Source organism: Chlorocebus sabaeus, chromosome 22, assembly GCF_047675955.1.
Source record: "Chlorocebus sabaeus isolate Y175 chromosome 22, mChlSab1.0.hap1, whole genome shotgun sequence".
In the NCBI taxonomy this organism is placed as follows: Eukaryota; Metazoa; Chordata; class Mammalia; order Primates; family Cercopithecidae; genus Chlorocebus; species Chlorocebus sabaeus.
The window spans coordinates 52,064,187-52,309,227 of record NC_132925.1 but is presented as its reverse complement, the minus strand read 5'-3'; the positions used below and the strand labels follow the sequence as shown (position 1 = coordinate 52,309,227).

Genomic DNA, 245,041 nt, shown 5'->3' with positions numbered 1-245,041 from the left:
ATGCCTGTAATCCCAGCTACTCAGGAGGCTGAGGCAGGAGAATCGCTTGAACCAGGGAGGCGGAGCTTGCAATGAGCAGAGATGGCACCACTGTACTCCAGCCTGGCAACAGAGTGAGACTCGTCTTAAAAACAAAACAACAACAACAACAACAAACCACTCAGGATTACAAAGTAGATTTCCTAAATCCAAATTAAATATTATTTCTATTGCACGATTTTGCCTTGATGTTTTCTAAAACACATTAGTAAGTTGTGTATAGATGCTATGTCCGCAGATACTTAAATTTTTTCAGGTTAGAAATGGCAGGATTCATTTAAGAGGAGGAAAGGGAAAGATGAGAAGCAAGGGAAGAGCACATCTGAAGGAAAGACATGGTGAAGAGGCAGGTGAAGAAGAGGAAGGAGCTTCAAGTCGACACTTAGTCCCTCTTACCAAGGAGGAGTAGTGAGATGTCTGGACAGCAGCAGGGAACACCGCACCAGGAAACGGGATGCCTGGGTTCCGCCTTTCATTGGCTCTGGACAATGGATCAGTTACTTAACACCTCTGTATCTTAATGCCTTCGTGGATAAAATAAAGGATTGAACTGAATTCACTCTGTGGTGTCTTTTCCTGCTTTCTCGTGTTATGATTCTATTCTTTGATGGGCACCAAAACATTGGGTAGTGCTGGAAAGAGAATCCTGTGTTGTTATGGAAGAACGTGTAAGCTTCCCACAGGGCCATGTGTGAAAATGTAGTTAGTAGCCATGCACCAGGAAAAATTATCTCACTAAAGTGAAAAATTATTTCACTAAAGACCACAGCAACACAAAAAATTTGGAAGTATTCTTGTTTATTTCAGTCTTAGTTTCTTCTTTACCATATAGGATGGTTTGGGTTTGGTATTTATTCACTTACGTATTAGAACTATGAGAGCCAGGTTTTTTGTTGTTGGTTTCTAGGTCCATATATATGTATGTAAACATATATATTAATAACTTTAGGCATTATTGATAAGGGGAGTGTTTCTTTTTTTTCACTTGTTTGGTTAAATTCTTCCTCCTTGCCTAAGTTCCAAATTTGGGGTGATATAAAGAAAATGTGGGACACACACACACAATGGAATACTATTCATCTATGAAAAAGAATGAAATCATGTCTTTTGCAACAACAGGGATGGAACTGGAGGCCACTATCTTAAGTGAAACAGAAACAGAAAGCCAAATACTGCATGTTCAGGGTGAGGGATGAGAAATTACCTAAAAGGTACAATGTATACTATTAGGGTGATGGTTGCACTTCACCACTAGGCAATATATCCATGTAACAAAACTGCACTTGTACCCCTTAAATTTATACACATTTTTTAAGGGGGTAATAGATGAGTTTAGGGGAATGTTCCTCTGGTATGGAGTGGGTGAGGAAGCTGCACTTTTTGGCTCACTCTTGTGATCTCTCCAGGGGAATGCTATGGTTATAAAGTGTACGCATTCTTGTACTGGATACTCGTTCTTGCATTGTCCTCAGTTTTTAAAAAAAATGACAGCTAGATCACACTGGTTGGCTGCTTTCTATTATGTTAAAAATGTAGCTAACAGGTATCTACTAGAGACAAAGTTGACTATTAAAATAAATTTAACAAATTCCTGATCCCAGTTTGGAAACCTAAGGGTACAAAACTTTTTTTTTCCCCCGTGATGTGTAAATGAAACTTTCAAACTTGTGCATATGATTATGAAGGCAAAGAGTCAAAATTATAACCCAGCTCAGCAAAAGACAAGCCAACTTAACGCATATTTTTAAAAAGCCCATTTCCTGAGGCCTGAGATAAGTGCAGTGCGCATCTAGCCATACCATCCCAAATACTTGGCCACAACCTGCCAGGTTCTACCAACTGTCGGTGTGTTTTGGGTTATGCCATTTGGATGTTTTGTCTGCATGGCACTGTGTGTCTAGATGTTTGAAAACATCCAGATGATGGACTTTAAAATTTTTGTTTTGATGGGATCCATTTAACATTATAATCAAGAAGCATTTCCAGCCAATATGTGGACATCATCAGCTTTCAAAAAAGCCTAGGCTTTATTTTATTTTAGATTAACATGGGAGAGTAAAAACATTTATAACTATTATATTTTAACTCAATTTTGCATATTGACTTTACATTTGCAAGAATTACGGTCTGAAACAACATAACCAAAGAGCAATTAAACCGTCCCTAAAGTATTTAGAACATTGTCACTCATTGTCTGCTTGTCTTTTTTTTTTTTTAACATTAAAATTTGATCTTTGCCTTATTGGAACTATGAAGAAATCTAAATCTGAATAGCCCTTTTTATAATACACAGTCATTGTTTGTACTTGCAAAACTGGATTAAGAAATCAGTGGTATTCTTACACGTTTTTTAATTGCCAAAGAAAATTCAGCCTATTTCTGCTTAGCCTTGAAATTTCCACCAACCAGACGGAGAGATTGTGTACCACCCACACCCTTCTCCTTGGCTTTCCCAAGCCCCCAGGGAAATCTCAGCTGGAAGCCCGAAGGACATGTCCACACTCCTCTGTGCCTTGCTGTGTTACAGCTGTCCTGCAGGTGAAGCGATTCCCCTGCTGAACCCATGAGGAGGTTGAGCACTTCATTTGTTTAAATCAAGCATCTTTCCTACGCTTCCCCATTTCCATCCTGTCCTGTATCCAGAACTAGAGACAACAACCTCTCTTTGAGGAGAACACCTTTCCGTGTGCTTCTCCTTCTTAGTTTTAGACATCACACTCTCCACTGTGGTCATAAAAATATTCTTAAGCAGAAGCACATTGCAACACGTGTAATGAGTACAGCCTCCTTTAGTTCTGCAAATTCCTGTTATTCAAGCCCCAATCTCTGCCTTTCCCTCTCCCTCTCAAAACCGGCACACACACACACACACACACACACACACACATGCACCACACACCACACTCACAGTTTTTAAAAACTGGCATAAAAAACTAAATTTCCCCCAAACCACCATCCCTGAGTTCTGCTTCTCAGGCACAGCTTAATGACTTTCACCTCTTTCTTCTGCTACATCTTCTGTTTCTTCTGATATTTCCTTTCATATTTCTAAATGCTATGCCTACGCTGCCCTTTTTTTTTTTTTTTTTTTTTTTTTTTTCTTTTTGAGATGATGGAGTCTCCCTCTATCGCACAGGCTAGAGTACAGTGGCATGATCTCAGCTCACTGCAACCTCCACCTCCCGGTTCAAGCGATTCTCCAGTGTCAGCCTCCTAAGTAGCTGGGATTACAGGCGCCCACCACCAAGCCTGGCTAATTTGTGTATTTTTAGTAGAGACAGGGTTTTGCCATGTTGGCCAGGCTGATCTCAAACTCCTGACTTCAGGTGATCCAACTACCTCGGCCTCCCAAAGTGCTGGAATTATAGGCGTGAGCCACCATGCCCAGCCTATGTTGCCTTTTTAATAGCCTCAGGAATCTCCCAACTTGAAGTTACGGAAGCTGTTAATTTAGGACACTTACGCTCCACCCTCCATCTTCTTTCCTTTCCTTTCTTCCTCTCTTTCTTTCAATATAGTGTGTGTGTGTGTGTGCACGCGCGCGCGTGTGTATGTGTCTGAAACAGGGTCACCCAGGCTAGAGTGTAGTGGCACGATTACGGCTCACTGCAACTACAAACCCCTAGTTTCAGATGATCCTCTCGCCTCAGCCTCCTGAGTAGCTGGAACCACAGGTACACCCCACAATGCCTGTCTAGTGTATGTGTGTGTGTGTGTGTGTGTGTGGCATAGAGATGGGGTCCTACTATGTTGCCTAGGCTGGTCTTGAATATCTGGACTCAAGCAATCCTTCTGCTTCGGCCTCCCAAAGTGCTGGGATTACAGGTTATGACCCATTATGCTGGGCCTCCCAATATAGTTTTATCATACTTTTTGGATAAATGAATGTTCTATGTTTACATTATTATTATTATTTTAGAGACAGGGTCTTGCTCTCTTGCCCAAGCTGGAGTGCAGTAGTACAACCATGGCTTGCTGCAACCTTGACCTGCTGGGCTCAAACGATCCTCCCACCTCAACCTCCCAAAGCCCTGGGATTACAGGCATGAGTCACTGTGCCTGGCCCTGTTTTTACATTATTATCACCATGTAAATATTGCTCATGAGCAAGCCACATAGTACATTATATGTGTATTCCTTTTGTACAAGTTAATTTTTCTCGAGTTAATAATTGCCTCCCACTTACTTTTTCTGTACAAGTTAATTTTTCTTGAGTTAATAATTGCCCCCTTTTTGCTCATTTGTTTGTTTTTACTACCACCAATTCTTCCCAAATTCTCTAAAGAATGGTAAAACTCAGTTCAACACAGACACATAGGATAGGTAACCTATAGATATAATTTTGGGGGCAACATCTGTCTGGGAACCCTTCTATCCTCCCACTCCAGGCAGAACTAGTTGCCCTTTTTGGCCTCCTACCCAGCATCAACCTTGCCTCTACTGTCATCCTGAGAATTACCCTCCCTTTCTCTGGTGTTGGCTCCCCTGGTTCCTGGATTCTTGACTTCTTTGTTATTAGTTTACTCCACCATTTTGTTGGAGCACATTCTGTAGTAACTTTCTAAGAAAAAGTAAGTGGGAGGCAATTTTTTAAAAAACGTTTTTATTTGTGAATAATGTCAAAATTACAGAAGAACTGCAAGAATATCACATGGTACAGTCATATAATCTCCACCCAGATTCTCTTTTCTATTCTGTTTGCTTTACACACACACATACACACACACACACACACACACACGAGAGAGAGAGAGAGAGAGTCTATGTATATATTTTTTGGGGCCAAGTGTTTAATCTACCATCCATATTCCAATTTTGTCAACTGATCCAAAAATGTTTTTTATGTGTATTTTTCTCTCTAAAACAGGATCCAGTCTAGTATCAGATATTGTTTTTAGTTATCATGTCTCTTTAGCCTACTTTACTTGAAAATTTCCACTTACATCTTTTTCTTTCTTTACACATTTTTTAAAAGAATAAAGCCCTCTCCCTTTTATTTTAAATAGAATGCTCTTCATTTTTATTTCCTGATGATTCAGGTTATGCATTTTTCTAGTCAGAATACCACCTCAATGATGTGTCCTTTTTTAGGACATCACATGTAAGAGACACCTACTGCCCATTTGCCCCTCACTGGTGATGTTCATTTTGGTCACCTGGTCAAGGTGCTATTCAATTTCTCCATGTATAGTTGTTTTTCCACCTGCAATAAGTAATCTGTGGGAAGACATTTTAAGACCATGCTATTATCCTCTTAATTATTGAAAATTTGCCCTGAACCAGAATCCATTAATGATTCTTGCCTGAACCAATCTCTGCTATGATGATTGTAAATGGTGATTTAATTCCCGCACTCCCTTCACATTCACCAGTAAGCCCTCAGCATTCTACTGAAAGAAAGAGCCCTCCCTTCTCTTCCCAGCCACCCATCCATCTACCTTTGCATCCACCCTCCCATCCAATATCTGTCTAATCATCCATCCATCTCTGCATCCATCCACCCTCCCACTCAATAGCTAGCCATCCATCCATCCATCCATCCATCCATCCATCCATCCATCTCTTCATTCATTCATCCAATCTATTTATCCACCTATCCATCCATCTAGCCACCTATTTAACCATATATCCATCTATCTATCCATCCATCCATCTATTATCTCCCTTTCCTTGGTATGGACTCAGATTTCTGTTTGTTTGTTTGTTTGTTTTTCCAATGGTTTATCATTCCCTGTCTCTACTCTGTCTTTCTAGAATTCCTGTTTTAAAAATGCTAGCACAGTCCTCCAGTTGTCTTAGTTTTCCTCTCTGTTTTTCACCTGCTGGCCTTTTAGTTCTACTTTCTCAACTTCATTTTCTAATACATGTATTGACTACTTTTATCTTTTTGGTTTTCAAGAGCTCTTGCTTGTTTGTGATTGTTCTTATTTGATGGGTACAATGTATTCTCTTTTGTCTCCCAGAATATTGTTGCACCTGTTTTCTGTTTCTTGCGTTGTTTGTTTTCACTGAGTTCTCTTTTTTCAGATTATTTGCTTTGATTTTTTAATTATTTGTGTCTCTTTCATTGTGGAGGTGTGTCTCAAAAGTTTGGTAGTATTTGACAGTTTATTTTTAAGAGTGAGGCATGATCAGTGTTTGCTGAATGGTGGACTTTGCTGTGATGTGATTCAGTAAGCCCCATTTATTTCATTGAGATACCCCTAAATGTCATTAACTATAAATTTTTTTCTCCTAAAGTAGTTTCTCCAGGGGAGAATCATGCAATCTTCTGGTGGGGAGAAAGCATACTGGGGGTTAGGAGGGCTGGAGGGATGGTTGGGGAAAGTGAGGGTTTATAAGGTTGGATGCCAGAGAAAAGAGGAGGGACTCTTGTCACCGTGCTCACCTGTACCCTCCATTATGCCTACAGTTCTTGTGCCAGAACCTCTCTCCCTCTTTCAATTTCTCCAAGGAATAAACCTCCATTCTTTTGTAGGGTAGTGGAGGCATAGTCACTTCACTGGATGAAGGAATGGAATAGACGTGGAAATGTTCTTGATACAGCTTTTCAGGCCGTCTTCAATTCTCCTCATCCAAGGTTCACCTGATACATCCAATAAACTTTCTAGGGTTCTGTGGAATGAATCAACCCTCTTCTCATTGCTCTCTTCATCGGTAGACCTGGATTTTTGCTTTCTTCACTCTACCTAAGTCAGTTACCACTGGTCCTTCTACTTCCCACCTTCTAAAAATGTGGAGAATCTTCCATCCATTGTTGTCTCCTCTTTGATTCCCTTTGTACTGGTGAGTTCATGCCATGATAAATTCCTATTTTGTTATTTTGATAATGTTTCAAAGGGGAACAGAAGTAAAGATATGCATTGATCCACTTTGTTTAACTGGAATGTGAACAAAAATTTGAATCTGGATGAGAGAAGCAAAGTCCAAGATTGTCAAGATTGTAATTAGCATTCCAGCTGCCTGCCCTTATTCCTTTCCAAACCACACGTAAATAGCTCCTGGGTCTGAGTGCTGTGCACCTAAGTTTGTTTTGTAATCGGGAGAAAGACATGATCCTAAAGGAACAGTGTATGGGAAAATGTGAGGTAGCTACTCAGGGGAGGGTGTGAAGAGAAGCGATTCACATCCTATTTCTTTATATAATATGTAGTATTATATCTCACCTGCACCACCCCACATGCCTTTGCAAGACGAATCTAAAAAAAAATGAAACAACTTCAAGTAGACCTAGTAGCAGAGACTGCCACATGGATTGGCTACAAATGACCTCCATTTCACCGCTGAAAATCATAATTCAAGTACAACATAAGATACAAGGATGGATTTAATAGAAAATTCAGTCAGAAAACAGAAGTTAGTTTTCATATGTTCAGCAAGTCATGTTCAACACCTATTAGGTGCCAGACACCATTCTAAACACTTATTTCTTAGGTTTTTCTTGCTAAGTTATCACTGACATCCTTAACAGGAGAATATGTGTTTTTGACAGAAATGCAGACAAACCCAAGCTACAATGATGAAGTAGGGAACCTGTGGTTGACTTTCCACAGTAATAGAACTGGAGGGTGACTGTGAAGTATAATCTACCTAGGGTGTAATTGACTTATCTCACAGGGATTTACTAGTTTTACCATGTTTGCATGATAAAATATTACTTAGATATGTAAGAGAATTATATTTTATGATTCTATAACTAACTGGAAATTAATCAAATTGTCCAAATTAACAGTTTATTTATCACTCTTCACTTTGTGTGTGTGCACCCACAGCCAGAGTTCCAGTAAAATTTATTTCTCTTCTCAAGCAGTGATGTAGTACAAAAGGAAGATCCACTAGAGGATCCACCAGACCAAAGGGAAGAGAATTCATATATCACCCCGTACTCCAGTAAATCTTGATGGAGTTTCAGTTCAATATTGTGATACAGGAAGAGAGGAATATTTTCAATACAACTCCTTCACAGAGTTTATTGATGGTGGGAAGTAAGAGGGAAAGCAGATTGTGGAGCCTTCCTATCATTGAAGAAATGAAGGACATTGTGGTGTGTATGGTAAGATCCAGTCCGTGTTTGCAATGGGGGAAACGTTCACGTATTTGTAGAGGGAGTCCAGCAGTACTTACACAAATGGTTAAGAGAAGTGATGGGAAATTTGCAGACTACCTTAGACCACTTGGTGACCACTTTCATTCCACCAAATATCAGAGAGGGCGATGATATGGAGCAAAAACTAAAATACTGCTCATGACAGTGAAAGTTGGTACAACCATTTTGGAGGGCCATTTGGAGCTACACCTCAGAATAATGCAAATTAAAACAGTAAGGAGATACCATTGTGTGTCCATCAGGTTGGAAACAATTTTAAAATCTTTGAATACTAAGTGTTGACAAGCAGGCGGGAAAGTGGAAATGATACAGTGGAAATCCAGAGGACCACTCTGAGGAGCATTTGGGCAGCAGTTAGACTTCTCAGAAATGGTCTGCGTCCAGAATCCTTGCCTCTGTGAGGCTGCCTGTTGTTGCCTGTACCAGTGAATGACATTGAGCATAGAACTTTTCAGGCATGTGCTTTTCACTCAAGATGTTTGGACGTCGGCGAATGTTCCCATGCAGAAACCTCCAACCCACCTAATGAATTCCTTTTCCCTGCGCAGGTGGCTTGATCCTCTCTTTCGGGATACTTGTAGGAATCTTCTTTATCTTCAGCAGCTTCACTAGTATTCTTCTTGATACTGATTATTTTCTGTGTATTCCCCAAGACTCTCTGATGTGCAAATTGAAGTAATCATTGCGGTAACGCTTCCTCCTGTCACTGAATATGTCTTTGACTTGGTTTTCCATGTATGTTCTGTGGTTTTTCACTCCTCACACATTTTTTTGTTCTGTATTGTTTTCTCCTCAGTTTCTTTCCCCAGGGTTTCCAGCTCTTTGGGGGCCTTATTCTTTAGTTTTGTTATCTCATCTTCCCTTTAATCTTTCAAGAGTGTGAAGGATATGGAATCTAACCAGTTCTTCTCTTTATGGGGTAAGTTTGGATTCTTTACGAGTTCTGCACAGTTGGTTTTTGTTTTTTCCTTTTGGGGGGCCTGTGGAAAGGAGAGTAACAAATTTCTGCACGGGTCCTGCATTCAACTGGTTTTCCCTACCCATCTTTGACAAAGCAATCCTGTCCTGGACTATTTGCCCCCAAGATAGTGTAGGCAAATTCTCCTTGACTCCAGGGAGTTTACCTGGGTAATAGTGGATCCTCCCCTTAGAACGTGTGTTGAAGGGCGGGCGTGAATGGGGCGTGGTTTTGCTCCATCCCTCACCTGCCTGTGAAGAGCAGGAAGGAATGAGAAGAGAGGATTGGGGCTTGTTGCAGATGAGTTAATAAAGCTTTGTCACCAATCTTTTTTTTTTTCTTTTTCTTTTTTTTTTTTTTTTTTTTTGAGACGGAGTCTCTCTCTGTCGCCCAGGCTGGAGTGCAGTGGCGCGATCTCGGCTCACTGCAAGCTCCGCCTCCCGGGTCCCCACCTTTCTCCTGCCTCAGCCTCCTGAGTAGCTGGGACTACCGGCGCCGCCACCGCGCCCAGCTATTTTTTTTTTTTTTTTTTTTTTTTTTTTTTTTTTTTTTTTTTATTGTTAGTAGAGAGGGAGTTTCACCGTGTTAGCCAGGATGGTCTTGATTTTCTGACCTCGTGATCCGCCCGCCTCGGCCTCCCAAAGTACTGGGATTACAGGCGTGAGCCACCGTGCCTGGCCTGTCACCTATCTTTGTAATGAGCTCTAAATCAAAAGGGCATTCTATTGAGTTAGGGGGGAAAGGGTCTCTCCCTATAGACAAACAGTTGAGGCAATGAGGCCCTCTTGAGTTTCAAAGTGTTCCCCTGTTTCAGAGTAAACCATCGAGCTGGTGTGTGGTGCATTTAGTGTGAAAGCGTTGGGTGTTTCCACTTTTAGTGTGATGTGGTCTAGTGTCCCTCCCTCCATGCAGAGATTTCATTTGCTGCTTTGAACAGAGACTCTCTTTCACTTTCCACCTGGCCCAAGGGAAAAAGAGGTAAATTCTGTGAGTTGTTCAAAATGAGGCTTATGATCTATTTATCTAAGGAGGGAGAGGCTTGAAGATAGTTTTCTGCATTTTGTTTGTCACCTAAATATCCAATCTTCATACCAAAACGTCAGTGAAATTTTCCCTCAATACTGATTGCTCCACTGCACTTCCCTCTTGAGAGGAAGTCAAGAGCCTATTCCTTGTAGCTCTTCTAGTTGGGTAAAATTTGTGTCATGTCTGACTATAGTTTCTGAAGTTTGTGGAATGAAATGGAGACCTTCGCATGGTTTCAACACTGACTGTATATTCTTTGTTCTTTTTACTTCATTTGGTACATTTGGCTCCATTTGGGGAAGAAAATTCTTTTGTGATCCTACATTCTAGCTGCCGTCTAAAGGTCTTTCCAAATTCATATTGTATTTATCTTCTCTGTTGCGAATGTGGTTAGTTGAGATTATTTGCATTGAAGTTCTTTATGGCAAATGCCTTCACATCTTTATTGGAATGTTTTCACCTGGTCTTAAAAAGACCTTTCGTGGTCATCATTATTTCTATATACTTACCCCTACCAGCAGCCCACAGCCCCAAAGAAGATGGAAGATATGATCTTTTAAACAAAATACACTTGATTGTTTTAACTCTTGTGGAAAGAGTAAATATAATGATAACATACTTAGACAATTCTACCCAGGTTAATGAGTAGCATTATCTCACAGGCTATCTGTCCATTTTTAGTGTAAGTGTGATTTGGTAAGTAGAGTATGAACAAAGGTGAAGAAATTTAATAACTTCCATGATCTTATTAAGTTTTTTTTTTTTTTTTTTTTTTTTTTTTGAGACGGAGTCACACTCTGTCCCCCAGGCTGGAGTGCAGTGGCATAATCTCAGCTCACTGCAACCTCTGACTCCCGGGTTCACGCCATTCCCCTGCCTCAGCCTCCCAAGTAGCTGAGACTACAGGCGCCTGCCACCACATCCAGCTAATTTTTTTGTATTTTTAGTAGATATGGGGTTTCACCATGTTAGCCTGGATGGTCTCAATCTCCTGACCTCGTGATCCACCCACCTTGGCCTCCCAAAGTGCTGGGATTACAGGCATGAGCCACCGCGCCCGGCCGATCTTCTTAAGTTTTAATAGAGTGCTTTTTTAATTATCTACTTAGGTATACCCAACTTAAGCCCATACATAAAAATGGCCACTTGGGCACTTTTATTAATAGTCAAACACTAAAATTGTAATAAGGAAATCAGAAAAGGTCATTAACACATGATTTAAAGAAAAAAATACAAATGGCCATTTAAAATAATGTTTACCTCACTAGCTATCAAATACATTTAAATAAAAAATACCATTCCATTAAAAAAAAAAAAAAAAAAAGCCCAAGCTAGGTGTAGAAGTGCACACTTGTAATCCCAGGTGCTGGAGGCTGATGCAGGAGGATTGCATAAACCCAGGAGTTTAACACCAGCCTAAGCAATATAGCAAGACTCTATATCTAAAAAGAAAAAAAATATTAAGTCCAGAACTGGATGGCTTCACAACTGAATTCTACCAAACATTTAAAGAAGAACTGATTCTAATTGTTCTCAAACTCTTCCAAAAAAATTGAAGAGGAGGAAATACTTCCAAATGCATGTTATGAGACCATCATTATCCTAATAGCAAAACCAGACAAGCATGCTACAACACAGGAAAATTACAGACCAATATCCCTGATGAACATAGATGCAAAAATCTTCAAAAAAATAATAGAAAACCCAATTCAACAGCACATTCAAAGGGTTATTCACCATGATAAAGTGGGATTTATCCCTGGGATGCAAGCGTGGTTTGACATATGAAAATCAATAAATGTGATATATGATATCAACAGAATAAATATGGTCTTTTCATTAGATCATTTCAATAAATGCAGAAAAGCATTTGACAGGCTGGCTGTGGTGGCTCACTCCTATAATCCCAGCAATTTGGGAGGCTGAGGCGGGTGGATCACTCAAAGTCAGGAGTTTTAGACCAACATAGTGAAACCCCGTCTCTTCTGAAAGTAAAAAAATTAGCTGGGTGTGGTGTCTTGCATCTGTAATCCCAGCTACCTGGGAGGCTGAGGTAGGAGAATTGCATGAACCCAGGAGACAGAGGTTACAGTGAGCCAAGATCATGCCACTGCACTCCAGCCTGGGTGACAGGATGAGACTCTGTCTCAATTTTTTAAAAAAAACAACCATTTGACAAAATTCAATATCCTTTCATGATGTTATGTATAGAAGGAATGTACCTCAACATAGTAAAGGCCATATATGAAAAGCCCACAGCTAACATCATACTCAATGCTGAAAAGTCAAAAACTGTTCTAAGATTAGGAACAAGACAAGGATGCTCACTCTATGCAACATAGTACTGGAAGTCCTAGCCAGAGCAATGTGGTGAGAGAAAGAAATAAAGGACCTCCAAATTAGGAAGAAAAAAAGGGAAATTATCTATTTGTTGATGACATAATCTGATATATAGAAAATCTAAAGACTCTACCAAAAAAAACTGTTACAACTGATGAATTCTGCAAATTGCAAGATGTAAACCCAACATACAAAAATCAGTAATATTTTTATACACAAACAACAAATTATTCAAAAAATAGGAAAACAATTCTATTTACAATAACATTTTTAAAAATAGGATAAAATAGTTAGGAGTAAATTTAATCAATGAGGCAAAAGACCTGTACACTAAAAATTATAAAATATTGATGAAAGAAGTTGAAGATGAGATAAATAAATGGGATGATACCCTGTATTCGTGAATTGGAAGAATTAATATTGTTAAAATATCCACACTACCCAAAGCAATCTACAGATTCAATGCAATTTCTGTCAAATTCCACTGTCATTTTTCACAGAAATAGAAAAACAATCCAAAAATTTGTATGGAACTGCAAAGGACCCCTAATATCCAAAGTCACCTTGAGCAAAAAGAACAAATCTGAAGGCATCACTTTACCTTATTTGAAAATATATTACAAAACTGTAGTAATCAAAACAGCATGGTAATGGCATAAAAACAGATACATAAACCAAGGGAACAGGATAGAAAGTCCAAAAATAAATGCATGCAAATATGGTCAACTAGTTTTTGACAAGGGTGCCAAAAACACACAATAAGGAAAAGACAGTCTCTTCAGTAAATGGGGTTTGGAAAAATAGATATCCACATACAAATGGATGAAAATGGACTCTTATCTCACACCATATACAAAAACCAATTCAAAATAGATTAAAAACTTAAATGTAAAACCTGAAACTGTAAATCTACTGGGAGAAAACATAGAGGTAAACCTCCATGATATTGGTTTAAGCAACAATTTCTTGGGTAGGACTCCAAAGTACAGGCAACAAAAGCAAAAATAGACCAATGGGATTGCACCAAACTAACAAGTTCCTGCATAGCAAAAGAAACAACAGAGTGAAAATACAGTCCACAGAATGGGAGAAAATATTTGCAAACTATACATCTTTAAGGGGCTAATCTCCAAAATATATAAGTAACTCAAACAACTCAATAGCTGGAAAACAAATAACCCAATTTGAAAATGGGAGAAACACCTGAACAGACATTTCTCAAAAGAAGACATACAAATGGCCAACAGGTCATTAAAAAATGCTCAACATCACTAATTGTCAGGGAAATGCAAATTAAAACCACAACGAGCTATCACTTCAAACCTGCTAAAATGGCTGTTATCAAAAAAACGAAAAGTAAGTGTTGGTGAGGACATAAATAAATAGGAACCCTGGTACACTGTTGGTGAGAATCTAAATTAGTATAGCCATCTGAAAAACAGTATAGAGGTTGCTCAGAAAATTAAAAACAGAATTACCGTATGATACATCAATCTACTCTGGGTATAGGGGATTGAAATAATTATTTCAAAGAAGTATCTATACCCCTATGTTCTTTGCAGCATTATTCACAGTAGCCAAGATATGAAATCAACCTAAGTGTCCATCAGCAAATGAATGAATAAGTAAAATGTGGTATGTATACCCAATGGAATGCTATTTAGGCTTTAAAAAGAAGGAAATTCTGTATAAAAACTCGGATGAACCTGGAAGACATTTCGCTAAGTGAAATCAGCCAGACACAGAAAGATAAATACTGCATGATTACACTTATATGTAGAATCTAAAAAAGTCTAACTCATAGTAGTAGAATGTAGAATGGTGGGTTACCTCAACCATGGATTGGATAAAGAAAATGCAGTCACATACACCATGGAATACTACACAGCCACAGAAAAAAAATAATCGTGTCCTTTGCAGCAGCATGGATGCAGCAAGAGGCCATTATCCTAAGCAAATTAACACAGGAACAGAAGACCAAATACCACGTGTTCTCACTTATAAGTGGGACCTAACTATTGGGCACTTGTGGACATAAAGATGGCAACAATAGACACTGGAGACTGCTGCGGGCGGGGGGAGGAAACTAGGCGTGGAAAAGTGAACCATTGGGTACTATGTCTAGTACCTGGGTGAGGGAATTATTTGTACCCCAAACCTCAGCATCAGCAATATACCAAGGTAACAAACCTACACATGTACCCAATGAATCTAAAATAAACGTTGAAAATACTTTAAAATAAATAAATAGAAATTTTATTTCACCTATGTGTAAAATTAAGTAAGGTTGTGTTTACATAACAAAGGAAATCTCGTTTAAAAAGGTCTCATCTAACTGACTATTTGATGCTGTTTAGAGTGAATATTTAATTTTTAGTAAGTTGTTTTGCTATGATAGAGTCATGGATTTAGAAATTGGACCTTTTTAAGGAGTCTCGTCATAGAATAAAAGCCATTCTTCTTCGCATTGTTCTCACATATTACACAAAGCCTTAACCCTATGTCCAATTTTGTTATTAGATTAAATAAATTAATTAAACTATAATTTAAAAAGATGGATTACCAGGACTGGGGTGAGGGGTGAATAGGGAAAGTTTAGACATTGGTCAAATGGTACAAAGTTTCAGTCAAACAGGGGGAATAAGTTTTAGATATCTATTCTACATCATGGTAGCTGTAGTTAATAATAACATACTGTATATTTCAAAATTGCTAAAAGATTAGATTTTAAATGTTCTCACCACAAACACACAAAAGATAAGTGATAGATATGTTAATTAGCTTGATTTAATCTTTCTACAATGTATGTATATCATCACATTGTACCCCGTAAATATCTACAATTATTATTTGTCAATAATAAAAAAATCGATATTATTATTTGCTTGTCAAATTGGCAGAGTTTTTTCAAATTTATTTTAAATGTTGAGAAGAGTGTAACGAGATACTCTGATATAAACGTGGACACAACCTTGATGAAATATAATTTGAAAATTCTTAGAAAGCTTTGCGGTTTTTGCTTTTCGTTTTTTGTTTTGTTTTGTTTTGTTTTGTTTTTTTTGAAATGGAGTCTGGCTCTGTCGCCCAGGCCGGAGTGCAGTGGCCAGATCTCAGCTCACTGCAAGCTCCGCCTCCCGGGTTTACGCCATTCTCCTGCCTCAGCCTCCCGAGTAGCTGGGACTACAGGCGCCTGCCACCTCGCCCGGCTAGTTTTTTGTATTTTTTTAGTGGAGACGGGGTTTCACCGTGTTGGCCAGGATGGTCTCGATCTCCTGACCTCGTGATCTGCCCGTCTCGGCCTCCCAAAGTGCTGGGATTACAGGCCTGAGCCACGGCGCCCGGCCGGTTTTTGCTTTTTGACCCAGACATTCTACTGCAAGGAAACCATCCAAGGTAATAATCAGTGAAGAATATAAGTGTTATGTACAGGGGCACTTATTGCACTGTTATTCATAAGAAGAAAAGAATTTAAAACAACCCATTTTCAAATACTAAGGAAATGTCTAAATAGATTGTACTACTTAAGATGAAATGTCATATAATCATTAAGATTGTGTTTTGGAAGAATTTTAGCAACATGGGAAAAGTAGAAGATGTACTGTTAAGTGATAGAAGCAGACCACTCTACATAAGTTAAATAATGATGTGTTATGTGCCCAAAATAAATCTGGAAAGAAATACACAAAAATATCAATGATACTATCTTGCTAATGGGATGACAGGTGATATTTTTATTTTTCTTAAAATTTCTCCACATTTTCCAAGTGTTTTTATAACAAGCATGCAGTATTTTATAATAAAGTATGTTATTTTATAATAAAATGCATTATTTTATAATAAAATATGTTAAAATGTGTATTGTGTTTACATATGCTATACATAATATCTGTGTATCCACAGTATGCTCTCAGCAGGATGAGGGCATGAGGACCTTATGTCATCCTTAAGATGACAGGTCAGGCCTTTCATGATATGTTTGCTGTCTACCTTTGTAGTTCGACCGCTTACTCTTCTTAGAACCTTCCATTTCACTTAAGTCATGCTGAACGACTTGCAAGCTCCCCGCACACGCCATGTTTGTTCTTGTCTCAGCATCTCTACAGATGTTGTTGTTTTTTCTTCCTGGAATGCTCTGGGCTTGATTTCAGGAGCAGAGAAGTTCATTCCTTTGGAGAAAAGACTTGTAAGAACAAGAGAAGGACCTCAGTTCCGGGGGTTCTGGGGTACAAGGCAAAACATCAAGACAGGATGTCAGGCAGAGGGGAATAAGGTGGAACCCCAGTTATGGGAATCGAGTAACCAAGAAACACGTTAAATTAGGTGCTAGAAAACTTGATGCTGAGTTCTCTAATGCTAGACTAAAACCCTTTGGTTCCTACTCCCTGAAGATATTACCGACGCCCATATTTTAATCTAAAAACAAAATCAAATTCTAAAGCTAAATAAAAAATGAATTGCCATTTTTGTACCATAGTTCATCTTCATGAGAAGGAGTGAGGGAGAATTTGTTTTATCCTTAACCCTTGCTGAATAATCAACTAGGTCAGCCTCTGTCAAGCTTCCTCTATATACGAGCTTCCCAACCTGTTTCACATCATAGAGTTGATAGAAGTGATATCTTTATGGCACATAGGGGTAAATACAAGAGGCCCCCATGGACACAAATAATCACCCTTGGTTCTCTGTGGGCCCCAGTCCTGGCCAGCTCCCCTTAGGGCTAAAATGATCATTATCTCAACCTACCTGAGACGCATTCCCTGCACACCAACTCTGATCTACATCATTCCAGGCTGAGTTGAGTCTAGTCAGCTTGCAAATGTCCCCAGGAAAAGAGATTTTCTCCCTCTTCCTTAGGTAGTTTTTCTCCTTTGACTGTTTCCTCAGATGTTGCCATCTGAATAGCAACCAGAGAATCCTCCTTTCAAACCACACACTAGTCTAGGCACCACTACCATTTTTAAGGACTTTATTTTAGTGTACACCCATGATTGCATTCTTTAAAGAAGCAATTTCCTGTTACTTTCTTTTGTACAATACCCTAAAGTTATGCTGTACCTTACATATGATGACCAGACCATGACTTGCATTTCAATAGATTGCTTAATACGCATCTTTTCTATCAAGAGTCAGCAAATTTCTGTAAGTGGAGACAGAAGTAAATCAGTTAGCAATCAGCCAACAGCTATTTTATTCCGGTTGTGTGAGGGGCCCTATAATAGATCCTTCAGGAAGGAAAAAGGAACAAAAGAAAGAGAAGATGTGAGGAGTTTCTGTTGACCACTGTCTTCTGGTGTCTTATGATGCATCACAAACAGACTTATTTCCACCTTTCTTATTCTCTGCAAAAATACCATCCCTAAAAATGTGCTGCTTAATTTTGGTGATCATATTTTAAAGGAATAATAGATATGGAAAAAGGCAATTTTATAAAAGTACCATCAACTGTTCCTTTTTAAGGGAACAGTTAAAATGCTACCTATTGCAAATTGCTCAGACTTAATTTCATTTCACCAAGGATAGGAAAATGATCAAATATTTTTTGATTTGTTAATCTTGCCGATTAGCTCAACTAGTTCCTACCATGAGCAGCTAATGGAAAGAGGTGATATTCCAGACTCTATAGATTCATTATTTGTTTCTGTCCCTCCCACTTCTCCAGTGTAGAAGTGTTGGTGCATAAAACTGTGAAATCATTTACATTTTCCTTCCGCCTAATGCTTCCTTAAAATGGCACATGCATCCCTTGCTTTGGAAAGCAGTAGCTGCTGTGCCTTTTTCTAGCTCCCATTTTCCTTATAAATAATAATACTTAGTTCTAACAGCGATAGTAGCAACCTTAGAAGAGTTTCAACAACACGACTTAGGCAGAAACTACTCTTCATTTTAAAAAGTTTTACTTGTCAAATAAAGATTGAATATATTCAACATGTCCAACATGATGATTTGATACACATACACTGTATAATGATTACCACAATCAAATTAATGAATACGTCCATCACTACCCATCCTGCACAGTGGATCCCCAGAACTTGTTCATTTTAGCACGGAAAGTTTGTACTTTGATCAACATCTCTCCAGTTCCCGCACTCCTGCCGCTGGCAACCACCGTTCTACTCTCTGCTTCTATGAGTTCAGCCTTTTTCAGATTTCATGTATGTATTAGTCCGTTGTTGCACTGCTATAAAGAAATACCTAAAACTGGGTCATTTGTAAAGAAAAGAGGTTTCATTGGCTCATGATTCCGCAGACTCTACAGCGGGGGTGTCCAATCTTTTGGCTTCCCTGGGCCACATCGGAAGAAGAATTATCTTGGGCCACACATAAAATACACTAACACTAACTAATAGCTGATGACCTAAAAAAAAAAAATTGCAAAAAAATCTCCTAATACTTGTGTATGTGTGTGTGTGTGTGTATTATCTTAATTCTCAAAATATTCTTAAAAGGCAAACACAAGTGTATTAGTGTATTTTGCAGATGCAGAGATCGAAATTCACACACAGTAACTACATCATGAAGCCAGGTGCCAAATGCTAGAGGTCACATTCTGAAACACCTCTCAGCACCATCACACATTCAGATTATGTGCGTAGTTTCCTAGCTCTGAGAATAAAGTTCAAACTCCTCAATTCAGTATATAAGGCTTTATAGCATGGTGTTTGGTTACATGAATATGTTCTTTAGTGGTGATTTCTGAGATTTTGGGGCAGCCATCACCTGAGCAGTGTACACTGTACCCAATGTGTAGTCTTTTATCCCGCACGCCCTTTCTCCCAAGTCCCCAATCCACGGTATCATTCTTACGCTTTTGCATCCTCATAGCTTAGCTCTCACTTATGAGTGAGAACAAAGGATGTTTGTTTTTCCATTCCTGAGTTACTTTACTTAGAATAATGGTCTCCAATTCCATCCAGGTTGCTGCAAATGCCATTATTTCATTCCTTTTTAAGGCTGAGTCCATGGTGTGTGTGTGTGTGTGTGTGTGTGTGTATACCATAATTTCTTTATCCACTCATTGTTCTTGCTGGAGTAATGTGGTATCACATTGTGGGTTTTATTTGCATTTCCCTGATCATTAGTGATGCTGAGCAATTTTTCATGTTTGTTGGCTATTTGTATATCTTCTTTTGAGAATTGTCTATTCATGTCCTTAGCCCACTTTTTTTTTTTTTTTCTTGAGACAGAGTCTCGCTCTGTTGCCCAGGCTGGAGTGCAGTGGTGCAATCTCAGCTCACTGCAACCTCCACCTCCCGGGTTCAAGCGATTCTCCTGCCTCAGCCTCCCGAGTAGCTGGGACTACAGGCATGTGCCATCATGCCTGGCTAATTTTTTGTATTTTTGGTAGAGACGGGGTTTCACCGTGTTAGCCGGGATGGTCTCTATCTCCTGATCTTGAGATCCACCCGTCTCCAAATGCTGCGCCCAGCCTAGCCCACTTTTTGATGAGACTTTTTTTTTTTTTTCTTACTGATATGTTTGAGCTCCTTGTATATTCTGGATATTAGTTCTTTATGAGATGTATAGATTGCAAAGATTTTCTCCCACTCTGTGGGTTGTCTGTTTACTCTGCTGATTGTTTACTTTGCTGTGCAGAAGCTTTTTAGTTTAATTAAGGTCCGTCTATTTTTCTTTGTTTTTGTTGCATTTGCTTTTGGGTTCTTGGTTATGAAGTCTTTGCCTAAGACAATGTCTAGCAGAGTTTTTCCGATGTTATCTTTTAGAGTTTTTATAGTTTTACATCTTAGATTTAAGTCCTTGATCCATCTTGAGTTCAAAATCTCATAATATTCTAAGAAAGTTTACAAATGTGTGTTGGGCCACATTCAAAGCCATTCTGGGTCACATGCAGCCTGTGGGCCGTGGGTTGGACAAGCTTGCTCTACAGGAAGCATGGCTGGGGAGGCGTTAGAAAACTTAAAATCATGGCAGAAGGTGAAGAGGAAACAGCACATCTTCACATGGCCAGAGCAGGAGGAAGAGAGTGAAGGGGGAGGTACTACATACTTTTGTTTTCATGGTTCAGGCTTTACTGGGCATCACACAGGGCTGGGGTAGGGACCCAGCAAAGGGAGCAGGGCATGCAGATGGTCTTTGAGGACAGTGCTGGGGAGCTCAGGGATCAGTCCAGCTTTTCAAAGAAGAAACAAGCACTGATAGGAAAAGCAGTCAGGTTGGTGTTAGTGCAGAAAAAGGGAGATGTTAGGAGGGGACTTTGATGGAAGATAGTGGGAGCTGAAGCTTTAAAGAGCCTCGATGCAGGAGGGATCATGTTAGAAGAAAGGAAGCCAATGAGGCCTGGGGGAAAAAGAAGAGAGTGGAAAGAAGGAAAAAGGAAGAAGCCTGGTCCAGGGAGTCGGGCTGTTCTCCAGTGTTCTCCAGGCTCCCAGGCATAGCTGACTTCCCAAACAAAGGACCTTGGAGGCATTGGCTGGACTTCATGTAGGCAGAGATCTTCTTCAAACCCTCAAATCGGGAGATGAAGTCCTTCAGGTTTGGGAAGACATCCAGGCAGCTGGGCTCAAATATACAGTTCAGGTCAAGGATGTCATAGGCGAGGAAGTCCACAAAGGTGATTTCATCTCCTGCAAACCATGGCTGCTTCCCCAGAAACTGCGAGTAGAGCATTAGCTTTTCAGGGAGTTCCACCAAGTACTTTGGCTTCACTTTCTCAAATTCTGGGATGTAGCAGATCATGGCCAGCTGCACCAGGTTGTCCATGGACTGGTTCTCCGAAATGTCCACACGAATCTTCTCCTCTTCTGTCTCCCCACACAGGTTGTGCTTGCGGGCAATGTGGCACAGGATGGCATTGCTCTGGGTGATCTTGTGAGCCCCATCGAACAAGTAGGGCAGATTGGGAAAGTCCAGGCCCAGCTGGAATTTTTCATGCAACTACTGGCTTCTGTCATAGTTAGGAGAGTCCCCCATCGTGTACTTCTTTTCCTCGTAGCTTGAGTCTGTATATTCCAAGAGCAGGCGGATGATGTGTGCCAACCCGTGGATGTCCCCGTACCCCAGTGTCATGGGCATGGTGCTGGTTGGTGCAGATTCTGCAGACCAGTACTACACACTTTTAAGCAACCAGATCTCATGAGAATGCACTCACTATCACGAGAACAGCAAGGGGGAAATCCGCCCCCATGATCAATCATCTCCTGCCAGCCCCTCCCCCAACACTGGGGATTACAATTCAACATGAGATTTGGGCAGGGACACAAATCCAAACCATATCAATGTATAAATGAGATCATACAATATGTGTCCTCCTGTGCCTGGATGATTTCACTCAGCATAATGTCCTCCAGGTTCATCCATGTTGTTCCAAATGGCAGGATTTCCTTGCTTTTTATGGCTGAATAACTTTCCATTGTATGTATGTACCACATCTGTGAGGCTGGCTATTATCACAAAGACAAGAGATAACAAGTATTGGCAAAGGGATGGAGAAAAGGGAACCGTTGTACACTGTTGGTAGAATGTAAATTGATATACCCATTATGGAAAATAGTATTAAGATTCCTTTAAAAATTAAAAATGGAACTGCCTTATGATCCAGCATTCCCACTGCTGAGTACATATACAACAGGAATGAAATTATTAGGTTGAAGTCCTATCTGTACTCTCAGGTTCATTGCAGCATTATTCATAATAGCCGAGATAGGGAGCCAAGACTGACCTAAGTATCTGTCTATGGCGGAATGGATAAAGAAAATGTGGCACAAACAACTTACTCTTTGTGCGCATTGAAGAACAACTAGACTTAGGACAGACAACTTTCCTATCATAACTTTTTAACAGAAACTAGTAATATATGGGATCTGTATTTTTTTCTGTACAGATAAGCTATGTTATTTGCCTTAGGTTTATAGGATGGGATGTGTAGACAGGCTTTTAGAAGCTGTTTTCTTTCATCTTAGTCAACATTCTTGCAATTTGGGTACTTGCCCACAGATTAGAGGGGTCTTTTCTGGTTTTATAGGACAATCAGCTAAATTTTCCTAGCCAGTATGGAGAACTGAAGCAGGGACAGCCCACAGCCTAGTCAGCTATGTTTTCGTTTTTGGTTTTTGGTTTTTTGACACAGAGTTTCACTCTCTTTGCCCAGGCTGGAGGTGCAATGGTGCGATCTCAGCTTACTGCAGCCTCCGCCTCCTGGGTTCAAGCTATTCTCCTGCCTCAGTCTCCTGAGTAGCTGGGATTACAGGTGCCTGCCACCACAACTGGCTAATTATTTTTGTATTTTTAGTAGAGACAGGGTTTCACCATGTTGGCCAGGCTGTTCTCAAACTCCTGGCCTCAAGTGATCCACCCACCTCAGCCTCCCAAAGTGCTGGGATTACAGGCGTGAGCCACCACGCCCAGCCATTTTTTATTATTTTTAATAATAGCTCAAGTACATCCAACAATTCCACTTCTAGGTGTTTAGCCAAGATAAATGAAAACACATCCATGTAAAAACTTGTACCTGAATGTGCATACCAATCTTATTCATAGAAGTCAAAAAGTGGACACAACCCAAATGTCCAGCAATGGATGTATCAGTAAACAAAATGCGATCTATCCATACAATAAAATATTATCCAGCAATAAAAAAGAATGAAATACTAAAACATATTAGAACATGGATGAGCCTCAAAAACGTTATGCTAAGTGAGAGAAGCCAGTCACAAAACACCACATACTGCATGATTCCTTTTGTATGAAATGTCCAGAATAGGCAAATCTGTAGAGACAGAAAGTAGATTCATGGCAGCCATGGGCTGGGGGAGGCAAGGAGGGGAGGGAAAAGGGGAATGACTGTTAATGGGTATGGGGTTTCTTTTTGGGGTGATGAAAATGTTTTAAAGTAGATTGAGGTGATGCTTGCACAGTTCTGGATATACTGAAAGCCACAGAATTGTACACTGTAAATAGGTGCATTATATAATGTGCATTGTGTCTCCATAAAGCTGACGTTTAAAAAATAGCTCAATCATAATAACCATAAAGTGTGGGTTAGGAATATGACTTCCTTTCAAAGAGTACAGTATGGAAAGAGGGAAAAAAAGAATAACTTTATCATGAAGAAAGCTGACAGACACCCCCTTAGCCAGGTGGTCAAGGTTGACATGATGTGATGAGGACAGCACTTATTCCTGTGGGTCCCCCTCCCCCAAACCCACAACCCCAGTCTAACCATGAGAGACACCAGGCAAACCCCAACTGAAGGACATTCTATGACATACGCAACCAGTCCGGTGCAAAACTGTCAAGGTCATCAAGAACCAAGAAAGCCTAAGAAACTCACAACCAAGAGGAGTCCAAGGCAACAGGATGGCTAAGTGAAATGCGGCACCCGGGATGGGATCCTGGGACAGAAACAGGACGCGAGGGAAAGACTGGGGACATCTGAATGAAACATGGGCTCTATTAATAATATATACCAACATGGGTCCATTAATTGTGACAAATGTATCATACTAATGTAAAATATTAATAATGGGAAACTGGGATTTGCCTAACTTCTTTGTGTCTCTTTCCTCATCTCCAAAGTAGGGGTACTAATGCTACCTACGTCAATGGTTTGTGGGGTGTAAGTGATTTAAGCCATTATATAATGTTGAACAGTGCCTGATAGGAAGTGCTCAATACATGTTAGCTACTATTACTATAGTTATTCATAATTTCAGACATTTTGTTTTAAAATGAGAGAGAGAGGTTAAGAACAAATCTACTTAGTGTAACCATAAAGCTGATTGTTTTAAAAGAGGTTCAAAAGTGCTGCCCTTGCCTGATGTGTATTAAGTAAACACCTTTTTCAGAGGGAGGTGATAGAGAATTGAATACATTGGTACGTTTTTCTCTTAACCCATCTACTTTTAAGATAAAGTTGGAAGGAAATGGAATAAAGTATATATACCCAAGGGGTAAAATGTAAAGGGAATACTTTATATACTGCATAAGGGAGGAGAAATAGCAAGGAAACTATAAATAGTCCCCAAATTAAAAACACCCAGCTCACAAATATCACACACACATATATATACACACACAAATATTATGAATATAGTCAATTACAAAATACAGAATGCCTGGTTAAATTTGAATTTCAGATAAATGGCAAGTACTTTTTTTAGTATAAAGTTGTCTCGAATATCGCATGGGTCACACACTAAACAATGATTTGTTTATCTGAAATTCAAATTTAACTAGGCATCCTGTATTTTCATTTGCTAGAGTTGGCAACCCTGCTGAAAGAGCATTATGCATTTCAGGTGTGTTGCGGTGGCTCAGGCCTATAATCCCAACACTTTGGGAGGCCAAGGCAGATGGATCATTTGAGGTCAGGAGTTCGAGACCAGCCTGGCCAACATGGTAAAAACCCCATCTCTATTAAAAATATAAAAATTAGCTGGGCGTGGTAATGGGTGGCTGTAATCCTAGCTACCGAAGAACCTGAGGTATGAGAATCACTTGAACCTGGGAGGCAGAGGCTGCAGTGAGCCGAGATTATGCCACTGCACTCTAGCCTGGGATGGAGCGAGACTCTGTCTCAAACAAACAAAAATACGAATGATCCTTATGCATTTCAATGTTTATTATGTTTTCTTTCTCAGATAATCATGAGGCAGGGTGTGGTGGCTCACGCCCGTAATCCCAGCACTTTGAGATGCCAAGGAGGGTGGATGGCTTAAGCCCAGGAGTTCACGACCAGCCTGGGCAACATGGTGAAACCTCATCTCTACAAAAAATACACAAAAAAAATACAAAAATTAGCCGTGTGTGGTGGCACGTACCTGAAGTCCCAGCTACTCGGGAGGCTGAGGTGGGAGGATCACCTGAGCCCAGGAGGCAGAGGCTGCAGTGAGCCACTGCACTCCAGCTCAGGTGACAGAGTGAAACCTTGCCTCAAAAAAAAAAAAAAAAAAAAAAAAAAGATAATCATGAGAAACTTAGAAAACTGATCAGAAGTCCCTTTGAATGTCTCATGCATTTGCTAAGCAGTAATTCTGTAAGCTGCAGTGATGCTGCTGTGTTTCCATCAAAGGTCACCAACTTGTTGGAAAAAAAATTAGAAGTTGCAACAATTACATCTTTAAAGAAATTAATTTATCAAATCACCTTTTCCATTTAAATTCAAGAATAAAAATATTCTATATTATAATTTCAAGGTTTCAGTGAGAAAAAAAGGAGAAAATATTAGTGAATGAAAGAGAAGCAGAGAAGAGGAACAGCAGATGTGGAGATGGAGGGAGGCATGAGACAGAGACAAAGGTAGACGAGAATGAGCGGGGACCAAACAGAGGAGAGAGAAGGACAAAGGCAACCAGGCACAGGAGGCTCTGGGGTGAACTGCTGTGCAGAGGCTGTGGTCTCAACCAGCCGGGAGAGCACATCGGGGAGCTGGAGTGCACTGGTCCTCAGAGCCAGGTCAATGTCACCCTAAGGACTAGAAGAAATCAAGCTGAGGGTTGGATATAAGGTATCCTTCCTACCCTGCTGCTAAACAACCTTTCGCTTTAAGCTGAAATGAGAATATTAGAAATGAAGAAAGGAAGGGGTGAGGCAGGGAAAAGGGGAAAAGGAAGGCAGGAAGAAAAGGGTCCAGCTTTCTCTTTAGTTATATGTAATAATTTATCTAACTCAACGGGAGGGACTTTAAAAAATAACAATCTTTTTTTTAATGTGCCTTCCAGCTTTCTTTCTTTTATTTTTAATTTTTGTGGGTACACAGTAGGTGCATATATTTATGGCACACGTGAGATATTTTGATACAGGGATGAGCCCTGTGAAATAAAAACATCATGGAGAATGGGGTAACCATCTCCTCCAACAACACAATGGACCATCTTGAGTTTGGCTTGGGAATTAAACAAATCTCTGTCTCTCTCTCTCAAACACACACACACACACCCCATGATTAGACTCTGCATGTTTGACCCTAACTCAGTTCTGCTTCCTTTCCAGCATACTTGAACCTGGCAAAGTGGCAAAGGTGGGGAAGAGCTGAGTCACCAAAGATAAAGTATAATTCAAGCAATCCATCTGTAAATCATAAAGATTTAGTTGTATGTTAAATTGTTACCAGGCCCAAAGAGTCAGACTTTGAGAAAAGATTTTGAGCTGTTACACTTTGGATCATTCAGAAAATGAAAACTGGCAGTATTTTACTCAGGAAAATTCATTTCTAGTATGTGAGTATTTTTAAAGCACATGGATGTGGAAATTTTAGAGGAAAACGTCCTTATATATAATTGAAATGAAATATAAGTGTGCTTCATGTTACGGTGAGCACATATCAAAAGTCTTTGTTGTATAGGCCCTCGTTCTCTGAGGAGAAAATGCCTGATATTAACAAACAAGGATGGTGAGAATAGTATTTGGGGTTGTTTAATTTAGAAACAAGGATGGATAATAGCCAACAGATTTCTTGGCTTTAAATAAGACCCTGGTGACATGTTTCATTTTGATTTCTGAGATTAATTAATTATGGGAAAAATCTTAGAATTTATTTAAAGGGTCACATGGGAAAAGTCATGCAGCAGGAGAGAGGTTTGGTCTGAGATGGAGGAGGAGTTCCAAGATAGGATGACTGGCATGTGGAAAATTACTGAGAAACAAATAACGGCTAATGTTCATGTTCTCCAAATTAGAAAGGAGAAATTATTTTTGATACCACTGTAGAGAAAATTGTGTATTTACACAATTTTGTGGGGCGGGGGGCGGGGGAAGAACTTGGTGTACACAGAATGGGAAACTTTCCGAATTATCCTGTGTTGTGTCTCTGGTATCTAGCACAATGCTTGAGATATAGATTTTCTTCTGAAATGTTGGATTTCTACTGAAATCCATTTTTTGCATATGGATTATGGGATCCAACATTTAAGTAGAAGAGAGTGAATTCAAGAGCAGTTGCACATTCTGATAAATGGAGAAACTGTAAGATTAAAAAGAAGGTTCAGGCTGGGCGCCGTGGCTCAGGCCTGTAATCCTAGCACTTTGGGAGGAAGAGGCGGATGAATCACCTGAGGTCAGGGGTTCGAGACCAGCCTAGCCAACATGGAGAAACCCCATCTCTACTAAAAAAAAAAAAAAAAAAAAGAAGAAGCAAAAATTAGCCGGGCCTGGTGGTGTGTGCCTGTAATCCCATAATCCCAGCTATTTGGGAGGCTGAGGCAGGAGAATTGCTTGAACCTGGGAGGCAGAGGTTGCAGTGAGCTGAGATTGCACCACTGCGCTCTAGCCTGAGCAACAGGTGAAACTCTGTCTCAAAAAAAAAAAAAAAAAAAAAAAAAAAGGTTCATTGAAGAAAGAAATATAGATCATTTTATTAGACTGGAACTGGCTTCAGCAATTTAGGTTCCTTAAGCATCTGCTAAGGTTACTGCAAAAAGGCCTGAGTGTAGCCAAAGCATCAGATTTTAAAGGAACATACAACGCAGCTGTTGAAATTGAAGACGCAAAGGTGAAGATTTCTCTTTGGTCTCTTTTCTATCTATGTCTGACAATAGTTTCACATAGTATGCTTTTCCTTTTTTTTTTTTTTTTTGGTAAACTGTAGAGTATTTGGGGGGAGTCTTTCTGCTGTAGAATATACTCCCCAGAAACAAACACGGTGGGGAAAAAAAATAAAAAGAAAAAACATAAGCAAAAGATTCCATCTAGAGAGCTAAATTTTAGCTTGCCCTGTCTTCCATCCACTTTCCTCATTGATCTAAGGTCTTCTGCAAAGATAACAAAATTAATGGCAAAGTCACATGTGCCATCACATATTCAAGCTTCTATTCTCTACTTCCCCATTTATCTCATGTCTCTCATCTCCCCTGTCAGAATTCTTTCACAGCTTCTGATTATTTTTTAAAAGCCATGTTAACAGTTTGTTCCACATATTAACTACTTTTGCTGGAAAAAATCTTTAGCCATGATTTAATTCTTTTTTTTATTTTTCACCAGGCGCCTCTTGCCTAATCTGCCTGCAACTCTAGATTTTGCAGCTTTCCACACACATTGCTTCACACTTTTCTCTGAAAAAGATGACTTTTTTAGAATTGCCATTATGTAAATGTTACTCTTCTTACAGAAAATTCTGCTGAAGCTAAATTCCTCCTCACCAAGCGCATTCATTTAGGTAAACAAATCCTTCAATACACGATGTTCTTTCTCTGTTTGGTACAAGTAATCATCTGAAAAAAAATTAATCAAGTGATTCTCAAAACTTACAAAGTAAATAGCCAGAGTTTAATTCAAAACCATCAAGTTTGCAGTTATAGCATTCATTCATATTCTGCAATGCCTTCTCTTCCACTTAAAACTGCTCAGTGGAGTCAAACTCTAAAAAGTACCTTCTTAATAATAGTTACTGTCCCACAAATTCTATCATATTCATGCCAAGAATAAAACTTTCACTTTTCTGCATAGGAGTAAGTAGAAAATGAACTTTAATTCCTTTTCCCAATTTAAGATGAGTATTTATTCAGTAGCTACATTTTTTTGGCGCCGTATCGGGATACAGGTGCAGTTCCTTTCTAGTTTCACATTGTCTGGAATGTTCCATGTGTTGATCCAAAATATACTTTATGTTCCGCAAATGAGAGGAAGAGCTTGGAGGCCTGGATCATTTTACAACAGTAGTTTTTAAACAATAATTTGAAACAATTCAGTGTTTTGCATATTTTATTTACATTTTCATGACCAATGAGATACTTTTCCCCATATTTGACTTTTACTATTTTGTTAACTATTAATGTAATACATAAATCCCTGAAAAATGGAGAAAAAAGTGAGAAAAGAAAAATCACCAGTACTCTGTCCCCCAGAGGTAAGAACTTTTTAGCAATTCAGAGTATCTGTCTTCAAGTTTTTAGTTCATTTTAACTTTTTTGAAAGTTAGTTTCGCAACCTGCTTTTTAAATAATATTTTGCACGTCCTCCATTTTCAACTGCCTAGAGTGGGAAAACAATCTTGTTAGCTACTATTTCTCATCAAAAATAGTCCAGGATTTGATTATGTGAACTTGTGGGGATGGAGGACATGCCAGGAATAGCAATATCAGTTGTGTTATAGAGGAGAGAAGAGGATGCAAGAGAGGCAGTCTAAGGACAATCGATGCACATTGACAGTCCCCCAAATCCATAACACAGAGCTCAAATTGCTTTGGGTTTGTGCAGATTTTTGAAGTTACTTAAATAAATTTCACCCTACTCACCCTTATAAATCCTTTCCAGTTTTTTTTTTTCCTTCAGTCTGAATGGTTAATTATTGGCTTTGTAAGTATTCAGAGAAGTATTAGGGTATAAGAAATATTCACTGGTATTAGTGTTTTAGATTTCAATAATCAGTAATAATTCTTAAATATTTTCCAAATATTTTTTTGGTTTGAATAAAATCATGGCACGTAAATTTTTTTCCCTCAAAATATACTAACTCAATAATAGTGATCAAGGCCTCAGATATTATAAAAGTATTGTTCTTTTATCATATGATGCATTTAGGCTCCTGAAGCTATTATATTTCAATGCTTAATTAGTCATTTCTAAAGATAAGCATTCACTTTGTCTCAAAATGAAACAAACATGAAGTCATAATTAGGATTTAAATTGGGTAAGGTATTACAGAATCTCAGGTTTGTTATTTTTTTCTAAGACACATGACTCATTTTGGATGGGTTTTGAACTAACATATTTATGACTTCCATTGGGATGCAAAATAGTATGTTTTTGTTTTTCTTTGGTTTTGTTTTTAACAATCAATTCCCTGCACTAATGGTCTGGGTGAACTCAACATGGAAATGTCCTTCATATTTTTCAGTTAAATTGATCAAAATGACATGTTGCTCTTTGCTTTTTGTTTGTTTTTTGGCCACTGTACATTAGCTAATTCTTTAAACTACGAATTATTTTTTGCACGGATCTAGTAAAAGAGAGAAGGGAATATTTGTTGTTAAATATAACAGAATAAATTATAATTGTATGTTTGTAGGTAACTTGTAGATATGTACTGCAATTTCCTAATAAATATTACTTCATTTCTCAGGCAATTCACTATAGAAATTATGCACTCTCCCACAATACAAAAAAAGTAATGTCACAAAGGTGACTTCTAAGATACATATTGACAATAAAGAGTCATAAGCACATGGTGGGCAAAAGTCCTAGCAAACTTGAAAAATATTTAACTGAACAATAATGGAGCAATGCCAGATGCTAAAAGTCACCAAAGATAATTTTAATTGTTGTAGATATAATGGTGTTCAATGACAGCTGTTTTGGAACAAAAAGGTTATTTCCTGAAAATTTCAGTAAGTTTTCTCCTAAAATAAACTCTCATTGATTGTTAAAATTACTAATTGTCCTTAATGGCAAATAGACACTAGAGTTGGCTAATAACTTTAAATATGGAGTCATTCCTACATGTTGATTTGTAAACACTATCTGGAGGAAAAATTAAAAAGACATAATGTAGCTGAGGGTTATTTCTCCCTATGGAGATATCACAGGACTCTTATGTAAGAGAAGTCGTTGAAAAAAAATATCTAAAGCAAAAACTACTCACGAACCGAATGTTGCAACTTTCCCACTAAGCACAGCTTCCTCTCTCCTTTCCCCTCTCTTTTTTTGGAAATGACAAGAATAAGTTTTTTTAAAAAATAAATTTTGTGAAATTATAAATTTAAAAAATTAATTATTTAACAGAAGAGATATCACATTAGTAAATAAAGGTGTATTTTGTATGCTGGCCTAGTAGTACTAGAATAAAAACTACTTTAGGTGTTGTGTTTATTTATATATTACAAGCCTATTTTTAAGTTTGTTTGACCCAAGATTATAATTGTATATGCTACACTTAAGTAAAAGTAATGTGGGGAAATGTAAAGATAAAGAAGGCAGAGTTTCTGTTCTCAAGCCAAGATACATACTCATTCCATTCATTTATTAATTCATTTTATTTCATTTTTCTCTAATTAAGAAAACTAATATGTATTTATTATTTTTAAAATTGGAAAGTTCAGAAAAAGATAAAGAATAAGAATCACTTGAATATGGACCATCACCCGGAGATAACCACTGTTAAAACATAAAGAAAACATAAACTTATGGTTTTCCTCTATACATGTGCATGTACAAATATATCTTTTTTTTTTTTTTTTTTTTTTTTTTTTTTTTTTTTTTTTTTAGATGGAGTCTCACTCTGTTGCCCAGGCTGGAGTGCAGTAGCATGATCTCAGCTCACTGCAACCTCTGCTTCCTGGATTCAAGTGATTCTCCTGCCTCAGCCTCCCGAGTAGCTGGGATTACAGGCATGCACCACCACGCCCTGTTAATTTTTTTTTGTATTTTTAGTAAAGACAGGGTTTCTCCATGTTGGTCAGGCTGATCTCAAACTCCCGACCTCAGGTGATCTGCCCACTTCAGCCTCCCAAAGTGCTGAGATTACAGGCGTGAGCCACTGCGCTTGGCCAAATATATCTTTAAACAAGAAGTAGTGCTTTTTTGGTTTTTTGTTTTTAGATTTTAGTTATCAGTTTAACAATGATCAGAAAAGAACTGACTTTTTTTTCTTTTTCTGAAACAGAGTCTTGCTATGTTACTCAGGCTAGAGTGCAGTGGCACCATCTCGGCTCACTACAACCTCTGCCTCCTGGGTTCAAGTGATTCTCCTGCCTCAGCCCCCTGAGTAACTGGGATTACAGGCGTCCGCCATCACGTGTGGCTAATTTTTGTATTTTTAGTAGAGACAGGGTTTCGCCATGTTGGTCAGGTTGGTCTCGAACTTCTGACCTCAGGTGATTCACCCGCCTTGGCCTTCCAAAGTGCTGGGATTACAGATATGAACCACTGCACCCAGCCAAAACTGACATTTTTTAAAGAACTACCATTGTCCTTAGGTACCACAAGAATTCCCATTTTCCTGAGATATTTAAGAATCTTTTTCTTTTATTTCATTCTAGTCCTGCCTTGTGGGATCCATAGCATTCAATCATATATGCTAACTAGGTAGCATTCCAGTATTTTCCACTTAAATATTCCTTTTAAGTTGCTTGGTTTTAAGCAAAACATTTATATAAGGGCTTTTATATGTCAAAATAATGTATTAATATTAAATCTATGTTTTTAAAAGATTAAAGTGGAGAAAATTTCCATGAAGCTTAAGTCTACTCAAACAAATGATTAAACATGGAATTAAACATGGAATTAATCACTAGTGTCTGCCAATCAAATGTTTTAGAATTTAGTAGTTTTTGTTTCTCTTGTGTGGAATACTTTCTAATGTTTTAATAAATTTATTGATTTATTCTGTAGTAATACTACACTGACTTTTAAAAGAATATATGTATATGTTCTGACATGAATAGACCTTCTTAAGGAAAAAGTTCGCAGAAAAAAATGTATTTTGAACAAATGCTGAACAGTAATAAAAGTACATATGTTAAATTACATATGTGTAGAAGTATACATATTTGCTTCTGTTTGTGTGGAAATGCATAGAAAAGAGACTAGCAAGAAACACCTCAATTTGGGAAGGGAAGTGGAAGTGGGGAGGTCATGAGGGGGAACTTGAACAATTTATTCTAGAGATTTCTGTATTCCTTTCTGCAAGAATATATTCATGCATTACTGGTATCATTGCTTTTAAATGGAAAAAGTAAACATTCTTTTACTACTTATATTGGTGCTTCACTACTCTGAATTCTGGTCCCCATCTCTAAGAAAGTTGAGCACTCCCACAAAAGATGTCCGCATTGCACTTTGCACTTTCCCCGCAGCCCTAGCATTAGTGCCTTGGCTCAGTAGGTCCCCAGTAGCGTATGTCTTTCTTGAACCTATAAAATAATTACCTAGAGTGTGATTTAGAAGCCACTGCTCCACAGACCAGCAAAGCCATTATCTTGTGGAGGAATCTACAAAGAGTTCTGGGTACAAATTTCATTGTAAGTCCTTATAATAAAGTTACAAACAAAAACTGGGATTAATTTTCTTTTCTAGTATGTTATTAGAAGTTCAGTTTAAAGTTTAGCCACACTGGCACATAGTTTTCAAAAATAAGATCTGGGAGAACAGGAACTAGTAACTTCTAGCTCTGCTGCAGGACCAGTCAAGAGCTCTGCAATGGGCATCATTTTTTCTATTGGAAAAAAAAAAAAAAAAAGAGGTCTGGGTGCTCCACTGAGAACAGCAACTGATGGAAAGAAAGAAGGTACTGGATTTTACAGTGTGAACACAGGAAGGAAAAGTGTACGTGGAGCCCCTCCCCCAGCTGCTACTCTTTGCCCTGAACCTAGATAGGTAGGGCCTGGTTTGATGTGGCAAGTATAGTTCCGGCTTGTGGTTACACAAGAAATTCAGTCTACTTCATCATGAATGATGTTCATCGTATTAATGAATTCCTAAATGAGAAAAGGTGAGATGGACATTTTTTGCAGGTGATTTCTTTCCTAAAACACACTCACACAGTACCAAACAGCTTCAGTTGTTCACACCGGCAGGTTTTTTTTCAGATCTCTTGTGATTCAACCCCAGAAGTGGAAGTATGGCTAGACAGGCATCAGTCCCTTCATTCTGAAGACTTTTTCTTTTTTCTGTGGCTCTCTTTCTTTACCTGATCATCGCGGGCAAGGCTCTGTCATCTTAAAAACAAAAATTAAAGCAAAAAAACACCTGCTTATACTCTGCCTCTTCTTTGTGAAATCTACCCACTATGCTCCACTGACAAAGATTTCTAAAGAGTAGGGAACACTCACTCACTCTCTGCTTTCTCACCACTGTCGGTCACTAGCACATGACAGAAAGCCGGACTCACAAGTGAGGCTAAGCTGAGTCACAGTCTTCGCACTGTTGCAAACTAGTTGTACCACTCTGCTCAAGATCTTCTGGGCCTCAATTTACTCATCTGTAATCTAAGAATGATAATATTAATAATGCCTTCCCTCAAAGGACCATAGTGAAGATTAAATAGCACAACAGTTTACAGTGCCTGGTACGTTCATAGTAGGTGCTTAATAAATGTTTCTGACTGGCGTGGCTTCTGCTGCTGCCTTGGTTCTCGTCAAAGTTCCCAGGCCTATCTTCTTTGACTTCTCTGTGCCGTATGACAGTGTTGTCTGCTCTTTTCCTTTGACCTTTATTCTACCAAGTTGTTCTCATTTTTCTTTTTTCTGCCCTTCCAGCTGATCCTTCTCAGATTCCACTACCCCTTAAAAGCTCACGTTGCCCACAGAGGCCACCCCAGCTTGCCTTTCCTGGAGATCTCTTTCCCATCAACGGCTTCCATCGCTAGGCAGACAATGATGACCCCACATTGCGTGTCCATCCCAGACTCCTTCCCGAAGCAGCAAGCATGGATAACCATGGTCTGTGGACATCTGCACTTGGCTATTCCCCACAAACACTAAAAACTTAACGTGTCTCAAATTGAGCCCAATTGCTCACGTTGGAAACCTGAAGTCAACTTAGGCTGTCTAGTGCAAATGATTTTGTTTGTTTGTTTTTTAAAAGGCCTTGGACTCTACCTTCTAGGTTGTTAAAAAAAAAAAAAAAAAAAGAGTCTCGCTCCGTTGCCCAAGCTGGAGCGCAGTAGCGTGATCACAGCTCGCTGCAGCCTCGACCACCAGGGCTCAAGTGATCCTCCTGCCTCAGTCTCCCAAGTAGCTGGGACTACAGGTGCACACCATGACACCCAGCTGACTTTTTAAATTTTTTGTAGAGACAAGGTCTTACTATATTGTTATGGCTGGTCTTGAACTCCTGGGCTCAAGCCATTCTCTTGCTTCCCAAAGTGTTGGGATTACAGGCATGATCCATCGCCCTTGGACCCCAAGTATTTCTGTATGGCTACATCCCACTCATCCTTCAAGATTAAACTCAGGTATTTCTTCTCTGGGAAGCCTTCCCATTAGGCGACCTGGGTTAGGTTCCCCCCTTCCTATGTACCTCCATGGCACCATGTTATTGCCATGTTTATTGCACTTTCTGCATTGTAATCTCTCTCTCTCTCTTTTTTTTTTTTTTTTTTTTTTTTTTTTTTTAACTTATCTGCCTCCTCTACTGGACTATGAGCTCCCTAAAAGCAGGATCTTTTGTCTTTCACCCTAACACAGTGCAGGGCAAAGAGGATGTGCTTAATAAGGATTTGAAAGTGAACCTGTACTTAGCTCACCCTTCAAGCTTGATTAACTCCACTGCTCTCTCAGGCATACTGATGTCAGCCTAGAATTTAGCAAGATGAGGGACAGAGAGTTCAATAACATTCTAAAGAATTTACAAAATAGTAAATCTGTTCCTAGATAATTAAGAGTTAACTGTGTACTGGAGTTCAAGGGAGCCTTGCCAAGTCAATAAATTACTTGCTGTTTACTGAATACCAACTGTTTCCCCACATGCTGAATATGTTTACTATTTCCATTGCTTGCATTTCTTGCTGACAGTAATTGGAACTAAACTTTTTTTTTTTTTTTCGTGAGAAGGAAGAGATTCTTTTGGTAAGATATCATCTTAAATGATGGTTCTCAAATACTTGAAAATGCAATTTTTCTCTGTCTTAGAGTCTGAGATTTAGACTCTAATTTGTGTGATAAAGAACAACATTTAAAAAAACTAGCCTTGTATTTTAAGCTCTAACAAAATTTTTCAGTTTACTAATTCTGACTTTCCCATTACGGCAATGGTTCTCAAATTTTAACATACATGAAAAGCACTTGAGTCAAAGAAGGAGAGATGGAATTGGAGAAGAAAATATCGTGGCTTTTTTGGAAATCTTTCAGTGGTTTACAAGGAAAAAATTGTTTATGAAAATTTATGTAGTTAAAATTAAAACTTAGGCCGAGTGTGGTGGCTCACACCTGTAATCCCAGCGCTTTGGGAGGCCGAGGTGGGAGGATCACCTGAGGTCAGGAGTTCGAGATCAGCCTGGCCAATATGGGGAACCCCATCTCTACTAAAAATATAAAAATTAGCCAGGTGTGGTGGCAGGCACCTGTAATCCCAGCTACTAGGGAGGCTGAGGCAGGAGAATCGCTTGAACCTGGAAGGCAGAAATGCAGTGAGCCGAGATCATGCCACTGCACTCCAGCCTGAGCAAAAGGCAAGACTCCATCTCAAAAAAAAAAAAAAAAAACCGAAAACGTAAAATATCACCCTACATGCATCTTAAATTTCAGATTCATGGTAATCCTAATTAGTCCAGGAATCCTAGATCCCACCTTTCTGGGATTAGAAACAAACAAACAAATAAACAGAACAATAACAATTACAAAACACTAAGTGTTTGACATGGATATGAGAACCGCTGATTATTGATTTTTTCTTTTCTTTCTTTTTTGAGACGGAGTCTCGCTGTGTCGCCCAGGCTGGAGTGCAGTGGTGCAATCTCTGCTCACCGCAAGCTCCACCTCCGGGTTCGCGCCATTTTCCGGCTGATTATTGATTTTTAAGTGGAAACACTTTTAAGTGATCTTGAAAGTTATCAGTTTAAGAACAGATACTTCTAAACAAACTGACAAAGTAGCAAAAAAAAAAATTGTTGAAAAAAATTATCAGTTTAAAACACTACAAATAGTTAACACTGAAAGTTTTTAGTTTGCCAGAATTCTTAGATTTATCTTAGAAATAGTCCAAATTATATCAGTTTTTTTGTTTGTTTGTTTGTTTGTTTGTTTCTTTACTCTGTCACCAGGCTGGAGTGCATTGGCTCGATCTTGGCTCACTGCAACCTCCGCCTCCCGGGTTCAAGCGATTCTCCTGCCTCAGCCTCCAGAGTAGCAGGGACTATAGGCACGTGTCACCATGCCCAGCTAATTTCTGTATTTTTAGTAGAGACGGGGTTTCACCATGTTGGCCAGGATGATCTTGATCTCTTGACTTCCTGATTCCCCTGCCTCAGCCTCCCAAAGTCCTGGGATTACAGGCATGAGTCACTGCTCCTGGCCTATATCACATTTTTTACATCAGATAATTTCCCTTCTAGAATGCCAATTGAATAAAGGGCCTATTAAATCCTGTGGTTATTAGACAGTGTCTAATCTTTAGGCATCACAAATTAAGAAGATTGTTCTTTAGGCATTGATCCATTTATAAATATTCACTGAGTACCTACCATGTATCAGGTACACAAGCACTTTGTATGTAAAGTGCTGGGATCTGAGGAGTTCTTCTGTTTGGAATAGAGTGTTATTTTGAACATAATAGTAATTCAATAAATGTGTGTTGAGTCACTGATTAAATTTAGTGTAGAAAATACTATTATTTGAACTCTTTTGAAATCTATACAAGAATGCTGTCAGAAAAAGTTGCATTGTTAGAACAAGTAAGTATCAGGAAATCCCCTTTGTAGTGGTGGCACTTTAGTGATATCAAGCATAAAAACATATTCAGGGATCATAAGGTAAAGTTGAACAATACATTGAATCCTCTTAAAACCCAAAAGGCAAAATTAAAGGGACTATAGAACACACACTTAAAAATGTGCTTTTTAACATTAACTGGATAATTTCCAACCCAATTTGCTAAGAAAGTGCCAAAGGGTGTTCCATTCTGGAAAGTAATCCATTAGAGTATATTCATTACAGTATGACAATAAAATGAAGTGCTTGACTTCTAATTCAAGAGAGTAGACCTGAAGAAGTATATGTATTTACCTACCCTCCAAAAATAGTCCCAAAACCCCATTAAAATGATCATCTTAAATGATCACTTGGCCTGGTGAGGTGGCCCACACCTGTAATCCCAGCACTTTGGGAGGCCCAGGTGAGAGGATCACTTGAGGCCAGGAGTTTAAGACCAGCCTGGGCAGCATAGCAAGACACAGTATCTACAACATTTTTTTTTTTTAATCAGCTGGGCATGGTGACATGCATCTGTAGTCCCAGTTACTCAGGAGGCTGAGGCAGGAGGATCACTTGAGCCTGGAAGTTTGAGGTTGCAGTGAGCTGTGTACTCCAGTCTGGGCAACAAAGAGAAACGCTGAGAAAGAGAGAAAGAGAGAGAGAGAGGGAGAGAGAGAGGGAGAGAGAGGGAGAGGGAGGGAGGGAGGGAGGGAGGGAGGGAGGAAGGAAGGAAGGAAGGAAGGAAGGAAGGAAGGAAGGAAGGAAGGAAGGAAGGAAGGAAGGAAGGAAGGAAAGAAGGAAAGAAAGTTTTTAAAAAGATCAAGGCCACTGCTAGGTTATGGGTGATTTTTTAATGAATTAGGCAAAGATATCCCTTCTTTCAGGTAGGATGAGCACACTGCTAGGATTTCAGCCCCGCTTTATCCACTTGGCTGGCTACCTTCGAGCAGAGTTAAACTGCACATCAATATGCTGCAGCCCTGGAATAACAGAATGACAAAACACGGTAGGTGGGTGGAAAGGGGAAACTAGAAACATGCTAGTTCTTATTTAGTAAAGGGAGGATAGAAATAATCATTTTTCTCAGTATAATTTAAAACATTTTTAAAATTGAGATATAATTAACATCCCATAAAATTACTCTTTAAAATGTATAATTCAATGGGCTTTGGTATATTTAATAAAGTTGTGGCTGGGCGCAGTAGCTCACTCATGTAATCCCAGCACTTTGGGAGGCCGAGGCGAGTGGATCACTTCAGGTCAGGCGTTTGAGACCAGCCTGGCCAACATGGAGAAACCCCATCTCTACTAAAAAATACAGAATTAGCCGGGCATGGTGGTGGGAGCCTGTAATCCCAGTTACTCAGGACGCTGAGGCAGGAGAATTGCTTGAACCCAGTAAGCAGAGGTTTTGGTGAGCTGAGATTGTGCCATTGCACTCCAGCCTGGGCAACAAGAGCAAAACTCTGTCCCAAAAAAAAAAATTGTATAATCATCACCACTATCTAATTCCAAAACACTTCACCCCAAAAGAAACTGCACCCATTATCAGTCATTCCCTAAGTTCTCCTCTCCCCCGCTCCTGGCAACCACTAATCTATTTTCTGCCTGTATGCATTTGCCTATACCAGACATTTCATATAAAAGGAACCATACAGAATTGATTTTTTTTCTTTTTTTTGAGACAGAGTCTTGCTTTGTTGCCCAGGCCGGAATACAGTGGCATGATCTCAGCTCACTGAAACCTCTGCCTCCTGGGTTCAAGCAATTCTCCTGCCTCAGCCTCCTGAGTAGCTGGGATTACAGGCACCCGCCACCACACCTAGCTAATTTTTTGTATTTTTAGTAGAGACGGGGTTTCACAACATGGGCCAGGCTGGTCTTGAACTCCTGACCTCATGATCCGCCCACCTCGGCCTCCGAAAGTGTTGGGATTACAGGCGTGAGCCACCGCGCCCAGCCCACTTAGTGTAATGTTTTTGAGGCTCATCCGTGTGGTCGATGTATCAGTCCTTCACTCCTTTTTTTTGTCTGAGTAATATTCCATTGGCTCTGTCGACCACATTTTGTGTCTCCAGTGTGGAATATACATTGGATACACACAATGTTGATGGACATTTGGGTTGTTTCTACTTGGGGGCTATTATGAAAAATGCTGCTACAAACATTTGCATACAAGTGGCTTGACCTTTTACGAGAAACTTATGTTCTGTAATTTTTAAAATAGTTTTAAAGAAAAGAAAAAAGTTGTTATTTTCATAAAAGGCTAAGGGTGTAATTTCTTTTTCTTTTTTTTAGTTTTGTTTTTCCCCTATTGTAATTTCTTTTTCTTTTTTTTAGTTTTGTTTTTCCCCTGAGATTCAAATATCCTTTCATTATTTAGTTGTACTGAGTTGAGTTGCCCATATATTAAACCGTTAATAATCTTGTGGTTTATAAATATGTTTTATGCAACATTGCCTCCTTTAAGCATGCTATGTGACAGATTTTTAATAAGTTTTTGGAAATGTCTGGAGATACTTGGATTACATTACTGAAGAATCACAGTGACAACTGTGTTTTATAGAGCCATAGTAAACAATGCCTTAAAGGCTAACAATTTACTTTCAATCATTAATAAATTATACAAATCATCTAGACCACTGCAGGTCCATTTGGTGGAAGAACAGTTAAAGAGGTCGATCACATTAAAACTAGGAAGAGTTAACTTCTTACTACTATAGAAGTAATTTTTTAAATAAAAACTCTGCATACTAAGGAGGTGTGCAGAAATTGATCGGAAAGAAATTTGCCTACTGCATTTTTACTAAGAGAATAAATGAATGTTATAGATTAAAATCAGAAAAATACTTTGAGAAGGAAAAATGTGTCCATATTGTGATAGTAGGAAGAGATGCTACCAAAACCCAATGTCAGTAAACCAAATATCACTCTTCAGTGAAGCCCTCACACCTCCTTAACTCCCTCTTCTACCTCCTCTTACTATTGTACAAAAGTGTCTAAACTTGTAAATGCAATTCATGACCTATCTACCAGATACCCAAACATTTAAAAATCCAGTAGAAATGCAAAACAGAGCTCTGCCAATGCCAAAGCATCACCCCCAGGGAGGGGCTCCAACCAAAGACTGGAAAGAGAGCTCTCCTGAAGGCCCTGGTAACAAAAAGTCTGCAGGCAGCTTGGCTCACATCCTTACCCTCGGGCATTTAAGAAATAGGCACAGGGAAAGGGAAGTTATATTACTGAACAATCACAGTGGGAACAGCCTATCTGAAATCACTCTGTTAGGAAGCCTTGGTCTTGAGCATTCCCAGTCCTCAGACTCTGCTCAAAATATAAATTATGTATCAACAGTAGGTATTCAATGCATCAAGAGCCAAACTGGCACATGGGTCCAAATGTCCAAAACAGAATGTTCAAAACTGGCACATGGGTCCAAATGTCCAAAACAGTTTTTTGTTTATAAAAACAGAAAAGTATGTGGCTACCTAAGTAATGCAAAAATTAGCAGCTGGGGACTTAACTAAGGGAATATTAATCAATGTTGTAGGCATATAAAATTGTAAATACAACTTTTTTTTTTTTTTTTTTTTGAGATGGAGTCTTGCTCTTGTTGCCCAGGTTGGAGTGCAGTGGCATGATCTCGGCTCACCATAACCTCTGCCTCCTGGGTTCAAGCGATTCTCCTGCCTCAGCCTCCTGAGTAGCTGGAATTAAAGGCATGTGCCAACTCACCCGGCTAAATTTTTTGTATTTTTAGTAGAGACGGGTTTCTCCATGTTGGTCAGGCTGGTCTCGAACTCCTGACCTTGAACACCTGAGGGCAGACCTCAGGTGATCTGCCCGCCTTGGCCTCCCAAAGTGCTGGGATTACAGGCGTGAGCCACCGCACCTGGCCTCTTTTTTTTTTTTTTTAAATTTTTATTTTTTCAGACGGAGTCTGTCTCTGTCATCCAGGCTGGAGGGCAGTGGCACAATCTCAGCTCACTGCAACCCCCGCCTTTCAGGTTCAAGCGATTCCTGTGCCTCAGCCTCACCCTCCAGAGTAGCTGGGACTACTGTACCTCAGCCTCCTGAGTAGCTGGGACTAAAAGTGCGCACCACCACGCACAGCTAATTTTTCTATTTTTAGTAAAGATGAGGTTTCACCATGTTGGCCAGGCTGGTCTCGAACTCCTGACCTCAAGTGATATGCCTGCCTCCGCCTCCCAAAGTGCTGGAATTTACAGATGTGAGCCACCATGCTCAGCCGAAAATACAACTTCTAATGGTGATTGAATTGATGACATCACCATTATTTCAATAATACAAATTTATTGAGAATTGTTTGCTAGGTGCTAGTCACTTGCCATGCGCTAGGTGCTAAGGTGACAATAGTGAATTTAAAAATCCCTGCCTTCTTGGAATTACCTTCTAGTGTGGGAAGGCAGACAATGTACACATAAAAGTTAAACAAATATATAATTTCAGGCAATGATAACTCATATGACAAAATATAAAGCTATTAAGAGTATGAAGAATGACAGTGATGGAAGACTCTTAGGGGGCAACATTTGAATTATTTCCTTAAGAGTAGGCTTGGGTTTACAAGCTAGTCACTCAGCAATCAATCATTCAACAAACATTGATTGTCCACTTATATGGTTTCAGGCACTGTAGTACAGTGAGTCCTGGGCATAAAAAGATTACTCAACCATGGCTTCTGCTGTCAGGGCATTTACATCTTAGTAAGGGAAGATAGACATTTCCACAGCAATCTATATAGACCAGTGCAGAAGCACAGAGGAACAAAGTGACTTCCCAGTAAAGTCTTCCGGAAGCTATTCCGAAGAGAGAAACGCAGCAGAGGTGGAAGATGAGGGCCACGTGTTGCTTCCCAATATATAAACAAACAAGGGGTCAAGGAAGGTGCAAGAAAGTGACTGCCCCCCAGGGATCTGCCAACCCAGGCCCCACCCAGTTATCCCAAAGCTTACGGGACCCAGCTCTGCTGTAATCTGTTCTTGGCACAGACACGCTTTGTGTTGTTTGTTTTTTTTCAGTAACTGAGACTACCCTATCTTTCCCCAGGTCTAGATTCCTTGATCATTTCTTAGCCTGAGCATGCTTATGTCCTTAGGTCCTCCGGAAGCTGTAGCGTGCACACAAGAGTCCTCTTAGCAATTAACACACTTTACAACTCAACCATGATAGACGTTAAGGGTTGAAAATATTTCAGTAGAGAAACTTTTCTGATAAATCCAAACTCTCCCAGAGCAAATTATTCTGACCAACGTTTAAACAGAAGACTTATAAAAACAACATTTAACAGAGTTTGAAGGTTTTATGATGAAATGCATTGTCTGGGATTTCCTCCAGAACTGTAGAGCAGGGAGGGATGTGGGTGAGGGTACAGATGAAACGAGATTGTCTAGGGTACGCCATCGGGTTAGGGTATGTCGGGGGTTCACTAGACTATTCTGCCTACTTTTATATAGTCTAGTGTTTTCCATAATAAAAAGTTTTCGGTTTTGTGTTTAGTTTTATAAGACAAAGCAGAATCTATAAATTCACACAAGTGTCCTGAGAAAACCATGTTCATGCAGAAATCTCAGGTTCACAGCTGTTTCAAAGTCTACCCACTAGACTCATGATTTTTTTCATATGCAAAAAAGAGAGTAGAATGTCCATGCAGACCGATAACTAAAGAGGAAACATATATTTTTAAAGATTTTAACATCCAAACTGTGTTTTAATATTAATGAGTGACTATTTCAGATTAGTGAGTGACTAGTAGTAAAAGTATTCTCAATGCTTTCATCCAGATGGTAAGTAACATTTATTGAGTTCCTACTGGGAGCCTGACTTGGTAATTCCTCCTGTTATCTCACTGATGAGATTAAGAGAATATATATGTGTATATTCTTTGCATTCTAATTGTGTGTGTGTATATATATGTATATTCCTATTTTAGAGACCCGGTCTCTAAAATATATATATACATACACACACATCTGTGAATACGTATAAATACATATAAAAATGTGTGTGTGTGTGTGTGTATATTTTAGAGACAGGGTCTTGCTCTGTCGCCCAGCCTGGAGTACAGTGGCACCATCACAGCTCACTGTAGCCTCAGAGTCCTGGTCTGAGAATATATTATATTGCCATTTTGCAGATGAGGAAACTAAGCCTCAGAGAGGTTGAATCTCCTGTTCAAAGTCACAACGAGCAGAAATAAAGGTCAAGGCTCTTTCCTTTACACCAGTACTTGATTAAAACAGAATTCTTTCTTCAGAAAGGAGAAGACAACTAGAAAGTAGGACTTGCCCCTCCAAGAAAATTATGAGTTCCCGTCGTCCTAACTTCTACTCAATTGGCTTCCTGCCTCTTGATACTTAGAGGATAACCTGATACCCAAAGTAGGTCCATTTTTAGGGGGAAAAGTGGAGAAAAATTGAGAAAGCAGGACAAATGGCTCTTTTTTTATTCCCTGAAAACCAAAATCACTTTTGAACGTTTCAAATGTGTCTTAAGCCATTAAAATCTTAAAATGTAAATAGTCTAACTCAAAACTGTTGAAATTACCAAGTGAAATCTCTCTGAAATTAAATGTCATTATTAATTTCATAGGCGTTTCCAAATTATAAAAAATAAAATAAAATGTTTTCAAAAATAGATGAGTAAAAAAAAAAAGGGTTATTTCATTCAGTGCTTTTAAGAGAGTGTTATTATATTTCTTTCCATTTTAAAAAATTACCTAGAGGAAAGCTCTAAGTTGGTGTATTAAGAGAAAAAATGACTAATTTGGCTATATTCTCCGTGGTTTTTTTTCTTTTTTTTTTTTTTCTTTTTTTCTTTTTTTTTTTTTTTTTGGTGTTATCTCACCTCTGTTGCCCAGGCTGGAGTGCAGTGGTATGATCTTGGCTCACTGCAATCTCTGCCTCCCAGGTTCAAGCGATTCTCCTGCCTCAGCCTCACAAATAGCTGGGATTACAGGTGCATGCCACCACGCCCAGCTAATTTTTGTATTTTCAGTAGAGAGGTGGGGTTTCACCATGTTGGCCAGGCTGTTCATGAACTCCTGACCTCAAGTGATCCGCCCACCTTGGCCTACCAAAGTGCTGGGATTACAGGCATGAGCCACTGCGCCTGGCCTCTCTGTGGGTTTTTTGAACCAATACATAGCTATATTATATTTTTGATTTGAATATAATCAAGATCAGTACTTTCACTAAAATATCCCAGAAATTATTATTTACTTATAGGTAACCATTCAAAATAGAAATAGAATGCTGAATGAAGCAGAGGGGTACAGTATATGAGAAGATAAGCAATTTTAAGTTAGAAGAAAAGGCTGTAAACCTGGCTTTGGTCCTTAAGAACTTGTAAGAGATGAGCAAGTTATTTTGTGAAGGGCAACATTGGAGGAGGCAGAACAAACAGAGGAGGAGAAAAGGACCTTAATAAAATTCAAAGTAAAATTGGGAGGTTGTGGGTAAAATTTCATAACTAGATGTAAAAATCACAAGTGGGAACATGTCAGAGTCATTCAAAAAGTAGATACATTTGTGGAAGTGTGTGTGTGTGCCTATGTGTATGTTTAACCTGCCTGGCATGTTGAACTGGTTATGATTTTTGAAATTTTAAATTAAGATCTTCTAAATCTCCTGGGAATTTATAATGCTTAAAGATTGATAAATGGTGTCTCAGATAAAGAGAAGGAGCAAATGTCAGTGCTACGATTATACACAGCTACTGTAAATGAGTGGCTTGATTGCTTGACTGCAAATACAGCACACTAATTTTCCTAAACTCAATCTGCAAAATGGTTACGTGTCACTATTCCCAATGCCCAGTTTTGCCGAACACTTGGATAATAAAGAAAAATTTTTGCTATGATTTTAAATTTTTCCCTTAAGAAGTGGCATAACACTACTATAAAGTATCTGAGGTCTGTCCAGTGAGACTAGTTTAAATATAGTTGGAGTAAAATGGAAATCAATTCAGTTATGATAAACTTCTATTTCTAGACTTGCACTCTCTTCTTAATATAATAAATACAGTATGCAATTCTAAACCTGGGAACAAAGTCCTCTTTATTGAAAGAAAAGTAAATATGTCTGCAAATCTCAAATGATATAAACAACTAAGCATTAATTGCAAAAAAAAATAAAAAAAAGGGTCCCACGGGACCAAACACCAATATTTGGAAGGAGTCTTCCGGTTTGGGAAAATTGAAACAGGCACAGTCTTTTGTCTCTAGGAATCCCATATGGATCGCACTGCCTGTGTGCAAAGTTGCAGGGTGGGGACCATGTGCTGTTTATCATTTTATTCCCGGCACTTAGCAGAGGGCCTGGCACAAAATAAGCACTCAATAAAATGCTTGTGGAAAGAAAGAATTCTACAGCTATAGTTTATACAGTGTTTTTCCAACTTTAAAAGATATGGCCCACAGTAAAAATCACATTTTATACCAACTCCTGGTACACTCAGATACACACACATGCATAACACAAAAGTTATGAAACAGCACTTTCTTTAATACATAGGTGTGTTCTGATTATTTCTGTCCTTTTTGCTTGACTAAAAAATACTGGTTATGACTGAATAAATAGATTTTATAACCTACTAATGGATCAAGATTTGCAATTTGAAAAACAGACATATTATTTCAGTTTACATTACTTAACTTCTTACATTTATATACTTCACTACCCATAGGTCTCCTTAAAAAAAAAATCACAAAATTTTTGATCCAGACGGAATTTAGAAAATATTCAGCTCAACTCTAAAGTTTTGCACCACTTATGAGTTCACTGTTGTGGGGTTCCCCTTAGTCACTGCTACTGAATTATGGGAATTTTCCCACCAAAAAACAGATTGGCCCCCATTTCACATCATATACAAAATTTAACTCAACATGAATTTAAAACCTAAAGGTAAGAACTAAACCTTTAAAACTCTTAAAATAAATATTAGGAGCAAATTTCATGACTTTGGGTTAGTCACCGATACGACACCAAAAGAAAAAACAGGTAAACTGGACTTCATCAAAATTAAAAACTCAAACGACAACATCAAGAAAGTAAAAAGAACCAAGCATGGTGGCATCTGCCTGTAATTCCAGCTATTCAGGAGGCTGAGGCAGGAAGATCACTTGAGCCCTAAAGTTTAAGACCAACCTAGGCAACATAGCGAGACCTCAGTTTTAAAAAAATAAATAAATAATTTTTTTAAAATGTAAAAAGACAACTTACAGCCTGGGAGAATATATTGGCAGATCATGTATCTGATTAGAGACTTGTATATAGAATATATAAATAAATAACCCTTACAACTCAACAATAGAAAGAAAAATAATCCAATTTAAAAACAGGGAAAGGATTTAAGTAGACTTTTCTTCAAAAAAGATAAATGGCCAATGAACACATGAAAAGACGCTCAACAGGATAGTCGCTAGGGCAATGCAAATCAAAACTATGAGATACCAGCTTGGGCAACATAGTGAGACTCCGTCTCTACAAAAGAATACAAAAATTAGGTGTGGTGGCACGCACTTGTAGTCCCAGCCACTTGGGAGGCTGAGGTGGGAGGATTGCTTTAGCCCAGGAATTCGAGGCTGCAGTGAACTGTGATTGCACCACTGCACTCCAGCCTGGGTGACAAAGCAATACCTTCTCTCAAAACAAACAAACAAAACCCCATGAGCTATCACTTCATACCCTTTAGGTTGGCTAAAATAAAAAAGACTATAGCAAGTGTTGGCAAGGATGTGGAAAAACTGGAATCCTGACACATTGCTGGTGGGACTGTAAAATGGTGTGGCCACTTTGGAAAACAGACTGGCAGTTCCTCAAAAACATCGAGTTACCTTGTGATCCTGCAGTTCTGTCCCTAGGTATATACTCACGAGAAATAAAAACATATGTCCACAAGTAACCTTGTACATGAATGCTCACAGCAGCATTATTCATAATAGCCCATAAAAATAGAAACAAGCTATATTCATCAATTCATGGGATGAATAAACAAAATGTGGTATATCTGTATAATGGAATATTGACCATAAAAAGGAATGAAATATTAATATGAGCTATAACATGGATGAGCCTCACAAATACTATGCTAAGTGAAAGAAAAAAGTCACAATGGACTTCATATGATATGATTCTATTTATATGAATTGTCCAGGATAGGTAAATCTATAGAGAAAGAATATCTCTACCTAGAGTTGGTGGAATGACTGTTAATGGAGAGGAGGTTCCTTTTTGGAGTGATAAAAATGTTCTAAGGGTAGATTTGGTGATGATGGCACAACTCTGTCAATAAGCTAAAACTCATTGAATTGTACGTTTTATTTATTTATTTATTTTTGAGATGGAGTCTTGCTCTGGTGCCCAGGTTGAAGTGCAGTGGCACAATCTTGGCTTGTAACCTCTGCCTCCCAGGTTCAAGCGATTCTACTGCCTCAGCCTCCCGAGTAACTGAGATTACAGGCGTGTGCCACTACGCCCGGCTAATTTTTACATTTCTTAGTAGAGAGGGAGTTTCACCATGTTGGCCAGGCTGGTCTTGAACTCCAGACCTCAAGTGATCCACCTGCCTTGGCCTCCCAAAGTGCTGGGATTATATGCGTGAGCCACCATACCCGGCCTGAATTGTACATTTTACTTGTATGGTATTTAAATTTTAGATTATGTTAATTATTCCTCAATAAAGCTGTAATTTTAAAAAGCAGGCTGGTACCCTACAACTTAAAGTATAATAATAATAAATAAATTAAAAAAAAAAAAGAAACAATAGAAAGAGAACAAAGAGAAGCAGAAGATGACGACTCATTGTTAATGGGGATGGTCTCCCAAAATTATGTGATTAAGGAAGTATCAACTGGGTGGATTAGGCAGAAGTAATAATTCCCTTCCCACTCTTCTATGTTAAGCATCATTCTAATTGATGGATTATTAATCACAAGTTAAATTTGAGAGAAAGGCAAGACAACATTTAGTAAAAAATAGATTGGTCTGTTCAGTGGTGCCAGAGAGAGAGAGATTTGCAAATTTTCGCACCATAGTGTTGTATCTAGAAATGAGTGCCTCCTTAAATTGTGTGCTATAGGTGGCTTACTTGCCTCACTCCAGTTCTGGTCTTGATCCCATGAAACTTGACAACTTGGGAGAAATGTCTATATAAGAAAGAGACAGACTAAATATTTCAAACTGCTTAGTCTGACTTCACATAGCCCTTTATGAATGGATATGAGTAGCCTCAACTTTTACAACTGCAATGTATGTATGTATCTTATTATGATTCTACCACATGAATGGGCCATTTGCTATCCCTTTTCTATAAATTTTTCTTTCTTGTCAAAAAGTAAAAATAAAAATAAAAATAAAAAAATAAAAATAAAAAAAATAAAAAGCAGGCTGGGCGCAGTGGCTGGTGCCTGTCATCCCAGCACTTTGGGAAGCTGAGGCAGAAGGATCACTTGAGCCCAGGAGTTTCAGACTAGTCTAGGCAACATATCAAGACACCGTCTCTATTAAAAATAAAAATTAAAAAAAATTAGCCAGGCGTGGTGGTGTGCACCTGTAGTCCCTGCTACTTGGAAGACTGGGGTGGGAGGATCCCTCGAGCCCGGGAAGTCGAGGCTTCAGTGAGCCGTGATTACGCCACGGCACTCCAGCCTGGGAGACACAGCAACACCCTGTCTCATAGAAAGAAGAAAGAAAGAAAAGAAAAAGAAAGGAAGAAAGACCAAAAAAAGCAGATTGGAACTCTGGAATGAACAAGAAGTAGGACGCACGCAGCACTTCCACCTGAGCGTAGACTGTGGATCCCCGTCAACCTAGCTACCTAAATCACAGGCTAAGAACTGGTCTTTCAGTGGTCAGTCCCTGTAAGATCTGTGGCTCGCAGCTTCTTATCTTAGGGGCTGTGGAGGAAGGACATGAGTCTGTTGATTTAATTTCTGAATCTTTTCCCTTGTGATACCCATCCTTACAAAACTTTGCTCCAACCACAAACGAGGACCTTCTGTACCACAGAAGGTGTGTAACCACAATGAAGCTAGAAAGAAATGGAGAGTACCCCAGCACATAGTCCATAAGCTTCCTGAAGTGGGGGGCCTCAGGCATCGCTGCCTCCCCAAAGAGGGTCAGTCCCAGAACAGTATGCTCCAGAAATACGACTGGAAAAAGGGAAAGAGGAGCCTCAAGTCCAGCAGACCAGTGGCTTTCTGAACACGCACCTGCTAACCCACTTTGGATAGGTCATGATGGAGAGTGTGGCAGGAAAAGAAACGGTCACTATCTACCCAACACATGAGAAACTGTTTCTTATGTCTCATGTCCCGACTCGGTCCCACCCATGTTTTCTGAGTCCCTCAGTGTCAGAAACACTGCTAAGAAATTTAAGAAATTCTGTTAATGAGTTTAAGAAATGTTTTTAATGATTAAAACTCAGTGACTTGTGAAGAACCATGTAACTTACAAATGCAAGGAACTCTGAAAGTGTGCAGTACCACCGGGTCAGAAGAGAAAACCGAGGGACCCGAAATATGCTTTAATTAAATTTTCTTTAAAAATGTCACTGGAAATAACATCTTGGGAAGACAGCCTGGCTGACCGCCGTGTGAAGGGCAAGCCACTCTGGCCGAGAGGAAGCCCCACACCTAGGCTCTCCCCAAACCGGCCCCTGCCGGGGCATCCCCCTAAGCTTCGGGTCCCTCCTCGGAAATGGGACCCTCTCTGGGCCGCCTCCCAGCGGTGGTAGCGGGAGCAAACGACACCAGGTAGCTGGCGCCGCGCACAGAGTGGACGCGGGAAAACCGGTGGCTCCCGCCGCGGGCCCTACTGTGCGCGGGCGGCGGCCGAGCCGGGGCCGCTCCCTCCCTGCCGCGCGCCGCCGCCGCCGCCCCCGCTCCCACCCCCATCCCCACCCCCAGCCGGCGCCCGCGCCCGCCCCCGCGCCGGGCCCGGCTCGGCCCGGCCCGGCTCCGCCGCGGGCAGGCGGGGCCCACCGCACTCGGAGCCCGAGCCCGAGCCGCAGCCGCCGCCTGGGGCGCTCGGGTCGGCCTCGGGGACACCGGACAGGGGCGCCACGCCGCCGCGGCCGCAGGTCAGAGTCCGGGTGCCCGCGGCGCTCGGGACCCGGCTGCTGGCGGGGCGGGGAGCGCTCAGGGAGGGGGCGCGCGGAGGGCCGGGACCGAGAGTCTGGGGCCCGCGTCAGAGGGAACGGGAACTGACGGGGTCCCAGACGGATGGGGAGAAGGGGGTCTTGGCTGAGGGATCCGGGGCTGAGGCAGGGTCATGGTCCAGGAGGACCCGGACTGACGGGTCGCGGGCGGGCGGGTCACGGGTGACCGGGTGAAGGGGTCCTGGGCTGAGGGCACCCGGGCTGTGGGTCGCGTCTACCAGAGCGCGCACTAGGGGCGGAGGGTGCGGGCAGCGCGAGAGGCGCGGGGATAGAGAGCCGCGGCCGGTGTTGACTTGAGTGGACGCGAGCCGGTGAGTCCCGGCTTCCAGGACAGCCCCCCTCGGGAGAGCGCCGGGTGGGCGCGGAGCTGGAGACACGGAGACCTCCGCGTTCCCGGCGGAGGTGCGCAGGCGGCGGGGGCCGCTCTGGGGGAACTTTGGAGCAGGGTGTCTGCACCCGGGGAAGCGAAGATCCTCGTGCGTGCGTCCGTCTTGAGGCCGCGCTGCACCCCTGCTGAGGAAGAGGGGACGTCCCGTTCGCTCTCCAGAGCCCAGGGGCGACCGCCGCGCGGGGACCGCGGGACCGTTCAGCGAGGGGAGCGCTTGGGGCTGGCCAGGCCCCGTGCCCGGACGCGTTGTTCTGGCCCTGCGCCCGGCGGAGGGACTGGGGACGGGGACTGGGTTCCTCGTGCCTCGGCGGATGGAGCGCGCAGCCTGGAGCGCGCAGCCTGGAGCCCCAGCCGCACCGCGGGGGGCTGGAAAGGCGAAGTCGCTGCGTTGTGGGCTCCTGCACGTGCCAGGCGCTGACCACTCCTCTTGGGAGCCTAACTGAGTGGGGTAGAGGCAGCAGAAGTTAACAGAAATCTCAGGTCCCTCGTTGTTGGTAGAAGGTGGGTGTGTAGTCGTGGTACTTTACGCCTCGGTGTTTAGGGAGGAGCCTAAGGTAAGGAGTCAGAAACGGGGAGTAACCGAGCTGCTGCGGCTTTTATATAAGGTCAGTGGTAGGTAAGGAAGGGGCCTTTACCTCTGCTGGTGACAAGAAGTCTGCATTTCTGCATTCTGCTTAATTCCCTTTCCTTAGGTGAGTTGGCTCACTCTCGTTGCATTTTGTTGGAATGTGTTGGTGATAGGTCCGAAATTTGCAAAGTTATAGTATCCTTATGTCATTATTATTATTATTATTTTGCAGTGCTCTTGTTTTATAAGAATCCAAGTCACTTGGGTCTTAGGCTAACGGTTGTAAAAATAGTATCATTGTTATAAAAGATACCCAGTTAAAAATAGTCGTCTGTCATCAAGAAACTAGAGTTTTTCTTCTTTTCCTTGCAAGATTAGGGACAAAATGTAAAGTTTTTTTGTGTACATTATCATTTGGATATAAAACCAGACAAAATGATAAACTGAGTTGTATAATACCTATTCCTGGGAAAAACTCTGATTTTGAAGTACATTATTTTATCCCCAACTGTTTCTGTCATTCGTGAGACAAATAGTTCACTGGAGTTATTAAGAGAACAATCAATAAATCACGCTTTAAAAGGACCTGGGCAAATCTTCGACAGGTTTCGGATATTTTATGGCAGGCTTTCTGTCTGTAGCTAAGTGATTGATTGCTGACTGAGAACAGAACCAACTGATGGTGCTAGGTGATTTAGAAAACCTTTCTGGTACAGGGACTGGCATGGACATTCACTGTGGCTTTTCTCTTAAAGAAATACCTTCCACTCTTAGGGAAGTTTGACAGAAAACACTCATAGATGCTACCAGTTAGCATTTGGAGTAATATATCAAAACATTCTGTTCAAGTTTTAAGGTAATTTTTCTGAAGTATATTTTCAGTCAGATTCACTTTGGAATCAAATACAGTACCATAATATTCACTTTAATATACTAAACTTTAAAGGTAATGTTTCAGCCAAAAAGTGAAGTGTTACAAAACTATCCATTTTTTCTTCTGTGTACTTCACGTAATTTTTCTCCCCGATTTAAATTATATGATATTTGATAGTTAACTTGCTAATAATTATGTCTTAAATTAAAAGATCTTTGAATCAACTGGTGGCCATCTCAATCTTTTAAAACTCACTTAAAAGAAAAAAGAAACACTAATGATTTTTTTTAAAAAAAATCAAAAACTTTTTTGATATTTACAAGTTTGTTTCCAGTTTTTAAACAATAACTGCGGTAAAACCATGGCATCAGTGAGGTATAAAGTTTTGTAGAATCCCAGGCTTTTTAGATGTTGTTTTCATATTAAAAAGAATATAATTTCTTTTTAAAATTAAAACTAAAATGTCCACCGGCATCATATTTTTTATTGAACTTAGGTGCTTTGAAAATCTTTTTGCGATTGCTATTTTTAATGATAAAATATAATATTTTCTTTGAAGCACTAGTTTCCTAAATGTTCATTTTTCATGTTTGAGAACTAGTTTTTTAAAAATTCTAGATTATGCTTTAAAAAATTGCAATATTTCTAAATTCCTATGACATTTAAAATGTATACAAGAGAAAAGGTGTGACATGAGGAATATGAATTAGAAATGGATTACTGATGGTCATAGCGAATTGTTTTTAATCAGTGTTATATAAATATAAACAAATACTTATTTTCCTTCTTCTGAAATTGTCTGACAATAAGGATGTTTGCCACTAACCTTAATTATCAAGATAATCATATGCATGAAAGCTGTGTAAAAGGCACAACCGTGGAACATATACAAGTATTAATAATACATTTCATTTAGTTTTCAGATTGTAAAATTGTTACTAATAACGAGGCTTTCATGAAGTAGGAAAATATGTTAAAATGATATTTTCTGAACGTTTCACACATTCTGGCCCACACTTTCACTTCTTTCTTAGCATCTATATATTCCCAATGCATAGGACAGAGTCGGTCATTCTAATTGTGGGTGTCTTTCTGTTGGATTCATTGTCACTTGAACTTAGAAATACAATATGTCATTAGGTGTGGCAAATGTACTGGAAGAAGTTTTTGGTCTCATAGGATTCCACTAAATAAATATTAGCTGTAGAGGATTTTTAAAAACTCACTAATAGAGAAAACTTGGTGAAGTCACTAGTCTGTAAGCGTAAACATATGCGCCCCCCACAACTGAATTTCTAACTTGCTTATTTTTCCTGGTAGATCTCCACTTTGTTTACTCTCTCTCTTAACATCCAAAAGCAACAAAAAGCGCAGTGATTTTACTTGCTTACAAAGGTCCTTTGAAATGGATCTAATTTGACTCCACAAAAGAATAGTAAGAGTTGTGAACAACCATCTTGCAAGTGTAGATATCTCTAGTGTATCAACTTGAGTTAGTTTCATAGTGTTCTAGATCAAAAATTTAGATTTAAGATTATTTGAAATCTTCTTGGAAGTTCTTACCGTTTGCGTTTTCTCACAATACACAGGTAGATTAGGAGGAGTTATACAGTATATGTTTTAAAACTGTTATTAATGCACTTCAAGTAGGTTCTTTGAAGAAAATCTATTCAAATACAATAGGCCATGTTTTTGGGAAAACTTTTGTAGATGTTTAGATAATATCTGTCACCAATAATAGTATATGCTTAAATTATTTTGTAAAAACAGACTTACATATTTTAAATATTTCTCTTCAACAATAAGTACACATCAATATTTTAATACCGATAATTTAATTCAGAGTATGACTGTTTACATTTTCAGCTGTTTCAATTATTATAGCTTAGGCAAGTCCTTTATCCTTTCTAACTCAATTTCGTCATCTTTGAAACAGGGAAAGTGTTGCAGTTTTTATTGCTTGCTTTTTTGCTATGATTTTAAGGCTTTATGAGCAAACCCATGTATCTTAAATGATATGACCATGACCCTGAATTGAATTGAGCTGATATTCTGAAGAGAACCTTCATGAATATCTATGTCATAGCTAACTCTTTTACCAATGTTAATAGTTTACTCTAGTTCAAACCTCAATAACTTTGAGATTATTAAGATAGAAGATCATGCTTCTCATGTGGTGATCAATTTATAAACCATTTCTGGGAATATTTTATTATCATTCAATTTAAAATTGTACTTTCCATTCCCTGATGACTTTGGACAAAAATCAGCATAGTAATTATTTTTATTCCAGCTTTGCGAGTCCTGTGTAGACCCTTTTATGTTAACATTGTACATCTGATGCATCTAGAAGGCACAGATTGTGTGCTTTTATTTGATAAAGTTCTAGTCTTTGCATATTTTTATGGCACACCATGTGAATTCTTAACGTATATTCCCCAGGGACAAGTTCATTTTGTAATGAGGCCTAGGATCCATCAAATCAGAAGACAGTTTAGTGTCAAAACTTAAAAGACTAAGTAGTGACTTGTGCTTGTCATTAAAATGGGCCTCTTTCAACAAGCACTCACCAAAAAATCGTGTTTCAGTGGCTTGAAAGGTTCAGATGTCTCCTAATAACCCACCTATTTGCTAGTAGGGAGTAAGTGGAAAAACTTATAATTAGTTGTGCACCATCCAAATAATAAATTTTAAATTCTTCATGTGAATTTTTGATATATATTGTTGTGAAGTGTCTTCTACTTAAGAAAGTAAGGGATTTGGACTGAATATGCCAAACAGGAGGCCTCTGCAAGCAGTGTCTCGGTGGTGGGAAGATACTGGTAACAGCACACAGGGTGATGCAGTGAAGAGGCTTGTGTGCATGGGACCAGGGACTGAGGATTGTTGGAGAGGACTTCTCCCACCCTCTCTGGACCCCGAACTGCACAGTGAACTGTCAAGCCGCTCTGCCTGCTGCAGTGTGAAGCTACAAAGCCCAAGTAGGGACTTCACTAAAAGGATGCGGAGGCGAAGGCAAAGAAAGGCTCAAACTGGTGTGTGTAGGTGGGCCGAGTGTCCCTGTGGGGCAGTGGGGAGCCGTGTCGTCTTCCAGTGCCTTAATCCTACAGTGTAGGCTTTCTCAGAGTCATTGCCATACCTCCAACTGTTCCAGTGGCCGGGCTGTTCTCAACTTGAAAATGTTTTGTGGGACAGTGCCATGATTTTTTTTTCCTACTGCGATTTTTTAGATATAAAGGAATTGAATCCATTAAGTGGAGATTTTAAACCTTCCAGTCGGGATTTAAATTAGATCGTGGAAGTTCAGTTCAGTTGGATTCAATATCTGTTTAGGAAGCATTTTTATTCCACTTCATTGATTTTAGAAAATAAATTCATTGCTTGGTTTTAACTATGTCACTCTTTTAAAAAAAACACCACTTTAATTTGTAGACTCATCTGAGAGGATTATAATGCGTGGATAAGACATATTGAGACAGATTATCTGACCTTCTGAGAAGAGTTCAGATTAGCGTAAACGTGGGGTGAGAAGTCCTTCACAGTTTGCCACAGATAAGGAGAAGGTAGATATGAGGGAGGCAGAGAAATAGGGAAATACCCTGAGTAGGAATGTACCAGATCTGTGTATGCTCAACTCCCACAATCAGCAGGTTGCATGATTACTGTGTATAGTCTTAAAATACAAGTTTGATTTCTAAGAATTTACCCTGCTTCTTGGTGACATCATAGGACATCTCAGTTTGCCACTTAGCACTGTTATTCTCTCTAGCTCTATACTAAAGAAGATAATTTGGGAAAGGGAATGGAAAGAGGTTACTTTTTCATCCTATATGTTTAAGGAGTAAGTCTCCCTTTATATCAAGGGCAGTGGAGAAACTTAACTGTCAAACTGTTCGAGTGCAAAGATGAAGTTCCAAAAGGAACTTCCTAACCTTGACCACACCCCTCTGGCTGTCATTCACCCCTTAAAATGTCTTTGAATTTGAATGGCTTTGAATTCAAGTTTAAAATGTTTTTGAAGTTGAAAGTTTTGGGTCTACTTTTAAAATGCCAAAGTTCCTAGTGGGGTTAGTTCACTAAACCACTATCAGCAAAAATGTGAAAGGCTAGTTGCTTGTTTCCTTGCTACCTGAAAACAAGGCCTTTAAGGAGTAGAAAACAGATTTGGAGTTTGAAAGAGGGATTTAGGAGAGGGAAAAATAAAGTTAATGCATGTCCCAGTTTCCTCATAAGCCAGACATGGTGAAACAAAATAGGAAAATAACCATTTGGAATAGCAGTGATAGAAAAAGATATATTTACCTATCATTTTTTTTCTCTGAGTCAAGACAAGTCACAGATCTTCCTTGAACCATTTTTGACCTCAAAACAGTTATTCTGAAACATCAGTTAACCTAAGAAATGTTATCACAGTTCAAGTTATGAGCTAGTATTATCTTAATGTAATTAAATATCTGAATATTATCACTTCATTATATCTTGTATTTCCTCTGTGATGTTAGACAAATTATGTGGTCTCTTCATGAGTCAACTCTTACAGGCTTTAAAAGTGGCTTCCTAATAGATTGAAATGAGAGGAACTTTTCAATCACTTCAGAAAATAATATGCCAAAGTAGTATAAATAATGCTTAATCCTTTGGCAGATCCACAGATCATAAAATATCATACATGCGCCAGTCGCAGTGGCTCACAGCTGTAATCCCAGCACTTTGGGAGGCAGAGGCAGGTGGATCACCTGAGGTCAGGAGTTCGAGACCAACCTAACCAACATGGAGAAACCCCGCCTCTACTAAAAATACAAATGAGCTGGGCATGGTGGCACATGCCTTTAATCTCAGCTACTTAGGAGGCTGAGGCAGGAGAATCGCTTGAACCCAGGAGGTGGAGGTTGCAGTGAGCGGAAATCACGCCATTGCACTCCAGCCTGGGCAACAAGAGTGAAACTCTGTCTCAAAAAAATAATAATTATATATAGTTAATTTTATTTTTGCTGAAAATAGTATGGCAAGCCAGTGCATCTCTGTTAGAAACTGAAACTTATTAGCCACCTCAAAAGCAAGGTCATAATTCTGTGAATCAGCTAATAGGTGGTATTTAGCAGTTAGGTATGGTCTACCCTCGTGCCTCATGACTAATCACATTGCTTACTCGTCATGCATTTTTTACAAAGTCTTGCTAAAGTCTGTGAATCTAAAACAGAGAATCCCAAAGTGTTCCTCACTAAATGTTATTCTTTTCCATCAGTTGATAATTACCTATGTAAACAAGCTTTTGACTGCATCTAGAAAAGCACCTATATAAATTCTTTCTTCTGTTTTATATGGTGGATAAAGTTTATAAGGGAAAACAAACATAAGAATGATGTCAATATAAATGAAGTAGAAACTTCAAAAATCATTTGCATATGTCAAGTATAACCCAGAAGAGTGAAGAAAATACCCAGGCATTTGGCAATGTAGGATTGCTACATGTTTTCCTAAAGAATTTGGAACTGATTAGAAGCATCCTGATTTTATTTAAAAGCAATATAATGTATTTTTACACTTTTTTTTCAAGAAGGTTCAAAAAACTTTTTTTTTTTTTTTTTTTTTTTTTTTTTTGAGATGGAGTTTCGCTCTTCTTGCCCAGGCTGGAGTACAGTGGTGCCATCTTGACTCACTGCAACCTCCGCCTCCCAGGTTCAAGCGATTCTTCTGCCTCAGCCTCCCAAGTAGCTGGGATTACAGGAGCCCACCACCATGCCTGGCTAATTTTTTGTATTTTTATTAGAGACGGGGTTTCACCATGTTGGCCAGGCTGGTCTCGAACTCCTGACCTCAGGGGAACCACCTGCCTCGGCCTCCTAAAGTGCTGGGATTACAGGCATGAGCCACTGTGCCAGGCGAAGAAGGCTAATATTGGGTGACTTTTAGGACTAGAGCAGTTCGATGTCTGCAAAAATCTGGATACAGTTTCTTGAAGACAGGTACTGACTGGATTCTATTCCAGTGTATAGCACAATGCTTAGTAGGCACTTAAATGTTCTATAAAGAAGAAAGAGCTGGTCGTGGTGGTGCACACCTGTAATCCCAGCACTTTGGAAGGCTGAGGCAGGCAGATCACTTGAGGCCAGGAGTTTGAGACCAACCTGGCCAACATGGCAGAACCCCGTCTCTACCATAAATACAAAAATTAGCTGGGCACACGCCTGTAATCCCAGCTACTCGGGTGACTGAGACAGGAGAATCGCTTGAACCCGGTAGGTGGAGTTTGCAGTGAGTTGAGAAGATTGTGCCATTGCACTCTAGCCTGGATGACAGAGCAAGACTTTGTCTCAAAAAAAAAAAAAAAAAAAAAAAAAAAAAAGAATGAAGATTTAGTCTAAGACGATGGTTCTTCAAATGTGGTCCTGGGATTGTGAGCATCCTCTGGCAGCTTGTTAGAAATGCAATTTCTTGGACCCCATCCCAGACCTGGGGTGGGCCTAGCAATCTGTGTTTTAGGGACTCTGCTTTATATGCTCTTTGGGAACTCTTGGTCCAAGATGATTCTTGCACCCCACCTGATAGTGTGGGGCCCATTTGTGTTAGCCCATGCTTTGGATGATTTCTAGTAGGCCTTACCCTTGCTTATGGTTAAGTCCTTTGCCCTGTCGCTCTCCATTCATAGGATCTCTTGGAACCATCCTATAAAACTACCCGCACTGGCTTATCATTTATTACTTAGAAAAGCTCAGTGGTGTTGTCAATAAGCTTTTGTCAAGAGGCGAGCCGGCTCACTAATTAGACCTTGCAACACTGGTTCTTTTTAGCTTAGCATGGCTGCTTAGGAATCCTGAGTCTCCGCGTCAAAGACTACAGCTTCAAAGACTGGATTTTATGAAATCACAGAGGATGATCGGCCCTAGAGGACTGGTTCATGTTAAACAGATTTACGAGATATAGATTTGTAAACCTCAATTACAGTTTAATAATAGTAGAAAATATTCCCTTCCTAGTGATTGTTGATAATAGTTTTTTTTTTAATTTTAAAATTCTGTAATTTCAAGGATTAAAGAGATTTATACTCATATATATCTGATGTCACTAAGATTAGTTCAGGCCACTTAGAAAGCATTGGGCAATGTTTTGTAACTTTTGGGACTTTTCCCAAAGGGCTGGAGGATATAGGAAAAGCCATATACACAAAGAGTTTCATAAAAGCATTGTTATAAGAACCCATATTTGGAAGTAACTTAAATATCCAACAGTAGGGAAATAGTTAAGTAAATTATGGTATAATCAATAGGTAAAATATTATACAATTATAATGACAATTTAGAAACTACTCACAACTCTGAAAAATATTTAAAAAGTAGAAAAAAAAGAGTATGTGAACTATTGATTGGAACCTTACAAAAATGTATGTATATGAAAAAGTCTGGAAGAGAATATACAAAAGTGATAATAGTTATATTAAAGTAGTGAGATATGGAGGGCTTTCTGTTTGTTTTTATATTTTTCTATCTTTCCCAAAGTTTATTCAGTAATATAAATTACTTCTATAATTAAAAGCATACATTTATAGATTTTTTTTCTTTTTGGTGTGTCTGTGCTTCTGATCAATAAAGATCAAGGCAATACATGATTTTTTCCTATTATACCCAAAATTTATTTTATATTAAATTTTATTTCACATATTGGACTTCCCTGTACATTTTACTTGCCTAGTCTCCATTTGGCATGGGGAAAGAAACCCATCACTTTTATGGCCTCTTAATGTTCTCAGCCATACGTAAGGTTTAATTTGGTTGATTTGTTTGGGTCCATGATCTACTTGATCTTTAGCATATGCTGGCAAATAGAGCTTTTAAAAAATAGTTTCCAGAGTGACTTTCTTTTAAAGCCCTTCTCTCTTGATTTTTTTTTCTAATTTTTTTCTATTAAGTTCCTTTTTTTTCTAAAATTGAATGACCTCATGATAGAGTTATCCAGTTTTCCAGCTCCTGACAGAATGTTGCACTTATTATAAATAGCAGCTGATGCAGATGCACGCAAAGGTAAACTGTTACAAATGGTCATTATGAGCCCTTGATATAATTTGTGATAATAATTTTAAAAATAAAAAGAAATGTAAAATTGCAAGCGAGTAGAGGTTTCCTAAAATCGGTGTGAACATTGTGAAAGTTATATATATGTATAGACACACACACACACACATACACACACACAGAGTAATAGCCTTTGAATGAATTCTTTTTTCATCTTTTCTGTTGCATTGTCCTAGAAATCCCAAAGGAGAAAGTTAAGTGGTTTTGCCTTTTACAGAGGTTACAGATTACATTTTTCTTGTCACTTTCTTTGGGACTTCTTTTGTGAAACTTGTGGCATGTCCTAGAATAATCTTTATCTTAAAGTTTTAAAAGCTTTTTAGAAATTTCATATCAGTGTTATAAATATTTATTCTGTATGCCTCCCTAGTTTGGGATGATTTCATCCTTAATGATAAGCCAAGACAAACTTCAGCTAACAATATTTAGTTTATAGATCTTAGAATGTGTTTATGGGTAAAATAAACTCGATGTGATGATACCTTAGAGAATAGATCTACTGAGACTGATGCTTTTTATTTTTGTATTTTATTGATTGATTGATTGATCGATTGATGGATTGAGACAGGGTCTCACTCTGTCACCCAGGCTGGAATGCAGTGGTGCCATCATGGATCACTGCAGGCTCAACTTCCTGGGCTTAAGTGAGCCTCCCACCTCAGCCTCCCAAGTAGCTGGGACTACAGGTGTGAGCCACTACACCCAGCTAATTTTTATATTTTTTGTAGAAACAGGGGTTTGCCATATTGCCAGGCTGGTCTTGAACTCATAGGCCCAAGCAGTCCTCTGGCCTCTGCCTCCCAAAGTGCTGGGATTATAGGCGTGAGCCACGCGCCCAGCCTGAAGCTTTTTTTAAATGTAGATTTATTCGACAAATGTCTATTGAGTCCCTACTTTGTGCCAAGAGCTGTTTCAGATAAGGAGGATAAAGCATGAACAGACAGACAAATTCCATTCCTCCTTGAGTTTACGATTATTGTTATCTAGATTTAATGAGAACATTTTCAGTGGGAATGACAGTGACTAAGAGTGGGTGAATGGGCCTGTGCCTTGTAACTAGATGGCATTGCTAGGCACTATGAATTCAGGTGGCTCTCTCTGAGTTTAGTGTAGGGTATGGGGAAGAAAATCTGTGTCCTTGAATATTTTTTCCTAGCTCTCTTACTATCCTGTTATCTTAGGTTATATTGCATATATTATATATTGTATATTATGCATAATATATTTATAATTTATTTCTGTCTCAGTAATGGAATTATTCCAAAGGAGGTAAGAATGAATCCTTTGCTAATAAGTTATTACTTTCCTTGAAAATCCAAATGACAAGAGGATTATTCACTTTGCAGAAGGATTATTTATGTTTTCACAGTAGATTTAAGTGGTTAATATCCAAGTGAATTTAATTTATAAATAAATAAATTAATTAAAAAAAATATTTACCCCTAACAAAATGTAAAACAAAGTTCATGGAGAATGTCCCATTAACATCAAAAACACTTTTTTTCTTGGGAGATAAAGTTGGCTGCTTTCTCTTTAAAAGGCCATTACAAACTTTTACAAGCTTAGAATATAATATTTGAGTAAAAGGAGACTCAGATTCTATTTTAAACAACCAAATTGTTTTGATCAAATTACTTATTATAGCTATTTTCAATTTCTGTATTCACAAACTGTTTACTATTTCAGTTCTGTTTTCAAGTTGACAGAAAATATCATATTGATCACTTAGAAATAAATTCTGAACCACATGAATTTTTTGGGAAAAAATGATAAGGAAAGTCAATTTTGATGGACTTTATGTAAAATTAAGTAGAATTAATTCTTTCATATATACAGGGCCATGAAATGTTACAGTGTAACTCAATACAGAGGTAACCAAAACCTTCAAATTTTGCAAATTTCAACAGAGTTAATTTATTTGGTTCTATAAACATTTACCAAATGACCACTCATTAAATCTGCCCACCTATAATCATGACCTTATAAAATGGTGAGACATAGCAGTATCTGGCACTGGGTACACAAATTACCACGGCTCAATAAAAGCTGAGAAAATGACTAAGTGATTGAACACAGCACATTGCCGTGGTTGTGTCTTTAAGCCATTCATGTAATTCATGCTGTGTACTCGACTTAGCCTTCTGTGTGATCTTTGATCTCAACCAAGCACAATACAGCCACAATTAATTTCTTTTTATTGTGAACATTAAATTTTTAAATGTCAGGTTGACTTTCTTTGTCATATATCTTATGTATGAAATATTTATCCTGGTCCCAGCTTTTTTTTTCATTCTCAAAGGAGGTGAAACCAGCTTTTGAATTCAGAAAATGCAAATATTAATATAAGCCTAAGTAAAACGTAATTAGAAATCAGATCTACTCTGAAATGGAATCTGATATATTCCATGTTCTGTGTTACACATATTTGCTGATTATTTGCTGTCATGTCTTATAATTTTCATGGGAAAATTCCATGTACCAAGCAAAATTGTTAGTTCTTAGAGGATAGGAATGTATATTGTAGTTCTTATTCTGTTTACCTTGCTGTGCACTGTATACCTTCCCTAATTCCCAGCCAGCAGCACAGGGAACTGGGTGCACTATATACACTTTATTAATATTTTTCAACTCGATTTTATTTTGAGGACAAGTGTGTGCTTTTTCAATATCACTTGTATGGGATTCTCCACAATCTTAGGGAATTTCCTAAACTACTCTTTAAAACATTAATTCCTATTTTATGTATTGTTTTTATGATACATAATGATATGGAACTAATGCCAGGAGAAATTTCCATTTTGTTATTCAAAAGCAGGCAAAATGGGATATGAAAGGGAAAAATGTTAATTATAGACTTCAACATTCTATGTTGGACCTTGTAGTTGTTCTGGTCAGAAGAACAGGTTTTTTAATGGCCTGAGGACCAGAGTATTGTTTTGCATTCTTGTTTGGAGACCTTCAGTGGCAACTGTAACAAACTCTGCTTAATACCACAGTTGGAGAAAAGTTTACAGTAATGCCCAGTACAAAATGTTATTCAGACTTACTACTCATGCGTAAAATGAAACTGGATTTCTTCTTAAACTTCATTCAATGTTAGATAAAACACTATCAAGTTTTGGCCTCATTTGTGTATAAGATGTCATTTAATTCAGTTGCTCAGCTAGTTCATATATGAATCACAAGTATTATCATCACAATTATTTAACAGTTAATCTCCTTTTACAAGGTAGATATGTGTTAATGAGCAACCTCAAAATACCAAAGAAACTGCTTTACATATACAAGCAAAGCAAACAGATGGACCTTGTGACATCTCTGGACACCCACTCTTCTTGATAGGCCTTCATCTGTGGGTGTAAAACGAAGGTAAGAGTCTGCTCTCTAAAGATCAATGCAAGGAACTTCCATGCTCTCCACCCTTGGGCAACCTGCCATTCTCCTTCTGCCACCACACCTGTTCAGCTACTAGGGCAAAGAAGTGCCCTGCTAGACACAAGCAGATGCTTCTCTTACTGAGAGAAGATAATATAAGGAAGGATAAAGAACTGAAACAGGTTTGAGGCTTTCTCTTATTCATCAGCTAGACTTCAGTTTTCTTGATTTATTATTCCTTCATGTATTGCCAGACACAAAGAGTTGCACATGTGTTCAAGTTGGTTCTGGGCACAAAGGGAGATACCAGAGCTTCTGTAGCTAGGAGCTTATCATCTACGTGAGCCAAGAAGGGGTAATGTTGCAACTGGTAACTAACAATTCGCAGCAGTATGTGATTAAGGGCCGAAATAAGTAAAGGGAGAAAACAAATGCTATGGAAATTCAGAGAAGGCTAAGATCAGTGTGGAGTGGAGAGCACAGCCAGGTAAAGCCTCATAGAGAAAGTGGGAATTGAACTAAACTTCAGAAACTCAGGGATTGACAGGATAGCCTCACGAAAAATACTAAAAACAGTACAGAAAAAGAAACAAGAAGGGAATTAAAGGATGATTCCATTTGTACAAAATATCCCGAGTAGGTACATCCATAGAGATAGGAAGCAGATGAGTTGCCAGGGGCTGAAGAGAAAGGAAAGGGGGAGTGACTGCTTAATGGGTACAGGATTTCCTTTGGAGGTGATGAACATGTTTTGGAACTACACAGAGGTGATGACTGCACAGCTTTAAGAATTACTAAATACCAATGGATTGTACACTTCATAAATACATTTTAAATTGTGAATTTTACCTCAAATTAAGAAAAAAAAGTTCCTGGTTTGAGGTAGCCAAAAGAGAAAATAATTTCCAGTATAAGAAAACAAAGCCTGAAATAGCGAATAAGCATAGAGTTAGGGGAAGGTTGCAGAGATTAACCAGTTTGAAGTGGAGAGTGCATGGATGTGACTAGTGAGAAACATGGTTGGAAGTGTAGATTTTAGGCCAGATGATAAAGGGTCTGGAATGCAGGAGAAGGAGTGTGGGTTTTATCTCATAAGGAATGGGGAGATTCCAGATCTTAAGGACAGGGGTGAGATGATTGAATCAGAAGATTGATTTGGCAGTAGCATGCAGGGAAAGCAGTCAGGAGGCTGCTGCAAAATCCGGACATACCGTGAGGAGGGCCTGTGAGAGTGAAGTGGAAGGACAGATGTAGACGATGCTCTGAAGCAGAGAGTGGTGCTCAAAGTGTGGTCTGTGGCTTGATGCTGCCCCACAAGTGTTCGTTACGGACCTGGCACACAGTAAGGATAGATTTGAGGGTAAGCCTTTAAAACTTATATTATTATGATATTCAAGCACATAATTTTGCATTTCATAGCAATATCCACAGTGGGTGTAAGAGACAAGAAACTTCCTTCATCCCAGAGTTGGAAGACCACTGCCCTAAAGGATGAATGAGTGGGGTTGATGACTGACTCCTGTAGGGCAGTCTTTTTTTTTTTGGAGATGGAGCCTTACTCTATCACCCAGGCTAGAGTGCAGTGGCACAATCTTGGCTCACTGAAACCTCTGCCTCTGGGTTCAAGCGCTTCTCCTGCCTTATCCTCCTGAGTAGCTAGGACTACAGGCATGCACCACCACACCCAGCTAGGTTTTAAAAGTATTTTTAGTAGAGATGGGGTTTCGCCATGTTGGCCAGGCTGGTTTTGAACTCCTGACCTCAAGTGATCTGCCCGCCTCAGCATCCCAAAGTGCTGGGATTACAGGTGTGAGCCACTGTGCCTGGCCAGGCAGTCATGTTTGATGGCTCCTTTATAATGTCCCACCCCTTGTGCTAGACACTGGGACCAGAGCAGTAGGCAAGATGGACTGGCACCTTCTCTTGTGGAGCTCACTGTTACATAAATAATCCTCCTTCTTTGTCAAAGGATTGCTAGGAATTAGAGGGAGGTCTAGTTCAGCTCAGCATAAGGAAAGCATTCTAGTAACTACAGCTGTCCCACAGTAGGAAAGGATGATTTGTGAGAAAGTGAGTGCTTTGTCATTGGACATATTTGTGTAGAGTCTGAATCATCTCTCAAGACGTCTTGCTTTGGCGGGAGAAATGGACTAGGTAACTTATAAGGTCTTATGTAACCCTAAGGTGCCATGATTCCCTATTCTCTAATATGAACTTAGTAGGACATATTTTCTTCATGATTGGCTGTATCGAAACATCAGTACATATACTAAGTTTCTGTCTATTTCTGTTAGCACTTGTAATTATGTTTACCTAAATTTGCATGCAGATTCAATTTTGAATTTATCTGTACAGTTAGTTCCACAGTTCTTTTTAAAGCAAGTGCTATTCTCTAATGCTTTCTCAGACACTTATTTCCAACTTTAATATTTATAGTAAGTTCCTCTTTCACGTGATGTGTGTCACAAGTCATGCAAATTTCTGCAGAAATGAGTTACATAAATTGCAGTCAAGCTGCCGACCTGTAAATCATTCATTCTTGCCCCCATGATGTCATGTTGTGGTTGAACAAGACCAGGCGTGACCACTTGAGGATGTCTTTGGGATGTAATTTTAATTGGGTGAAATAACTTTTATTGTTCAACTTATGTGACTAGTTACTGCAAATGTCAAACTGTTACGTTTAACAGCTAGAATGATCACAGGTTAATCGCACTTTAGAGGATGTGGAGAACATAGACTCCTATAGGAGTGATAGTCTTACTATATTTTAAGGGGAATTCTAGAATGTTTTTAACTCAACTAAGGACGTTATTTTCGTGAGGATGATTTTAATGCTTCTGGTAAAAGGTGAAGAAAAATGTTAGCTGCAGAAGAAAAAAATTTGTTTCACTTCAAGTCTAGTAGAATATTTTGTTAAAATAGCCAATTTTCATTGTGTATTATTAAAATGGCTTATACTTTTCATGACGATATATGTAAAAATTTCACATGTGCCTGGTATTATACAGTAGTTACCCAATAAATGTTTACTGAATGTTGTTGAATGAATGTGAGGTGGGGGTGGACAAAATATTTCAAATGGAAAAATAGTATGAGCAAAGGAAAACATGAATGCAGAGAGAAGCAAAGATGATTTCTTTAAAGTCGTATTTATATGTAATAACAATGGGAAAACTTTTTGGCTGAGTAATTTTGGTGGCTCCTTAATTTCTTAATATTTAACAACCAATGACGATTCTCTCTGATACTGATACCCAAAGTAAATAGCTGAGCTTGAACATGGAAAAGTTACTGCCTCTGACTAATCCGAATGTCTGAGCCTTTCCTCTCTTCTGTCTTCTTTCCTTCCTCTCTTCCTCTCTTTCCTCCTCTTTTCCCCTCAGTTGTGGCGCTAGCTCTTGTTCTTGTTCCCTCTACCCTTCTCCCCTTTTTCTTTCCTGGTGTTCCCTATGTTTTCTTTTTTCCTTCTTTTTCTGTCTCTGTTTCTCTCCCTCTGAATTTCTGCTTCCTTTCCTCTCTTTCCCAATTCCTGCTGTCTCTGCCTTTGGTTGTCTCTGACTGTAATATGGAAGTGAAGTATATTTTTATCTACTAAACACATGATCAAATAGGGTTTTTTTTTTCTGAATTTAACATTAACAAAATGTTATGTTGCTCTTTATGAGATGAAATAAAGTTGGATATCACTTATAAATTGATTTTGATTGATTTTTTTTTAAGTATTAAATCACTAATCTTCAAATTGGTAGAAGGAGGTCAGTAGACTTTGAGTCATAAATTTTTGTAAGCATAATGGTTGTTGAATAATTCCTAATTGTCTTTAACAACCTTGGTTTCTGCCCTCGTTTTTCCAAATGCAGACATAGCAGGTGTCTTCAGCATCTAATTTTTTATTACGCTTTCATATGTGCAGTCATAAAAAAGCTGGAATATTTGTTTTGTTAATTCTGTATCTTTATTGTCTAGAATACTGCTAACAAATAGCAGATGCTCAACAAATAATTGTTGCTTAATATTTCAAATCTATAGTGTCATTCTACCTCCTAATCCCAAATACCCATCATAACTTTTTGGACTTTTACAATCAATTTATAAATGTAACCATACAATTTTGTGCTTAGAGAACGTTTTCTCTCCATTCTCTCTGCCTTTAGACCATTCTGCAGTTAATCCTGAACCAAAATGTCATTTAACCATCCTTCTAAATGATTACTCCATAATTAAGCACCAAAGAAGTCATCTAGCTCTTGATGGTAATAGTTAATATTTGTTGAATGCGTATTCTATATCAGGCTCTGTTTTAAGCACATTGTATACATTATCTCATTTTATTCTTTCAATAGCCATGTACATCAGCAGTCCCCAGCCTTTTTGGCACCAGGGACTGGTTGCATGGAAGACAGTTTTTCAGCAGATTGGTGGCAGGGGGAAATGGTTTCGGGATGAAACTGTTCCACCTTAGATCATCAGGCATTAGTTAGATTCTTCTAAGAATCATGCAACATAGATCCCTCACATGCACAGTTCACAATAGGGTTTGCACCTTTGAGAATCTAATGCTGCTGCTGATCTGACAGGAGGCAGAGCTCAGGCAGTAATGTTGGCTCACCCACCGCTCATCTCCTGCCATGTGGCCCGGTTCCTAACAGGCCATGGACTGCTACTGGTTCACAGCCCTGGGGTGAGGGACCCCCGATATACAGTATTAAAGTCAGATGAAGAAACAGGAACAGAGAGGTAAAATAACCTCCCAGGTGATAAAAAACTAGGATTTGAACCCAGACAGTCTGAATCTAGCCACCCTGTCCTGCACAGGAGCCTACTTTGCAAGTATTTGGCTTTCCAGGGAATGAGATGTCCACATCCCATCACCACCACCACCACTATTCCACATTTAACAATTAGACCTATACAAGTGTAACCATATTCACATGTGACAGTGGATTAAATTGAAACTCTTCGTTGTGTTAATTCACTGCAAATGAGCTTATGTGTCTTGTAAGTAGTAAGCAACTTGAAAGTACCTATTGTTGCTTATGACAAGGTAAATTAGATCACCAAATCTTTATATTTGCTGACTTCATCATCACTTAAAATCAACCACTGTTAGGAAAAATTTTTTTTTTGTCTCTCTTTCTTAAATTCCTCTTAATCTAAAGGCATTTTATTTTGTCTCAGGATATAGAGGTCAATTGAATATAGCAGATTTTATCAGTGTTGTAAAAATCTGGAGAGGAATGTAAATGGCTCATCTTGTGTCTGGCCTCTGACTGAATCAGTCAGCTATGGTGGGGTTAGGGGACAGATCCATGTATTTACTTGCATGGGACAAAAATTAGTCATTTGTGAGTGTTCACATACTTCCGCCTGCCCCAACCCACCACAGAGAATTGTAATTTGACAGTATGGCAATCCCTTCCCCTACTCTTAAAAAAGTTGATCTTACAAGGTCAGTCCTATATTTTTATGAAGAAGAATTAGAGAAGAAGTAGAAAGGAACTGGTCATGAAAAGCAGAAGATTTGGGTTGATATACATAACAAAGTGCTGGGAATCAGAGGAAGAGGGAGAGATCGTGAAATTCCTGGGCTGGGAATAAAGAGTGTGTAGGTAGGATGGCCTTTGGTGAAGGAGACACTTTGGAGAGCATGGTGTGTGAAAACATTTAAAGGAAAATTAAAGGAAATTAAGGGGAAATTAAAAGGAAAGAGTATATGAGAAGATGCTTTGTGATTATAAACTGAATTTTCTTTAATGTATTTTGAAAGACCCCGGTAAAGAAGGGAATTTCTTTTAATTTTTCAGAGAATGAGGAGTTGTCCAATTAGGTGTTGAATTGTTTTTCCTTGGAACTCTCAAGAGAGGACTTGTGTTTAGAGAGAGATTTGGGAGCTGTAAGCGAGTAGATGTGTTTATGAGTCAGAGTGCTGAGGGCAAGGATATAAAGAAGAGACGAAGGCCAAGAAGAAACTTGGAGAGCACAAAATAGAAAAGCTCAGAAAGAAGGGGTACCAGGAAAAGGGACTAAGATAGTCATCATATGGTAGGATAATAGGAGGCCATGCACGGTGACTCACACCTGTAATCCCAGCACTTGGGAGGCCAAGGTGGGTTAGAGATCAGCATGGACAACATAAGGAGATCTCGCCTCTACAAAAAATGAAAAATTAGCTGGGTGTGGTGGTGCACACATGTAGTCCCAGCTACTTGGAAGGCTGAGGTGAGAGCATCACTTGAGCCTGGGTGGTTGAGACTACAGTAAACCATGATCACACCACTGTACTCCAGCCTGGGTGACAGAGCAAGACCCTGTCTCAAAAAAAAAAAAAAAAAAAAAAAAAAGGAGAAACTGATCTCAAGGAGTCAAGAGAAGAGACAGATTCAATAGTAGAGGATGGGCAAAATATCAAATGCTGCAGAGGCAGAGACTGTGATGTACTAGAACCACGTTGTTAAATTTTCAGAATTTTATTGAGCCAATTGTTATGCATGCTATTATTAACGCTTAAATTGAATACAGTTAAATAAATTATGTTAAAAATAAAAGTAATAAGTACACAAAGCACACCACTTCCTAATTATTTTACATTGCTGAGATGATTCATGTTCATGGTATCTGAGTAGTGGAAATACGCTGTAATATTTGTGCTGCTTTTAAATCAGTCATGGTGGGATTATTTACACCACAAAAATTGGCAAACACTACCAATCAGGGCATTTTTCTCTGCAAGGAGAGGCAGTTAAATATTTACCAGCATGCCACTGGAAAAATAGAATTGAAGTCAAGAAAAGTCTAATGGATTTAGCAGGAAGGAGATGACATGTACTTAAGTTTCAGTAGAAAGGTAGGTGACAAAAACCACAGTAAAGTGAGTTGAGGAGTGAAATAATAAGAAATTAAAAACGTGTTCAAGTAAGTTTGAGAACCATTGAATTAAACTGAGAAGCAGATTGTTACTGTTGATGGTGGTTTTGTTTTTTAAATTACAAGGTTTACAGAGTACATACTATGCTAATGTACTTTATTAATCTCAAAAAATGAAGACCATATGCAAATTTATTTTATGGTAGAACCTTTTCTGTTGGAAAATCTTAGGGAACAAGTTATCTATAGAATACATTTTGGGAAATGCTGCTCCAGTATTTCACAATTAAGATGATACTGACTATAAAGTTTGAGATTAATATTCTTGTTCTTAAAGTTTCATACTTTTTAAAAGAAGTTTTGTCAAGAATGGATGTTGAATTTTACTGAGTACTGTTTCTGTCATTTTTGTAGTAATCGTATGGTTTTTTGACCTAGTGCTGTGACACATGTTAATAGATTTTCAAATATTAAATCTTCTTTGCCTTTCTGAGATAAATCTAACTTGATTACAGGGGCTCATTATTTTAAGAGAGGATTTAATTTGTTAATTAGCATTTTATTATTTAAAATCAATATTGATAAGTGGGACTGATGTTTTTCTCTGTTGTCAGGTTTTAATATCAGTGTTATGATACTCCAGAAAAGTTAATTATGTCACTATATTTTTTCCTACTTAGAAACAGCTTATGTAGGAAATTTATCTCTTCCTTGAAAGCTTTAAAAAATCACCTATAAAACTAATAGCTTTTGGGGGAAGTAATTCTTTGGTAAGTTTTCAATTATTTCCATTGTTAAATATTTTTCTATAACTTAAGTCAACTTCACCATTTATTTCATTTCTGACAAGTTAGTCTGAGTAAACTACCCTTGGCCTGCCTTATTATTTACTTAGGTTCTGGTAAAAATCCCATCCCAGATGTAAAACCATTGTGTGAGTAGAGATGAGCAGCCCCTATCTAACGTGGGCTGTGTTGAAGTGTGAGGCAATTGTCTGCTGTCTTCACAGTCCAGTTCTCTGGCTTCTAGAGATGATGGGTAGGGCGTTTATAATCAAATGAATATAAACCAGTTTTGAGTTAATTGACCAAATGGCAGAGGTGAAAGAACTGCAGTCCTTAGTGTCTACTCGCCCGCAGAATGGATCTTGTCTCTGCCCTACTGTGTTTCATGTCTGGAGATGATTCCTTCTAAGATACAGCGCAATTCTGAATGGGTTCAGAAGGAGGAGGACTAGTAGCAGGAGGGGGCCTGGGGAAAGGTTACCTAAATCTGTCTGACTCTGACAGTAGTGAGAACCAGCCAAGTTTTCTGTTTGAGTCAACACTTGGAGCTACACACTAGGAATAGATACCAGTTTCTAGAAATCTTTACTTTTTGCCCATCTACTTCTGAAACAATACATATGTATTTCAAAGGAAAATTGGCACAAGTATTAAGGAAAGCTGGTACAACTTAATCTTAACCTAGAATCAACATTCTTTAATTTTTACATACAGATTTTGTTCAGTTTTTTAGATTAAAATTCTTTCCTTTTGTTTTCACATGTTTGAGCCCTTTTTAATAGTTGCCGTAAATGTAAAAAAAAAAAAAAGAATGCAAAAAACAAAAAACCCCCAAGTGGTAATCTGTCGTAGATAAAGTTGTTTCTCATCTCTCATGTGTTCTGCATGTTGTGTGTAATGAGCGGTTTTGCTGTGGGTACTCCTTTCATTTCTGGCTAACAAATTAGAGTGTGTTTATGTAAATTGCCATGATACCGGTCAGCAGTCACAGCCAGAAAACATAAAACATGCGGGCATAACACATTGACACATAAGCTCTTTCTAAAGAAGAACGTGTCCCATTCTGGAAAGAAAATTGTTGCTTTATTTTTGATATTGAGTCTGTATTAAAAAGTTTTCTTTTTTATTTTTGAGACAGGGTCTCATTCTGTTGCCCAGTCTGGAGTGCCATGGTATGATCATAGCTCACTGCAGCCTTGAACTCCGGGACTCAAGAGTTCCTCCTGCCTCAGCCTCTTGAGTAGCTGGGACTACAGGCACACGCCACCATGCCCAGCTAATGTTTCTATTTTTTGTAGAGACAGGATTTCGCTGTAGTGCTCAGGCTGGTCTCGAACTCCTGGGCTCAAGGAATCCACATGCCTCAGCCTTCTAAAGTGAAAAGATTTTCTTTCATTTTTCAAATAGAAGTACTAAACAATGCCAGAGAAATAAACAAACAGGCAAAATACGTTGGCTATGATTTATATTATTTCCTGCTGGAGTTAACAAAATGGGAAAAATTTTATCTTCATAGTCTACTACGTTTATGCCAAGTGTTAAGTAATAAAATAGCTTTTGTAAATAATAAATTAAAATTATATAAATTTAAAGTTTCAGATTATAAAAATATAAATTAAAAGGTACAGATTTAAAAGAGAAAACACTGTAGAGTTTCATGTAGGTTAGACTGCGTAGAATGTCAGGTCTCGATGTTGGCGCTATTCAAGCCCTGATGATAAGGCTTTTGGCATTAGATGCTGTTTTGTCTTGTGGAAAATACAGCAATTCTAGGATCCTTGAGCCTTTCATAAGAGATAAGGTTGTGAATCCTAAGACCCTAGGACCATTTACTTAGATGATCTGCTCTCTGGTTCATCCTCTGAAAAGTCTGCTTCACAAGGGGTGTGCTGCATTTGCCTTGCCTAAGTGGTTGTGGCACAAGACTGTATTGTCACCTCAGGCTTACTAACCATGTGTCATCTAGAATGAAGTTATATTTTATTAAGGATCGTTTTTGCAATGTATAACTTATCAAACATTAACTTTCAAGGTTATTAATCCATTTAAGGTCTAGTTTTTCTTAAGTCTGCGCAGTAATAGAGGTATCATCATTCATGTGACATAAAAGATGGAAAGGGGCTTCATTCATGTTAGTGATGGAAATAGGAAAGTAGGTGAAGTGAATCTAATACGTGTTTCTTTTATGAAATAATTTTAAAAAGATTCTCCTGCCCTGCATGATTTATGATGAATCATTTTGTGGTCTGTTACTTCTAGAGAATATGAAGCATTATAGGCCCAGGGAAAGCAAACATTCAGATTGAAATCTAGTAGAGAAGGTAAATTTATTTGGGCATGTGCGTTTTGGCAGCCTAGGCTGCGTACATGTGTACACATTTTGAACATGTGTTTGTATTGAAAATCTTGTTTCTTTTTAATTGTTCAGATTTGAAAGAAGCCAACACTAAACCACAAATATACAGCAAGAAGGCCATTTTCTCAAACAAGAGTCAGCCTTTAACAGTAAGTAAAATCAGAATTTATACTGCATTTGTATTGAAAAGTATCCCTTTTAAAGAATATGCAAATTATATATAGTATTTTATTGTAAAATTTCCTAGAGAGTAATTTTTGACTGTTATAATACTTTCTGCTATATAATTTTCCAGTCAGTTGGACTATGCAGTGTAACATATTTGTCTAACACAAAACAAAAGTTAGGATAGGAAAATGACCTAGAAGTTGAGAAATAACTCAAATCCTTAAAAATGAATCTCTAATTAAAGTATTTTACGTTCATCTTATTTTTCTACTTAAGTAATAATCACGTGATTTTAGAGTCTTATGATACTTTTAATTAAATTGAGATAAAAATTAAGATTTCTTGCCTGGTTCCCTATTGGCCATGCAGTCATAATCTGTGGTCACAAAGGAGAAAGTAGCTTCATATTAGCCAGATGTGCTCCATTCTAGGAGGAAGAATTGCTAAGTTATAGCTGGTACCTGGCGTTAAAACTACTTCTTTCCTGGAACTCACTAGATTGGGATAGGATTTCAGAGGCTCCAGGGGCTCCCAAAGTTTTGGGATATCCACCATGGATAATTTATCTTTCCGAGGCCTAACTATAGGGTTCTAAGGCAATTCTTAGTCCCCAACTTTTTTGGGAAGGAAAAGGAGACATACCACTTCAAGGTTTTATGTAGTTTTAGGACTATTGATTTTGGTAAATCATGAGCTATCACAGAATAGCTCATTTTCCTGAAATCTGCAAATAAATGAAATCCACAACGAGCAATATTGAATAAAGAATCATCAGATAGATACAGAAATTAATATAGAGATGTGTATATACGTGAGTTACTATACATACATATGTTTGCTAACTCTGGCTGCTAAGAGAACCTAGAGCAGTGACTCCCCAGTAGCAAACTAGATTGTGGTTTCCAAATATAGGCTGAGCATCCCAAATCTGAAATCTGAAATTCAAAATACTTCCAGATTCCAAACTTTTTGGGCATATAGGTAATGCTCAAAGGAAACAATCCTTGGAGTATTTTGGATTTTGGATTTTTGGATTTGGGATGCTCAACAAGTAAGTGTTAAGCAAATATTCCAAAATCCAAAAAATTTCAAAATCTGAGATATTTCTGGTCCCAAACATTTTGGATAAGAGATACTCAATCTATACCATTTTCCTTAAAGGAAACCAGAGCTCTTTGGAGAAGTGGTTAATTCTAAGCCTGGGGCAGGGAAAATACAAGCTGAGCCTGGAGGATATTGTGGAGCCAGAAAGTAAGGATGTGCTCAGAAGAGTCAACCTGAAGGAGCTCCCAGTGGCCAAAGCTGGAACAATTTCATCAATAAAATAACTACGTATAATATCGAATTATAATCTTATTTATAGATAAAATATATACACATGAATCCAGATTGATATAAATAAATAACTGAATAAGTAAATAAATGGGGGGAGAAGAACTCTTCCTTGTAGAAAACTTTAATTAATGTAAAAGGAATGGGGGAAATAGAAAATTGTTGTCACAAAGTCACAGCAATAATTGCTGCATGCAACTTCCACTGATAAATACTAAAATTAGTGAGTGGGCCAGCCATGGTAGCTCACGCCTCTAATCCCAGCACTTTGGGATGCTGAGGTGGGTGGATCACTTGAGGTCAGGACTTTGAGACCAGACTGGTCAACATGGTGAAACCCCATCTCTACTAAAAATACAAAAATTAACTGGGTGTGATGGCGGGTGCCCATAATCCCAGCTACTTGGGAGGCTGAGGCATGAGAATCACTTGAACTCAAGAGGTGGAGGTTGCAGTGAGCCAAGATCACACCATTGCATTCCAGCCTGGGCGACAGAGCAAGACTCCCTCTCAAAAAATAAATAAATAAAATAAAATAAAATAATTGAGTGAAAGTTTAAGGTGAAACAGATATTTGCATAACCTCAAAGTATCTGCCCCTACTTATTAATTACAAAAGGAAAAATAGTAACTTTACAGTGGACAATCCTGATAGACACCACCTTAACCACATGATCAAGGTTAGTGGCAAGGATAATAAGACATAGTGAGCACATGTGCCCCTGATAGAATGTCCTGAAAGGGACACATCATGCCTTTCGTATTCTTTCCAAACATCTTTAATCTCATTTGACTATGAGAAAGCTTTAACCTAAATACAGACACATTCTTCAAAATATCTGACCCTCTCCGTTCAACAGTGTTGGAGGCATAAAAGACACATCTTTACCAAGGAACCACCACAGATTTGGAGGAGAATATTGCGTAACAACTAAATGCAATGTGGGATCCTGGATTGGATCCTAGAGCTGAAAAAGGACATTAGTAGGAAAACTAGTGAAATCTAAATAGTTATAGTATTGTGCCATTCTCAGTTTATTAGGTCTTCTTTTTTGCTTTTATTATTATTTTTGACTAACACATAATTATACATATTTATGTGGTACAGTATGATATTTCAATACATGCGTACAATGTGTAATGATCAAATCAGGGTAAGTAGCATATCCATCACCTCGAACACTTATAATTTTTTTGTGTTGGGAACATTCAAAATCTGCTCTTCTAGCTACTGGAAAATTTACAATAGGTTGTTATTAATTATATTCACCCCACGGTGCAATAGAACATTAGAACTGTTCCTCGTATCTAACTGTAATTTTGTATCTGGTAACCAATCTCTGGCTATCCCCAGCCCTTCCCAGCCTCTAGTAGCAACTATTCTACTATCTACTTCTATGAGATCAACTTTTTAAACTTCCACATGTGAGTGAGAGCATGTGGTATCTGTCTGACTTACTTCACTTAACCTGATAACCACCAGGCTCATCCATGTTGTCATAAATGACAGGATTTCATTCTGTTTTATGGCTGAATGGTATTCCATTGTGTATGTGAACCACATTTTCTTTATCCATTCTTCTGTTGCTGGAACTCAGGTGGATGCTGTATCTTGGCTTCAGTGTATCAACATTGATAATTGTACTGGGACTGCACTGTAGTAGCTAGGGGGGAAGCTGGCTAAAGGGTATGTAGGAACTCCCTCCACTATCTTCGCAACCTTTCCGTAAGCCTCAGATTATTTCAAGTTAAGAAGTTTTTTACAGGTCACAGTGGAGTCACTAAATAATCATTCTCATTAGATTTTTGCTAATTTGTAGAGTTAAGATTCTGCATTTGCAAATCTTAGAACAGTGTAAGGCAGAGGCATTCTTTTCATCAAGACTATTTCTTGAACTGTTTTCTAATCCTTCTCATACACACTCCCATCTCTGCCTCCACTAGTCTGGTCTCTATTTAGTGTACTTAATACTTTAGCCAGTTGCTTCCAGTTGCAGCTCTCTGGAAACCTGTGAGTGGGAATAACTCCACAAAGCTCTGCCTCCTCCGGAACCACATCTTAGCAGTGTTTTTTGTTGGTGACAGTGAGGGTCTGATTTGAAAGTTCACACCAGAACTGTCAAAGTATTTCGTGAAATAGTTTGAAAAAAATCTCTTGATCCACCCAATCATCATTACCCAAGACAGGATTTGAACAAGAATTTAGAACTCGTTGTCTTATATTTATTTGAATGCAGAGAGGAGAGAAGAAGACCATATTGTTTCTAGGCAAAATGTCTGGGAATTCAGTGAATACAAGTGGTCCTAAGGGAACTTTCATTCTTAAAGGAAATCAGTGACAGCGTTCAATTGTCTAGAAAATCAGTTTAATTTTAGAAAAACATAAAGCCTTTTAAAATCAAAAGAGCAGGGCCGGGCGCGGTGGCTCATGCCTATAATCCCAGCACTTTGGGAGGCCAAGGCGGGCTGATTACCTGAGGTTGGGAGTTTGAGACCAGTCTGACCAACATAGAGAAACCCCGTCTCTACTAAAAATACAAAATTAGCCGGGCGTGGTGGCACATGCCTGTAATCCCAGCTAAATAGGGAGGCTGAGGCAGGAGAATCGCTTGAACCTGGGAGGCGGAGATTGCAGTGAGCCGAGATCATGCCATTGCGCTCCAGCGTGGGCAATAAGAGCGAAACTCCATCTCAGGAAAAAAAAAAAAAAAAATCAAAAGAGCAGACTCTTTTTTTTTTTGAGATGGAGTCTCGCTTTGTCACCCAGGCTAGAGTGCAGTGGCCGGATCTCAGCTCACTGCAAGCTCTGCCTCCCGGGTTCACGCCATTCTCCTGCCTCAGCCTCCCGCATAGCTGAGACTACAGACGCCCGCCACCTCGCCCGGCTAGTTTTTTTGTGTGTGTTTTAGTAGAGACGGCGTTTCACCGTGTTAGCCAGGATGGTCTCGATCTCCTGACCTCGTGATCCGCCCGTCTCAGCCTCCCAAAGTGCTGGGATTACAGGCTTGAGCCACCGCGCCCGGCCTAGCAGACTCTTAAAAGACAGGGTTAGGAGCAGGTATGTACTTTGGCATCTGAAAATAAGCGGTCTGAATTCAAGCATTTTGGCATGAAAAATGAAATGTGAAGTATTTGGAATTCAAACCTGAATTTTTTTGCCGGTAACTCTTGTGTATGTTCAACTAATTTAGCAAACTACACTAGTTCACATTTTTTAGGTGAAACAAGAAATAACAGAAGTTGCACCTAAAGTAGTCAAATTTCATAGAGATAGAAAGTAGAATGGTGCTTAACAGGGGCTGGGGCATGGGAAGGGAATGGGGAGTTAGTGTTTAATGGGGACAGTTTCAGTTTTGCAAGATGAAAACATCCTGGAGAACGGTTACACAACATTGTAAATGTACTTAATGCCATTGAATACACACTTAAAATGGTTAAAATGGTAAATTTTATATTGTGTATATTTTATTACAGTTTTAAAAACTGAAAAAGAAGTAACAAGTCTTCAGCAGTTATATCCACTTCTTTGCCAGGGTGTCTGGCTCTAAGGAGAATCTCTGCTTAGAGGACCATTAATCCTTAGGAACCTTTTTTTAAAAAAAAAAAATCTAAAGATGGTTCCTGGACATCATTTACCAACTGGCAGTTTAAATGGCTTGTATACCATAAATTGTAAGGTTAAAAAAAATCTGGTACACAGGAAACAGTAGAGCTGGGTGGCTGGGAGAGTTGCTTGTGGGGTTAATTTATAACTAAGACAAATGAATCTATAAAAAGAAGAAAAGCCCCATAAGAAATATGTTAACTGATGGTGAGGGAGAAAAAGGGTTTAGATAAAAGATATCTGAACTTGTTTGGTCTCAATGATTTTATGACTGAGGAATTCAATTATAGATGTACTGGGTGGAGCAAATCACAATTCTGTAAATTACTAATAGGACACAACGATCTTTATCATTTTCTGTATGTGCTCACATGCAAAGTTCAGTCCTGCCCTCTGTAAATAAACTCTGCCTAGCTATACCCATGCTATGAATTCAGGGCTTCATTGTTGAAACATAAGCAATGCTTACTGCCCCAACCTTAAAGGCGGGTGGAAATGTGATTAGGAACGAAGACAAATTACTTTTGCTTTTGAATTTTGGCCTTTGGGCTTGTTTCATTTTTGTTCATTTCTTTTCATTTTTATTACTAGAAAGCTGTGAAATATTTTTTAAAATAAAAAGATCACAACCACACAAAAAAACTATTCTTTTGTAGTTTCTTCCAGTTTTGTTCACATGTGTATGCTTTTTATTTACTGACAGTTGCTGTATATTTATCACTTGGCCCTCAGCTTCTTTCACTGTTAGGTCCTATAAATTTTTCATTTCTATCTGGCTTTCAGATTTTTCATAATGGCAATAATCTTGGTGATAGCACATAATTTACTAAGCCAGTTTTTAGGTGGCTTCTGGTTTTTTAATTATTGTATAATTATGTTTTATTCTTATACCATTACATACCATGAATATCTTTATGTACATGTTTCACTCAATTAAAAAAATTATTTTCTTCAGATAAATTGCCAAGAGAGGAATTTCTGTGTTAAAGTGTTTGAGCAATTAATTACCTTACTCTTGCATTATTAATTTTATGACATTTCAAATTGCTTGGAGGATATATTAATAGCAAATGAACAAAACATACAAAACATAAATGTATTTTGGAGATACATTTAAATGATTTCTGTTAATTTAAATGAATTATTTACTTAAGGCTTTATGTGTATGATAGTGGTAGGAGGCTGGAGAGTGAAGAGCTTCAATAGTTGTTTAGAGATTAGAATGATGTGAGCAGTTTATTTTTATTTTTATTCTTTAGAGGCAGGGCCTTCCTCTGTTGCTCAGGCTGGAGTGCAGTGGTGCGATCATAGCTCACTGCAACTTCAAATTCCTGGACTCAAGTGACCCTCTTGCCTCAGCCACCCGAGTAGCTGGGACTACAGGCACACACTACCACACCTGGCTAATTGCTAAATTATTTTCAGAGATGAGGCCTTGTTATGTTGCTCAGACTGGTCTCAAACGTCTGGCCTCAAGCAATCCTCCTGCCTTGGCCTCCCAAATAGTGTTTTTTTAAAAAACCCAGCTTAATAGCAAAGAAGTTACAGATTATTTCCTGAGGCTATGTCAGATTTAAATAAAATGTAAAGACTGTGCTGTGGGTCCCTTACGGCCTGTAAGTCTCAGTTGCTAGTTATTAGGAAGAAATGATTGCTTTTGAAAATGCAGATTTAACAAAGTAGGACTTTCACAGAGATAAGTTCAGTTTAGTTTTAAAAAAATACTTATTTAAAACCAAATGTTTTTAAATTTGTGGTTTGAATATTTGGGAAACAAATTTTAGAATAAAGATATAAGAATTTTAAGATACAAAGCTATATGTTTACAATGCATTATAATGAATAGGAAAAAGATTATGGGTGAAATTCTCTCCTGTTTATTCTCAACTTTCTGTTTGGGGATTCAGTGTCTCCTTCCCCAGTTTTCTTTGCCTCAAATAAATAAAGTCAACTATGATACAGTCTGACTTATGGCATGCTTGGTTCTTTGGGTGCCTCCAATAGCTTATATATCACAAATCATACATATACAGTGTTACATAGTAAGTGCTCAATAATTGGAAGCTAGTTCCATGGGGCAAAAGGAAAGCAACTGTGTTCTCTTTCATACTATTCTAGTTTTTTTCCGTAAGCTTGTGACTTCTTGTTCTTCAGTCCAGATCCTGTGATCTGAAATAATTTAAATTATTAAAAGTTAGATATTTTTAACCTTTTATACTCCCACTAGACAGGACATAGGAAATTTAGTGACGTAAACATCTTTAATAATCTTTAAAAGTCATAAGACTTGGTGGCTGGGACAAGAAACAATTAGGTATAAATTTCAGGGAAATACCATAATGGCATGACTTTTGTTTTCTTTTGTTAACAAGCCACATGGCTTTCCTCTCAAGCCCAAGGAATACATAGTGTGTTCTCCTTTTAAGATTTCAGTTTTGTCTGCATCACAGAAATGTATGTTTCCCTAAGTTTGCTCAGTATAATTTGTGATTGCTATTTTTCTTATCTGTGAAGGAAGTACAGCAGCTCCCACTGGGGAAATACCATGTTAAGTTGATCCTAAAATAAGAAATCTAAGGGAAAGGTCACATCCTAATAACTTGTGCAAATCTAAATTCCCATGGAGCTTTACAATCATTTTGTAGGAGTAGAGTATTAAAAATCTGTTATTGAACTTCTTCCAGATAATGTCGTAAAATTGAAGTACTTTTATATACAGAAGTAACCATTAAAGTATAAATACAATTGACAAGACCTAATTTTTTAAGCAATCTTTTATGCATACCTAGAGAAATCTGGCATGACTAATAAACCACAAAATCTTCCTTGTCACTTTCACTGGAAATATAAAGTATATTACTCATGAAGTATTGTGATAATTACATACAATAGTAATTTCCTATTACTATAGAGATGTTTAATAATTTTTACTTTTATTTATTTATTTATTTATTTATTTTTACTGATGCTGACCTTTTAGTTATGCTTTGAAAGAACCTTAACAATGTCATTCCAGGGAAATTCACTGCTTTGGGAGCCAGGCCACTTAGTTACTGTCTTTCCTCTTCTGTTCTTTGGCCGTCTTTTAAGTTTCCTTACCTGTTAAGTAAGAGATGTTTATGTTAACGATCAAGTGAGATCAAATATATAAAGGGCTTAGAAATAATTTACAGTGTATATTTATGGTATTACTGTAATAATTGCCTTCACTTTTTTATCTTTTCCAAATGAATAAATCAAAATAGAAAGAGGTCAAGTAACTTACTCAAGCTAACAGTCACCAGTACATGCTAATCAGTGCCCCACGCACTGGTCAAATCTAAGTAATTCTTTAAGGGATGGAGTGTAAATGGAGACTGCTCCCTTATGCTGCATGCAGAGGTATTACATTTTGCAGTAAGGATTGACTGTTTCCTAGCATGTACTAACCTTTTTTTGGGGATGCGTTGTTAGAAATGCATCTTGGACATTTATGTATATATGCATGTGTGTATGTGTGTGTGTATATATATGTATGTATGTATGCATGTATGTGTTGCTAGAGGAATGTGCGTCATTATTCCTTAGTCCCTGCTTTCTTGCTACAAATTAAAGCTGAGCAGAATGTGGTGTTTGTCTTTTGGTATTGTCTAAATAAATACCAGTATCTACTGGTATTTATTTCCTTGCTGGTAATAATGTGTTTTCATTAATTTGAGATTTATAGGAACATACTTCGGTGCTCTGCCTGCTAGAAACTGATCTGTAGCATGAGTCATTTGTTGAAATTACTTAGATATTTCTGCATTTATTTATTTCTGTTTCAGACCCCACAATAACAATATTACTATAAGAAATATAGGCCAGGCACAGTGGGTGGGTCACACCTGTAATCCCAGCAGTTTGGGATACCCAGGGGGGAGGATGGCTTGAGGCCAAGAGTTGGAGACCAGCATAAGCAACATAGTGAGACCCTGTCTCTGCAAAAATTAAAATAAAAAAAATTAGCCAAACATGGTGGCACCCGCTAGTAATCCCAGCTACTCAGGTGGCTGAAGCAGGAGGATCACTTGAGCCGGGAGGTCAAGGCTGCAGTGAGCCATCATTGTACCACTGCACTCCAGCCCTGAGGGTCACAGTGAGACTTTGTCAAAGAAAAAAAGAGAAGAGAAGAGAAGAGAAGACTAAATTGTTTTTTAAATACTTATCTATGTGATGTGAGTTCAAAGAATCTCTGCAATGATTCAATATCTTTTTAATATTTTTGTTTGGGAAAAGCATTAAGCTCCTTCATTGTGTTAATTAGTTCAGTTTTCCCTTTTATGTTATATACCAACATGAAAAGTGTGAGATGTTAGAGGCCCACATCAGCACTCTACCACATATTTACCAGGAAAGGCTGACTTTGTGCTTAATGGCAGCAGTCACTCCTTTATATGGCCTCTGTGTCTGACAGCGTGGACTCACTTGCTTTAAGTTCATCTCCTTCTGAAGATCAGCTGGACTGGGATGAGTGGTGGCTGGCATGTGGTTGAGTGTCTTGCTTCCTTCTAAGTGATACGTGGAAGTTACAAAAAGTCTCACTAATGAATGTTCTTAATATATATGGGGTAACTAATTTATGCATCAGACTTTGGAATAAAAGTAATAGCAACAGCAAATGAGAGTCTAAGAATAATTCATTTTTTTGGGTACACTTCTGCCCCCAGGTGCCAAATGCTGCAGGCTGGAGGTGGAGGGAGACACAAAATCTTTCTGTATAGGAACCTACTGATCGCTGCTACTATAAATTTTTCTAACCATTTTATTTCCATTGATTATTGTTTTAGTTCAGATTTTCCTTATTCCTCATTTGGGTTATTGCAGATTATCTCTGTGACCCAGCAATCCATTGTTTCCATCATCCTCCAGTCCATAGTTATATTTCATCCCCTTTCAGACAGCATTAGAGACTTTGTGGTCGGCCCAGCCTACCTCTTCGATGTCATCACCTCCACCTGCTCCCACAAATCTTATGGGTCAGAGACACCAGGCTGCTCAGTGTCCTCTCACAGCACTGACTTTATGACTGGGATGGATTGATTTTCATACTATCGTTGATTCAATATTTTTTATAGTGTATTTCTTGAGAACAGAGACCATGTTCAGGGATCCCTAGTACTTAACACAATTCCTAGCAAGTATTGTGCAAGTAATGAAATTGCAGTGTCATTGAACACTTTCAGATACGCATTTATTTCTACTAATTAATCTTAGTAGTATTAGCAGCCTTGACTAAATATTACTTTTAAATTTATCAACATGTGATGCAAAGTGTGCTATAGAATTGAATTTAGAAAAGAATTTCCATGAGAGAGATGCATTTACAATTTTGTAGATTTAATCTTTGCATAGACTTTTTTGTTGCAGATATTGAAAATGAATCCATAAAAATACATAGATCCCTTTGCTAGCTACTTTTAATTTAGGGATGAGGGATATTCAGTTCACAGACTGGTTAGGGCTTTTAAGCTTTCTTTAGAATTTGAAGCATGGCTTCTAAGTCACATGAAAGACTAGACTAGTTATTGGCTTTTAAATTTTTTGGTTCCTACTTGTATGTATTATTTATTAAACAAGTAGTTACTGCACTACCTTTATGTATGCAGCACTATTTTAGACAAAATAGAATTGTGACATATTCTTTGCTCATGGTCTTATTTCAAAGGCAGTACCTACAACTGAAAAAATTAAATAATAGAGCCAGGCAATATCTGATTGAGGAAAAGCATGCAGCAAAAGTTCAGAGAAGAAGATACACGTGCAGAACTGGAATGGTCAGTGGTTGCTTCATGAGATGGTTGCACTGAGCTGAACCTTTAAGTAAGGATGTGGATACATGAGAAGGAAGAAACTGGAAATTTTAAACAAGAGGAGCTTCACGAGGAAAGAATTTCATGCTATCAAAAGATATCAAAGATTGAGGAATTTGGACTTGGTCTGGGAGGTATTGGGGATCTTGAAGATTTGGGGGTAGGGAAGTGATGTGACAAAAGCTGTGTTTGGAAGGCACAAGTGAAAGAGAGTTGGTTTCTTTTTTTGTTTTGTTTTGTTTTGTTTTTAGACAAGGTCTCACTCTGTTGCTCAGGCTGGAGTGCAGTGGTACCATCTTGGCTCACTGCAATCTCAACCTCCCAGGCCGGACTGATCCTCCTGCCTCAGCCTCCTGAGTGGCTGGGACTACCGGCGTACAACACCATGCCTAGCTAATTTTTTATTTTTTTTATTTTTATTTTTTTAGAGGTGGAATCTCACTATGTTGGCCAGCCTGGTCTTGAACTCCTGAGCTCAAGCTATCCTCCCACCTCAGCCTCCCAAAGTGTTGAGATTATGGGTGTGAGCCACTGTGCCCAGCTAAAAGAGAGATTTTGATAGCTTATATGATTCGATGACTGAATAAAAAATAAAGAGGATGAAAAAAGTGAAAAATGAATTTTTGGCTGGTAAATAGAGAGATGGAGGTATTAAAAGAAATTGGGAAGAGAGACTCTGTTTTGGGAGGAAGAAAAATTAGCTTGCTTTTTGGATTTGATGAAGATGTGAAGTTAGGTGACGAGACCTCGGTTCAGATTTTAGAATCAGACTCTTTGATTTGGTGTCATTAACATTGATGGAAGAGTGTTTTGAAAGCTGAGGTCTTAAGAAACAACACAAAGGTGGAGTTTAAAAGAGGAAGATGAGCGTGTGGAGAGAGTGCCATGCCAAAGGAGGGGACTTTTAAGAAAAGGAAGACAATGCTTAGTACTTCTGTATACCCAGCCTTGTGGCAATAACTTTACCTGTATAATCTTATTTCATTCTCACAGTACCGTGTAAAGTAGGAATTATCATTGTCCCTATTTGACTGGTGAATTAAGTAAAGTTTATTGTGGTTAAATAACTTGCCTGAATGTCATGCTGCTGGTGCAAGGTGAATCTGGATTTAAACTGAGATATGTCTAACCCCCAAGCCCACATATTCTTTTAATTGAAATGCTGCAAAATGGCAACGAAAGGGCAAGAAGAATGAAAAAAAAAAAAAAAAAGAGTAAGGCCATTAGAATGTTCAAGGAGAAGATCTTTGTTTAAGATTATAAAAGCATAGTGGTAGGAATATTTCGGCATTTAGAAGGTAATAGATAGTAATTAATGGAGGAAGTGACCCTAGACCATTGCTAATTTGGGCAGTGCGTAGGACAGTTCTTCTGAGGCAGCTGAGTCAAGTACAGTAAGGAAGAGTGCTTATCAGTGGAGAAGGTGGGAATGGTGTTGGAGAGGTCTCAGAATAGACGTTAAGTAATCCCAGCACTTTGGGAGGCTAAGGCGGTTGGATCACCTGAAGTCAGGAGTTCAAGAGCAGCTTGGCCAACATGGTGAAATCCCGTTTCCACTAAAAATGCAAAAATTAGCCATGTGTGGTGGTGCTCGCCGCAATCCCAGCTACCTGGGAGGCTGAGGCAGGAGAATCTCTTGAACCCAGGAGGTGGAGGTTGTAGTGAGCCGAGATTGTGCCACTGCACTCCAGCCTGGGCAACAGAGCAAGACTCTGTCTCAAAAGAGAGAGAGAGAAAAAGAATAGACGTTAAAAGGACGCAGACAATGTGAGAAAAAAGACTGCTCCCACCAAGTTTAGAAGGAAGGATAATGAGGTTGATGTGCCTGCTGTACGGGGGGGATAAGAGAAAGGTGTCAGGCAAGCATAGATGTATAACAGCACTAGTTACAACTGTACTTTGAAAGTTATATTTTACCTGAAAGAAATCTCAAAAAACAAAGACTACATGGCAGTTAAGTGACCCTATTCAAGTCACTTTCCCTCTTCAGTCCTCAGTTTTCCCATTCTTTCACTCTTCAGGCCTCAGTTTTCCCATATGTTAGACAGGTTAAATTAGGTGAGGTGAACTGATCTTTTAGGACCATTCTATAATACTGTGCTTAACTTTCTAAGCATTCTGGAATGGAGCAGCCTTGATCTTTTCACAGATACATCAACCGTATAACTTTATTTATAAAAGGAACATGTTGAGATAACTAAAATTAGAACTAATATCTTCATAGGTACAAAAAAACTTTTAGAACTTAAGTCCACAAGTCAGAATTTCTGGATGAATTCCTTTTTCCTCTTATTAAAAATTGTTAAGATGTCTGATTAGACTAGTTATAAATTCCCTTGAAAGCAAGGATGATATCCTGCTCTCTCCTGTGTCCTCGGCATCAAGGACAGTGCCTGACACAGAACAACAACCAATGAATATTTATGAAATGAATGAAAGTTTGAATTGCAAAATTAAATGCCACCAATAAAGAGGCTTTGTGGCCGAGTGTGCTGGCTCAAGCCTGTAATCCCAGCACTTTGGGAGGCTGAGTGGGCGGATCACTTGAGCTCAGGAGTTCAAGACCAGCCTGACAAATATGGTGAGACCCCATCTCTATGAAAAATACAAAAAATCGGCTGGGCGCAGTGGCTCACACGTGTGATCCCAACACTGGGAGGCTGAGGCAGGCAGATCACCTGAGGTCAGGAGTTCAAGGCCAGCCTGGCCAACATGGTGAAACCCCGTCTCTACTAAAAATACAAAAATTAGCCAGGCGTGGTGGCAGGTGCCTATAATCCCAGCTACTTGGGAGGCTGAGGCAGGAGAATTGCTTGAACCCAGGAGGCGGAGGTTGCAGTGAGCCAAGATTGCGCCATTGCACTCTAGCCTAGGCAATAAGAGCAAGACTTTGTCTCTAAATAAATAAATAAATAAAAATATAAAAAATGAGCCAGCGTGGTGGTGTGCGCCTGTAATCCCAGATACTCAGGAGGCTGAGGCAGGAGAATCGCTTGTACCCAGGAGGTGGAGGTTACAATGAGCTGAGATTGCACCACTACACTCCAGCCTGGGTGACAGAGCAAGACACTGTCTCCAAAAAAAAAAAGGCTCTTCCCATTCTTTTTTCTCCTCTTTGATTTTTTTTTTTTCTCCTCAATCTCTTCCATGACAATTCAGGGACACGTTAATTGTGCAAAAGGCAGTCACTTGTCTGTGTTGTCTATTTTTGTATCACTTAAATTGGTTTTTCATTTGGTTGCTATGTTGACTTTTTGTGAAAAGGGAACTAAACTTGTGAACTGAGTGACAGTGGAAATCATAGAATTTTCAAAAATAAGTTTTGTAGTTACTTAAAAATTAGTATTCTAGTTTTCCATCGTTCATTAGTTTAAATGTTACCAATAATATTTTATTTATAAAAAATTATGTTTTTTAATGTAGATGAAAAATGATTTAGAAAAACAGAAATCTATTTCTGAACAAATTTAGTGATGCTGATGTAAGAAAAAGAAAACCACAAGAAGTCATCCCAAATTTAGTAATGCTTCCTATCTTAAACACATGATTTTGCTTGTCTTCTGGCTAGCTAAAGGTTACAAAATGTCACCATAATACCCTTTACTTCCTTATGAGTTCTTTCTACTCCACCCGCTACCCCCAAATATGGTAGATCGAGTTGTAAAAACCCTGAAGTATGACAATATAGTTTATTGCATTTTAGTTAGAATTATTCTGCCAAGATGAGCTGAGAAACGGAGGAAATGGATTTAAATTTACAGCAGTCCAGTGATACACAATATACTTTTTCCACACCACTGAAACAGCAAGCCAACTTTTAACTTTAATACTTCATACAGTGGAAAAGTTACAGCTGTAATAAAATCAACAGATACATCTCTGGTTAATGTTCTCAAATGAGAAAATTGACTGCAAGAACATTTGTCCAAATACATGTTTTTATATACTTTATGCTACTTTCCAGAATATTAACAGTTTTACATAGCGCTGTTTTGGAAGTCACTCACTGTTTTCATCTTTTTTTTAATTAAGAAATAGGGCCAAAGTTGTACATTGTGCGGGTAGTAGACTTTTAAAGATGTCTTTGTCTCTTTTTCAGTACCAAGCTTCAAGTTTGTAAATTATCCTTGATCTTTCCTTTCCCTAGGTAGAGATTTAGAGTATTTGTTTATGTGAGATATAAAAAAAAAAAGAGGAGATTTTAACAAATGACTGTTTGATTCTTGGTTAGAAACTAATACTGATCAAGACCAACCAAGTATTCAGACAAGATTGGGCGTGTTCAAGGTGGTGCGGCCATAGGTGACAACCAAGTATTCAAACATTGAGTGTTCAGTGGAGGCTGTACAGATATCCTGGGTTTTGATTAAGATAGTGACATAGCCATCCTGTGAGAGTGTGAACTTGAAAGAAGATTTTGATTGCTTTTTTTTTCCTCTTTTAAAGGTTTGTTCAATTTTAACAATTTTAACTTTTTTTCAAAATCTGCATTATCAGTGTATATTTTAAAAGAATGACTAATTTACTATGATATATTTGGGAGTTACCTTGAAAGAGATTATCTTGTAATTTAAAATACCAGAGGTAGAGTGAAGAGTCAGGTGGTAAAAGAGAAGGAGACTGGATGTTTGTACCCAGTTTGCTTCTTCCCCTTTGTTCTGCTGCTGGTTTTATTTTAGCTGTTCCGTTGGCCTCACCGCAGGCAGCGTCACCACTCGGATTCCAATCTTCTGGTCTTGAGAGTTTTCAGACCGTCTATAAATTAGCAGTCTAAGTGGAACCTTGGCAAATGAGGTCTCAAACAAACATTTTCTTTATATTTAGATAATTTGAACTCATGGCCTCTGGGCATTTGGTAAGAAGTCCAGTAAAGAGAAGCCTAAAGAACAGAATCTTTATTATGAGTAGTCGCCTTTTTCCACTCAGCAGTTTGATTCCAAGCACCCTGAGAAAAACTAGAGACATAGTCTAGTTGGCAGGTTCTTTGAAGAGAATGAGAAGTCCAAACCAAAAGAGAATGAAGACCACAGCAGAGAACTACTGAGGCAGCTGGTGCAGATGCTTTTTTGGCACTGCTGAGAAAGGCCTCAGACCCAGAGTCTGAAGAAGTGGAGAGCCCCTCCTCCAGGAGCAAGGAATAGGAGTGACAAATGTTCTGTAGGACAGTTGACTTAGATTCAGGAAAGTTCTTCAGAAAATATATTCCGATCACAAGAAAGATGTTAAAATTCCAGGATTTTTTAGCCAAGACTGGCAACTTGCTTCTATCAGTATCACTCATCAAGTTGAAATTTATGAGTGTCCTTTGTTATCACAAACAAAGCAATCAAACTGAACAAATAAGAAAGCTTCTTTATTATCTACATGGCACTTGAAAAGCTCTGTTTTCCTTACAAAATATGTGTACTGGAAAGGTAAAATGGGAATAAATAGTATTAAGTTTTGTTCTTAGAACCTACTGTATAGCGTAATAGTGCTCTCACTTTTCTCTCCTTGATTCTGATGTCACTTAATCACTCATTGTCACCTCCACTAGAGGGGGATAAAAAGGATAATAGGAAATCAGAATATTTTGATTTGTAGTTCAACTGTTGATCAGTTATCTTTGAGACTTTTACCATTCATGACTAAGGAGGATTAATAATTAACATGAGCTGTAGAAGTAAAGTTTGTATGGCTTGATAAGTATAAACCAGTTTTGGGACCACTATAATTCTAAAAAGAGCAGGTAGACTAGAAGATTGGTTGTACACTTTTTACTGCTAATTCTTGAGATTCTTGATTGTAGAACAAATTTTCCTATGAAAACCATTTTGTGTATTTTATATCTCTATTAATTCATTAAAAGGTTAGCAGTTTTAGATGTCCAACCAGTAAAAAACTAGTTGCCCATTCTCTCATTTTTTTATTTTAGTAAAATATATTTAACATAAAATTTACCATTTTAACCATCTTAAGTGTACAGCTCAGGGGCATTGGTTACATTCACAGTGTTGTACAACTGTCACCCCTATCTATTTCTAAAGCTTTGTCATCCCCCAAACAGAAGCTCCATACCCATTAAACAACAACTCCACATCACCCGCTCCCCAGCCCTGGTTACCTCTGTTCTACTTTCTATCTCTGTGAATTTGGATATTCCAATTATTTCATGTAAGTGGACTCATACAATATTTGTCCTTTTTTATATGGCTTATTTCATTTAGCACAGTGTCTTCAAGGTGCATCCATGTTGTAGCATGTATCAGAATGCCATTCCTTTTTATGGCTGAGTAATATTCCGTTGCTTGGATATGCCACATTGTGTCTCTCTGTTCATCTATTGATGGATACTTGGGTTGTTTTTGCCTTTTGCTATTGCAGATAATGCTGCAGTAAACATTGGTGTTCAAGTATCTGTTTTAGTCCCCCACTTTCAGTTCCTTTAGGTATATACCCAGAAGTGAAATGCTGGGTCATATATTCTGTTTTGCTTTTTAAGCAACTGCCAAACTGCTTTTCACAGCTACCACACCATTCTGCATCCCCACCAGCAATATATATGGATTCTAATGTCTCTAAATCGCTACAACGCCTTTTTAAAAATACATATATATATAACTGTCCTATTAGGTGTGAAGTGTTATCTCATTGTGGTTTTGATTTGCATTTTCCTGATGGCTACTGATGTTAAGCATCTTTTCATGTGCTTATTGGTCATTTATATGTGTTCATTGGAGAAATGTCTATTCAAGACTTTTGTCCATTTTTAAATTGGGTTGTTTGCCTTTTGCCTTTCTATTCTTCTCTCACTTTTAAATTGATTTTCTCCCATATTTCTCCACAAAGTCAAAAAGATGATTTCATTTGAGCACAGATAAGTGCTGTCAGCCTTCCATTGCCACATACATTGAATTAAGGTCAAATGCTCTTTGTGCTGTTGCTAAAATCACTTGACAATCTGTCTCTCTTCAACTGAAAGAATTGTTCTGGATGTGTTGATGCTGTGGAATTCTTTGTATTCTCTCCCAAATCTCATTTTAACAAGCTCACATTTAGGGTATGATTCACTGTGAAGTATTCCAGAAAATAAAATCCATTTTCTCAGAATGATGAGAAATTTTAGACCTTGAGGAGACCATCTCTTCTCCAAACTGAGATCCACAGATTCTTGGAGATCCACAAATATATTCTTGGGCTCTGAGAGTTTTAGAATTTTAAAATAATCTGTTTTAATATATAATCTAAAATGTCATTATAAAGCCCAAATTTCACAATGCAAGAACATTTTCCTGGAATAAGACTGTTTTCTTACATTAGTAAGATGGAAGTGACTTGCCCAAGATAACACAGCAAGTTAAAACCAACACTAAAACTCATCTTTGGAAGCTTTACTCAGTGTTCTTTGTATAGTATGGAGATCCTGCAATGATTCTGTCTTCATTAAGTCTACAGGTTGTGGGGAAGGCAGAAGAAGAACAAGTATTAACTAAAATGATGAGTGCTGTGAGGGAGAGAAATGGCACGTTGAGTTGTGTAGAATGACAGCAGTTGCATAGGATGAGTTAAGCTTCTGTGAGAGTTTGGGGAGGTGGTTTTTACGCTGATAGTTGAAGAGTGAATTGGAGTTAACTTAAGGGGTTGTGAGAAGAACCATGTTACAAATGGAAGAAATAAGTTGTGAAGGCTCTGATGTGGGAAACAGCTTAGTTTACTCACTGATTTAAATGGAGAAAAGGAATCCAGTGAGGCTTCAGAGAGAAGCAAGAACTAGATTATTCAGGGTTTAAGACAATCAGAAGTCAAGATAGAGTTTAAACAGGGCAGTGACATAACCTGATTTGTATCACACTGGCTGTAGTATGCAGAATTGGTTGGAGAGGAGAGGATGGCAGATAGGACACCAGGCAGGAAGCTACGGAAAGGTGCATATCAGAGAACAGAGTGTCCTTGGATTCCAGTTGATAAGTGGAAGAGATTGAAGCATGTGGCTGAATGTAAATGTTTAATAAGTAGAATCAAAAGGACATGGCGATTAGTTTGATGCGGGTATCTGGGCCGTCAATTATGACTCCCTGTTTTTGGCAGTGATCAGCTGGGATATTGGTGGCAGCGCTGGTGGAGCCCTAAGATAGGGCTCATTGAAGGAGGACCAGTTTTAGGGAATAGAGGATGAATGGAGTTTTTAACTTGTTGAGTTTCAGTTGCCTATGAGATATTTCAATGGAGTTACCAAATAGATACTTCTATGTAATGTCGAGGTTCAGACTAGAGGACTGAGGCAGAGATATTAATTTGGTCTTAATATATCCATAGTGTTTGAAACTGTATGTGCTGAGATAGTTATTTACTAATGATTGTCAAATTAAGCATTTTTTTTCCAATTCCTTTGCCAGAATCTAGTCATGTGAAATGATGAGGAACTGGAATGTACAATGTATACATTGTTCTTGGCAAAACTAAATTTAAATTTCTGCTTAACCTGGTCAAGCAAAAAGCTCTTTTCATTTCTGCCTGTGTAAAATCTTTCTTCAACATATTAAGCCATTTTTCTGTCTTGGTAAATATTATAGGGTGAAATAAAATTTAAATTGAATTTAGATAGGCCTGAATTGATGATTCAAGAACTTTTAGAATCTTAGTTTAATTTTTGAATAGCAAATAACATTATACTGTAGATATAGAAAATGTTGAAGATTATCCCAGGAAGTGCTCTGGAAGCTGCTTTTAAAAATAAATAACTTTTAAACTGCCTTTTCTCCCTTAGCATTTGCCCATTTGTTCTAAAGGTAGAGGAACAACTTTCAGTGTGTTAAGGGTTTTTAATAGTTAATCACAGTTATATGGCATTTGTTTTTGTTTAATATGTGGATTTTTATGTAATTCCACCCAGAGGCCTAGGTATATCAGTACATTCCTCAGCATTATTAATATCATCCGAATAAATAGTCTTTGATTACTGATCACTGACTCCATATATAGGGCAGTGATTTCAAAATTATTCTACTACCATTGCAAGTAGACATGTACACAGTAAAGAACTATCCAAAGGCCAGGCGTGGTGGCTCACACCTATAGTCCCAGGACTTTGGGAGACCAAGGAGGGAGGATCATTTGAGCCCAGGAGTTCAAGACTAGCCTGGGAAACATAGTGAGACCCCATCTCTACAAAAAATTTTAAAAATTGACTAGGCATGGTGGGATGCATACCTGTAGTCCCAGCTACTTGGGAGGCTGAGGGAGGATCGCTTGAGCCCAGGAGGTCGAGGCTCCAGTGAGCCATGTTCACACCACTGCACTCCAGCCTGGGCGACAGAGTGAGATCCTGTCTGTAAAAATAAAAAATCTGAAAAGTTATGTCTAAATTAGATTTGAGTAAATGAAGTCGTGAGCCAACTGCATAGGGGATCTTTCCAGTGGTAGCAATACCAAAGTGGACCTTGTAAAAACAAACAAATAAAAACACTCTTTAAAATATAGTTCGGGGAGAAGGAAGCTAGTATTTCAACTTACTGTATGCCAAGCACTTCTAAGTGCTTTATATTATTCTCTTGAACATTATTTCTTAAATTTATCACCACAGTCCTCTTCTATAGCTGAGGAAACAGAAAGAGGTTAAATAGCTTTGCCCAAAGTTATACCACTGGCCTGTGGTGATGCAGGGCTTCCAGCTTGGGTATATCTAATTTTATAGCCATCATTCTTTCTCTTTCCATCTCTGTATCTCTCTGGGAGTCAGGAGACCTATATTCCTGTGTTTTTGTTGCTGTTGTTTTGAGACAGAGTCTCACTCTGTTGCTCAGGCTGGAGTGCAGTGGTGCCACCGTGGCTCACTGCAACCTCAACTTCCCAGGCTCGAGTGATCCTCAGCTGTGCCATCTCGCTATGGAACCTTGGCTAAGCCACGTTCTGAGCTATGGTAAAACATGGTAATAGGTTCATATTCACGCTCCCCCATCATGCTCATGCACCCCACCTCACCTAGAAAGCTCCGCATTTCCTGTCTGTGTACTCGTTCATTCAGTCGTCAGTCATTTCATCAGTTAGACAACAGTCTTTATTCATATGACATTAATGACTGAGGTTCTTTTGAGTGACACAGATAGGAAATAACCTAGCTGCATGGTCGCTGTCTTTTAAAAGGCCATACTCTTAGGATCCACATACAGGCCCCCATCTTCCATGAAGCCATTGTCCCCAACCATCCCATTTTGACGGTTTTGTTTGTTTGTTTGTTTTTTTGAGTCCCTGTGAAACTTTGGCCTTTTTACATTTATCTGGCAGTTAACCAGGTGCTGCTTTGTGACGGTTCTTCCATTCTTGGCTGCAATTCTTAATTCAAATCACATATCATTACTTAACTTTTCACCTCTTTGTAGCTGCTTTCTCCCCGAAGATTACAAGTTCCTTAAGAGCAGGCTTATATTTCTTTGTATAATATTTCCCACAGTGTGTGTTAAATAGCAGGGTTTTTTTAACCCAATTTACTAAAAAAAGGTTTCTTAACTTGGTTTAAATTTTCTTTTCTTTCTTTCTTTTTTTTTTTTTTTATTTGAGACAGAGTCTTGCTCTGTCACCCAGGCTGGAGTGCAGTGGTGCGATTTCGGCGCACTGCAACCTCTGCCTCCTGGGTTCAAGCAGTTCTCATGCCTCAGTCTCCCAAGTAGCCAGGATTACAGGTGCCCACCACCATACCTGGCTAATTTTTATATTTTTGGTAGAGATGGGTTTTCGCCTTGCTGTCCAGGCTGGTCTCAAACTCCTGACCTCAAGTAATCCAGCCTCCTCGGCCTCCCAAAGTGTTGGGATTACAGGTGTGGAAGCTACCGTGCCTGGCTGACTTAGGTAAAATTTTTTAAGTTCAGAGTTTACTCCCTGGTTGAATGATCTGGGCCAAGTTACATAGCTTCTGTGACCCTCCTCAGTTTTCAACAAAATGGGAATAATTCCTACTTCTCAAGATGAAATAGATAATATATGTAAAAGTGCTCTGTGAACTCTAAAAGACTATACAAATATTACTGATTATTTTATACTTTATGGTCAAAACCACCCTGTCCTGCATTGCTCCAGTAGACACTTTATGTACCAACATGTACTTCAGCTGTTCACAATATATACTTTCATCTCTGTTATCCTACCATCTAGGTCAATACATTTTAACATCTTTATTTGCTCTAAGTTTATTTCTAATTTTTAATTCTTTATTTTGTTTATTCCCATACTTACTTTTACTTATGACTATGGATTTCAATGGCATGGACTGTCTTCAGACTGGCCTACTGTGATGAGTCACAAGACCCATCATAATGAATCCAGACTGCAAAATTGGAAGTAATAGAAATTACTATTAATTTTCTTTTAAGGTAGTTTAAATGCATTTACTTGCAGTTTAAGATTGGTAGAAATTGTACATTGTTAGGAATTCACTATTGAGATGATTTTTAGTCTATATTAGAGCTCTGAATACTCTGCAAATAATATGTGAGCACTGGTACCATCAAAGCATGTGTTGCCTTAGGTGGTGTTTACAGACCTTGTCAGAGTTGGTAGTAATTCCAGAATATAATCATTTCAATAGCTAAGGCTTATGGTTAAGTGCTCAGAACTTACTGAATTGAATTATTCGAGGTTTTGCTGCTGTGTTACTTGTAGTCATCAAATCAAGCTTTATTTTACTGCCTTCATTGCAATAAGCAGTTTTGACCATTTAAAAATATTTTTGATAGGATACTTATTTTCTCTAGCATTTTTATAGTATGGTTCCTGTGTGGTGAATGTCTCTCACCTCTTGGAAGCCTTGAAATACACAAATTGACTATTGTTGTTTATGTTGAAAGATATTAAAATGAGATTTGTAATCTAAATGGGCATTACTTACTTCACATCTGGTTGCTTGAAAAGTGGCCAGATGCAACAATTCTTAATGCAAGAGAGCCTACGGCAAAAACTTTGCAATTCTCACCCTCGACAAAACAGCTGCCCTGTGTGAACCTTCAATGGTAAAAAAAAAAAAAAAAAAAAAAAAAAAGAGAGAGAGAAAAAAAAAAAGCAAAGCAAAGAAAATTCACTCCACCACATTCTAATTACAGATTTCCAATAAAAGTATTAGTATGATTCCTAGATCAGTGAGCTAATCATTAGAAGTGGAAGGCAACGTGGGAAAAAGAATGAAACAACAATGGCAGCATTGACCTAGTTTCTAGTTGCCAGGACCAAAGACATCATGACACCACTGTCCTTTCTAAATCTCCTTACCTTGCTTAATCTTAAAGTGATGGTATGTCCTGGTTTGCCTGTGACAGTCCCGGTTTATGCCTGTTGTCCTTGTGTGATTTTTAAATCGTGCCCTCTTTCACTCTTAAAAGTGTCCCAGTTTGGGTAAGGAGGTATATGCCCATCTTAATTTAATCTCTTTATCTCAGAGACATTAATCAGGAAGGGTAAGAGGTGGGAGTTATGAGAATATATTAAAGGGAAAATGATACTCCGGTTGAGATAGTGCTGGAACCAAAAAGCTACCAATCTGAATTCTCCATAATAAGATGAGAATTGGTTTGTGAATACATTCTGAACATCACAAGCTACATCAGATTAATGCTGGTTGCTCTTGGGGAGTTGTGGGGAGGAGGAGGATAACCAGGTCAGGAGTTTGTGGTATCTTTTATGCAACACTAACGTTAAGCTTCCTGTCTGAGGTTTTCCATGTTGTGAGTTTTCACCTCTTGATACTCTTTGAGGACTAGCGATGCTGACATCTACTAGAAACACTTCAGAGAAAAAAAAAAAAGATGGAAGATAATGGTTCTTTAGAAAAATGGAAACATTTACATTATTCATGGTAACTTTGTTGTTCTTTGGAAAAGATTAGCTGAACATCCCTGCTGATTACCTTAATAATCTACTCTGAAATTTAATTTTATCTACTCTAGAAGGCTTACTGTGGATATATTCTCCTTTAGAGTCCTCCAGATTTGATAGCTATTATTTTTTAATAATAGTTAAGTTCCTTTATTTTGTTTAAAGTACTGAAAACTGAATCAGGTCTCAGGAACTAGTTATGAGCAACTGATTATTTAGCTGGGAAAAGAAGGTGAGAAAGAAGAATATTTGAATAAAGGCCTTTAGGTTTTTATAAAGACATTATGCAAAGAGTGATAACCATCTTTCTTACAGCCTCTTCTGAAAGTAAAGCAAGGGGGCTGAGCTTCTTGTGGACGTTTAAGTTTGAATAGGGTACTCTCCTGAAGGCCTTTAAAAATACAGTAGCTTGTCTGTCTGGAGTTTAGCAATCAATCAGTCAATGCTGCACTAAGAATTATAAATGAAGTAGAAGGCATACTCTTTCACATCTTCAAATGACTTAATAATATACTTCAAGAAATAAAACAAGTAATATACTTGGAGAAATAAAACAAATATACATGAAACAGATTAGGTCTAAATTATGTGATATTGACTCTATATGAGTTACTAGGGGTAAGAATTAATTAATTGGCATTCAAAGAGCATTTAATTTGTGCCAACCAGCAGAAATATCTCATTGTGTTACAGCATAAAAAAGATCAGGAAGCCAGAAACAAGTCCTAGTGGATGGCAGAAAATAAGAACATATACGTTCATTTCTACACTAATGCATCTATTCAGTATTTCTTGAGCACTTACTATATACTGTAGGCACATAGTAGTGAGTAAGTACATCGTTCTGAGTAGAACTTATGTGTTAGGAAATAGTGAACAAAAACGTGGGAGGACAGGTGGGTGTGTGGGCAGAGTATAGCAATAATATTGTTAACCTATGCAAAGGTTAGGCTGATTCTGAATAGAGACAAGAGTTTATAATGGAAGATCCCTTTTAACACTTAAAATTCATGAAATGAAGAGCTCAAAGAAAATCTTAGAAGCCATCTAATCTACTCTCCTTTCCCTATCTCCACTTAAAAAATGGGGACTTAAGAGCAGAGCTGTTGCGACTTGCCTGAATTCATAAACCAAGTTAGTGGCGGAGCTGAAAGTCGAGTCGGCTCTTCTGTTTTTTCCATTTGCAGTTGGCCCCCCCATTCATGGGTTCCACATCCATGGATTCAACCAACTATGGATCAAAAGTATTTTTAAAAAACAAAAATAGCAATACAATAATTAAAAATAGAAAATTTAAAATACAGTGTAAACAACTATTTACATAGCATTACGTTGTATTAGTTATATGTAATCTAGAGATGATTTAAAGTATGTGGGAGAATGTGCATAGGTTATGTTCCAATACTATGCTGTTTTAGATTAGGGACTTGAGCAGCTTGGATTTTTGTATTCACAAGGTCCTGGAACCAATCCTTCATGAATACGGAAGGACAAATAAATATATCCTGCTGCCTCTTCAGTCTTAAAGTTAGCTAAAACATTTCACTTCCCCATGCCAACTCTGTGAATACCAGATCTTAGATCCTAAACTGAAGGTTTGGAAGGCAATCATTATTCAGGCATAGGTAGGAAAGTATGACTTAGAAAATGAATCTGTTTCATGTCTCCATTTTAATAAGAGTCTTGTTTATAAAATGACGAAAGGCTCAATGAGACTGACAACATACAACTTGTAATAAATGTTTGGTAACCATGACACTGATGAACTGTGTTTTAGACCTAGCTGTCACTAACTGGCTGTGTGGTTTTTGCACAGGTTGTGTCTCCTCTTTTGTCTTTATTTATATTAGGACAGAATTTAAGTTCTGTTTCAGTTATTTTATTACTATATGTATCTCTTACAGTTGCTTGAGTACAGCACAGACTTCAAGGAAAAAATTTCTTATGATTCTCAGTGTTCACATAAATTTTATTAAATGTACCGTAAATATATGTAAACCAAGTTGTAAACTATGTTTATAGTTCTTATATATGTATACAACCAAAATAAATTTTAAAATAAGTTGTGAAGCCCTTAACATTAAAAGTACAAATATGGAGATGACTGCTATAGCATATACCTTTGGGGATTCAACACCTTTTGCTGCTTAATGCCATTTCTGATTAAATTTTTCCAAGACTTTTTTCTTTTTCAACTCTTCTATGAAACATTCCTTTCTACAGCATTACTGGATCTAGTTTGAACCTCAGTTAACTCAGGTGAATCAATTACGTATTAAAAGTTTACCTTTCTTCTTCTTTCACTCACCTTAGACAACTAAAGTGGTAATGTTGGGCACCAATGAAATCACAGGTAGACACTGTGGCACTGAAACTGCTTGTCTGTATTCAGTTATAAAATCATACAGATAATATAAAGTATGAATTCTTACACACTATATGTCATTAAAATTAAGGTAAAATTGAAAACAGAATTTAAAACTTTTCCTCAAAAATCGGAAACAATCTAAATGTCCATCAGCTGAATGGACCGACAAAATGTGCTATATCAATACGCAGCCTAATCTAGGCAATTCAACAATAAACAGGCATGAACCGCTGACACATGCCACAACCTGAACCTCCAGACTCAACCTCCAAAACATTATGCTAAGTGAAAAAACACCAGACACATGAGACCATATATTATATGATTCCATTTATCTGAAATGTCTAATAAAAGAAGCAAATCTGTAGAGGCAGAGTATAATAGATTAATAGTTGTTTGGGATTGGGGGTAGGAATTGGTGTTTGATTGTAAATCAGCATGACAGATCTTACTAGGTGATAAAAACGTTCTAAAACTGATTTATGGTGATGGTTGCAAAACTTGGTAAATTTACTAAAATTCATTGAATTGCACATTCAAAATGGTGAACTTTATGCTATGTAAAATATACATCAATAATGCTGTTTTAAAGCCTTTTATAAAGACTTACAGATCTCCTAAGAATATTTAGGTATTAGATATTTTCTCCCTTGACCCTTCCAAGGTCAGAAGACACAGCTGAAAAAATACTTTTAGTGGAACCAAAGAATAGATCCAGTAACTACAGTGTCGTGGATTCTAGCTTTGACTTTGTCACTGACTCTACTTGGGCAAGGCCTTGGGCAAGTCACTTAACATCTTTGTGCCTTGGTTTCCCCATCTGTAAAGAGGGTGTTAGTTTAAATGTTCTCTAGGATTTCTTGCACACATGACACTCCCATCCTCACCTTTCTGTTATCTGTGAATCTCTACCTCCTAGTGATTCCCCCTCCCTCAAATACTCTAACAAAGCCCCTTTATTTACCATGGCATATGTGGCATATTGCTTGTCTCACTAATTCTTGCTCACACAAGCTTCCTGACCTTCCTGCATAAGTCTTGCAGGTACACAGTTCTCAAAGTGTTGATCTGAAAGTTCCATACGAGACTGGATCCCCATCATTCATGAATCTCCCAGAGGCTATCTTCTCATCCTATGTAACTCTCTTATGGAAGCTGTCCCATAGATAACAATACACTTCCCCTTCAGGCAGTACATGGAAGAAACAATGGGCTATACAATGGAACCATCCTATGAGATTACACAGAATGAGAACCTGGCCCATTGTTTTCTCCTGCTGCCTAAGGAAGGAGTTGTGCTCTTTGGATCTCAATACAGATTTTGGCTTGTCCACCTCCTTGAATTCCCAAGTAACAATTAAGCAATCTGGCCTCCTTCCCTCTTCTCATTTCAATGTGTAGGATATTTGTCAACTTGCCCAGAGTTACTGTAGGCATTTTGAGTTATTCATCTGACTGTGTGCAATAGATAACAAAAACATAATTAGGAGGAGGACTGAATTAAGTCTCAATTTTATTTTTATTTTTATTTTTATGGCAGGGGAGAGGTGCTTAATTTAGAGTGGTAAAAGTTATTTCTGATCCAAGTTTTTATCATCCCCTCCTTCCCTCTGTGTTTCAATAAAATGTTTCCAAATGTTTCAAATGAAAAGTTTATTAAAATAGAGCTCATGTTTTTAAAAATACAAACGTAACATCTTACTTCCTAGAGGTAGCTGAAGAAAAGCACTCCAGGAGTATAAAGAACAAACTAGATGATTAGAATGTGGTTTATTAGTCCACAAACCTGTCAGGAGTCTTGGACTCTTTTCCTAAAGCTATGCAGACATACAACATAACTTTGGAAGAACCAGTTAAGTTTGTATTCTAACTATGCCTTGTAATTTAGGAATAACTACCTGCTAAACACTGAAAATCTCTGTTAGTGGAAATTGTCGGGTAAAACCAAAGCGTGAGTTATATTATTAGTGGTTGTTAAGTGGTTTTGTATGTGCAATGAAAAGGATTAGATGGCTGGGCACGGTGGCTCACATCTGTAATCCCAGCACTTTAGGAGGCCGAGGCGGACGGATCACAAGGTCAGGAGTTCAAGACCAGCCTGGCCAATATGGTGAAACCCCATCTCTACTAAAAATACAGAAGTTAGCCAGGCATTGTGGCACTTGCCTGTAGTCCCAGCTACTCGGGAGTCTGAGGCAGAAGAATCGCTTGAACCCGGGATGTGGAGGTTGCAGTGAGCTGAGACTGTGCCACTGCACTTCAGCCTGGGCAACAGAGCCAGACTCCGTCTCAAAAAAAAAAAAGATTAGATATTTGAAGAACCATGGGGTGGGTGTCCCGTTAACTGTCCATAGGGCCAAGGAAAATGGAGAAAAGTGAAGTTGAAATAAAATTCTCTAAAAATAGCTGAAAAAAGAAAAACTTAGATTTGTAAGTGTTTTATGATGTGAGGAAAGAGATGTGCCTAAGAAAGTTTGGTATTGGAGATACATACCTTTTTAATAAAAGAGAACAAATTAAACAGGCAGTCTTCCTTTCTTATAGGAACTGTATTTCAGGGTAATTACATGACTTTAGTTGCTGAAGGAAAGATCTTCCTTGTCAAAAAATGCCTACTGTCTGGGTACAGTGGCTCATGCCTGTAATCCCAGCACCTTGGGAGGCCAAGGTGGACAGATCACTTGATCCCAGAAATTCAACACAGCCTGGCCAACATGGCAAAACCCCATCTCTACAAAAACATACAAAAGTTAGTTGGGCATGGTGGCACATGCCTGTGGTCTCAGCTACTCAGGAGGCTGAAGTGGGAGAATCACTTGAGCCTGGGAGGCAGAGGTTGCAGTGAGCTGCGATCGCACTGCTGCACTCCAGGCTGGGCAACAGAGTAATACCCTGTCTCAAAAAAAGAAAAAAAAAAATTCCTACTAATAAATGTGGAAAGAGTGGTAGAATTAGAAAAACTTCATTTCATAAACTCCAAGTGTTGATTCAGGAAAACATGATAAAGTTTGTTACCCCTTTAGGTGAATGATTAATGAAGCTGAACATCCTTATAATACCAAAGTAACATTGCACTGATTACTGTCTAATTGAAGGAGAAAAAGTAACTGTACAATGGAGACATGAGACATATCACCATTCTGACTCAGTGATAGATTTTACCATGGCTGATGGTCAGTCATACGTTATGCCTTCTGATGTGATGGAATAGGAAGTACACATCCCCTATGGTATATTCAAGCCTGAAATGTTTAACTTGAATCCAGAAGTCCTTGGATATAGTATGTAGGAAACACAGGGGATAGAGAATCAAGCTAAATGATACAAGAAAACAACCAGATACATTCAGAAGTTAAGACATTCTACCTGATAACTGGCCTGGCCTCTTCAATTAGTCAGTGGCCTTAAAATTAAGGGGAAGGGGTAGTCATGCTAGATTTAAAAAGGCTTTTGAACATACAGCCAAATGCATTTCATCATACTGGATTAGATTAGGGTTAGGAACAAACCAATTGTAAAGAACATTTGGGGTCAACTGGGGAAATGTGAATATGGACTGGGTATTGCTTGAAACGAAAATGTAATTAAATGAAAAGATGGAGATTATTGACTTTAAAAAGCAGAGGACTACCAGGAAGTACTATATCTCATTTTGATTAAAGAATACACATGCTGTATATATATGTATATATGTACATGCTTATGTATCTCTGTATACATATGATCATACATATACCCAGAAAAAGACCCAGATACATAAACATTAAGAGTTCAATATTGGTTATCTCTGGTAGTGGAAATATAATGATTGTGTTTTTACCAGTCTGTATTTTCTAATTTTTAACAATGAATGCAGGTTGGTTCTATAATAATGAAAGGTGTTTTGTTTTGTTTTTTTTAAACAAAAAAAACCCCTACCTTTTCAGATAGAAAAGCAGCAGTGTATTCTTTCCTTCAAGGAAAATACAAATGTTTCCTTTGAGGAAAGAAGATATGAAGACTAGAAAACACTCTAGTGTTTTTAAAAACCACCAAGCTTTCAAATACAAAGATTTAACATATGTAAACTGTATTGTACTTCATTTGAAATTCAGTATCTTTACTAAAGAGATTTCTTTTATCCTATCCTACACACGTACAGTATTATTTAATGATGTGCGCACAAAACTCTGCCAGCCTTAAACAGTAGGTCTAAGACACGTTTGTTGTTTTTGGCTCCCTGTGTTGATCTGAATTCACTGCCTAGTAGCCCTTGGAAATTTCTATCCCAACACATCCCACAGGTGCCCAATACTGTGGATTCTCATTCACCTAATTCATTCTCACTCTTCTCTCTTGGTTCAGTCTTGCCTTTCTTCACTGTGTTCCCTTTCCTTGCTCCTGCCATCCAAAGCTTCTCTTTTAGGCTCATCTCAAATTTCCTGTCTTTCCTGAAGCCTTTTTGGATTCCTTCCATCTCCATGCCCAGTCAGAAGGGCTCTGTTCATCTCTGAACATCTTTCGCACTCCATTGCATCTGGTTTAAATCCCTTCTCTGCCTCTTATTAGCTATGTGATCTCAAAAAAACTCAATTTCTTTATCTGTAAAGTGGTGATAGTAAATGACTTCGCAGGGTTGAGTGCCTCAAGTCAGTGGCGAGTACTACAGTAGAGGCAGAATACATAGCTCAACAGAAATTACTCCAGTAATGGTCATGATTGTTTACACTTCTCTCAAGCCACCTACTCGTACATTAGAGTGCATTGTACTTGTCTTATCCTCTTTACTAAAAGTAGGGAAATGGCTTGAGAATTGAGGCTCAGTCTTATTTATTACTCTTTTCCTAGTTATGTGATACTTAACTATATTGCTCGGTATTTAGCAGCCCATCATCTAGTCATAACATCATCCTCATTCTTTCTGAGCTTGTTTGCTTTTTGTGAAATGGGGCTACCATTCAATCTCATAGAATTTTTATTTTTAATTTTATTTTTGAGACAGAATCTTGCTCTGTCACCCAGGCTGGAGGGCAGTGGGACAAACTCAGCTCACTACAACGTCCGCCTCCCAACTTCAAGCACTTCTCGTGACTCAGCCTCCTGAGTAGCTGGGGTTACAAGCACGTACCACCACACCCAGCTCATTTTTATATTTTTAGTAGAGACAGGGTTTCGCCATGTTGGCCAGGCTGGTCTCAAACTCCTGACCTCAGGTGATCCACCCACTTCGGCCTCCCAAAGTTCTGGGATTACAGGTGTGAACCACCTGCCCAGCCAATCTCACAGAATTTTTATATAGTCTAGACAAATTTTTATAGTTTAAAAGACTTAGCACAGCCCCTGACAGAGTAGGCACTCAATAAATGTGGAATCTGAAACTTACTTAAAGCTAGTTTATATTTTCAAGTCTTCTTACTTTTACTAATGCTGCATTAAGATGTATTCTGTAAGTTCAAATGTAAAGTTCTAGATTGGGACAGAATTTATAATGTGCCTAATAAAGATTGTTAGAGACAAACTTTTAGAATGAACTAATCTACTATTAATGGACTGATGAGTCTTACTGGAAAATAAACATAAAATATACTCTGTGTTGCCTATGGTTCAATTACCATCAAAATTAAGTTTATTATGTACTGATTTCACAGTTACATTTTATTTTCAGTCAAATCTCTATTTGTTATGAAGAAAATATGTCTACTTCTGCTAAGTGAACTTTAAAAAGTTGTACTTGTTTTTGAAGATTCCATACTCTGTATACCACCTCTTCCTGAAACATATTTATGTAGCTCCTTTTAACATAAGAGCTGGAAGAGTGTTGCTTGATGACTGCTCTTATTGCTTTACTAAAGTGTCATGTATGAGATTTAAAGATTTGGTTATAAGAATTCATAATATAATTTTGAGAGCCTACTCTGTTCCAGGCATTGATTTATTTAAATCATCTCTAATTCTCACAACTCTGAAAAGATAACAGCACAGAGACGTAACAAGGCTTGAATGCAAACCCAGGTCTGTTTGACTGTTTATTTGTTTTGAATAAAGACAAATTACTCAAAGCTTTACTGCCAAAAACTATTACCTGGTTCCACATTGAAACCCTATTCAATAGTTGTTGTTATTTTCTTCTTTTGCTTTGAATAACCTCCCAGCATTGTTGAGAGTTTCAAACGAAATAAAAACACTATACAGCTCCAAGGTGTTTTTTTTAAGAGTATTATTACCTCGATGTAGAAATTTTCAAATAGTAATGTGATCATTTTCATAAGAGCAAGGAACTTTGTCAGTTGAAACAAAAACGTCATGCCAGAAGAACCCCAGCATGCTGGGATGACTCACGAAGAATCTGTGAATGAGGCAAGAGAACGTTTGTCAGCAAAATGACTCTGTGAACTGACGTTCAAATATTATCAAATTTTAATTACCAAGTCATGATTGAGTATTTTATAGAGAGCACCATATCTAAACTCTGTGGTGAACAATGACATTTTCATAGGTAATTCCTCCACATTAAGTGATTCATCATAGAAAAATGCTTTCATGCTGATGACTTCCACCATGACTGTTGGCATTAAGGATCATTGACCTGAAGAATTGATGTGAACATCTTACTGCATTATTTTAATGAGATAGAGCACTGTTTGGAGCTTTGGACTGGGAATCGAGATACCTGATTTCTAGCTCAAACTCTGCTGCTAATTTATCTAGGTCATGCTTTAGGCAAATCATTTCATTCCTCTGGAACTCATTTTTCTTATATCAAAAATTAAGAGTTGGAATATGCTAATCTCCCTCTTATTAGGTTTCGTGAGCCCGTGATTTCAACAGTCCATAAATTTCCTTTAGTACAGTCACAGAACTGGTAAGTCACACCAGCTGAACCTGAGTGCAGCTCCACGGCTCTACGCTTGCTGTAGAACCTTTGTGAATTCCCAGTGTGCTTCACCAGTGACAGGATGTGCTACCCAATAAACCTCCATATAACTGATCTTGAAAAATTCATTGATAAAATCTGAAAACTGAAAAAGATGCATGTTTTAGAGGTTTAGGTTTCCCACAACATGAAAATGTGTCAGTTGATAATATAGCTCATGGTATTTCACTATGCTAGAAAACAGCTTACTAGAGAATTTCAGATATTACATGCAACGACAAGTTACCATCAGGTCTTTGGTTCAAACTTAGAGTAATTTGAAAAGTGTTTAGTTGATCCCTAGAAAGTGGTTAGACAGGTTAGGCTCTTTTTCAGATATTGGAGGCAAGTTAACTTTTGAAGGGGGGCAGAAAAGGAAGTTTTCGGTTGGTTCTTTCCTTTTGAGACTTTTAATTTACCATCAGACACTTTTTTCAGATGAAAGTGCCTTTTATACTGTCACCCATGTATGAGTCAGGTATGAAAAGGAAATAGTAACTCAGGATTGGAACATGAATAAGTGTACAATATGGAGGATTTCCATTAAATTTTAAATAAATGAATTACAATCATATTATTCAGTGTCTCAACATTAAAACTCAAAAGGACGTTAAGAATTATTCTGTTTTGTGAAAAGGCCTTTTTCTGATTCTAGAGATAAGAAATGTGGACCCAAAGAGTTGACACAGTAAATTTGTGACTGAGCCCAGGCAAGAACCTAAAACCTAGGCTTTCTGGCTCCAATGTCAGTGTTCTTTTCTACTGCTTCCGAGTTAAGAAGACCTTTTTTTTTTGATACCAAATACACATTTACTGGAGTTGTTGGCTTCTTTTTTCTTAAGACAGGGTCTCACTCTGTCACCCAGGCTGGAGTGCAGTGATGCAATTACAGCTCACTGCACCTCGGTCTCCTGGGCTCAAGCAGCCCTCCTGCCTCAGTCTCTCAAGTAACTGACACTACAGGCACATGCCACCGTGCCTGGCCAATTATTTTATTTTTTTGTAGAGGCAGGGTCTCACTCTGTTGCCCAGGCTGGTCTCCAACTCCTGGGCTCAAGGAATCCTCTTGCCTCAGCCACCCAGAGTGCTAGGATTACAGGTGTGAGCCATTGCACCCAGCAGCATTATTTTTCTTTAAATCAAAACAATATAGTTGTTTAATATAATTATGTTCGTAAAATATATTACTTTTGAAAATCTGAACAAAATTACAGTTTTTGGTTAAAGAAGAATGGATTCGCCTTTCAAAAAAATGACACGTGGGAGACTGAGGCAGGAGAATGTCTTGAACCTCAGAGGTGGAGGTAGTTTGCAGTGAGCCTAGATTGTACCACTGTACCCCAGCCTGAGGGACAGAGTGAGACTCTGTCTCAAAAAAAAGAAAATGACACAGCTGAGTGTGGTGGTGAGCATCTGAAGTCCTAGCTACTCTGGAGGCTGAGGCAGGGGGATCACTTGAGCCCAGGAGTTGGAGACTAGCCTGGGCAATGTAGCAAGACCGCTGTCAAAATTTTTTTTAATTTAAAAAATTTTCAAAAAGTGGCACAGATGCATTGAACATTGACCTTCCTTTGTCTGCTTTTATGGGAATATCCAGCTCGCTGTGATAGTTGTGATGAAATTTACATCCGGGATACAGGATTATTTGTTCTTCTCAAAGGAGTGTCTCATTGGCCCAGCATTTCTCCCATGTTGTATCTCCCCTGTGACTATGAAGAAACCCTGAACTGATGCAACCACCACTTGAAAATAAAGTTCCAAGCCAATCTTAATTGCACTAGGAAAAGGCAGCCATTCTTTTGGGTAGGGGGAGAAATGAGCTTGGGTGGTCATACTGCTTGTTAGCAATTATCTGGCTTCCATTGGAGCATCATCCAGAAATTTACATCTTAATTGGAACAAGAAGAAAATGGATGCTATTATCATTTCATTAGGTCTCTAAACTTCTTCTTGAATGATACATATGATATGGATGTGCTGTTCTTTCATTACTTTCATCATCAACAAAAACAATATGTGTGTTTTAATGCCAACCAGAGACTCTGTGCTAGGTTCTAGGGATACAATGAGATATAAACTCCTAACCTTTTAGAAGCTAGCATAAGTGATAGTAGCACTTACAGAATTAAATGAAGCAGATTTTAAAATGAGGTTACAGCAAAAGAAAAAAATACTGTAAATACAATTTTATACCAATACTGACATAGCTTATTTCACATAAAAAAAAGCAATTTAAACAATTTTAAAAATTCAAATTTATTCTAGAGAATAAATTCCAAATTTATAGCAAAAAAAAGAGCAAAGTTTTCATTAGCTTTCAAGAATAGTACAGCCCCAAAATATTTAATATTCTATATTATGGGAATGTTTTATGTAAGTCATCCCAACACCAAATAATGCTAAAAATAACTATATAGGTTCAATATCATGATTTTATTAACTATAGATTTTTAGACCTTTTCTTACTTTTTGTTATTGAATCATTCATAGCTTTTATTGGTTGAATTGCCTTCTCCTAAAAGTACCAAAGTGTGGAGAGTTTTTTTGGCTGAACAGTATTCAGATTCTTTTAGCATAAGACAGGTTCTGTGAAGTAATATTGAAGACTAAATGTTGAAGAGTAGCTTTCTCTAATACCAAACGGTCAGTTTTTTCAAATGTCATGAACTGGGGTACAGTTAACTTTTCATCCTCCTCATAATATAGAATAATTCCTCATTATCCCCATTCTTTCTTCTGCTGAGGCTGTGGTGGTATACTCAAAGTCACATCCATACCCTTCTGTCTCCAAAGTCCTAGGAGAGATGGCACTCTTCTCAACCTCTACATTGCACAGAACCCTACATCCCTCAACAGAAGGAATACCTAGTGCATAAGGAAAGTGGCCTTTCACCACTCGTCCTCACTCTGTAACATCACCAAGGACTATCCTGCAAAGAGACTGTCCATAGGATGAAGAGCAATAGACTGCTGCATTGATGTGCACAGTGCTGACAACCCATTGGTGTGCAGAGCACCCTAGGCAAGATCTAAAGTTCTAAGATCTTATGTAAATCACCAGCATGCTCTTTTATGTATCTGGTTATAATATCCTTCCAATCAATATTTTAAAGGGCAGGACACTGGGGGAGTCTTAAGGCTTTGAAGACAGGGATAGTCACATGCATGTCTTATAAATTATCTGATGATCATACACTGTTTACTGATAGTAATGACTCTACTTAAACAAATATATTATTTCTCATATCAGTGCATGCCAATTGACCTTCAGGTTTAAGCAAATGAGAAGAACACTCTTTTAAGTATATTTGGATAATTTTGATATAGTTACATGTGAACTCATTAAGTATAGACACCTTGGCTTATTATTTACTGCCTAAGCCTAGATCAATACCTGGTGCTTAGTAGGTATTTGATGAATGATGGGATGGATAAATGTAAAAATAAGTCTTTTCAGTATCTAAAGACAAAACAGATACATAATGAGATACAGATGAGATTGGCTCATCCATCATTATTTTCATTCATTTGAATGTCCATGTGAGCAAGTTATTTCGTAAGTGATCTAGCACTGCAGTGTGACTATCATTAACATAAAATATGATTAATCCACATTGTATAACTGTTTTGTTAGTAATGTAGGGATGCTTTGTGTGTTGCTTGGTTTGTGTATGCTGCCAAAAGTGTAAGCAACATTTACTGAGCTGCTATGTGGCAGGCTCTGTGTTTCTTAAAATTGTAGTTTTTGCTAATTGACTGTTTTTTGACACATCCATTTTGTTCATCATTGTATGCCTAGCACCTAGCTTTAGGCTTGCCACATATTATATTGGCAGTTAATATTTGTTGAACAAACAAATGCATGAAATACAATGAGTAAGACAGGTTTTTGCTTTCAAGTAAAACGTAGTCTGGGGTAAGAAGGAATGTCAGAATGTGGTGGGTGCTATAGGAGTAGGTGTTACCAGATTCTGATGCTATGGAATAATAAACTGTTAAAATATATAATCTTATGTTTCAGAAGCTAAAGCACAGTATGGGAACTATTAGAGGCTTAGAAGGCCTCACTACCCAGTAGACTCAGAAGTTGAATGGTGTCTGAGAAAAAAGAGAATAGAAGTAGCAGTAGGTGAAGAGTCCAGAAGTGATTCCCTTTGAGGACAGGTGGAAAGACTGCATCTATATGTTGCCAAAGAGTAACAGAGACTGGTATAGGACTGGAGTTCGATTCGGTCATATCCTTAAATATTGTGCCATTGTGTCTGGATTACTTTGTAGTATAAGTAAATTTCCTAGCATGGGGAGGGAAGAAGAAGCGCCTTTATTGAGAATTCAACTGAATATAGAGAAGACTAATTTTACACAACCGTAATCACTGCAGTCATTTGGACAAATTAGCAAACCCAAGTTTTGCTTTAACTTGGATTCCTTTAATAAAGATGTTTTGGGGCTTAATGGCACAGTTGCCCAACTCCCCACTTTATTCTGTGCTGTTCAGAGCCAGCCAGCATTTCCCCATCAAGCTGTTGCACCATGATTGACAAGGACACTTTTACTAGTCCCCTTGAAGAATGAATAGTTACTCAATGTAGATTAACCAGATATATATTTATTTTACTCAGGGAATATCAGGATAAATATAATTCAGAGAATTAATTACCTTCTCATATACTGCCCTGTGTGGGGACATCTTTGAAAGTCCGCAAAGTCACTGTGATTCTAGTAGGCCACTCATGTGACAAGACCTGCTCCCACATCAGTAATTTGGCACAGCTAGTGTCTCTCCTTGCCAAAAAGGGCAAAGGCCTTGAGCAAGAAGCCAGCTTTTTCCTGATTACAAAACCGACCACAATTCCTCGCCAACCTAACAGCGTAAGTCTATTTTTTTCTGGTGATGTGTTACTCTTCTCACAGAGAACTCCATTTTTTCATTATGACATAGCACTTATCATTTAAACATCAATTGATATTCAAACATCAGCTGATGTAACATTGCTGTAGTTGCTATTGATGGATAAGCTGAAGTTTTTAAGAAAGCAAACCCGATATTTAAATCGAAACCATATCAAACCCTTCTTCATTCTCTCAACTATTTAATTTTACAGAATTTGGATAGCAGTCAGTATCATTTTGGGCTTCACAAATCAGCAGAACAAGTACCTTAGGAATATAACATTTCGGTAGCATGCTAATACCAACGTTTAAACTATGGATATGTATTTGAATTCCAAAATTTTCTTCAAATCACATGATTAGAGATTCAACCAGGAATAGACATTGAAAGAAAACTTTGCCCAAATAAGCTTTCTGGTATTTCATAAGCAAGAGATTTAAAGTTTTCCATTTAAGAAGGAATTGATGTGAATTTTACGACAGTTAAAAATGCAAGTGGATATTGAACAGTCTCTGCTCCGATAATTCTAAATACAGTATAGTTCACGCCCCTCACAAGACACCGAACATGTGGGTCACTGGCGAGACAGTGTGGCAATATTTTCCCTGTAATGTACCAAGTCTTGCCAAAGCAGTGAACAACATTATGACACAACTTTTTGTCACAGCTGGCTCCTAACAGGACAGTGCCAGCCAATTCAAGCCCAGTCCTTTCTGTGTTTATTCCCATCTCTCCCAAATATTTGGAAACTGATGTCTTGACTCATGGGTGTATTCACAAATTCTGTTACTTCAAGTCTTTTTCTTTTAACGGATTGATCTTTTGCTAGATATAGACAAAATATCAGTGTGAATTACAGCAAACCCCTATTCCATGCTGGTATGGGTGAAACTCTGGGAGATTCTCCTATTGACCCAGAAAGCGATTCCTTCACTGATACACTATCTGCAAACATATCACAAGGTAAAGTTCCTTCCAGATATGGCTACTGGGGACGTGGGGGCATTTATGTAAGGGTAAAATTGCTCTTGTAGTTTGTCTTCCAAGTTATGTTTGTTTTAATACTATCATGTGTACACTCCAGTGTTTTAATGCTTAGCCCGCTGCTATCGCATTCACTTAAAAACATATTCAGATCCTTAAAAAAGGAAACCTAACCTAATCTGTATTTTATCTCTGTGCATGGCTCCCATTTCCTGAATTTTAAGCGCTAACAGTATAGTTATATCCAAAAACAATCCTGTTCATTTTTATTTCCTGAGTTTGCATAGATTTCCCAAGAATACATAAGGGCTTTTTAGACTTGAAGGGTCACTTTTTCCTCTTTTCATCTTGTATGTTAGAGATCTCTCATAATGGTTTTTTTCCCTCCTGCAGCACTTTTGTTCCTCTTGAAGTACTCTCAGTTCTTTTCTGTTCTACTTTGAAATCTAGATACTGTGTGGGCACTTTAGCTCTCCCAAAGAATTGTGATTTACCAGAGTATGGGACCAAGTGATGCTCTTTATTAGATTTCTGAGGATGCCTCCTAGCATAGTGCCCAATACATTGCAGAATGGATTGTCGGAACCTTGAAAAAGATCTGTTCCAAGCATCATATTTTATGCATAAAGAAAATGAGGTTCCTCAAACAGTAAATGCCTATTGTAAGTGACTACCTATTACTTCTCTTCAGGTGTGTCAGAATCAGATACCTCCCTTTCAATATTTCTTTCTTGGCCATTGCCAAATGTAAGTTCTCCATTTCTACAGCTCCTTCTACTGGAGTTTCTTAGCACCACTTTTTCTGTTTTGTTTTGTCTGATATTGATGTCTTTATTTCTATTCATTTTATTTTTCTCTTCTCAGATGCTATGTAAAAATAGATTGTTAACTAGTGTGATTCATGTTTTATAATATAGGTGCTAAAGCATTAAAATTAAGTCACTTAATTGCTGAAATAGATTTTAACCTTTTCGTTTTCCTGGAAGCCTGAAGTTTGAACATATTAGTCATCATTTTAAAAATATAAAGCTTTTTAAAAATTAGTAAGAAATGTTTCCTGAAATACTGTTTTATTTTATTACAGTAATTTGTTTCAACATGTATTTCTATCATCTAAGCCTCTTAACTAGGAGTTTTGTTTTTTTCCATAAAGTGCTGTTATTCTGTTTTTCTGCAAGCCAAAAACATTGTTGCTATCTTTCTTCAGTTATTAATTTAGCCTGCCTCAGGGCAGAATGTCCTGGCTATACTGTGAAATAGTTCTTGAGTCAAAATTTGATAGTTTTGTCTATTTTCAAAGAACATGTCTAGAATGCAGTACAACAAATATCAACAAAATAGGTTAACTGAGAGGCAAGTACTATTTGTGGTAAGGGATGGTTATGTGATTCAAGTTAGTTTTCATTCTGTGCTAATCTCTAACTTTATGCTTTGAATTTACCCTGAGTTTAATTTTTTTGAGTCTCAATTTCCTCTAAAAGAATGATCCAGTACTTTTCTTCCTAATTAACATGGTACAGAATGAAATTATTAGCAATTAAAAATGATATTTTGTACCAATAATTTAACCCTTGTCTTACAGGGTCTCTGGCTACTCCTTCTTCATAAGCACTGTTTCTCTGTTAAAAATGTGAGTTCCTAAAGGCCAAAGACCTATGATTATTACTCCTACTGTATTTTGTAAATGACCTTTAAATAATTGCTCCACCTCTTCCAAAACAGACAGACTTACAAATAAATTAGATATATGATCATCATTAGCCAAGGCCAGCAGAGTTGAACACTGGGGAGATGAGGTATTTGGCCTGGGTACAGTAGTCCTCTTACGTGCTGCTTCTTCCTGATCATAGGCAAAGTGAAATTGGGAGTGTTGCAAATAGTTGGGTACTGCTATTAAGAAAAAGTGGCACATTTCGTGTGAATGACTCAGATATCCAGGTAGATTGGTTATATTCAAGAGATTAGGCCGGGCGCGGTGGCTCAAGCCTGTAATCCCAGCACTTTGGGAGGCCGAGACGGGCAGATCACGAGGTCAGGAGATGGAGATCATCCTGGCTAACATGGTGAAACCCCGTCTCTACTAAAAAATACAAAAAACTAGCCAGGTGAGGTGGCGGGCGCCTGTAGTCCCAGCTACTCGGAAGGCTGAGGCAGGAGAATGGCGTGAACCCGGGAGGCGGAGCTTGCAGTGAGCCGAGATCTGGCCACTGAACTCCAGCCTGGGCGACAGAGCGAGACTCCGTCTCAAAAAAAAAAAAAAAAAAAAAAAAAAAAGATTAAAAATCTCCTCTACACTTTATGCCCAAAGAGGACTTCCATGCTTTTTCCAAGGCTCCATCGTGCCTGTAACCCCTTTATATTGTTCCCCTTTCTTTTTTTTATCAAGAGCTCCTCAAGCAACCCCAAGTAACCTCATGCTGGCTCTGAAACCATTTCCACCAGTAAAAATTGGCGAGATTGAAGGGAAGCTTCCACAAGCTCAAGCTGAATATGCCTCCTGCTTTGAGTGCCAGACTTAGTCCTGTGTGAATTCTACAATTTTAAGTTGTTGCACCAGAGCCTTGAAAGATGATGACACACTTGTCCTTTGGAGCTGATTGAGCAATGGAAATATGCCTTGGAGACATGATAAATGCTGCAATAGACAATCCTTCAAAATGAGTCTCTCCTGAGATAGGAGTGAGTGATTGATTGCACGCCATTTTTATTGAGGGATACTTAATCTGTGGTTACATAGCTCCAGGCAACTATATATTCAGAAACATTTAGATAACTAAAATTTTCGCCTTTCCAGAAGTTTAAAGGGACCCATGTAGTACCAGGGAATATAAGGACCAATCCTATCTTGGCCACATATTTGCTGTGTGAATTTAAGCATGCCATTTTTCTTTTCTGGCCTTCTGTTTCCACATATATTAACAATACACAGGATTAACGGGAGGATTAAATGGCACAATACTTGTGAAAGTAGATCTAGAGCCCTATATGGAATTTATTGCTTTAGCCTTGTGGCATTAATCACTTGTGGCTAGAATAGAAGGCTCTGATTTAAAAAAAAAAAAAAAGAAAAGAAAGAAAGAAAAGAAAAGGCTGGGCGTGGTGGCTCGTGCCTGTAATCCCAGCATTTTGGGAGGCCGAGGCAGGCGGATCACAAGGTCAGGAGATCAAGACCATCCTGGCTAACAAAAAACTAAAAACACAAAAAATTAGCCAGGCGTGGTGGCGGTCGCCTGTAGTCCCAGCTATTCAGGAGGCTAAGGCAGGAGAATGGCGTGAACCCGGGAGGTAGAGGTTGCAGTGAGCTGAGATTGCGCCACTGCACTCCAGCCTGCGCGACAGAGCGAGACTTCATCTCAAAAAAAGCACCTAAATTTTAAGGAATATGGAAAAACAAAAACTGCAGAACTCTTTATTGCATAAGAGTAAGTGGCAGTTATATGAATGAAGTGGGACATCTGCATGATCTCCTGTGCATGTTTTGAGAAGGAGATGATCAAACTTAGAGAAAGCATCTTTGTGTCTAATTCTTTTAAATGATGATATTATCTCCCACTTTCTTAAATATTTGTCTATGAAGAAATTGAAATTGCCCTTTTGACCTAAATGAGAGTGACAATTACATGTTTTCTTCTCAGAGGCATTGAGAAACTTAGATTATAATGTTTTTCATACACTGAAGTAGAAGTCCAGAAAAGATTTGAGTTATTGACACAGCTCTTTTGTGTGTGTGTGTGTGTGTGTGTGTGTGTGTGTGTGTGTGTGAGAGAGAGAGAGAGAGAGAGAGAGAGAGAGAAACAGCCTCACTCTGTCACCCAGGCTGGAGTGCAGAGGCATGATAATCATAGCTCACCACAGCCTCAACCTCCCTGGGCTCAGGTGATCCTCCCATCTCAGCCTCACTAGTAGCTGGGACTACAGGCGTACCTCACCACATCCAGCAAATTTTTGTAATTTTTGTAGAGACAGGATTTCGCCATATTGCCCAGGCTGGTCTTGAACTCCTGGGCTCAAGGAATTCTCCTGCCTCAACCTCCCAAAGTGCTGGGATTACAGGCGTGAGCCATCGCAGCCTGCCCCTGACTTCCATAATTTCACATGTAATTAGAATTCAAGTCCTTTTTCTTGAATATTACTATTGTCTGTATTAATTTTTTTCTGAGTATGGCTCTAGCTTTATCATTTTTTTCTGACTTAACTCTGATTAACCTCTTTTTTCGTCACCAGTACTTTGCAGATTTTGTAGATGTCTAGACTCTGAAAATCACTGTTTTTCTGAAAACTGTCATTTGTCTCATATTTTCCTCCAAAATTATGAATTATAGGAAACACCCCAAAGAAATATCGTTTACATTAGCTGTTTACAAGAAAATACAGGGTTTCATTTTTAATTTTATTTTCCTACTATCTCTAAGGAATACAACTTGTCTTGAAAGCTCCCTGACAGCAACTATCCATTTAATCTGCCAATTGCAGCATAAAACATGGGTCATTAAATGAAAAACAATTTTATACCTCTCATAGAGGTTGTCATATATTACTATTTTTGTCAGCATTCTCACTTATAACTCTGTTTGGATAACCCTGGGAAAATTTCTAAAATCTTCATAGCTCTTCTGTTAGGTACATATTCCTTGAGATAGAGGAAATCTGAGCAAAGTAAATTTCTTCATTATCTGAGATCAACAAAAGTGATACAGAGCTTCTGTCCTGTTAGCTCCCTTTGGACGCTTAAAATAGGCACTAGAGGTTGTCCAGTAAATGCTTCATATCCATCTACTAGTGCTGAATATTTGTGAAAATATAGGTGATGATGAATTAGACTTGTTCGAATGGAATTAAGTTTCTGTAAAGTTTTACCAGATTGTATTTTTTTGTTTGTTTTTTGTTTGTTTTGTTTTGTTTTGTTTTTGGTAAATGCAGTTTTGCACCTGTAACTAATTTAGAGACGAAGAAATTGCACATGTAACTGATAGCAACTGCCATCCAACTCTTATAACCTCAGAATCAAGATCACGTGGCTATTTGAGTACACAGTGTTTTAAACTGTTTAATTTTTATTTGAGCAAGGGATTGCCAACACAAGATCGAGGTTCCCACAAGTGGTGAGTGGCACTTGTGGTTAATACTGCAAAGCAGATTTAAAACAGTCAACTGTTAATTGCCTACGAGGGAATTATTCCTCATCACCTCATGCCAGGTTTTTATACGGCCTTTTAGCTGACCTTCTAAATGAGAAACGTTGTCATCCAGTGCAAACTGCCAATGGTCCTAAAATGCCTATCTTTATTATCAGTCTAATAATATTTATTGAGTGCCTATTTTCAAGGCACCATAGTGAATGTTATGAAATCTAGACACTTTTTCTCTGTCTTTCAAAGTTCTTTATAATCCAGGCATACTTTATGTATTTTACCTTATTTCTCACCACATTCCAGGTATTGGCCTGCCTTGCTCTGTTCACACTAATCTCTTTGTCCCAAGAGTAAGCCCGACTCACCCTTGCTCCAAGCCTAGTGTATCCTGAAATGCCTTTCCTAATTCTTCCACCTTTTCAAATCCTCCCTGTCCTTCAAGGTCAGCTTCAAGTAACCTCTACTCCGTGAAGCATTCTCTGAATGCATTGCTGTTCATTGCTCCCTCTCTCCTCTAAACTGAAAATGTGTTCAGAATATCTCTCTTCTGCCTCTTCCACTGCCTTCAGCCCAGTCCAGGACACCGTCTGTGCCTGGATACTGGTCTCTTGATGGGGTTTTCAGCTTCCATCTTAACCTCACAACAGCCTAGTCTCAACCAGTCACCCACAGGGATAATGCTCAAATGTGAGTCAGATTCGTCACTCCACCCACAGCCCTGCAGTGGTTCCCCATTTCACTTGTAACAAAAGCCCAAGTCTGGCCCCTACCGCCCTGCCCCACCCCAACTGACCCCTCTGGTCCTCTCTCTCTCCTTCTCTCTCTCTTCCACCTACTCTGCTCCAAGCATGCTGGCCTCCTTGCTGTTCCTCCCACATTCCAGATGCTCTCCTACCTTCGTGCACCTGCCCTAGCTCTTGTTCCTGTCCAGGACCCTCTTCCTCTGACATCCTCTGGGCTACCTGTGTCAACTCCCTATAATCTTGGCTCAAATCTTACCTTCGAGTGAGGGTGACCTTGGCCTTCCCCATCCTAGGACAGGGGAATTACCTCTCCTCCCCGTTTCCCTTCCTCTTCTACTCTACAATTTCCTATTTAGAAAGTGTTTATCATCTTCTAACATGCCATGTAATTTATTGATGGATTGTATGTATTGCTTGTCTGCTTCATCTCCCTGGAATGTTAACCGCATGAAGGCAGAGATCTTTGTCTAGTTTGTTCACCCACTGATGTATTCCAAATACCTGAATAGTAGTGCTCATTAATACTTGCTAAATGAAAGAATAGAATCCTCTAACATTTATGACTTCTATCACACAATTTAACCCTGAGTTAGAACTGAGTTAGAACTGTCTGGTATTATTTCCTGTTTTGTATATTCCCTAAGCCAAATCATATAGTCACTGAAGAAAAGATCCATGTTTTATTCTATATTCCACAAATGCCAAGCACATAATAAGTATAATCAGGTCTTGTTGACTTATTAATACCAAGCTGATCTCCTCCAAGCTGATCTGTTTTTATTTGCTAAATATATTCCAGTCTCTGACCAAATATATCATTTCTAAAGCAAAAACAAAACTTTTACTATTTACTGTTTCTTTTTTTATTATTTATTTATTTATTTTGAGACAGAGTCTCTGTCACCCAGGCTGGAGTGCAGTGGCACCGTCTCAGCTCACTGCAACCTCTGCCCCCTGGGTTCAAGCAATCCTCCTGCCTCAGCCTCCCAAGTAGCTGGGATTAGAGGCACCCACCACCACACCTGGCTAATTTAGTATTTTTGGTAGAGACGGGGTTTCACCATGTTGGCAGGCTGGTCTCAAACTCCTGATCTCAAGTGATCCGCCTGCCTGCACTTTTCAAAGTGCTGGGTTTACAGATGTGAGCCACTGTGCCTGGCCTACTTCAATCTTTTAGATAAAATGTACACCCTTTGAATTTTTACTTCCACCATTTACGCTGATTTGAAGTCCTTAGTTGAATATGTATTTAGCCTTCATTGTGCAAGGAAGCTGGTTACAAAAACGGATAGTTTATTAAAATGCTTGTATTGGTTTTTAAAAAAGAATAATTTTAATACAGTTTTTCCTCTTTTTTCTTTTTGCTCTTTTTGTTATTTTTTGGTAGAGACACCGTCTGGCTGTGTTGCCCAGACTGGTTTCGAACTCTTGGCCTCAAGAAGTCCTCCCATCTTAGCCCCGCAAAGTGCTGGGTTTACAGGTGTGAGCCACCATGGCTGGCCTTAATACTGTTTGATGAGTTCTGAATTGAATAAGTTTTAAGTGAATGTCCTAAAATTCTATGACAGTCCTTTTAACACAACTGGAAGAGTTTTTGCTTATTTGGTTTGTCAGCATGTTTCCTTCTGTCATCCCCCACTCCTAGGACCCATATGGAACATCGTCTCTTAATTAACTCTTTTATTGAAGTATAATATACGTGGAGAAAAATGTCCAAATCATTTTCACAAGTGAACATACTTGTGAAATTAGCACCCAGACAAAAAAAAAGAAAAAAAAAAAAAACAGAACAATACCGGCAGTCCAGAAGCCCTGTGACTATTCTGTTTCTCACTCATTGATAAGTTTTACCTGGTTTTGAATTTTATGTAAATAGAATTATACATAGTTTACTCTTTTGTGTCTGGATTCTTTTGCTTAGCATTTGTTCGTGAGATTAATCACACTATTGAATGTAATTGTACTTCATTCTCATTACTGTATAGTGTTTCATTGTATAAATGTATCACAACATATTTATCCTACTGTTGATGGGCATTCAGATGGGTTTCAGTATTGCAAATAGTACTGCTATGAACATTGTCCTATAGGTCTCTTAGTGAAGGAGTGTATGCATTTCTGGTAAGTATATGGTTCAGCCAATGATAGAGTATGTTGAGCTTCAGGAGATGTTGCCAACAGTTCTGAACAGGGCTCTAGGAATCTATACTTGTACCAGAAGTGTATGAGTGTTCTAGCTCTTCCACACCATCACTGGTACTTGGCATTCTCTGTCTTTTTCACGTTAGCCATTCTGATGGGTGTGTTGGTATCATATTCTAATTTTAATCTCCCCTTTTCTGATGTCTAAAAAGTTAAGCACTTTAAAAAGTGTTTGTTGTCCATTTGGCTATCCTTTCTTGTAAAGTACCTGTTCAAGTCTTTCACACATTTTTATATTGAGTACTTTAGGTAAATGTTCTAAAGCATACCTTGTCAGATACATGTATTGTAAATATCTTCTCTTACTCTCTGTGGTTTTTCATTTACTTAATAAGCAGACATTTCTAATCAATGTAGTCTAATATACTAGATTTTTCTTTTACAGTAAGTGCTTTTTATATCCTTTTGAAGAAAGCTTTGCCTCCTCCAGGGTTGATAAAGTGTGTTAGTTTTTATTTTAAAAGTTTTCTGGTTTTATATTTCACATTTAGATCCATAATCCACACAGAATTGATTTTTGCATATGTTGTAAGGTAAGGGTTTATCTCTTTCCATGTGGATATCCAGTTGACTTACTTCGTTTATTGAAAAGATCATCCTTTCCCCACTCCCCAGCAGTGACATTTTTGTCATAAACCAGGTGACCATATAGGTCTGGGATTTATTCTGGACTTACTCTTCTATTGCATTGTATTTTTACACCAATTAAGATTGCCTTAAGTACTGTAACTTTATAAATAGTTTGATATCTGGTAGTATAAATCCTCCAGCGTTGCTCTTCCCCTTCAAGATTGCCTTGCCACTTGGCCTTTTGAATTTCCTTATAAATTTTAGACTCAGCATATCAGTTACCACACATAAGTGCTGGGATTTTTGTTGTAATTGTTCTGAATCTATAGATAAATTGGGAAATAATTGAAAATTTTACAATATTGAGTCCTTCAATCCATGAATGTGGACTATCCTTTCACTTATTTCTTCTTTAATTTTTTGAAGTAGTATTTTTGGATTTTCATTATAGAGATCTTACACATATTTTGTTAGATTTTTTTCCCCTAGATATTTTATTGTTTTGATGCTGTTGCAAAAATAATTTTTAAATTTCACATTCTACTTGTTGCTAGCTTATAGAAATATAATTGGTTTTTGAATGTTGACTTTGTACCCAGCAACTTTGCTAAATTATTTTATTAACTGTAATGGAGTTGTTTGTGGATTTTTAAAAACACAGTCTGCCCGACATGGTAGCTCATGCCTGTAATCCCAGAACTTTGGGAGGCCAAGGTGGGTGGATCACTTGAGCTCAGGAGTTTGAGACCAGCCTGGCCAACATAGTGAAACCCTGTCTTTACATTTTTTGTAATTAATACAAAAAATTAGCCAGGCATGGTGGCACGCCCCTGTAATCCCAGCTACTTGGGAGGCTGAGGCAGGAGAATTGCTTGAACCCCAGAGGCAGACGTTGGAGTGAGCTAAGATAATGCCACTGCACTCCAGCCTGGGCAACAAAGTGAGACTCCATCTAAAAAAAAAAAAAAAGAAAGAAACAGCAACAAAAAAACACGGTCATGTCATCTCTAAGTAATGTTAGTTTTAGTTTTATTGCATCTTTTCCAATTCTTCTGTGTCTTTTTCCTTTGTTGCATTGGATGGATCTCCAGTACAGTGGTGAGGAGAAGTAATGATAGTATCATTACCTTGTTGCTGATCTCAGGAGAAAAGCTTTAAATATTTCACCATCAGGTATGATGGCCACTCTAGGATTTTTGTTTGTTTATTTGTTTGGTTTTTATACGTATTCTTTAGCAGACTAACGAAGTTCCCTCTCCTTCCTAAGAGGTTTTTTATTTTTAAAATTTAAGAGTGAATGTTGAATTATATCAAATGCTTTCATATAGTTTGTTGTGGTGGTGGTGGTTTTTGAGACAGGGTCTCACTTTGTCTCCAGGCTGGATCATGGCTCACTGCAGCCTCAACCTCCTGGGCTCAAGTGATCCTCCCACCTCAGCCTCTTTGAGTAGCTGGGACCACAGCACATCACCACACCCAGCTAATTTTTAAAAACTTTTTATAGAGACAGGATCTCACTATGTTGTCTAGGCTGATGTTGAACTCTTAGGCTCAAGTAATCCTCCCACCTTGGCCTCCCAAAGTGCTGGGATTACAGGCGTGAGACACTGTACCTAGCCTAGAATATTTTTTATAGTGCTCAGGAGAAAGATTAAAAGTTTGAGAAGTGTCTATTATGTATACTTTAATATCATATTGTAATACATGTTAAGATACTGTGTAGTATAACTAGTGAAAATCTTCAAATCAGCTCACAACCACTAGTGATCTGGCTGTATCTGTTTTGACACTTTTGTTCTCAATATCTATTTAGCTTAAGACCCTTGTCTTCCCATTAGGAGTGCTTGACACAGTACATTGAAAATATAATTTCAAAAGAGCATAGAGTGTCACATGGTTTTGCCAGACTAAAACAACTCTGAGTAAGAAAGTGGCTTTCCCCCTATGGTAATGCCAAGCTACTAGAGGACCTTCAGTAGTAAAGTATGATTTAAAACCCTGACCCCATCTGTCTTTTCCCAGTTGCAGGAAGTCCTTTATAGTGTTTGAGGGTGGGCAGCAGGGAAACGGTACTCTGGCAGATCTGCGGTGGCTCCCTCCTTTCTGAGTCATTACACACTCCTCTGGATCTTTCCTTTCATTTTTCCTTTTCCTCTCCTCTCCCCTGTTTTCATTCCCCTATCACTACAAAGCCAAAGCCAAAACCAAAACGTGAAGGGGGAGCTAGCTGGGAGAAACATTCCAGCTTCTTTTTTCTGATCTAAACACCATTCTTCTTCTTTTTTTATTTTTTTAATTAATAACTTTATTTTTTAGGGCAGTTTTAGGTTCAGAGCAAAATTGAGCAGAAAGTACAAAGAGTTCCCATATACTTCCTGTCCCCCACCATGCACAGTCTCCCCCACTATCAACATCCTGCACCCAAGTGGTACACTTGTTACAATCAGTAAACCCCCAATGACACATCATTATCGCTCAAAGTCCATAGTCTACATTAAGATTCACTCTTGGTGTTGTACATTGTCTGGGTTTGGACAAATGTGTAAGGACACGTATCCACCATTGTAGTGTCATACAGAATATTTTCACTGACCTAAAAATCCTCTGGGATCCACCTGTTCATTCTGTTCTCCCCCTAACTTCTGACTACCAGTGATCCTTTTCCTGTCTTGACGATTTTGCCCTTCCCAGAATATCATGTCGTTGGAACCATACAGTATGTGGCCTTTTCAGATTGACTTATTTCTCTTACCAGTATGCACTTAAGGTTCTTCCGTGTCTTTCTGTGACTTGATAACTCATTTCTTTGCAGCACTGAATAATATTTCGTTGTTTGGATGAGCCGTAGTTTATCCACTCAACTACTGAAGGATGTCTTAGTGCTTCCAAGTTTTGGCAATTATGAATAGAGATGCTGTAAATACCTGTGTGTGGATTTTTTGTGGACTTAAGTTTTCAGTTGATCTGTATAGCTACCAAGGAGTGTGATTACCAGATCATATGGTAAGAATATGTTTAGTTTTATGAGAAATGGCCACACTGTCTTCCAAAGTGGCTGTACCATTCACCAGCAAAGAATGAGAGTTTCTGTTGCTCCACATCCTCATCAACATTTGGTGGTGTTACTGTTTTAGATTTTGGCCATTCTATTTGTAGTGCTACCTTCTTGTTTTAGTTTGCAATACTCTAATGACATGTGATGTTGAAGATGTTTTCACATGTTCACATGCCATCTGTATATCTTCTTGGATGAAGTGTCTAGTCAGGTATTTTGCTCATTTTTTAAACAGGGTTGTTCACTTTCTTATTATTGAGTTCTAAGTGTTCTTTGTATATTTTGGATAACAGTTCTTTATCACAGTAGTCCCCAACCTTTTTGGCACCAGGGACCAGTTTCATGGAAGACAATTTTTCCATGGACTGGGGTGGGGCGGGAATGGTTTCAGGATGAAACTGATCCACCTCAGATCATCAGGTATTAGATTCTCATATGGTGTGCAACCTAGATCCCTTGCATGCACAGTTCACAGTAAGGTTTGTGGTCCTGTGAGAATCTAATGCCACCACTGATCTGACAGGAGGTGGAGCTCAGACTGTAATGCTTGCTCATCAGCAGCTCACCTGCTGTGCAGCCTGATTCCTCCCAGGCCATGGACTGGTACTAGTCCAGACCTGGAGGTTGGGAACCCCTGCTTTATCAGATATGCTTTATACAGATACATTTTCCCCATCTGTGGCTTGTTTTCTCATTCTCTTGACACTGTTTTGCACAGAGCAGACTTTTTTTTTATTTTAATGAAGTCCAGATAATCAATTATTTCATGGTTCATGTCTTTGGTGGTGTATCTAAAAAGTCATATCTGTGCTCAAAGTTACCTAGGTTTTCTCCTATATTGTCTTCAAGGAGTTTCATAGTTTTGTACTTTACATTTAGATCTATGTTCCATTTTGAGTTAATTTTTATGAAGAGAGTAAGCTCTGTGTCTAAATTCATTTTTTTTTTGTATGTGGATGTCCGGTTGCTCCAGCCCCAGTTGTTGAAAAGACTATCTTTGCTCCAGTATATTACCCTTGTTCCTTCATCAAAGATCAGCTGACTACCTTTATATGTTCTATTTCTGGGCTCTGTGTTCTGCTCCTTTGATCTATTTGTCCATTCTTTTGCCAGTACCACACTATCTTAATACTTTAACTTTCTAGTAGGGCTTGAAGTCAGATAGTGTCAGTCATTCAACTTTATTGTTCTCCTTTAATATTGAGTTGGCTATTATGGGTCTTTTGCCTCTCCATATAAACTGCAGAACCAGTTTGCCAATATCCACAAAACAACTTGCTGGGATTTTTATTGTGATTGCAGTGAATCTATAGATCAAGTTGGGATGAATGACATCTTGACAATACTGAGTCTTCCTATCCTTGAGCATGCAGTGTCTCTCCATTTTTTTCATTCTTTGATATCTTTCATCAGAGTTTTGTAGTAGTTTTCCTGTATAGGTTTCATATATATTTTATTAAATTTTTACCTAAGTATTTTACTTTTGGGGGTGCTAATGTAAAACAAAGCAGACATGAGGAAAATGTAGTGTCCATTTGGGGGTAATGTGCTTTTAATATTAAATTTGACTTGTTCATTGCTGGTATATAGGAAAGCATTATAACTTTTGTATATTGACCTTGTATCCTGCAGCCTTGCTATAATCACTTACTAGGTCCAGGAGACTTTTTTCTGTTCTTTTGGATTTTTTTATATAGAGGTCATGTCATTTGCAAACAAAGACAGTTTTATTTTTACATTCCCAATCTGTATCCCTTTTATTTCCTTTTTTTGTCTTGTTGCATTAGCTAAGACTTCTGGTATGATGTTGAAAAGCAGTAGTGAGGGAAGATATCCTTGCTTTATTCCTAAACTTAGTGGAAAAGCTTGAGTTTCTCACCATTACATATGATGTTAACTATAGGTTTTGTTTGTAGATGTTCTTTATCAAGTTTAGAAAGTTCTCTTTTTTTGTCAAATTCTTTTTCTGCATTTATTGATATGATCATGTGATTTTTCTTCTTTAGCCTATGGGTGTGATAGATTACATTAATTTGTTTTCTAATGTTGAACCAACCCCGCATACCTCAGCTAAATCTCACTTGGTCATGGTATATAATTCTTTTCATACATTATTAAATTCAATTTGCTGATACTTTGTTAAAGATTTCTGCATCTCTGTCCATGAGAGATTGGTCTATAGGGTTTATTTTCCTTGTAATGTCTGTTTTGTTTTAGTATTAGGGGAATTCTAGTCTCATTGAATGAGTTAGGAAGTATTCCCTCTGCTTTTATATTCTGAAAGAGATTTCAGAGAATTGGTATCATTTCTTCCTTAAATGTTTGGTAGAAATCACTTCCTTAAATGTTTGGTGAACTCAGTCTGGTGCCTTCTGTTTCAGAAGGTTATTAGTTATTGATTCCATTTCATTAATAAATGTAGGCCTATTCCACTTGTCTAGTTCATCTTGTATGAGTTTTGGAAAATTAGGTCCTTCAAGGAATGAGTTCATTTCACCTAGATTATCAATTTGTGAGCATAGAGCCTATTATCCTTTAATGTCAGTGAGATCTGTAATGATACCCCTCTTTTATTTCTGAATAACTTTCGTTCATTCTTCATGTGCTACTTGTGTGTGCTAGACAAAGTAGAATTTCAACTAAACCAAAGCAACTGTTCAACAGATTTAGCCTTAGTCCTAATTAGATTATTAGTAACATCTCCGTTTAGAAATGTGTGAAGGTACTTTTAGCAGAGGAACCAAGCTTGAGCTAGTTTGACCGTAGTGAATTTTTGCTGAGGAAGCAGAAGAAATGGTTATATTGGTGAGGGCATAATCCTGTAATCTTTTCTGTGTCCTGATACCTCAGGACCAGCGTAAGCAAACTCCCTAGACAAGATGTGGTTCATGCAAGAGAAAATGTGCTTTTTAAAATGAACATGGGCCCAGCATAGTGACTCATGCCTGTAATCCCAACATTTTGGGAAGTTGAGGCGGGAGGATTGCTTGAGTCCAAGAGTTTGAGACCAGCCTTGGCAACATAATGAGAACTTGCCTCTACAAAAAAAAAAAAATCAAAAATTTAGATGAACGTGGTGGTGAATGCCTGTGGTCCCAGCTACTTGGAAGGCTGAAGTGGGAGGATCTCTTGAGCACAGTGGGGTCGAGGCTTCAGTGAGCCATAATTGTGCCACTGCACTCCAACCTAGGTGACAGAGTAAGACCCTGCCTCAAAAAAGAATTATTATTTAAATAAAATATAATAATAAAAAACATGGTCTTTCTAATACTCTTTGTTGATCTGAATTTGAAAATTTTCTGTGAGACCTTCTGGCTTATTATAAAGAAATTTGTAGCTAAAAATACATATTGCAATGTTTTAATCTCAAAGCTATCAATGGGAAATCAAACCACAGAAACATCGAATTTGGTTTTGAATATAGTCTAAGTAGACAATAAAATGAAAATACATTTGTTTGTATTGAAGAAGCAAATGACACACCAAAGAATTAATTTCTAATAGTTTTCTTTTTTTCTTTTTTCTTTTTTTTTTTTTTTGAGACGGTGTCTTGTTCTTTGCCCAGGCTGGAGTGCGCTGGCATGAACTTGGCTCACTGCAACCTCCATCTCCTGGGTTCAGGTGATTCTTCTGCCTCAGTCTCCCAAGTAGACAGGACTACAGGCCTGCACCACCGCGCCTGGCTAATGTTTGTACTTTTAGTAGAGACGGGATTTCACCATGTAGGCTAGGCTGGTCTCGAACTCCTGACCTCAGGTGATCCTCCCACCTTGGCCTCCCAAAGTGCTGGAATAACAAGCGTGAGCCAGCGCGCCCAGCCTCTAATCATTTTCTTAATTCATGGTGCCCAAAATAAGGGTTCTATATTCAGAGAAACCATGACAGAATTTAAACTCTAGCCCCAATACCTATTTGACATTGGGCAAATCACTTAACCTTTTTATGTCTAATATTTTTAATCTGTTAGGTGATAATAATATTTGTGTATAACAACATAGGACTGTTTACAACAAGCACTTAATAATTGTTACCTATTGTTACTAAATTGTATTTCTGCTGATGGGTTCCAGAGTATTTTCCTCCTTCACTAAACAAAACTCAGGATACTATGTGAAGGAAAAGAAGTGAGTTGGTAGAATTTTTTTTTTAAATGCTTGAGTCAAAAGGAGAGCCATTTGTTGTTCAAGTATCAAAACTATTTTCTGATTTTCTTTCATTTTACTTGAAACTACATTAAAATTATCTCCAGTTTTCCAGATGATTGCATGATAATCCCTTTTAAGAGAACGGTAACACATGCAAGGAATAGACTTACTCCCTCTGTTAGGAGAAATCATGGAAAGATATTACAATTAAAAGATACTGAATTTTAGCTTAATTTTTACCTTTATCTAAATAACACTTGTACATAGCTACAGCTTTCAGTGAAGAAGAGATCCTCACAGTCCCACAGCTAAATCCCACTCCTCATAGGCAATGATTTTAACTCTTTCACATATTTCTTCTGGCATTTACCTTCCTACCTCTAGAATAACATACCTACACTATTGGCCAGGCGTAGTGGCTCATGCTTGTAATCCCAACACTTTAGTAGGTCAAGGCGGGCAGATCACTTGAGCCCAGGAGTTTGAGATCAGCCTGGGCACCATGGTGAAACCTCGTCTGTACAGAAAATTGAAAAATTAGCCAGCGGTGGTGGTGCACACCTGTGTTCCCAGCTACTGAGGAGGCTGAGGTCGGAGGATTGCTTGAGCCCAGGAGTTTGAGGCTACAGTGAGCTGTGATCACATTACAGCACGACAGCCTGGGCAACAGAGAGAGACCTTGTCTCAAAAATGATAATAATCATCATAGCATACTTATACTATTATTTTTATAATTGTATTCTTATCCATTGACTTCTTACTGTGGAAGATAATAATTTAGTCCTTTTACTACCATACTTCGTTTTCCAAAACACATACTTTTCCCTCCCCTCCGTCTTCATAGTGTAGTTACTTGTAATTTGAGGTTAAATCAGTTGTCTGTGCTTACATTGTAATAACTGAAAGTGCTACTTAAGGTTGAGCCAAGCAGTGTGCTATGATTCTGTTTCCTGTCCTGCTTAGCTATTTACTTTTTTGGAGTTAATTTTTTTTCACTTAGTCATTGCTCATTTTGTTGTCTTTTCTTGCTATGTGCTCGTCACTAATTCATCCTCAAGCTCTCTGACAGAGTAATAGAAACTCCTCTCGAAGTGTCAAACATATCAGGCATTCTGGTTTCTCAGGTGATCCCACCTGGCCTTCTTCCTCCTGCTTTTTCTCTAGGCTGCTCTGCATCTGTAGCCTGGGACCACCTTCCACCCCTCTCCTGTGTTTCAGATCCTTTGTTTCCTGGTCCCATCTTTTCTCTTCCTTGGTTCTGGTGGGGAACTCTGGGAAAGAGTACATGGGAGGTAACTTTTCTGGACACCTTGTCTTTCTGAAAATGTCTTTACTCCCATACTTGATGGACGATTTGGCTGAGTCTAAAATTCTAAGTTGGAAATTCTTTTTTCTCTGAATTTTAGCAACATCGTTCTATTGATATTCTAGCTTCTAGTGTTACTGTTGAGAAGTTCAATGTCATTCTGATTCCTGATCCTTTCTATGGTACTTTTTTTTTTTTCCTGTCAGGAAGTACTTATGATCATCTCTACAGAAGGGGCATTAATCTTCACAGTGTTCCTTTTTGTGTAGTTTAAGAAATCCTTTCTCTCTTGGTTTTGTTACTGTTTTAACCAACATAAATCCTTGGTCTTAGTCATTCTAAAGTTAAAGAAAAACTGAGGAACAACTTAGGAATACATTTCAAGTACGTGTGATAAAAGGCAAATGTGCAGAGGATGATCACTGTGTTTAAAAAATGGGATAAAAGAGATAGTTGCAAACTTTAACATAGGTTAGATCATCATTTCTCAAACTATATTCCATCACATATTAAACTCCTCAAATATTGCACACTGTGCTTTTTTCTCTGTTTTGTGTATTCTCGTGAACATTAGCCTGTTAGTTTAAGAAGTCTCACAGTAAACCTGTTTAACCTTGCTTAACCTAGCATTGCCTAAATTTACTTGATCACCAGATTTTTTCTGTTTGTTTTTAGTTATTTTTAAAGGAACATTATTAACATATGTATAACACAGTTGGGGAAATGCCAGATAAGACATAGACTTTCCTGGCTGCTAAAGAGCAATTAAGCATTGGAATGAGTAACCAAGAGGAGCTGTGGACTCTCCTTTTCCAGAGGCCTTTAAAACAGGACATCTGTTTTAGGCGTAGTCCTGTTTAAACAATAGGGCTTTGCTGGCGGTTCTTCCTCTTCCTGTGCCCTAGTGGTAGTGTTGGAGGCTTTTAGCCCACCTTTTATATGACTGTAGTACTCTGGTAACTAGTGTGTACACAAGTTACTGTTATACTATTAATATTAATTCTATTTATTGAGAACGTATTAAGTATCCAGCCCTATGGTAAGTGCTCTACATACATTATCTAATTTAATCCTCACAACAACTCTAGGAGGTAGATAATATTAATATCCTACAGATAGAGATTAGATATGAAGAGATCACCGAACTGCCAGCAATAGGGTTGGATTGGAACCTCGGGCATCTGACATGGGGCTGTGCCCATCCTTCTTCAGCGTTGGTATTTAGAACAGCAAACCGCGCGAAGCAAACGAACACATAAAATTTGTATATCTGAACTTACTATGTAAAAACGAACCAAGATAATGCTTATTTTATTAGACTATTCCCTAAACCTTTTGATTAATTCAGAGTCCATGACTTTTGTTAGAAACAAATTCTGTTACAGATTTAGTTCTTCTGCATTTTATTCTGTGATAATTTACCATCCAGGAAATGGTTCCTTACATGAGACTTTTTTCCCTCATAAATTTGATGCCATTCATATGCATTCACTAAAGACCCCCCAAAGATAAATCTGGATCTCTGAAAAGTGGCAAAGGTTAAAAGTCCCATTTTCAGCATATTTACATGTAACAACTTGATAACGTGGCGCTGAGAATGCCAGGCTTAGAGGAGCCAAGCTGGGCTCCTGTCCAGTCAGCCTCTAGCTCACCAGGAAACCCTGAGCAGGTCACTTTGCCTCATTTTCTTTATCTATCAAATGAGAACTCAGATGATCTCAAAACAGCCTTTTCTGCTCTAGTGTTTCAGGATGATTCTTGTCTCTGGATGTCAGCTATCATGATGGGAGAGGAATTAGTAAATTCCCAGGTCAGTTTACACTGCAGAGTGATCTTGGTCTGCATGAATCAGTAAGGATGGACTGGATAAACAAGTTGGAACCACAGTTATGAGTACCATGACATTAACCTGAAACAAATGAGAAGGGATTGAAAAATCAGCAGTTAAGTGTCTTTTAAGGCCATTTCCAACAAAACTACAAAGGACCTATGAAAGGCTTTTCAGGTACATACTCTTGTTGCCTAGCTGAACACGTTTCTCTAATAAAGCTTTCATTTGAGAGTTACTCTTCGTAGTACATCCCCTGTCTCCCTGCCTGCCTGGCACGTCATAGGTATTCAGTGAAGGTTTGTTGGGACTGTTAAATAATTGTTTAATATAGAACTGGAAGATCAGGAAGAGATAATGTTTTTCTAACCAGTATTCAGTGTAAAGTCACAAGTGTGGGCTATGGAGCTTCAGACCGTCTGGATTCAGTGTCAGTTCTACTGCTTAGTAACTGTGTACTTTCAGACAAGTTACTTACTTCCAGGTCCATGCCTCAGTTTTCCCATCTTTAAGGTAAATTATAAGTGCACCTACTTCCTCGGGCTGGTTGTGAGGATTAAATGACACAATCCAGGCACAGTATTTGGTGTAGTACTTTGCACAGATTTAGTGTCCTGTTAGTATTAGCTAATGTAAATATGAAGAATATACAACATTTTACCAGCTATTCTAATCATAGTTTTTCTTTTCTCTTCATAAGGGACAACATGAAACCCCAAAGGTAAAGCATATATTTCTGGTGTTCAGTTTTATAATTTAGCATCTTTTGCAACCCACTTCCATGCTCCCAAATAATAATGCCTATCAGATTAAAGAAGTTACTTTATTTTTGCTCGAAATTGGTTGTGTTTTTGTAGAACTGCTTCATCCTTTGAGTATTGTGAAAAGTCTGCGCATTGACTATAACAGCATTTAAAGCCAAGTCTGAAGGTCTAAGATAACGGCACACATCCATGTCCTTGCTCACAAGTTCTGCCTGAAGACTTTTGCCTGCTTGAAACACTCTAAAGGTTGTGAAATTAATGGATACACCCCTGATGCAACACAACTCAGTGTCACCAGCTGAGGAGTTAAGACCTGTTCTTGTTACTGAGAAGGGTTGTTGTTCATGCAAATATTTTGTTCATTTGTTCTTTCATGGGTAATTGCACGGGGTAACAAAAAACACCTCCTCAACTTACAGCTTGGCAGAAACAGTAGCTTATGTTTTCTAGAGACAAAATTAGAAGCAGGCTTTCTGGACCCATCTCTAAGTCAAAATAAAATAAAATGTCTAGGGAACCACTGTGCCTCCCAGTAACTATGGTCTATGGAATAATGTTGTTTAGGTCAAGGTGTCCCAGAGTAAAAGGGAAGGGAGAAGGGCAGGGGGGAAGGGGAGAAGTGTGTTTGGGCAATGTTTTCATAGAGATGAAGAGGCAAGCTGTTTTTCTTTCTTAGTTTGTCCTTTCAACTTAGAAAAATAAGAAAACCATCTAGGACCCCAACCTTCCTCTTGTAATCAGCAAAAGAGAAAAAACTGAATGTACGTCGTTGAGGGGGAACAGTTATGGCTTAAGTTGTATTTTATTGATAATGTTGAAGATTAACATTTTTTTGGAGGGAACTTAAGTCTTAACAAAACTAAACTGTTGAGAAAGTATTGTTATTTTTCCATCTTTAGTAGCAAAATGAAAATTTACTCTTCTGCATAAAATATGATCATCAATTGGCAAGAATTTGGTAAAAAACAAAAACAAACAAACAAACAAAAAACAAAAACCTGTGCATAGAATATGCACATGGGAAAATAGAATAATTTGATGCTGTCCTTTTGCTCCAGACTGGAAATCTAATGGTGGAGATAGTTATCCAAATAATTATATCCGAGCTAAAGGCGGAGGTACAAAGTGCTGTGGGAACACAGAGAATGGAGTGTTTTTAAGTTGGAGGGTTCATAGATGGTTTCACGGAGAAATTAACGTTTGGACTGGGTTTTGAAAGACAAGCAGGCTTGTGGCATGAAGAGGTGAGGAGTAGGAAGAAGACACAGCAGCCTCGGTGACCTGCATGACTAAAAGAGGCAGGGCATGTTGAACCTGGGCAGGTAGTATGATATGCCCAGCTGCCAGAGATGCCAAGAATGGGAGTGAGGTCTGGGATAACCAGAGGGAATAAAACTGAAAAAGTAAGTTAGGGCTGAGACATAGAGGGCCTTGAATGCCAAGCTAAAAGGCCAGTGTTTCTCCTGCTTTTCCACCAGTATGCCCTTACTAGTAGAGGAGAGCAAAAACATACCATTCTTGGGTGGAGGAAGGGAGGAATGAATAGGTGGAGTATGGGGTATGTTTGGGGCAGTGAAAGTCTTCTGTGTGATCCTCTAATGAATGCATGATATTATGTCTTTGTCAAAACCCATAGTACTTGGCCGGGCATGGTGGCTCACACCTGTAATCCCAGCACTTTGGGAGGCAGAGGCGGGTAGATCGCTTGAGGTCAGGAGTTTAAGATCAGCGTGGCCAACATAGTGAAACCCCTTCTCTACTAAAAATACAAAAATTAGCTGGGCATGGTGGCACACGCCTGTAATCCCACCTACTCAGGAGGCTGAGGCAGGAGAACCATGTGAACCTGGGAGGTAGAGGTTGCAGTGAGCCAAAATCACGCCACTGCATTCCAGCCTGGGTGACAGAGCAAGACCCACCAAAAATAAATAAATAAATAAATAAATAAATAAATAAATAAATAAATAAATGAAAAGTAGAACTATACAACACAAAGAGCAAACCCTAATGTAAACCATGGACTTTAGTAATAATGTGTCAGTATTGGTTCATCAGTTGTAGCAGGTGTACTACACTGTGCAAGGTGTTAGTGATAGGGGAAAACCATGTTTTGTAGCGAGGGGACAGGAGGTTGGGGAAGGGCTCTCATGAGACCTCTGTACTTTCTGCTCAATTTTTATGTAAACCTAAAACTGCTCTAACAAAAATAAAGGCTACTATGAAAAACAAAACAAAACAAAAAAACAGAAAACAGCATCCTTTTAGCCATGAGATGTACTACAAGTACAAAGTTTTCTAGGAATTTCATATAATATCTTTAAAAATTGCATGAACTTTTCCTTCTTTCCTTAATGCAGGGAAGGCTATTTTGACATTTAAAATTTTCCCAGAATTTCCACAGTATAATACATAACCTCTAGGGATATGATTTTTGTAATAAGAAGCATGGCTTTGGCTGAGCACAGTGGCTTACGCCTATATTCCCAGAAGTTTGGGAGGCTGAGCCAGAAGGACCACTTGAACACAGGAGTTTGAGACCAGCCTGGGCAACACAGTGAGATGCTGTCTCTTTAAAAGGGAGTAAGGGAAGGAGGGAGGGAGGGAGGGAGGGAGGGAGGGAGGGAGAGAGAGAGAAAGAGAGAAAAGAAGGAAGCATGGCTGTGATTGAAAGGGAGTCACTGAAGTTTTATGTTAAAAATGAAAGCAAAATTAAACCAGTAAAATCATGAGCAACCAATTTCTCTCCCACCCCAGATATTTTTGCATCCTTATTTTCTTTTCCCAGTGTTCATACAGAAGCATATCCACTACCTTTAACTCACTTTGTCAGCCTTTATTCTGTATACAGAAAACTTTGCAATAGCATAGTGAGAAATAGGTGACAAACCCACCTTTGTGGATATTACAATGTAGACAAAGGAAATATACTTTAATATGAAAATAAGTTATACTGAGAAAAGTAGGTACAGAAATGAAAATTAAGCCTGCCAAGGAGACAGACAAAGTAAATGGAATGACCTGCGTTAAACAGGTTTGGATGAATTTTGAAATAAAGGACACTGTTGGATGGGTGCCCTGTCCTTAGGAGCACAGACTTTTCTCTGGATGTCATTGAGACCTAGAATGACCTTTAGCTATCACCAGTACACATTTCCCTTTTTGGTGTGCAGTGTTGACACTGAAACACAGATAACTTAAGGTTGTTTGGGTACTTATTTATGTAGATAGACATGTGAACCCGTACAGTACCTAATTAGTCCTCTTGAAACCACAGACGCACATTCACAGGACTAGTCTTGTTTATATTTTCAAGGCTTTTTTTTTTTTTTTTTTTTGAGACGGAGTTTCACTCTTGTTGCCTAGGCTGGGGTGCAATGGCACGATCTTGGCTCACCGCAACCTCTGCCTCCTGAGTTCAAGCAATTTTCCTGCCTCAGCCTCCTGAGTAGCTGGGATTACAGGCATGCACCACCACGCCAAGCTAGTTTTGTATTTTTAGCAGAGATGGGGTTTCTCCATGTTGATCAGGCTGGTCTCAAACTCCTGACCTCAGGTGATCCACCCTCTTTGGCCTCCCAAAGTGCTGGAATTACAGGCGGGAGCCCGGCCTCAAGGCATTTTTTCTTATGAAGATCACAGCTGAAATCTTCAATCTTCAGCTAATGCAAAAGTTTGCCTTTGGAGTGAATTTCTTGTCAATCTGCTTGGTAAGAAAAAGCAAGTGGTGTTAAAGTGAGGACATTAAAATAAAATTGCTCCAAAAAAATGATAAATAGATAAAAGAAAAGAAAAAGGAAAAGCAAGAGGCCCATGTACACATACACAGAGGAGAGTGGCCCCTATTCCATAAGCCTGTTTCATCAATGAGAGAATCAAGAGGATACTACATATACAGAAGAGGGTTTCAGGGTTAGTCTTGAGTTTGAATCTTCTACTTCCTAGCTAGAGGACTTTGGGCAATTCCCTTTACTTCTTTGGTCCTACCTTGGTTATCTATAAAGTGGGAATCATATTTCAGATTATGCAGAAGAAAAGGTAGGATGTACCAGGCACATGGGAAGTGCTTGATCAATACCAGTTTGCTTCCCTCCTTCCCTGCCCCTTCTGGTAAAACTTCACAGCTATCTCATTAAGTCATCAACGTATTTAGTATTTAATAAATAAGTATTTAACGAGCACCCACTATGAGACAAGCGCTTTGTTAGCCAGTGGGGATATGACTGCAAACAAGAAAGATACGCCTGTGATTTGAGGAGTCCTGGAGTTTATGAGCAGCTCCTCTCTGTCTCCAGTGTGAGCAGTCCTAAGTTTACACAACTCTCTACTGGTGTTTTTGACCACAGGGTTAACATTTAAAATACTTATGACTGCTTTTTGGTACCACTTTGAATAATGAACTGGTTTCAGGTAAACAGAGTCCAGGTACCTATTGCAGAAAGTTTTCCACTCTACACACTTGGTGGCTCACAAGTTCACATGAAGTGAACCAAAAGAGTTTTCTTGCATTTACTGTGACAATAAATCATGTTTAGAAAAATGCACGTGGCATATATGATATTGGGCAGATGATTCATGAAACTTGCTATTCCGTGGCCTTAGAATCTGTATAAGTATTTTTCCTTTGTTTGTTTGTTTGTTTTTGAGACGGAGTCTCGCTCTGTCGCCCAGGCTGGAGTACAGTGGCACAGTCTCGGCTCACTGCAAGCTCCATCTCCCGGGTTCACGCCATTCTCCTGCCTCAGCCTCTCTGAGTAGCTGGGACTACAAGCGCCTGCCACCATGCCTGGCTAATTTTTTTTTTTTTTTTTTAGTAGGGACGGGGTTTCACCATGGTCTCGATCTCCTGACCTCGTGATCCACCCACCTCGGCCTCCCAAAGTGCTGGGATTACAAGCGTGAGCCACCACGCCCGGCCTTTCCTTTGTCTTTGATGTGTTTTCTTGTTTCTGTCTCTGTTTTGTTTTGTTTTTGTTTTGGGGGTGGTTTAAAATCCATGCTGGGCTAGAGTCTGATTTTGACATTCCCAGGTGTGATCAAATGTTTCCACAAATCTCTCTAACCTTTCTATTCTCAATGTGGGGAAAAGTTTCTCCTCTTTAAGAAAAGGTGTATCCACAGAAAAGATAATTATTTGAGTAATATTTCATAGTACAGAAATAATAATTGAGTAATTTTTCCCTTTAAAATTTTTTTATTTTTGTATTATTAAGAACAAAATTATTTTAGGATGCAAGTGAAGAAGAAGTTCATTTACCTATATTTAATTTGCCAACTTTTCTATTACACAAAAGCATATGAATACAAGTAGAATAGGAAAAATTTCATCCTAAAGAGAAAAATATTTTGGGCTTCTACTTTCAAGAGAGTAAAATTGTCCTGGAACCCTGTGCACACTTTAAAAACAATCATTAATAGATTGCATCAAACTAGAAACTTCTTCACAGCAAAGGAAATAATCAATAAAGTGAAAAGTCAGCCTACAGAATAGGGAAATCTGTATATCTGATATGGAGTTACGGATTGCAAATCGTACATCTGATATGGAGTTAATATTCCAAAATATGTAAGAAACTCAACAAACTCAATAGCAAGAAAACAAATAACCCAGTTAAAAAAATGATAAAGGACCTGAATATCCATTTCTAGAAAGAAGACATACAAGTGGCCAACAGATATATGAAAAGGTACTCACCATCACTAATCATTAGGGAAATGCAAATCAAAAACAGTGAGATATCATCTCACACCCATTAGAATGGCTGTTATCAAAAACACAGAAGGTAAGAAGTGTTGGCAAGGATGTGGATAAGAGGGAACCCTTGCACACTGTTCACAGGAATGTAAATTGGGATAGTCATTATGGAAAACAGAATGGACTGCCTTAAAAAATTAAAAATAGAACTAGCATATGATCCATCAATCCTACTTCTGGGTATATATCCAAGTGAAATGGAATCAGTATGTTGAAGAGCTGTCTGCTCTTCCATGTTCACTGCAGCATTATTTGCAATAGCCAAGATATGAAATCAGCCTAAGTGTCAATGGATGAATGGATTTTTGAAAACACAGTATATATATGCATATATAATATATATACACACACATACATATATACACATAAAGATATATATGTACACACACAGTAGAATATTATTCAACCTTAAAAAAAGAAGGAAATCCTGTCATTTGCAACAACAGAGATGAACCTAGAGGACATTATGCTAAGATAATTAAACTGGGTAGTGTTTGACACAGAAAGACAAATACCACATGATCTCACTTAACACGTGGAATCTAAAAAAGTCGAACTCATGAAAGCAGAGAGTAAAATGGTGTTTGCCAGGGGCTGGAGGGCGAGAGCAATGGGGAGATGTCAGCCAGAGTTTCAGTTATGCAGGATAAGTGCTGGAGACCTAAGTATAGGTCACCTTCAGCATGGTGACTGTAGTTGGTGATGCTGTATGGTATATATGAAATTTGCTAAGACAGTAGATCTTAAGTGTTCTCACTGTACATATTCATACTCAAAAAGGTAACTGTGTGAAGTGATCTTGAGTATGATAATCATTTCATAGTAAGTACGTGTATTAAAACATCACATTGAATACCTTAAGTTTTTTTTGTGTGTGTGGTTTTTTGTTTTCTGTTTTGGTTTGGTTTGGTTGGGTTTGGGGTTTTCTTGAGATGGAGTCTTGCTCTGTCTCCTAGGCTGGAGTGCAGTGGTGTGATCTCACCTCACTGCCACCTCTGCCTCCCAGGTTCAAGTGATTTTCCTGTCTCAGTCTCCCGAGTAGCTGGGATTACAGGCATGCTACCACACCCAGCCAATTTTTGTATTTTTAGTAGAGATGAGGTTTCGCCATGTTGGCCAGGCTGGTCTTGAACTCCTGACCTCAGGTGATCCTCCTGCCTTGATAAAGTGCTGGGATTACAGGTGTGAGCCACCGTGCCTGGCCTGTATACCTTAAGTTTAAAAATTTTTATCTATTATACTTCAATAAAACTGAACAAAATTTTAAATAACAGCAGTCATTAACAGACTCAATTGATGACCTTCTGTAGAAGATAATGAGAGCAGGACTGTTGGCAAGATGTTTATATGGATACACTGTGTGTCTGCACTGTTTCAGGATTCTCTATTATGATATCTGGGTAAAGGGTGACTTCCTTTCTATCATAAAACAGCCTGGACAGCACTAAGAAGGTGGTTATGTTCTTTTCTCTTGTTGTGAAAGCCTAGATGAGATTACTTTGCCAAAGACTCTTTCATTTCTCTTTCTGAAACTCTGTGAGATTGTTGTGTTCTCTGGGACTTAACTTCACAGCTAGTCTATTTTTCCTTTCAGAAATTACCATGGTTGACACAGAGATGCCATTCTGGCCCACCAACTTTGGGATCAGCTCCGTGGATCTCTCCGTAATGGACGACCACTCCCACTCCTTTGACATCAAGCCCTTCACTACTGTTGACTTCTCGAGCATTTCTGCTCCACATTATGAAGACATTCCATTCACAAGAACAGATCCGATGGTTGCGGATTATAAGTATGACCTGAAACTTCAAGAGTATCAAAGTATGATGTTTATTTTCACTTTTCAGACTACTAAGACTGGAATTGTACTTATCTCTCAGTAACCCTGTAGTAAATAGTGCTCCAGAGACTAGAATTCTAATAGAGAAGGCATTCACCATTCATTTATTCACCCATTTATCCATGAAATACCAGGTATCTATGAAATGCAAGAAAGGAAGCTGGCCCCAGGTCAATCTTGCCTTCCCCCACTCCTTCCTTCCTCTCTTCTTTCCTTTCTTGCTTACTTCTTTCTTAGGAACATTTTCTACTTTGATTACACTGCCAGTTGTATCTTAGGCTAAGAGTCCATCATCCAAACTTTGAATTCTTTTGGCCCCTTATAAGTTAATAAGTAACAATTCCAAGTCTCACCTTATATTATATAACTTATCTTCACTATATTACTGCCACTACAGTACATTTTTTCTGTTATGTCCTTTCAGAAGTTTATACTGAAACCTACTTTTGAGCACAAATTTGTTTTAACATTGTAGCCTATTGATAAATTTTCATGCTATTAACTAAATCAACATCAAAACATCAGACTCAAGAAAAACTAATACTGTACTTTTTGAAATAAAATGTATTTCTGTGATGCTATTTCCTTGATTTTTATCATGTGTGGGCTGACATGCTGGTTTTCCAAAGCCACCACTATGTAATTGGCAGTCATTACTTGACAAGTCAGAACTTCCTGTGTTTCTAGTGGTTTTTAAAGATAAATAATATGCTTAGTTATATTTATCTGTGTGGTTTTCAGTTAGAGCCTAATATGGAAATTTAGTAGCCCTGGGCCTAACTAGTAAAAGGTAGGGCTTACTTCCATAAGTTCCACCACGCTCTGTCAAAGATTATTTCACAAACCACCTCTTTTGACTGAACACTAATGGTAACCTGGGCTCTTATTTTTCATGCATCTCAAGCTAGGCATACCATGACCTTTTCACAGCGGTATTCCTTCTGTAGTTCTTTTGCAAGAGTTGTTTCAAAGTACTTATAAAATGCAATATTTAAATAAAATGTATAATTTAATATTGTGATGAATACCAAAGACAGAACATTTCCTAGCAAAATAAGCTTCTTGGTGTCAAATCCTCTGTGTTGTCTGTTAGAGCTGTAGTATTTCAGGGTACTGGGGGAGTCATAGAACCACAGACTTAATTCTCGTTCCCATTTTATATTTACAGGTGAGGCTTAGAGATGTTGTAACTTGCCTGTGATTACAAAGCCTTCTTTTTCTTGCCTTAACGCCAGTGTTTTTACACTAAAACAATACAAATATAGCATGAAGGTATACTTTGGTGGCTTGCCTTGTTGCCTTTTTAGGACTGTTTTCATGGGATAATTATCCTCTCACATGTCTCCATACACAGGTGCAATCAAAGTGGAGCCTGCTTCTCCACCTTATTATTCTGAGAAGACTCAGCTCTACAATAAGCCTCACGAAGAGCCTTCCAACTCCCTCATGGCAATCGAATGTCGTGTCTGCGGAGATAAAGCTTCTGGATTCCACTATGGAGTTCATGCTTGTGAAGGATGCAAGGTAATTTTTTAAAAATCTTCTTCAAAGAAATTATTGAAACTTTATTATTTCATTTCAGCAGAACCCTTTTTTTAGGTGATACAATAATATGAATTTTTTTTCTTCATGGAAGAGTGTTTTCCTCTGTCACCCAGACTAGAGTACAGTGGCGCTACCATAGCACACTGCAGCCTTGAGCTCCTGGGCTCAAGTGATCCTCCCACAGCCTCCCAAAGGATGATATAGTATTTGAAAGCCTAAGAAAGTGGATAAAAGTGGGACTGCTTTGCCCCACGTTCCTTTCTCCAAATTGATTCTTTGAGACACTGATCTAGTTTAATCCTTGCATCTTGCGGATTTTTACAAAAAGGTGACTTCTCCAAGGTGTCATGGCAAGACAGTGATGATCTGGCACCAGGATGCAGATTTCCTGCATTCTCTAATTGTTTATTTTTTTCGCTATACCATGTAATATTGTATAGACACAAGATTTTACAGATTATTTATATATGCATATCTTTGGATCCCTAGAGCAATCCTGCAAGATTGGGCTTCTTTATGGCCACATTGCAGATGTAGAAATTACAGGTTGGTAAAACTTGCCAAAGTCATCCCTTAGTAAGTGGCAGACCTCAGATTAGACTCTGATTCCTTAGGTGGTGTTGGCTGTCAAAGCAGTGCCTCATGTTTCCTTATTCCAGCATCAATGTGAGCCACATACATGGACAGGCAAGGAGGTATAACAGTGTGGGAAAGGAGATACTATTTATCATTATCTCTTTCCTTTGTGAAAAGGGTATTTTGGAAAATTCAGACATTTAGTAATTTATTGCTTAATTATTAAGAAAATATGTGAATCCACTCATTTTGATATGCAGTCCTTTAAGATAATTTTAATACACACAATGAAAAAATAGTACTAATTTATTATATACTCATTGCACAGAATAAACTTCATAAATATTTACTTTCTAAAATAAACACCTGCTTAGTTGGGCTTTTTATTCAACATAAAGATATAGAACAACAGTTAGGAAAGTTTTAGGACATTTTGGTTCCTAAATGGATGATGGGCCAAAAAAGGAAACTGATTTTTATTGAATTCTTACTACATGCCAAATACTGTATGAGGTAACATGTTCATACATCAGTATTTAACCACATCCTACCCAGGTTTTCTCATCTATAAAATGATTGTGGCTGAGTGTGGTGGCTCATGCCTGTAATCCCAACACTTTGGGAGGCCAAGGCAGGAGGATCACTTGAGCTCAGGGGTTCAAGACCAGTCTGGGCAGCATAGTGAGACCCCATCCCTCCAAAATTTTAAAAAATTAACCAGGCATGGTGGCACATGCCTGTAGTCCTAGCTTCTTGGGAGGCTTGGGTAAGAGGATTGCTTGATCCCAGGAGTTCAAGGCTGCAGTGAGCTATGATCACACCACTGCACTCCAGCCTGGGTCGCAAAAGCAAGACCCTAACTCCAAATAAATAAATAAATAAATAAATAAAATGACACTGAATTAGATGATCTCTAAAATCCCTTCAATTCAAGCAGTTTTTACTCTAAAGGCAACCTAATACAGTGAAAAGGGAAAAACCAGAAGTCAGCTCTGCCACCTTCCAAGTCACTAGCCAGTCACATACACACTGTATCCCTCAGGCCTTCCGTGTGTAAAATGACTTCATTAGATTGGCTATACAAGGTCTTACTCATCTCTAAGGTCTGTAATTTCAAAATGACACTTTGAAACACTCCTGGCAAGAGATGCTTTCATTTAAAACACTAAAACCCATTCATTCTGTAATTTAAACCAAGCTAAAATATTTATGACCTTATATGAAATCATTGTATTAAGTCAGTTATCTAAGATCTTGATGAGTAGTAAGAACATGTCATTTTATTGACTTAGATTTTTTTATTGAGTATTTTTGTAGTTTTATTGAGTTTTATTGTTAGATTTAATGAGTTAGAGTTTATTTTTACTGAGTTAGATACCATTTTTGAGTGAGTAAATTGTTGCTAAATTCTGAGCCATATTTATCTGAAGAAACCATTCTGTTTTGGTCATGTTGATAATTTACAACTATAAATAAATAAAAACGGCATGATTGGTTTAAATTTCCACAATAAGTTATTGTTTTTTATGGGCTAGTAAAGCACTTAGAAAACTAAAACCTTTACGCAAGTAGTTCCACCATAATCCTATTAGTCACAAATTTGTGGAAAGCTAACATTACTGAAAACAACTGAAAATGGAAAGACAGGAACATTGTCAGTAGTTGGTTATAGTGATAAATCTAAGTTCTGAGAGCACTAAAACTTAGAAGCAAGCAGGGAAAAAGAGTACCAAAAAAGAGAAGAGAGAGGAGGAAATCCAGGTGCCTTCAAGTTAGGATTAGAAAGTAGAAGAAGAAGGCAGAGAGGGAGAAAAAACACTTAATAAATCCTGAAGACTCTAGGGGAGTCCTTAACCTATCATGGATTAAAAAACAAACATAGAAGAAAACTAAGCATATTGTACACTAACCTGCAGTAATTTGCAAACCATCCAAATTGTGAATTCCAGAATTCCTAGACTAAAATGTAAAGAAAGTTTTACTCACTTGGAAAGGGAAAATAGACATCTACACATTTTAAAGGTAAGAATAAGAAAAATATTATTCTTGGAAAATTTAAACATTTAGTAATATACTACTTAATATAAAGAAAATGTGTGAATCCACTTATATTTTGATATGCAGTCTTTTAAAATAATTTTAATATGCCCAATGAATAAAATAGCATTTATTATATATTCATTGCACAGAATAAATTGTTCATAAATATTTACCTTATAAAATAAACCCTACCTCAGCTGGGGTTTTTATTTGGCATAGAGATATAGAACTGCAGTTGGGAAAGAATTAGGACATCTTGGTTCCTAAATGGATGATGGATTGAAAAAGGAAACTTTTTGAATTCTTATTCTGATTTTTATTGAATTCTTACTATGTACCAGATACTGTGTGAAGTACATTTGCATACGTCATTATTTAACTACATCCTACTCAAGTTTTCTCATCTATAAAATGATTCAGATGATATTGGTACAATGTGGTTACATAATGAAACAATATCATTTGGCTTCTTCAGGTATACATCAGCAGTTCCCAAAGTGTGGTCTGGGGTTTGGACCCTTTCAAGGCATCCATGCAGTTGAAACTATATTCATAATAGTGATTTTTATTACTTTTTTCACTCTCATTCTCTCAGGAGTGTATGTAGAGTGTTCTGCAAGCTACATGATGTAGGATGATGACACAGCTCTGGTAGCTAATGGAATGTTTGCTTATATGTTCTTGTATATAATAATTTCTCAGTTGTAATTTCTAGTGTGATAAATGTCAGTAAAGATAGTCCACATAAACAAAAGCTCTTTGGGGTCTTCTATAATTTTTAAAAGAGTAAAAGGGTCTTGCGACCATAAAGCCTTCAGTCTCATTCTGAAGAAATGCAGTTTTTCATTCTGAAGAAATGCAGTTACTCATTCTTTGCTACTTTGAAACTAAACAAAATTATTGCTGCCACATTCTGAATACTGCTGCGTTAGACCAGTGGCTGTCACTCATCAAAGACATCTCCTTAGCTTATCACCAATATGCAATAAAAAGCCAGGAAAGTGAAATTAGCAAATGTGTTTAACTCATCTGCATGTATTTTCTGAGAGGTGTTTTGGCAGCTTCACATTTGCTATTACAGTAGAATGTGGGTTATATTCATAATTAAGGTACAGTTGACCACAAAGCTGCAGGCTTGTTTATGGATTGAAAAGAATAAACACAGCATAAAACAACTGTTGGTAGATCTTCCTAAACAATTTTACAGTGTAAATGGAACAGGTTTGTGTTAGTGATTCTTGCCAAAATTCAGTCAGACAGATGGGAATGAGTAGATTGGGTTTGAATTAAGGTGAAATAGTCACAGATTCTTGGGTGTGTTAATATTGCAAACTTATGTAAAATAAAACCTTTAGCAACTGAAACATATATATACTTTAGAGCTTGGAAAGCTATCATTTATTTGTTGTTTACATGTTGGACACATATTTTTTTCTTTGATAAGTTCCATCCTATTTTTTGTCTTTAGTGAAAGATCATTTTAGAACCATAGCCATACCAAAAGATACGGTAAATACAATCTACTGTACAATACAATGTAATCTACGTTTGTAGTTCTGTATACAGAAGAATGCTGGATGCCTGTTAGCCACTTGTATGTCTATTCATCCCTACTTCAGAAAGAGTTTAAATTCTTCTCACCTGCCAGCTGTAGCTTATTAATCCAGCTTCCAGGGGCCAGAACGCTTCATGGGAAAGCCAAGTGCAAGCCTAGCACAGGGCTGTTAATTTCATTGTAAAATCAACAACGCCATTCTGAGGTCTCATTGTCCCTGATGTTTCGTTAAAATTAAAGCAATTAAGGAGAGATCAAAGAAAATTTTTCAAATGATATGAAAAATAGGAATCACTCTCTAACAAACAAATGTGCAGACATTAGAGTAAATATATACACAAAATAATTTTCTGAAATGGTGACTGATGCATCTCCAACACACCACATCACAGACTTCCTGATCATCAGAAGAGTAAGTTGTTGAAAATGCATTATTCTGTGGACTCTGAAATAATAAAGAAGAGTGTTATTAGAGTGTTTCTTCATCAGTAATATGAAGAAAATTTGGAGAAGCCGGCCTTGTTCTGTAAATCAATAAATAATTTTACAGAAAAGCACTCGATAATATCCTTACATCTACCTCTCTAGATTCCTTGAGTCAGATGACAAGAAAACACTTGGTTATCATGAACTCAGTGTAAAAAAGTAAAATCAAGTTCCAAGATGTATACTAGGATCTGTGTATTCAGTTCAAGATTTTATTTACATATACAGTGTATAATGTTTAGAATGCTTATTCATTGAAAGACCTTGGATCATCACAAAAAATGTGATATACTTTTGAAAGGCATCAGCTGAGTCATGTCAGAAATTTCCATTATAAGAGTTAAACTTAATTCTCTTTTTTTTTTTTTTGAACATGTGTTAAAGATTTGTTTAAAACGCATTAACAAGGAAAAAGCAGGATGGTAAATCTAGTTCAAAGAAGAACTTGCGGGACCAAGAATATATAGTTACTGAAAGAAAGAATCCTGAAATAAGATGCAAAATGGTTAATGTTCTACAGGGCAATAAAACCATAACCTTGAGGTTATCATCTTATCATTATTATTATTATACTTTAAGTTCTAGGGTACATATGCACAACGTGCAGGCTTGTTACATATGTATACATGTGTCATGTTGATTTGCTGCAACCATCAACTCGTCGTTTACATTAGGTATTTCTCCTAATGCTATCCCTCCCCCAACACCCTGACAGGCCCCGGTGTGTGATGTTCCCCACCCTGTGTCCATGCGTTCTCATTGTACCACTCCCACCTATGAGTGAGAATGTGCAGTGTTTGATCTTCTGTCCTTGTGATAGTTTGCTTAGAATGATGGTTTCCAGCTTCATCCATGTCTCTGCAAAGGACATGAACTCATCCTTTTTTTATGGCCGCATAGTATTCCATGGTGTATATGTGCCACATTTTCTTAATCCAGTCTATCATTGATGGACATTTGGGTTGGTTCCAAGTCTTTGCTATTGTGAATAGTGCTGCAATAAACATACGTGTGCATGTGTCTTTATAGCAGCATGATTTATAATCCTTTGGATATATACCCAGTAATGGGATGGCTGGGTCAAATGGTATTTCTAGTTCTAGATCCTTGAGGAATTGCCACACTGTCTTCCACAATGGTTGAACTAATTTATACTCCCACCAACAGTATAAAAGCATTCCTGTTTCACCACATCCTCTCCAGCATCTGTTTGTTTCCTGACTTTTTAATGATCGCCATTCTAACTGGTGTGAGATGGTATCTCATTGTGGTTTTGATTTGCATTTCTCTGATGGCCAGTGATGATGAGCATTTTTTCGTATGTCTGTTGGCTGCATAAATGTCTTCTTCTGAGAAGTATCTGTTTATATCTTTTGCTCACTTTTTGATGGGGTTGTTTGTTTTTTTCTTGTAAATTTGTTTCAGTTCTTTGTAGATTCTGGATATTAGCCCTTTGTCAGATGAGTAGATTGCAAAAATTGTCTCCCATTCTGTAGGTTGCCTGTTCACTCTGATGATAGTTTCTTTTGCTGTGCAGAAGCTCTTTAGATTGATTAGATCCCATTTGTCTATTTTGGCTTTTGTTGCCATTGCTTTTGATGTTTTAGTCATGAAGTCTTTGACCATGCCTATGTCCTGAATGGTATTGCCTAGGTTTTCTTCTAGGGTTTTTATTGTGTTAGGTCTTACATTTAAGTCTTTAATCCATCTTGAGTTAATTTTTGTATATGGTGTAAGGAAGGGATCAACAATTCTCTTATCAAAAAATCTTCCTCTCCTAGCCATGCCAAATAACTGAGCACTCTGTGAGCCATCCAGCTGTCAGCTAGCTAAGTAGCATTTTCACCCACTAATATTAGTCTTTAAAAAGCAAGAATCAAAAGAGAAGTCAAGGAATATCATAAAATATCTGTGATCACAATGGTAAACATCAAAATTTTCACCAACATTTATCAATGAGAACAGTTCTATACATTAGCATTCTATTCATCTGTGAGAAAAAACAAAAACAAAACAAAACAGAAAAAACCTTTTTGATATCTGAAGGTCCTCAGAACCCTTTGAGAATTAAAGAGACTTCAACTGCCAGCAAATTCTACATTGGGCATATTCTTTAAGACATTGCTGATCTCACAGGAGGTGGAGAAAACTCTCCAAAACAACATCAATGAAACAAAATGAAACAAATAAACCCTCAGTTCGAAACTATGAGCTGCAGGCACACTTAGCAGGTCAGGGTTTTCCCCGTGGTAGATGCCCAGAGAGGTACAGGAGTGAGCGTTGCCCCAAAGGCGGATGCCTGTAGTAGTTTTCTGAGCAATCAGTGAGAAGGAGCTAAGTGTAAGGCTTCTGAATTAAGCCAGGATTCTCAAGAGTGTCTGAAATAGTCATAAGTCGGTAGTACTGCTGGCTACTGAATTCCTAATTAAGACCTTTTAGGAGTCCCCCAGTTTAAGGTCAAGAAGTGTGTTCCAAATACTATCAGCAAGCATGTGAGAAGCTAATCATCTTGAATGACATTCATCAAAAACAAGAAAACTGATACAGACTCCCTGCTCTTCCCCTTCCTGGGGGAAGCAGAAATTGGGATTACCTGATACAGAATATAAAACAGCTATTATGGATTATTTAAAGGAAGAGAGCATAGACTTGCAACAATAAACTATTAGGAATAACCAGGATGATTTGAAAACCAAGTGGAAAAAAAAAAAGTAAACCTTCTAAAAGTTAAAAGTATAATTACTGAAATAAAAGTTCAATGGAAGGATTAGATAGCTTACTGGACATAGCAGAAGAAAAACCTGAAACTGAAAGAGATATGCAAAGAAATTGCCAAGAATGAAACCACCAGTGTCTTAAAGAATATGTCTTGTCCAGGATCTTTTGGAATGTGAAGGCTCTTAGTTCTTGAAGGATTCATAGGATCTTTGAATATTAAGGAGATATGTCTTCTTCACTGATCAGTGGAAGAGTAAAGTGTAGAACTGTTCTCACTAGTGAACTTTAGTGAGAAATGTTTGTTTTTACTTTTGCCAGTATAATTATATATTTTCATGTTATTTTGCTTCTGATCTGATTTTTACTTTGGCAATCAATATTAGTGAGTAAGTAGTGAGAAGAAAATGGAAAATAAAAAAGAGGTGTGCGGAAATGTGAAGGCTAGAATAAGAAAGTCTAGGTTACTTATCTCACTGGAGTCCAGTACTGATAACAGGTGAAGCCGTAATGCAGAAACAACATGTCCAAGAAGATAAATGAAAAGAAATTCATGCCCAAACACGCTGCATTAAAACTGCCGAATACTAAAGACAAATAGAGAGTATAAAAGCAATCAAAGAGAAAAGGTAGATCATCTTAGAAGTAAATTGACAAGAGACTTCTCAACAGCAAAATGGAAGCAGAAGGATAATAGAATTCAAAGTGTTAAGAGAGAAACTGAGTACTCAGTAATCTCTCAAGAATGAGAGTGAGCCAGGCGTAGTGGCACACATCTGTAATCTCATGCCTTTGGGAGTCCAAGGTGAGTGGATCACTTGAGATCAGGAGTTCAAGTCCAGCCTGGCCAACTTGGTGAAATCCCATCTCTACTAAAAATACCAAAAAAAAAAAAAAAAAAAAAAAAATTAGCCAGGTTTGGTGGTGCATGCCTGTAATCTCAGCTATCGAGAAGGCTGAGGCCCAAGAATCGCTTGAACCCAGGAGGCGGAGGTTGCAGTGAGCCGAGATAGCACCACTGCACTCCAGCCTGAGCAGCAGAGTGAGACTCTGTCTCAAAACAAAAAACAAAACAAAAAAAAGAATGAGAGTGAAATGAAATATCTATTGGTTGAGAAAACAAAAATACTGAAAAAGTACATTTCAAGGATAGTAAGCCAAACAGAGGAGAAGATATTTGAACATCTGTAACAGACAACAGATTAATATCTAGCATATTTTTTAAAAGTCTAAAATTCAATTTTAAGGAAAAGACAATTAGAAATTGGGAAGTGAAAAGCCAGGGACATACAAATCAAGATTTACATTCAATTTTATACATTTTAGATTGTCAAAATTAAGAAGTCTGACAACACCAAATGTGAAAGAGACTAGAACTTTCATAAAATGCCTGTGGGGAGTGTAAATTGATAGACACTTTGGAAAACAATTTGGCATTATCTTGTAAAATGTAATATTCACACATTGTACAACCCAGAAATGCCACTTAAAAATATTTACAGGAATATTTAGAGAAACTCTTCTCACAATAGCAAAAAATTGACATTTCAGACATTCATCTGCATGCAAATAGGCTAATAAATTATAGTATAGTCATACAATGGAATACTATATAATTATGAAAATGAGTAAATCATAGTCTTTCACTAAAAAGAACGTAAATTTTAGAAACCTCATACTAAATTTTAATAGCATCCCAAAAACTACATATAGTATAATACCATTTAGTAAAGCCTCAAAACAAGCAAAATTAAATAGTATATTATTTCATGTTACATAGTAGGTGATAAAACTGTATTTTCTTCCTTTTTTTTTTTTCTTTTTTTTTTTTTTTTTTTTTTTTTTTTTTGAGACAGTGTCTCACTCTGTCACCCAGACTGGAGTGCAGTGGTGTGATCATAGCTTGGCTTACTGCAGTTTGACCTCCTGGGCTCAGGTGATCCTTCCATCTCAGCCACCAGAGTAGTGGCTGGGACTACAGGTGCATGCCACCACACCTGCCTAATTTTTGTGTGTTTTTTCAATAGAGACAGGGTTTCACCTTGTTGCCCAAGCTAGTCTCGAACTCCTGGACTCAAGCGATCCATCCGCCTCAGTCTGTCAAAGTGTTGGGATTACAGGCGTGAGCACCACACCCAGCCTATATTTTCTTAAAGATCAAGGAAATGACAAACCCAAAATTGAGAATAATGGTTACTTTGTCAAGCCTATTGCCTTTGTAACATCTCAGTCATAATTTGGAGTCACAAACCACCAGAGGTGGAAGTGCTTTCTCATTTTACAGTTGAAAAAGGTGAGGCCCAGAAAGGAAGTTATGTGACATCTATATTAATTCCACAAATTTTAATTTAGCACTATCATAGGCATTTGGATTCCATCCAGGGGTATAAGAGGCTATTCCTGCCCCTGAGGAGCTTATAATTTTAATTGAGCAGTGAGGGAGGGAAGAAAATAAACACTTAAACAGTAATAAGTACATTCTGTGGTGTGTTTTAAAGTCATAAGTGCTATTGGAAAGAAGAAAAACTGGAGCAGAGTCAAGAGAATCAAGAGTCCCAGAAGAGAGGTGGGGCAGGGACAGACCACAGTATTAAATAAGTTGGCTTAGCCCCATTGAGAGGTGAGACGCAAAACTTGAAGGCGATGAAGGAAACAGGCAAGTGTGTATTTAGAGAAAGCTTTCTTCTTGAAGAAAGAAATAAGTCAAGAGTGATTTCAAGGATTTGGGCTTGAGAATCTGGGAGGATGGCGTTGCATCTGCCGAGATGGAGAAAGTCGCAAGTGAAGTGAGTTTGTAGGGGAGGGTCGGGACTTCAATTTGGACAGGCTGGCTTAGAGATGGCTATTAGTTATTTAAGTGAAGCTGTCAAGTAATCAGAACATCCAGAGTTCAAAATGGAAATTTGGAGGAAGTCAAAATGCATGTCAATGACCGCAGCAATACTAATGCAGTGCTTTTTGCACCAAACAGGGCCAGATACATTTGAAAGAATTAGCAATTAAATTTTATGGAGATGAACACAATAGAAATGAATAGGAATATGATGAACCCAAAAAATGGAGTCAGAAAACATGTCCAATTCGATTTTTTTCAGCTCTTTCCAAAAGATGTAAATATAGCAGAATATTCAGTTGGCCTCAAATTAACGTATTTGCCATTTTGAGATAGCAGTCGATTATGTGAGGATTTATCTGATTACTTCTGATGTTATTTGCCATAGTCTCTTTCTGTCTGTAAGCCACAACAATGATGGGGCACACTTTCAGCAGCATGAATAAGTGAAACAGATTCTGCAGGAAATTATGCAACATAGAGAATTCCAAAAAAATTATCCACATGTGGATTTTTATTGGCCCTGATCAGATTTTAGAATGAAATGATTATAACTTTGCCAGGCTGCTTAGCACAATTACAAAGGCTGGGGCATGCTGTTGGAATGATTTGCAGAGAGTCTGAACTGATTACATGGTGTTTTATTTGCATTACATTAAATCCAGAGCACTTCTTAGAGCATGCTGAAAACCAAATGTAGAGCCAAGATCCAGTGAAAGCCGCAGCTGGATGTGATCAGTGTCTAAGAGCTAAAAAAGGGACCTGGAGATCCTCTGGTTCTTTATTTTACAGCAAAGAAAATTTAGTTCCAGATAGGTTAAGTGACTTGTCTAAAGTCACCAGTGACAGAACCGTGTCAAGAACCTGCTTTTTCTGATTGCCAGGCCAGTAAACCTTTCGCCGTAGGTTGCTGCTTCCATGTGTCACAAAGACTTAAAATTTGCTTCTTTTTTTATATGTAATATATATACATATATATATATATATATATATCCCTTTGCAGGGTTTCTTCCGGAGAACAATCAGATTGAAGCTTATCTATGACAGATGTGATCTTAACTGTCGGATCCACAAAAAAAGTAGAAATAAATGTCAGTACTGTCGGTTTCAGAAATGCCTTGCAGTGGGGATGTCTCATAATGGTGAGTAAACAGTCATCACCATATACTTTATTATTCTCATTATAGCTGCCAGACCAGTGGACACTAAGGCCATTGCCAAAAATGTGTACAGGTTTTCCACCAAATGCCAGAATTTAGAATATTGCATGTCGATAAAACATTTCTCATTTAGGTCAGTGTTTTTAACGTTTCATTATAGAACCCTTCTCTCTCTGGTTGGGCATTTGCCATGAGGAGAGAAAAGATTTGAAAAATCTGGGGGATGATGGGAAAAACTTTAGTGTTTTAGAACAAATATAATGATCATCGTGATTGAATTTTATATTGCTTCATGCATTAAATAGAGAATTATATTTACTTGTGTGTATCAGTAGTGTCTTTCTACTTTAAATATAAGAAAATCCTGAAGGTGTCTGGGTCTGGAACTTTAAGTGGCATGTGAGAATTTAGATTTATTTTATTTATTTATTTATTTATTTTGCTTTTTATTATGCAAAGACAAGTGTTCCTTTCCTTCACTTCAAGGAGCATCCATGAGTTGTGGAAAGGGTAAAACAAATTATTTTTATAGTTCTGCAAAACTTTAATGCCATAGAAACGTAAGAGAATAAAACTTTCTACTTTTGAAACCTGTGTCTAAAGTCAAGCTTATGACTTTGGGTGTCAACTTAAGGGAAATGATGTAGAAGACCTGATAAAAGACCCCTGTTTTCATGATCTGTGGAACTAACTCAGTAAAGTCCTGGAAGACAAACATGTTTGAAAAAATGATTCTTGATCACTATTTAGTTCTCATTGGTTGCCTGGCTGACAAAATAAATTTTAGGTATAACTTGGTAGTATTATATGTGTCAAGTATTAATCAGTTCTTTTCAATGCACTCAAGAAATAAAAAATGCCAACATGACCAAATTAAATTCGAAGTTTCATTTCATCAGCTATCCTGTTTTTTCTTTCTTTTGTTTTCATCTCTCTCAAAACTGATCTAGTGAGAAGGCAGTCTTCATCTATATGCACTCTAAAGCATCTGAGAAAATTAAATTTTTGCTCTATCGTGCAGATACTTGGTTTTCACAGTGGAAACCATCAAGATATTTGAGAGTCACTCATTGATTAATAACCTACCCTTTAAAAATAGTTCACAAAATTCTATCTGTATCATTACTATGGGCCATTCCTCTAAAGGCAAGAATGTATTTTGAATAGAGCTATCAGCAGTACTGAACAGGATGGAAATTTGGTCCAACCTTCCTCAACAATTGACTACATCTGCTGTATACAACTGTAGTCATGGATTGCAAAATAATTTGCTGGTTCAGTTCCATCAGTTTCCTTTTTATTTCAGACCTCATAAAACATAAGGGCAAGTTTCCAAGTCAAGGGTTATATTTTAGGTGATGCAATCAAGTTGCAATAAACTTATTTCATCTTTATGAAGAAATCATTGACTTTGAGGTCATTATCACTGAGATAGCCTAGGAAAGCATGCCAGTTCCACTTTTAACACTATTTTTTGCCTATTAAAAAATTATCACTTCACACATTCATGTAAAATATAATTCCTGTTACTTATAGGCAGTGCATACATTTATGTAAAATATATTTCCTGTTGCTTACAGGCATTGCATACGTTTACTTAAAATCAATCTCCAATTGCTTATTGTTTATAGGCAAATATTATTTAAACCCCAACCTATGTAGTATGGATGGTATGATTTTCTCCTCCCCTAAAAGTCAAAGAAAGCTATCATAAACTTGATAAGTCATCTTTTGACTTCATATGACAATATATTTTATCTCTAGAGGGGGTCAATCTTGATAGGGAGTGTTCGTTCAGTTCTAGCAAAAGCAAGAAAATATAGGAATTAAGTGTCATGACATCAGAGACTTAGGCAGTTCAACACTTAAAAAATTGCAAACATTACTAAGAAAACCTCAGAGGTTTTTATGGGAGTTTGTTTGCCACACAGAAAAGAAAACATCAGACTAACAACAAGGTTTTGATTAGTTTTGCCTGTTAGCTGCATGAAGAAAACATTTCTAAATACAAAGTTTTCTAGGAAGTTGAGTCACTATTTAAAATCCATTGCTTTGACCAATGTGAAGCCAACAGAGTTTTTGTTCATATAGAATGCCTTTTTATTGAAAGAGGCTCTGAGTGTTATACCAAAGTCAGCACCCAGCTGTTTTCAGTATGTGCAAGAAAACATGGACATCCCCCAAAGCAAATGTACTCCATTCTGTGTTAACCTTATTTCTGCTCTCTGGTCTCTGATTAGTCTGGTTGATGAATGTAGCTTCCCCTTTGGCCATGCACTCACAGCTTTGAAGGAGGTTTCTGAAGGAACCAGTAGGGAACCCTAGGGGCTCTTGCTAATGTTATTGGATAGGCACTGAAATCAGTGATCACTATGTCCTTTCACTTTGAAAATTCTGTGATTCTGTATAATCAAACAACCTAACTCACTGGATTTTTCACTTTTCAACCAGCTATTCTGTGTCTTACAATGCTCCGGTCTTCACAAATATGTAGGCACCTGGCATGTCAATTGCCTGAATTTAAAAGTTTTCACCTATATGTTTTGGTACCATAAAATAAAAATATAATTTATATATCTGAGTCAGGTCTATATATTGTGATCAATTGCTCAGCAATTTCGGGCAGTTGGTTTGATGGTTAGTGATGTAGCCCGAGAGCAGAAATCCAGAGCCTCTGGGCTAGAGAAAGTATAAATGGCATCCTGGGTTATGTAGCGTTACAGCTCTTCAGAGGGAACTTTCATTTTCATTGTGACATATCGCCTACACATTGTAGAAGAACATAGTTTCAGAATTCTTCCAGTTAGAAATATAACTTCTCAAATATTCACTTTCAGCATGGGGTAGGAAAAGTACCCAGCTGATGGACTGATTGATATGCTTCAGAAACGTATTTTTTTCCTGCAAGTAACGAAAATAAACACACATTCTTAATTATTTTGGTCATTTAACAACCCATCATTTCTAGACCATGGGTTAATTCCACTGATTGCTCAGAAGCCTTCCCGAGTCATCTCAAGCACAATCAGTTCACTACTGTGTCTAGACACTGACCTTAGAGGAAAGCTCAAAATGAAAATGAAGCAGAAATACAGACCTGCTTCCTAGGCCACTCAGTGGTGCATGTAACTTACTAAGTGATCATTGCATCAACTACTGTTTGTTAGTGAAGCTGGTGTCTGCAGAATCTTGATAAAAAGACGCATGGATAATGTTGCTTCTTTAGTCAGATGGGCTCTTGCACGCATTTTTATAGTTTTTCAAAGTAGTCATTTTTGTTTTAAAATCTTGCTGGCAAGTCCTTTATAGTAATCACATTTTTAAAATACGTCTTCTTTATTTTTATTTTATTATTATTATTATTATTTTTGAGACAGAGTCTCACTCTGTCACCCAGTCTGGAGTATGATGGTATGATCTCAACTCACTGCAACCTCTGCCTCCCGGGTTCAAGTGATTCTCCTGCCTCAGCCTCCCAAGTAGCTGGGACTACAGGTGCCCGCAACCACGCCCAGCAAATTTTTGTATTTTAGTAAAGATGGGGTTTCACCATGTTGGCCAGAATGGCCTCGAACTCCTGACCTCAGGTGATCCCACCTCAGCCTCCCAAATTGCTAGAATTAGGCGTGAGCCACCGACTGCGCTGGCCTTGTCCTCTTTATTTTTAATAAAATTATTTAGTCATTAAGAATTTTGACTAGTGGGCCGGGCACAGTGTGACTCATGCCTGTAATCCCAGCACTTTGGGAGGTCGAGGTCAGAGGACCACTTGAGCTCAGGAGTTCGAGACCAGGCTGGGAAACATGGCAAGACCCCGTCTCTGCTAAAACTACAAAAAATTAGTCGGGCGTGATGATGTGCGCCTATGGTTTCAGCTACTCGGGAGTCTGGAGTGGAAAGATCGCTTTAGCCCAGGGGGTGAAAGTTGCAGTGAGCCATGATTGCACCACTGCACTCCAGCCTGGGTGACAGAGCAAGACCCTATCTCAAAAAAAAATTTTTTTTGACTAGTGAATAATTCATATTCAGAGCTCTTTTTTTATGTATGAACTAAATAATAAAATAGTTTAGGCTAAGTGCACTTTTTATTTTTAAAATTTTATGTATTTATTATTACTATTTTTAGAGATGGAGTCTCACTATTTTGCTTAGGCTGGGCCCACCTCAGCATCTGGAGTTGCTGAAACTACAGGAAAGTGCTACTGCACCTGACCTATTTAAGAAAATAATCTAGAGAAGAATTGACATGTTGTTTATGAATCATTCAGTTAGGTTTTCTCTATAACATTGAGATTTGGTTAAAAATATGTTTTTCATAAATTTAAAAGCTAGTGAAATCTTAGCTTTGCTGACTAGAATGGCTTATGATATAAATGAGAGAGAGTTTTTAATTTTTTAAAAAAAACTGACAACTTTCAAAATAATTTCTCAGTGGCTTCATAAAAATCCAGAAAAATGATTTCACAAATTTTTGTGACACTCAGCATTTTTAAGGTAGTTCTCTCAGTGCCTTGCAAACAGCAGCTCTAGTGTATATTGAGAAAAGGAAAAATTCTGAATGGCAAATAGATTTCAACTTTAACCTATTTCTTTTTTTTTTTTTTTTTTTTTTTTTTTTTTTGAGACAGAGTCTCTGACGCCCAGGCTTGAGTGCAGTGGCACGATCTAGGCTCACTACAAAATCCACTTCCCGGGTTCACACCATTCTCCTGTCTCAGCCTCCCGAGTAGCTGGGACTACAGGCGCCCGCCACCAAGCCCGGCTAATTTTTTGTATTTTTCGTAGAGATGGGGTTTCACCGTGTTAGCCAGCATGGTCTCCATCTCCTGACCTCGTGATCCGCCCGCCTCAGCCTCCCAAAGTGCTGGGATTACAGGCATGAGCCACCGCGCCCGGCTAACCTATTACTTTTTTTTCTTTAGTCTTCTTGGTTGTGCAAAGAAAAATTACCCAAATCTTAACTTTCAGAAAAGGTAACCAAGTCCTAATGCATGTGGCAGTACACGTTTGCTCCGGCTACCCTGTCCCTCTGCCCTGTGTGGACTCCAGAACCATCCATGTTGTAGCCTACCTCCTTTCCCCACCCCTGCCCACTTTCCACTCACACTTCAGGCAAACCCTGCATTTTGCTATTCCTGGGAAATGGCTTATGCTTGGATACCTCTGGGCCTCTGTTGATGTGTCTGTCTGTTCCCTGTGGAAATTCTACCTGACATTCAAGTCTTCATTCAAATGCCTTCCTTCCCATGAGACTTTTCTGATTCCCTACTCTTCCTTTTCTATGTGTTTCTTGCCTTCCTGTGATACCACATTCTGCCTTAAAAAGCAAGAGAGGGATCAGATATATATTACCGAAAAAAAAAAAAAACTACTGATAGCAGTAAAAATGATAGAGAAAAGACTGGAATTGGGAAATTCATCTGAAGACCAATGCAATATGAGGAAATAAGACATTGAGAAGGGCGAGAAGAAAGGAAATTGAGAGAATTATCAGAGCAGTGACCAATGAATAAAAGCGCCTGAAGGGAGAGAGGTGGTCAAAGATTATTTAGGGTATCTCATTTGGGCGATAGAATGAATTAACCAAGAAAGGAACACAGGAATAAGAGCCAGTTTGGAGGAGAAAATTTTAAATTCAGTTTTATATTGTTAGAGGTGCCTATGGAGTATCCAGCAACTATGTATAGAGGAATACAGGAGGATGTGAAAAATAAGGCTCCACATTTCAGTAACGAGAGAGCAGGAATCATCAGCACCCATTGTAGGTTAGAGAGGTCATACTAGGGACCACAGAATAGAAGCTAAGGGAGAGGCACCATCAGAGAGATCTGGAGAGCAGTTGGCAGAAAGTTAGAGGACCCAGAACAGCAGGAACCAGGACAAGAAATTTTAGAAATAAGAGGTGGAGATGGTCGCCAGCATTAAAGGCTGGGAGAATGCTGGAGAGCTCAAGTCTATTGAGAACTTAGAAGAGGCCGTTAGTTCTGGCTGTGAGAAAAGCATTCAGGATTTTTACAAAGTTTCAGTAAATCCCAGTGAGCCCGAAGCTAGATTGCAGTAGATCGAGAAGTAAATAGAAAGTGACAAACACAGACGCAGTGAAAACAACTCTTTCAGAGGTTCAGTGGTGGAGGAAAGATAACTTAAAGAGGAGGTAATAGTAGAGTAGCACAGAGAGGTACACTAGAGAGACTTATCTGTGTAACATATCCAGTCTCCCCTACCAGACATGTCCTTTTCATCCTTTCCCCCAGCCCCATTGGCGTAGCACAGTGTTGCGTCAAACAAGTGTTCAGTGAATGAATTAAAGGATGTCAGGAGACTTCAGGGAATCAGAGATTGAGTTAGAAGGCGAGCTGGTGGTGTTTTGCTCATCTTCATTTTTGAATGAAACCTAAGAAAATATTTAAATGTCTTCTACAAATAGTGTGAAAAATGGTAAAGGTTGCTCCTTGTTTTACTTTAGAGGAACTATAAAAGACTAGTTATTAGATTGCCAAATCCTGCAGAACCTCCAGCAGGCACAAGTTTTTTTTTTTTCCCTCAAGAAAGAGAAGGAGCCGAGCATGGTGGTGCATGCCTGTGGTCCCAGCTACTCAGGAGGCTGAGGTGGGAGCATCCCTTGAGCCCAGGTGTTCAAGGCTGCAGTGAGCCAAGATCACACTAATGTGCTCCAGCCCAGGCAAGAGGATGAGACCCTGTCTCTTTAAAAAAAAAAAAAAGAAGAAGAAGAATAGCAGGAGGAGGAGGAGGAGGAAGGAAGGAACGAAGGGAGGGAGGGAGGGAAGAAGGAAGGGGAGGGAGGGAGGGAAGCAAAAAGGAAGAGAGGGAAAGAAGGAAGGAAAGAAAGGTGAGCCAGGTGTAGTGGCTCATACCTGCAATTCCAGCACTTTGGGAGACTGAGGCAGGAGGATCACTTAGGCCAGGAGTTTTGGCGAGACACCATCTCTACCAAAAAAAAAAAAAAAAAAAATAGCTGGGCGTGGTCATGTGTGCCTATGGGCCCAGCCACTTGGAGGGCTGAGGCAGAATGATTGCTTGAGCCCAGAAGGTTGCAGTGAGCTATGGTCATGCCACTACACTCCCACCTAGGTGATCGAGAAAGACCCTGTCTCTAAAAAAAAAAATTTTTTAAAGAGAGGTGGGAAAACAACTTATTGGCACAGCCACGTGAAAAGCACGTGTTATAAATATCTTGCTTATATGCAGCAAACCTATAAAAAGTGGAAAAATTGACCATAAGACATAGCCTTACTAATTTTCAAAAGCCTGATAATGATTGCAAATTCATCCCTTAGATGTGGAAAGACAAAAATAAGACTTGTCTTATTTCATTCTTTTATTTTCTATTGATTTATTATTTTGAAAACCTGCTTTAATTAACCTTTGTAATTAAGTAGCATTGTCTTTAATGCTCCTACAATTAGGTAGACGTTTTAAAAACATGTCGATTAATTGTTTCTTAGCATTGTACCTAGCTCCAAAAAGCAGGCATCTGACTATTCCATGTGCTTGGTGTTTGTGTGTTCAACAGTGTCAGTACTAAATACGCAATATGGAATCTATGACATGCTAGTAGTAGCTACATTCTGCTCAACAGAAGTGTGTTATATAAAGGAATGCTAATACGCTTTCCCAGAAGTTAGTGAGTCTCTGTCAAACCCAGTCTTCCTGAAGGGAGCCTACCAGTTCTGATATTGATCTTTTTTTTTTTTTTTTTTACCAAGATATCAGATTTCTCTGTAGATGATGAATTATTCCAAATAGGAAACTGTGTGCCAGTGTTCTGGTAGTTGCTCTGTGTGACAGGTGCCAGATCTGTAGAACAGACAGAATGTATTTTCTTTGAGCCTCAAAAACTAGACACATACTGCTTTTAAAAAGAGAGCAGAGCGTGTTCTCGAGTACTATGCAGACATTTGTAGAACTTTAGAGCTAAATTTAGAGCTAGAGGAAGGAAACTTTAGAATCTTCTTTTCTAAGTTCCTCATTCAGTAAATAAATCAGTTGAGGACCAGAGAAGTTCAGTAATTTTCTTAAAGCCACATAGCTAGTTTGTCACTGAGCTGAAACTAGAAATTAAACTTCCTGACTACATTCAGTGCAGTATTCATTCCCTTGCTTTCCAGAGAGGCCAAAAGTTCTCGGTCAGTGACTCACAGTAAGACATGAAGCATTTTCCTTTTAAGATTAATCAGCAGTGGTAGAAGATTTAGAAAAATACACTTGTATATGAGCACACTCAGTCTTTATAGTTCTGACCCCCAGTCCAGAATGTTCATCTTCTATTTCTTTCTTTTTTCTTTTTTTTTTTTTTTTTTTTTTTGAGGCGGAATCTTCACTCTGTCGCCTAGGCTGGAGTGCAGTGCTGCGATCTCGGCTCACTGCAAGCTCCGCCTCCCAGGTTCGCGCCATTCTCCTGCCTCAGCCTCCCGAGTAGCTGGGACTACAGGCACCCGCCACCACGCCCGGCTAATTTTTTGTATTTTAGTAGAGACGGGGTTTCACCGTGTTAGCCAGGATGGTCTCTATCTCCTGACCTCGTGATCCGCCCGCCTCGGCCTCCCAAAGTGCAGGGTTTACAGGCGTGAGCCACCGCCGCCCGGCCTGTTCATCTTCTATTTCTAAGCTCTCACTTCAGTCTTACAGGAAACACCTCCCAACCTCCATCACTTTCCTCCTCTTGGTAGGTAAAAGGTAGAACATGAGGCTCAAGAATTACTTAACTAAAAAACACCATCTCCCAAACAATTTAAAGATGGAAAGATAGAAATAGAGAGAGACAGGCAGGCAGACAGACACATAGTTTAGGTTTTCAGATTCTGTTCTTTCTCTGTGGGAGAGGTCAGCGTGCCATGACTACCAACCTGGTCTAGAACCCACAGCAGCCATAGTTACCAAGACCACAGCAATAAAAGCAGTGTTTATTAAGCATTGCCATGTGCCCAGCACTGTGTTAAGCACTTCCTCTCGTCACCTCACATGAGGTAGCTAGGTACGATTACGTGGGACTCAGAAGCAACGAAAGTGGCTTTTTCGTTGCTGGCTATATATACTAATAACACTGGCTTTTTCCCCCTTAAAAAAGGTATGCGTGCCTCAGCTGAAAGATTAAAAAAAAAAGTATGTAAATAAAAATCCTTGTTTTCTGTACAGTTTCAGATTTTTGTATGTTTTATGTGAATTTAGTCTCACCAAATGGGATCTATTTTTCATTCCTTTTATGAACCTTTGGTGTATAAAAATGCTAAAATCACCTATATAATTGGTTGCACTGGTAATTAAATGGAACCTAATTTGTAGCATGGGCATTTAACAATACAGATAATTTATTCATTAGAGTTAGCCTTTGAGGGGAACTTCAACTTATAAAAATACATTTTAGTGAGATTATGGCAGAGGGATCTCACTTTAATATATCCTAATTCTAAAATGGTTTTTAGGGGTATTTTTTGGTTATATTTGTTAGGTGATAGAAAAGCAGGACTAGCAAATGTCGTAAGTGGCTATCTTTGGCTATTTGTTCATTTAAATTAACTTTTTTGATTACCCATTAGGAAAAAATAGCTTTTCTAGGTGTGTAAACTTTTGCATATGTTTATAGCCTCTTACCTGTAAAAACTAAATCAGAGCTTAGAACCATGCCTGGCACACAGTAGTCATTCAATAATTATTCCTTGAGTAAAGAGACAGTATTGTGTGTTCTGTGAAATAACAGAAGTTCAGGAGCAGCAGATAGTTGGTGATTCTAGTCACCTCTATTTTGTTATAGGATAACTGATTTTCTCTGAGTTTTACACCAAAATTCCTTCTTCTTTTGATACGCCTTCTTACTTAGTGCTTTTCTCATGATCGTTTTCCCAAACTTCCTAATGGACATAGTGTCTCGTTTTCTGTATGTTTTTAAACCTGATATTTTGGAGTTTAATCCATCAAACATTTATTGTTAGCCTACTATGTGTCTTTTGTTACACTTAGGAACAAAAGATGAGAAAACCTGTTACTCATATAATTTATATTCAAGTAGAATAACTGATATAAACCAACATCGTAGTATAGTAACAGTTTAATACATGAGCTAATGTATGCATACAACAGGAGCCCAGCATTTAGGAAGCTTTTTATAAACTGTCCCAAACCCCAGGTTTTTTATATACTCCTAACTGAGTGGATGGATGGCCCATCAAAATGTTCCATGGAAAACATATAATGTCAGAAGTTACCATGTGACTCTGATATGCTCTGCCTCCCCTACCCTCCCCACTCCTCAATTGGGAACTACTGGTGAACAAGAAATGAACATAGTACAGCCATCCCTCCTTATTCCCTGGGATTGGCTCCAGGATCCACTCAGATACCAAAATTCCTAGATGTGCAAGTCTCTGGTCCCCATATAAAATGGCATATTATTTGCATATAACCTATACATATCCTCGTGTATACTTCAGATCATCTCTAGGTGACTTATAATATCTAATACAGTGTAAATGCTGTATAAATAATTCTTATGGCCAGGCGTTGTGGCTCATGCCTGTAATCCCAGCTCTTTGGGAGGCGGAAGCAGGAGGATCCCTTGAGCCCAGGAGTTCGAGACCAGCCTGGGCAACATGGTGAAACCCTGTCTCTACAAAAAATTTAAAAATTAGCCAGGCATGGTGGCATACACCTGTAGTCCTAGCTACTCAGGAGGCTAAGGTGGGAGGATCGATTGAGTCCAGGAGGTCGAGGCTGCAGTAAGCCATGGTTGTGCCACTGCACTCCAGCCTGGGCAACAGAATGAGACCCTGTCTCAAAAAAAAAAAAAAAAAAAAAAAAAAAAAAAAAAGTTGTTATACCGTATTTTTTTGTCTTTTTTTTTTTATCATTGTTTTATTTATTTATTTTAGAGACAGAGTCTTGCTGTCACCCAGGCTAAAGTGTAGTGGCTCTATCATGACTCACTGCAGTCTCTAACTCCTGGACTCAAGGGATCCTCCCACCTCAGCCTCCTTAGTAACTGGGATTAGAGGCACACTCCACCAGGCCCAGCTAATTATTTTTATTTTTATTTCTGTAGAGACAGGGTCTGTCTATGTTGGCCAGGCTGTTCTCAAATTCCTGGCCTTAGGCAATCCTTTCACTTTGGCCTCCCAAAGTGCTGGGATTACAGGTGTAAGCCACCATACCCAGCCCATATTATTTTTTATTGGTTCTTTTTTCCAACTATTTTCAATCCACAGTTGGTTGAATCTGCAGATGTGGAACCTGCAGGTATGGAGGGCCAACTGCATAAGGAATTCTATCTGAGCAAAGTGGTCAGGAGGTTCACAGAGGATTTTGAAGGAATATGCTATCTGGGGTTTCTTTCCATTGTATTTCAAATTACAGTAGACAAGGGCTTAATGTGTGTGAGAAATTGTACTAAGTGCTGAGGATACAATAATGAACAAGATTCCTGCCTTTGTGGAGATTATATGGCAAGGGAGGAAATAAAACATTATAGATTAATTCCTGTGATCAGTGCTGTGAGATGAGGTCATATCCTGAGGGACCCAGACAAGCCTAGCACCAGGGGCTGGGGTCACCAGTAGATAAAAATATGAACAATCATGCCTCAGCCCCGTAGAACAACACAGAAAGAAAATGGGGAAGAGTGAGTAGGGAAGCAGGATTTTTGACCAAAACCTCCCAGTTTAAAGGTTTCTATATGAAGAGGCCATGTACCAAGGATATATTTACTAAAACTATCTAAATATAGGCTAATTCAATTTAAAGGAATACCAAATGAGAGGTAAGATTTTCTTCCCTTCTAACTCCCAAAGTCTGGTCTCTAAGGAGGCCCCTACAAAACAGTAGTTGTATTAGTCAGTGATAAAATTTATTTAGGGTCAATGGAAATGCATTTATGAATTTGAGACTCAAGGGTACGTGTCAATTTCTTGGGAAAATCCAAGGTAATTTTCACGGAGTACTCAGATGGGAAAGTTGTCACGTGCTGTCATGTCTCGTGGTAGATATGCTACCCTTAGCATAACATATAAAAGAACCATCTCTGGCTGGGTGCAGTGGCTCACGCCTATAACCCCAACACTTTGGGAGGCTGAGGTGGCCAAATCACTTGAGGTCAGGAGTTTGAGACCCGCCCAGACAACATGGTAAAACCCTGTCTCTACTAAAAACATAAAACTGAGCCAGGCATGGTGGCGCAACCCTTGTAATCCCAGCTACTTGGGAGGCTGAGGCAGGAGAATTGCTTGAACCCAGGAAGTGAAGGTTGCAGTGAGCTGGGATTGTGCCACTGCACTCCAGCCTGGGTGACAGAGCAAGACTCCATCTTAAAATAATAAAATAAAATAAAAGAGCCATCTCTTCGTTCTGGGATTCAGCAGAGACAGAGTCTTGCTAGAGACGTAAACGAATATGACAGTCTCTGCGCACAAGGAGCATATACTCTAGTGAAGCTGATCACCATAAAAACACATGGCTGTGATACCACGTCGTGAGGGTAAGAACAGAGCTATGTATGCATGGGGAACAGTGGACATGATGGCCAGGTACCCTTATTATGGGAAACATAGAACCTAAAGTGTGCCCCCAAAGGAACGTGATTCAAAATAATATTTTGCTGAACATATTGGTAAGAAGGAAAGAAAACATATTTGAGTTGAAAAGTTACAGTTTATTTTTTCCCCAAACTAGTCCCCACTAACCCCTCTTACATTTTCCTCGTTGCTTTTCTTTCTTTCATTACCTTTTTTCACACTTCCTCACCCTACAGGCCGCCAGTTTGTCTTTCTGACAAACATCATTAAGTGGTAACTCTGGAGAGTCGGGAGATAACTATGGCTTCTCTCCTCTACATGTAAAAGTGCTGTCTGGACTAGTAAGATGTGATAAAGCACCATCCATATTTCTTTTTAACAGAGACAAACAGATCATACAAACTCCCTGAGAACAAAGCCTGTGTCTACAACTTTGAATTCTGCAGTTTCGTATTCTAATTCGTGAAACGTGTTGATCCTTCTAGTGCCCTGACCTTAGGTCAAGTGCTGGGGATGCAAAGAAGGTGACCTTTGAATTGGGTCTTGAGGGATGAATAGGAGTTGGTTCTCAATTATTTCACGTTTAAGTCGACATACTTTCCTCCCTTTGCTAAACTCTTGAATTCTTTCAATTTAAAGTGAATTATTTCACTTTAAAAATTAAAGTGAATAGTTTAATTTTTACTGATGGTCTGTGCTACTTTTATAAAAACATGAGCAAACTGGTAGACAGAAACCAGAACTCGAGAGCAGTGGAGGAGGAGATGCTTCTACTGTGTGGGAACGAGGGCTGGGAGAGCATAGTGTATGTTCAGAGCACTAGTAATCCAATGATTCATCCTGTCGTTCCTCTTCCTCCATAGCCATCAGGTTTGGGCGGATGCCACAAGCCGAGAAGGAGAAGCTGTTGGCGGAGATCTCCAGTGATATCGACCAGCTGAACCCAGAGTCCGCTGACCTCCGGGCCCTGGCAAAACATTTGTATGACTCATACATAAAGTCCTTCCCGCTGACCAAAGCAAAGGCGAGGGCGATCTTGACAGGAAAGACAACAGACAAATCAGTTAGTTCTCTTCTGCTGTCTTCATTGGGGGAGGCGGGGAGTTGTTGTGGGTTTTTGTTTCTTTGAGTAAATGGTTTACTGCACTACGAATGCACATGCAGAATATTGTTCAACTGTTGGCTGTTAACATATTGCAGACTGAGTCTGAAATGCAGGAAGTGTTTTCAGATAGCATAAGTAAACATTATTTTGAAGAGGGAGAAAAGTCCATCAAGTCTTTGAGAATAGTGTTAGAATGTATTGGTCATCCTAACTTTAATGAATGAACTTAAGCCCCCTCAGCCTATCACCCTCTTTTAGGATCCATCTCTTTTCTCGCCATCAAAATAACTGGCCACAGCAATATTCATTCAAGCAGCCTTGCTTTTCTCTAGGAAGAGCCCGACTTAGATTTAGAAAATGTATTGAATCCCACTATTTCACCTTTCAGGAGAACTACCAGAGTTACCATTTTTTTTTTTTTTTTTTTTTTTTGGGGGGGGACGTTGTCTTGGTTTGTCACCCAGGCTGGAGTGCAGTGGCACAATCTCAGCTCACCGCAACCTCTGCCTCCCAGGTTCAAGCGATTATCATGCCTCAGCATCCCGAGTAGCTAGGATTACAGGCGTGCACTACCATGCCCGGCTAATTTTTGTATTTTTAGTAGAGGGGGGTTTCGCCATGTTGGTCGGGCTGGTCTAGAGTTACCTCTTAGGGAAGTTCAACATGGGGCATAAAATAGATTCTAGATATTAGGTTACCTTTCCTTCCTTGTAGCATTCTTGATTATTCCAGGGCAACTAGAAGCTCTGTCCTTTTATTACATATGGAATTTTATCTTCTGCAAGGCTCTGAGCTGCCTGGGCCACTCCAGTGGACTCTCCAACATCTGTTCACTCATTGAGCAGCACCGTTTAGAAAACCCAGAATGGGTTGTAATTGTTACTGAGTTAGGTTTTCCAAGCAGCAAAGCTCTTGCCTGACTGGAAACTGAGAAAACAACATGGAATTATAGCATAAAATTGTGTCTGAATTCTAGTCCCAATTCTGCCATCAGCTTGGATGACCTGGATCATGTCTCTGTACCTCAGTTTTTGTTTTTGTTTTTATTTATTTATTTAAGACAGTCTCGCTCTGTTGCCAGGCTGGAGTGCAGTGGCACCATCTCGGCTCACTGCAACCTCCGCCTCCCTGGTTCAAGCAATTCTCCTGCCTCAGCCTCCTGAGTAGCTGGGACTACAGGTGCATGCCACCATGCCCAGCTAATTTTTTTGTAGTTTTAGTAAAGATGGGGTTTCGCTGTGTTGGCCAGGATGGTCTTGATCTCCTGACCTCATGATCTGCCCGCCTCAGTCTCCCAAAGTGCTGGAATTACAGGCGCAGCCACTATGCCCGGCCTTGTAGCTCAGTTTTTAACGACAGGGTTTGGCTTTGATTCTGATGTCTGCACAATGCTCCTAGGGCTGTAAGAACTGCAGAACACACTCAGAAGACACTGTCCCAACCATGGAAAGCCCTTGTATGCACTCATTTATTTTCACGTGAACACCTCCCAGAGAGCTATGCAATTATTTGATAGATATGTGTAACTTTTCCCCTATTCAGATATATTGTGGGGAAAATCTCATTAACTTTTCATGTATTTTGATGACCATCTCAAGATGGTAGTTCTTCTGTTTAGCTAAACCATTTAGTAAGAGAATCAGTTAATAGAAAAAGGAAACTTGTGGCATAGAGCCATACACTGATAAGGACAAAGAGTTTTCCAATTTGCAAATAGGTCTCTGATACCTCAACAATAATATACCTGGATTCAATTCTTTACAGTATAAAAAAAAACCTTGCACATTTATTAGGTTAGAGTCACATTGCCACCTGACTACTGCTATTATTATCCTCTTTATTTTAGAGATGAGGAAAAATAAAGTCCAGAGAGGTTAAACATTTTGCCCTAAGACCCCACAGCAAGTGTGTAAAAGACCTGGGACTATAATGCAGGTTTTCTGGCCTCTAGTTCAGAAGATTCGTAGCATGTTAGCCCCTCAGTGCAGTACTTTAGGAAGCTCGTCTTTCCCACTTGCTGTCAGTGAGCCAGGGAGACATAACACACTGAGAAAGCTTCGCTCTGAGAAAACTTTCTGTGATTGTTTTCTCTCAGTTTTTAGAACAGTAGGAATTCTTCACCTCATCTGCTGTCCCAATATATTCACAATTGGAAAAAATTTGTGCTGTTTTGGTTCTTTTCAAATTACAAAAGTCCTTGACAAGGACTGCTGGCTTTTACATGCACAGGACTGCACAACACTGGTGATCATAAAGCTCATTCGTTCAATGAGAAAATTGGCCATAGCAAATCAAAAACAAATGAAGACCTCTGCGTAGCTGATTGGACTACAGAAAATAAACTATTCATATCCAGGAAGAAAAAAATTAAAGGATTGCTGAAAAGGAAAGAGCCCTAAAGCAAACTATCTACAGTTTTGGTTAGTTGTTTTTTTTTTTTTTTTTTGAGGTGGGGTCTTGCTGTGTTGCCCAGGCGGGAGTGTCTTGTTATATTGGCCAGGCTGGCCTTGAACTCTGGGTTCAAGCAGTCCTCCCACCTCAGCCTCCCAAAGAGTTGGTATTACAGGTGTGAGCCACCAGCCATGGTTAGTTTTCATCGACTGCTTTCTCACCTTCTTTTCATCCTCCAATTCGTACCTACAATCCTTATTAGAAATCCTGTCAACTTAGTAGTACCAGAAAGTCAGGCAAAAGACTGAAAAAAAAAAAGCCTCGGTGGTCAAGAACTTAAAATTACACTACTGGTGTCCAACGTGCTCTTATCTGTGTCACTGGAGGACACACCCAAGATACCTCACTCCAGTTGACTCCTTGGCTCTAAATCTTTGAGTTAAAAAATAAGGAGGTTCTTTATGGAATAAACAGGTATTAAGTTATTTAAAGGAAAGGGCTGCAAAATGCTTGGTTATGGGCTTTTCAAGTTCAGAGGCCAAGCGTTTGTCATTTTCTTCCAATAACTAGGACTGTGTCTTGCCCCTAATAGTTACTCAGACTATATTTGCTTAATTGAATTAAACATGGTTGCCTATGCCCTTTGAAATTCTGGACTTTCAACAGAGGGCCTCTAACTAGCCCAATATTTGCTTACCAAACTGCACATTATTGATGATCTGGATTCAGGCAGGATCTGGAAAAAGAGAGACTGGGCCAAATTAAAATAATCCGTTCACTGATGACACAAAACTAAACTACAATTGTTTGGCACCCTCTCTTCTCCTTATCTTGCAAAATCAAATTAAACACTAGTGGAAAGAAACAGTTCATAGAGGAATATGGCAAAGGAAAAAAAAAACAAAATGTGATTTCCAATGAGACTAGAGATTTGTTCTTTATCTACATGGTTGTGTTATTCATTTGATAGCATCTCTCTCAGGGGTGTTATGTTATCTCTTGGCCAGGACTCATGAAAGTTAAGATTTGCATTGATAGGAAAAGTTTTGCAGAAATGTGGACTCTTGAGAGGGTGGGAGGTATACAAAAGTGGCTATGGCTGTGCAGCAGAGCAATTTGCGTTTCTTATACACCCTGCTTGAGACTGATGTCATTAGTGTTGGTTAGGCCAAGGCTGGGGGAGGCTACTCAAAATAGTGGGTTACCAGTTACCCAGAACCTTTGGAAAAGAAAATGACTTGATTGAAGAGGCCATTCTTTAAATGTATCATTCTCCTCAATTTCACCATTGCCTATTGTAGAATGCCTGCTGCCTGCTCAGCGTTTGCCTCCAGGCAGACCAGGATTCCTTCCCCTCCCCATCTAAACTTCCTTCTCCTGGATCTTATTCCCTAGGGCCACTTGCACCTTTCAAAATGGATAAATTGCATTCCCCTGCTCCCCTTCTACCAACTTTAACATCATGTCCTTGGTATAGGATACCCTACTTTTCATTGTTTTGCCTAAATAAGAATATGCTTGGGAATTTTAGGCATAGGGCCGGGAAAAGATGGGATATGGAATTGTTAGCTATGGATTGCCGGACAAGAAATTTTAGGAGCAATAGACCTTTTAACCATCCTCAATAGGATGGAACTGACTCTCCCCACAACCTATTTCCCTTTCAGTGGCTTGCTCCAGCCAAGGCCCCTTATTTAAGAGGTCTTTCTGCACTCTGAAAACCACGCATATGCCAGAACTAGGTGCTCTGTTTCATGAAGGCAGTTTGATAACTGAATGGACTTTGGAAGTGCCCAGTGTTTGACTATTACCCTGGTGTGATGATCACACTGGGTGTATCATTGTCACATGATCCCATGTTTGTTGGTGAAAATAAACAGTGGTTTTCAAAAACCATTTTCAGTGCCATGGTTTGTCATAAAACAATAAATAGAAAAACGCTTGATGTGCTTGCCAACTTTTCACCCCCTATCTAAGAGATGGCGAAGCTCTGGCTGCACTCTATCTGCAAATAAGGAATAAAACTCTTTATTTGTGCTATATTGGACTTTGGGTTCCAAAGCATCACATTGTTTATGGTAGGTACATGTAGAGTCACTGTTTTTATAATTATAAGAGCAAACTGGTGCCATTGGAAAAAATGGTCTTTCTAAATAGTGTGTGAAATATGAAACTAGTGAAGAATAAAATCAATATGGAAATGTAAACTTCTATGAAAACATTTCCTTACCCATTTAAGTTTCTGCATTCTGAAATTTACAATGGCCATCAAACCCAGTGACTCAAAGCTATTGGAAAGATATCTGTCCTGTTAAATCCTACACTTACAGCTAAACAACATATGGGCTCTTTTCCCTTTATCTCTGGAAAAGCCCGAGTGAGCTGGAATTTGCTCCCCAAAGGAAAGACATCAGGCAGAATCCTCAGAGAAAGGGGCTTAGGGACCCCAGTAGAAATAAAATCAGGATAGTAGTGCCAATTCGTTTCTGGGGCTGCTGGAGAAGTTAGGCTTCTGGGATCATTCATCCATCTATCAATATTAATAAAATAAATTCTTCTATTGTCAGGACTGTCAGGAATAGCTAAAGATATAAAAGATGTGAACCAGTTTCTTTCAGAGAATAAGTTAAAAATAGTATTTTTAGAGTTAAAAAGAAAAGCACTTGGATTTTTTTTCCCAATGGCTGGACTCAGTTGGCCAATACCCTTACTTGCCTGCTGAATAACTCTTTGGCTGGCGATTGATTTTTTTTAAGAGTTGTGGTTATGTGCTAGTTCATTCGAGTGTGAATCGTTCTTCATATTAAGTTTTCATTTGTTTGTCTTAAATCTCTAAACCCTGCAGGAAAGCAGAATATCTTTGACAGCTTTCAAACTTCACTTCTATCACACACAGCACTCCACCAGCACCTCTAGGAAACAGTCGTTCAAAAGGCACTGCCCCAAGGCCCCAGCATGTAAGAGCGTTAGTTTAAAATCTCCAGTTCATCCTAGAATGATCATTTTAAAAGGGAAAAAAGAAGTGAGGAAATCCTATGGAAAGCAATGGAAAGGGAAAAGTTCTCAACCCAGAATCAGGGCTTAGGTTCTAGTTCCCGGTTTGCTATAAATGGCACTTTGACTTTGGAATGTCTCTGGCTTCCGTTTATTCATTAGTCAGAGAATGATGGGGCAGATTATTTCTGAAGACCCTTTATGTCCTATAAATCTCATGGTTCTCAACAAGAGGGAAACAGGAACAACGGGCAGAAACCAACAAGAGGCTGAGGAAGCCAAACCAATGAGTTTTGGGTTGTAGCTAACCGAGGAGAACCTCGTGTGTCACAGGTGATGAAAGTCAGATGTATAAAAAGGAAGAAGGAAACAAAATGAAGATGAGCCCAGGAATTCAGTGTTTTGCCCTGGTAAAACTAGGAACATCAGGAGAGCCACACTCGATGAGGCCCACATTTTTCCAAGCCAGTTTTTACTCTGACAGGGTTACCTCAAGTGATTGTTTGAGAGAGGGTAGAGGGGTTGACTACACTCATTCAATCTGCCAAATTAGAAAAGTCACTCAGAATACCCTGTGCTTTTTGAGTGATTTTCATGTTTATGAAAATTCCTTAGCTTGCTATTTTGTTATTCAAAAGGATTATAAACATAGAGCATTCATGTATAATACCTTTCATAACTCATGTTAAAATGCTGATGTTATTGGATTTCTCAGGAACAGTACTGTTCTATTTCTCCATTCAAAAAGGTTAAAAAAATTAATTACTCTATTTTCATCATTAATCCCATTTCCCCCATTGTCTTTGTATTCTACATAGGAAGCATGCCATAATTGAATTTACTCATCTATATAAAACAGTACTTTTAATCCTATTCTGAAAATCAAAATATATTTTTGAAAATCAAAATGTGTCAAAATATTGAAAATTTAAATATATCAAAATTAATTATATTTGATGTATCCCTCAAAAAATTGATTTCTCCTTACAGAAATCTTTTTGCTTTCCTGGAGAAACACTGGGTTCAAGTGCAGCTTTCTTCATTCTATTCTGGTCTGTCCAATATATGAAAAGCACAAGCACACAATGACCAGTGACAGATTCGCTATGAAGCTAATGAAGCTTCATGGGGCCCTTCCCTTGTGCAGAGCTCCTTCCAGTGCTTGGGGAAGGGCCCAAGCAATTTTATTCTCATAATTTGTAATACCTTCCTTAGAGAGGCCCCACTACTGTGTACATTTTATGCACCACAAAACCTGAATTCACCCCATCATGTCCTAGCTGTAATTAAGCTTTCCTTCCTGTTAAGGAGGGACGCTTACCCAGCCATTTGATGTAGGGTCTGAAGATAAATACACTATTAGCCCCAAACTAGAAGTGTTAAATCATTAAGACAAAATTTGAGAATGATACGGCTGCTATAATGGCAATCTTTGGATAATACTGTCCAGGCTGATGGCAAGTGTAAGGACTCCACTTTGCTTTGTAAAAAATACAAAAACACGGCGGTAGAAGTGCAGTACATTTTGTATGGAACATTGTACCACATTGTACCAAATGTCATGTTAAATTAATGATTCAAGATAAAATTATGTAGACCAAATTTGACCAGAGTTTTAAAAGGTTCTCTCTCCATGAAGCAGGCTGGCCACGATCTTCTCTCTAGGTTTGAAGGTAAGGAGGTTCCGTGTGAAATATGAAAGTAACACCTAAGTGAACTGTCTGCAATCTAAGAATTGGTGAATTGGTTGCAAAGAAAGGCAGACCACGCCCACCCAGGGATCTCTCTTGCAGTTTGACAGAGAAAGAATCTATGCAGCCTTCAGAAATGCAGTGAAAACAGTATAATCAGATATGACTAGGAAAAAAAAAAAACAACTGGTGTTCATTTGCATGTCAACACCCAGAATTCTCTGCTAGTTCACCTCTTCTTCAGAATGCAGAAAGGACTGAAAAAGCTGAAATGGAGCCTGGCGCAGTGGCTCATGCCTGTAATCCCATCACTTTGTGAGGCCGAGGTGGGTGGATCACCTGAGGCCAGGAGTTCAAGACCAGCCTGGCCAACATGGCGAAACCCCGTCTCTACTAAAAAAAAAAAAAAAAAATAGCCGGGCGTGGTGGTGGGTGCCTGTAATCCCAGCTACTCTGGAGGCTGAGGAGAATCGCTTGAACCCGGGAGGTGGAGGTTGCAGTGAGCCTAGATCGCGCCATTGCACTCCAGCCTGGGCAACAGAAACGAAACTCCATCTCAAAAAAAAAAAAAAAAAAAAAAAAACTGAAATGGTTTGGCATGATGGTGGGGTGCTGATTCCTCTCTCTGTCCTTGAGTATTTACTGCCAGGAAATCCTGACCAACATCAATTGCCAAGGGGTTAAAGTCACATTGTTGTTAAATTGGGAGAGAAAATTAGCAGGATTTTGTGCCCTGTGTTCAACTATTACAGAGTTTCGAAAACAGGAACCTGGAGCTTTATATGAGGGGACAGGGGAAGTAAAGGGGAAGAGTGACAAGGGTGATTTATCAGGGCATACTTCCAGATAAATCACTTACATGGAGGTGAAAGAATTTCATGCATATGTTCTGTGCCAAGAAGCCAAATGGTTGAGCAGAAGCTCCTCTGAAAGTTGAAGTGGGCAGTTCTAGGTACAGTCTTTCCACATGTGAAAAGGCGATGATTTTGTATTCATGTTATTTGTACTCCTGCATGTGCAGTTGGTCTTTTCAGGTGTCCAGACCATCATTTTCTCATGACATTAAAGAAAGCCAATAAAGGCTAGTTGTGGTGGCTCACACCTGTAATCCTAGCACGCACTTAGGGAGGCCAAAGCAGGACGATTGCTTGAGCCCAGGAGTTCAAGACCAGCCCAGGCAACATAGCAAGACCTCATCTCAAAAAATGAAATAATTTTTTTTTAGAAAAAGGAAGTCAGTATTTCATTAATATATATTATAATACACTATAAAATGCCTGTAGGACAAAGAAACACGTTTTCTCTAGGTTCTGTGACAGCATCATTATCCATTCAAATTTTTCTCATAATTAGAACCTGACATTCTGGAAAAATACAGTAAATTTTCATTGATGTTACTTGCTCTGCCCCCCTTTTATTTCTCCCATTAATAATATTAATCCTGAAAAGAAAAAAAGAAAAAGGAAAAAAACCACCCAAGCGAAATGTTTAAGAAATACGGTACGGACAGTTTGGTCCCTTAAAAAATTAGAGCCACCAGGTAAACCTGTTCTGGGGTCCTCACATCTGTCCCCTTTTGGAGTTTGGTAAGTAGTACAGTTGAAGTGAATTTTTTTGTAACAAAAGTAAAAACTTCCAGAATAACTCCAGTAAAGGGTGTTGATGTGACGTACAAGTTTGGAAATATATTTAACATCTGAGAGTCCTTAATGTTGGTGTTACTTCCTCCAGTGTAGAACAAACTTAATCTTTTGATGAAAATCATAGAGTTCCGTAGATATGAATAGAATCTCCAACCAGTGCATCTTGAAGCCAGCTGCCACGGCCACTCATGCACCTTCTCTGTGCCCATTCAGGAGAGAATTCTCAACATCTCTGCTCAAAACAGTGTTTACTTTTAGTCCATCAGAGACTTCATGTTTGTTGTGCATGCACACTCACAGCTCTCCACACACATGCCCACTCCCCACACACATCCTGCTTCTGAGAAATACAACTAGAATTTCCTCTGGAGAAGAGGTGGAAACCCCTGATTGAGAAATTTAAGGCCTAGGAAAGGTAAATGACTTTTCTTAAGTCATATAGTTCACCACAGAACCAAAGCTAGAATGCAGACACCCTCAGCTCTTCTTCCAGTGCTTTCAGGTATACAAGTACTTGAACAGGATTCAAGGTTTAGCTCCTTATGTGTCTTTCAGTGTATCCGGTGTAAGTAAAATGTTGCCCCTTAGAGCAGCCTTGAGAATTTCTCAATGACTACAGACTTTGGTTAGTTCTATACAAGGGAAGTGAGAGAGAGATAATGTCATGACCAAATGACTTAACTTTTGAAAGCAGCCTATTGCAAACTTAAGTAACTGGGGCATGTATTTTATTGATTGATTGACCTGTAAGGACAGATATTTTAAAATATAAATTCAAAACTATTTTTTGCAGCATTCACCTATAGGCCTTATATATCTGCTCTTTGTGAAATAGATGGCTTCCAGAGCATTAAAAAAAGAAATAGACATTTTCTTGGTTCAATAGCTCTAATCTGCTTTCAGAGTGATTTTTTAATAGTTAAGCATATTTTATGTGCACAGTTTCATTTGCGATCTGAGAGGATTTCATCTAAAACTGAAAAGTTATTACTCGTGAAGGAGAACAAAGGAAAAGGAAAAAAAAAATTTAAGAAAAAAAAATTGTTTTAAGCCTCTAAAGTTGCTTTATGTTCAAGTGGGTATTTTCAACCCTGAGTTGCTGAAATGATTTTTTTATTGAAAGAAGGTTAAAAGTGTATTTCATTGAAAGCCAAGATAAACAGTAGATTTTGTATCATTTTAAAAATCAACAATTGGCTGGGCATGGTGGCTCACGCCTGGAATCCCAGCACTTTGGGAAGCCAAGGCGGGCAGATCACTTGAGGCCAGGAGTTCAAGACCAGCCTGGCCAACATGGTGAAAACCTGTCTCTACTAAAAATACAAAAACCAGCCGAGCGTGGCAGTGTGTGTCTGTAATCCCAGCTACCCAGGAGGATGAGGCATGAGAATTGTTTAAACCTGGGAGGTGGAGGTTGCAGTGAACCCTGATTGTGCCACTGTAATTCAGGCTGGGCAGCAGAGCAAGACTCTGTCTCAAAAACAAACAAAACAAAAAAATAAATATAAAAATCAACAGTGAAGACTCCCCAAACAAAAGAAATTGGGATTCTTAGCCAGTCATAGGTAAAGTGTTATAGTGTAAATTAAAGGGAAAGAAGACCAAAATTGGTGAAATATGTTTGGTCCCAGAAGATAATTAAGATGAATAAAAGAATTTGAGAGTATTTTCTCATTATTAAGCATCTTCAGCTTTAAAGATTTTAGTTAGCAAAGCAAGTTTACATAAAGAAACAGTTTTCTGAACTGGGATGGCATTCACTAAGTTAGAAATCTCCAAGTCACCCATGTTTTCCCTGTTTTATTTGCAGCCATTCGTTATCTATGACATGAATTCCTTAATGATGGGAGAAGATAAAATCAAGTTCAAACACATCACCCCGCTGCAGGAGCAGAGCAAAGAGGTGGCCATCCGCATCTTTCAGGGCTGCCAGTTTCGCTCCGTGGAGGCTGTGCAGGAGATCACAGAGTATGCCAAAAGCATTCCTGGTTTCGTAAATCTTGACTTGAACGACCAAGTAACTCTCCTCAAATATGGAGTCCATGAGATCATTTACACAATGCTGGCCTCCTTGATGAATAAAGATGGGGTTCTCATATCTGAGGGCCAAGGCTTCATGACAAGGGAATTTCTAAAGAGCCTGCGAAAGCCTTTTGGTGACTTTATGGAGCCCAAGTTTGAGTTCGCTGTGAAGTTCAATGCACTGGAATTAGATGACAGCGACTTGGCAATATTTATTGCTGTCATTATTCTCAGTGGAGGTAAGATTTGTCTTTTGATCCTCTAGGAAAGAGGGTGGGATGATGGTGGGATGGCCAAAAGAATTTTGGATTTCCTTATTAGTCTGCGTTCTTTGTCGCTTTAAGTGCCAATGGCATAATGCCATGAATCACCTCTACACGTGCAAAACGCTGTACCAAGAAAAAATATCATAAGTTTGCAGTATGAAAGTTATGAGTAACCCAGGATCTTCTCTTTCTTCCCTCAACAATATAGCTTTTCCAATCAAATGCCCTCTTCTCCTTTTTCTTTTCTTTGTCTCTTTCTTTCCTTTCCAGAAAGGAAGATTAGAGGCCAATCTAATCTTTGGTTCCTGTAAGTAATGGCATGTATAACTTTGCTTAAGACAATGCTTACTTGACGTAGAGAAGGAACTACCAAGTGTTTCTGGTCAAATCATGCTCCTGCCCTTCCAACAGTAAGATACTACTTTGAATTGCTTTCGTGATATCAGGAATTAAGGCATACCTACTGACCTCCACCCACTCTCTTGTGTGGATTCCTCTGATGGCTTCCCTTCAAAATACCTTTGTGAGGTAGTTGGTTGTGATTAAGAATGCAATCTGAACCGAACACACAACATAGAAATAAATTTAGTTATTTAGCAATTTGTTGTATTTTTGGCCCTGCAAGTACATGATCTAACTAGTTCCAAAAGCCAGATTTTTTACTGAGTGTGACTTTTTTCTTTTTTTTTCTTTCCTTTTTTTTTTTTTTTTTTTTTTTTTGTGAGACAGGTCCTCACTCTGTCACCCAGACTGGAGTGCAGTTGCATGATCATAGCTCACTGCAGCTTCTAACTGCAGTTAGTAAGCTATGATCATGCTACTTGAGCCATTTTACAGTTGGGCTCAAGTGATTCTCCCACCTCAGCCCCCTGAGTAGCCAGGACTACAGGGGCACACCAACATGCCCTGCTAATTTTTAAAATTTTTTTGTAGAGATGAAGTCTCGTTATGTTGCCCAGGCTGGTTTCAGATTCCTGACCTCAAGTGATCTTCTCACCTTGGTCCCCCAAAGCGCTGGGATTATAGGCATAAGCCACCACGCCCAATCTAAACTTTACTTTCAATAGCCTCTCATGAGTAGAAGAAAGTTCTACTTTCATCTCTCTGTATAAAAAATTTTTTTAAGTGGCAAGTTTTCCTATTGAAGTGGACTTCAGGTGAGCTTTTTATATGTACTCTACAGTATATCCTCTGTGAAAAACCCATCGGGGGATAGTAGTAAACTGTGTATAACTGCACAATGTATTATAAAGAGCACGATCTTTTGTTGTCCAGTTGAAAGGAGAATGTTTCTGAAATCAGGTGCATAGTGCAGTAGTCATAAGAACAGCAAACATTTATTTAGTATTTGCTGTGTGCCAGGCAGTATTCTAAGCACTTTGTGCATATTTATTCAATCCTTACAACAATTCAGGGAAGTAAAGACCATTTTACAAATGAGGAAACCAAAGCACTGAGAGGTTTTCTCATTTGCCTGAGGTCACGTGGCTAGCAAAAGATGGAGACAGGACTGTGAACCAGGCATGCTGGCTCAGACTCTACACTCTCTACCATCACATCATGCGGAATACCGGCCTTTAAATGCCTAGGGTGCAAATAGATCACAATACCCATAGTTTACCTTTGGAGCTGTAAGTCCAGTGTCCAGTTGTGATTCGCTTTAAAATAACTACTTGATATTATGGCTTTTTATTGTTGTTGTTTGTTTGTTTTTTGTTTTTGAGCCAAAGTCTCACTCTTGTTGCCCAGGCAGGAGTGCAATGGCACGATCTCGGCTCACTGCAACCTCCACCTCCTGGGTTTAAGGGATTCTCCTGTCTCAGCCTCCCAAGTAGCTGGGATTACAGGCACATGCCACCACACTCGGCTAATTTTTGTATTTTTAGTAGAGACGGGGTTTCATCGTATTGGTCAGGCTGGTCTCGAACTCCTGACCTCTGGTGATCCACCTGCCTCGGCCTCCCAAAGTGCTGGGATTACAGGCATGAGCCACCACGCCCGGCCGATATTATGTTTAATAGAACAAAAATATACTACCTGGCATGGTTTAATATCTTGACCAAATCTACTTCCTAAATTAATCCCTGACTTTCTGGTATCTTTGATTAATTCAGCAAAAAAGGATGAGATTCCAGTATATAAGAGGCTTGCCAGAAGAAAAATATTAAATTTTGAAAAACCAGTTTAGAAAAACAGTTGATATTATTTATCTTGTATTTTATTTTACTTCGTTTTATTTTATTTTATTTTTTGAAATGGAGTCTCGTTCTGTCTTGCAGTGGCGTGATCTCCACTCACTACAACTGGGTTTTCCTCCTCCCAGGTTCAAGCGACTCTCCTGCCTCAGCCTCCCTAGTAGCTGGGATTACAGGAATGTACCACCACACCCAGCTAATTTTTGCATTTTTAGTAGAGACAGGGTTTCACCATGTTGGCCAGTCTGGTCTCAAGCTCCTGACCTCAGATGATCCACCTGCCTCAGTTTCCCAAAGTGCTGGCATTGCAGGCATGAGCCACTGCACCCAGACTATCTACTATTTTAAGGCACATTTTACTTTTAATAAAATTTGGAAATATATTAATATTTAATTTATTTCAAATATTTTTCCTAAGCATACTATATATCCCATGTCTATTCTTTTCACTTAGTCAATTTCCCATGTCATTACATACTCTTCGTTAATACTTTTCGTTAACTTTTTTTTTTTTTTTGAGATGCAGTCTCACTCTGTTGCCCAGGCTGGAGTGCAGCGGCACTATCTCTGCTCACTGCAAGCTCCACCTCCCGGGTTCACACCATTTTCCTGCCTCAGTCTCCCAAGTAGCTGGGACTGCAGGCGCCTGCCACCACGCCCGGCTAATTTTTTGTATTTTTCATAGAGACGGGATTTCACCATGTTAGCTAGGATGATCCCAATCTCCTGACCTCGAGATCCACCCACCTCAGCCTCCCAGAGTGCTGGGATTACAGGCATGAGCCACTGCGCCCATCCGACTTTTCATTAACTTTTTAAATAAAAGTAATACACGGTCATCTTATAATTGAAAGAGTACAGAAAGGTGTAAGTGAAAAGTAAAGGGCTTTGCCCTCAGGATAAAATAGAATTAACAAAGTCCTATTTCTCCTATCAAGAAGTTTACGTGCACACTCATGTATATAGATATATACATTCATATATGTGTACGTTCATAGCAGTTTGTATTCCTACCCACATACACGAAGGGAAGCATTTGAAATGAGCCATTCAAAGGTACTTCGTTTCTACTAGGCAAGGTCTACACAAACAGTCATGAGAATTCTGGGCTTTATGAAGTGAGATCTGAGTCTCAGGCATAGAGGATGAGATCCACCTCCTTGATTGTGCTTCATTAGAGTAAGACAAAATTTCTCAATTAGTTTTTCCTCCTATCCCAGATTTTCCATTCAGCTAAGCAAAAGGCTTTCATCCACTAAACAAATTTCTGATCCTACCCAGTCTTAACAAGAGTGATTCTTTTCTCCTCTGCAGTTTACTCTAAAGTCTATCAATTACTTTGGTGGTTTCAGAAAGAAGTGCTTTTGGTGGGGATCCAGTTGGCCTCCTCCTGAGCTGGCTGTGGACTCACAGAAGAACCTCACTTCAGCAAAGGCACTTAGGGCCCCAGACTAAAAGAAAGATGAGCAAGATGTGCATCATCTAAGAGTGGGTGGGGTAAGGAATTGGGGATTAATGGGGGTGTCCCTAGAGGACCCAAAGAGGAGATTTTTAGATGAAAGTAACTGATTTGACCCAACTCAGTATTTGCTGGGGAAACTGGAGTTGCTACCTAAGATTGCTGCCATTGAACTTCAGCCTTAAAAACTGCTGATACCATTTGATTGGTACTTAGATTTGCCCGGGCTTAGCATCTCCGCTGTTCACTCAGCTCTCAAACCAAGCGCTGAGAAAGATGACCTAGTTCTTCTTGAGTCTTTCTCCACTCTCTCTCCCCTGAGCTTGGGGACAAGAATTAAACTAAATAAAAGGAACAGCAACGTATTCTAGAACCAAAGTCCAGGACTTTGTACCTTTTTAAGAGCATTTCATGTACATTCTCTCATTCAGTCCTGACAGTGCTCCTACGCTCTTAATTCTCATTTCACAGAAAGAAAAGTGAGGGTCATAGACTTAAGCGATTTGTCTAAGATTCAACAACTAGTGCTACAATGGAACTAACACTGAAACCTGGGTGTCCTAACTGCCCCCTCTGGCTCTGGCCAGTGGATTGTGGTCAGTAAACTCACTCTTGTGTTGGTGGCTGCAACCTGCTCTCTCTTCACTGTATCCCTAAAGTAGGCCCATATCTAGAAGCCACGAACAGCGCTTCCTTGGTCATCGTGGTAAGCAATAACTTTCCTTGCACTCCCTAGTCTTACTGACAGGCTGGGCGGCGTCAAGAGTAATAAAACTGCCTCCAGCAAAGCCATGTTTGCAACTGGCGCCGCAACATCATGCCAGCCACCCTAGCAAACTCCCAAAACCTACCCAGCAGCCAAAGCCAAGCATAAAGCTCAGTGAAGCTGACAAGCCCCAGGACACCCTGGTGGATGTTTTGCCCCCTTGAGTGTTTGCTGTTTTGTGAAGAAAAAGTCTAGGAGAGTTCCAGCTGGAACTCTGCAACAGGCAAAAGCTCTTTTTGTTAATTCAAAACAGTTTGGAATCCATTTCAGTTCTTCCTAAACCTCCAAGATACAGGGGAGGAAATTCACTGGATTTTACAATATATTTTTCAAGGCAAATTGCCATGGCTGTCCTAATGACAGAGGAGCTGCCGATATCACTACAATGGCCGCAGATGGCAAGTCATCCAGCCTCCTCCTGTGCCCTCCTGAGTCTGGCTTGGTGACGCAAACCACCTCGAGGGCAGCTCCTTCTTTTTCCAGCAGTTCCAGCACTGTTCCTTCTCTGTGAAGCCACTTTGGAGGGCTGTTCTTGGCATGATCATAGACTTTTCTGCTGTTGAGTGTGCGAAGAGAATAGGGTAGAAGCAGGGAAGTTGTTTCATTGCTATGCATTTATAGATCAAAGAGGAGCAGATATTTTATGTTAATTGGATAACACCTAGTTATATCAGGTCAGTAACCTAGGCCCCTGGGGTCCCCCATGGGTCTTACCAGATAGATACATTTTTGTAAAATTTGTTGGAATTAAAGTAGAATCAAAGCCTAGTGCTAGCCCAGAATAAGTTATTCAATAAATGCTTGTTGAGTGAATAATCATCTGAAATGATAATAATACTACCTACCTTTTGTTGAAAGCTTCAGTATGTGAGAGAATCTGTCCTGGCCACTTTATATACATCCATAATCTGTTTGTTTAGGTTTCTTGGAAGGGAGACTGCATGGCTGCATACATGGACTTTTTTTACCTCCTTTTTATAGATGAAGAAAATGGAAATTTATAGAGGTTAAGCAGTTTGCCAAAGGTCAAAGAGCTATTAATCAGTGAGACCAAGTTTCAGACCCAGGCCTCTCAGACTTTGAAACTGGTGCACTTAACCATTAGACCCTGCTGCCTTTTGTGTATTGAGATATGGAAGCATCTCAATTAATTGCTTCGGTCCTAGAGTTCTTTGGCAGTTATCAAAAACTGCCTATTTCCATATTGCCTCCAGATATAGTAATTAAGAATTTCCAAGGCCAGGCACAATGGCTCATATCTGTAATCCCAACATTTTGGGACACCGAATTGGGAGGATCCCTTGAGCCCAGAGGTTTGAGACCAGCCTGGGCAACATAAGGAGACTTCGTCTCTACAAAAAATACAAAAATTAGCCAGGTGTGGCGGTACATGCATGTGTAGTCCAAGCTACTCTGGAGGCCGAGGCAGGAGGATTGCTTAAGCCCAGGAATTTGAGGCTGCAGTGAGCTGTGATTGTGCCACTGCACTCCAGCCTGGGCAACAGAGTAAGACCCTGTCTCAAAAAAAAAAAAAAAAAGAAAGCAAGAAAAGAAAAAGAATCTCCAGATTATAGTTCAGATATTACTTAGTAATATCCAAAGTCCTCCTTAAGACACCATTTTAATGTGTCTAACAAAATTAACCCCCTAGGTTTTGAAAATTACTTAAGGAAGGAATAGGGCTGGTGATAGGGCTGAAGACTGGTGTTCTGGTTCTTAAATGTGTTCAGCCAGCAGATAGCTGGAAATAATGGTACTGTTTGCAGCACTCCCCACAAAAATGGACAGTAAACTTTAAATAACTAAGTAAACACATCTCTGCTTAATGAGATACCATCTTATACTAGGTTCTAATATAGATAAGTGGTTGCAGAAAAATGTATGAGAGGAATGTTAAATTGTTGAAATACCATCCAGTCCCTTCATTTCTTCCTGCCCTTCAGAAACACACAGAATAACCCTGACGCAGCTGTCACAGCAGAACGCTCGCTCCAGCTCACGGAACACCAGTGTTCCATCAGCACTGAGTTTGAGGAGCACTGGGTTTGGGTGTATTCATCTCTCTTCACTGTCCCATAGCTGCCCTTCAAAATCTTGAAACTGTTCCCAGCTCTAAAATGGAAAGTGTCGTCTTCTCTCTGGAACAAAAGACTGGGTGCACTTGCTTGAATAGGACATTGCTTTCCTGGAGGAAACTCTGGCTTATGGAGTCTCTGCTTCTGTACAGCCCAGTGCCTTCTACCCCCTCTTCATCTGCTATCATCTGCATTACTGGTTAACTGGAGAGGAGACCAAACCCAAAATATTACAAAACATAGATATTAAAAATACTGTGAACAACAATCAGCCCACTTTCTCCCACCTCTCCTGTACCAGCTAAAGATTTAACTTCCTCATCCGTAGAGTTTTTTTGGACAAGACAGGCTGGTGCCTACATGGCGAAAGTTGTTTTTCTCTCTTTTCTTGTAATATTGCAAATAAACAAGGATATCTGCTTTCTCTTGAGCAGGACGACAGCCAAAGAGTGTTATTGCATAGTTCCTGTCCCCTATCTGGGCTACGATTGTGTCCGAGAGTAATAGCACTTATTTATTAACTGGAAAAAAATTTTACGGGCACCTATGTTGTTTCTGCATAGCTTATGAGGCTCTTCTCTTAGGCCACTCCTCTCACCCTGCCCCCACAGCTAGTTGGCAGAATGGCTTTGAATAATGACTCGCTTTGAGTTATCTAGAAATGTCCCATTAGTTCACCATTTTCATAACCCCATAGACTTGGTTTGACAAAGGTGAAGTTTATTTATGAGTTTTCAACTGGCACCAAGTTTCTAAAAACCAGAGAGCTGAGGGCGGGGATAGAACGATGGGGAGGAGATGAAACATCCTAGAATCATCTGATACACTTTAAACATATACATATACAGGCTTTTGTGTTTGTAAAATATAGAAGCATCTTTATCTGTGACTGTTGAGAAATAAAACCCCTTCCCCAGCCCAGGCATGGTGGCTGGGACCATCCCAGTGAGCAAGCAAGCAATTGGATTTGCCCTCAGAGACTGACTATGGGGTCGAATGCTGAGTCATTCCTGTCCCCACACCGGCAGTCCTGGAAGAGGCTCAGCCGGTCCGTCGGGGCTGCTTTCTGGGGTACTTTATCATTTTGGGCTCTCACAATATGTGTTTAAACTCTGAGTGACCCCAGGCAGCCTTCCAGACTGGCACAGTTCACCAAGACGTTCAGACAGATCATCTGCAAGTGAGGAAGAATGAAAACCCAGCACTGGTTCAAGTCACTCCTAACAGACACAGGTAGTGAAGGCATCACTCAGTCCTAGAGAAATCTTTGGAGTGTTCACCAGCATCACAAGTAGGGAGACCAGAAGAGGCAGGCTGGCACAGTGTAAAGCCCTGGAATCAGAGGAACAGGAGTTCCAAATCCCCACTCTCTTCCTAGATGTGTGCTTGTGGCAATTATTTACCTCCCTGAGCCTTAATTTCCTTATCAGTACCCTGAGCAAACCAAATAACATGATGTGAAGCCTCTGGCACAATGCCCGGGACATGTTCAGCACACAGTAAATGCTAATTTTCCCTTTTGCCCTATATGATATAATTTGAAGCAGCGCCACTCAATCCTGCCAGTCACATTGCTTGAAATGCCACCAACAGTCATTCTTAAGATCGCTTATTACAATATAAATACCCCTAGGAGATATCAGCTAATCGCTTTATCAACTATCACTTTAAGGGGATTAGGTGTGGATTGAGAACAAAACCCAGAAGGAAAGAGATCCTGGAGGAAGGGGAGGGCCTCGAAGTGGGGAGGATTCGGACGTCCTGTGGCCCCCAAAGGAGACAGGGAATGGCAGGACTGCTGGATTCCCAGCCTTCAGGAATTCCCATGAACTTTTTGGGGACTTCATGTGTTTAGACCATATTTCGAGAGTGTGCCTGTGTTCTGAGATCACAGGTTTTTCTCAGAGACATTGGCAAGGAGGACAGTGGGGGAGCGGGATGGAGAAAAGTCATACCCGGCAGGTTTTAACTTCACTTACTGCCCTTGGTGTGCTGTTGCCATTTCCAGAGGTTGAGGGAGTAAGGAAAGGTAGGAGTTCTTAGTCTTCCCTTCTCTCTTCCTTTCCCTCCCCTTATCCTGCCCAGAGCATCGCAGGGTAGAGCCACCAGATGGATTCAGGGCATGGAGATGGCAGGTTAGTGGGAGACTCGGAAGGGATCATTCTTCCTATTTCAGCACCACCCTTCTTCCTCTACCTCCCACCCCGCATTTCCAGCCCCAATCAGATTTCTTCTTGGACAGAGAAGAAGCAGAAATGTACATACATCACTAGGCTTAAGCGGGGACTGCAGACGGCTCCCCTGGTCCTGACAAAAAGGTGGGGAGCAAACCACGTGGCTGGATGTAAATTGAGTGACCTGGAATGACTAGAACGACAAGGGGCCCCTAACCCCAGGGTGCACAGAGGTAGGGACACAAGGGCTTCCTGGGGTGGGACAGAAATCTCAGGTTCCATTTTCACTCTGAGAGACCCGGAAATGACAGCCCATGCTCACTTTCCACTGGTGGTGCTGTCAAGTGGAGGGGCTTTGAACAGGGCACACAGGAGAGGGTTGCCCACCCTGTCACTAGATGGGCTTGTGCTCTGGTTTGTGGTTTGGGAGTTGCATATTGGAGGTGGGAGTAGAGTGTCTGAGATGAGGCAAGTTGAGATGTAATTGCTATTTAATGGGCGGATCAAAGAAAATATTGGCTGGTTTGATTTTATTATGGTTATCCCACTCCACCATCCCGGCCCAGTCATATATATTATTGTTATCAGGCATAGATAGGGGAAGCAATTAAATGTGAAACTGTTATTTAAACCGGCGAGTGTCAGAATGTTAACCCACTTCAGAGTGAAGGCTGTACCAGCAACATGTGTGTTCACTGCAGAATGTGCTGGTTACAGATGATCTTTATCTGTTTGTCAAAGCATTTGCAAGATCTCTATTTTATGTTATTCCCTTTCCCTGAAAGCAGCAGTAAACTACATTGCTCTTCAAATCATCCATGGCTCAGACCTCTGATTAATGTAAGCTGGCCTTGCTAGCATTCTTATAAATACCCAGCAAGGTGCAGGCCCAGGAATAGAAAGGGGAAAACATCTGGAAAGCAGCAGGGGGTGGGGGTGGAGGGGGGAAGGCTGAAAAGAAAGTAAAAAGGATGAAGAAAGCAATAATTGAGGGAGAAAGAATAGGAAAAATATAGAAACGACCCAAGAAAATCAGAGAAATGAGAGGAAAAGAAAGGTAGGAAGAAAATGAGGCACGGTTACAGAGCAGTGATGAAAATAGTGATAGCTAATTTACTGTGCAACAGACACTGCGCTAAGCACCTCTAAACAACACTATGAGTTAAATTACCGCTACAGCTCCAGTTGTTAAAGTGAGGAAACCGAGGTATAGAAAGGTTAGGGAACTTGCCCAAGGTTACCTAGCTTGCAGAGTTGTAATTCCAACTGTTTCTCACTCAGCTAGTAGTGTGCACCCTTGGCCACACATTAGAATCACCCAGGAACTATTAAAAATCCTGAAGGTCATACCCCAGACCAAGTGAGTCAGAATCTCTAGGGATGGCTCCCAGGCATTTGTTAGCTTTTTTAGTCTCCCCAGATAATTTTAATATGTAGCCAGAATTGATCATCCCTGCACTAGACCAAGCTCCAATTCAAATTTAAATATGAAGAGGACACATGTATAACTTTGCTAAATGATTTTTTCCTATCGGTAGGATGGTGGGAAGGAATTGCTATAGGCCACACCGTGGTACTTTGCTGAATTCCGTGTAGGCCCACTGTGATTCTGATGGTTGGATCAGAAAAGTACCCCCAGATTCCCAGCATCATTTCTTCAAGGAAGTAGTGAATTGGGGCTCTGTGGGTTTTTTGTTTGTTATTGTTCTTAAACCACCTTGCCTACATGCATTCGACTACAGGAATGAGAACTTGCCTGACACCCCAAACGTGTCTGCATCAGGCATTATTTTTCTTGAGCTTCTGAATTTCTGCTCTAACCAAGAACAACTCAAAAACCTTCCATTTCCTGACTGTTGATATGCCATCCACTCCTACTTACACTCCTGACCCCAACCCCATGGAAACTGCCTTTATTGGAACAAACACAAGAATTATAATATGTTCTAAAATTCCTCTACCTATTTCATTCTCACCATACGCTTATGAAAGAAATGTCATTGTCTTGAAAACTAAGCCCAAACCCAGAAAGATTAGATGATTTGTCTACAGAAACTAAGTGGAAGAGAGACAGGACTCAAGTCTTCAGTTTCCCAATCCACTGCCTCCTAAAACATGCCTGTGAATTTAGGGAGCAGTGCAATAAAGGAAACTTGAGAGGAAGTGCAAAAGGAAGTTAAATTGCAAAGTACTGAGTTCCCTAAGTAGACCTGCCTCCCCTCCAGTTTTCAGCCTGCACCTGAGCTAAGGTCTTTTGTTGTCTGTGGATCAATTTACATCTGCCCTGCAATCAGATTTGTGTTTGGTTTTGTTATTTTTTAACGCCCTAGGGACAGTCAGTTTCACTTTAGTCTCTATCAGAGAGCCAATAGGGAAAGATGCAGAAAGCTGGGAGAGCAACTCCTAGAATAGAGACAAAACCCCCCACATTAGTTTATTCTGCCTCTCCTTCAGGAGACTCTGCTGTGGTCAGCTGGTTCCCTAATTGAGACGCCTCCTGAGAAACTCTGTGCTAGGGAAACACCCAGCCCAGGTGGGCAGATCTCAAGAGGACCAGAATGTTTGAATCTGCTTCAGATAAACCCTCCACTTCACAGAACCAGATCTGGATAAGATGGAAGCTTTGCCCATAATCAACAGTGCTCTGTAATCAATTCCAGGACCGTGTGGATGGAGACCGGAAAGGTTTCTTTCCCAATTCTTCACAGCCTGGGGAGTAGGGAACTAGTAATTGACTCCAGCCTCCTGGAGTGCTCAGTCCTGGAGTCTGAGTCACACACACTTCCCAAAAGGGCCTTCTAGGCAGCCTACCCGAGCAGAGAGGACCCTTGGCCCTGGCCCTACACCAGACTCAACTGTAACCTCAGCAAGGTGCAGGGAGAGGATCTCAGGTGGGCCTCCTGGGAACAGTGCCTTTTCAGGCACTAGGCTGTTGGGAATGGAGAGAGAAGAGAAAGGCCCTGGCACAGTCTGGGTGTTTGGATGGATTTCTGTGGCACAACTGTGGCACCTGGCTTAGCTCAGTAAAGGACTGAATGTGCGTGGAACAGAAAGGGAAAGAGACTAGTGGGGAGTTGTGACCACTTGGAGGGTGGAGGGTAGGGAACAACTCTGGCAGATGGATCTCTTTTGCCGTTGACTAGAGCTTGAAGACCAAAGGAAGCTTTTCTGTTGTTTAAGTAAGTCAGGTGTTTTAAGTTTAATGTTAATGTGCTTTTTCAATTAGATGTTTGAGTATATTTCCCCAACTGAGTTATGTAGAGGGAATTACAAATGAGAATAAATCTTATAGTTTTTGAATTAGAATTTTTGAGATTATCTATTTAGTCTGATCTGTTTTGTTTAGACAAGAAAATTGAGCCTAGTGATCTTAATCAGTTTTCCTAAGGTCACAGAGCTGGTGAGTGAAAGCCTTAGATGTAAAATATACGACTTTTCTCTGCTGCCCTCCTTCCCTAAACCATCTTGCCTTAACGGAGGCTCAGTCAGGGGGACAATGGGACTGATCTGTAAATGATCTAACTTGTCATTGCAGAAAATATACTTACTCCATGGCCACAAAATTTCAGCAATTCAGCCAAGCTTCATCCATCACATCATAAAGAATAACTTGCCAAAGAGGGGTTTGAAAATCCAAACCAGATCCCTCTCCACTCCTAGAGAGGCCAGTTCCATGACACTGCATCGGAGCCAAGTGTTTCCAGCAAGCCCTGATCAGTTGCATGTTAGGGCTTGGTTGTTTGATAAACGGGACCTAGTAGATTAACATCATCTCCTCAGCCCAAGGGCTGACCCCAGTGGTGCTGCTCAAGAGGAAGGAGGAGGTTGGGAGCAGTGGCTCCTGCTTGTCATCCCAGCACTTTGGGGGGCCAAGGAGGACAAATCTCTTGAGCCCAGCATGCAAGAGCAGCCTAGGCAATGTAGAGATTCTGTCTCTACCAAAAAAAAAAAAAAGAGAGAAGGAGCAGGTGGAGGAAGGAGGAGCGGCAGAAAGGTTTCAGGAGCCAGTGTCTAGTAAGAAGAGGCCTACCCCAGGCCGAGTGGTCCCAGCCCAGGAGGGCCTCTCTCAGCACCTGTCTTTAGACACACGTCTGCCTCTGGCCTTTGAGATGCATGCATTTATCAAGCCGGAGGATCCATAATCATTAAACCAAGATGCCAGTCTGGGGCCCAGCTTTCAGTGAAGCGTCAGTGGCTTTTTCATTCCCATATAGCAACGGTGAGGAAGGCCCCATGCTCCCAGGGGCCCAGTTCTCCAGGCCAGGACCAGATCATTTGTTCCTTCTCAGAATCTGAGATTTTTTGCTGATGGTTCCAGGATTGAATGCTGAAATCTAAAAAAGAAACTTACACTTATTCTGGTCAATGGGATATGTTGGAGACCTGAGAGGGAAAAAAATCAAACTAAAGACCAATTTCCTTCTTTAATGGAAAAAAAAATACGAAAGTTAACTTAGAAGAATATTTAGAGTTCTGAAAATCCCACTCTGAGACCACTCTGCCATCTCACATTGTTCTCTTGAGCCTCATCTCAATGGATAAAGGTTACTAGAGTTTATTAGACACAGGAAAACATAGTTTACAGGAGACTTCTTCATTGTGTAGGGATTCTGCCTTCAGGCCTGTTCACCGGCCGAGAGAATTGTGCTTTTCGATCCAGGACTCTTGGCCAGAACAGCCTTCTCACTCATTAACTCAGTCGACCAAATGCTTCCTGTGTTTCCACTGGTGGTTCAGAAACGATCAGAACACAGTCTGTGCCCTCTATTACCTCATGGTCTAATGGGGGAGAAACAAGAAAGTCAGAACTTACAATACAAGATAATAAGGAATAAGAGCAGAACCTTTGGAACCAGACAGACTTAGATCCAAATATCAGCTCTGCATTTACTAGCAAGTGGCCTATCTTGGTAAGATGCAACTTTTTTCTCTAAGTCTTAATTTCTCCCCCTGTAAAGTATGACCTCGTGGGGTTATTGTGAAGATTAAATGGCATATTGTATATAAGGCCCTTGGCACAATCTTTGGAAAATAATAACCATTCAGTGAATGTAATCTACTAGTATAGCTGTGATTGAGGTGTTTATAAGGTGCTATGGGGCCCAGAGAAAGGAGATGAGAAGAACAGGAGAGAGGAAGGGATACTGTTGAGGAAGGATTTCAGGGTGGAATCCCACCACAGTCTGTATTTTGAAGAAATGGTTGAAGTCAATAAGAAGAGTGAAGGGAAGGTGAGAACACTTCAGGCAGGAGGAATAAAATCTGAATAAGTGCAGAGTCCTGATAGAACATAGGGTGTTTGAGGAACTTGGCATGGAAATAGATTAATATGGCTTAACATGGAGCAAAATGAAACAGAACTGAGGCTAGAGGATGACCAGGACCAGGTCATGAAGGATATTAAAGGTGGGTAAAACTCATACCATGAAGGAGAGAAGAGTTACAATTTTTAAAAGAAAATAAATAGCCTTCAAGAGCTCAAATTTGAAATCAATACGAGATAGATGATCAAGTGAATATCCTGTCTTCTTGGTGAGCCTTACTGAGAAAACCTTATAATCTAACCCAAGGCAACAAACTGGAAATTAGAATAAAACTTAGAGATGAGAAAACAAACACTGAAACCCAAACTTTTTACTTGGAAATTTAAAAACATATTTCTGTATAACTCTTAGGTTAAAAATGAAATCAAAATTATAAGACAAGCTGTTTAGAAAAGAACTATGAGAGTACTATTGATCAAAGCCCATGGGATGAAACCAAAGTGGCACTAAGAAGAACATGTGGAGGCTTCGATGCATTTATTAGAAAACAAGGAATACCAAACCAAATGAATTAAGCATTCAACTCAAAACAACTAGAAAAAGAGAAGAAAGTAAACCTAAAGAAAGTTTTAAAAAGGAATTCAATAAATTAAAAACAAAACACAAAATGTTTAAAAACAGACTTGATTAATAAACCACAGGTTATGTTTTTTTAAAAAAGCAAAAACTAGATAAACCTTTGACAAATCAGATTTTTAAAATGAGAGAATGCACAAATAAAGAGCTCTAAGAGCTGGGCACAGTGGCTCATGCCTATATTCCCAGCACTTTGGGAGGCTGAGGCAGGAGGATTGGTTGATGCCAGAAGTTCAAGACCAGTCTGGGCTATGTAGCAAGACCCCACCTCTACAAAAAATTTAGAAATTAGTTGGGTGTGGTGGCTCATGCCTATAGTCCCAGCTACTTGGGAGGCTAAAGCAGGAGGATCACCTGAACCCAGGAGTTGGAGGCTGCAGTGAGCCATGATCATGCCACTGCACTGGGCAACAGATTAAGACTCTGTCTCAAAAAAAAAGAAAATAAAAAGCATTAAGTTAAGATTAAGTTAAGGGGCATGAATAAATACATTTCATATTCTAAGACAATATCATCTACAACTTTATTCCAATATAAATGACTAAAACTTTACCATATAAGTAGTAGAAAGCCTGAATAGATAAAAACTATGGAAGAAAAATTAAAGATGATGATAGATTTATCACTAAGCTCAGATGGTTCTGCAAATAAATTCTAAGAAACCATCAGGGAACAGATCTTTACTATGTCGACACAGAAGGCAAACTTCTCAACTCAGTGTATAAGGCCAGTTAACATTGTTACTAAAACAGGCAAAGAATGGCCCCCAAAATAATTCTAAACCAGTATCACCTACAAGTACAAAAACCTTATAATAAAATATTAGTAAGTGAGTACAAGGGTATAAGGAACTCTGTTAATGTAATTCACTGTGCTAGGTTAAGATAAAACCATAACTCTTCAAGATATCATAGCTCTTTAGATAGAGAAATGTAAAAGCATTTGATAAAAATTCAACAACATTCCTGACTAAAACAAATTAAAATTTTAAAACCTCTGGATAAGCCAGGAGTAAAACATGTCCTCCATAATCTATAGCAAACATCATAGTTGCTGATAAACCATTAGAAGCATTTCCTTCAAAGTTAGGAATAAAACAAGAATTGCTGCTATTATTTAATCCCATATTGGAGGTTTTAGCCAACACACTATGGCAAGAAGAGGAAATGAGAAAGGTTAATGATGCAAAAGAAGAAATAAATAAAGCTACCATTGCTGATACAATTATCTATCCAAAAAGAGTAGAAATCCATGATTAAAATCTATTCGAACTGACAAAAGTTCAGAAAATTGGAATCGTTTCAATATACTAGAATCAATTAGTTTTCTACACATCAGCGGGGATATATTAGATGTAATGAAAATGAAGGGTCCATTCACAATAGAAGCTATAAAGTATTTGAGAATAAATCTAACAAGATCTACATAAAGAAACAAGTAAAATATTTAAAAGATATTTAAGTTCACCATTTGCAAATTGAACTAAGGAAAAAATCTAAAGAAGAACTAGTGAAAATTGCTTGCAATCTTGCCACTCAAAAGAAACCTCTGTTAAAATGTATCAGTATTTTAAAACTGTGTTTCGTCGTTTGGAAATACGCCATACTAAGCAAACACAGCATAAGCAAATCAAGCAAAAAGACAAGCCTTTTTTTAAAAGCATATTTGTGAAAAGAGCATATTTGAAGCTATGATAAGAAACTGAGTAGAAGCTATAAAACATGGATTCATCAGGAAGGAGCAGAAGTTGAAAAGGAGATTTCTGGCTGGGCGTGGTGGCTCATGCCTGTAATCCCAGCACTTTGGGAGGCCAAGGCGGGTGGATCACTTGAGGTCAGGAGTTTGAGACAAGCGTGGCCAACATGGTGAAACCCTATCTCTACTAAAAATACAAAAATTAGAAAGGCGTGGTGGTGAGCGCCTATCATCCCAGCTACTCAGGAGGCTGAGGCAGGAGAATAGCTTGATCCCGGGAGGCATAGGTTGTAGTGAGCTGAGGAAAAAGGAAATTTCTGAGTAGAAACATGTTAGCAGAGGAAACTTCATTTGGGGAATGAAATTGTTTTGATGCCATGCTCCATCAGCTGACCACACAGATTCCATCCTGGCCAGAAAAAGCCCCTGCAAAGACCTCTGATTATTTTGGTTCTAATTACATCCTCAGTTCTCACCTATTATTTGCTTACCCTTGCTCCCCACCTATTTAAGATACGAAACAAAACAAACCAAAACCACAGATGAGTTGCTTGGTAGAGCTCCCTAGGCCTCCGAGGCTGGGCCCAGAGGATTTTTTGACTGAACCCCGTGTTGTGTTTTCCATTTGTGCTTCCCCAGATCGCCCAGGTTTGCTGAATGTGAAGCCCATTGAAGACATTCAAGACAACCTGCTACAAGCCCTGGAGCTCCAGCTGAAGCTGAACCACCCTGAGTCCTCGCAGCTGTTTGCCAAGCTGCTCCAGAAAATGACAGACCTCAGACAGATTGTCACGGAACACGTGCAGCTACTGCAGGTGATCAAGAAGACGGAGACAGACATGAGTCTTCACCCGCTCCTGCAGGAGATCTACAAGGACTTGTACTAGCAGAGAGTCCTGAGCCACTGCCAACATTTCCCTTCTTCCAGTTGCACTATTCTGAGGGAAAATCTGACACCTAAGAAATTTACTGTGAAAAAGCATTTTAAAAAGAAACGGTTTTAGAATATGATCTATTTTATGCATATGGTTTATAAAGACACATTTACAATTTACTTTTAATATTAAAAATTACCATATTATGAAATTGCTGATAGTATTTCATTTACTGAGTCTTGTGTGTTTCCCACCCTAGCCCCTGGGCTTGCTTTTTTCCCCCTTTTCCTTCTCCCCTCGCTCCCTCCCTCCCTTCCTCCCTCCCTCCCTCTCACCCTTCCTCCCTTCCTTCCTTCCTTTCCTTCTTCCTTTATTTTTCTTTTTCTTCTTAGACATTTTAAAATATGTGAGTGGAACTGCTGATACACTTCCATTCTCAGTAAATTAATTTTTTACTCAATTTACAACTTTTCGGAACTCTACATCTGCGTTAACAATCAGAACTAAGAAGGGAAGGGGAACTTCAGAATCAGACGGCTCAGAGCATGTGTTTTGTAGCCTGGATATGCTGATATGCAGTATATCCCTGGGCTTACCCAGAATTCAGTCTTCTTCCACAATCCTAACCGAGATTTTCACTCACCACCAGCAGCCTATTCATATACTACCTGCTAATCAATGCCACTGTGCACCCACAGAGCCAGTGGCCAGCAACTAAGCACTGCTAGAAACTCTGGGGAACACAGAACTGTTTTAAAATTTGGTATCTGGGCCAGGCATGGTGTCTCAAGTCTTTAATCCCCACACTTTAGGAGGCCAAGGTAGATGGATCAATTGAGCTGGTCTCCTGTTCGAGACCCCATCTCTACAACAGTTTTAAATATTAGCCATGTGTGGTGGCACACACCTGTAGTCCCAGCTACTCGCAAGCTGGGGCGGGAGGATTGCTTGAGCCGGGAGTTGAAGCTGCAGTGAGCTATGATAATGCCACTGTATTCCAGCCTGGGTCACAGAGTGAGACCCTGTCTCTAAAACAGATAAAAAAGATTTGACACCTGCCACAAAGAAGTTACCTATTATAAACTGAAGAGAAAAGATTCATCTTTTTTTCCTGCGGATTCAAATGCACAGATTAAATCCCATGCCAGGTGAATGGTAAGAGTTTGTAGGAAGTAAGATGAATGAAGATTGGAATCCTAGAGACTGAATCTGTGGATTTGCTGAAGAGGGCCTCAGGGAAGTGTTGGACTGGAATAGGTAGAGAGGAGGAGAAAAGACATTCCAGAGAAGCAAAATAACAGGAACACAATGAAAGAAAAAAAAAAACTGAGGGAGAAGAGCTACTTTTCTGTTTTCTTCTGCAGGGCAGTTTTGCTGTGGTTATTCCTGTCCTCCTCCTTGGGACCACTCTGTCCAGAGATCTCTTACTTTTCTGAACTCAGAGGCTAACTATCCGCATCATTAATGGAATGCTTGCCTCCCAAGCAAATAGATTCTAAGTGTCCTGAAGGCAGGACAATCTGTTCATTCTTGGCACAATGAATAGATTCGTTGATTCAATCCACTGCATTCACTTTGCATTGGCTACTCATGAACTCATCATACTATGTCTTTGAAGAATGCCTTACTGGGTGTCCAAGGGAGAGAATACAGTCATGGGTTCTTAGTTTCTGTTTCTGACTGGGCCGATAAAGCCTCTTCCCTATCCCTCTTTTCCACTTATCACTAGGGACAGAAATTAAAAACCATGGCTTCAGGCTACTAAAAGCCTAAACCAAACCAAACAGCAACAACAAAATAAGGCAAGTTGGACAAGCTTATGGGTGTAAACAAAACTGTCCAGAGGCCTCTGTTGTGCGGGACACCTATTTCCACTGACCTAAATTTCCCTGCCACTTCCTTAATTTTTCTTGTCTTATGGTACTTACACTCATGAGACATAACTGCAGACTTGAGGCTTTCAAGCCAAAATATCAAGAAAGACCTGTTCATCTTTTGCTTAAAAATTACTGTATCTCCAAAGAATCAGGTTATAGAAGTGAGTACTGACCCCAGCCCTAAAAATGTAGGGTTCCTAACCCTTCAGGAGAGAGCCCTTCTGAGCTCAAACCTTTAGAATGACAGATAGACAAAGACTGAAGCCGTTGTCTAAGTAACATCAAAACATTTGGAAGGAAAGTGACAAATTCAGTCAGTCATATGGCTCTTTTTTTTCTTCCTTGATGCCAAACATCAGGATATTTTGAAACACCCACATGACTGGCTAGAGTCTTCTGTGTAGAGAGCTGATGGTCAGGGATCTCTTGAAAGAGAGAATGTACAGGCAGTAGACAAGATAGAGTCCACCTCTGAGGCGCTCCCTTATTTACAAGCTTTCTTGAACAAAAAGTCTTTCAGCTCCGCTGCCCGGTCTCAGTTCCCACCAGCGCTCCGCAGCCCATCCAAGCCTTTCCACATTATCGGAGCTGTTGCTGCCAATGGAAGGAGGAAGAGAAATGCTCTCAGCTCTCTGGCACTGATGGTTAGCATTAAATGGCTTTTAAATCCTGGCAACTTTCAAATTCCCATCTCTGACTTTTTCCCTGTGGCTTGGATGATCATTTGCTAAATATTTGACAACACTTTATATTCAGCCTCCAAAGCTCCTGCTCCTTTCTCCCTCTCTCCCCCAGGATGAATCATAAGTTAACGAATGTGTCATCAGTTATTCATAGTACTTTCTCTGGACACAAACACACGTAGGGATTTGTGTTAATAAAAATAGGAAGAAAAGTAACTTTGGTCAAGAGTCAAGAAAGGGTTTCCAGGCTCCCACAAGGGCCCTCCCCCAGCACCTCCCTGGAACGGACTCCCTTTTCCTTCCTCCCGCTGTGTGTGGAGCCCAGGAACAAAGAGAGGACACACAGAAGAAGCGAAGCTGCACACCCTGTTTCTCCAGCCACCGTAAGAAACTAGGCTGGCCTGAGTTTCTGGCTCCTTTTTTACAATGTGGGTGCAGAGCAAGGAGCCTGGGAGGGCCAGGGTCGGAAGAGGTGGCAACACTAGCTGATGTCACATAGCAAATTTCCAGAGGGGCAGCTCCGCCACCTCCACTGACGGGCAAAGAGGGAAGGGCACAGAGGCGTCTGTGGCGGGCTTTCTTGGTGGCGTCTGGACTCCGATGACATTTTCTTGGCTCCCTCAAGGCTAAAAAGCAGGTATTTTCGTGGACTGATCCTCCTTGCTTGACACGGCCCGCTGACCTCGTGGTACTGATGGAAGGAGCTGGGTGGGAGAGGGGCTGGATGTTGGCCTCTGGATACCCATTCCCTTGGAAATACCTGGTGAAGGTTGAGGGGCACGGGGCTCCTAATTCTACATCCTGAGAGAAATAATCAAAGCTCATTTCCACCATGCCCATCCCCATTGCTTTCTGGTCCCCCTTTTCCTACCCATTCTCTCCAGGAGTTTGGGTTATGAGACAGGAGGACCAAGATGCCTACTGGTCACTAGGTGGCCCCCTCCCTACCTTCTGCTCACCCCCACATCCTGGTGGTTGGCCCCAGCCCCTGGCTGTCTCTGCATCATGAATGCTGTTGTTACTTGCACGTCTCCACCCTCACCGTGCCATTGTACCTGGTAGACCCTGCATTTAACACCAATTGAAAAGAAATAGCAGGATCTTAAGAGTTCAAAAGATCATACAACGTCCCATAGCCCCACTGCATTCATTAAACACGTAGTCCATACTCCAGTCACGTCTAGTTATGACGGTGACCCCAACTAGGCCGTGCTCGCAAGGGGTGCACAGTCTGTGGATGAGTAATCACAGCTCAGCAGACGCAACAAGTGCCTAGAGAGGTGAAAGGATTTGCAGACTGTGTGCATAGGCCCAAGAGTGTGAAATTCTCTAAGTGTTCAGAAAACGGCAGGGGAGGAGCATGGCTGCCACAGCTCCTGGGCTAAAATGTGGATGTGACCAGTCAGCAGCAGATTGTGGGAGCCTTGTCCTCCTGGACGAGGAGCTCTCTCAGACTGTGTTGGTAGCACCTGGGATCTGGGGGATGCTGCCAGGCAGAAGAGAGGCATGGTCAAATTTGCAATTTGGAAAGTCAGCACCCCAAAAGTCAACACTCCCCAAATTAGAAATTCCCACTACAATGCTCCTGATGGTTGCCCAACCCACAGATGACTACTGAAGAGACAAGAAGCTCTCTCCCCTCTAAGCCCCTGGGTGATTTCCACCCCACAGGCCTGGCTCTGCCCCTAGGCTCACACTTACCACATGCTTGTTCCTGCACCCTGGGGGCTCCAGCTCACCTCCTTCCCTTCCATCTGGTCGCAATCTCTTGCATCAATCCTAGACAGCTTAAGGACACTGACCCTATCCCCTGTTGATATCCATTCCCTGCTGTTGCTCATATTGCCCCAACCTACAAAGGTCCTCTGCTTTGAGGAGCTTTGTTTCACCTTCTTAAGCTAATTCACGGAGATACCGTGGTCATTTTTATCCACATATGTCAAAGCCTGCCTGTCCCATCTCTCATGTCCAGAAAAGGCCTGCATTGGTCATAGACCTCAAGAAAATTAGAGGCTGGGCACGGTGGCTCACGCCTGTAATCCCAGCACTTTGGGAGGCTGAGGCGGGCAGATCACCTGAGTTCAGGAGTTCAAGACCAGCCTGGCTAATATGGTGAAACCCCGTCTCTACTGAAAATACAAAAATTATCTGGGCACGTGGTGGGTGCCTGTAGTCACAGCTACTCAGGAGGCTGAGGCAGAAGAATCGCTTGAACTCAGGAGACAGAGGTTGCAGTGAGCCGAGATCACACCACTGCTCTCCAGCCTGGGCAAAAGAGAGAGACTGTCTCCAAAAATAAAAATAAAAATAAACACATATTAAAAACAAAAGAGAGATTATTATATAAGACACTTAGCACTGTGTGTAGCACACAGTATGTGTTCAATAAATAGCAACTATTATTGGAGACAGCACCCTGGGGTGGACTGCAGAGTTACGCTGATTTGGGTTAAAAGTCTGACTTCACAGCTTATGGTTCTAGGGCCATATGGCTTTGGCCAATCTCTTAATCTTTCTAGGCCTTAATTGCCCTCATATGTAAAATGAGATAATATCCACCTTAGAGGGCTGTTATGAGGACTAAATGTAATAATGGTTGTAAAACACTTCACTCAGGTTCCCGGTACATCCAAACGAGTCCGTAATGTTGGCTGCGGGTGACGTTATTGCTGCTGTCATTAAAGTGCCCCTCATTTAAGGAGGCATTCTGGGCCCACGGGACAGGCTCTTCCTGTGCAAGTGTTCTGGACCTCACCTGAAGAGCCTGGAAACTCAAAGCCAGGATTGAATTTGGCATTTGGCAGTAGAGTAAAAATACATTCTCTCAAAAGATTTTGCCTCCAATCTATAAGGATTAGGAGAAAAAAAAGTATTTGAAAGACAACTGCTGTGTTCTGATTTAGAACACATGCTCAGGATGAGGCTACAAAAACATTTTCTCCCCAAGTTGTGGGACTTTTCTCTAGTGACTTACACTCCTAATTTTAGACTAATATTACATAGTTGGAATTTCCAGAGGGGTTATAAAGAATAAGAAAATTGCTAATTTGAGTCTGTAGGGAGTGGGTTGGGATATTTTCATCCCCTCTGGAGTTGTGTAAATATGTTCCAGGCCAAAAGTTCCCAGGAGAGTGTCATTCCTGGGGTCTATTTAGTGCCACGGACTTGACTCAAGGAGGATCCAAGTGGCTTCCTGCAAGAGTTGGAAAATTGTGATCCCCTGGCCATTTTTCCACAATACCAGAAGCCGGAAAGTGTAGGTTAGAGCCCCCATTGTCCGTTTGAGACTTAGCTCTGCCATTTTCTATGTATGTGGCCTTGGGTAGGTCACTTTTCTCTCTGGGGACATCATACCTGGCCTGTAGAACTCTCTCAGCAAATTACATCTAATTCCTCCATGATGAATAAAGGAATGGGCCTCAGTTTCCCCAGCTGTAAAATGGGAATAGCAGCACCTACCCTGCATGTTTTACAGAGTAAATGAAAAAAAGCAGGGCAAGCCTGATCACCACTCTTCACAGATAAGAAAGGCACACAGAGGTGAAGGAGCTAGGCCAAAAAAACGGAGAGGCAGGGCTGAAGCTGGACCTCAGGCTTCCCGAAGCCCACCCTGCTGGCGCTCTTTCTTGGTATGCTGTGCTGTCTCCAGAAGAACCAAACACTGTGTTGCCTGGTTGGCAAAGCAAAAGCGTTAGGGCAGGAAAGACTTAAGTTTGACTTTGGTTCTGCCACATACTATCTGTGCAACCTCAGGCGAGTTGCTTCCTGTCTCTGGGCCTCAGCTTCTTCCTCTAGTTGGTGAAGTCCCCAGTTCCTTTCGGATAGAGTTGTGAGAATAAGAGGTCATAAATGGATGAAGCGCTTAGAGTCCCATAAACTATTAAAATCTTCAAAAGACAAGTACCTCCAACCTCACAGGATTTGCTAGGAGCTCATCCCGGCCAGGGGACATTGGTAACCACCATCCTCCACCAGAGAAGAAATCGTGAGACTCTGCCCGTGAGGACCTGGCCAGTGTTGGCCTGGGTCTGATGGGGGTTTGCAGTGGACCTTGGGAAGTCCCTTTCTCTGAGCCTCAGTTTCCCCATCTCCACAGTCAGGGAACTGGTTTGCCCTTCCAGCTCTGATATCCCAAGGCCTTGGGGGCCTCTAGGGGAGGCTGGCAGGAAGAAAGAGCCCTCTCTGGCTGACCATCAGAGGCCTGTGTTCTCTGCTGCCTGAGCTTGCATTCACCCCTCCTGGCGACCTAGGCCAGGACCAGGCAACAGCCAGCACTTATTAAAGGCCTGGGGCTGGTCCAGCCACCTCCAAGGGGAGGGGAGGGACACCGGATGGCTGGCTGGTTCCCACCCAAAGCCAAGCTGCTCAGAGAGGGGCGTTGTGCTGAGTCAGCGGGTTGGCGGCTCCTGGCCTGGGGTCCCTGGCCGCCTGAGCCTGCCAGATGGGCTGGAGCCAGGAAGGCCTCCGAGGAGCCGGCGTGTTATCGATGATGCTGCCGCTGCTGCCACAGCAGTGGGAAATGTGCCCTGGAAAAGCCTCTCCCCAGCCAGGCCTCCCAGGGCTGCAGGGTGGGGGATGGTTGCTGGGGAAGGAGGAGTTTTAGGAGTTGCCTCCTACTGTCAAGATTCTAGCCAGGGCTGCCCCCTCATCCCCTGTCTCCCCACTCTGTCACCTCACGATAGCAAGTATTCTTCTCCAGCACCAAGTCCAAGCTTTACTTATAAACTGCTCTCTGTCTGCTGAATCCTTCCACAAGCCTGGTGAGGTGGTTTGCGGGTCAGGATCCCAGCAGGGGGAAATGGCACACACTAAAGAGATCATTGAAGAGCGTGTCATGCAGAGCCTAGATTCAAAGTCGTGGGAGGGTTAAAATGAAACCAGGAAAGGATGGTGAAACATGCCCAGGCCAGCCTCCACAGAAAGCCTTTATCCTCACCCACCCAGCTCTAAAGGACAAGGGGAAGAAAAGGTGACACGACCTCCAGAGGGCTGCAGGCAAAGAAGAGGCTCCCCACGGGAGTCGTACCCCTCACACCAAGGAATGCGACCACTGGTCACTCCAGCATGGCCAAGAAGAGTCCTTTCCTCCTCTCATCCCGCTGCCAAAGTCTCCCATTGGCCAAGGCCAGCTGGAAGCCAGAGAGCAAAAGAGCCAATGCATACCATGCGTGCGCTTCAGCCTCCTGGAGCACACAGCGTGGTAGGGAAGAGTGGAGCAGGGATCTGAGGGGCAAGGAGAATATTCCACAGAGGTGGACAGTATTGTCAAACCCATGATACTCAAAGGGAAAATGAGAAACTGAAGTCAGGTCACAGAGCCATAACTCCATTCTAGGATTCCAGCTTAGGTCCTCCTAGCCCCAGAGCCATGGTCTTTCCATTACATGAGACCTGCTGCAAGAGAGGACCTAGGAACCAGGGCGGAAGTCATTCTGCCTCTCCTTATATCCCTAGCCGGGGTGGGGGCTCGCAGCTGGGAACTCGGTGCGACTCTATAGGGTGCTTCCTGCATGTTTCCATCATGTTCCCTGGAGATGTGAGGAGTGTAGTCTAATGCAGCCCACGCAGGTTTTCCTCTAAAAGTTAACATGAGCTTTGTCATTTACTCCTATATATATAAATATCTTATATATAGATATTATATATATTTGTAATTGTAAAATTTATCTATAAAGTATCATTTAGAAGTTGAAGGGCTTCATTTATTTCTACCTACCCCAAAACTTTGAGAAGAAAAAGAGTTCCCAGGATGGAACTCTACATCTTTCCTATGGCTTCAAGTGCCCCTAAGAGAGGGCTGTGTACCCTACATTGAGAGGCACAGACCCTCTTGTCCTTCAGGGAGAGAAGTTCCTTGCCCAGCATCTCCCCAGTAATAGTCCGACTTTGAGTCTGATGACCCTGCTTCTTGCACGGTGGAGACAAAGGAAATCTGGCCAAAATGGAGCCCAGGAGAGAGCCTGAAAGGGGAGAAAAGGTCGCTCATGGTCAGCCTGAGAGGAGCGGGAGGAGCAAAAGATTTGAGCTCCGTGTCAGCAAATGCTCACTGACATTCTCTGTCCCCAGCTGTCCCCATGCTCTGGGGATACATAGATAAGCCTGGCATAACTTGGGTCACCAAAGAACTCACTCTCGTGGAGGAGATAAACACAAACGCTGGCAACGAGAAGACACCCGACAGGTGCCAGGAGTGGAATGGCTCGGAGGCAGGCAGGTGGGTTCAAATCCCCCACGCAGCCATTTCTTAGCTGTATGACTGTGGGCGAGCCATGTAACCGTCTAGGTCTCCTCTTTTATAATTGGCCAAGCTCATACCTACCTCCCGAAGTTACCGTAAGGAATGAGATAGATGAAGTATGAGAGCACTTAGCACGTAACCCAATGCCACAAATGCCGGAACAGAGGGTTGTGCACGTCACAACGAAAGAAGACAGCCATGTTTCTCCAGCCCCACATTGCGCTTATGATTCGACGTCGAAAGAATTCATTTTAAATTTCCCAGATAACCTGAGCTCTGTGGTTTCTGTTGCTATGGAAGTGGGGAAGAGGTCTCCCTCTGCCCCGGGGAGGTAAGGGAAGGCTTCACAGCGGAGGTGACATTTGAGATGAGTGGGAGGATTTATAAGAGTGGTCCAGGCAGACAAGGAGGAAACACCTGGCAAAGGGTTCATGCACAAAAGCACATGGCATGTTGGGAAGTATAAATATTGAGATGTGGCTGGGATATGAGAGTGCTGGGGAAGGAGAAATGGCTGGAACAGTAGAATAGAATGAAGACTTTTTTAATATAGGTCAGGACTTATACTGATGGACTGAGTGATTTCTACTTTATCCAGGGAGCATGGAGAGCCTTGGAAGGTTTTAAGCAAATCAGATATTCCCTCTGGTGATCCCTTCATCAGTCGAGGAGATAGGACTTGACCGGAGGGTGGGAGACCACTAGGAGGCTGTGACCATCATACAGATAAGAGGTGGCAGTGGCATGGTGAGGGGATGGCATTGGCATTGGGGTCGGAAGGAGTAGACAGATTTGGGATCTACTTAACATGGAGGTGAGGGAGGGGGAGCTCTCGAGATGATTCTCAGGTGACGTGGATTGTGGGAAACAGACATGCTCTTTATGGGACTAGGGGGCTTGTTGGAGAGAATATTAGTAAGTTCTGCTTCAGAAATCCTGAGGGTGAGGTACCTGTGGGGCTCCCAGGTGGGGGTGTCTCATTGGCTGTTTGATCTATGGGTGTCTGGAGCTTAGAGGTGTAGGCTGGCTGGGGAAGAAGGTGACCAGGGTTACAGAACAGCCACAGTAAAGGAGGCCAACACGTGTTCCTGCTGGAGCTCCCTGTAGGACCATAGGTCAATCATCTTACCCCCGCAAACACTATTTTCCCACTGGGGTCAGGAGGTCTGAATGTCTGCATTGTCTTTGTATCCACTGGTTCCCTAAAGATGTGCAGAGCGCCTTCTGCGTGCCGGGGGCTGCTGGAGAAATGGGATTCCCATTTAACTGCCCTTTCCGGGAGCCTTTCAGGGGCAAGGACGCCCATCATCTCATTTCTCTGGCACAGTGACCATCTGAGAGAAATAGTATTGTTCCATTTCACAGGTGGGTAAACTGAGGCCATTAAGTGACAGAACTGGGATTTAGACTCGGGTCTTCTAAATTTAAATACAGTGACTGTCCTTCAAATTGGCAGAACCAAGGATCTCTGGGAATTGAGGGTTAGGGGCCTCCACAAATGGGCCTCCCCCTCCCCTGTGGCTGTTTCTGCTGCCCGAGTGGGTATTTCTTCTACTCTGTCTCCACACACAGACACACACACCGTCCAAGAGGCATGCCTTGCTGACTCCTTTGCAGGACTTTATTCTCTCCGGTAACTCAAAGGAAAGGTTCTCTAAGTGTCTATCTCGCCTCTGGGAGAGAGAGTTTTATTATCAGGGCAGCAGTGGCCCAGACAGACGGCAGGGCCCCAGAGGGCAGAGTCCTTTCACTCTTCAGATTCCTTCTCCCCGGGCTGCCACCACCCGCTCCCGCCCCGACCTGCGTCCCTGGAACCCAGCCAGTGCCAAAACCTGGATGTGGTGTCGCTGACAGTCAGCCCCTGCTCGGAAGCCCTGCCTGTTCTTCCCACCCCCATGTTTTCAAGCATGAAGCCTTGGGGCCTCCGTTTTCTCATCAGTCAGATGGAGGTGATCCTCATTTCTACAGACCTAACAGGGCCGTATGGAGGATTCGATGAGATAATGGGAGGAGAAAGTGCTTCGCAAACACCACAGACCAGCACTCCTGGGGCGGCGGTGTTATTAGTACTGTTACCAGACCTGGTGTCTCTGTACCCGCGAGTCAGGCCTCAGGGCGGGTACAATTCCAGCTTCAAGGGAATGAGGTTTTCTCCCTGGAGCTATTGGAGGTCCCCCAGCAAACTTTCTGCCTGGGTTTTACGAGCTTCATGAGAGGGTTTACGCTGTGACTAACACCCCATCCTCTGACTCCCTTGGTCACCACTACCTGCTGGGCAGGAAGTCAGCAGGACTCGACCCCCCTTAATCACTGCCACCTTCCCATGACCCGCCTCAATCACGGCTCTTTACAGTTGGGCAGAGCCGGCTGGGCCTCCTCAAACTTCCATATCTGCGCTGAGAGATCACTGATAGGGCTAATGGCATTTGCTCGCCTCCACACCCTGGGCCCAGTGCTGCAGGAGTCACGCAATCCCACAGGCCCAGGGCGGAAACTGTTCCCACAGCAGCAAGGCCCTCAGGCCTGGGGAGCCTCCCCGCCCCATAAAATATATGAAAAGAGCCTTTCTTCATGGCCACCTGGCCAGCCAGCCTCAAAGCCATAGGCCGTCCCCCCTCCTCCCCATCGCTGCCCGCCTGCATCCCTCCTGCCGTCACCCCACCACCTACCTATGTGCTCTCACTCTCTCGCTGTCTCTCTCTCTCTCTCTCTCTGCGTTTGGGCTCCCAGGGATCTCCAGACCCCTAATTTCTCCTGCAAGGCATGAAAACTTTGCTAATTTGGTAGCCCTCCATTGAACCACATATTCTATCATTTGTTCATTCATTTGTTCAGTACTCACCAAGTGTCACCTCTGAGATAGGCCCTATTGTTGAATTCTGGGGACATAAAGATGAGTGAGACAGTCCCTGACCTCCAGCAATGTGTGGGTCAGGATTGGGATGGAGAAACTGGAGGTAGGGACCACTGAGGAGGCTGCTGCAGCAGCTCCAATGCAGGAGGCTGGCCCGTGTCCCATGGCCTTATCACCTGGGTGCACACTGGCCCGACTTCTGGCCGCCAGCCCCTGTGGTTCCTTGCCTGAGCCCTTTCTAGCCACAAAAGTCTGCTTTGCTATTCCATGCAGCTGACTAGATTTGCCAGGGTCTCAGTGTTCCAGGAGAGCTCTTGACTGAGGACTGATGATTAATTTAGTTGGGGTGTATACACCCCGGCTCCCTCACATCTCAGGTAGGATATCAGTTCTGCACTGACTCCCAGAGTTTCCCCAGTGGGATTCAGAGCCAGTATCCCACAGTGCCAACCTGCCTGAAAACAACTTTTCAGGCTGACTTCTCTTCCAGGTCTTACTTCCTCACTCACTGCCTTACATGTATTCTCTTACCTTCCAAATAAACTACTTGCACTCAAATCCTCTCTCAGGGTCTGCTTGTTGGAGGAGCCCAAACTAAGAAGACACTAGGTTAGCAATAGAGGTGGCTGGAGTTAGGACAGCAGCAATCACCCACTTATACAGATAGTGAGAATATGCTTGAGCACCTACTGTATACCCAGATCCTGAATGCTGAGGACACTGGGGTGAACCTGTCATGGGCTTTGCCTTTAATAAAAACACATTGGGGCCAGGTGCAGTGACTCACAGCCGTAATCGCAGCACTTTGGGAGTCAGAAGTTCAAGACCAGCCTGGCCAACATGCCAAAACCCTGTCTCTACTAAAATATATATATATATAATATATATTTATTATATAATATATAATACATAAATATATATTACATATAATATAAAAATATATATATATACACACACAAAAAAAATTAGCCAGGTGTGGTGGCATGCACCTGTAATTCCAGCTACCCAGGAGGCTGAGGCACAAGAATCACTTGAACCTGGGGAGGTGGAGGTTGCAGTAAACCGAGATCGCGCCACTGCACTCAGCCTGGGTGATGGAGTGAGACTCTATCTCAAAAAAGAAGGAGGGAAAGAGAGAGAGAGAGAGGGAGGGAAGGAGGGAGAGAGAGAGGCAGGCAGGCAGGCAAGCAGGCAGGCACTGGGCTGAGTGCGGTGGCTCACGCCTGTAATCACAGCACTTCGGGTGGCCCAGGTGGGTGGATCACTTGAGCCTAAAAGTTTGAGACCAGCCTGGGCAACATGGCAAAACCTCGTGTCTCCAAAAAATACAAAAATTAGCTGGGCATGGGGGCTCACACCTGTAGTCCCAGCTACCTGGGGGGCTGAGGTGGGGGAATCACTTGAGCCCAGGAAGTCAGGCTACAGTGAGCCGTGATCACACGACTGCATTCCTGCCTGGGTGACAGAGTGAGGCCCTGTAAAAAAAGAGGGGAGAGGGGAGAGGGGAGAGGGGAGTGGGGAGAGGGAGGGAGGGAGGGAGGGAGAGAAGGAAGGAAGGAAGGAAGGAAGGAAGGAAGGAAGGAAGGAAGGAAGGAAGGAAGGAAGGAAGGAAGGAAGGGAAGGAGAGAGAGAAAGAAAAAGGAAGGAAGGAAAAGGAAAAGGAAAGCACTGTCTAGTGAGGCAGACAAGTAAACCAGCAGTTACCAGCAGAGATACGAGCGATAACGGAACTTAGTATGGGATGCTATAGGCACATAATGCAGATTCCCTAACTCAGCCTGGAGGATGGAGGAGGCAACAACTAAACTGTGTCTTTTTTTTTTTTTTTTTTTTTTTTTTTTTGAGACAGAGTCTCGCTCTGTCACTCAGGCTGGAATGCAGTGGCGAGATCTCGGCTGACTGCAATCTCTGCCTCCTGGGTTCAAGCGATTCTCCTGCCTCAGCCTCCTGAGTAGCTGGGATTACAGACAGGCACCACCAAGCCGGGCATATTTTTGTGTCTTTAGTAGAGACAGGGTTTCACCATATTGACCAGGCTGGTCTCAAACTCATGACCTCAAGTGAAGTGCCCACCTTGGCCTCCCAAAGTGCTGGGATGACAGGCGTGAGCCACCGCACCCAGCCTAAGCTGTATCTTAAATGTTCAGTGGGAGCTGCTCATGCGGAAAAAGTGAGGAAGGGTGCTCCAGGTAAAGGAACAGTATAGGTAAAGGCACAGAAATATAACCAAGTGCAGCCAGGTTCCAGAAACACTAAGCCGTCCATTGGGGACGGGACACTGGGCATATATGAAGAATAGTGGGAAATGAGCCAGATTCCAGATCCTAAAAGGGCTCTTGGACATTACATTTTTTAAAGGGGAATCTGAATACATCAATGTTTAACCTGAAGACATGAAACTCTAGCTGGGTATGGTGACACACCCCTGTAGTCCCAGCTACCCAGGAGGTTGAGGCCAGAGGATTGTTTGAGGCCAGGAGTTGGAGGCTGCAGTGAGCCATGGTCGCGCCTGTGAATAGCCACTGCACTCAGTCTGGGCAACATAGTGGGACCAAAAAAGGAGAGAGAGGCGGGGGGGTGGGGTGGGTGGGGAAGGAAGGAAGGAAGGAAGGAAGGAAGGAAGGAAGGAAGGAAGGAAGGAAGGAAGGAAGGAAGGAAGGAAGGAAGGAAGGAAAGAAGGAAGGAAGGGAGGGAGGGAGGGAAGGAGAAGAAGGGAAGGAAGGAAGGAAGGAGAAGAAGGGAAGGAAGGAAGGAGAAGAAGGGAGGGAAGGAAGGAAGGAGAAGAGAAGGAGGAAGGAAAAGAAGGGAAGGGAGGGAGGAAGGAAGGAAGAAGAAAGTAAGGAAGGAAGGAGAAGAAGGGAAAGAAGGAAGGAGAAGAAGGAAAGAAGGAAGGAAGGAGAAGAAGGGAAGGCAGGAAGGAAGGAAGGAAGGAAGGAAGGAAGGAAGGAAGGAAGGAAGGAAGGAAGAAGGGAAAGAAGGAGGGAAGGCAGGAAGGTCTAACAAGGGCATATTTCAGACAGCTTAGGAAGCTCCTTCCCTTCTCCTTGTCCTGCTTCACTAAGGGTCCAGGCCTGGCTGAGACCAAATGGCTGTTTGCAAAGGGTCCTGCGGGTAGTCTTTGCAGCGATGACTGATTGAGGCTTAGGAGGAAAGGTTAGACTAGAGGGACAGCAAGCAGGGCAGCACTGTGCCCTCTTGTGTCAGCCAAGCCAGCCATCAAAGCCCTCCCGGAATGGTGCTTCCCGGGACCCAGCTCCCACCCTCTTCAGAGAGCCTTGTCTCTTTGAAGTGTGGGAAATCAGGTTTGGGGTGCTAATTTGTGTCGATATGGGGAGAAGTGATTCTGACATACCTGGGTACATCTGAGAACCAGTGGAATGGAACTGCCAAAAGCCAGAACTGTGATCAACCAGAAGCCTCTTAAAGAGTGGTGAGTGGACATGGCATGGTGGCTCATGCTTGTCATCCCAGCACTTTGGGAGGCCAGGGCAGGAGGATCACTTGAAGCTAGGAGTTTGAGATGAGCCTGGGCAATATAGTAAGACCCCCATCTCTACAAAAAATTTAAAAATTAGCCAGGTGTGGTGGTGCATACCTATATTCTCAGCTACTCAGGAGGCTGAGGCAGGTGGATCACTTGACCCTGAAAGGTTGAGGCTCCAGTAAGCTGTGTTTGTACTACTGCACTCCAGCCTGGACTACAGAGTGAGACCCTGTCAAAAAAAAAAAAAAAAGGAGTGATGAATGACAGGTCTGAGGAGCTTGACCTGGTAGCAAAGCCTTCAGTGGTGGGAGGTGCAATTCCAAGTACAGCAGGAGGCTGTCACAAATGTCGTCCCAGCCCAGCTCCATTGACTTCTATCTGGGTCCTAGGACAGAAAAGCCCTCCGGGTAAAGCCTGGAAGAGTTGCTTTAATAAAATCTCTGTTCCAAGCCCTTTTCATGAGTTATCTCATTTAGTCTCACGACAGCTCAATGAGGCACTTATTAAATTACCAGGTACTTTTTAAAGAAGTAAATGAGGGACAGAATTGCTAAGTAATTTACCCAAGGACACGTAGTTTTTAAGTTGTCAGAGACACCACACTGCAGCTCAGCTCAATGGGAAGTATGTCACCCCCAAGAAATCTAGTGGGGTCATGGGGGCTCCAGACCAGAGACTGCCATGTTTTTTAGGCAGCACCTGCTGGTGTTCAAACTTCAATCTGATTGGTGTATCCAAGGTCACGTGATGCACCACCTAACCAATTGCTGTGTCCAGGGAGATGCAAAAAGCCAATGGGCTTAACCCTGTGTCGCATACCCATCCCTGAAGCAGAGGTTGGAGCCCCACCCTAACCACACTGGGCAGACAAGAATTTCTGCAAACAAAAATCCAGGGCTGTTGCCAAGGGAAAAGGAAATCGTTTCTGGAGCAAATACCTTGCAACCACTACATTCACCTAAGGGAAACATGATTTATTCCATCTACAACAGGACATGGAGCACAAAGAGAATTGTGTCAGGATCCCACCAGGAAACAGCAGGCACACTCAAAGTGGGTAATTTGAAGAGTGCTTAATAATAAAGGGATCATTTACAAGGAGACAGGCAGAGTGTAGGGAAACCACAGGGGTAGGGCAGAGTCCAGGACCAGTCACCTTCCACAGGTCACCAGAACCTGTGGAGGGAGCCAGCTGTGGGAAGACAGTGGCCTGACAGGAACCTGACCTTGATCCGGGGAGGCAGCCAGCCTGTGGGGACACCATGGAGAAGGAACTGGGGGAATAAATCCCAGATCCCTCTCTGTTTCCCCATTGACTGAAGCCAGCCAGAAACCAGAGGGTAGGATGCCTGTTGATGCAAACCGTACAAGTCAGCCTCCCAGGGTGCAAAGCATGGGGTGTGGATCCAGAGAGGCTATGAAGGCACCCAGCACATCTTACTACTCCTTGAAAGCAGAGCCTGAGACAGGGACTTAGGTGCAGCAGTGTCTGGGGGAGGAGATTTAGAGGAACCAGTCATGTGTGAGAGAAAGTGAGACAGAGAAGGAGGAAGAGTTGCTGCTCTCCCCATAGAGAAATACTCCCAAGATGGTTCGTTCGAAGGACAGGCCTCATCCCTATTGGTTGAAGATTTGCCCCAGGGGCATCCTGATGGTATTTATTTATGTGAGGAGGAGGCTGCCATAGCCAGAGAAAGGAGAAAGTCCTGGGGCAGAAGGTGAGGAGATGTGCTGCACTTACCTGTAAGGGGCTCTGATTATGCAAGTGAGTCTCAGCTTGCCCCAAACCATTCACCATCTCAGCTGTGGCTGAAATCAGAAGTGAGCTGAGGGGTGGGATATGGGGTACCAAATGCATAGGCATCTGCACAATAGGTCTCATGTAGAGTCTTAACAGTCTGCATTCTAGACCAACATCCCAAGAGGCCCTAAAAGAGCTGGGCAGCAAAGCACAATTGCAGAAAACTTCCATACAGAATAAATATCATGTGTTGGCACCGGAGGATGTGAGCAAGTAAGAGTCCCTTAGAAGAGGGAAGGAACAGTTCATCAGATTGATATGTCATTTTATACCCCTAGTGCATCAGGTATTCTACTGCTGCGTAACAAATTTCCAAGATGGCTCACTCACAGGGTATTACGGACTGAATGTGTCCCCCCCACCCCCCACATTTGTATGTTGAAATCCTAATTCCCAATGTAGTTGTATTTGGGGCCTTTGGGAAGGTAATTAAGGTTTGATGAGGTCATAAAGGTGGTTATAATCCAGTAAGACTGGTGTCTTTTTAAAAAGAGGAAGAGGCACCAGGAGCATGCACACACAGGGAAGAAGGACCTGTGAGGACACAGTGAGAAGACAGCCATCTGCAAGCCCAGGAGAGAGCCCTCCTCAGAGACCAGCCCTGCTGCCACCTTGGTCTTGGACTTCCAGCTTCCAGAACTGTGAGAAAATTAATTTCTGTTGGTGAAGGTCTCCAGGCTGTGGCATTTTGCTATGGCAGCCGTAGCAGCCAAGTACATGTGGTTGTTGGCGAGAGGCCTCAGTTCTTCACCACGTAGACCTCCCTGCTGCGTCTTCACAACATAGCAGCTGGCTTCCCCCAGAGTGAGGAATCTAAAAGAGCAAGGTGAATCCACAGTGCCTCTTATGGCCTAGCCTTGGAAGTTATATTCCATTATTTTGCAAGATCCTATAGGTCAAACAGGCCAGCCCTATTCACTGCAACAAGGGACTTAAGAGCATGAATACCAGGAGGCTGGGCATCCTCCTGGAGCGTGAGCATACAGTTGGCATGTACAGGCACTCAGTATTTAGCGACTGTTGACTGTGCCCCAGCACCATGCAAACCCTGCTCCACAGCCCCTTCCCGCAAGAGCTTATATTTTGGGAAAGTTAATGTACAGTTTGAATAAGGAGAGACCAGACAAGCTAGTGCTCAAGAGAACCATAAATTGAAAAGGCTCAAGTGGCTAAAAGTGGCCTTGGAGAGGCTCCAGATAGATTAGTGGTAGACAGAGAGTCAGCTGTGCCCCTATTCTGACCCTGCAAGGGGAAGGTCCTTACTGCTTGGAAGGTGGGGGTAGGAAGCTGTAGGCCTCTCTGCAACTTGCCCAGAGCCTCCAGCGGTGGCCGAGTGACATTGAGCTGATCCTGCCCCACTGTTTTCTGCCCAATGGCTGACATGACCTGAGAGTGTTGTTCCAGCTGGGGACAAGCCTGGAGACCTTGAGAGCAGGAAAGGCCCCCAGAGGCCATCAGATCTCATGTTTGATGTGAAAAAACTGAAGCCCAGGGAGAAAAGTGGGTTGTCCAAGGTCATCAGGAAACAAACATGTACTCAGCACCCTCTTTGGGCCACGTCGTGGGCCTGGCCCTTCACACTCATCATGTCATTTAATCTCTACATCAACCCTGAACTGTAGGAATGGTAAACCCCGTTTTACAGATGAGGAAACTAAGGCTCAGAGAAGAGAAGTGAGCTGTCCACAGTCACAGAGTGAAGAAGTGATGGAACCTAGATTGGAGCACAGATCTCTCTGGGGTAGAAGGTGGACAAATGGAAGAGATGGTAGAGTCGGACATCTACGCCCCCACCAATGGTGGCCTGTGGGGACTGTTTCTGCCTCCAGCCCTCTCCAGCCCTGGCAGGAGCTCCCTGAATGGTGCCAGGGACACATGGCCATATTTAGCAATCCCCAAGAAGAGCAGGCCCGCTCTGGGACAGAGCACACAGAGGTGACCCCACTGAGCTCTTGGCTGCCTCCATGTTCCCCATTGCAAGAAGAGTTGCCGCCATGTGAAGCAACTATTGCCACAGGCATGGAGCCTCAGCATCTCAGGATAAGGCCATGGGGACTCAGGGGACCTGAGCTCTGGCGCAAAGACTCATATGATCGGGACCAGCGTTGTGCAATGGTTTGGGTCAAGGGTTTGCCAGTCAGAGGCTCCGATAAACAACGCTGGGCTCCTTAGATACAAGCAGAACAAACTTTTGTTGGGTGTGTCCATAGAGTGGCAGCCCCGAGACAGGACATTGAAATAGACATTATTTCATATGTTCACAACACTCTCTATAGATGAGGAAACTGAGGCCAGAGAGGGGACATGACACACCCAAGGTCGCAGAGTTATTAAGTGCCCAGGTTGAAATTCAAACCCAGGGCTACCCTCCACCACAGTCTGCCACCTGACTTTACGGACAATGCTCCCTGCTCCCAGGATGCGTGTTTGGGTGGGCGGCCATTTCCTTGTGTTTACATTAGGATCCGTATTGAAGGGCTGTCCAGATTGGCAGTGTCGCCCAGGGGTTAGATGTGGGGCATTAAGTGACCAGCAGATCTGCATTCAAGTCCTGATCTGTAACTTGCAAGCTCTGGGGCTTCAGGCAAGTCTGTGGACGTGTGTGCTGTCAGTCTCCTTACACCTAGCATAAGGATGAGAATCTCTGTGTTGTGGGTCACTGTGATAATTCAGTGAGCTAAAACCAGGCACAGTGGCATGCACCTGTAATCCCAGCTACTTAGGATGCTGAGGGAGGAGGATGGCTTCAGGCTAGGAGTTTGAGATCAGCCTGGGCAACACAGTGAGACCCCATCTAAAAACAAAGATAGAATTCAACAATTTTAGGGCCTGAATTCAAGGGCTTGTTGGAAGCAATTGGTAAATACTCATTGACCTGGTGAGGTTTTTTAAGATTTTAATTTATTTTATTTGTTTTTAATTGACAAATAAAATGGTATGTATTTATTGTGTACAACATGCTCTTTTGACATATATATACGTTGTGGAGTGGCTAAATCAAGCTAATTAATGCACTGATGGTGTTTTTTTTTTTTATCAATTTAGGCCGCTATTCTGAAAGGTGCTCCATATCTAAGTTTCACGTGAGCCTAGAAACCCCTATGGGTACAGTCACCATCTTAAGAATCCTTGCATCTGCCTGACCCAGAACCTGGCCGACTCCAGCAGATAGTTCAAGGTCCAGCAACAGCCTGGACAGATCCCTGCGTTGGCATTGATCAGATTGGAGAAGAATATCGTTCCATGGCCAAGAGCAAGACAGGTCTGGAGGGGAGTCCCACCTCTGCCGCTTTCTAGCTGTGTGGCCTTAGACAAAGTGCCTGGCCTCTTTCACCCCGAGTATTCTTTTCTGTAAATAGGAATGACGACCCCTGCTCCCAGAGTTGTTCTAAGAATGAAACACTGTTCAGGCTCTGAGCACGGAATTACTCATTCATGTTGCTCATCATCATGACCGTTGTGTAAAGATTCTGTTTCACATCTGCCTCTCCCCTCTGGCTCTGAAGGCCGGGAGGTTTCAGGAGACCCAGGGGAGAAGGACGTAGGAGCAGGAGCCCTATTGAGCTTCCATGATATGCCAGTCCATCTCCACACTAGGGGCTTTGCCTATGTGATTACCCCATTTAACCCTGGTGACAGGCAGGAGGAGGTTGTAGTCTCATCATTGTTAGAGAGAAATGAACTGAAGCTCAGAGAGATTAAGTAACTCACCAAAGGCTTCCCAGCTGTGAAGAGGTAGAACTGGGCCTGTTACCCGGGTCTGTCTGAAGAAGCCTGTGCTCCTTCCACCAGCTCCACCACAATCATGCCTGCACCGCAGAGCCTAGCATAGATGGACCCAGTACGTGCCTGTTGAATGAATGATTGTAATGAATGATTGTAAGGTTCATGTTGAATGACGCACGAGAGGCCCCCATCCAGTTATGGGGTTCACAGCTGTCTGCCTCATAAGGGTAGATACAGGCACTTCAACAAAAGTTTGATGCAAAGGCTCACACTGGGAGGAAAAAGATTTTGATGAACAGGCTTTGAAATCTGGTCCCATCCTTCCTACCCAGCCAAACTTATTGCACAATGCAGGCACCTGTCCAGATGGTCCTCAACTCAACCCAGGCTCACTGTCATCTACGATACTCTACTGACACCAGCTCCCCACCCCAATGTCCTTCCTTCTTCTGCGTCCAGGAGGGGCTATGAGGGTAGGGAGGGAGTCATCCCTACTCGCCCTTTCAAAAATGTTCCATTTATTTTTTTCTTTACCATATAATTCATTTTATTATAGGAAAAAAACTATAGTCAAATAGAGAATGAAATTCTCTATTAGCTTCAAATGAATTCATTTCAAATATCCATTTCAAAATGAAAATAAGAAGTCAAGAACCAGCTACAAGCTGGTGACCAAGAGACAAGTGCGGTTAACATCTCTCAAGCTTTTTGTACAAGTGCATACAGACATTTACATAATTTGTAACCGAAATGCTGTTTGGAAACCTGCTTCATCGTCTTAAAAATGTTTGTGACAAAAATAATTCTTGTCCATTATATACAAAGTACAGACTGTGGACAACACAGACACAAATGCCACTGTTAATATTTGGTGGTGATTTGCTTTTCAGTTGATGTCTCTATGCCTTTATAACAGGGCACAAAATTGCTCCACTGAACAGTTGAGGATAAATATATTTTCCTTCTAGATCAGGTAAGGCAGTTTTCAGAGTGGCGGCAATCTGGAAAGGTACTGGAGGGGTCTGCGGTGTTCCTTCTCTCATGGCTATGTCTGCAGTGCTTCCTGGGTGTTCTGTCCCTGAAGGTCAAGCCAGAGAGGAAGGAGGCCCTGATCGAGGTCGCCAGGCCGTGGGTCTCCAAGCCGGCAAACTCATCTGCGGCTCAGCTCCAGGCCGCCTCCCAGGCCTCCACCAGTCTCCGTGGACACAGCCCCCTGATTTCTATTCTGTCTAGCCCGTAAGCCCCTCTTCCTCCAGAATAGCCCAGCTCCACCACCTCTGGGAGCACAGGATTTCAGGGGTATGACATTCTCTGGAGGAAAGCTGATTTTCTTGGGTCTTGGCCTCTTTCTTGGGTCTCTCGTACATTCACAAGAACGAGGCAGAAATTAATAGGCCAACTAATTATCCTGCCAAGAGCATACATCTGCCCTAAACAAAAAGGCAATTGCAGCTTTTGTCACTGTTTTCTATTCCCCTTCTCAATATTTTCTCTCCTACTTCATTTAAGCTCTTCTGTTCATCCTTCTCGATTAACTTCCATGATCATCCTGGCCCTCAATGGCCTCGCCCTCTTTTGAACTCTTAGGACCTTAGATTTTCTGGAAGGGAGTAACTGGAGCCACTGGTGCCTGAGCTGGGATCGGGTGGCCTTCAGGCTCATGCCTTGAGCAAGGTGGGCTCAGGGCCTGCATCTGCCTTTGTGGTATCCAGGACAAAGCAGCTGGAGGCTTGGCAGGAATGCATCTTGACTGAGAGTCATGAAGTTGGACAGTGGACATCAGCCCCCAAACCTTATCTCCAGCAGCACAACACGGAGGTTCGCCTTCTGTGGCTGCAGCAACGTGGAAACCCAAGGCTGACAGCCATTTTTCTGGTTAGTGGCAGCAACTCCTGTGCATGGTGGCCTGAGCCCAGGCAATACAGAGGTGACGGGTCTCGGAGTATCTGGTCTTGGATTAAAGGCCAGAGCCCCATGGCCTACCTTTACTCAAAGGTGGGGCAGGAGCACCGAGAAGGCCACTCTGTGTGGCCCACCGTCCACCTTCAGCTTCACCCAGTTCCTCTGGTTTCACTGGAGCATCATTCAAGCTATCCCCGACAGCCCAGGAGGACTCGGAGGGAGGGGCCGCACCTGTCACTGTTTTTGTTTGTGCTCATTACATAGTTATTCACGTTCATGATAAAATAAGTAGTTCCCTGCATTGGCAAACAAAGCATCCAGACTATCAGGGACTTTTTCACTGCCAGCGCCATCACTGTGAACTCTTAAGGATGACTGTAGAGCAGCCTCCAGGCTATTGAACGAGTTTTCCTGACCATCTTGTGCTTGTGTCTTTCTTTGCTGGAGCTTGCCCCTCTCATTGGCGTTGGGTTTTAGCAGCACTGCCCATTCCCCAAATTATCATCTGCTCTCTGGTGACTGAGTAATCACCGCATTAACACAGGACATTTACTTATTTCTAAATTCAGCAAGTGCCTAACACATAGTAGGTGTTCAGTTCATCGTGTTTGCTCTTTCATGCAGTCATGGAGCCCAAGGAAAGGGCCCAGGCCAGGCACAGTCGCTCATGTCTGTCATTGCAGCACTTTGGGAGGCCAAGGCAGGAGGGTTGCTTGAGTCCAGGAGTTCGAGATCAGCCTAGGCGACATAGTGAGATTTCATCTCTACAAAAAAAAATTTATTTTAAATTAGCTGAGTGTCATGGAACAGGTTTGTGGTCCTAGCTATTTGAAAGGCTGAGGCAGAAAGATTGCATGAGCCCAGGAGTTCAAGGTTACAGTGAGCTATAATTGCACCACTGCACTCCAACCTGGGCAACACAGTAAGATCTTGTCTTAAAAAGATAAATACATTGGCTGGGCGTGGTGGCTCACGCCCGTAATCCCAGTACTTTGGGAGGCCAAGGTAGGCAGATCACTTGAGGTCAGGAGTTCGTGACCAGCCTGGCCAACATGGTGAAACTCCATCTCTACTAAAAATACAAAAATTAACCAGGCGTGGTGGCGCATGCCTGTAATCCCAGCTACTTGGGAGGCTAAGGCAGGAGAATTGCTTGAACGTGGGAGGCGGAGGTTGCAGTGAGCTGACATTGCGCCGCTGCACCCCAGCCTGGGCGACAGAGTGAGACTCCATCTCAAAAAATAAATAAACAAATACATTTTTAAAAGGAAGGGGCCTAAAGAAGGCTCTCTTATTTTTTCTGTTGACTCCAAGTGTAACAGTCATCAGATCGGTCTTCCTAAAGAGCCCTCTGGTTGTGTCATTCCCTTGCTCAGACACCTTCAGTGGCTCCCTATGACCTACATGATAAAATTAAAATGGCCCATCATTCAAGACCCTCACGATCTGACATCAGCCAGCCTTTCCAGCCTCTCCACTTCCTACCCCTGAGTTCCAGCTACACAGGGCCACGAAGCCTTGTTGAGCTGTCAGAGCTGTCAACAGTGAATTCACCCTTCAATGCCAGATGCTCCCTGTCTCCCTCCTTAGTTCTCCCGTAGTCCTGTGATTCTGATCATCATCTCAGTCAAACTTAGATTATTGTAGGATTTTGTCCAACCACACCATAGCCTGGGAAGCTCTTGAAGTTAGGGGTGTCATTTTACCGCTTGTAATCTCGATCCCCTGCAGTCAGGAGGAGTTTGGTAAATAGCTACTCATTGAGCAGGCTTTCTGATCATTAGCACAGCCTAGCAAACTTAGGCAGTCCTTCAGAGTCATATTTGCTTCATTGCAAAGGCAGAGCTCTTTATAATGTTTCTAAATTATGTCTAAGGTATGTGTGCTTAAAAAAAATAAAGTCACTCTGCTTCCTGGGAGCCACATTACCTAGACCTGATCCCACCTCTGGTCTCTTGTTTCTGATCTCTTGGTCTACCTCAGATCGTTATGTTTTTGAAACGCCTTACTTGGGCATATCACCCCCTTTCTCTGACCTTTAATTTCCTCTAATGTCAAGCAGGCATGATGGGCAGGTCTGATGAAGATAATACATACACAGCAGGTAACGTTGTGCTAAGTTCACTGCCTTCTTCCTGGGTGCCCTGCCCCATCTCCATCAAGCTCAACTGCTTCACTGATGACAGAGAGACGCTGCTGGGGAGGGCAGAGGGGTGGGACCCCATCATTCTTAGGGATCCAGAAGCATAAAACCAGCCTCCATCCCATCTGGCACCTCTGGGCCGGGGCGAGAAGGGAGCCAGGCTCCCCTGAGGCTGATGAAATGCGTCTGTTGTGGGCCTGTTGGGAAATCCTGAAACTGGGAGGAAGGAACAGCCCTGCCGGGTCGGAGGCTACTTGAGCAAGTCCCCAGCAGTTGCTCCATTTGCCACACGGGATGATGATGCCCAGGGTGGGATATTGCACCAGGTTCTTAGAAAGCTGCCTCTGTACACCCATGTCTACTCAGGGTTTTGTTTAATCACTGTCTTTTCCACTTCCAGATTTCTGAGGGCAAATAGGGAGAGGGTGATGTGGTGAAATGATCATTATTAGCCAACTTTCCCTGAATGCTTACTCTGTGCCACACACTGTGCTACGTATGCGTCTTACACCTGTGATCTCATACAATCCACACAGCAACCCCTGGGGCAGGGACTATGCTTCTCCACACTTGCCGACGAAGAAACCAAGGTCCAGAGAAGTTAAACATTTTGCCCACAGTCACACAGCTTATAAATGGTAAAGCCATGATTGGAACCCCCACTGTGTGATTTGAGGACTTTTAACTCCACCTCAGAACTGCTTCCCACGAGTGGGAGGAAACTGGGCTTTGAAATCAGGCTGCTCTGGGGTGAATCTCGGCAATGCTGTTGACCCACTGCTGTCCTCAGCAGGCCCTTTTGCCTCTCTGGGCCTCAGTTTCCCCATCTGTAGAAGAAGTGGTTTAGAATCGGTCACTGGTTCTCAAATTCTGTTCTTTTCAAAAAACTAGAATGTAGGCCAGACGCAGCGGCTCATGCCTGTAATCCCAGCACTCTGGGAGGCTGAGGTGGGTGAATCACTTGAGGCCAGGAGTTCAAGACCAGCCTAGGCAACATAGTGAGACCCTTGTCTCTTCAAAATAGAAAAAAAATTAGCCGGCGTGGTTGCCCATGCCTGTAGTCCCAGCTACTCAGGAGGCTGAAGTAGGAGGATTACTTGAGCCTGGGAAGTCAAGGCTGCAATGAGACGTGATTGTGCCACTACACTCTAGCCTAGGAGACAGAGTGAGACCCTGTATCAAATACATAACTGGAAACTAGTATGCTTCAAGTAAAGATTGACTGCAGACGGGCATGAGGGAACTTTGTAGGGTGCTGGAAGTGCTCTGAAACTGAATTATGGTGATGGTTGCACAACTCCATATGTTTTCTTAAAAAATCCTTGAATTGTACACTTACAATGGGTGAATTTTATGGTATGTAAATTATACCTCAATAAAGCTGTAAAAAAAAAAAAAAAAAAAAGGTAGAAGGTTTTATGAAACATCAATATTCAACCCTCAGGACCCACCAGCAGGATTGTTTGAAAACCAGCAGGCCATGTGGGTTCTGCACGGCCTTCAGACTCTGACCCTCTGGGATGCTGAGTTTATTTTTAGCACCAACTTGCTGCTAATTGCTAAGGATCTCATGTGGGCAGGAATTCTGTCCTCTACATTGTCAGCCCAGTTCCGGCAGAACCTCTGGTTCGTAATGGGTGCACACTGAGCATTTGGTGAATGAGTGAATGAAGGGCTGAAGGAAGAACTGCCACGTTTTTTATAAGGGTAGACTTGGACTTCTTGTAGCAGGGACTGTGGTTCATTTCGGCACTCCCAACTTCCAGCACATAACTGGCACAGAGTAGGTTATTTGGTAACGGTTTGTCGATCAATGAATGAGAAAATGAATAAATGGCTCAGTCCCTGCCCTTGATACAAGTTGAAGAGGAAGCTATCTATGCATTTATGTATGTACACTGTGTATGACTCAGGATGCTGTCGTTGCAAGCAACAGACACCAACTGTAACTGGAAGCCAAACAATTTATTCAGAAGGTATGAGGGAAGGGGCTCGCCAGTCATACTGTGGGAAGGGGGAGTCAAAAGCAGCTCCCATGCAGACCCAGCTCATTTCTTTAGGAAACCACTGTGGGATGATGTGACTCTAACTGTGTTGGTTCCTTGTGTTATTCCCTTCAAGATTCAGGTTCCAGGAGAAGGGCTTCTGATTGGCTTGGCTTGGATGCCCTCCCTTGGCCAAAAATCACTAGGTGCTCCTATTGACAGTCTTAGAAAGAGTGCACCACGTGAAGAGAGTGTGGGGGGGTCTCAAAACCAAAACTGGCCTCTGATTTTAGAAGAAGGGAAGATAAATGCTGGGCAAATCAAAACAATCAATGTTGTTTACCCACTGGAAAGTTCCATACCAGTGAAAGGTGTAACTGAGAGTCAAAAGAAATAACAAAAAAGAGACGCCACAAAGCCAGGTAAGGTCAGAGCCAGGAGTGCAGGGCCAGCCCTGAGTACGACACATAGGTGGGGGCAGGGGGCAGAAAAGGAAATGAGCAGTGGGCTTGGAAGCCACAGAGAACTGGAGTGACAAAGTTGCTTCTTTTTTTCTTGCTTCTTTTAAAATTCTCAGCCAAGATACTAATACTGATAGCATCTCTTAACACCAGGTGATTTCCTCTCTGTTTTGGAAACTTCAGGAGCCCAGTAGCTTTGATTAAATGGTCCCCAAAAAGGACTGTTCTGGGTGAGGTATGTGGATGGCTCTGCAGACTTAATGGCATTTAATGGCATCTGTCGTGTAGCATTTGTCTATACATACCAGCCTCAGTCCTTATTTAAGAGAAAATGGGAAGGCCAGGCAAGGTGGCTCATGCCTGTAATCCTAGCACTCTAGGAAGGCGAGGTGGGAGGATCACCTGAGGTCAGGAGTTCGAGACCCGCCTGGCCAACATGGTGAAACCCTATCTCTACTAAAAATACAAAAATTAGCTGGGCATGGTGGCCCGCGTCTGTAGTCCCAGCTACTGGGGAGGCTGAGGTGGGAGAATCGCTTGAACCCAGGAGGCAGGGGTTACAGTGAACTGAGATCGCACCATTGCGTTCCAACCTGGGTGACAGAGAAAGACTCTATCTCAAAAAAAAAAAAAAAAGAAGGGAAAATGGGGAAAGAATGAATACTCCACAAGCATCTTCTGTGGCATGTACCGTGTGTCTGTATTCTGATCAGATCGTCACAGCTGGTCTATGAGGTGAGTATTTTGAGCCCATTTAGCAGTTGAAGCAACTGAGACTGCCCAAGAGACTTGCCCAGTGATAAATGGCAAAGTCAGAATTTGAGCCCAGGACCAGCTAGCTCCAAACACCCTGTCTTCCTGTTACCTCCGGGCATGGGTGTTTCAGCTTAGACAAGTCATGTAACCTCTGGATTTCTCCATCTGCAAGTCAAGGGGCTGAAAGGGGCCTCTCCTGACCTTCCTGAATAGAAGCTTCCAAGATGGCCCCAGGGGTCATGGGTGCACACAGCTGATGTGGCATGGGGCCCACAATGAGTCCTTCCCAACTGGAGAGGACTGATTTAAGTGGCTTCAACGGGAGGACAGCCATCAGCCCAGCACAGGCTGGAGGCAAGGCCTGAGAAGGGAGTCACCCCTGCTCTCCCTGCAACAAGCGGGGCCGGGGGACAGCCTGTGTCTGGCCTCCTGAGGTCCCTGCTCCCCACCCCCAGGGGTGTCCTGCACACCAGGGCACAGCAAACTCCACAGATTAGGAGTACGTGCTCAGACACACACAGACTTCGCAAACAATGCAGGGAAATAAAGTTCTCACAGGAAACATTATCATATTGACTCACGACAGACCCATCCATAAAACAAACCCCCGGTACCTGGGGCCGGCTCAGAGAGCAGCAGCCAGGGAGATAGCAGTACCAGCACGGCCCCTCTCTCCTAGGCCTGGGAGGAAGTGGGTGCCGCCAGGGGGAGGGGCAACTTCCCTTGGCTGCTCTAATGCTGGCCTAGGATCTGAATTATTTGTCAAAAAGAGAAAAAAATGATTTTTTTTTTTTTAAAGAAAAGTCCCAGAGCATTGTGGTCTCTTCGCCTTGTCACAATAGTTCTGTTGCAAAAACCTCTCTTAATGCCATAGTGTTTTGCAAGTCGTTTGCCATGTCAATGAGGAAAATATTGCCATCTCCAGAGGCCTGTGTCTTCATCAGTTCTTACTTAGCAAAGCAGGCTTGACTGCTGCCAGTGGACAAAGAGATTTTGATCCAAGTCTGTTTTTGGATTTGGGAGGCAAACTGGTGCATCTGCAAGGCATCAGATAGTCAGGTCTTTTACTGCATGTATCTTACTTGGAGCCTCAGTTTCCTCACTTGCAAAATGGGAGTAGTCATGAGAACTGACATAAGAAAATGTATGTATAGCACATGTCACAATGTTCATTTTTCTAACCCTTTGTGAGAAGCAACCTGGAATGATGTTTTGAGAATCCACAGATCCACCGTTTCTTTTCTTTTCTTTTTTTTTTTTTTTTTTTGAGACGGAGTCTCCCTCTGCTGCCCAGGCTGGAGTGCAGTGGCATGATCTCGGCTCAGTGCAAGCTCCGCATTCTCCTGCCTCAGTCTCCCAAATAGCTGGGACTACAGGCGCCCACCACCATGTCCCGCTAATTTTTTGTATTTTTTAGTAGAGATGGAGTTTCACCGTTTTAGCCAGGATGGTCTCATCTCCTGACCTTGTGATCCACCCGCCTCGGCCTCCTAAAGTGCTGGGATTACAAGCATGAGCCACCGTGCCCGGCCAGGTCCACCGTTTCTTAATTCTGAGAGCTTGGGCAAGCCGGGGAACTCTCTGTACCTCGATTTCCTCCTGTGAAAAAGCAAGGGGTCTAACCAGCTCTGGGCTGCCTGCCTCCCAAAACATTTTGTGGCTATAAGGGGAACTGGGTTGTCAACCAGGCGTAGGACACTAAGTTGTGAGAGATTTGTGAACCAAGGAGGTGGTGCCTGGATTACTGGGGCCACTGCAATCTCAGCTGAGCACTGGCCATTTTCCCATCCTGGAATCAGAGTGATATGTGGTATCCTGGAATCTGCCCTGAAAGGGGAGTAAGGTCAATGTCCACTTTCTGCTTGCTGGGTATTGAGCTGAGTGGCACTGGGAAGAGGTCATCAGTAGTGCAACAGGTGGATTCTAGCTTCCTTTGGAAGTGCTGCCAGCCAACTTCCAATCCCAGGTCCCTGGCACGGTGCTGGCACATCACAGGTCCATGGGCCATGCCTGGCACTGACTAAGGGCCTCACATAATTGTACTCAGCTTTTCTCTCTATCCATTCTGCCTGGTGGTGGCCAAGATGTTTTCTCAAGAACATACTCTGATCAGGTTACTCCCCTGCTCCAAATGCTTCAATGGGTTGGGCCCAAACTCCTTAGCTTGGCCCTTAAGGTTCCTTGGGGTTTGGCCTCTACTGAGTTCACCAAGTTTCCTCCCGCTATTTCTCTCATCCACACCATGCTCCAGATCATTCAAGGACCCACAGCTTCCTGTACCTGCCATGGTTTCACATTTTGGTGCCTCACACATGCTCTTCTGACTTGTAGGTTGTTCCTTCTGTTATCTTCCAATGAACTTCTATTCATCCTTCAAGGCCCAACTCAAATGTCCCTTTTTCTGTAAAGATAACCCTAAACCATCCTCCAAAGAGTTGCTTTCTCCTATGGGCTTCATAGTGCTCTGTCTACCTCTCTGTCATAACAGCTAACTTTTTGTATTTGTAGTAGAGATGGAGTTTTATCATGTTGCCCAAGCTGGTCTCAAATTCCTGGGTTCAAGTGATCCACCTGCCTTGGCATCCCAAAGTGTTGGGATTACAGGTGTGAGCCACCGGGCCCAGCCTGTTTATTTCTTTCTATATCTGTCTCCTGCTCTGGACCACAAGCTTGATAGGCTAGGAACTGTGCCTGCTTTCCCAGAAGTCCCCAGTGCTCAGCCTGGGGCATCTCAGCTTCCTGGCCTGGAGAAAAGGCAGGAGGGTGTGTCTGTGCACCAAGCCCTGTCTGACCTCTTCTGACTTGTCTTTACCTGCAGGATGGGCAATGACAAAGTCTCCTCCGTTTTCTTCTTTAAGATCTTCTTTAGTACCAAACATTCTTTGGCAGCCACAGTATCCTTCAAAACCCAGGCAAGGCATGCGGAGCTGGGGAAATTGCTGCAGGCAGGGAGCCCATGTCTTGGTGTCTCTCCTACATCTGTAGAGCTCCCTTGGCTGCTGCCTGCTTATCTGTAAAGTGGGAAAGTAACTAATCTTCCAAGATTAGACGAGATCATGCCTGTCAAAGAGCCATAGAAACTAGAAGACACTGGCCACTGTGATTTCTCTGTCTCTGGTGTTTGCCTTCAGTCCATTTCTGAGTATTTTACTATAAGCATTTAAAACATCCTCACCACGTTTAGGAAATCGCTGTCCCCAAAATGATGCCTGTGTGAGTTTTTGCTGTTGAAGGAATCTCTGATGGTGCCCGCATTTAAAACGTCCTCACCACATTAGGAAATTACCCTCCCCAAAGTGGTGACTATGTGAGTTGCTGTTGAAGGAATTTCTGACGGTGCCCGCATTTACAACCAAGTGCCTTCAAGGGAGCCGACTTTGCCTTCAAGCTTCAATAACTTGTTTTTTTTCTTTCTTTTTTTTTTTTTTTTTTTTTTTTTGAGACAGGGTTTTGTTCTGTCGCCCAGGCTGGACTGCAGTAGCACCATCACAGCTCTCTGTAGCCTCAACCCCCAGGGCTCAAGTGATCCTCCCACCTTATCCTCCCTAGTAGCTGGAACTACAGGCTCATGCCACCACGCCCGGCTAATTTTTGTGTGTGTGTGTGTGTTTTTTTTTTTTTTTTTTTTGGTAGATGGAGTTTCGCCATAGTAACTTGTTTTTCTACCAACTAGACTCTAAAAGGGACTATAGTGACTGGTGCACTAACGCCAGCTGATGCATGCCTGCATTTTTTAAAGTTTTTAATGGGTAACTGTTTAATTCTTCCCAGGGAGATATTTTCTAGGTGATAGAGATATTTCGTAAATAATATACTTTCTTAGTGTTAGAGGGGAAGCAAGGAATGAAAAGTCAAAGCACCAAAAGTAAAACTATTTTGCCCTAAGTCAGGTCTAGGGATGGGAAACAGGATTCATTTTAACTCTAAGGAGTGAACGTAGGGATCTTTGGGACATCTTTCTGTCAGGCAGAGTCGTCTGGAACACTTCCTAGAGATCTTGACCTGTCGCCGTAAGTAGGGGAGGCTAATTAAAGGAAATAAAATTCTAGTAGCCAGGAGATTCCAATGTGCTGAAAAAACAAAGGCAGCCAACCTCCAAATTGCTAAGTAAGCTCCCTGCTCTGGCCCTGCCCAACTTCCCCTTCCAACCACCCAAACACTCTTTGCTTTGCCTTATTTTCAACTACCTACACTTACCCTTCTCTGTTTACCCTGAGGGATTAGCAGAGACGGCCCTTGAAACTGAGGCTAATTCTGCAACTGAGGCTCCTGGACCCCAACTGTGGGTCCCTCCAGGGCTGACACTATCTCTTCCTTGTCCTGTGTCCAATGCAGGGCCCACTAGCAGGGTGTAGTGGTTCAGACTGTGGACAGGGAAATGCAGCAAAAAAATGCAAATGAAAACTGCTAGATACTACTGTACCTCCAACAGAAAGACTAAAATCAAAAAGACTGATCATTGGCTGGGCGTGGTGGCTCATGGCTGTAATCCCAGCACTTTGGGAAGCTGAGGTGGGCAGATCACATGAGATCAGGAGTTCAAGACCAACCTGGTCAACATGGCGAAACCCTGTCTCTACTAAAAATACAAAACTTAGCCAGGCATAGTGGCCCATGCTTATAATCCCAGCTATTCAGGAAGCTGAGGCAGGAGAATTGCTTTAACCTGGGAGGTGGAGGTTGTAGTGGCCCAGATAGCACCACTGCACTCCAGCCTGGGCCAACAGAGCAAGACTCTGTCTCAAAAAAATATAAAAATAAAAATACTGACCATAGCAAGCATTGGTGAGGATGTGGAGCAACTAGAACTTTCATTGCCTGCTGCTGGGAATGCAAAATGGTACAGCCACTTGAGAAAACACTTCTGTGGTTGATTATAAAGTTAAATATGCACTTTACCATATGACCCAGCAATTCCACTCATAGGTATTTTCAAAAGTGAAATGAGAACATACAACCACACAAAGACTTGCACATAAATGTTCATAGCATCATTATTCATTATAGCCCAAAAGTGAAAACAACCCAAATGTCCATCAACTGATGAATGGATAAACACAATGTGGTCTCTCCATACAATGGAATAATATTCAGCCATAAAAAGGAATGAAGTATTGATACATCCTATAACATGTATGAACCTTAAAAACATTACACTAAATGAAAGAAGCCAGACACAAAAGGCCACATGGTATATTAGTCCGTTTATATGAAACATCCAGAAGGCAAATCCATAGACAGAAACTAAATGAGGGTTGCTTAAGGCTGGAGGGAGGAACGGGGGGATTACTAAGGGATACAGAATTTCTTTTTGGAGTGCTAAAAAATGTTCTAAAATTGGCTGGGCGCGGTGGCTCAAGCCTGTAATCCCAGCACTTTGGGAGGCCGAGACGGGCGGATCACGAGGTCAGGAGATCGAGACCATCCTGGCTAACACAGTGAAACCCCGTCTCCACTAAAAAATACAAAAGACTAGCCAGGCGAGATGGCGGGCGTCTGTAGTCCCAGCTACTTGGGAGGCTGAGGCAGGAGAATGGCATGAACCCGGGAGGCGGAGCTTGCAGTGAGCTGAGATCTGGCCACTGCACTCCAGCCTGGGCAAGAGAGCCAGACTCTGCCTCAAAAAAAAAAAAAAAAAAAAAAAAAAAAAAAAATGTTCTAAAATTAATTGTGGTAATGGTTGCAAAACTCTGTGAATACCTGTATACTAAAACCCAACTACTGGTATCTCTCTACTTGGCTTAAAATACAATACGATTAAAACTACTCAATTGTAAACTTTTTTTTTTTGAGACAGAGTGTCACTCTGTCACCCAAGCTGGAGTGCAGCAGTATGATCTTAGCTCACTGCAACCTTTACTTCCCAGATTCAACCCCTACCTCCCTACCAAGCGATTCTCCCGCCTCAGCCTCCCAAGTAGCTGGGATTACAGGTACACCTGCCACCACGCCTGGCTAATTTTCACATTTTTAGTAGAGATGGGGTCTGGCCACATTGGCCAGGCTGGTCTCGAACTCCTGACTTCAAGTGATCCACCCACCTCGGCCTCCCAAAGTGCTAGGATTACAGGTGTAAGCCACCACACCTGGCCCCCAATTGTACACTTTAAAAGGGTGAATTGGTGTATAAATTATGTCTCAATAAAGCTGTTATTTAAATAAATGAATAAATAAATAAATTGTGGTGATGGATGGTCATCATTGTTCAGCCCAACCCCAGCAGTCTTGCAGCTGGAGAGTCCCATAATTGGCAACCTGCAGATTGAATCAGGCTGCGGGAGCTTGTTTGGCTAGTGGTGTTTGAAAACAGTTTATGATCTCCTTGCCTTCAGGCCAGGTATGCTGCTCCAGTCCTCTGTCAGGGCACACAGGATACTCATTTACACAACCTGATTGGCTTGATGTGTTCAGCCTTGTGCCAAGGCAGGGGATCCCTGGGAGCCTAGAGCAGAGGGGGCAAGGCCCTGACCTGGCCTGGGCTTCTCTGGAAGCTCAGAAGCCACTGTACCCAGCAGTGTCATGGGTGTTACATAATAAGATGACGCCACGCTGGCCAATAGGGCTAACTTGTTTTTGAACTGGCAGAGTGGAGTCTAGGATTGGGCCCATTGTCAGTGTGAGACTGGTCTGATGTCCCACTGCATACTTTTTTGCATAACAGCAATAGCAGACAACATTTATGGAGTGCTCACTGTGCAACCCCTTAGTATGCAGCATCTTATTTAACCCTGGCCCCAGCCCTAAAGCGGAGGTCCTAGTGTTACTCATTTGATGGTTGTGTACCTTGCTCCAGGCCACCCAACTGTAGGGAGTGGAGCAGGGATTGGAACTCTAGTCCAGACCCACAGTTGTCTTCACTGGAGCCACAGACCGAAGCATCATTTGCTCCTACCACACTGTGAGAGGGCAGAGGCAGGGAGGAAACAGGGCTTGTCCACAGGTCCAACAGCCAGAACCAGACTATTCTGTCCCCAGACTCTCCACTCAGTTCTGTTGGTGCTACTCTGGCTCTCACATCAGAAGTACAGAGGAGCAGTTCATTTGCCCCGTGAGCAACAGGCGAGGAGGGGCGGGGAAGCACCATGGCCTCTCTATCCTGAGATTGGGAAGAGCTAGATGTAGGAAATTACCACACAGGAAGGAGTGTCTGGAGAGCAATTTAACATTGATAGGGAGGGAGGGAGGGAATGAGGAAGAAGGGAAAGAAGGAAGGGAAGAAGGAGGGAGGGAAAGAGAGAGGGAAGGAAGGAAGGAAAGAAAAAAGAAAGGAAAGGAGGGAGGGAGGGAGGAAATTCCTTGCAGCCCACTGAATATTTGGAAGATGAGTGGTGTTATTTCTTGGTTGTTTGGTTGACTGCTTGGTTTTGGGGATCATTAATAATGGACAAGGCATAGGTTCAGCTGCCTATTTGAATTAATTCCTGGATTTTCTTATTTAAGAAAACTCTGGCAGCCAAGCCCTGAGCTCCTGCCTGATTCTCCTTTGGCTCCTCTACTCTCCCTCCCATTTCTTTTCTCTTTCTTTTTTTTTTTTTTTTGAGACGGAGTCTCACTCTCACCCAGGCTGAAGTGAGTGCAGTGGCGCTATCTCAGCTCACTGCAATCTCCACCTCCTGGGATCAAGCGATTCTCTTCCCTCAGCCTCCTAAATAGCTGGGATTACAGGCTCCTGCCACCATGCCTGGCTAATTTTTGTGGATTTCGCCACGTTGGCCAGGCTGATCTCGAACTCCTGACCTCAGGTGATCCACCCACCTTGGCCTCCCAAAGTGCTGGGATTACAGACATGAGCCACCTGCCCTGCCTCTCCCTCGCATTTCATAGAAACACACAAAATCACAATCCCAATTCTGAAATCCTTATCCATTGAAGAGATAATGAATGGGCTGGGCTCACGTTTAGGAATAGATACAGGAAGCCAGGAGTGGTGGCTCACACCTGTAATCCCAGCACTTTGGGAGGGTGAGGTGGGTGGATCACGAGGTCAGGATTTTGAGAGCAGCCTGGCCAACATAGTGAAAGCCTGTCTCTACTAAAAATACAAAAAATTAGCTAGGTTTGGTGGCAAGCACCTGTAATCCCAGCTACTTGGGAAGCTGAGGCAGGAGAATGGCATGAATCCAGGAGGTGGTTGCAGTCAGCCAAGATGGTGCCGCTGCACTCCAGCCTGGACGGCAATGCGAGACTCTGTCTCAAAAAAAAAAAAAAAAGAAAGAAATAGATACAGGTCATTTTATTATAGAAGCTCACGTTAAACCAAATATAATTAGCCCAGAAAAGAAGCTCACATCACGCCGAGCGGTGATGGCAAGAGTAGCTGGCGTTATTGAGCACCCATTCCCAGCCAGGTACTATGCACATCATTGTCAAACCTCTCAACATCCCTGCAGGGGTAGCCCTGCTTTCCCCATTTTACAGATGAGCGACCTGTGGCTTAGGAAGGTCATGTCACACAGATGCCCACAAGTGCAAGCTCTCGATTTTTCTAATCCTTGAGAGTGGATGCTTTTTCTCTTTATCTATTTTGTCTTGGCTAATGGCTGGTGATAGGGCTTTCTATAATTGGACCAATTTTCCCTGCCCAGCTCTTTCACAAACATTCCAGGTGGATTTATCATCCTGTTGGCTATATGGGGCATTCTCATTCATTAATCCATAGCAGAGCCCAAAGACAAAAGCAAACAGGAGACTCTATTCATTTAAAAATAAAAATTTAAAAAAGGTGAATTAAATAGTACTCATCAAAAGAACTTGGTTAGGCCAGGCTCGATGGCTCACATCTGTAATCCCCACACTTTGGGAGGCCGAGATGAGCGGATCACCTGAGGTCAGGAGTTCAAGACCAGCCTGGCCAACATGGCAAAACCCCATCTCTACTAAAAATACAAAATTCAGCCAGGCATGATGGTGTGCACCTGTAATCCCAGCTACTAGGAAAGCTGAGGCAGGAGAAGCGCATGAACCTGGGAGGTGGAGGTTGCCGTGAGCCAAGATCATGCCACTGCACTCCAGCCTGGGTGACAGAATGAGACTCCATCTCAAGAAAAAAAAAAAAAAAAGAACTTGGTAGAGCTTTAAAAAATGTATTTACAAATTCCTTTCTCCTCTTTACTTCATTAGCTCAAATAACATATTCTTTTCTGATAGCAAGGCCCAGAGAGCTATCACCCACTGGCTGTTTCTGCCTTCTGGCCATTCAACAAGTGTTCACTGATGACTCTTGGGAGAAAGTCAAGGCACAGAGATGAATAAGGCCCAGGCCCCACCCGGCCGCTGGATGACATCCCTCCTGAAAGAGCAATGAATGCCAGGCCTCGTCTTATAAGAGCTATGGAAAGGCTGTGTCATGAAAGTGCAGAGAAGAGAGAGGGCTTTCCTGCCTAAGGGAATCAGGTGAGACTGAAGGATAGGTAAGAATTAGACAAGAAGACACAATGAGGAAGGGCATCTTGGAGGGCCCAGTTTCTTCCTCTCCATCGTTGTGGCTGATAGGCATTGCGTATACCGGGACTGTGCCACCCACTCTATCCACATCACCCCTGCTGAGGCTGCTACCACCCCCACCCCCACCTTTCAGATGAGCAACCGAAGTTCCAAGAGGCTCAGCCGCTTGCCCAAGGTCCTAGGTGCATTGCAGAAGCGGGCTTTGAATCCAGCTCTCTTGGTGCCCTGCTGTTAGGTTGGTTTACTGTTTTCAAAGAACCTTCAAACACGTTATCCCATTTCATCTTCCTGTGCCTGGGGTTTCTCTATGTCTCACCAGCCTGTTGGCACAGATGAGTCACCCTGCCCGTAATAACGTGAATTTTACTCTCCCGGCCTCCCCCTCCGCTCGCTCACCCCAGTCCTCCAGCCACCTGCACAGCCTCGCCCACTTCTGGTGGGAGTCCCCGGGGTGTGTGTGGTCTCCTTTTCCTCCTCAGCCCCACTCATTCAAGTTCACTGCCCAAGAAGGTAGTTGGAGGTCACTCCTCTTCCCTGCATTCCCAGTGTGTGTTCCTTCGAGAATTTTTTCCCAGCACCAGGGCTAGAGTAAGGTGGCTGGCGAAGAGAGGGGAGACCATGGTTCTAGTACCCACTGAGTGTGGGACCTCAGCGGCCTCCATCATCATCCTTCTGGGAGCCTCAGGTTTCTTATCTGTGAAAGGAAAGGGATCAGTTTAGTTTCATACATGTCCCTCTGAGCAGCAGTCAGATGTGATACAGTAAGCCAAGGGCCCTGAGGAAATGGGAGAATCAGCTCCCAGCACTCCTTGGGACACACACACCAGCAGTCACACCTCCAGGCCCCATGTGTTGCGGGTAAGCGCCATAAGGGAATGAAACTGGTGGGAAGGGCTGTTCCTGGCTAGGGGGACCCATGTGGAGGCCGTTCCTGCAGGCCTTAACACAAGCCAGATCCCGCTCTCAGAATTTACCAGCATTACCCACAAGTCCTCCCGGGGCCCAGCTGTGGCAGGAACCAGTTGAATTCCCATGTTAGAGCATGTTAGAGACAAATAAACTGATGAGGCTGAGAGAGGCAAAGTCACTTGTCCAAGGTCACACAGCTAGTCAGTGGTGGAATCCGGTAGAACTGGGTCTTAGGGCCTCCCCAACGTGGCCTCTTAACTGCTGTCTTCACAGAAGAGGGGCCGATACATCCTGGCACCGAAAAATCAGTGCAGTTCTGATACCGTTCAGTACTCCCCCTGCCTATAGGAATGATTCTCTGGATAGAATCGCATGTCGTTTCCTCATCTGCACAGTCAGCTAGAACAAGAATTCCTGGAGCTCAAGTAGGCTCCATGGGGATCTGCTCCCAGCTCACAGAAAATTAAGCTGACGACCATGGCTGTTTCAACTGAGTTTTCCTTCTTTGTCGTTTTCTGAAACCTTCAGAGCCTAGAGCCCCTTGTTCCTGCTGGGACTTCATGTGTGATAGTATCTGGCTGACCAGGAATTGTCGCAGTCATGAATATCATCCAGCACTGTGCCGAGCACTTCACATGCCTTGCATCATTTAACCCTCACCATGACAACATGGGATAGACATTTGATGTCTGTCTTGCAGAGAAAAAAAACCAAGGCTAGAATAGGAGAAGTGTTTTGTGTCTTGCCAGAGGGGACCAAGGTAGTAAGTGACCAAGCTGGCACTTGAATCAGGTCCATGTAGCCCCAAAGCCTGGGCTCTTAACTACCACCTTGGACTGAGTTTCATATTTTCCACCTTCTCAGTAGTTCTTTACCCAGACTGCACATTTGAAATACCCAAGATGCTTTTTAAACATACTATGGCTAGGCCCATGTCAGACCAATGAGGTCAATCTCTCTGGGACCCAGACTGGAGACCTTGGTTCTCGGAAGTTCCTGGGGTTCCAACAAGAGCACCTGAGCCTCAGCTTGATCAACTCTAACAAGTCCTGGAAGTAGCGGGAGAAGGGTGTGGGCCTGCAGGGAAGAGATGGCCTGTAGCTGATTCTTCTCCCTCTCGTGTTCCCTTCCACTTCTCCTCTTCTAGCCCACCCAGGAAGCAGCCTCCAGCCTCCCTCGTGGTTTGAGACCATTTGGCATTTGGGATAAGGATTTCTATGTGGCCCCTATCCCAGATGGTGTCTTGTAAGCACGGCACATCATGGGTGCTCAGCAAACATTTGTCGAACAGATTCTTGAAAGACTCCTCCATCCGTTGCTTTCAGGCAGATGAGATTGCCTGGATTGATTTTGCAGGACTTGAAAGAACATCCACAAAGGGTCCCAGTGTCACCCACCTCAGCAGGTCGCATGCCCCTCAGCAGAACCCCCTGGGTGCCCTTGTGCCACGCCTTTCCCAGCAATCTGTATTAACTTAAAAAAAGAAATCCTTTCTAATTTAATAGGTTGGAAACAATCTCGGTTTTGGTTTGAATTTACATTTCTTTGAATACTGGTGAGGATGAACTTTTTTTTCATACGCTTATTAGTCATTTGAATTGCTTCTTCTGTGAATTGTCTGTTCCCAATTTACTAATTTACAACGAGAAATGTAACTGCCAAAGGGACCGGATACACGTGTCCTCCAGCCAACACATCAACTCCCTGCAGGCACACTCCACAGAAAGCCAAGTTCAAATCAGAATGGTGCTTGGTGAGCACAGAATGAGAAGGGAGGGGTCAGTTATGGGACTCCAGTGTTTAGCAGCATCGGGGCGAGCTAGACCTACCACGAGGCTCCCCCAAATCCTTGGCTTGGGTCCTTCTTTCCCTCCTCTTCCCTCTGCCTCCCTGGCTACCCAAGCTTTCTTCAGAAGGACATGTATGTGCTTTCTTTAGAAACTCCACTGCATCCATTTAGGGCTCTCCATGGCCTAAAGTCCCCTCTGGGTTTTATACTTGAACTCTCAGGGCAATCTTCATTCCTTTTTTAACATAGATATTTTTTTGAGACATGGTCTTGCTCTGTCACCCAGGCTGGAGTTCAGTGGTACCATCATGGCTCACTGCAGCCTCGACCTCACAGTCTCAAGCAATCCTCCCACCTCAGCCTCCGGAGTAGCTGGGACCACAGGCCTGCACCACCACGCCCAGCTAATTTTTGTATTTTTTTTAGAGAAGAGGTTTTGCTGTGTTGCCCAGGCAGGTCTTGAACTCCTGGGCTCAAGCGATCCGCCCACTTCGGCCTCCCAAAGTGCTGGGATTACAGGCGTGAGCCAACGCGCCCAACGGCAGTCTTCATTCTTAATCCCTTGCCTCCTTGGACTGCCTACCCATTCCTCAGGGGTTTGCAAGGGGTAACTCACACCTTCTGGGGTGTTTGCCTCCCTGGTTGTCTGGGAATTGTCCCCTTCCCTCTTCCAAAGCGACTCCAGGGGGTCTGCAAAACTCCACAGTGCAGTCCATATTTGGAGCATTTATATACTTCAGCATTTTTCTGGAGTGAGAATCAAGCCTCTCCTTAGACCCTCATAGGAGTCTCTGACCTCCAAAAGGCTAAAATCTGTTGCTACCAAGGACTTTGAGAATGCAGAGGAAGATGCTAAATGATGTAACCCCAAGAAAAAAAAGAGAGGAATCAGACAGAGGGACTCTGGGGGAGGGTAGATGCATGGTCAGGGAAGGCTCCTGAAGCAGCAGATTGAGCTTGAAGGACAGACAAGACTTCACTCAAGGAAGGGAGGGGTAGAAAGAAGACCGTAGGCTCACAAGGCCTGGCACCTCTCCCCTGGAGTAGGCAGCAGCTTCCTCCCTGCAGCTTCTCAGCCCCCAGGCCTCCAGAGCTATCTTCCAAAACCAAATCTTGCTGAGACTTTCCCTCCTTCCACCCTTCCCTGTGGCCCTACCACCCCTGGGATAAGACTCAAGCCCCTAAAGACAGCATCTGAGGCCCTTTCACAGCCAGGTTCCCACTTTCCTTTCCAGGCTTACTTCTCCCAGGCAGGCTGCCTGATGGTTCCTGGATATGCTGTGTGTCCACACCTCTGGACCTCTGCTCAGGCAGGTTCCTCTGCCTGGGGTGCCCTCTCTGACTTGGTCAGTTCCTCCCCATTCTCCAAGACCCAGCAAAAGTCCACTCCTCCAAGAAGTCTTTCCTAAGCTGCCTCCTCCTGGGAGTTCATCAGTCAGCATTGGCCACACTCTTTGAGAGTCCAACTTTCCAGAGCTTCCTCCCCAGCTAGACTGTGAGAGCTTTGCCATCAAATATCGCCTTGGGTTCACCTGGGTGTCCCAACCCTCCAGTGTGGAGCTGGCATGTAGGAACTGAATGGATGAGAAGGTCACTGAGTCGACATACTGGGGGAAGTACCATGTAGAGGGAATCAAGAGACCTGGATTCTCATTCCGGTCTTCTGGCACCTCGGGTAAATTCCTTGTTCTCTCTAGACCTCAGTTTTCTTGTCTGTAGAAGGAGAGCATTGGGACTTGACTATCTTGCCATGCTGTTTATTAAGACTTACTCCATATGAAGCCCTATTCTAGAAATGTACATACTATGATGATAGTATAATGTGTATACTAATAGGAATGTAGATAACTATAAGTATTTCTGGTAAAATGAAAATATAAAGGCAAAGTCCTTGAAGTTACTTGCGGTCTAGTTCTGGAACCAAGGAAGGCAGGACCAAGACCTTTTAGGGGAGCATATTCCATTATAGGAAACATCATGCTGCTCTTGGCCCCCCAAGGTCCCGTGGGGAAGGGCAATAAACATGGATGTGACAGTCAGGCTGAGCATAGCTCAGATCCCTGCTCTGTACTCTGTAGCTGTGTGACCCTTACAAGTCACTTTAGCTCTCCGAACCTTGAAAATTGGAGATTGTGTAGCTATCTCAAAAAGTTACTGTAAGGACTCCCTTGGATGTAGGACTCTGAATACTAGGAATCCTTTCTTTTTAGTCCCAGGGAGTATAAGCTATAAGGAAAGGGAGATTGGACAAGGGACTCCATGCTGTAAGCCTCAGTTTCCTCATCTGCCAAATGTTCCCGTAACAGCCCCCTCTGAGGGCTGATTTGAGGTAAACTGAGGTGGTGGGTAGCACAACTGCACTGAGGCACTCAGTGAATGTGAGTTCTCCTCCAGCCCAGCAGTGGGGCATAAACTCTGCTCCGTCTTCTTGGGCAGAAGGTTTGGAACAAGGGATTCGGAAATGCTCTGGAGACAGTCAAGAAGGAGGCACAGAAAAGGAAGAGTCAGAGGAAACCTCTGGAACACGTGAGGATTTGCCTTCTCCCATCAGAAAATGCTCTTAAACAAACAGCAAGCTTCCTCCATTAATAAGTCCTGTGGAATGCACATGAGATTTTTTTTTCCTCCTCCTTTTTGCTGATTAAGTTCCCCCAAAACCCCCTTAAGAATTTTAATAAGAAATGCAAAAATCAACAAAAGTCCAGCAAACCCTTTCCTGTTATTAAATAAAGGGAAAGTAAATATTGCAAATTGGACATATTTCATAAGAGGATGTTTTGTTTGGGTGAAAAAAAAAGGAGAAAGAAAAGAAAAAGCTATTTGCTGTCTGGCAGCAAATATATGTCCTTGCTGAGTTTTGGTTTCAAATTTGATGACTGGGGCATTATTCCTGGTTTGCCTGGAATTCAGGCCTTTTGACATCTGAGGCAGATGCACCCAGGCAAGTAGGAAAGCCAGGTTTGGGCCATGTTCGGCCTCTTCTTCCATCTCTCTTGTGAGGAGACCGGAGTTTTTCAGTCACCCAGGAAATTAAAATTCTGAGCTCAGAGGTAGGGACCTATAGGGGGGTCACACGCAAGACAAAAACAACTTGCAACGAAGAAGATTTGTATGTTATTTCAAGAGAGAAAGAAAGAGAGGAAACATAACACTAAAGGTTGTCTGTACCTTCTTTTTGGATAAGATATGAGATCATAAAACACAATGTACATAAAATGCATCAACATAGGCAAAAGGGCCTGTTGTGTTGGAGGACATGGGTTTAAATCCCCCTGTTGTCACTTCTTAGCTGGGTTACCTTGGGTACATTATTTAACTTCTCTGAGTCTCACTTTCCTCATCTTTAAAATGGGGAGAATAAAAATATTTACTAACAGAGGTGTGGTGAGGAATCAAAGAATGGGAAAACAGGCTGATGAAAGTTAAACTCTAGGCTCAATGTGTACTCATATTATTTTGTGTACTATGACAAATGGAAAGGAAGGGGGGAAGGAGGAGAAACGATGATCGTTTATCTCTTGGTAGTGAGGAACACTTTCCAAAGAACACTACGGCTCGTGATTTCACATGCTGGTCAGCACAGCTCTGGGAGACTGGCAAAGTGAGGACTGCCCTTTTATTCCAGTTGGAGCACCTGGTGCTAGAAAGTGGGCATGGTCTGTCAAGGACACACATTAAGAAATGGTCTATGTGACCATGAGTTTAGAGAAAATGACAAAAAAGAAGGGAAAGAGGGTGAGACACCAGAAGGTGTGCCACTGCCAGCCACCCTGCTCCCACAGAAGGAACCACATTTTCCCCAGGGCCCCTGCACCTGCTCCTCGGTCCTCTGTTCCCTCCTTGAAGTGATCCTCACCTGGCACTCACTTCTCTCTGGCAGGGACAGCAGTCACAGGGTGGCAGGATCATTTGTGGAATGCCAGGACTGGGTTCTTACCCTGGAAATGCTGGCAAACAGGACCCTACCGTGCCACATTGCCACAACAACAAATCCCAGGCTTGGGCTTCACAGGGCCAGCACCCGAGGGCTCCTGACCTCCTTCCCCAGCCTCCTCAAGGCCCTTGCGGAGTACTGGCTACCTCCATCTTCAAACTGTTGATCTTAAATAGCAAAATTACTTTGGTTTTGTTGTTTCCTAACTTTGCACTTATTTGTTTGCTTGAAGCATCTTTTTACACAAATATTAAAATATACATTGGTGTACTTGTTGCCTTTATCAACAAATGTTACGTTTTTGAAATCTACCTACGTTGATATATACTGTCTGTAAAAGAGCTCCAGCCTAGGCGACATAGTGAGATCCTGTCTCTAGAAATTTTTTAAAAATTAGCTAGGTGTGGTGGCACAGGCATGTAGTTCCAGCTACCCAGGAGGCTGAGACAGGAGGATGGCTTGAGGCCAAGAGTTTAAGGCTGCAGTGAGCTGTGATCACTCCATTGCATTCCAGCCTGGGTGATGGAGCCAGACCCTGTCCCAGAAAAAAAAAAAAGAATTTGCTCACTCCTTTCAGCTGCTGCATTGCTACATTGCATTCCACTGTGCAAACATTTTATACCATGTTTTACATATCCACTTCTCTAGGGATGAACATTTAGGTTTAGGTTGTCTTTTTTTTTTCAAGACAAAGTCTTCTGTCACCCAGGCTGGAGTGCAGTGGAGTGATCATGGCTCACTGCAGTCTTGAACTCCTGGCCTCAAACCGTCCCCTGCCTCAGCCTCCTGAGTAGCTGGGACCACAGGCATGCACCACCATGCCTGGCTAAAGGTTGTCTCCTTTAAAAAAAAAAAAAAAAATCATAATGCTTTAATAAAAAGCTTTGTATTTGTTTCTTTGGGCATTTCTCTAGGAAATTTACGCAGAAGTAGAGTTTGTTTGATTGTTCATGGGAAGAAACAGGGCAGGAGTAGGAGTGTGAAATCTAGTCCACCCTCTGATGTTTTTGTTTTGTTTTGTTTTGTTTTGTTGAGACCCAGGCTGGAGTGCAGCGGCAAGATCTCAGTTCATTGCAACCTCTGCCTCCCAGGTTCAAGCGATTCTCCTGCCTCAGCCTCCCAAGTAGCTGGTATTACAGGCACACACCACCACGCCCGGCTAATTTTTGTATTTTTAGTAGAGATGGGGTTTTGCCATGTTGACCAGGCTGGTCTCGAACTCCTGACCTAAGGTGATCCACCCACCTCAGCCTCCCAAAGTTCTGGGATTACAGGCGTGAGCCTGTAATCTTGCTCTGATGTTACTCCCTGTGTGACCTTGGGCAACTTATCTCACCTCTCTGAATCTGTTTTCCTACCTATAAAAAGAGTATGATGATCATTAACTCACCAGGTTGCTGGAGAGAATTAAGTGGGTCTATCTTTTAAAAACACCTGGATTAGGGCAGATGGTAGGAATCCAGGTAGCTCTCAGCATCAGTGCTACAGATCTTTCTGGATCTCAGGTAATTCTTAATCCTTCGCACAAGAGACTCTTGGCCTTTAGAGCCCACACAGCAAGGCAATGCCTTGGGGACTTGACCAGCCTGTCCCTTCACACACAGTGTCAGCTCTGTCCCACGGCCTGGCCTGGTGTTAGTCTGGCAAATAATGGCATAAATGTATGCTGCAGAATCTCAGCTTCCTCACCTGTAAATGGGATAGTATCAGTGACCTCAAAGAACTGCTGAGAGGCTCAATCTCTCTTTGAACATGGTGAAATTAGTGGAGGTTTTCTCTCACCAGCAGAGTGAAGCTGGACTATGTCTCTGATTTGATGTTTGTTTCACAGCCCTTGCATTTTCCCTTGAGGATGCTGAGTAAAAAGTTGGAGCTTAATGGGGTCTCTGTATTTGTTTTCACCTCGGTGAAGCAGTGTCCGCCAGACACTAGGTGGTTTAAATTTGCTGAAATGTCTCCATCTGGTGGACTCTGTGAAAAACTACAGGATTCGATGCTGTTTCAGAAAAACAATGGGGCGACAGCTGGGGCTGCCCTGCCCTGCTCAGAAACGCTGGTGGCTCCCCATTGTCTGCAGGGTAAAGTCCAAAAGCCAAGCCTGGAATTTAAGCGCCTCCACAATCGGTCCCCACCCTACCTATCGGACCTTATCACAGCTCCGACCTCCTGCCCCCGGCCAGGCCCAGCTCCTCCCAGGCTCTGGAACCAAGGCCCATTCCAGCCTTGCACGTGGGCCTGCCCTGTGCCCTAGACAGCCACCTGCCCTCCTCCTCTCCTCCTCCTAAGGCTAACCTCCCTTCCAGGGGCAGCTTATATGCCACCTCTTCCTGGAAGCCTCCCAGGCTCTTAAACCCATCCTGGTCTTCCTTGACCTCCCACTGACACTGTTGGTTATTTTTTATATTTCAGTATTGAATGTTGTGTGTTTTTGTTTGTTTTGTTTCTTTGGTTTTTTGTTTTGTTTTGTTTTGTTTTTGAGACAGTGTCACTCTGTCTCCCAGGCTGGAGTGTAGTGGTGCTCACCGCATCCTCTGCCTCCTAGGTTCAAGTGATTCTCCTGTCTCAGCTTCCCGAATAGCTGGGATTACAGGTGTGTGTCACCACGCCCAGATACTTTTCATATTCTTTTTTTAGTAGAAACGGGGTTTTGCCATGTTGGCCAGGCTGGTCTTGAACTCCTAACCTCAGGTGATCCACCCACCTCAGCCTCTCAAAGTTCTGGGATTACAGGTGTGAGCCACCGCACCCGGCCTATCATGTTTTGTTAATGCACTGCCCTCCTGTATCCAGCATGACAGATTAAAAGAGCATAAGCCCCATAGATCCATATCCTCATCTGGCCTTCACTACTTCCTAGCAGTGACACCACGGGCATGTGCAGTAACTTTGGCTGCAGACCAGAGGTAAGAACGTCAATCTCACAGCCCTGTTATGAGAATTAAATAAGATCATGGATGCAAAAGTGGCTGGCACATAGTAAATGCCCAATAAATTGTCACTAGGGCGGCCAGATAAAATATAAGACACCCAGATTAACTTGAATTTCAGATAACTTTTTTCTTAAGTATATCCCACATATTACTTGGGGGTTCTGTGGCACATTTCACCCATAACTGTTCATTGTATTAGATGTGCTAGTGATACTGGGGTATGTTGATATAGTCCATCCTCCCTTGGATTCTGTATTTACAAACTCACCTAGTTGCTAAAACTTATTTGTAACATCACAGTCTCAGTCACAGTCATCTGCAGATACGTGCATGCACAGAACACCAAAACATTTGAGTCACTCAGTGAGCACATTCCCAGCTGAAGTTGAACAAGGAGACTCTGCCTTCTTGTTGCATCTCTCATACCATAAATAAGTATGCTTTTTTGAGCTCTAGTTTGTGCCATGTTTTTCACATTTTGTGCTTTTTGTTGGTGATTTAACTGTTTAAAATGGCCCCAAGTGGAGTGCTGAAGTGCTGTATGGTGTTCCCCACCCAAGAAATGTGCCTTATTGGAGAAAATAGGTGTGTTAGATAAGCCTCCTTTAGGCAGGAGTTATAGTGCTGTTGGCTGCAAGTTCAATGTTGATGAATCAACAAATTAGATAAGGTGTCTTTAAACAGAAACACATGAAGTGAGGTTATGTATTGACCAGTTGATGAAAATGTTGGGACTAGAGACTCACAGACACCTAACCTTGTATTTCTCCTGGAAACATAGTTCAGTATTTTCTTTTTTTTTTTTTTTTTTTTTTTTGAGACGGAGTCTTGCTCTCACCCAGGCTGGAGTGCAGTGGCACGATCTCAGCTCACTGCAAGCTCTGCCTCCTGCGTTCACGCCATTCTCCTGCCTCAGCCTCCCGAGTAGCTGGGACCACAGGCGCCCACCACCACGCCCAGCTAATTTTTTGTATTTTTAGTAGAGATGGGGTTTCACCATGTTAGCCAGGATGGTCTCGATCTCCTGACCTCGTGATCCGCCCACCTGGGCCTCCCAAAGTGCTGGGATTACAGGCGTGAGACACCGCGCTTGGCCCCATAGTTCAGTATTTTCTACTTCAGTGTTTGTGACAACTTTATAGAACAGAATTACCTCAAATAATGAGAATGAACTACACAGTTGATATGTGTGTGTGTGTGTGTGTGTATATATATATATAAAATGTAGATGCAGATGTATTGTAATAAAATTAAGTCCTTATCTATTAGAGATACCTACTGAAATATCATGGATGAAATTATATAATGTCTGGGATTGTTTTAAAATACTCCAGCAAGGAGATAAAAGTGTGTATATGGAGAATGCAAAAGAAATGAGATACCAAAGGTTGAAGGTTGTGGAAGTGATATTTTATTTTATTTTATTTTTTTCTGATGGAGTTTCACTCTTGTTGCCTAGGCTGGAGGGCAATGGTGCAATCTCGGCTCACCACAACCTCCACCTCCCATGTTCAAGCAATTCTCTTGCCTCAGCCTCCAGAGTAGCTGGGATTACAGGCATGCGCCATCACATCCAGCTAATTTTGTATTTTTAGTAGAAACAGGGTTTCTCCATGTTGGTCCGGCTGGTCTCAAACTCCCAACCTCAGATGATCCACCTGCTTCAGCCTCCCAAAGTGCTGGGATTACAGGTGTGAGCCACCGTGCCCAGCTGGAAGTGATGCTTTATTGGACTATTTTCTCTCTACTTTTGTGTTGTATGTTTGAAAATAACCATATCAAAGGGTTTAAAATGCACTTGAGAAAATCTCGGGGAACTCTTTCTTTCTTTTTAGAAATTTCCAGAATGTTTTTCTTTTTTTAATTTTTTTTTTTTAAATGTTTTTGGGAGGGAAATTTGAGATCCCAAACCCCAAATCCTTCCACGGGCTGGGATGGGATTTAAGAGACCTGGCTCTAGGAGACCTGCTTGGTTATCTCTGACAACTCACAGTGCCACTGGACCTGTTTTTTAATCAGTTAAATAAGGAAGTTTAACTGGACAACCTCTGAATCCCTTTCATTGTTAAAGCCCTCTAATTCTAACACGAGTATTTCTTAAATTGGCATGTTCTGGTACGATATTACAGCCTCTCTTCAGCTGTTGCTCCTCTGCCCAATCCATCCTGTTACCACATCCTGTGACTCTTGCCAATTTTCTCCCTTTCTTTTGCAACATTCTTACCACAAAGCTCTTTGATTTTGGTTTATCTAAAGCCTGAACTCCCTAGCCTAGCAGTTAAGGTCCTCGCAGCAGAGGAGCCATTGAATGCTGTGACATGATCTCACTCTACCAAGAGCAAGCCCACAGTGCAGTTCAAAAAGGGCCAGGCGGGATGCAGTGGCTCATGCCTGTAATCCCAGCACTTTGGGAGGCTGAGGCGGGAGGATCGCTTGAGGTCAGGAGTTTGAGACCAGCCTGGCCAACGTGGTGAAACCCCGTCTCTACTAAGAACATAACAATCAGCCGGGCGTGGTGGCAGGTGCCTGTAATCCCAGCTACTCAGGAGGCTGAGGCAGGAGAATCACTTGAACCTGCGAGGCAGAGGTTGCAGTGAGCTAAGTGAGCTGAGATGGTGCCACTGCCCTCCAGCCTGGGCGACAGAGCCAGGCTCCGTCTCAAAAAATAAAAAGAGCCAGAAAAACAGGGACAACACAGGCCATGCCAGGCTACTACAGAACGCAGAGGCAAGTCACCCAAGCACGCCTGGAGAGGCAAGATGTCTCCTGGAAGAGGTGATATCTGAGCTGAGACCTAAAGGCTGACCAGGAATTACTGCAGCTAACAGAAGGGAGGGAACATAGAGGCAACAGCATGCATGAAGGAATGGAGGCAAGAACATTGGCAAAGGTCCAAAATTCAACATCCATCATCACATCTAGCACCATGAATCTCTCCAGCAGTATTTGCCGCTCATGCT

General features: G+C 40.7%; 1 protein-coding gene and 1 pseudogene across 10 annotated transcripts; one reads left to right on the top strand and one right to left on the bottom strand.

Annotated features, from left to right (window-relative positions):
- Positions 1-20,296: 20,296 nt before the first annotated feature.
- LOC103228026 (glutathione S-transferase Mu 5 pseudogene) lies at positions 20,297-22,031 on the bottom strand (annotated as a pseudogene).
- Positions 22,032-50,725: 28,694 nt separating this feature from the next.
- PPARG (peroxisome proliferator activated receptor gamma) lies at positions 50,726-195,376 on the top strand. 10 transcript variants are annotated; one of them, XM_038003542.2, is made up of 9 exons: positions 51,916-52,030; positions 64,083-64,218; positions 74,305-74,381; positions 140,237-140,464; positions 141,838-142,007; positions 153,237-153,375; positions 166,778-166,977; positions 177,549-177,999; positions 194,930-195,376. In XM_038003542.2, exons 4-9 carry the CDS (start codon positions 140,245-140,247, stop codon positions 195,175-195,177), a joined length of 1,428 nt encoding a protein of 475 aa, XP_037859470.1. In that variant the 5' UTR covers positions 51,916-52,030; positions 64,083-64,218; positions 74,305-74,381; positions 140,237-140,244; the 3' UTR covers positions 195,178-195,376. The 10 variants fall into 10 exon arrangements, with proteins under 10 accessions (XP_007983450.2, XP_007983453.2, XP_072865941.1 ...); XM_073009838.1 differs by having other exon boundaries at positions 64,079-64,218; XM_007985259.3 differs by lacking the exons at positions 51,916-52,030; positions 64,083-64,218 and adding an exon at positions 50,726-50,872.
- Positions 195,377-245,041: the final 49,665 nt, after the last annotated feature.

Bases quoted from the DNA above. Each gene is read 5' to 3' on its own strand.
- PPARG (XM_073009836.1), top strand. From the start codon at position 113,043: ATGGGTGAAACTCTGGGAGATTCTCCTATTGACCCAGAAAGCGATTCC. The intron at 140,465-141,837 runs GTATGATGTTTA...CTCCATACACAG, and splicing joins GAAACTTCAAGAGTATCAAA to GTGCAATCAAAGTGGAGCCT. The intron at 142,008-153,236 runs GTAATTTTTTAA...ATCCCTTTGCAG, and splicing joins ATGCTTGTGAAGGATGCAAG to GGTTTCTTCCGGAGAACAAT.